This window comes from Neopelma chrysocephalum, unplaced genomic scaffold, assembly GCF_003984885.1.
Source record: "Neopelma chrysocephalum unplaced genomic scaffold, ASM398488v2 Primary Assembly neopelma1_86, whole genome shotgun sequence".
Taxonomy (NCBI): domain Eukaryota; kingdom Metazoa; phylum Chordata; class Aves; order Passeriformes; family Pipridae; genus Neopelma; species Neopelma chrysocephalum.
Window position 1 is genome coordinate 3,048,018 of NW_020897748.1, and position 288,358 is coordinate 3,336,375.

The window sequence follows — 288,358 nt, forward strand, 5'->3', positions numbered from 1 at the left end:
CCATTATATGCTGGAGATGTTGGGATGGCCTGTTGGCTCTCCAGTGCTATTCACACACCGTTGCTTGCAAAGCTTGTAGCTTTGCCCAGCAGGTGCCTGTGACCCACACCTGACAGTGCCCTCGCAGAATCTGAAGTGGGTGTGTAAAGAGCTTGTGCCTGAACCAGCCATGTCCATCCCCATGCTGTGCTCCTGGGACTTGCACTGCTGATAATTCAACATGGCACCTGCCTGTTCTTCATCCTCACCTGCCTTCCTCCCATCAATTATGTGTCTGGAAGAACAGGGCTTCTTCGTCTGCTTTGGCAGAGGAAGACACAGGAGCTATAGAAAAATAGCACTTTGAGTTTTCCATATTGTATTATTGGTGTAAACATTGGTGAGACACCAAAGATTAAATGTTTACAAGCATGAGAGGTATTAGAGCCTACATGGGTTTGGTGGTTGAACCATCCAACAATAATCTCTTTGACTTCGTGGGCCAGGATAAGAGTCACATCTCTAGGAATGCCACATTGTAAAAAATAAATTCTAAAATCAATATTCTTAAGTCTTCCCTACAGAGAGCCTGCCCGGGTTTGCACTTCCTCACAGTTGGTCTTTATGTGCAAGATGTTCCTCACAGAGAGCTGCAGCTTCTGTTCGCTGTGTGTTCCCAAAGCTCCAGCCCAAGGCTGGCGAGGCAAGACACCAGCGTTAAGGAATCTTGTGCTGCTGTGAAACATGACATTTATAACACACTGGTTCCTTCTTTTCAAAAGCAGTCTTTGCAATCCTTTTCTCTCTGTGCCTGTAAAAGAGATCGTGCTGGGTGTGAGCAGGCTCACCATGCCCAACGGTCATGGACATATCCCAGACATAGCTCCCTTCCCTCCTGTGCATTCAGGCATTTGGGCCTTACAGGGCTGCTCTGCAGCAGAGCTGTGATTGGATGGCTGCCCAAAACAGGAGAGCTTGAATGTTTGCATTTTTTAGAGGATGATTTCAATGTTCAGCTCTGACCACCTATACTCTTTATTTCTTGTGGGATCCTGAATTAGAAAGGTTTTTCTTGTCATTTTGCACTGGAAGAAATTGAGCATTGGTAAAAGCACCAATTCTGGTCAGCAAAGGTGAGGGAGATGGTCTCTTCTCTCCCCTTGCTGCATCTTTCCTGGCTTCCCTCCAGTTTCCATCTGTGCAAAATCAGGGGGAAGACTGTGAAACACTTCAGCATACAGTGGTGAAAATATCTTCTTCTCTGAGGCTTTGGCAATTTTGAATGGAAATGGGTTTATTCCAGTGCTGGACATTGCACAGCCCAGCCTTATCTCTGCTGATGCTTCAGTTCCTGTCTTAGACTCAGCAAGATCATCAAACTTCACATTGCCCCTGGGACCTGTCATTAGGGGTATTTTTGACTTTGAATCACTCGGTCTCATAACTTGGCTCTTCTCTTGCACTTATCATAAAGTTGCATAATCTGGGATCTCTTGCACTGGGATCTTTTCACTGATGTTTTCCTTTGGCTTAGTGTTGTGAAGTTTTATTTATCAAATCCTTCATGAAGCTTCCTGTTACTGCAGGCAATAATTATTCTTATGTGTACAGATACTGCACTAAAAAAATTTCCATTGGCTCTGAACATACCTGTTTAGTATCAAAATGCAGATTTTGGCAATTGCCTTGTAATGGTCTCTGCTGCAGAGAAGGTATCAGTCCTCTGACCACTGACTTTATAGTTGATATGTCCGTCTCTTAGACCCGAGTGTTCTGTTGCCTGTTTACCATTGCTGCTACTCCTCCATCCTTAGACATTCATTTCCTTCTATAGCTCTGAAGAGTAATGTTTTATTTAATTATTTTTCTTCTGTTATGTGGGAAAAAACTTTTTTGTTGATTTGGCCACTTGCACTTTGAAACCTTTTGCCTTGTTTTCATTGTTTTGTTATGTCTTGGCTGAACCAGTGTAGTTCATCAGCTTTAATTGGGGAGAAAGCACAGGGTGTGTTTGCTTTTCCCTGAAAACCATTTTCTGCTTCATAACAAATTTGAAAGGCTTATAAAATGCAGTAATAGCCTTCCCAAATGCAGCTGGTGCTGAAGAGAGCAGGGGGAAGTGCAGCCTTCCCTATCACAGGGCAGCAGGGAATCCACCATCCTCCTCCCACTCTCTGAAGCCACCATGTGTCTTTTGGGGCTGGAAATACTCTAGGAGTAACTCAGTGAGCAGCTGAACCTTTGCAAATCAGTGGGATTTCTGTTTGGAAAGGGAGGTAGAGTAGTTTTCCTCTGGCATCTGCTTTGCAGCTCCCACTGCAGGACTGGGGGACCAGCATAACTGAGGGGAGCAGCCAGGGAGACTGGCAGTGAGACAGTATGATTTCAGTCCTCCTTGGGGATAAGGGAATAGAATATGCCTTTTTTTAAATTTGGCTGTAGCAGAGCCTGTGATGCTGCCAGTTGTGCCTGTCCTGCATCCAGACAGACACCAACTGTTTATGAAAGCTGCACAGTGGGAGATGGCAGCTTTGCTCCTTGCACCATCAAGGTTTCCTCTTTCCCACACTACTGCAGCCCCACAAGCCCCACAAGTCTGCTCAGGTTGGTTTTGGACTGAGTTGTGCTGCCCACTGCCTGCTGCGCAATGGGACAGAAATCAGGCATGGTGGGGCAGGAGGAAGAAATACCTCCTGCACAGGAAGCTGCCATCTGCCTTGTAGTAGGTCTGGTGCTGGTTTTTTGGGTCTCTCTGCTGAAGACACAAGGATTTCCTTCTGAATTAGAGCTTAAAATAGGAGGGGGATGGCCCGGGTGCAACAGAACTGAATATGGACATGTACTTCGGGAGGAGATCAGCTGTAAATTCCTGAGCTGTTCCTCACATGTTCCTTGCAGAAGGACAGGTCCACCTAAGGGTGTCATGGCTGGTGTCTGGTCTACACCTCGTACTACAGGGTGTTCATTGCACCTTCAGCTCTTGTGCTGCTCAAAGCCCAGGCGAGCAGTAGCTCTGCACACACGTGGGTTAAGTGGCAGCCACAATTAATGCACCTCTATGCAATTACAGCACAGCACCTGGCCATGCCTATGAGACTTGGGCAGAAGCCAAGAAGTGTGGGTGGAGGGTTTCCCCAGAGGTCCTGGCAAACGTGGGGCCAGGCAATGGATTGATTACAGCTGTGTGTGAGGGGGTTTAAAAATAGCTCTCCAGCTTTCCAGAGGAATGTATTTGTTATGGAGTCACTGAAAGGCTATAGTGAGAGATCCAGGAGCAGCCTCTGGGAGCAAGCCAAGAGACAGATCTTCTTCTGGGCACGGTGCTCCCTGGAAAGCCAGACTTGGGCTGCTGAGCAAGGAACCTGCTTCTGTTTGTTTGGTCTCTGTGTTCAGGGAAACAAGACTCTGTGTATGTTTCATATGATAAATAAACATTGCTGCACCAAGGAAATGTTTGACGTATCATCCGTTGTATTGAAGTGGAAACAACCTGACAAGACCTCACACTATTGGCTAATCCTCAGGCCAGATGGAGGTAACAATATGTTTCAAATGTTAATTAACTACTTCATTACGTGTCTGATTTTCTGTTTTTAAACAAATTGTTAAGAAGGCTTGTTTAACAAATATATTTACTGCTGCATCCTGATTCACTGCTCAAACCCATAAGATCTCAGCCTTAACAGCAATATTGTTAGCTTGGGTGTAACAGCAGAGCTAATCACTAACACATGGGGAACATAGAGCCAAAAATCTGCAAACAGACAAGGAGCACGGCAGGGAAGTGAAATAAGGGACACACATTACGCTACTCTGCAAGAAGAAGACAGTACTCTGAGGTTTCCATCTTTTAGAAAAACACTGATTATAATTAACTCTTTGTGATGGGCATGCATTAGGATGAGAAGGGTTCCCATGAGTGTGAGTTTAATGCACAGATTCAGGTGAGTGTTTTCCCAAAGAAGTTCCCTAAAACCTATCCAGCGTACACACTGGGATGGAAGAGCAGGAAGCAGTGACATTCAGGTTGGTTAGAGCAGAAAACCTGTATGGCTTCAATGAAAAGGATAGTCGTCCCTTAAGAAGGAGTGAACTAGAAGCAATAGGAGAGGCAAAAAAAGGAATGGAACTGTTGTGCAGGGCGGGGGGAGATCACAGAGGCCAGGCTGGAGGGGATGCACCATGGAGCTGCAGGGTTTTGTAATCTCAGGGCTTTGATAAATTCCAGTGAAGTGTAGACTTGACAGCATAGTGAAGCAGAGACATCAGCTGTGTGTGCAATGAAAGGTAGGTTAGTCCTATTAGGAGTGAGAGCTTGCTGAGAGAGAGGGGAGTTGATTCAGATCTGTGGTTTACCCTACATAAATCTGTGGAGTCACACCAGTGTGTGTGAAAGATCTGTTTGGGTCTTGGAGACGTATGTTACAGGAGAAGTTGTTTTTTTATTTCAGGGATAAGTTTTTGGGCATGGTCATGAGGAAAATAACTTTAATTGCAAGCAGTAGGGACTTGTCTGGGTGTCTCTGAGAGACAAGAGCTCTCACAGTGCTCTTGAACATGGGTTTGCAGGTGATAACCTCAACCTTTGGCCAAAGCGTGCTGGGAGTTTGCCTGCAGAGTTACATCTGCTCAGGGCATGACAGCCATGCTCCCTCATGGAGATATCTCTCTATGTATATAGTTATATAGAGAGAGATATCTCACTGTATTGACTAGATGAAGCCAAGACATCAGGTTCTCTGAAGGCTTTGTGCCTGCCTTTCAGGACACTCCACTAGCGGAAAAATTCTTCCTGTTGGTGTATCTTACACCCCAGAAGCTGGCTCAGAAACCCATGTCAGAAAAATATCCATGCTGGAAACTGCATCCTTCCAGCAATAGCAGCCTAGAACTTTTATTTAGTCTCACATCTTGGGCAGTAATTTGCGTACTGCAAGGAGTCACAGGGAGGAAAGGTTTCACATATTTATGATAAGATGGCGTTCGTCAAACAGCTTCCAGACCTGCTGTAAGGAGAAGTCATTTTGGAAGACAGAAGGAACAAAATTAGGTCATATCCTTCCAAAGAAGAAATGATTTTTGAGTCTTGTATGATCAGGTAGTACAGAAACGTGACTGTTTCTTCTCAGGTTGAGCCTTGACTTCTATTTCCTGCAATAAGTGCATGCACGGAGGTCTGAGTGTTCCCAACTAGATGACATCACGATTTAGGCTATAAATCAGGATTTTCGTGAGCACAGCATTGGCTTTGTTTTGAGAAAAGTCTGTGAGCTGTCTCAGAGCTGCACAAATATTGCAGAATCATTATTTTGTTTTTCTTATTTAAAAAAGACACTTTTTAACATTTGTTACATCAAAATCAGTCAAAGTTTGAGACTTCAAAACGGACATATTTCTCCCTCTATGGCTTTCTCCATAGCATGAACACAAACTTGAGTCTGATTGCTCCCATGAGCCTGCCAAGATCCCAGCACCACTGGGTCAGCAAGAATCCCTGGAACATCTCCCCACCGCCTGTCCCTCCTCTCCTCGTCCTTGAGCACCCAAGGAAAGGAACATGCGGGAAGCATACCCAGGTGCATAGAGAAGTAAAATAGTGCAAGATATAATTTTAAGACATGGGTTAGGCAGTCCCAGGGCAGCTAAACCACACTGTGTTTTCATATGCAATGGCACTTGTGCCTGTTGGTCAGACACCTGGCTTATTGGGCAGCAGAACTATACCTAACCTGAAAACAGTGGTGACAACAGGTCAAAAAGAGCAGAAAGGACAAATAGCAAGTTTAGTTTGGTGTGTCAGTGACTGGACATGGCATATTTTGGAAATATTGCAGCAAGGTGAGCTTTGAAAAGGAATTTGGAGGCAAATATGACAGCTGCAGGTTGAGTTTTTCTGGAGTCGCCTTCATCTTATTCTTTTTTTAGGTGGAAAAAAAGGTAAAAATGGAGATAAAAATAGAGATTTTATGTTGGCTAAGCAGCCCTTAAGAGGGCTGGAAGAGAAAAACCCAAACAGCAGAAGTATTGCTTAAAAAAACAATTGCATGATATTTCACAAAATCTGAATTTTTCCATTGCTGCCTTTAGTTACATAAAGGCCTTTCATATACCCAGGTCTGTTGATCTCTGATAAAACTGCACAAAGGAGGCAGCTCATTAACTCTCGTTCTGCATTGAGCATGTTTTGATGTGCAGATGGCTGACAGCACAAAAAATCCTTTCTGGCTGTGTGTGTAGGGATAATAGCAGTATTGACAGTGTGTACCTGCTGCAGGCAAAACAAGGAGATCCTCGTCTCCTCGGCATTTCATCGTGGGAGTAATGACCAGGGAACGTGAAGAGTGATTGTGGAGTTGAACCTAATACAAAGCTTCTGTAATTGAATGCCAGTTACAGTGTCTCAAATCAGACTCTTAAAATGAACACAAAGTTTTAAAAATTCCTGCCATTACCAGCTAGTTATTGATTAAAATAATGATACCTTTTGTTTTTGTAGAGGTTTTCAAGCTCTCATGTGCAGAAGACTTCTCAAACATTTAAAAATTCTAGGCATGAACAGTTTATTCAAACATTTAGCTTGGAACATTGGAGATTACAAACAAAGCACTGTTGTGTTAGTATAGGGAGGTAGAGAGCAAAACTAACCCACATGCTTCAGTTAACTAAACTGGTTGGAATTAAACAGCATAAGTAAGAAGAAAGTTACATTTAACGGATAATGTTTTAACTAGAGAATGTTAGGCATCAAAGCTGGTATCTTTTAAAAGAGAAATTGTTGTCAGCACTCCTGTGTGCACGATGGGCGTGTAAGTTTGTGGTTGTGCTTTGATTTCTTTCTTTCTGCTCAAAAATCATGTAAGATCATGGAGAGAAGTAAAATGGCTGCGTTAGAGTTAAATGTTGGTGTTCACTGATGGAACAAAGATAAAAACTAAACAACAAATACATTGCTAAGATGACTTGGGTGCTTCCTTCTCTTTCCCTAAACTAGGAGAAGATGCTTTCAGGCCCATTTAAGGTGGGATCAGTTTGCTTCTGTCAATAAAAACATGATGGCTGTGTAGTTGGCTGCAGAGATAGAGTGGCTGTGCAGTTTTAGGGTGGCTGTTGCTGAGACAGAGCTAATCTACCACACCAGAGCTGCTGGGACAGCAGAGACCATGGTCTACCCTTCCCTCTCCCCTGCATTGCCATGTACCCAAGTCCCAGCTAGTACCTGTCCCAGTACCCTGTGTGCTGACAGGCATGGTGAGGCACACCTGCAGGCAGTGACCCTGGGAAGGTAATGCCCAAAGCAGGGAAGTGGTGATTGCACAGGGACCTTCCCAGGTCCCTGACAATCACAGAATCATGCTGGTGGCACAGCTCTCCAAGCACAGGATGGGAACAAGCTGCTTTTTTCCTGCTCACAGCCCTTGCTGGTGCCCAGGTACTCACTCCAGTCTGGCACAGCCCCGCTGTGGCCATGGCGCTGTGGAGATAAACAGTCACAGTCTGCATCTGTGCTTCCCACAATCCCAGCTCTATCGGTCCAAGAAATTTTTTTCCCTCCGTGAATGGCAGCTGAAATTAAACCTGAGGAAAATTCAAGTTTAATGTCAAATGTCACTGTATCATTATGTACATTTTTCAGAGCTGCAGCCAAATCGGTCCAGTGCTGCTTAACTGCTTAATACAATAAATCACGGATTTTGCCAGTTGCTTGCCTAATTATGTATTTTATTCGTTGTAAAAGTCAGCTCTGAGATGATGGGAGGGAGGCCGCACAGAGTTTCCACAGCCAATCTGATGGGCTGGAGTACAGCAGCCACTTCTGCAGCTTTATTTATTTTCCTCTCATCGTGTGACTGATATGGACCTCCAAGAAGTTATCTTTTGTACTCCACTCTTCAAAATGAGGACTCTCTTTGTCATTTCTTCAGGGAAGCTGTGTTTCTGAATCTATTATAAAAGGTTATTCATCTTATCTCCCAAGGACTTGCATATTTTCACAAAATATAATTTGGTCTTTTGGCATGTTTTCAGTTCAGAGTGTCAGAGGCCAGTCCAGCTTTGGTCAAGAACTGGGAGGCTCCTCTGTGTCTTAACTCCTGCTGCATCACACTTTATTCATCATACCAAGATTCATTGGGTTTTTTGAGAGGTTTTTTTTGTGGATTTTACTCAGAGCCAAGCAATTCTGACAAACTGGAAAAATACTGTTTCTGAAGCCACTAAAATTTGAATTTCAAGTCTGACCAAATTTTGCTTTTTTAAGCTGTAAATGAAGGGACAGGAGATTGAAGGTGGCAAGCACATGATGGTGCTGTGCAGCCCAGAAAGGCAGCAGCACCCTGCCCTTGAGAGCTCACAACCTGATGGATGTGAGCAGAGGGACACTGCCTGTGACTGGTTCTCTGAAGCAAGGGGCAGGGCACTAACTGGGGTAGATGTGATCTCAGCCCACCACCAAACCCACTCCTCTTGTCAGGGTGGCTGCTGTGGAGAAGCACTGGTGGAAGAGGCAGGATTAAGTGTGTCCCCACCACCACCTAGCCACAGGGTTTTGCTTACACCACTGCAAAAACACGCTTATCTAGCAGTGCCTCATGAACACAATACAGCTTTCATCTACAGAAATTCTACCAAGATTCATGCATATTAGTGCTCATATACTGACTGTTCCTTCTGATCTGCTTTAATCTAAAGATAAGCTGAATTTCTTATTTTGTTCTGCAGTAGTAATTGAATTTGAAGCAGTACATTTTCCTGCTGTGTTCCAACTACATTTGAATTAAACTTGGTCATAATGGTGAAGAAAGCATCAACCTCTACATAAAATCCATTTGTACCAAGGGAGGTGTATAATGGTGTACTTTAAAGTGATGATCATTAGAAATAACTATTTGGGGCATTATAGCTGAGGATAAAAGCATACAAGTCATCCGTATGAGCACAGTGAAATATAAATGTCTGTGTCTCATTTATCAACTGCTGAAAATGAAAGATGTTTAACTACACAGGATTTAACATCAGTTTTCGCTCTGATAGTGCACAAGATGAACTTTGCTTGCTTGAATTTTGAGAACACAGTTCCCCTCTTGCAGATACACTATACTTTATTCAGAGAGAGAAGATCAGAGGAATGGAGACCGGAGGTCCACTTACAAAGGTATGTATATAAAATGTGAGTATAACTGCAGAAATTACTATTAGAGTCACACGTGACAGCTGAACAACGCTGCACACAATTAGGAGAAAAGGGTAGTTACCCCTGGCCAGCAACTGCACGATGGATGGCTGCAGCTCCCTGCACTGCAGCTGCACAGACACCCTTGGTATCCATTTTATGTACATTTATTTCATATGAATGGAGGCCACGCTTCCTGTGTTGAAAAGTACTTTAAAATATATTTCCATAGAAATTCCAGAAGTTATTAGATTTATTCTTGCATTTTTTGAGCAATGTTTATGTACTTCCTGGCTTTTTTCTTCTTTCCTCTCTTTGTCCCTTTTTCTGGAGGAGATGAACAATTCATCATAGAAGTAGGCACATGGATTTTCATTTTTTGTTTTAGTAAAACAGTACTTCAAAGCAAGCACCGTCAGAGGTTTGCTCATTGTGACTCACAATGGAAAAGGCACTGCAATGTCTCTGGGATCTCATTTTAGCATGGCCATATTTGTAGTCTACTCTCAGTCTTATGTTTTCTCCATATAATCTTGAAAAAATATCCTCAGATTTAAAAAAAATCCCCAGATTTTGTCACTAAAATCTCTGTATATTTTGACTGAAAAACACCTTAAGATTATAGATTTTCATTCTCTGCTAACAGCAGAAATTTTTAAAATGAACAAAGCTATGTGCTGTAGGTCCACACCTTTTCTCTTTGTGTGTGTGTGTGTATTAATCTCACACTGAATAACTTAAAAAGTTTCATCAAAATAATCTGAGAACTCTTCAGGAGACTTTCTTAGCAATAAAACTTCCATTGCATCCCTTTTCCATATTTCCCATGTCTTTTATCATTTTAAAGCCTTGCTCTGTGTTCTGAAGGCCAGATGTATTGGTCTTCAATTGTCCAAAGATACTTTCAGCTGTGATCTTTCATCTGGTTCAGAAGATCCTTTCAGAATCTTTTTGCAGCCAGAAAATCTTATTAAGACCTTGATAAGCTATAAGTGAAGTTAGGAATAGTTCTCAAGGCTCTTGTAACTTCCTAGATGAGTCTGGATTGATTTGTACGAGTTTCTTGCAATTCTGTGATCCCTGAAATCCTTTAGTTGACCTCTGTCCTTCTCAGAAAATAGGTAACTGTGTGGAAGACAAGGAGTGAGAATGTGTATCCACGTGGAAAGCCCACTCATATGAAGTCATCAGTGCCCTCAAAAGTCCTAGAGGTTTAGAGTCTTTTCCATAACAACAAACATGGCTCTTGGGAGGCAGCAGCATCTGCGCCTTTCCTCAAGGCTGTGGGCTGCTGGCCCCTGTAACCTGCAAAGCTCCGAAGCTGTTGCAACTGTCCATTACAGAACTACATGCTGGACTCTACAGCTCTGGGTTTGGTTTGCTGAATGCCTCAAGGACAGCAGAGTTTTTCATCCAAAAGGTTTTCTACTCATCTAATGGTGTCTCATTTACAGAACTGATCACTACCAGTAGTCCATCTCTAATCTCTCCAAGCCAGCACCCTGCATATCACAGGTAGTCAGCCCACCTGTGCTGACTGAGCAGCAGTTCCCACTGTCACTGGCATTTCCATCTCATCTGGTAGCCTGGAGAGTTGGGGCATGGCTGTACCATGTGGGTGCAATCCAAGTTGTGGGAGGTAGTGCAGTTCTTGCCCCCTGTGTGTCACACTTCCAATCACTTGTCCATGAGAACTAAAGTGTGTGGAGAAGGCAAGGTGGGAAGCCATGTACAGACAAGGTCATCTGGTAAATTGAAGCACTTGAGAAATATCTGTGCTGTTGAGGCTTTCATTTTGAATGCACCATATTTTCACAGTGACTCAGGATGACATAGGGCTTTCAGCAACCAACTGGAGCGTGGTCACCCCACCCTGTGGACACCACACCCTGAGCAGCTCTGGATTCATGGAGTACAAGCAATTAGCAATTATTTGCTTGCTCCTGAATGGTAGCAGAGTCTTAATCCAGCCTTTCCTTAGAAGTTTCCCTCCTGTTTGCCCATGCCACAGTCTAGTCCTGTTCTTAATACATTCACAAATTAGATCACAGTCTTGGTGTCCATGTAGTGTAGCTCTTCAAGACAAAGTGCCAGACCCATTGAGAGGTTGGAAACAACGTCTCTGCAGTAGTAAAAAATTATTCCTTCTACTCTTGCAGCCCAAAAGCTGTGAGATGTTAAGCACAGGGCACACTTTTGGTAGGGAGAGGCTGTCACACAGACTTCTCCAGATCCCTCACAGTGTCTTGGCATAGCTAAATCCGACGGGGACCAGTTCAGAGGCTCAGAGGTAGATTTGTTTGGTTTTCGGCTCTGCTGTTGTCAGGCAAGTACAACACATACTTAGGTACTCATTGCACACCTTAGGTACCCCTTCTTTTTTGAGTATTTGCCTTCTAAAGCTCACTGTTTAAATACCTGTTTTTTTCCTAAAAGATTAGCAAATCCTGCTTGCCCCCTGTCTCTTTGGGCATAACTGGCATTTGTAAGGGGATGTGATAGACTTGAGTGCTTTGCTCTTCAAGGTGCAGAGATTCAGCTCTCCATTGAGAGCTATTATTTAGGGCTCAATTAATCTTTTGTCCATTTTCGCCTTCAGCAGCTGAGCAAAGCTCCTCACAGTGCTCACTGTGCCGTGTGGTGGATTGTGCTGGCCTTTGTCTGACACACCAGCTTGTCTCACTCTCTCCTGGATTATCTTCTGGCTCTGTAGTTCTTATCCAGCCATAGCTGTCCTCAGGATTTCTCAGAGCCAGCAGTGCATATGGTGTTTATATATGCTCAGAGGGGAACCCTCTGTTGTGAGTGCGTGGGGGTAGACAGGGCCCTTTGTGTCCTCCTTATGCTTTGCATGTGAATTTTGTATTGTCTCCAGACAAAGGGAGACTCAGTTGTGTGTGGCGTCTGGAGCCCAATACATTTTTTCTTTTCTTTCTCTTGGAATTACAAACTTGACAAATGGCGTTATGCTCTTTTTAGAAGAAACTGAGCTCATCAGTCTGACTTCAGCAGCAGTTACGTGGGCGGTGAATGGAAACCCTTGTGCTTGCAGAGAAGTGCAGGGTTCAGCGCAGGGCTGCAGGCTCAAGCCAAAGGCCAACTGTGACTAAGCCTGATTTTTCTCACCCAAACTCTCCAACTACATCAGCTGAGGACGTTTTTTTAATGGAAAACTGCATTTTTTAAATGACGATTCTGTCATCCCCCATTTGAGGGATGGATCTTATCTCCTTAAGGAAGAAAGGAACTGAAGCACATTTTCAAGCACATACACCTCAGCAAAGTGTCTACAATACTGCAATGAGGGAAGATGCTTCAGAAAATCTCAATTTGGGTTGTTAAACTTTTGTTTGGTGTGGCTCTTACTTTAAGACTTATGAAGAAATCAAGGCTATGTGAGTGGTGTTAAAAAATGTCTTTCAGTAACATTTAAAGCCTTTTGAATTTTTTCTAGTAAAAGTAGATCCCTTATTTTCCTCCAGGCTGGGGTGGAAGCAGGATTACCCCAAGCTATGCATGGCAGCTGGACGAGTCTCCAACACTTGTCATCTGGCACCAGAAGTGCAGCTCAGTGCATTCCTTCTCAGGTGTGTGGGGTTTGTGCTCACCTCTTGCATAAGCAATCAATTAAATATTTAATCTTTGTGACTGTGACAACCTCTTGAGTTGTTTGTGATCTCATGTTTCTTTTCTGACCAATTTTATGCATGTATTATGCAACAGAGAGCAGAAGTGGTTTGATCTGATAGAGACGAGTGCCCTTCCTCATGCAGCATCCACTTGTGCCTGAGCCAATTACCTCCTCCTTTAAATGCTGTCAGCCTTCTCTACAGAAATAAAAGCCCAAGAGAGGAGGAAGACAGGGGAAAAGTATTTAGGTGTGGATATACATGTAGAAATGTTTAGAAGTGCCTTCAAGGCAGGGAAACATGAAATTTTTGACTACCATTTCCTCTGCTCCCTTGCTTGGGGCTTGTTTCCTCCTACTTATGTGAAGTGCAGACCCTAAGCTGCAGACTGAAAGCAATGGGACAGGACTGACAGCAATGGACAGGAATGGGACAGAGAAGCCAAAAATCTAGGTGAAATTTAGTCCAACTTGCTGTGCCCTTGGGAAATCAATACGATGGGAAAGCCAGTTCTTTCCCTGCTCTAATTGCAAATGTTGGCCTCATCCTTCACATTCTTTGTTCTCAGTTTGCTTGATGGACAAAAGAGCAAGTGAATTTCATTGGGTCATTATATCAAAATAGCACTAACAAAAATAGAATAAACAGATTCATACATCCTCACCATCATTCAGATGAGTTAGTGGTTGGGTGAGTAAATGTTTGAGCCTCCAAGTGTGTCTCTGTTTTGCTAAGAAGTCCTTGAATTCTGGTTGATTATTTTAAATGTTCTGATTTATTCCTCATAAGTTCATAAAAGTAATCTGAAAGATATTTACCAGTTAAGTTTTGTATTTGTTCTCTGTGACTGGTCTAGATTCTGACATCAGGATACATTTGTGTGGGAGGTCTAAGGCCTTCTCTTCAGCCAACGCTTGCCATTATCCATGCAAGGGAAAATGCTCTGAGAAGCCTTTCCTGATAAATCAAAATAACATTTATACTTCCAAAATGGCCTTTTCAGTTCCAAGAGAGAGTAATAACTATTTTAGCTACATGCTCCATTAGCCTAGTTATGGTTATTAACCACTCTAAGGCTAACAGCTTCAGCTAATAAGATGCAAAGTTTGAGCCTCAGGAATATTTCTAGTAGTGAAGAAAATATGAATATTTATCAGGGGCTAAAATTAGCTCTCTCTCTCAAAAAAAAAAAGAGACAAAGAGAAAACAAAAAAACCCCCCAACTAATCATGTACCTGAGCTAAAATACTGACCTAAATGTCTAGGTTTTTACCCTGAACCTTTTGCCTTATATTTCCTTTACCCAAACGATAACAGATAAGGAAGATGCTAAATGCAGGGCTGCACATGAGGTTTTCACAGTGCTCTGTGGTATCACAAGTCAGGCTCCTGCCCCTCTGCTCTACCCGCACCAGGGAGGTGGACTTTGCCTGGTGAAGAGTACAGCACTGCCAGCCCCTTTTGAGGCCAGAAGAGAGGTGTTTATTGCTAAAAATACTGCCCATTGGGACAGTGTGTGTTAAACTAGCTGTGAAAGGCTGAGCATGGGCAGGGAAGAGTTTTAGAAAGTTGTGGAGCAGATGAGCATATTTCTGCTTTCTCCCCTATGACATCTGGTAGCATTTTTTTTCCCATCCCCATATCAGATATGCCAGCGGGTTAATAAACTCAGGTGCAGGGCAGCAGATTGCCTGATGAAAATGAGTAATTATGTTTCAGTTTCCCTGACCAGAATTTTGATTGCCACTGACATGATTAATAGGATTTTACAACCACTGCATAAAAAAAGCTGTAACCCCCAGGAAATCATTTAGTATATGGGAACTGTAAACAGGCTTTAAACCATCAGCAAAGATGAGGGATGAATAGTGAGTGACTGAGGGAGAGGTAGCATGAGAGACGATCTGATATTTTATAAATGTCTCGGTGAATAAGCTGTTGAGAAAGGACATAAACAGCCCAGTGACAAACTGGACACACAACATTGCATCAGGTGGAGCTGCAAGACATGGAGATCATTCAGAGGAAGGTGAAAGGACTGGGAAATAAAATCAGCCCTGCAATATCTTGGAGGAAGTAATACCACTCCTCCTTTTAAAGGGTTTGGGGAAGAGACAGATGTTCATGTTCATTTATCAAATAACTTTATTACAACAATAAAATACAGTTGAATAAACTCTAGCTGAGTGTCAATATGCCAAGCATGAAGGAATTGCACTGCATTCTCAGAAAGCGCTTTTTAAAAATAAGCTTTTTTTCTTCTTCATGTTCGAAATTTCCAACACTCAGTTTTGAACTGGAACTGTGGAAAGAAACAGAAATCAAGGGTAAAAGTTCTGAGGACCATGGTTTCCACTGATATATGCAGCTGTGCGGTTTTCCTGCACATGACATGCTGCATGTGAGGAAGTCTGTCTTAGCCCACACAATTCCGCTGGCACTGGAGCTATTCAAGCTTGGGTTTTGAGGAAGTTGGGTCTTAACCACTTGATTTTGGTAAGCAGGAAAGGGCTAGCTTTGGCAGGAGCTTCCTCTGCATTGGGGGTGCCCATAGGAACCCTGGAATCCTGAATCACTGGGAGACTTCCTGCAGGGACCTTCTGTACTTGGGTAGGCAATGAGTTCTGCCTGGCTGGCTGCTAGCTCAGACCTCCCACCTGTGTCAGAGCATTTGGCCTCCTTTCACCCTCCCTCCAATAAGTTTGCTTCAGTGCATCTGCAGTCATGCTTTCAATACTCCTTTCTCAGACAGCATCTTCTTCCTGTCTCTGGGCCAGGCAGATGAGGAGCTGTGGGTCAGTGTAATCTGTGCCCTGCTTTCTTTTTCTTGGCAGGGGAGATTTCTCTTTACCAACACGAGGAAAATCCAGGAGTTGCATTTCAGGAGCTTTTATTCTTTTATCTCCTTCTCTTTCACTATATATTTAGGTGATTCTTTGTCAGCAAAACCAGCTTTTGATAGGCTTTCTGCTTGTATTTTATTATTTCGGAGATTCTGCATTCCTCCACTCAGACCATTTGCTCCTTTGCTCTCTGAAAGCCTTCCAAAGTGGAATCCTTCCACCAACTTCAGTGAGATCTCATACTATGTCTACGCTTTCCCACCCACTGCATTCCACTCCTGCTTTCGCCATGGAGGTCCTTTCTCCTCAGTCTGCCTCTCCTCCTGCCTCTCTCTGACATCCAAACTTCCTTTTCAGCCTGCTCATCTCCTTTGCGGTCCCCACTTCCATCCCCTTTCCTGTATCCCAGGCGTTGCAGGATCCCCTTTCACCCCCTGCTGCAAATGGGTCACACCCTCTCCTGCCCCACCCTGCCGCTCCCTTCATCTGACACATCCTCCAGCCCTGGCACTTGTTCCTCCTCAGCAGCACCCAGACAGGACCCTCCTTCAGGAGCTTTCAGGTGATTGAAAGGACATGGCAAAGAGACTCCTTGTTCCCATTTTCAGGGCTTGAATTCCCAGAGGGCTTGTCTGTTCCTGAAATGCCTGGTTTCCTCAGGGCATGTGGAAGTACTCTCAGAGTGGTCACCAACATCTGCGTCTGGCCAGGATGGGAAGCAGATATGCACCCAACTAGGAGAGACTCCTGGAAAAACTTTAGTTGTTGAGACCTTGCAGCTTTTCTTAAGATTGTACGAGTGTGGTTTTTCAGGCAGCCTGGATTTTGAGCTCTACATAGGTGGGAGGCAGCCCAGAGCTGATAGGGTTGGTGCTGGTACCTGCAGATGTGTCACATGTCCAGCCAGAAGGGCAGGAGGGACAAGGGTCTTACAGCAGAAATTACTTGAAATTTCAATGTTGAAAAACAGTTTTGTCATAGTCTTGCTTGTGTCAAAACAGCAAGAGCAGCTTGAGTTTATTTTTCCTAAAAAAGAGAAAAAAAAAATCAGCCTGTAATAGCTGGAATGGGAATTTGCAGCTGAACAGACGAGAACTGCCATTCATTTGAACATCTCACTGTGGCACCTCATAATGAGAATTCTTGGCAGTGTTAACAACATCAAATGTACTTGGGCAACCTGTCAGAAAGATTGGATGTCAGCTGTATAGCAAAATACCACTCCAGCCTAGTTATGGGCCTTCAGGAGGAACCTCATGATTATGTGTAAAAAGTTGGAAATACCCTATGACACCCAGTTAGTTCTTCCAAATGTTAATAATTGTGCAGCCATGATGAAGACTGATAAAACGTATGATTACTTGGAAAGGGTGTCACTGTTGTGAATGTTCAAACTGAGTTAGACACATAACATGATATGAGAGGGTTTCCTACTCGATAATAACATTCTTCTTCCAACTTCAGATACAGTGGCTCCATGATGCCTCCAAGACATTTGTCTAAATTTCCTGGGCCAGATAAAACATTGATTAAATATTGAGCTGTGTGTGCGTGCGCTTTAAAAATATCTGTGTAAGACCAGAAACAAAATACTACAGTAAAGAAAAGTATTTTCTTTACCATTTATCATTGGATGGAGGTAGATGGCAGGGGGTGTGTATGGTGTGTGAAGGGTAATGGAAATGACTGGGGGAGCTGGAACAGTAACAAAGAGGTTTGGAAAAGATGCAATTAAAAATCAGTTTCATTTCTGCAACCTTTATATGCTCCCACTGCTCCATCCGACAACCCCTTGTCACTACACTCTTCCCAGTTGATGGCCTTGTCTGCTTGACTGGCATATCCTGGAAATGCAGAACTCCTTTGAAATGTAGGATGTATTCAGGAAGCAATCACAGGCATCACCCTCCAAAGACATGCTGCAACACTCCTGCAGTACTTTATTATTCTGAAGATATGGGTCCCTATTTGGTATTAATATACGTCTTAAAGATCTTTTTGTGTATCCTGTTAAGTTACCAAAATGCAGAAGTGAGGAACAAATAGATAAAAATGCTGATAAACAATTCTATGAGACAGTCAAATGTACTAAAATATTCTCAGCTGAAATGCATCATCCAAAATTCCTGTCAGTTTGAATTCTGCTAAATGACCTTTGTAATGATTTTTTTTTAATCATTCCTTGCATGTTATGCTACAAATTGATAGTTTTCTGGAATAATCATGCAAACCTCACATTAAATGTAATATATTAGTGTGACAGACAACAGCTCAGAACACACTATGCAATTTGCCTGGATTTGGAGGATAACTCTTGCAATCCAGCTTTTGAGGGGAGGTTCATGAATTTCTGCTTGTTATTTTGGATCACATACTACTCCACTTCTCTGAGGAACTTTGGTGGGAATACAGCAGATTGCATGTGGCTTTTCACAAGTGGGACTGAAGTGTTTAAGATCTTGCTCTGAATGACTTGTGCTTTCCACACTAGATATTCAAGGTTTTTAACTTAATGACTCAGGAGTGAGGAGCATGCCACAGCTCTCTAGAGTCTGCCCATCAGTCTGTGCCAGCTGTGGAAACAACAACCCAAGGGGCTGTAGGCTATGGGCTGTGCACATCAGTGCACAGATAAGCCATTGAAGGCTATGACAAAAGATGTTTGTGCTACAAATGTACTTATGTTCTTTGGTTTTAGTGCATTTTATCTGGGTGTTTTGAAACACAGTCCTGGAGCTACATGGGAGGGAGGAAGGCTTGTTCATCTTCTCAGAAACAATGTGAATTCTTGCATACAGAAGAACAGCTGACACAGAGAGAAGCAATCAGTTTTTTCGGCAGTCTTGAAAGTAGGTGGTTCCTGTTACGAATACCAGATGTGCCACCAAGTGTTTGTGTGTAAAACCATCCGTCAGTTCAGGGCCATATCACCACTTTCCCTTGGCAAACAGATTTACATCTGTTGAGTCTGTCTGGTTGCATCTTGTGCTGTCTGAATTTGGAAGACAGAAGGGGGAAAAGTCTCACCTGTAAAGGGACTAAAAGGATTTCTGCCTTGTTCTGGACCATTTTACTCCTTTAGCCCCCTTCCCAAACCCTTTTCCTGTGCAACTATCCAAATGGATTTGATGAGGTTCATTTATTAAATTTTCTGTACTCCCTTGCCTGCCTTTGAAGAGAAGACCATATCTGTGTGGAGCTTAAATGGAGGAAAGAAGGGAGTTGTCTTGCAAGTACTACCAGAGAACAACATGTATGATGCATGAAGAATCCCCTCCTGACCCCCATCGTCTACTCAGGTGCCCTTACAGAATAGTTACTAGGGCCCTGGATCTAGATGGTCAGACAGATGATACTTGAGAGAAAAATCTGTCTGGAGGGTCTCCCAGTTCCACTCTGGCTACCAGACAGATCACGACATCAGGTATTAAGAAGAAAAGAAGGGTAGTTGTAGTAGGTGACTCCCTTCTGAGAGGAACTGAGGGCCCTGTATGCTAACCAGACCCATTCCACAGGGAAGTCTGTGGCCTCCCTGGGGCCTGGGTAAGGGATATTACCAGGAGACTCCCTGAACTAACTTAGCCCATTGATGAGGTTGATAAGAGGGGTACCAGGGTAATTAAAAAGGAGTTCAAGGTTCTGGGTTGATTGGTTGATGGGACAGGAGAGCAGGTGGTGTTCTGCTGAGTTCCTGCAGTAGCAGGGATGAATGATGAAAGGAACAGAAAAACCCATGTTATCAATAAGTGGCTTAAGGACTGGTGCCATCAGCAGAATTTTGGGGTTTTTTTATCATGGGGCAATTTTTATGACACCAGGCCTGCTAGAATCAGATGGGCTTCATCTATCTAGCAAGGGAAAAAGGATTCTAGTCCATGAGTTGGCAGGGCCGATAAAGAGGGCTTTAAACTAGGTTCAAAGGGGGAAAGAAGGGACCTAGGGGTGCAGCTGAACATGAGCCAGCAGTGTGCCCAGGTGGCCAAGAAAGCCAATGACATTCTGGCCTGTATCAGGAATAGTGTGGCCAGCAGGACCAGGGAAGTGATTCTTCCCCTGTAATTGGCACTGGAGAGGCCGCACTTCAAGTGCTGTGTCCAGTTCTGGGCCTCTCAATTTAGGAAAGATGTTGAGGTGCTGGAGCAGATCCAAAGAAGGGCAATGAGGCTGGTGAAGGGTCTGGAGCATAAGTCCTATGAGGAGTGGCTGAGGGAGCTGGAGTTGTTTAGCCTGGAGAAGAGGAGGGTCAGGGGGGACCTCATCACTCTCTACAACTGCCTGAAAGGAGGGTGTAGCCAGGTGGGGTTGGTCTTTTCTCCCAGGCAACCAGTAACAGGACAAGATGACACAGCCTTAAGCTGCACCAGGAGAGATTTAGCTTAGATGTTAGGAAGAAGTTCTTCACAGAAAGAGTGATTGGGCACTGGAATGGGCTGCCCAGGGAGGTGGTGGAGTCACCACCCCTGGAGGTGTTTAAGAAGAGATTTGATGTGGCACTTAATGCCATGGTCTAGTTGACATGGTGGTGTTCAGTCACAGGTTGGACTCAATGATCTCAGAGGTCTTTTCCAAACTAGTTGATTCTGTGTGATTCTCTGTGAGATTCTGTGTATGGCTTGGACCAGGCTGGCCCAGTAAGTTCCAATAAGTCAGTTATGGTAAATCAGAGTTTGTTACTAGGGTTAGTTTCATTAGAATATGGGATTGTGGTTGGCAAGTACCTAAAAATGCCTCCTTTTCTTTTTTGTGGTACATAGGGACAATTGCCCTCTTGCAACCCCAAGAAATAATGCACCCAGCCTATATCACATTTTGTGAATCAAAAATGTGGCCAGAACCTAGACTAGAGAGAAATGTATCTGCCATGTCATTGGAAGTGAAGAGAGTGCACAAGACAGATTTTTCTATAGGCCCTCAGCATTCTCATTCTCTCTGATTCTGTTGTAGGGTTTTCCCTATATCAGCATCCTCTGAGTTGGCTGTACCATCAGATCCATCTCCCAGTCCCCTTTTCTCTCTATAGGGGTGGAAGAGACCCTTCGTTTCCTTGGAAAAGGAACTGTCTTTCTGCTGATGGTTACGTAATTCCCAAATTTGGGTTCTTGAGCTTTTCTCTACTCAGACTCACAAGCTCTGTGGTATTTAGAAGAGTGGCCCTGGAAATTACAGAAATGGTTGTGTCCTTGCTCCTGATATGTGACTCATGCAGACTGATTTCCTGGCACGGTACTCATTTGGGTACTCAGGGTACAGTGCGTCTGGTTGGTGTCTGCCAGCATGAGTCTGGTTTTGAAGGTGACCTTTTCCCCTTGTGTTTGGTGGAGATGCAATGACTCCAGGGACCAGTGCTGAGTGACATCACTTGTATGAATTTCACCCTGGGAAGTTTTTTTTCCCATGACTGGTATATACAAATCTGCATTTCTGCTTCAAATCTGCTTGCTCTAATGGTAGTAGTATCTCCCTTCTAACCATAACAAAAATTCAAGATGCCTAAAACACAGATCTTGTTCTCCCCCCTAAATTGCACCTTTCTGAGGTCTTGGGCGAACACCTTCATCCTTTCATTTACAGTCTGGGCATCATTCTCAGGTTAGATGCCTCTGAAGGTCTTCACAACCAGGTAATGCCCACATCTTGTGGAGTCTTTCAGTGTGACTTCTGCACATTTCTGTCTATCTATTCTCCATCCTAAAATCGTTATCCAGATTTTCAAATGTCGCAATTATTGCATGGTTATTGTCCTACCAGTATATCCACCCAGATCCTGCTAGGAAGTTTGTTTTCCTAGCTTGATGTTTTGAACACCTATCTACCCTACCATCAGCTTCCCTCCTCTCTCGCACTGATATTCCATTCCTTTCCTGGGCTTCATCTCTCTTTTACTTTCAAAACATCAGTGCCTGCCCCAGCAGGATTGCCTCCCACCCTCTCTCCCACCGTCACTCGCATGTTCAGTTTTGTTACAAGCATTTATGTGTTGTTTGTGCTGGAAGAAACTCCTTGCAGTCATCCAAAATATTTCTTTCTCAATTCCTGAAAACTTTCTGAGCAATCTCTTTTGCTCTGTCTTCTGTAACCAGCTTAGAACAGGAGAGTGGCTGGGATATAGAGGGGAGAGAGCACTCCCTTTGTATTGACCAACACTTTTGGGATACTTCCCTGTATTTATCTTTATTTTACAGATGTTAGAGCATATGAACTGGCCTTTTGTGCCAATAGGTCACTTAGAGCAGTGCTTGGTTCTCCTAGGCACAGTGTTAATACCAATGAGGACAACAAAAAGCTCTCCAAATGCACCCCTTCTCTGACATATTTTAAGAACTGCCCATTGCTTCCCTCCAGCCCTTGGTGGCAGTCTGGACTTTTCCCTGAAGACACGTGCTTTGTGAGGCAGCATCCTCTGGCTCAGAAAGCCTTCAGTTGGGATTTTGGCTGCTTACCACTCCAGATGTACTAGCTCAACATAGAAGCAGAAGGCAGTGGGAAGGAGAGGAGTGCATGTGCACACCACAAGGCAGCTGTCCCTCTCCTCTTCTGTTAGCACCGACCGCAATGTGTCCTCTTGTGTCCCACGGTGGGGCAGTGGGACTGCAGTCCCCAAACCAAACAGCCCTCTTCCACTCCCTTAGTCATCTATGGCTTCCCTTGGCCTTGCATACAGGGGGGACAAAACAGTGCTGGGGCAGTTGGAAAGGACCTCTAAATTCATCAAGTCCAACAATTCACCTAGCACCACCATGTTCACCAATAAACCATATCCCCAAGAACCACATCAACATGCCTTTTGAACACTTCCAAGGGTGGTGATCTCCCAGGTTAGAGGATCTAACCAAAGACTTTATAAAGTACTTTAGCTGTGGAAATAAAAAAGACCATGACTAGATGGAAAAAGTAGTCTCCTTTCCTTTTAAATATTCACCCTTCTAAAAAAAATTGATGTTTGTTAATATCAATAGTATGAATTAATAAATATCCAAGTGTTGAATGCTTGAATAAAGTGTCTCTAAGAACATGCCGCTGTAGACCTTCATTTCAAAAACTTTTTAAAATACTACTTTAGTTCATGTCTGCATAGCTCATGGTATATTATTACATCTGGGTCATTTCCCAAGTCATCAGAAGCCCACTCAAAGCACCAGCCACTGCCACACTGTGCTACTGCTCTAAAGGTCCATGCGAACCCTCAGACAGAGCTATGCAGAGCTGTCTATTCCATTCTTCACAGTAACTGTTCTAAAATACCTCTTTCCCCAGGGTTAAAGCAGTTCCTATTTTCAAGGCTGCCCGGGAAGGTGATACCCTTGGAACAAAGTCGCATGCCTGACTCCTCTGAGTCATCATGGTCATGGGTCCCATGGCTGAGCAGTGACTGAAACCACAGCTCTCTGGAGCCCCAGTCGTGAGACCTCAGTACTGGTTTGAGCACCCCAGCTCAGATATTAGCTCCCTGTGATGTCCTGCAGTGCTCTTTAATGCTCCATATGAGATAGATGAAATCACAGTTAGCAAATGGCACGCTAATCATGTAAATGGCTTCATTATCTTGATTAGACCCAACCACAAGCATAACCCAGTTTACCCTGCAGTGCCTGGCAGTGCAGCAAGGCAGGTCTGGGTCAGATGGCAGGGGACAGGGTGTAAGGGCTGACCTTCACACTAAATATGTATCGAGCCCTCTGCTCCGTGAAGGAGTTTGTATCAGACATATGTAGAGTCAGAGGTAAATGTGGTGGAGGTGTCCCTGGGAGGATGGACTGAGCTGATCTGGGCTCATCAGTTTGCAAATGGGATGACAGGGGAGCGTACGATGCTATATGATCCTCTGGTGAACCGCAAGAAGGAAGTGGATGGAAATGGACCACTCACCTTTAAAACTCTTGAGTCAAATTTTCATGGGCAACAAGTTAAAAACAAACAAAAATACTTTTCTCTTGTACCCTCACTTAAGCCAAAGATCCCACTGCCACAGAGACTTCCAGACACCCGCTGATACTGTCTTTAGCAAGGCTTCAGAGAAATGCATTCAGGAAAGGTCTGTAGAGGGCCATTTGACACAATGGGCCAGCTGTTCTTATGCACTGACAGAGTCAGATGTGGCTAAAAAACTGATGGTAGTGGCATCTCAGTGCCTCTGGGACCATACCTTTGGTATCAGGTCCTTCTGTCTCCTGCAGTTCCTTGAAAATCCAGGAGAAAAAAAAATACATGAGAACTTGGAAAGCAAGAACTAACAGAGTTCTAATTTTTGAAATATATTGTACATTTCTGCTTTATTCTGTAAAGTTTAGAACAACTCCTACTTAGGTAATGTTTAAACAACAAAGCTCATCAAATATCTGATTATTTAGATAGTAAATGATCATATATTTGTTAATGGGTTTGAATTAGGCATGGGATCACATGCGAACTCACTCTCCTGCTTCCATCCTGCAGGCAGGATTGATGACTTCAGGAGGGATTTCTCCTTTCACATTCTAAAAGTATAATTCAGAAATATAAGTAATGTCTCTTTTAAGGGAATATTTCGGGAGGCAATGGAGCTTGATAAAACAACACAGGATGTATGTCTTGTGTTGGAATATTTTTGATATGCATACAGAGGGATTTTGTTGCTACTTTGCCCTCTTACAGCACAGGAATCCCTATTGCTGTGCTGGCCCACACACATTCCATTACTTCAGGAGATCAGACACACAGCAGGTTTTGATGGGTTTTGTCTTGTAATGGAGATTTATTCCTAGAATGAATCACTCTTCCAGTTTAAAGCTAGTAAAAGTTGGTCCTGAATTTTTGGACCTCCCCCAGTGCTAATAGATGCGTGAACTTTGAATATATTGCTATATAAATTACAGTCTCATATTGTACTTTTTGGCAATTGATACACCAAGGAGAGAGAACACAGCCGAATACCAATGTAAAAATTGCTTTATATAGCCTAAAGTTCTATTTTGAAGCATATTTCATTTTTAACTTCACATCAGCTATCTCCAAATATAGACTGCAGTGAAATGCAGTCAGGGGAGAGAGAAATGAGCTTTCCTGCCCCTGTGCCATGTTGGTGCAGCTGGAGTGAGGCACCTGCCCTGCTACTCCTCTCGTTGACGTCCCACACGCTCCCCTCCTTCACAAAAACAAGGAACAGGTCTTGGACCTGCATTGTACACCTGCCCTGCGCTGGGCCCATTTCTCCCATCTTGCACCCATTTGCAGGAGATTGCAATGCAGTGGGGATGCCAGTGGGGCCAGGAGAAGGAGTGTGTAATGCTCCTCCAGTCCAGGTACCCTGCTTCCCACAGGGCCTGGGGGAGATAGTATCACCCTGAACGACTTCACAGGCAGCAACAGATTTGGACTTTGACTTCAATTGTATCAACCTTCACTCTTCCCAGGGACAGACCAGCCACTTGCGAGCTCTCCTGCTTTCTCTTGCCTCGCCTCCCTAGTAGCTTGTCTCATCACCTGTCCCTGCAGCCACAGCCACTTCCATGCACTTCCCTCACACCTTACAGCCCTATCAGTGGGACACACAGGTGCAGCCCTTGGGACTGAGGCCCCTCTACACCCCTGACCCTGCCCAGCAGGAAGGAGCACATCACTTGTCTGCAGGCTGGAGTGGGATGTGCTCCTCGGGAGGAGGGATGGGAGGTTTACAGGACCTCAGGAGGAAGGTGCTTTGGCAATGCAATGATGAGGGGGGAAATTCACGTGTGGGTTTCTTCACCACAGGGCACAGCTTCAATCAGAACACTGGAGAGCATTTCTTCTACTTTGCTTGTCCATAAACTGGTGCTGGACACTTTTTTGGGAAATAAGCTTTCAGCCTTTCCATTCACCTGGCTTTTGAACAACAAGGGATGGATGAAAGCTGTCTGGGGAGGTGGCATCCTGTGTCCCTGCTATGGGTGAGCAGAGACACTATGCTGGATGGGCATGAGCCTGATGGGCAAGTATTGAACCCTGGGCTTCAACACTTGCTCTGGTACAGCTACTACAGGGCCTTGAAATTGACTTTCCTTCAGCCTCATAACCATTTGTCCATGCAATATCATAGCCTGCTCCTCTTGCTCAGTTTTGTCTCTGCTTTGTGCTAGGAGCACTGTGCAGGCTTGTGAACCAGCTCACCCGAAAAGCAGCGGCCTGTAAACTGCGGTCCCTGGTCTGGCTCAGGGGCAGCAGGCAGCACTGCTGTGTGGCATGCTGAGACGTGGCTGCCAGTTCCATCAGACGTGGGCGGGAGGCACAGGAGAACCAAATTCTGCTGGGAGAGTCAGAAGGGGAGGACTCTTCTTATTATTAGCCATGTCACCCGATGACAGCCGCACCTCAGACGTCCACCCACATCACTTCCTACTCCTCTGAACCAGCTGCTCGGCTTGGCTCCGTGGGGAAATGCTCAGCCAGAAGCTCATAATCCATATCTGACTCCTCAGTGTAAAATTAAACCACCCCACCATCAGAGCAAGGAGGAAGGCACAGCTGGTGCTCAGCTTGGTGGGGTGATGGGGAAGAAGGGCTCCTCATGACCAGGACCAAAGGGCTTGAGGGAAGTCAGTGGAGCAGTGGCATTTGTGGACACCTATTACAGCAAAGTCATCGCTGAACTCCTTGTCTCTTCGCTGCTCTGACTTCAGCTCACTTATTTTTGCTTTTTTTACCTCTGCAACATTAAAGCTTCTGTTAAGCCTTGCACTTACCTCTAGGAATTCCTCAGCATTTGGGATGACAATGAGGATAGCTCTCTTTGTTTGTAAATTGACTTAGTCGCCTCTCAAGTTCTTAGCATAGGTGCTATGCATTACCTGGCAATGTTAAATCGTACATGGGTTCTTCCAGGGGAATTAGAAATAGATGAGAAGGTGGACATATTTCAGGAACTCTCCACACAGAAACCCTGGGGGACTGTCATGACTATCAAGTCTAGTAAGGATTCCCCAGTGGCCTGGTAACACAGATTTTTTAAAAACAATTCATAATTAAGCTTTCTTTGTCCTCCTCTTGTAATGGTGCTGGTGCTCCTAACGCTGTAGGCAGGTATCTCTAAGGGAACTCGTATTTCTTAAAAACTCAGCTCTGCATGACATCTCATTCTTCTGGAAATCTCTGGGGCAGAGGGTATGGCAATCCGGGGGCATGAGATAATACAAGTATTTCCAACCATCTGTGGATAAAAGGGGCCTGATCTTAACTTGATCCCAGAAAACACCCCAGGATGTGGACTCATGAACTGCACCTACGCTACTAAGTACAGTGGAGATGGGACAGCAGAAGTCCCTTCCTCCACTCTTCTGTCCCTTGTGTTAAACCTGCTCAGCGGCCTGTTTAAATGCTAATCATTAGCATAGAACCGCTTGTTTGTCATTATGTGTGCCACATTCCCAGAGGATCACAGCAGTGTCTCACTCACGAGCAGGGTGGCCTTGGGGTTGTCCCCCCGCAAAGGTCACTGTGTGGTTTGTAACTGCTCTCTTTGCAGTGACTCTGCTGCTCTCCTGGCTCCTGGGGCAAATGGTGTTTTCACCCTGAGAAGGGCTTAGCAACCCCACCCGGGCTTAATGAGTGAACTTTTATAATATATTAAGTATTTTATAGATTTTACAGTATTTTAGTTTTATGAGGTAAGTCTGTGCAAGATAAAGAACTCTATCATCCAAGTTCAGCTGCCCTGGGGTATTGTTGGCAGGTGGGAGGTGGCATTGATTCAGCTCTTTGGATGCTCACAAGAGGAAGGATACTCACTGAGCATCAGTCTCAGGTTAAGCTGCTACTGAGGGGTAGGCAGGGGAAAGCGGTCCCTTCAATAGCCCTCTCCTTAAACCTCCCTCCAAGGTGAGCCTCCTGTGGAGAGAGAAGCTTACTTAGCTGCTGGTGAGTTACAGCGAAGACTTAAGAGATTTTAAAATGATCCCTGCCACTGTCTATTTTAAAATGATCCCTGCCACTGTCTGGCTGCCTCATCTGAGCAAGATGTAAATTTTCCTAATTACTATTAACAGTTTGTCACTTGGCATGCAAAGTCTAACTGTGGATTCAAATCCCTGTGTATAGTCTAGATCTTGACCTGACCACTTGGAGCTCTGTAATTTTTATAATTTTTTTTAAGTTTCGTTACTGGGCTATTGTATGCTATGCTATGCTATGCTATGTTCTTCTAGGTGTTATGACTGGTTGTGACTTTGCATCCCGGGCAGTGCTGCTGGCCCTGGGTGGAAGGCAAGATGGGCATCCTGTGCTTAACACAGCAAAGGTGCCTGACACCTCTCCTGCAGGGCTTCAGGGCAGCAGAGGTGTTTTCCCCCTAATGCAAGAGTCTGCACCAGGCTGAGGAGAATGACTTTATTTTAACCATATGCATTCCCAGTTGCAGGAGCTGTTCAGCACAGTATGTGTCTTCAAGCATGAAGGTGAAGGTGGTGGTAGGTGGATGGGAGCCCTCAGCACGCTGATGGCTGGGGCTGAAGATGGATCACCCCAGTGCATGATGAGGATGCCTCAGCTGGCAGAGGAAAAAGCAAAGTACCTGGTGTGCCTCACCCCAGTCTTAGCTCGACCTGGTTCAAATAAATCCTCTGCCAGGGATTGTCTTCACTGCTGACTTTAAATAGCAACATCTCCATTAACTTAAGCCTTCTCTTGAGCTTTGTGGCTGCTCTGTCTGCTGAGCCTTTTCTGTTACTCCTATCTCAGACTGACAGACCAATCCTTCCTGTGCCTGCACTGGTGTTAAAGACTACAGGCTCAGGGAGATGGTTTAAAACCCTGGAGTGTGGTCCATGGGCAGCTGAGATTTGCACTAGAAGAATTTCTCCAGCAGTCTTCACAGAGCAGCAGGCATCTGTCTGCAAACTAAGCATCACAGATGCACAGATGCTCTATTTTTCCTTCCTTCCTTCCTTCCTTCCTTCCTTCCTTCCCTTCTCCTCACTCTTACTAGTCTTCTCTTTTATCCTCACCCATAAGCTCCCAACTTGCTCATCATCCACCCCAGGACAGAGCTCAAAATCCCATCATTATAGGCGTGATCTTCCCTGGGACAAGGATAGGCAGTTGTACTGCCACTGGGTTTTGTAAAGCCATAGCCATTTTCAGTGTTAAGAACTGCAATGGGTGATGGCCCCACCCCACCCACTGGGGTTTTTGGGAAGGGAGCGAAATAATCCTCAATCCTGCATGCACAAGTACATTAGTCAACTCAGGCAGACAGAAATATGGAGCCATGAACCACCCCGACCGCCTCCACATGACCTCTGAAGAGGGTCATGAAACCATCCTGGAACCAAAAGAAGCTAGGATGACCTCCAGGGAATGCACTGAGAGGGATGAACCCTACAGCTCCCTTAACTGTGAAGGAGAAACCAGATTTCAGCACAATGACAATTCCTATCCACTTAGAGATCTGATCTGTAGTGTTTGTATCTCTGCTAAACTGCCAAATAACCTCTCAGCATAGTGACTGTGGAGTACAGATTCACCTGCTGAGACGGGTAAGTGCTGTAGAAATGGAATAATTTAAATTCTCTGTTTGTCAGTGTGAAGCAAAGTAACAAAACCCCCATTCATTCTTTTTTGTAATCAATATGGGTCAGATCTCTTTTACGCAACACAAGGCTCTAATTCAGTCGAGTAAGAAGTGTAAAGTAATTTTGAGAATCTATAAATGCTCTAAATGTGATGCATTTAATAACATCTATCCTGGCTAACTAGGCAGCAGAAAAATTACTTCTGTGACCATTAGAGATGAAGTTTACTATTCCAGAGCAAACACCAGTAATTTTATCTCCCCTATGCTGGAAAATCCAGTACCTTCCAAGAATGCTGAACGCATGTTCCTTAACCCTTTACTGTGTTGAAACAGCCACTTAAAAACAACTTTTGAGTCAAGGAGTGATCTGATCCTTTCCATTCTTCTTCAAACGCATTCACACCCAGCACTGCTTGGTAGGCTAACTTTATCTGGAATAAAAACTTCACAGTTATCAAAAGCTCAGTTTCAAGACTGGAAAGCGTTTCACTCCTAAAGCATAGGAAATCAGCTGGGAGAGAATGGAAGTGACTCTGGGCAATCTTCCTTTTGCAGGGTAATTTACTTTCAAATAAGCAGAGAGAGGTGTTTATAGAATCCCTGCCATCACCACTGGCTCTGTGACAGACCCTTGGTCCTCTGAAGCCCTAGCCAACAATTCAGTCTCTTCCAAGGACTGTTCAAACAGGATGGAGGGTGGGGAGTATTGCCACTCTGGGCAACCCCCCACAGCTAGCTGTGGTTGGGTCTGCTTCTCCCTGCAACTTCCTTTCACATGTCACATGCAGGACAACCGCAGCCCCCTGTGAACTTGCAAATCCTGGAGATAACCCAACTTAGTGTATTCCCCAGAATTGCTACACTGTTGGGTTTTGCAAACAAGATGCGGCTCAAGTCCCCAGTTGAATCCAAGCTGTAGTTTGTCTTGTCTTTCTTGCGCTCAATCACGGCGGCAGAAATGGAGATAAACTGTAGAGTTGCTCTCAGGGCAGGAGGTGTCACCACCAGCACTGCAGAGATGGGCCAGAAAAGAGGCTAAAGCATTTTCCTACACACCTTAGAGCAGACTTCATAATTTAATTCTCTTTCCTTTACAGTTATGCACATATCTAAGAAAGTCTGCTGACACAGGCAGGGCTGCCAAGCAGCCCCTGTGTAACTAAACAACTGCTCAGCACTGTTGGCAGTACCTACCTGTGGCTGCTGGCCCATTGGACACAGCATCTTGCCCAGTGGGTGAGTGACAGCTCATTGTGAGCACTTTGCTAAGTGGAGGTAATTAATGGCTGGAGAATGACATTTAAATACATGTTTAATGTTTTCTCCTAGGATTAGGACAGAATTACACTACTTTGCATTCTGATTAATTCTTTTAGCCTGCAACTGACTTCAGATTTGCATAAGCAGTGTAGTTCATGCTTTCTGCTACCAAAAGCCTAAAGCAGGCTATTTTTCACCTATTATTTTGCTTTCAGTATTTCACATTCATTTCCACAGAGCATTTGTCATTGTTCAAGTATTGTCAGCTCTGTCATTAATGTCCTCTCAATAGAATAGTGTCAGAACAATGATGACATCTTGCTTGCATGAATTCCAGATTTTCCGATAAAAATAAAAAATTCTCACCCCTATGTGTAATTTTTTCTGACCCTGCATGTTGCTCTCTGCCCTAAGGACCATCTGCTTAAGCCTGTGAATGGATTCCCCTGCCATGGGTGGAGACACTCAACCCTGAGCACATTGCTGGTACATTTGGTGCTCACAGTTTTAAGGTTGTTTATCCAAACAGAAGCTAGCAGCTCCCTTAATAAAAACATCACAACATTACAGTGAAAGGTTTCAAGGTGAAGTTCATACTCTCTGCAGGCTCCAGTGAGATGCTCTGGGGTATGTGCATCTGGCAGTCACTGCCTGTCAGCTAAGCAGGGTAAAAACAAAAGCACAGGCAAATTAACTAGGGAAAAGGAAGACCCACTTTCTATCCTCTAACTGAACGTTCTTAGCTAGAAGAAAAGACCTCTTTCATTTACCCCAGCTCCTGGTTCATCAAATGCTTCTCCTTTCTGCCCCATGACACACACACTATTCTTCATTATTCTGTTACCCTCCAATAAATCCCCAGAAGAGAGGATATTTTCTTCATTTGGGAAGTGTAATGAAATGGCCTTGATTTAAAGTCACATTTCCATATGAATCTTTTGTGCTTATAACAAGTAACCCCTTCATCCAGGCATGCCACCAAGCCTTTACCTGCCAGAGAGGAAACAGGGAAGCATTCCATGTTTTTCTGCTGGAGGACAAACACTTCCCTGTAAACAGCATTGCGCACTCAAGCACAGAACCCTGCTGTTCAGACTGTTGTTTGTCTGTGAATATGACAGGATGACCTTGTGTTTTGGGATGTTGTAGTTGGTATTTCAGTATCAGTTTAAATGCCACTGCTCAGGGGCAGTCCCCCGCCCCTCCGTGCTGGCTGTAGGGTCACACCATCAGTGTGGGACTCATGAGGGAGATAAGGTATCTCCTGGTTTTCCCATATTACAGATTGAGAGAGATGCTCCAACTGCAGGCTCCCACAACTGGTGACAGTGACTAACCTCCCTGTTTGCCCAGACAGGTATATGAAAAGTAGAATCATAGAGTGGTTTGGGTTGGAAAATGCCTTAAAGACCATCTAGTTCCAACCCCCTGCTATGGGCAGGAACATCTTCCACTAGAGACTTGGCTGCTCAAAGCCCAGTCCAAAGTGGTCTTGAACACTTCCAGGGATGGGGCAACCACAACTTCTCTGGCCAACCTGTTCCATTGCCTCACCACTCTCACAGTGAAGAATTTCTTCCTCATATCTCATCTAAACCTACTGTCTTGCAATTTGAACCCACTAAGAATCAGTAGGAAAGGATACTGCTTTGGGACATTGAACAGAAAGGGAAAAGTGAAGAACAGAGTGTTGAAACAGTAGCCACATGAAATTCCTTCTCAAAAGCCAGAGCTCCCTCTGAACTCAGGGCATGCACTGACTAAACAGACCAGATCCTCTCTGCTTGGGAGATGTCAGCAGGTCGCTGTGGCACTGCAGTTTTGCTGGCTGTATACTCAGTGTAGATGCTCAAATTCACACTGGTGCTGTCATGATGTTACAAGTCAAACATCTCTTTTGCTGGGCTGCAAGTCACCTGGCAGAGCCAAACACCAAACAATCCTTACCGCCTCTGTATGAGTTTGGACATAGTGAACATGGAAGAAGCCCCAGCGAAGTTTTTCCAGAAGTTCACACTGACATTTTTGTCCCATTACAGTCACACACACACACTCGAAGAGCCCAAACATATCCGACCAAGGGGCACCACAAGAAATCAAACAGTTTCGATCTCTTCTGCAACTGCTCAGCCGTGTTATATCTCAGTGTTAGTCCTCACAGAATATTCAAGCTACAAATTCAGACACAAAATCTGTTTCTTCCCTTTCCTCCCTTGATTAAGCTGTGTGGCCAGATTGAGCCTGTGCATGAATGTTGTAATTTCCATGAGCGAATGTCAACCTTTCCCGAAGAGCAGTGGAAAGCTGCTGGGGTGTCCTCAGCCAATTTGTTGAGCTCTGAATTTACGGTATCATTTATCAGATTTCTCAATATTTACACTCAGTTCCCATTCCAGTAAACAGATGACATATTATATGATACTACTGTTCAAAAACCCCAAGGAAATGAAAACCAGAAACTCTCTGCAGCAGAAACCCACAAATTCAAAATACGTTGAATTTAGGTTCCTTCCAATGCCTTTTTCTCTGTCCATTATTTATAGATAACATGCAGTTCATATGTATATAGAACAGGCCTGAGCACTGTTGGCAGATAGGCATTGCTTGATTGGTTCAGACTCTCGGTATTTTTAACTCAGAACCTCTCTCCAACAGTGACAATTTCCAGATGCTTTAGAAGAAAGATTTCTGTAAGGAATGATAATAGGAACGCCATCCCCTAAATCAAAATCTTCTTTACTGCAGGAACTTGGTTTGTGACAAGGAGCATGAGGAATTTTTTTAAGCTCAGTTGAGTGGAGAATGAGAAAATGTCCCTCTTTGTACATCACTGCTTGGCCCTGTCTGAATTGTGCCTGGTTCTGGCATGTTCCAGCCTTCCTGGGCATTGAGTTGCCCAGGTGAGTGCCTTTCTATGAATGTACTTGGCATTTTTCTTCTTTTACCAGAGTATGGTACCAGCAGTGCCTTTCATTTTTCTTCATATCTTTTTTTTCAGTGTTTTGTTTATCTCTGTTGGCAGACAAACCTACAGAGCTTGGCAATGCCATTGCACATGAGCTGTCCATTGGCCTGTCCACCTGCTGCACAGGAAAGCCTTTTGGTAAGAGCGCAAGACAAAACCTCTCTCTTACAGGATACTTTGTTTGCACTTTAAAAGTGAGGAGGACAGTTCATGAAATAAGGTAGTATTTCCAAATCTGTGCTGCCTCCTTGTTTTAACCACAAATTCCCCACAAGGCTGCTGAGTCTGGGCGGTAGAACCAGCTTTGCCCCAGAATGGACCAAGGGAGGGGTCTGTGAACCACACAAGATAATGCTGGTGAGAACAGCTTCAGAGGAGCCAGGCACTGAGAAAGTCCCTGACTGAGATAGGCCCATAGTATGTGGCTTTTGCCCCAAAAGGAGAAAATGCCTCTTGCTTAATTGCAGGGAAGCTGTTGCTACTTCTGTATTGCACTTTTCTGTCCTTAATTAAATTGAATAATTTTACATAATAAATTGAAGAGTGCATCTGCAGTATGCAATGTATGCAATTTTGGCAAAATGTTAATTTTAATTATTCTAAGTGTATTCAACCATGTTAATGCCAATAACTCCATCTGGCTGGAGCACCAAGCATGGTTTAGCATTTGTTTCCAGGTATACAAAGGTTTGGTTTCTGTAAACTGAAAGGAGATGAGCCATTGAAGGGAATTAGATGGCAATGTTTAATTTAGCAGAATAATCCTAAGTTTCAAGAAAATTATAATGGCAAGTAATGTTGTATCAACTTCATCTGCAACAGAGTTATAGAGCGACATTTCCAGCATATAAATTAGCTTAATAAAACAAAAGTTTTGGCAATGGCTCTAATTCATTAGTCTATACATCAAAGAGTTAAAGAAATGAGGGGATTTTAAGTATTATATTTGATTGAATATTAGTGTGATACTTTGTTATAATAGAGAATAGCTGCTAAGGTGTGACAATTTTCTTTCAGGTTGCTTAGTTTGTATCCATTTAGTTTTTGTTAAGAACAGAAGTTTTCTTCTTTTCTAGTACACGGAGGAGGACAAACCACTCAAAGACAAACACATTTTCAGAGATGACAGAGCTGTTGTTATGAGCTCATTCATTCTGTATCTGGACTTTGAAGCACCTGCACAGCTACAAGGACCCTATATGAAAGCGCTGTATGCTACTTTTTAAGGGAATAAACAAATGTACAACCTCATTAACATGAGTTACTGTTGTTAAATACCCAGGAGATATGGAAAGCAGCAGCACGTTGGCAGGCCCCTCTGGTTCATGTGCCAAATGAGTATGGAATTGAAGAGGTTACCATGAAAAGGAGACTTCTTGCATAGTGATTTACAGTGCAAGTGTCTAAACATAAACCAGAAATACTTAGGGGCTAGGAAATACTGAGATTTAATATGTATTTCTGTGATGATAAAATAAATTCTTCCTTTTTTAATAGCATCTTCTGTAAATGTTCTTTTTAAAGGGGTTGGTCCACTAGATACACAGCAGATATGAAGATATATGGGATATGAGGAGCTCAGCTTCCTAAAAGCCATTGCAGATGTAGGCCCCAGTCCTGGTATCTGTGGCTAATCTCACAAGTATTTATACAGACTGTGGCCAGGATACAAGATTTACAATATACACTATAATACAAAATGGTCTCTTTATCAGCCTGAGGTTTGCCTAAGAAATACAAAGAGTTACAGTGCTTTTTTCTCAGCTGATTTTGTGGAAAACAGAAGACCCAGGCACTCCTGGCCTTCAGGTTCAGTGTATTTCACCACAAAGCTTTTACTCTTTCGTTAGAGAACCCCAGTACACAAGAAGGAAGAGCTGAATTAATTGCTTATCATATATGGGACATTGCTGCAAGCAAACAAATCCCCTCTGGTGACCAGGGCAAGATGTTATTCAGACTTGTGCCGGACAGGACTGCTCTGTTTCAAGGAACTCAGTAGACTTGGGAAATTAAAAATACGAGGTAAATGCTGAGAAACGGTAAACAGAGGCATGTGTACATAGCATTGCCAGTGCTGGACTAGGCTCAGCTTCACTGCAAAATTATATCCCTAATGGAGATGTCACTATGGAGGGAAATGGTGGAAAAATAATTAATGTTAATGGCAGCTCAGTAAATTAAACTTGCAGACTCAATTACTTGGTACTCCCATCTTTGTAGGTGCTGTGAGGATCCCTAGGATGGTAGATAAATGGGTCTCAATTGTGCAATCACCAGCTGATGTTTAAATTGAAAGGTGAGGACAATGCAAAAATGGAGACACAAATCCCACCATTGTAGCAAACATGGCATCCTTTAAACATGTGTTTTGGACACTAGCTTGTGGGTCAGTGTGGTGAGTTGATCCTGGCTGGAGCAAGTGGCAACCAAAGCCATTCTATCACTCGCCTCCTCACCTGGACAGAGGAGAGAAAATATAACAGAAGGCTTCCCATGGGGTCACATTCTCCTTCAGGCATCCACCTGCTCCAGCATGGGGTCCTCCAGGGGCTGCAGGAAGATCTCTGCTCCACTGTGGACGTCCATGGGATGCAGGGGGACAACCTGCCTCTCCATGGTCTTCACCAGGGTTGCAGGGGTATCTCTGCTCCAGTGCCTAGAGAACCTCTTCCCCCTCCTTCTTCCCTTAACTTAGTGTCTGCAGAGTTTTTTCTCTCACATATTCTCACTCCTCCTTTCCAGCTACTCTTGCACTGCCATTTTTTCCCCCTTCTTAAATATGTTGTCTCAGAGGTGTCACCACCGGAGCTGATAGACTTGGCCTTGGCCAGTGGCAGGTCCGTTTTGGAGCCTGCTGGCACTGACTCAGTCAGACACAGGGGAAGCTTCTAGCAGATTCTCACAGAAGCCGCTCCTGTAGTCCCTCCACTGCCAAAACCCTGCCACACAAGCCCAAACCCAATACATTCAGGGACCAGGGAGAGTTTCTCATTCCATGATGTATCTCTGAAGGAACACAGAAGGATGGAGGATGATGCAGAGGCTGACCTTCGTCTCTGAATTGGGATTGGGATGCAGTGCCATAAGAGACAGAGGGAGCAGGCTACATATCGCTCTCTGTCATTGAAGGGGGCAGACTGTCCATCTTCAGCAGAGCATGAAGCACATGCTGGAAAAAATCTTGAAAAGGAAGAAGGGGTCTGGTTTGGATCATTGCTATGGCAAAGTCTGCAGAATAGGAGTGACATTGTGGTGGAGGACAAAAAATAATAAAGCCCTGTTTGTTGGCCCCTGCACAGCTTGGAGAGGCAGTGGGAGCTGGGCTGCTGCCCCTGCAGTGGCCTGCATCTCAGGTCATCCTGGAGAGGACAAGAACTTTCCCATCCACCCAGGGTGGTGGCCGTGCCAGTGTGCCCCGAGGAACATGGCAGCCCTGGCAGGGCAAGCAGGACAGTGGGGCAAGAGACACCCAGGACAGAGACCTTCTGGTTTTATTAACTTTTGTGTGGATGGTGATTTCCATCATGAGACCTCTGTCCCCTGTTGGAGAGAGTATTTCTGTCTGTGCCCTGCAGCTGGCTGTGTGGTGCACGACAGGCACTGCAGCTTTGCCAGCAGCAGCCCTGACCCCAGCAGCAGCTGCGCTCCCTGGCCAGGGGCCTCTCCTGCTAAGGACAGGGATGGTGTCCTCGTGGCCACTCAGGGACGTTGTGCCCCCTCACGCAATACATGCTTTCCAGAGCAGCTTTATTTATAGGCAAAGATGCAGGAAGGGGGAAGATGAGCATTTCTGGTGGCATTGGGCTGTCTGCTAAGACATTCTCCTGTACCTCAGTGCTTATTTTTGTTTAATATATTGCCCTTCTGTGTTTATTTTGCAGGTGTTTGTTTTGGAAAGGGCTCTGTTTACATTTCTGTTTTTACACAGAGTGCACATATGGTGATATTTGCTTTGCTGGGACTTGGCATTCCTCCTCCTCCTCTTCCACCCAGCCCTCACTTTGGCTGAGCCACCAGTTACAGCTGGCAAGTTAAAAGCTCCTTTTTCTTTCCGGCCCGGCTCCCACCCACCAGCCCTCGACCTCCTCACTCAGGCAGCTCTGACAAAGCATGTTCATGCTACAAAGTCCTTCCAAGTGTGTCTGTTATCAGGACTGCACAGCCTCTCCATCTATTGGTTTACCAGAGGAGGACAGACATGACATTCTTCACATGTAAAGCATCTGAATTACACCACTGCAGAAGACCTTTCTCTTCAATCCTTCCTCACTCAAAGACCTGTGCTCAGCAAGAGCCTCATGTCCTCCCTGGGCCATGCCTGAGCAAACCCAGCTGTAGTTTTTCCACTGGTTTGTTCTGAGGTGGTGGAAAAGCTGATAAATCAGATCTTTCCCGTCTAGCCCACTAAGTTAGGCAGGTGACGCTTAACTATTTCTTCAGAGGGAAGCAAGCCACTGAATACCTTGCACATGAGATTTCCCCGTCCATGCCAGCTGAAAAAGCAGAATGAGGATGTGCTACACACCAACCGAGCTCTCACTCATATTGTTTTTCCCACCAAAAACCATGGCTGAAGTTTCTAGGAAACGGAGAATAACATTCATTCAGCCTTCACTTGTGGATGACTTCACTTCTTTTCTCTGGTTCTTTTTTGCAGCAGGGTCCCATCAGTGGTACCACTGTTTCACTGACAGCTGCTTCACACTTCTTTTGTTAGAAGTTTTGGGTTCTTGACCTCTTGCCTGATGTGTGGGCTTTACTCTGATACCCTGCCACCATTCTTGTCCTTTTGCAGTGATCCTTACCAGGTGCGCTAGAGCTCTGAAGATGGGAACCAGCTGGTCACTTGAGGGCATTGCAGACCTCTTCAGAGCAAACCCTTGGAGCTGAGGAAGGGTTTTGTGAAGTTTGCAGCACAACAGATGAATACACAGTGACTCTGCTGGAAGAAAATCCGCGACACCTTTATGACTCTTACAGGTGGATGTTGAGGTGTGACAATTAAATAAAAACTAGTGACCTCTTGCCTATTTTTGTGAGTTTATTTAATTCAGGAGTAAGAGCTGTGTATGGGTTACATGCACTCAAAAAGTCATTCAAACGAATGTGCATCTGTCCTACAAATAGTGTGCATGTGCATTTAAAACTACTCAAGCTAGCAAAGTCTCAGTCTCACTTTAGTCTATTTTCTCTGTAGTACAGCTGATTAACAAAAAAAATGAAATTATGATGGGAGAACTGCATTCTGAAAACCTCCTCTGGCCAGACAGGACAATGTCCCAGACCTCAGGTCTGTACAGAGCCCACAGCTCCTCACACTGATGGTGACAGAGGACATCAGTCACCTCCTAAGAGTGACCTCCTATCTTTCAGGTGCAACAGGAATAGCTCAGGTAAAGGAAAATTGTGTTTCCAAGTAGATTAAGACTGAGGAACAGGTATAAACACTCTGGTCTGTCTTATGCAGAGTCCTTGGAAAAGATAGTACAGGCCTGATCTGCTGTAGCTGTTCCAGAGACACCTTTTCTCACCTCTTTTAGCATCTGTTGGGTGCCTGCAACCAGGATACTCACAGGAAAATAAGAGGTGAGGAGTCACTTTGGAGTAGTTCTTGCAAGAGACAAGGATGAATTTGGGTGAAGGAAGGATGACTTTCTGAATCTGGACGTACCTATAGCATGAGGCCAAGGGTTTGGTGCTTTAAGGACATGCAGAAGTGACAAACTGAGGACAGATGGATTCTCTCTGGGAATAAGGAGAGCCTTGGACCGTAGAGGAGGCAGTCTCAGTCATTGCCTCACTAGCACTGGTTTCCTTATGCTCTCTCTAGGGCTGAATTTCTCTCATTAAAACCAAGGTCCAAACCTATGAAAAGAATTAGACATTTCAAGTGGTCCCTAGCTGGGAAGCTTTCACTTATGAACCCTCAGCACCAAGTCCAGAAAATGTATAAAATACATAATAACTAAAGTGTACAGATCATTTATGTATTTTACTCCCAGTTGATCTTTAAACATCCTAGATCATGGAAATCCTTGAAATGGCTATTTGCAGGGGTCTATCTGTATGTTTGTTGACCAGCATTTTACAATTCTTTGTTTATTTTGTGACTGAGCTTATGAAAAAACAGGAGGAAATTTGCATTCACCTCCCTCCTGTCCCTGTCTGCTCAGAAGTACAGGAACGTCAGCTTCTAGGAAATATGAGAGTAGCCAGATTAGGACTTGAAAACTGCATGGTAGTTTGTAAATAAGAGCTATAGATCCAATTCCTAACGTGGTCATCAGCTTCACACAGTGTTATAGTAATCTCATTTCCTTGGGAAGGGTTCATAGGTCTCTGCTGCCCAGTGAGATACTGCTGACAACCTCATGGAGTGCTCACAGTGTAAGTCAGAGCCCTAAAAATGGTCCCCAGAGGCTTTCAGACTGTAGTGTCAGCAGAGAAGCAAAGTGGGGAATGCACTTGAATGCAGAAGACGTGGTGCCCACTCAGTCATATAGACCCAGTGAAAACACAGAAATAGTCTATGATCTTTTATGAAAACACATGGATTAGAAAAATTGCCATTTCCTTGTGAAGCATGAAGTCTGGTGCAAAGGCAAGCTACTGACCTGTATCCTGTGGCTCCTTCACATGGTGCTGTGCAAACTGCTAGAGCGGGTGTCCCTCTGCCCAGCCTGCAGCCCCCACAGCCCCCACAGGAGCCCTCAGCTTCCACCCTGCTGGTCCAGCCACCTCCCTGCTACTCCGCACAAGTGCTGTTTGGGAGGACACCCCTGTCTTCTGGGAGATCCTGCATCTTGGGAATCCTGCCGGGCCTCAGCAATGCAGGGATGACTCCTGCTTTGTCCCAGCCCTCATCTCCCCTACAGCCACCAGACCCCTGATTTGCTACTCAGCAGTAAATGGATGGTTATGCTCGTTGCAAGGGGACAGGGGGTCACTCTGAAGACCCTGGCGACCTCGTACTGTTTTCTGTGTGTTTTGTGACATACACGAGGCACAGATGAAGTCAAAATACCTTTAACTTCACTGGGAAGGGACAAACCACTTTCTGCAAGCACCTTTCCTCTGTGACTATAACAGAAGTTGAGGCAACCTGCTTAGGATCATGCCTAGCCTTAAGACAGGGGCTTTAGGGGCTGTGATTAAGCATATTGTATATAGTTACATGGTTATACACATATATACATATACATGGTAATATGAGCCCTTCCCAAATCTTCGTTCCTGAAGCCTAGCCATGATGACATGGTTCATATAATTAAAACTAATTTCAGATCATTATTGGTGAGCTCTGGCACCTGAAGATCTTGAAAAAAGTTATATTGATTCTAGACTGAAGGAATGTCAAATTCAGGATTTTTAATAGGATTTCTCATTACACATTCTATGACCTCATGGAGCATCTGCTGTGTTCACAATAATTGATTTCTTTGTATTTGAATTTATTTGCAGTAATACTTGCTTCTCTTTCTCTGCATACCTCACCCGTATTCAGATAAAATTTTTTGGCTCAGAAATGGGACAGTTTTAGTGCCCTTCTTACAGACTCAGCATATTTGCAAAACAGTGACAATAGACATATTTTAAAGTTAATTACTGAATAGAGACTAAATAGGGGTTCTTCTCATATTCCTGCAAATATGCCCCACGCCTCTATTTCAAATATTGTCCTTGTTAGTCACTCAGGCCCTTATCCAACAACTTTTAATATCAGTGGAAAGATTCATGCTGGCAGCAGAGACTGCTGGATTAGGCATTAGAGTGCAATAGCACTGGCACTTGCAAGATTTTTTAAGCTGTTCTTGCTCGCATTATTCTGAGATGTGGGGCTCGTTGTGTTCCCAGCATCATTTATAAGAGGGGGGCAGCTCAGGGAGGGATCCTGGTAGCATGCTCCTCATTGCCATCCAGTTTTCCAGCTTCCCACTTTAAGGTAATTAAGAGGTTTGGTCCTCACTGCTCCAGCAGGGGCTGTTTCCAGTCAGCTAAATGATATAAACTAAGTAGACACAAGGCTGGGCATCTTGCAGGGCATCTGGCAGTGGCTGGAAAACCTTTGTAAAGGCTCTTCACGTCCCAAACACTCCTGTAAGTCAGCAATTAAGTGCTCAGACGGCAGATTAGGGGAGGCTCTGGGGACATCTCTCCTGAGCCACGACTGGCATCACCAGCAGAGGGATGAACGGGCACAAGCACCAGAATGTGTCTCCTGAAGGGTTGCAAATACATGAAACCAGGTTCTCAAATCATCGTCTCACTGCCTGAATATACCAGAGATGTTTTTGTGTGCCAACACAGGCTGGGTGAGAAGAAAACAGCAGCCAGGTCTTGAGCCAGGTTTTGAAAACCACCCCTAGCCAGGCACTCTCTCTGATGCCACCATCCCCACTGGAGCAGGACTTTCCATAGCAAACTTGGATCACACTCCTTCTCCTCCTCCTCCTTCTCCTGGCTGCCCATCTGGGGCATCCCACCTCCCAGTTCTCACTCACAGCTCTCCATCCCCATCCCCAGAGCCAGCCAATATTGGCAATACATCCCTGCTCCTGATGATTATTAAACTGATATCAATTTAGAAAATGTTCTAGCATTTAACTGTATTTTTGACATTTTGCTTTTGAAGAGGACTTCATGTTCTGAAAGGCAGCTAAAGGGCCATGCAGACCCACTTTTACAAAGAGGCTGGTCCAGGATGCGGGACCAGGGTGCAGTAAGCCATCCTTCATATATATTTGGGTACTGACCTCTGGGTGAAGGAACAGACTGGTCAGACACCTGGGCAGGAGCACTCACAAGGGCCATCATTTCCCATCACTGTGTTTGCAAGGATGTTGAGTGTCCTACATGTCCCTCAGCTGCATAGGCTACAAGTGCGTGGGTTGTATCTCATCCTTCCTGACCTCCTGCTCCTGTGACAGCTGCTGACACCTTTTCTTCCTGGGATGTATTGATTGGGGGTGGTTTCTTGTTGAAAGGGATACAGCTTCACTTCTCTTTAGTGCTGAAAATAACAGCAATGCTCTGTCTAGGCAGGGGTTTAAAAGGCATGGTGGGAGGATTAGAAATAATAGAAATCGAAATCGAAATAGAAATAGAAATAGAAAAAGAAATAGGAATAGAAATAGGAATAGAAAAAGAAATAGACATCTAATGTTTTGCAGTGTAGGTAAACTTTCAGTAGGGTCAAGGCTACTGGGAGGGGGATGACAGACCTGCCTGTCCTACCACGTCTGTGATGTCTGCGGTGCTGGTCACACACATGCTGAAAACAAGTCCCAGTCTCCTGAACTTGTTAAGTATGACAGCACAGCAGAGTTGGACTGAAACACCTTTAACAGTCTGACTCTGGATACATTTCCACACTTCTTGGTCCAACCTCTAGCTATGGTGCACTAAGCATTATGTGCCTGTAAAAAACCAAATAGTTTCCAAATGTTTCAGGGTTGTTCATGTAAAGAAGTCTTTCATAAATATCATTGAGACTTTAGTACTAACCTCTGCTATAATTCATTTACTGAAATCTGGTTCTGACTTGCAGTTGTAACTCTGTACTCTGAACCACTGTGGATGTATTTAGATGGAGTAACATCTTTTTCAGGTGCCTTGAAATGCTCTCTGAGGGTTTTTTTCAGCTTTGAGTACCCCTATGAGCACCTTCAGAAGGGCAATGCGCTCTGCAACAGCTGTGTTGCTGTCCCACAGTCTTTCATCCCTCTGTTGATTACATGTGAACAAGCTTCACTGGGTAGGAAAACCCAGTAAGAGAAGGAATTAGCTCTGTGTGTTGAAGGGTCTGGCAGAAGGTAGGATCTGAATTACAACTACATTGCATTTCTGTAACGGGGACTCTGGTGGCACAACTAGTGAAAATAACTACCCTATTTATTGCTTTGGTATATTTTCCCCTCTTCCACAGTAAAAGTCATGTATCATAACAATGTGGGGGGAGCAGGGACCTTTAGGCTGCCCAAAGTCTTCTGGTTTTGGTCCCGATCAGCCCTGGCTCCATGTGATGCAATATGAATCTGTCCTAGATCCAGCTGCTTTTTGGTACTCCAGGGAACCTCCTGTGATCTGGGCAGAGTTAACCCTTGCTTACACCCACGTAAGTAGGAACGGGACTGCAGATCATATATTTACTTTTTTTTTTTTTAAAGCTGACTGGGCAACAGAGAAACAGAGACAGATTTGGTGGTAGTGAATACTAGACTTTTCCAGACTTCTGATGTAGTTTCCTTGCAAGCCCCAACTTCTGGAGTGTCACTAGACCTCCTGTTTAGTAGGATGTAGTGGGAGCTAATCTCAGCACATGGGAAGGAATGCCCTCCAACCCAGGTCCTAGAGCTGGTGTTGGTTTAGCTGGGCTACTATCTGGGAGACCTAGCTCTCAGTGCCAGGGAAGCAGATGAACAGGAGGCAGAGAGCTGTGACATCCATCTCAGCAGGTTTGCAGGTCTATTACCTGTGCTCTGACCCAATTATATTGGCTTGTACATTATTTAGAGAGAAAGTAGCAGGAACTGCTAAGCTTTACCTCAAGACTAAGAGGGTGGAGCAGCGTCTGGCAGCTCAACACAAATTGAGCTCAACACAGGTTCCATGCGCATTGCCCAGAAGACCTTTGAAAAATCCCCTGAGAAGAGACACTTGAGCTGGAGATGAGAGTAGATACCAAAGTCATGATGATCACTTGCCTAGAAAACTGTAAAAATTACAAACAACTTTTCTATTTACACTGCCTCTTGCCTCTTTTGGAGAGGGTTAAATGACCAGGTTGTGCAAGATGCCAAGGTGCTGTAGCTTTTCTTGACTGCATCAAAACCATCTGAAACTTTGGGACTTTGCCTTGAAGAGAGCTCCAGGCAATGGGAAATTCTTCTCCACGGTTAATAGAGGCTTGAGGTACTCCCTGGGAATATGGTTCATGTCAGAGGATAGCCCAGGGACACGCAAAAGATTGCATGCCCCAGTGGTGTCAGTCTCCCTTCCAGCATGGTTATACGGGGTCTGACTGGGATGGAATTAACTTCCTTCAGTCAATCCATCACTGCAATTATTAGTGGGCTCTAGCGTCACTATGCACAAGGGAGAAAATTAGGCCAACAGCTTTCCCAACATGCAGAGTATTCCAGGATGTAGAGGGCTCTTCTAAAAGGCTCTGCCTTTGTTGTAATGCTCTGCTGTTGAAAATGATGTACCTCACAGTAAGACTCAGTTTTTTCTTGCCAACTTGCCAGTTTCAATAATTTTGACACCTTGTGGCTTGTTTCACAGAACCTTTGGATTATGTGAGCTCCAGTAGGACTCCTAGTACAAGTAAAGCTGCATGAGAGGAGCATGGTCTGCTCCATTACCTTCTGCAAGAGCAGTATGCCAGATTGGGAGCCACATCCAGGATCTGCTATGCTATATATTAGCAGGAGCAGAAGATTGTTTCTTTTGCCCTATTTGCCAGCTGGGGCAAATAGGATTTCTTTGAGTGTGCTGTCTCTCTGAGCATGTCTTCACCTCTTGCCTCGCTGTCCCTCACAAGCAGCTTTTGAAAACACTGCACAAATCTAGTCAGACTGGCAGAAGTCTCTCTTCTGGGGAAATCTGCCCTGAAAATACAAGTTCCTCTGTATTTTGTGAAAACTAATAGCTTATTAAAAGAAACTAAAATTAACAATCTTCCACCCAAGGATACACGGTGAGACTTCAGGCCTTCTTTGTGCAGTTTAATCAGTTCAGACATACTGCTAAACCTGCTATGCAGCATGTGATAAAGTCCACCATTGCTACCAGCATCATATCTGGTGCAGCTAACATGTCCAAAACCATCAGTGTGGAGGAGCAGGGGGGTTAAGACAGAGCATGGCTGGCCTATGGGCCCTGGGGGTGAGCTGGGTGCCCCATGGATGTAGCTCAGAAACAGAATGGAAGAACTGGAAGGATTCTGGAGCTGCCAGAGACGTGAAGGAGGCTTGGGAGCGAAGACTTATATGGGGCATGGAGCAGATCTGGAGTCACTGCAATGGGGTGCACAAGGGCTTTAAGACATGACTCTACAGGAAGCCAGATATTTGCTTTGCCCTCTTTCATAGCAAAATAGATTTATTTCAACCAGTAGTAGGAATCAGTTCCTACCTATCCTAGGAGCTTCTACTGTTGCCTTTACTAGCATTATTTTAATTTTAGGTGTATTTCTAATTGGCTTCATTTGCTGGCTGTTTTAAAAATCAAAGGCAATCATCATGATAAGTCAAGGCAATGACTTTTCCCCTTCATTTTGGCCTACCCCCTTTCTTTTGATCAGATATCTCAATCTAGACCTCTCCTGTCAGTGTCAGGGTGGCACCGACTTTCTCCATTGTGTAAATGCTGCTTATCGTGTAGCCCCAGTTTAACTGGCTTATGCTATGTTTATTGTTGCTAATCCACCAAAATCTACCTTAAAATCCTCTAAAAATTACCCTTTGGCAATGTGAAAATCTCCCTTATCCAATTCATCTTCCAACACAGAATTTCCAGGAGATAAATCCAGGCTTATTTTATATTGTTTCTGTTTTCGCATTGCCTAGTTATGAAATGTTGTGTGACAACAGTTCAAAACGGTGACTAACTACCAGCATAGTGGAACTTGCTTCTTTTGCCTTTTAGGAATGACTCCTGCCTTTTTTTCAGAACAGAAGTACCTTTGGGTAAAACAATTCAAAAGAGACAAATATGCAGACAGTTAAGAGAAATCAAATGCTTGAACTGTTTCTCCCTTCTGTTGTGGACTGTAGCTTCAAGGAGTTGATGCTCTTTGCCAAACACGTATCTTGAAAAGGAAAGTTTTGAGTCAGGTTTAACCAACCCAGCAGTAGAATGAAAGGGGAAATGTGTCATCACTTCCCTTGTGTGCTCAGGGAAGTGCTTGTGGGACAAGCAGTGACTGGTGTGCTTGGAATCACTAATCGTCACTGCTTCATACCCTCATGCCTTTTTGGAAAACATTTTTTAGCTCATCCAGTCTGACCAGAGCCAAAGGGAACAGAGCTAAGAGCTGGCTTTGTTTCCTCCAGCCAGCTAGGCTTCCCATTCCCCAGACATCTCTGTCCCTTCCTAGTTTGAGTTTGTCTGTCCCACCAGCTCTCCTCCTCTGACACTGTGATCATCTTCCATGTAAGCACCATCTTCATCACTGAATTTCACAAGCAAATATTGCTTTTTGTGCCCCAATAAATGAGAGCACTCCCAAGTATGGCCCTTGAGGAACTCTGCCATTGTCCCCTTGGGAGCCCCTTCCAGGTTCAGGAAGTTGTTGCCCACCATCCAGTTCCTCCTCACCTTACAATTCTTCTGCTAGCTTGCATAATCCCTGTTTTAACTAACAATAACCTGTGTTGGGTGGTTTAGCAGTCTAGGTAAGTAACATCTCCTTTGACCAGTAAAATCCTATAATCAAAAGCAGATATTGGCTAATCTGAACACATCTGTTTGATAAAGATATGAGATGTATTATGTTTGTTCTTCCCTTAAAATTTGACTTTATGTTTTGCATGCTACACAGACCAGATAAAGGGGCCCATCTTTGTGAGTATTACTTACAGTTCTTTGACTAGAGACAGCCTGAGATACAGTGAAGTAGAAATATTTGTTAGAAACACTTGCTGTCAGACTTACCATTTCATTTGCCAGCTCTTTCATTATTCTTTGGTTCTTAGATACAGATCATCTGGTCTTTTGATTCAAGAACATTAAAATTCTTCAAATTTTATCCCATTTCAGGATTGGTAATTTTCATCCATGTATTCTGAGTCTAATTAGCTACCCTATCTTTGCCCCTCTGTTCATTGTCCTCTTGTAACACAAGGTGAGATGAAAGATTAAATTTGTTTTGGGACTATACCTAGATCATATTTAATTTGGCTGTTACTCTCTCTGCATAATAACTCCTCTCCTTGTTCTTTTCTTACTGGACTGGCTTACAGCACTTAAATACTTCGGTGAGTTTCTTTTGAAAAGTTTTGGGGCAGCTCTTACTCAATGCATTTCAAAATTTTAAACGTCTTTTTTACCAGTTTTGGGTAACAGTTCATAAAATTCAGCATCAATAAAATTTCACTCTCCTACTTGAATCTTCCTGAAGCAGATAAAATATGCAGCTGTAACACCTTGCACAGCCCTGAAGAGGAGAGCTCTGGGCTTTGCTCTCTGGCCCCATGATGAGGCTCCAGGGACCAGGGCAGGGAAAGAGGGAGGCTGCAAAGGAGCAGCCTGCAGCAAACAGGTACCACTTGATCCCTTGAGGGCCTGTGAAGACCTGGGAGAGAGAGGATGAGCAGGACTAGGTGACAGCAGTGCTCAGACTCAGTGAGTCAGAAGCAGAGGCTCTTGCATCTGTCCGTTTTTGTCTTCTCTTTGCCTCTTCTTAAAGAGTTAATGCGTTTATAGCCTAGAAGTCATCCTCAAACAACTGGGTGGCATTCACCTCCTGAAGAAAAAAACAGGGTACATAAGCTGGAAAATGCTGCTCTTGACAGCACTGGTGAGGTGATGGAGGCAAGGGCTGGATCTGCAGCGTCCAGCCATGGTCTGTCATCTGGCTTGCTGAAGTCGTGTCCCTCTCGTTACAGTGACAGCTTCACGTTTGCTCCAGTTTGTTTTGTTTTGATGAGTTTGGTTGCTGGGATTTAGCACAGCTGGGTGGCTCATGTTATCCTACTCAGAGATAACGTGGGAAAACAGCCTGAGTTTTCACTCTCTGTGAGGAATCCAGGGACATCTGTTGTGGCTGGATAGGGTCATCTCTACAAAAGACAGGAAGGTACTTCACGCAATGAGGCCTTTACTCAAAGAATGACATCATTCTTAGTTCCTGTTAAAGACAGATGACAGCATTAAATGCAGCAGTATTGGTAACTGAATCTTACAGAATTTGGCTGTTCCTAGGCTGTTTTTATTTTATTCTTGGGGTATTTCTACATGTTTTTGGTAGGCAGCTGTTGACTTTGTCTTACTTGTGCTCTACAGCAACCAAACATTGTCTGAGTGTGCTTACCCTCTTTATTTGGTTTGGGTGGATTTTTTTCCCATGTAAACCCTATTCACGTGGTTTCCAGTCAGTTCAAAATGGAGTGAGCTTATACCTGCCTGCAAAACACCGTGTGTTCGTACTCACAGAGTCAACTAAGCCAACAGAAAGACTGATTGTGTTGATTTGTGGAAATCTGCCTTTACATTCTGTTTCACGTAAAGCCCTGCCAGCAAATGTCTGCCTGTTTATCTATGGGATCCAGCCATGGAGCTGCCTTACATGAAGGATTGCTTTTATGGTAGAGCAAGCTCTAACACCAGGTCTGATTTCAGGATAGACACAAAACACCAACTGGAGCCTGCAAAGGTCTAAAACATTTGGCTTAGTGTCCAGAGTCCTAACGGACTCCATATTTGTCATCATCCATGGAGAAGGAGTGGAAGATGACTAGGGAGAGTCTGTTTTGCTCTCCTCTCCCCAGAGATTGACAGCTTTTGTTTTTGTTGCTGCCACAGATGCCTGTCCATGCAGTAATCACTCCTGCTCCTCTGTGCCCTCCTCTTGTTGCAGTTCCAGGCTGTGCCAGGGCTGCAGAGCCTGTGGTATGAAAACAACTCGTGCACTTGCCTTTGGGCAATTGCTGTGAGTTTGCATCACAGGTATGTGCCTAATTGGCGTCCACACATCCGTCCTTCTCACAGCAAGGTCAGGAACACAGGTAGGTGCTGGCAGCAGGTACTGGAAAAGGCAAAACTGAGAAGTGGGATGTCAGAGGGATGCAGTTGGCCACTGCTGGCAGAGCTGCTGCTCAGGCACAGCGGGGTCCTTCCTCTCAACTTGGGCAGAGTGGGTGCTGAAGTAGCAGGGATAGTTTGTGTCCCAGCACAATAGCCTCTCTGGCTTCTACTCCTGTGTTTAGAAAATGGATGACAAATTTATCACCACTTACCTTTTGGGTATCAAAGAGAGAAAAGGGAAAAGTGTAGTGATCAAGGAAAGGCCAAAGATACTTGGTGTAAGCCAGAAAACAGATGCCAAAAATGCTTTCATTCCTATCCCTTCAGCAGTTACTGACACTAGGAAACCTTTCTGTATTATCTGTAGGAACAAGTTAAGGAAGTGCCTGCCAGAGATGCTGTATAACGTGTGCAAGGACAGCAAGTTCCATTCCCAACAGCAAAACTCCAGAGCATTCTTCTGAACTAACCTTTCATTCCACTCTGAACCCTGCCTGCCCACTGATAAAAAGCCAGACAAAGATGGCAATTTAGTCTTTACCCATCTATCACTGAGGAGCAGAGATTAGCTGCTGGAGGGGCATCAGGTGGCTGGGAAGGACATGGAGATGTCCTGATTCGGACTGGCAGGGAATTTAAGCAGAGTAAGTTGTTAATTGTGTCTCAATTCAACCCAGGTGAGATTTTCCCCATGGCCATATAATGCCTAGGTGGCAAGCTGGGGCTAGGTGAGGAAAGTGAGACAGTGAGCTGAGCAACCCAAAGTCCCCACTCCTCCTGGTTCTTTTGGGGATGGTGTGTGAGCAACGGTTTCCTTTGCAGGGATGTACACACAGGCATCAGCTGGGCTCCTGGAGTGGGCTGCAAAACACCACCATCCTCTGATGGTGTTGTTTTCCTCTCTGAACCTGAGAGGAAAACAGGTTTCCAATGCCAAGAGCTGACATGCCCCTAAATGCCTCGGAGCCATGGGAAGTGCTGGTACCACTGTGTCTCCATGAAAGAAGGATAATGTCGCACTCTTGTTCCTGAGAGTGGGGCAGTGAAACACCATGTCAAAGGTGTGCTGAAATTCAGTTTTTTATGAATCAGGCTGGTATATTTAACAGGAATGTGATATGTGAGATGTGAGACTGCAGGCTGGTGATTTGCTATTACAAATTAAATACTAGCAGCTACTCAGATAAGATAAACTACACATAAGTGGATAGCAGCAACTCAAGGAAAGGGGGAGGAAAAAGAGGAAGTCAAAGCACAGGAAAAGAAAAATAAGAAAAAAGCAAAAACATTCGAAATTTGCCAAATGTGATTAACACTGCAAAGAGTTTTTGAAAGACTGGAAAGGTTCCTTTTTAGTATAGGTGGGACTTAAATACATATGATTGAATTCCTGTTACTGATTTCTCTTTCTTTCTCCTTATTGGAGAAAGATTTCTTTGGGAGCAAAAGGGTATTTCTATCTTGTTTCTTTGTTTTTCTGCACTCACTATCACTGTGTGCATGGTTGGTTTCCACAATGCTGTCAGACACTTGGGCTCTCATCCAGCAAATACTTAACCACACATGTAACATCCTAGCCAGTGTAAGGTTATCCATGTGCTTAGATGACTTTGGGTCAGGATCTCAATATCTCTGCAGCTCAGATGTGACTTCCACACAGTAAGGAGGAGATGCAGAAGAGCCAGACAATTAGACAATGTTATTATGAGACCGCAGAGATCCTGGCAGGGGCTCAGGGAGTAATTTGCTACCTGAAATATTATTTCAGTCTGGATGAAAAATCGGTAAATCAATTATTCTCCAGAAAGTGCTGCTTTTGGGCATTGGAAGCAATCAGCAAATCCAGTGCAAATGAACCAGGTTAGGTTAAACCATAAAAATGCCAGAGTTTGAGAGGAGAGGGGGGGTGTCTGTGCTTCCCAGCCAAACAGGCCCCAAGGATGAGGGAGGGTGACCACCAGCAGGGCAAGCAATGGTGGTCCCTCCTGACCACACAGCTCTTTGCTGAAGTCCCACTAGAGATGAAGACCTTTGTTTCCAAATGTCCTTGGCTTGTTTTAAAAATGCTCTAAAAGGTTTCTTTGATCCCAAGTGCATTTTTTCCCCTGCATGTTACCAAGTAATCAATTCTTGTTTGATCCAAATTACTTTTCCCTGTTTTCTTTCAGTTTGGCCCCCAGATAAGTACATACAACTCAAGTGCATCAATTAATGGAAAGCATCCACATTCAGCAGCAAAATCAGTCTTCTGGCTGATCCCTTAGGAGTCACTGATTGTGATTGGTAGATTATGGGATTTTTTTCCAGATAAGAATATTTCAGCTTTTATCTAGTCTCTTCAGTTTTTGAGCTGGTCTCCTGATGTTTCTGTGCCAATGAGGTGGGATTCCTGCAAGGGTGATTCCAATCCCACACACCTGCTACTACTTGGAGGCTAAATGTTTGTCATGGTGGCCAACTACAACTCCTCTCACTCTCCTGGCTGTGATTTGGGGGACAGCATAGGTTTGAGGTCCTTCATATCAGGAGGAAACGAATGAGGTTACCCTCTTGGGGGAGAGGCTCATTGCTGTAGACTCCAGTGGTTCTGTGACCTAGTCTCTGGGCCAGGGAATGAGTCTTGGCTCCTTTTACCTGTCGGAGTAGATGTAATCCTGGAAGATGTGCAAGGTGGCAGAGAGCGAGTTTCATTTTACTCATGGTTCAAGATGCTTTTCACATCTAACCAACAAGTGGTACAGAGTGAAGGTGAGGGCATTGCAAGGGAAATCAAGGAGAATGAGTAGAGGAAAGAGAGGATGTGGAGACATTGGCATAGGGTGTGAGGTGCAGGAGGGATGTACAAGCCCCAAAGGTGATCAGCTCCTGTGAGGCAGCAGGTGCAAGCAAAAGTTTTAAAGGATCATGTGAGAAGGTGTTGCATATCTTAGCAGGAACAAAATCAATGCAATGCTACCTAAGGAAAGATGATATTATTTATGCTCAAATGCCAGTTGTTGCAGACCAAGTGATCCTTTCTAGAAAATATATCACAAAAGGCAAATCAGACTGCAAGAGCTATTCCCCACCCCTCAGCAGCACCCATCAGAGGTCTTTGTTTGGGAACAGGTCCTCACTGCTGATGCTTATACCCTTCCAGAACTTCAGTCTGGTGGCTCTTCTCACTGCTAGGAAGGGTGCTGGGGGCATCCCCAAACCACTGGTGCTGTAAGGGAAACCAAAATTATTGCTTTGGAAAGCAGAATCATTCACCTTCCCTGGGAGCAGGAATTAGTGGCAGTAAAGAGCCATGACAGATATATGGAGAGCACAGGATCTTCTTACAGTGCTACATTCCTGGGAAACCATCTTCCACCTGATTTGATTTGAACAATAACTCTTTCACTGGGCCACCACCAGTGAATGGGGTGGGCTGAACTACCTTCTCTTCTTATTTTTGTTTCAAAGTCCCCTGTGCTGGTAGTGTCATGTCAGCTGTATCAAAACTAAAATGTCTTTTCCTGTGGGTTTTTTCCACGTTGTTTTTCTGCAAGAACAAAAGTCAACATGACAACTTTGCTGAGCCCTGTTTCTGTCTCTTTTTTATCTACGTAACTGATGCCAATGGAAACATTAGCCACTCTTTCAAACAGCAAGCTGCAGAGGCCAGCAAAACACACGTGGTTTGTTCTTTATATGTATATTTATTACATTGACATCATGCCTACTTGCCTTTTTCCTTCCTTTTATTTTAAAAAAACATTAAAAAGTCATGGATATTTGAGATGAAACACTTTTTAGGTGTTGTTTTGGTAAAATGAAAGCCAAGAGTAGATTCTCAGTTGCTTGCATGGATGTGGCTTCTTCCTGAGAGTGGGGATTGATGCCAGGGAAGATCTAGTCTTGTGGGTTCAAAGATCAATTCATATGGAGTTTCTGCTCCCTGTGTGTCTTCCATTTTATGGGCAAACATTATCTATTGTTAGCTCTGTAGAGCCAAAAGAAGTACAGGAGGAAAAGCTGGATTGTGTCCTACCTTGTAGCTACCTTGTAGCACTGTATTTGTGCGTAAGTTATAACATAGGTGCCGATACATGTATGTTATAGGTTTAGGTATTAGAGATATCTATAGGTATATTATGATACATATAACACACTTTGCTGCAGTCAGTGAAGTTCTGGCAGACTGTCTATCATCTAAGAAAGGGGGAGCCAACCCATGTTCCCTAGTAGAGCCCTCCATGGGCCCCAGACTTGGAGGGGTCGGAGGGATGGAGGTGGTCCCAAATGCAAGTCAGAAACCTTTCCCCATGAGGCATCATGTTCTTGTAGCAGGAGGAGTGTCTTTGTGTCATGGTACCAGATGGATGGAACATATTTGTTTCTCATCAGGCTTCAGCTTTTAAATCATAGAATATTAAGGGTTGAAAGGGACCCTAAAGATCATCTAGTCTCAACCTGCCCTTGCCATGGGCAGGGACACCTCCCACTAGACCAGGTTGCTCAAGGCCCCATCCAACCTGACTTGAACACCACCAGGTTTGGGGCATTGACAACACCCTTGGAAAACCTGTTCGGTGTCTCACCACCCTCACAGTAAAAATTTCTTCCTAATATCCAGCCCAGTTTGTACCCATTACTCCTTATCCTATCACCACAGTTCCGGACAAAGAGTCCCTCTCCAGCTTCTTTGAAGTCCCCCTTTAGATACAGGAAGGTTGCTATGAGGTCTCCACATAACCTTCTCTCTTCTCCATGCTGAACAGCCCTAACTTTCTCAGCCTGTCTTCGTAGGGGAGATGCTCCAGTGCTCTTATAAAGTTCGTGGCCCTCCTTTGGACTTGCTCCAACAGTTCCATGTCCTTCCTATGTTGGGGATCCCAGAACTGAATGCAGTACTCCGGGTGGGGGTCTCACAAGAGCAGAGTAAAGGGAGAGAATCACCTCCCTCGACTTACTGTCCAAGCTCCTTTTGATGCAGCCCAAGACACAGTTGACACTTTCTGGGCTATGAGTGTACACTGCCAGCTCATGTTGAGTTTTTCATCAACCATCACTTCCAAGTCCTTCTCCACATTAAATATCTTTTCTGTATTTTTCCAGTCGGTGCCCATGTTTCATTGCTGTGAGCTCATTCAGTTGATTGAAACGACAGAGGAAACTGTTTTTATGTTGGGGGTTTTACCACAGAAAAGTTAAGCTCATTCAGGGAATATAGGTTTTTCTGCCACTTCTAGCAGGATACTTTGGCTCTCTGATGGACAGATGCCATTGCTTTCATTTCTGCATCTGTCTGCATTGTACAACGTTTCCCTTGACCCTAGTTCTTCCAAGATTTGAATGTTACAGCAAGTGCTGGGAATAAGTAGGGATTTCAGTCAGAAATCCAGAAAATCTCTCTGTGGAGGAGCCATCCCCAGCCTCCATCATTGGGGAGGTACAGGGAAACCTCTGCCAAGCTCTGAGAACTGGGACCATCCAAATTTACACTGCCATTATCATATGTTCTTCAGAGCACTGGTCTTTTTTTTTTCACTTAGCATCTGTCAACTGGCTGAAAATTATAAACTTCTCAAGATATAATTAGTATGCCCTTATAAACACCATGGATGGTTTAAAAACTCCTTCAAGTTCTTGTCCGGTACCAGAAATATCCTGTAAGAGTGAGTGCAAGGGTTACTTTTATGCCAGAGGATGAAGGTGCTCTTCATACCCACATCTGCAAGTGTGGAGATCAGACTCACATGGGAGCAGAGCAGATGTAGGTCCCCAAGGGGTTGCGAGATTTGGGGTTGTTCAGCCTGGAGATTAGAAGGCTCTGAGAAGACCTTAGAGCAGCCTTCCAGTACCTGGGGGGGGCGGGAGGGAGCTACAAGAAGGATGGAGAGGGACTTTTGACAAGGGCATGTAGTGACAGGACAAGGGGTATGGCTTTAAACTGAAGGAGGACAGCTTTAGATTAGCTATTAGGAAGAAATCATTTACTGTGAGACACTGAAACAGGTTGCCCAGAGAAGTTGTGGAAGCACCATCCATGGAACTGTTCAAGGCTAGGCTGGATGGAACTTTGGGCAACCTGGTCTAGTGGAAGGTGTCCCTGCTCATGGTAGGGGGGTTGGAAGTAGATGATCTTTAAGGTGCCTTCCAACCTGAGCCATTCTATGGTTCTGTGACCCTACCTGGCCATCTCTGCCAGCCCTTCAGGGCATCAGCAAAATGGCTATTGAAATGTTTTGTGACCATTACAATGCATGTGTTGTACTGTCCACTTTTATGAAAGGGCTTTTATAAGAATCAGAAACATTAAAATCTCCCCCAGGTGCACATATTTTTGTCAGACCAACAGAAAGGAATGCACTAGCAGTGTAGAGGCATATATTTTTAAACTGCAAACCCAAACTTTAGGCAGTATTGTACAAACACTGCCATTAAGTGAAAAAATACATCTGTATGTTATGATACAATTTTATTGGTGGGTGTTGACATGAAGTTTCAGCCTTCTGTATTGGATTAATATGTGGGATTATGTGCAACACATGTAGTAATCAGTGGGGGTTTTAAAATTCATTGCATTATTCTTGTTCTGTTAAACAGCCACAGGTTTTGCAGTAATTGTGAATATTTTCTTTTTAAGGCATGAATTTTAGACAGTGGGAGCTGCCTTATTCTATTATAATAACTTTTCGAGCCCTCATCACTGCTTTGCACTGAGACCCGGGGGCAGCTCAGGATCTCAGCGGGCTTTGCCCCCTAATACCAGCTGCCCTGGAAAGCCCCAGTGCAGCACCAGTGCAGAAGAGGTAGTTTATAAGTTGTGCTGGATAGAGATGCCCTTCTCACTGGCCATTGTTGATCACAGAGTCACAGAATGGGTAAGGTTGGAAGGGACCACTGGAGATCATCTAGTCAACCTCACTGCTCAAGCAGGGTACCCCAGAGCACATTACTTGGGATTGTGTCCAGAAGGTTTTTGAGTACCTCCAGAGAAGGACACTCCATAACCTCTCTGGGCAGCCTGTTACAGTTCTGTCACCCTCACAGTAATGAAGTTTCTCCTCACGTTCAGGTAGAATTTCCTGTGCATCACTTTATGCCCATTGCCTCTCATCCCATTGTTCAGCACCAAGAAGAGCCTGGCTCCATCCTCCACTCTCCCTTCAAATAGTTGTATACACTGAGTGTCTGCCCACTCAGACTCCCCTTCGCCAGGCTAAACAGGCCCAGTTCCCTCAACCTTTCCTCATAACTGAGGTGCTCCAGTCCCCTCATCATCTTTGTATCCCTTCGCTGGACCTGCTCCAGGAGCTCCATGTCTCTCTTGCTCTGCGGAGCCCAGAACTGGACACAACACTCCAGATGCGGTCTCATTAGGACTGAGTAGAGGAGCAGGATTACCCCAGGATACCCTTGGCCTTCTTGGCCACAAGGACGCTGTGCTGGCTTATGAACAGCTTGTTGTCCACCAGGACCCCCAGGTCCTTCTTCGCAGAGCTGCTTTCCAGCAGGTCAGCCCAGCCTGTACTGGTGAAGGGGGTTATTCCTCCCCAGGTACAGAACCCTGCACTTGCTTTTGTTGAATTTCATAAGGTTCAGCTCTGCCCATCTCTCCAAAGTGTCAAGGTCCTTCTAAACAACAGCATGGCACTCTGGGGTATCAGCCACTCAGTTTTGTATCATCAGCAAACTTGCTGACAAGGCATCTGTCCCTTTATCCAAATCATTGATGAAGAAGTTAGATAATACTGAACCCAGCATCAACCCATGAGGAACACTATGAGCTACAGGACTCCAACTATACCCTGTGCCGCTGATCACAACCCTCTGAGCTCCACTGTTCAGACAGTTCCGAATCTACCTCGGCATCCACTCATCCAGACATGATGCTAAATATCCCAAACACCTGCTGCTCTCACATTCAGGAGAGAGATGCAGAGGAAGGCAAGGGGACTCAGTGGTCTTCCCACTGCCCACCAGTCCCATGTCCTCTCCATCCTCCCGCTGCCTTGGATGGGGGGAAGGCCTCCCCAGAACTCCTTTATGCCCTATCTCAGGTAATCTTTTAATTTCTAATATTTTCTCTTCCCGTCTTGCAAAGGGGCCAAAGCCAATTTTGGCTGAGGATGCCCCAGTTGTTGGCATTTGCAGATCCCATGCAGCTTTACATCTGCTTCCACCTTCACAAGAGACATCTATTGAGGTTGGTTCCTGGTATTTCATATCCTGGGAACTAGACAGTAACCATCACTGACTCAGATGAGCACAGGAATATTTTCTTGTTGCTGACAATTTGTCTTTCCTCCCTGCTTCTTGCAGATTAAAGTCTCTCCTTTCTCCAGCAGATTCCGTGTCCTGCCCCTGGTGCATGCACGTGTTGTGGGGCTCTGGTAAGGTGAAGTGCAGAGAGAAAAAAAGGGAAATTTTGAGGAAGGAGTGGATTTTAGCTAGAGTTACAAGGAAATCAGAGACACTGGCGTGATGTCTCTTCCTGTAGGATAAAGCTTCAGAGGTTAGTCAGAACTAGGTGAAAACAGACAGTGCTTTGTCCCCCTTACTGGAATGTTTTACTGGGAACAGCTGGAGAGGCATCATGGGCAGGCTAGCAGAGGGACCAGATGCTGAGGCTCAGGGATATGAGGCCAAGCTAGCCAGGCAGCTCTGGGGGCTGGCCCACAGCCCTGCATGGCTCCTGCCCCACATCACTTCAGCAAGGACCACTGCTGCCTCGCCCCAAATCTGGGCAGAGATGTTGGTGACCAAGAATGTGTCCCTGTGGCTATGAATAAAACTTCAGCTGTGTGTCATTTAGAAAGACCCTAATTTTAGCTAGCCAAGCACAGCATTGAGCTGCATGTCACTGAGGTGCCCCAGCACACTTGAAGGGCAGCGCTTGTGCCCCTTTGCTTGGGCAAACCAGGTGTATAATGTTTTGTTTTCTGCTGGAGGTTCGAGATGCAGGAGGAAGAGGAAGAGAGAAGCGTTTTCTTACAGGGACAGGGTTAAGAGAGCGTCTGGGATGGGACCAGCCCCCGGCGCAGCCAGCTCCAGCAAGCCTGTGGTGTTTGGGTTGTCCGGGCGCCCGTGATGGCTCCAGTGTGCGCGCAGTATGACAGATGACCTATTGAAATAATTTCGGAGCAATGCTGAGGTTGCCAGGACAACCAGTGCTCCCTGGGCCTGCGCCTGGCCATGTGACGGCCGCCTTGACGTCAGCTGGAGGCTGAGCCTGTGGTCCCGGCCGCGCAGTCAAAGCCTTGTGAGAACCCGGTGGATGCTGGATTCATCCCCACCGCCGCCACCGCTGCCGCCGCTGCTGATTCTCAGGGGCTGCCAGAGCATGGACTATTAAAAACTTGCATTTCTGCAGTGTGAGGTAACCATTTGCTTTACGTTCTCATCAGGTTTGGATTTTTTTTCCTTTAAAAAAAAAAAAAAGAATAGAAAGCTTATCGTGACTGATATTTTTTTCCCTTGTTTGTTTTGGCTGGAAGTTTGCCTTGATGAACAAGCCCAGCACTCAGATAAATGCAAAGCAGCTTCCAGTTACTAATTTTGTGTGCAGACTACAAAACGGAGTTAAATTTAGATTAATGATCCATGAAAGGAGAATAAAATTATATTGTTCTCATTTGACACTTTAAGAATATAAATGAACACGAGTAATCCTAGGCTAATGCATTCGGGAGTTAAAAGAAATGATATCTAGGTGTTATGTTGATTTGGGCATCCTTACAGCTTTTTTATGCCTCTGTTGGAACTTGTAGTTTTTTAATGCTGCCCATTTCAGGCTGGTTTGTACCCAGTGTATTCGGTGAGGGGAAAGCCAGCAGTCAGTGCAGCGTAAAATCCAAGTCTCAAAGTTCCAGCATTTAAATCATCTTTGTTCACACGGAGTCCCTGCTCCCCGCGCGCTCCCTGGGCTTTCTGCCCCTCTCCTGGGGCACGCGGCACTCTTGACTGTATAGTGTTTACAGAGGAAAGGATCAGGAGCTTCCTGAAAAATTATCTGAAATATGCCAAGAGAGCAGCATTGCTGCTACACAGGCTACACAGGCTTTTGTCCTTTTTCTCACGCATACACACAAGGCTTGTTTTTTCCCTTTTTTTTTTCTGTTGTGCATTGAGACCAGTTAGAATAGCTAAAAAAAAGAACCGCAGCATGAGCAGCATGATTTTTCAATCACCACAGTGACTGAAAAATGAAATGCTATTTGTGTCTTTTTGTAAAAACAAGAGGGAGTTCAGGTCTGTTTCTGTACTGCACTTACTTCGAGGTGGCTTGTTGTGGGGAAGGAGATCCCAGAGCTCCTGAAGTTTAGTGCCACGGGCTGAGTTTGTGTGGGAATATATAGATTCATTTTAAGAACAGATTACAGCTGAAGCATCGTATGCATTGTTTCCTGGAAAAGTATGTTAGATCGTTCTTATCTTCTCTAATTATATACTCTTGTTCCCTTCCTCCCAAAGTTCAAAGGGTTTATTGATAATGGTAATGATTCTCCAAAGCAGCTGCCTGTCTGAAACAATCGTGGAACTACAAAACAATTTACAACACAGAGCAGTAAAAGATAAAAAAATTCCATTAAATTATACTAATGTTATCAAATGAAGCATAAATAATTTTTTCAGAAAGGCAGCCAAGACAGACATTAAACCTGAAGGCACTTTCTAAGGAAAGTTATGGCTTAATGCTCTGGATTTCACTGCATTTGACATTCTTAGCAGAGCAATGAGGATAAATGCATCTGAAACCTTTAAATCATTTCACTTGGTGTTATCAGTTCTTTCCAGTTCAACTCTTGTGCCTAAAACATCACTGTTTTGGGGGGCTGAGATATTAAACATTTTCTTTATTAAATTATTCACCTGATGCCGCTGCACTGACTCCTTATGGGTGACTTTAACCAAGGTTTACAGGAGCCTCGCAGCTTTGGTGCGGAGGTGCTATAGCACCCCAAGTACAGCCTTCTCTTGGGGAGTGGGGCTCTCGGTGTCCTTGCCCAGGTGACCCACCTGGGCTGAGCTGGGCATGGCTTCTCCTCAGCTGGCACAGGGAGCTATGTTTCAGCTGACAGCAGTCCGACCCTTTCACCTGCATGTGAGTTCCTCCAGATTCTGGGTGGCAGGGTGGATGGGGAGGGCAGGGAGAAGCAGTCAATGCGACCCACCACCCTCTGAGATCTGCTTGTTCACCGCCTTATACTGGCAGGACAAGTCCAGTGAGGGACTGGGGCATGGAGTATGGGGACAGATTTGAGCTGAGCAGCTCCTGCCATTCAAGAGAAGTCATTCATTCTCATGTCTGAAGGATTTGCCTCCATGTATAGCTGCAGTCTTCTGCCAGGCTTGACTTGAGTCACCAGTGTGGCAATGATGCTGGGGGTGTGCTGGGGCTTATCCTCATTCATTTAGGCTTGAATACAGTGTCCTCTAGCATTTGATGTTTTGAAAACACCTGCAAGGGGAAAAATAATTGATGCAACTTTTGCTCAAGAGCTATTAATTAGAAATATTTTTAAAATAGGTTCCTCATCTCCAGATGGAATGGACATATCTTGCTTTAGTGATACTGAGCAAGTCTTCAAAAGATTCTAACTTGACCTGACAGATGAGGATGATAAACTGCTTCACGTTGTAGCAGAAGCGTCCCAGACATGTTGTGGCAGAGGTCTGAGAGACAATGTTACAAGGGAAGCTGGTGAGTGCCACTGAGGTTGCACAGGGATGCATCCTGCTGTGCACATGGAGTCCTTGCTCCCGACATACTCCCCGGGCTTTCTGCCCCTCTCCTGGGGCATGCGGCACTCTTGACTATATGGTGTTTACAGACAAAAGGATCAGGAGCTTCCTGAAAAATTATCTGAAATATGCCAAGAGAGCACCATTGCTGTAACACAGGCTTTTACCCTTTTATTCACGCACACACAGAGTGACAGCTCTGTCCCCTCTTGACAAATCTTCGGGGCCTTTGGCATCCCGTCAGTCCAGGAGATGGGGATGGATGAGCTGCAGGCAGGCAGGCAGCTCACAGACGGCACCAGAGTCTGCAACTGGAGAAGGCACAGGTCCCTGCTCAGGAGAAGGGCAGGGAAGGGTCTATGAGAGTCATTCTGGAGCTGCATGCCTCTGCTCGATGATTTCATGCTCTTGTTTCTGCTGGTCAGTGAAAACTTTTGTACCAAACCCTTTTCACAAGCACTTGGATTTTGCCTTGGCAGTGTGTAGAGTTGCCAGGCAATGTAACACTAAGCATCCTACCGTCTGTGCCTTGCCATGGTTTCACTCACCATGAGAAAAGAACAAACAGCCTGTAGGTTCCTTGCAACCACCGAGAGAGGGGAAGGTGGCTGCAGCCCATCCGTTACCTTCTGCCCAACACCACAACCGTGCCACTGCCAGATTGCTCGGACTTCAAATTCTCTGACGTAAAGAGAAAAAACATGAGATGCACATGGGCTTGTCGACACTCCACCTTCTTCCAGGGAGGCTAGACTGACCCTCATACTTCCCATCATCCTTTATGTCATTTGCAAATGTCACCCTGTTTGCACACACACGAGAAGGGGATGATCTCTTCTGACAATCTCCTTGTCCATGGCGAAGGGCGAGCAGACCAGCAATTCCTGAGGAATTTGAGCACTTCACCTTAGGAGATACCATGGCAAAAACAGCAGGACTGAGATCTCCTCATGTCTTCTTTCACACAACTGGATACAGCAGGGAAATTAAAAACAAATGGAAGCTGTTCATGCCTCTCACCTCATAATAATAACACATAATAATAACCTCATAATAATAAGTGTGCTCTACCTTCATCTGGTTGATGGGCAACGACAATCTAAATTTAGGCTAGAATCATAGTAAAACCTAAAAAACCTTGCAATGCAGAACACTTCTCCTTGAATTTTTTCAAACAGAATGTGATTTCTGCTGTCTTTTTAAAGGTTCTAGCCTCTCTCTAGGCAATATTCATCGGGGGAATAAAATCCTCGGGATGGGGGGAATTGTCAGACAGTGGGAATTCATGTTTCAGTATGGAATTTTAGGATCTTAAATTACCTGTTGGTTGGTTACAATTGCTTAAGTTGGTTTCCACTCTGCTACAAATCATTACATTGTGATAATTTAATGCATCAACATTAGCAACAACTAGTTTAAATGACAGCTGAGCAGCAGTAGAGATTTGGCATTTTAACCAACAGTTGCTTTTCCAATTAAACACAGATGCCATGTGTAGGGTAATCTGAATGCAAAATAAAAGTTGACCTGGCTGTTGGTTCCAAGCTAAAGCAACAAAAACCCTAACTCTGGAATGTTTTTGGTAGTCATATTTTAGAAATAATCTTCCATGGTGAGCCAAAATCTAAGCAGACAGTTATAGTCAGATAACAGTTTAAAAAATAGACTATGTTTTGGCTGTACTTTTGCTGCTGTTAAATTTATCTTCTTAAATAGCAGGGAGTATGAGTTGAGGTTTGAGAAACAGTAATTTTGTAATTATTTTATATGGATCGAATTATTCTGTCATCAAATTTGCATTTCAGACAGCATTACAGTATGAAAATATAATTAGAAACTGTAATTCAGGAATTGCTGAATGTGATATTTCCCAGAGGGAGCACTGTCAAGAAGCTGCCCTCACTACAACTTTAGCAAATATTGAAATCCTATAGCTGGAAAATGTGAAGGCTGAGTTGTAAAGTTCCTGTCCCTTCTGTGGTCTCCACACACTTTCAACTTTCTGCCGAACTTCATTTTTTCATAAGATTCATTTCCACAGAAATATCTAATCATTAAGAGCTGAAGGGCTCAGATCCTGTTCTGCTGAATTTCAGTCTGACTGTGCTGATAGCTGCTGAATTGCTTTCAGCCACAAAATGACACTGAGATAATGTAAGGATCTGATTTACATGCAGAAAAGCCAAGAAGCTTGTCGTTTGGTCTGAAATGCTGGTTTTAATTTGCCCAGCACCCAGAATTCCCAAGCAATGCCTCCTTTCACAGAAGAGAGCTGAGGATGGGTCTCAGTTTAGGTCTGTTTCTCTCCTTTTGTAATTCAAGGTTTTTCAATATACATGTTCACAGTGTTGTGCAAAGTTTTGTCTGTATAAATCTCACTCGTGTCAATCTTTACAGTTTTTACTATTCTTGTTGCAGTCTTTGGCTTACCATAGACATACTAGCTGGAGACAAACATATCATGTCTTTTTCAGTTGGGCCTGTGTTGATAAATCCCGTCCACTTTTGTCTGAGACAAACACTTGGGAGGGCATCATCTGTCGCCAATTTTTCCCACCACCTTGTTCAGGCATTGGGCAGGTCCCTATGTGGAACTAAGCCTGTGATGCCCAAAGCAAAGCCGACATTGTGAGGAAGCAGAAGCTGAGTGTGGGGCATACTTGATGCTTTGATGCCCCCATACATCTGTCACAGTCCTGCCGAGAAACAGTCGCAGTGCTACACCAGAGGAAATGTCAGGACAGGAAAAGGAGAAGTGTGGACCTGTGAACCGAGGACTGCATGGATAAATGGGCTGGCTGGTGACATGGTTCCTAGTGACTCAGGGACACTGTCACCCACAGTGTGCTCTGAGGATCAAGACCATCTTCTGTGCCTGCCCAGAACCATCTTCCTACACCCACCTGCACTCAGCCCTGTCATTTTTCCAGGGTGCTGGAGAGGATGTCTGTCCCATCACTCACATTTTGCATGATGCACATCCTGCAAGCTATGTCTGGTATTTGCCATGTGAACAGAGGGCAGGAGCTTCAGGGCATCACTGGAGATGACCATTTCTGTTAGGGAGGGTGCAGTAAGCTAGGTTGGCTCTTTAGGGACAAGTAGCCCCTGGGGTGCAAGTGCTGGTTTGCAGGTGAGGCATGAGCAGTTCCTGAGCATCACATCCAAATTTTTGCACATTTACTTAGAAACTGCAGAGGAGCAGGAGGAAATATTTCAACTGGCTTTGTCTGCACATGGGAGCTGAAAGGCTTTGAGACAGGTTTATGCCTGCCACATTTGTCACAAAGCCTCTTAGCTGTGTGCTGAATTTCATTGTCAAGAGAATGTGGCTTAAGGAGTGGGCCAGAGCCAGGCTGTCCAGCCACAGGGGAATAGTGGACCAGGAGGGATGGGACATAGTGGGAAGAAGAGCCCTTGGCAGGACTAACTGACTGGCTGCTGGCAGGATGCAGCCAGGGCAGGCTACTGTCGTTTCTACACTGCTGTGTCTGCCCATGCAGGGAGCTCTGGCAGCACTGCCCCATGTCCCTGGGCATCTGCAGAACAGGCCAGACAAGACTTGTGTGAAACAGAGCTGCCTGAAGGAGTTGGGAGAGTGAAATATGCTTCCTGCGTTAGCAGTGGTGCCCTGTTGTTTAGCTGCTGTGTCATGTAACAGGGGCTTACAGGGCTGCTCTTTCTGCTAAGCGCTGGTTCAAAGTAGAACTGGAGGAATGCTGTACAATCAACTCTTGTGCAGTAGCTGCTATTGGACAGAGGCTTTGTCTTTAATAGTTTTGTGCTTGTTCTTGTATTATAGAAGAGATCAGGTTTTGGAGACACCCAAGAATACACGTACAAAGGTTTTATTAGACAAACAGACCAGGTGGTTTATAGGCTATCACTTGAGAGAAGACAACTTACAGCTGAAGAAGATCAAAGCTGGTTTCTTTCCTTACCAAATTCCCTTGCTCCTAGAGCAGGCAGATTATGCTTCACATGACCTTTCTGTGTCTCCTCCAGGACTGCAAACACACAATGGATCCAGCTCATTTGAAGTGTCTAACTTTAGCTGAATAACACTCAAAGAGACTTCATCAAGCAATTCAGCCTCAAGAACCTTTAACTCTAAAAAAAATATTCTGCTCATGTTGTGTGCGTGTTCCTAATTGCAAATCCAAGATACCAGGGTGAAGCGAGCACAAAGCCGTTGATTATTTCCATAACTGCTGTGTGCTTCCTATCACAACAGTATTCTTTTGTGCAGAATGGCAGCATGATTGCAGACTCCTCTTTAGCCTTACCATCTTAGTGAGCCCAGGTCCAATTAGAGCAATTATATCTCAGCAGAAGCACTATCTGTTGTCCTCTGGACCTGTCTGTCAAGTGTCCTATTCATTGCTGTTTATGTTGTGTGAGGCTTTTCACATAAAGTCGTTGTGACCTGGCTGAAACCGTCCCATCAGAAGGGTAGCCTGCATTTTTGAAGACTTATTTCACAGGCTGATGTGAGCAAGAAGAGTACAAAATTACAGCTGGCCAAGGATAAATCTTCAAGTCTAGCCACGTTTTCCTCTTGCTTGAGCATTATTGCTGATTTGACACAGCACACAGCTTTCACTTTCAATTATTTCACTTCACCCTTCATTTTCAATTACTTTACTGCTAAAAATTGAGAACATTATCAGAATTCACAGCTCCTCCTTGCTATGTTGGAGGATTTCCTTAATCAAAATCCCCAATGTGAGTTGCAAGACATGTACTGTTTGATGGCATATGCTATTAAACCACTTACAGCTCTGAGGTCTGTGTGGAACTCTGTGGTCTTTGAGTTATTGAAGAGCTACTGGGTAGTGGAAACTTCTGTTTTGCTTTACTTCTGCTATCAGAGTCTGATGAAGGAGCTGAGTGATTCCTGCTAAGGAAGTCCCCCTTGTCACCGCTAAGGTAAAAGCTGAGAAGCAGAGCTTGGTGAAAGGCAGAAGTGCTGGGACTTGGGAAGGTCGGGGCAATGCAAAGAGGAACTCTTCTCTTTCTGAACAAAAAACAGATTTTTGCTTTCTCATGCTTCTCTTGGAAAGGAAAATCCACGGAGCAGTGTTTAGAGTCTTCTTTCTGAAACAAAATGAACTCTTTTCTGACAATTAAGAAATGAGATTACCTGTGAAAGAGCAGCCCCTGTCCCTGCTGCTGACTCCGTGGCATCCCTGGGAATTCTGGTCAACATGCACAGCAGTGCTCAAGCAGAAAAGGATCACTTTAAGAACTGAAAACATGAGCTCGGACCTCGGTCGTTCTTCCTCCAGCCTCATCGGGGCAGTGGCTCCACCACATTTGTTTCCCATTTTACCTCTCTTCTGCTAGGTTTTAGCCCACAAGGGAAAGTGTCTGGTTGGTTTTGTCAGGAGGAACTGCAGAACCACCTGCAGTGGTGGTCCAGATGTCACCTGTGCCTCCCCTTGGCACAGAATGCTGCAGGCAGGAGAGTCATGCCAGCTCTGACCAGGGCTGCAAAGAGACCTTACAGATCTGGTCACACTGGTGGCAAGAATAAATGAGAGCTGATGAAACAGCAATATAACATGCTCCACACCAGCTCCGTGGGAATCTTGGTGAATTTATTAAAGATAAGTTTATACCATTTACCTGGATCTGCAGCCTTGACAGATTCAGTTTCTTTTCTTGCAATGATGGCCTTTTCTCTGAGAACCAGGGGCAGCAAGAGCTACAGTGCTCACCATGGACACATAATGCATGTGATGGTTCAGTTGGAAAAATACAATTCTTTCAGAGGTGACAAAAGGTGACAGAAACAGGATGACTGCTTACCTCACTTTTTCTCTTTTTCTTAGACACTGGGACCCTTGCAGAAACCCCCACCTCTATTCAAAGTGTCTGATTAGAAATTGGAATGTATTTCACTATTAGTTCACCATGTGCCAGTTATTAGCAGGGTGTGGTGTTGTTCCTGTACTGACAGCCTGTAGTAGAACAGACCTTTCCTGCGTGCTGCTCCCCCCATGCTTGCGGATGGCACTCCAAGCAGGGTGGTGGAGAGACAGCTGGGAGATAAGGGGTTAAAATAAGCCACGGTTCCAATTTGAGACATTTTCAAAAATAGCAGCTTTTCTTTTGTTTGCTGAATTCCCCATGCTTTTACAGTGCTGTTCCCATTATTCATCTCTTTCCCAAAATAACATTTTTAAGCAGAGGAATGGCTTGAGTGGGGAGAGGAGGAGATCTGCAGCCTGAGTGAGACAGCTGTGTGCTCCTGTGTCTGCAATGAGGGATATTTCAGTCTTTCAGTCAATTTTGCTTCCTCAGTGGCAAGCCCAGTAATTCCTTCCTGACAGGTCTCAGTGGTGGTTCTTGGGGGCAAGCTTCAGGCTCGCACAGCTTGAAGCTGCCCTTGCAGAGAAACATTTATTATTTTCTTTCAAACGGGAAGCCTGAACACATCCGAGTGGATTCAAGCTACAGGGAGATATGCTCATGGCCAGCAAGGTGGGAAGGTGTCTTTCAGGAAGCATGCTCATGCTGTCCAGCATTTTTGTAGCTCAACTTGACCAGAAGCACTTCTTCCTGGTGGATGCTCCTTTGAAGAAGAAGGAAGGGGTGCTTTTGGGAAAATAAGCCCAAGGCAGCCTGGCCCCAGGACCTATGATGCAGGCAGATCCCACTGAGCCAAGATGCAGCTCCAGCCCTTTAAGCACCTTGTGTGTCCCATTCTTGAATGCTGGCCTGGGGAAGCAGCTGCTCTGGAGGGGCTCCCTGACAGCACGCACCAGGGCTGGCCAATGACACCCCTCACTCATCCCTCACAGTCAGGCATGCAGCCAAACACAAACACCATGAGCTCCAGAAATGTGTGCCAGCAACCTTCCCCTGGGGTTATAGGGAGGGATGGTAGAAAAGAAGCCCTGAGAGGAATTAAAAATTAAATGCTCATGGCAGCAGCTTGCTGTCACCACATCCCAGCAGTTCATCTTCACCGTGGCTGGCCAGACGCCCAAGTGATGAGCAGGAGCAGAGGAATGTCCCATTCTCACTGCCTTCACTGGAGATCGTCCAGCTTTCCTGAGGCCTTTGTGGGTGGATGAGGATGAGCTGCCCCTGGCACTGGCTGCATGTACACAGGACCCACCAGATCCAGCAGCACGTGCCTCTTTGTGGAAATCCCCAGAGCCATAGTGAAAGGCCAGCAGGAGGTGGCCAGACCCAGATGAGTCACATGCCTATTGGAGAGATGCTGCTGTCCAAGTATGGGGTGGTGGAGAGCTGAACCACAGCCCCTTCTCTGGTCTAAGATCAGGAATAACCCCAGCAACAGGTTTGCTTAGTGCAGGTGGAAGCTGAGCCAATAGGAGCTCGGATTTGGGGTGCAAGGGTCAAGCCTACCAAGGTTGGTATTTGGGTGTACAAGGACTGAGCCCCATGGGGGCATTTGGCCCTCCTTGGCATTCAGTCCAGCTCCTTGGTATGCAAATGCCCTGAAACCACTTCAGAGCCACAGCAAGCCCATAACCGAGCCCAAGACCACTTGCTGACCATGTCCCGAATGATCGAGCCTTGGGTCTAGTTCATAATCCCCTCTCAATATCCCCCACTAGGTAAGAGTTTGCTTCCCCCAAGCCTTGGTATTTCTTGATTTGGCATTAACATTCAAGTAGGTGACAAACTATCCAGTTTCCTGAGATAATGGCTGTGTCTGTACTATGGCTGCTGGCTGTGTTCATACTGCATGACAAAGGGAGCAACTCCAGCACCAAAAGCAACGTACTTGAAACTGTTCTCTGTCTGGAGTGGTCTCTATCCGTTTAGCTCTCAGCCAGTTCATATCCTCCCACCCTGCAGCACTGGGCCTCTTCCATGGGGCAAATGGCACATGGTCACTCTTGAGGAGGGTGCAGAGTTCAATAGCATGGGTGAGGGAACTTCTGTTTCAGTTGGTCCTCCATGCTGAGAAAGGCACCCAAATGCATTTACTTTGTAGTCACAAATGTTGTAGCAAATGTCATCATGCATAACTGGGTGGGAATCCTGTGAGGAAAAAAAAGAGGATCCTGGGAGAAAAAAAAGAGCCTTAAGAATAGAAAAGTGTTTTTTCTGAAGCCCAGGTCTAGGTAGAGCCCATGAGCTTCAAGCTCTCACCACAGCCACCAGCAGGAAATCAGCCCACTGGAGCATGACAAAAAGACTGGCAGTTCTAGTCTGTCAAACAAAGCAGTGGGGCTCTAATAGGAACAAAGTGGAAGAAGCGAGGAATCTGGCTGGAAGGAAGGATAAAGAAAAACCTTTGATCTACAGAGAAACAGGCTCTTTACTCATCTGTCTGTACAGAGGGACATTATCATGTAGACAGCTGACCTGACTCTTTAAAGAGTGTGGGTTTGATGCTGATTTCGTGTTGTATCTCGGTACACACACTTCCCCCCGTATGGTTCAGTTTTAATCCTTTTCTAGTTTACAATCCATTTGATTTTAAGATGTGAAAATTGCAGAGGTCAGTATCCAGTACTACACCTCTTCTGCTCTGCAGTTTCTCTAGAATGAGTAAATAATTATCATCTGTATTAACCTTCTCAATGAGAGACCAACATGATCCACTTTTCTAATGCTGTGTCACGCCTAGTATCTGTTTTCCAAACCCACCATTGCCTGAAGTGAGCATTGTGCACTGCACGACACCCCTCCCAGCTCCCCAGGGGCCTGCCCAGTCCCCCAGCCCCATGCACAGCACTGTCTCTGCCACACAGCACTGCCAGGTATTTCATGTTTCCCTCTGCAAAGAGGGAAGTGGTGTCCAGATGCTCTCTTCATAAAACTTCAGGGTTGAAAGAGGTCAAAAGCAAAGGAGATTTCTGACTGCAGTTTTCTTCCAGTACTTCTGGTTTTGTTGAATTCAACCTTTATGGTTTTGACCTTGGAGCATAACATCGGTAGGATTTGAGAGCCAGGGGAGCATTTGCCTATCTCCTTGCCTGCAGCTTTTCAGGTAGGTTTGTTTGTTTTAATTACTTACTCTGTTAGACATGGAGTGTTTTCCACTTTCCCTGGATTTCCCAGTCAGGTCTGGCTGCCCAAGCCTCTGTCCTGGTGCAGCAACCTCCTGTCTTTGTGGCCATCATGCGGCCGGTGGGATGGGACGTGCCTTCCACCTTCCTATGTGCTGTAAATGCAGCTAATTTATCAGATGCCAAGCAGAGTTAGGCTACGTCACTTGGTAGATGGGAAAATCTATCACTCTGGGACTATTTAGGCAAGGGGCCTCATTTAAACCCCTCCACGGACTCACTTGTCACCACAGGCAAATCACTTAGTGTCAGTGGCTGTCTTGGTCAGATGAATGAGACCAACTACCGTGTCTTGGCAGGTGTTTTCATGGAAACCGTTGCATGGAACTCTGATATTATTTGCAGATTTACATCACAGTCCTGCAGAGCATGAGCATATTGGCTGGAAACTTCTGAACAGCGGGGTTTAGCAAGGCAGGATCCCAGCTTCTAGTGAAGCAGGACTTGGGCATGACTGTGTGAAAGGATAAGGTTTTCCCCTTTCACTTGCAAACAGGAGCTGCTCATATTGCTGTGCATAATACAAGGGATTTAGGAAGACTAGCATTAAGACATTTTTTCAGAGTCATTGAATATGTTTTAATCCTTATTAGCCTTGAGCAATTGGCTCCCAGTGAACTCATGGAAGGATAGGTATAATTAAAGATCTGTCTTCCATAGCCTGCTGTGCATTTATAGCTCCACAACTGCTCTTGGTAGTGAAACAGAAATATGTCTCTCAAAAGAAAGCTCAACAACAGGAAATATTTCTTTCACAATTATGAACACAAGTGTTTCTTTCAAGAATCAGCATATAAAAGCAAAAACGTTCTTAAATTTCTAGTTCCACTAAGCACCTGGCTCCAATCTACAATTCCTTGACTTTGTTAATTTTTTAACTCAAATGTGATCCTATTTTAAGACACTGTTGTTTCATCTGATAATAAAAGTCTATTCGACCATCTGTGTGTTTCATCAGTGTTTGCATTTCTTGTTCTGTGTCATATTTTACATTTTTCTTCAATCTTTCCACTGAAGAATCAGGGTTGTCCAAAATGCTGATGCTGAACAGGACGTAACTCCCTACTCCTTGCTATTTAAAGTTGGGTACCTAATTCTGCTGGCGGGTAATTTTGGTCAAGATTTCACAGAGTGCTAAATTTGTCTGCACAGACAACACAGTGAGTGTTTTTTCTCCCAGCCATTGCTGAGATCCCCCACCAAATCTATTGCAGAGGTTTATGATCGCTACCTCTCAGGTGTCTGGCACAAATGGAAGTGGCGCCATTTGTGAGACATGCTCATTACTTCAGGCATTAGCCTTGAGAAGTGCTGGGTAATAGAACAGTTTGTCATGTCTGTTTAAGCACATTATTCCTGAAACTGCTCCTCCTCCAATCAATAAAAGACTTCATAAAATTGTATAAACATATTAAGAAAAATGTGATTTACTCAAGGAATCTTTATTGCATTTCATTATAAACTACTGAATCTAATATACAAAGAAGATCACTTTAATTATAAGTGAACAAAAGAAAGATCTACTCTATGTTCCCATTAGGCAACTATCAGCAGCATGCACCTTCTCCATCTAATGTGGTTACATAAAGTAATTAGATTTGGTAGTTTGAATGGGAACAGCAGTTAACTATATTACACCCAAGAGAAATTGACGTTAGGTGGATTTGTTAGGTACTGTGGTATCTGTTCTCAGTAGTTTTTTCTTGCGCTGGGGAAACTCATGAGATAGCCAAAGTTAGGCAGAGAGTTCAGATGATGGGCTGCTGATCTCTCCATCTCACCTTTAATCAGTTTCACTGCACTCAGTGCTGCCCTCTGGAAGTTCATCAGGTAGCAGAGAACTGTGTTGGTCCTCTTTGCTTGCAGAGCCATGCATGGCTTGTTTTTGTTTTACAAAGTGAAGTGCCTTGGTGCCATTCACTGTTGTTTTGTACTTTACTAGTATTTCACCAGAATGAGTATATCATCCTGGGCAGACAATTTTCAGAGGAAGAAAAAGGAAAGCTCAGTCCAAGGTGGCATCCTAGGACAAGAGCTCCCTGCCACTGTGTTCTTCCCTGCTAAGTGAATGTCTGACAACTGAGTGAAGGTTTGATAAGCAGAGGGATTCCTCCATGTCTGTCATGGTGTGGCTTGGGAGAGAGCATGAGGCAACATGGTGCCTTCCCAGTGTCACATCTGAGACAGTCCTGGGCATGCCCTGGGGCAGAAGGATGGCTGTTGGGAGGTTTAGGTGCCTACAGCCTCTGTGCCTGGGTAGGGTCAAGAAATATCTGATGAAAGTCTGTTCTGTGCCATTTCCCTGTGAGTCTCTGCCAACCCAGGAACCTTCAAAACTGACCTCAACTGGTTTGGGAACACAGGACCAGCTGATACAAAAAGGCAAACAGATGAAAAAAATTGTTTCCTCCCTCTTCCTGTGCATCAGTTCAGTCAACACTGAAATACAGCTGTCAGCTAATAATCTTTGTGGTCAGAGGTCTTCAGATGAAAAAAAAATATTATATTAATAAGTTATTATGTTCCCTAGAGGAAACAAAGGGATCACAATAAGGAAGTAAAACTCTGTAGAAAGCGTGAATTACTCTACTCCATCAATACTGAATAGAGACCAGGCACATAACTCCCTTTCAGAGAAAATAAAAAACTTGCTATTTCACGATTTGGACAACATAGTCTGCTAATCCTCTTGGCTTCAAGGTTAAGCCCAACCAGCTGTGAATTTTATTGAGGTTACTACTAAATCTTAATTTCAATTAAATTTTTTGCAGTAATCATATTGCTGCTCTCAGTTCTGTCTGACGCTTGAGCTGACAGAGCTGGTCAGTTTTCCTGACCTGTCTGCTGTGTTCTGGTATTCGTTCCTCTGCTTGCATAAACCTCCTCTCATAGTCATGCCACTGCCCTTGACTGATGTGTAGTGGTGGGTGATTACATACTGCAGACAAGACAAAGGTATTGCAAACATATTTACTTAATGTCACTGCCTTTGGCTCTCCTTTGTGCCAGAAAGTCTCTGCCCGCTGTAAGAACCACGCTGGGTTTTTTTTGGTTCCAGAAGAAGGCAGGACAGTAGGAGGCCTCCTGACTCCTCTGGGCCACTGCAGGTATCTATGTGATGTAGATCCTACATCCTACTTGTGGATTTTTCAAATTGCATTTTCACATGAGCTAGTCTGTTTGTCTTGTGATCTTTGAAGAAGGCTGTTCCACAGACTTCCCTGCTCCAGTGGTTTGAGATTTGCTTCTCATTCCCAGCCAAAATTTATTATGGGTAGTTTATACTCATTTGTTCTTGTGCCAGCATTGTCCTTCAGTTTAAACAGTTTTTCTCCTTCCCTAGTGTTTACCCCCTCTGATGTATTTATAGACTACAACCATATCCCCTCTTGGCCTTTCTTTAGCTGGGCTAAACAGCTGAGTGTCTCTGGTCTCCTCTGAGAGCAAAGGCTTTCCATTCCCTTATTTGGCTTAATAGCCCTGCTCTACAGCCACTGTGGCCCAAAATCCCTTTTCCTCAGCATGCTTTCCTGGCCATGTACTACAGTAATGCAGGTGAGCCTTCATATTTCCAAAATCTGCTGTGTTTTCATTAGTATTGGTATTTCACCCTCCATGGACTCACCAGATCAGTCTCAGCAGGTTCACTGGAAAGCATCAGTTGTTTCCTGCAGGACATGTCACATTGGTGTTTTCCTGTTATCTTGTGACTATATAAGATCTCCAGCTCTTCCTCCTGCTCCCTCATTTCTAGTTAAAAGCATCAATTCTTCCTACTGGTCCCTCATATACTGCATTTTGCAATAACGAATTTCTTCTCTTTGCACTATTCCAGTGCTAAAACTATCCCATTCTTCTTGTGTGGTAGTCTTAGCTTTTCCAGCTGATGGTGCCTCTCGCCTTGGTGTCATCAGTAACTGCACTGCTTTGAGATTATGCATTATGGTTATTAATGAAAACGTGCAACTACATACATCCCAAGACTCATCTTGTAAGAGCCCTACTGTAACCATCTTTCACCTGAGATTTCCCCTTTAATTTCAACCCATGATCCATAAAGAGGAAATATCTGCCTGACTCTTCTAGCACATCCCCTAGAGAAATTCTTTGCTTTGATTTTAATCAAATACGCCTAATACATCTATATACCTATTAAAAATGAGTACTTATGTGCCTGTTCGAAAGCCAGAGCAGGCAGACTTTCTACAGGGTTTCCATATAAGGTCAGTTCTGCCAAGAAAACTTCTGTTCTAACCTCTAACATTTCTACAACTTTAGTCTGAGACCTCTCTTCAGTAGCACTTGCCAATTGTGGAACTCAAGTCGGGGTGTTAGCAGATGTGTTTTGCTCTGCTTCAGTCTCCCAGTGGGTTATGAAGCCAAATTCAAGTTTCAAATGACTACACTTATTTTTCAGACTTAGTGCACTTTTTTTTAATGTGAATTTGGAATGGGGTGAAAATTCTTTTGTGTTCTGGCCTGTGTCCATCAGATCTTGGCCTGCAGATGAATAGCAAAAATTATGTTTGTACCCTTTACATTCAAAATTTGTGAGATATATAAATATCTTGTAGTCCTAAAACATTCCTTCTAGTTCTTCAATTAAGACTGTGATACTTCTCCCGCAACATATCCTTGTGTTTCCTAACAAAGATCTGACTGTCTTCTCTTCTTCTTTGTGCGAAAGCATTTAGAGACTTTTGGAGAAGTTGGTGCTGATGTCCCCCAAACCAAAGAACAGAGCTACTTCTCTTTTAGGCTCAAATAGAGCAACAGAGAAGAAATTACTGAATATTTAGCTGCCCTTTTGATGACAGGAAAAGCAGTCCTTGTCCTCCTTTCCATGAGCAGTTCAAGTTTTGGATATTCAGTGTTATCAGCTGATTCTTCTGAGTATGTTGTATAAATGAGAACTGAATGAACTGAATGAGAACTAGTTCCTTTAAAAAGAAGAGGAAAAAGGAAGAGGAAAAAGGAGAGAAAAAAGCCTTCAGAAATATGAACTTAGTCTAGTTAAGTTTGTTCCCTGCATTATAATTTAGCTCTTTTTAACGAACATTAGAGACTTGTCTGATCTGAAGAATAAGCTTTCACCTTTTCATATTGAGGGCTGGTTGAAAAGCCTTGACCTAGTGCTACATCTGAGATGTTGTAAAGCCGAGGACCAGATACTCCTATGGCACCCCAGACTTCACCGTACTTGTTTGGTGGACTTGCTTATCATGGATGCAGCTCTAAGAATAATTGATTTGAGGATTTGTCTGCTGAGCAATAAGGTAGAAAAGGCTTTATTTTGGCATGAGGTTGCATTTTTCCAGCTATTTTTGCTAAAATGAACTCCACATCAAGAAGAAATTATATAACTCAATTTGACATTGGATGTTGAGCAAACTGAGACTGTGTTCTACTTAAACAGTTTTATGAAACAAGTCTTTGATATTTTTGTTCCTGCCTGACACCAGACCATGAATTTGGAGTTTGCTCAGTCACTGTCTGGACTCCAGAGATGATATTGACTAGATTTCCACAACTTGTATAGAGACAGTGAAATTTAGGTTTCTGAATCCAGAGTTTTCTGTAGGTAACTAATGTGGAGAGTTTGATATTAAAATGATCCCTTCCTGAGCTGTTGTCAAAGGATATAACTTGTTAAAGGTTGATTCTAGATTCAAAGCTGCAGTGTGTACCTGCACACATGCTCTGACCCAGTCAGCCCCCTTGCTCTGTTCACGCAAAACTGGGGGCTGTAGCTGTGAATGCCCAACAGCAGATCCCTTTCTTCAAAGAAGCTCCCTGCTGATCTGAGCCCAACAGAGGGAACACTTTTGCTGGTCTCTGCCTCTCCTGTCGATACAAGACACAGGCTGAAGATAAGCAGAGCCAGACGGCTGGGTGCCCAGTGCATACAGAGCTCATGGTATCAGTCAGAGATGTCCCTGGGAGCTGCAGCCCCCAAGCCAACCTACTGGCTAGTGCAGAGTCACAGTGTGCACCCATGTGCCTGGAGCCAAGTTTCTCTCCCTTTACTCCCTTCCCAGGGCATCATCTGTTGCTGAGAAACTTGGATGTAGGAAGCATCCAAACCAAAAGCATAGGGGGGGACTGTACCAGACAGCAGCTGCTTAGGACCTCAAAGGGAAGACTGAATTCCTTGTATCTGACAATTGAGATGCAGGCAGTCACTTTATTGACAGAATTAGCTCATATTCCAGTCCATCACGTGTACAGATAATGCACTCTGGGATTAAGCTACTGTAGCAATAAATTTCCTAACCTAATTTTAAAAGATAAAAGCTCCAGTGAAGTGAGGCTTCATGGCACACTCCATTCAATTTCCAGTGCTTCAGGGGAGCAGGCAAGAAAGCCTTCCCTCAGGGTGCTGCTCTGCACCTCTGACCTCCCACTCTGAAAGCAAATCTTCCAGGGAAGGAAATAGAGCAGCACTAAATCTCTCCTCCCTCTGGGTACCAGCATCTGCTGTCACTCTTTTGCAGCTTACGTGAAAGGTCATATGGACCAGGGCTCTGAGAAGCCCTTCGAGTAAAATAACAGGAGTGCTGTCCTGCATCAGGAGAAGACCTGCCTCCCCTTGTCCCCTCCCTCACCACTTCAATTCCTGACCACCCTACTCTCCCCATGAGTTTTGGATAGCCACAAGCACTGCCAGTCCAGTCCCTGGACCTTTGAACTGGAAACAGGTGTAGCCTCTGAGTCCTGATGGCACAGGAGATGCTGATTTATATAGGCTGTTGTACCTCAGCATCAGAAGGAGGAGGGAGAGAGCAGCCTGTGGCACAGCAGTGCTGGGTAGACATCTTAGGGCTTTGTTCATGTTTTGGAGTAAGGGAGGGTTGAATGCACTGGGCATTGCCCAAGGTCAGATGGCATCTGGGAATTGCTTAACACCCACAGGCTTCCTGTGGCAGCAACAGAGGGACAGAGATTGCAGCCAGTAAGGAAGTCCCAAGAGCTGAGCGTTTTAGGCTGGATGACAGCTCACACCTCAGCAGTAGAATGTCTGAACTTGTCCATCCCTTCAACCTCAGAGGTGGAAATGGCTCTACCACAGTGTGGTCAAGCCCCAGGGAATAAGGTGGTTGCGTTGCATAGGGCAGCTGTGCACAGAGGCAGTCAGGTGTTCTGTGCTCTCCACTCCCACAAGGCATCACAAGTCACAGAATCAGAAAACAGTTAGGGTTGCAAGGGACCTTTAAAGGTCATCTAGACCAACCCCCAAGTTTTAACAGGTCATTGATTTTCATTCATGATTGAGCTGCCTTGCATTGCTAGTGAGACGAGAGTTTCTTATGCAACTTCACTGAATTAAATTTTTCATCTGGCCATGCTGCAAGGATGGCATTGTTAGAAACCACAGGCATGAAGCCCATGTAATGCTGGTGGCAGTAGCTTTATTTCTCTTGGCCATGGTAGGGGAGTTCTCAAGCTACACCAAACTTCCCTGAGCAATTGGTTGTCTTCACATTTGAAAGGCAGCATTTACATAGCAGGCTCCAGCAATGTTCTTGGTACATGCTAGTTTAACATAATTTTAAGTCATTGATCAGGACAAAAAAAGATCCATGTGTTAGTGTGTTGTCTTCCTTTATGTACAATGCTCTGAACAGTGTGCTAAAAGCATGTGTATTAAGGAGACAGTGGTATCTTGTTCATTTGGAAACCCGCACAAAAAATATACATAGCTTCTATATTACCAAAATCCAAATAAATTAGTGCTGTTTGTGCTGTTTGAGTGCTTACAGTGCAGTTCAAAGGGAAATCACACACAAAAAGGCGACGTTCTCAGACACTCGTGGCCTGCCCATAACTGTTGCCTGCACAGAAAGCTGCAGCAGCCTATTTACTTGCACCAGCTTCACAGTTGGTCTCCAGCCAGCAGCTGAGATTCACCCCAGTTCTATGTGAACCTCAGACAAGGTTTACAGGAAGCCTTCAAAAATACTAGTCGGTGGTTTCAGTAGGGTTCAGCAGCACCAGCTCCCCAGACCTTCCTTTTTCTTCTTATTTTCATATCTTCATTTCACCACACATATTTCAAAGAGGAGTGTTTGCAATTTTTTTATGAACCAAGGTTGATACTAGGAAGTTGAGTGGACAAATGCTTTTTGCCTGGATTCTTTGGCCAATATGCACATTGGTTACAAGCTTCCATTTAAAATAGTTGTCACACAGGTGTATAAAGCACTCAGAGAAGCCCTTTCCTTCAGTGCTGGCTCTTGGTGCAAGCGGTTCCAGTCATCCAGTCATCTGGTTACGAGCTCTGTGCACAACACATCCGTGTTATCCCCCTCCACCCCTGCCTCAGCTTATCCTGCCCCTATCTGATGTGATTTTTATTTTATTGGGCTTTGTTTGATTAATGGTCTTCTTCTCCACTAGTGCCTGAGGATCTGCAATGCCTGGCGGGATGAAAGGTGGGGTGGACAATCCAAGCCATTGCCACAGGCAGGACAGTGTTAGAGAAGGCACTGGTGGCAGTAGGCCAGTGAGTAGGGTGTGATAAGGGAAGGTGGTTTTGAGGAATTGCATCTGTTTCTGTCAGTTCTCCCTCAGACAAGCCAAAGAGTTCTCCAGGTTCAGTTTTTCAAGATCTTGCAGAAATGCTGCTTGTAGCTGCTGGCCTTCACTCTGATGTGAGGAGCTATCACTTACTGATCTAAGGGAGGAAGACAGCTGCATGTTAGGGGAAGGTCTGGCCGACTTCCATCATGCTGCATTGCCATTTTCCACAAAAGCATTTACCAGGAATTGTTCCAGCCCCTTGCCAAAAAAGAGCAATTTTTCTTCCTTCAAATAAGAGTGAATGTAGAATTTGAACTACATATACCTATTCTTATACATATGGTAGTTTCTCACAATAAATGTGCCACATGGCATAGGATGAAATTATATTAGAGGGACTAGCACACACGTCAAAGCTTTGATTGTAAACTTCCAGCTCAGGGAAGGAGATGAGCAATCTTTATGTTCAATTATAACTGCAGATATTTCCTTTTTTCTAAGCTAGTGTCTGTTACCATGGCCACAACCTTCAGAATTTCTGGCTATTTTAAAGTCATTACTAGGAGTGAAAGAACAGATGTTTAATTACATTCTTCTTATTCCATTCGCTAGGTACAGCTGACATTTTAGGACTAATCCATAAAAAAATGAATCCTTTTTTATTGTTTATCATTTTCCTAGAGAAAAATAGAAAGAAGTTAATTAATATATGCCAGTATGCATTTTGTATACAACTTCTAAGCAGGTGTGAGGAAACCAGTTTCCTGACATTTTAAATATTGATTACTAGACTGGTATTAGCAGCAGTCATAGGTAAGTGAAAGCCATGCTGTAGAAAATAGACCAGGAGCTGCCAATTCTTGTCCTGACCACTGACAGTTCCAAAGGACTGAGCATTTGAACACTCTGGTTTCCATCCAAAGAAACAGTGTTGAGCCAGAGCCCCTCTCTCCATGTATTTGCACATCACCGGCAGAGTCCTGTATGGACCCTGCTGCTCAGGTGTTGCAACTGTAGGTACACTCTCGGCATCCCCACTGTGCATACAGTCCTCTGGGATTTATCAAAACTCAAGACCTCACAAGAAACTTCTTCTCCACCACATTGTGGCATTTCATGGTTTGTGAGGAGAGACAGTAATTACTCAGGAGATTGCTCAGCCAACAGGACTGCAGTACATGCAGTCCCCTAGATCTCTCATGGACTGCTCATACTATGTTCCTTTTAGATAATGTTAACACTTGTGTCACAGTATAGAAGATCTGTTCATTAAAGGTTTCTGGACTTAGGGTTGCTTAAGTTTAACATTTTGTCTCTAATGGTGATGACCCTGGTATGTGATGAAGGCCTTGGCATCTCCCTGTGCACACCTCCCTGCTATACTCTCTCAAGCCAAAGGAACAACTAGATCATAAGAAAGATCAAGTATGATGTGCTGAATCCTACTGAGACTGGTATGTAATTTGGTTTATACTGAGAAATGTGACAAAAACGCAACCTCTGATGTCTGCACACTTCCAGGGAAAAATGGCTGCAAGCAGGCACTTTTGAATGTTTGGCTTCAGCACATTTGGATGAAGGGATCCTACTTCTCATTCCACTCCTACTTTCACTGCCAAAACTTATTTGGATATGTGTTTTGTATCTCTGTGCCTGAGCTCTTCACCGAAGACTTTCTTGGTGAACTGAAGTGTTGGGAAAGTGAATGACCTAGAGAAGTGCATCATGAGATGTGAATTCAGATCTCCATATTTAGGCTGCTCTCCCATTCTCTTCCACAGGCAGTTGCTCTAGGCCAATGATGTTTAACTCCCTCTTTAGTATTTTCTTGACTTGGAGCTGCTAGGTGTCAGCTTTCTGACGAGTTATGAGAGTTCATAGTTTTGCTGTTGTTGCTCAGCTCCTCTTGGTGGTGGAGTTTGCTGTAGCTAGTACTGCTACTAACTTGAAGCTATTCATGTACTAAGCTGATCATAATCTCCTCAACAATTATGCTAATGAACACTGATTTAAATATTGTGCAAACTGAAACAAAGAACAGTGCTGTCTTTCCCTCAAAAGCAGAGCTCAGGTTATGAAGGGAGATCCAGCATGGAATTCTCACTGAAACCCCAAATGGAAACTGAGATGCCAAGAGGGGGAATTTAGGTCAAGGCCAGTGGCTGCAGAAAGTCCCACGATGAGAAATGTGGTCAGCGTCCAGCAGCTTCTCACCATCCCTGCTACCATGTAATGCTTACAGGATCTCACCGCACAGCTGCTGCAGGGCAGGAAGTGGAAGAGTTGACCAGCAATGGACGTGCCTCTCAGCCATAGTGGGGAGTGGGCTGGCTGCCCAACAGCCCCCTCTGACCATGGTTGGCTGTCATATTGCCTTTATTTTTGGTTGTGCAATTACTTTGCTAGTTGCAATCCCTTGTGTTCCTGTAAAAGCTGATTTTGTCTATGCAGCCTCTGTAATTAAATATGTCCCCTCTCATTATATCATGCCTGCAGTGCACTATCCACTATCCAAAACTTCCATTTCCTTACAGTTTTTCCCATTTGCCTGTTTCTCACAGGTGTCAGTGTCATTTTCCTGGTGGCAGTGAGTCCAGCAGATAGAGAGCTTGAGCTTTGGGCTTTAGGAACTGATTCTTCCTACAATAATAGTATAATGCTGCAGACTTATTCTAAATAATTTGATGACTTATCCTAAATAACTCAGCCATCTAGCCTGACTGAGTCGGTGTAGGACAGAAACAACCTGCTACCTACATAGAGCAGAAACATAATCACCCTGAAGCAGGAAAGGAGGCAGGAGGGGGTCCATTCAGCAGGCAGCACATTTTTAGGCAATCCAATTTAGTCAAATGTACTTAAGGCACATTTTTATTTTGTGGTGATGGAAGAGAAGCAAGTGCCTTGCTTCCAACATCTGCTTCACGCTCCATGCATGACTGATCACATCTCTCACTGCAGCAGCTCAACAGAGCTGCAGCCCCAAGGTCATGTGAAGGTGCTGTTGGTTCTGTGCAAAGCAGCTCTGCCAGCTGACCTTGGAACTCTCCCATCTAACAGTTCTGAGGGACCCATTTGGTTCTCTCTTCAGGGCATTCACAGTTCAGTCTGCCATCCCACTTCTGCAACCTGCTTCCCACTCTGGGTTGTACTAAGCTATCTGGTAACCTAATCAGGAGATGTCTTGTTTTCTTCTCTGGAAAGTGTGTCCATCTTTCTATATTATTTAAGTTAATGCTATATATACACACATATATTGTATACATGTACATATACATACATAACATGAAAAGACAAAGGTGAATTTTCAAAGTAAAATAGTTGGAAATGTTGAAATTTAGGTAATCTGTGCTTTTATCTCTCAGCTCTTCTAGTTTGCATTTATTTTCATGCAATAAGAGCATATATATTAATGCAGTCAGATATGACTTTCCATTATGCTTCATTTTTGTGACACCCCCTTGGAAAGTATTTGCAGAAATCCAAGAATGAATAATCTTTGTGAATAAGGAAGATTGCTTCAGAGAGGGATTTACTCATAATTCAAAAGCTGTGTACATGTGAGTCTTTAATTCAGTGCTTCCTCAGATGTAGAGAGGGTCTTGCAAATTGGTGGAATCTCCCCTGCATTGCATCTCAGCTTCCCCCCCTCGCCAAATAGTTTGAGTGTACAAGGGCCTTACATGCATTACTGTCCCATAAAGTGTAACTTTGCCTGTTTAATTGAGTATGGTCCTGTGACTATCTTAAGAACTATCTGAAGAACTTCCTATTTTGAACAATCCAATCTATGTGTCTTTCTCAGAAAGAAGATGCATCCTTGTTTTGTGGTGATTACAATGCACCTTTCAGTAGGGTCTCAGTGTGTTTCTAGAAGGTCATCTCATTGAGAAGCCATAGTTTCCTCTGTGGAAGAACTATTCTAGACATTTTTCAGTCAAGTTTTAGTTAAATATGCTTCTGTTATCAGCTAGCTTTGTAAATGAATGGGTTTCAATGGATATGAGAGTGGTAATCTACCGAGATAGACTTCTGCAGAAAAAAATCAACAGAATGATGCTTTTTTATTTGAGACTACTTTCACAGTTCATATACAGAGGCTCCTTTCTTTGAGCATCTCACGCATATTCTGAAGAAAGAATACTTTAAAGATAAACCTGAGCTGTCTTATCTTCCCTGAGCACCCTTGTTTACTTTGGGCCCACTTCAAAGCTGTGCCTGAAAGGACTGGTATTTAATAAAGAGTAAAATTAGATTCTAGGTGAAATGTGTAAAATACTGGGATGTCCATGCTTGTGATTGTCCAGGGGGAGCTGGCAGCACATGCTGTGCTCAGTGTAAGGCCCTACATACTGCCTGGCGCAGAGGGCATTTGGAGGTATGTCTTCACATGGCCGGTACATGTTGGGAAGTTGTACCTTCTGCCTTGGGGCAGAAAGAAATAAATCCTCTGCATGTGTGCATAGATGAAAAACTCAGACCTTCTAGTTGGTAAGATGATGGCAAAACTGAGCATCTGCTTGTCTGCTAGGTGTGTGTGTTTAGCCCTGTTACAGCATTCGGGGTTGCCGTCTCCTTTTCTTCATTGTAATCAATCAAGAATTAGACAAGTGATCATGTGTGCATGGGCATACCTGCCCATATAGTGTGAAACAAGTGTCACCATGATGGTTTAAGAGTATAAGAGATTTGTAAGGAAGATAATATTTTTATTACCTTAGTTTATATGCTGTGAAAAAGCAGAACGTACCTTTGGCATACACTGTTGAGTGTCACAGGCTGGCATCTACATGGGGAAATCATTAAAGAATTTCTGCCCAGATTGGAATGAGGTCACACCTGGAAACAAATTTTTTCCTGAGGTCTCCCACTTGGCTTCAAGGAGCCTCCATCCTTGCCCTGTTCATCACCTGAATTCAATTGTCCCAAGAACCGAGAAACATCAGATGAAATCAGGCCATTCCAGAGCCCCCGGTAGTCTTCAAAACCAGCGGGTTTTAGTGAAAATGAGACTGCTCCACAGAGGTTAGCGACAACCTCCTTCTCCACTAATATCCTACTTTGCTCCAAATGTGCTAAATTACCCTTTTCTGTCAGCTTATAGTGCATTAACAATGATAAATTTACAGCCCACCTGTTCCTCTCCTGTGTTTAGCTTGGGGCTGACTGCTTTACCTGACCCATTAAAGTACCTGTGAGGGTCCACTGATTTTTACCTCATCGGGTGGGCAAAGACTCTCCTTCACAAACACAGTTTCTTAGCAGTGGTATTTAACCGTTCTCATCCAGTTCTACAATATTTTGCCTTTTCTGCCCGTATCACATGCAAAAGTTGGTGAGGACACCCAAGTTTTGTGCTGGTGAGAATTACCTGCTGATCCCTGCTGAGGGGCAACATGTGGGGCCTTTCAGGAGCACTAATATAGACCTCCAGTCGGAAAGGAAGACCATTGTTGGATTTCCAGGTGCATACCTAAGCAGCGGGTAGATGAAACTTGTTTAGAAAGGCCTGGTTTTTCTCCTGCAAAAGCAACAGGGAAAATCTGAGTGATGAGACATGCATTATTTCACAGCAGCTCCCCAACTTTCAATTTTGTGCTTGAGGTGGTGACAACTCTTGCACCAGGGCTCCATCAGACCATGTCACTGCCAGCATGTATCCTCACTTCTTGGCCCATACAGGTTTGTTATCACTTGCTAGCCACATGCTAAACTTAATTATGGCTAGCCAACATCATGGGGCATGGCTTGTCCTCCATGTACTCGTGTTCCTGGTAGCTGGTAGCCCCTGCTAGTAGTCCTGGTATGTCCATGTCTTCAACTCCTCTGGAAGGTTCTCTGGATATGTGGGCAAGAAGACTGCTTCCAGGTCTCTGTGAGATAAATCGGGATTTATTCAGAGACTGGGAATTGAGGGCTCGTCATGGGACACCCCCACCCACACAGCACTGCTGCACACTTGTTTTTGTGCACATATAAAACTCAGAATACAGAGATCTCATCGTTTAAGTGAAGTACATGTAGTTGAACTTTGGCCTCCACTGCTTTGACTACAGAAGAAAACAAGGGTCTAAAAATAAGGAAATGTTTGCCTCTTGGAAATTTTCTAAACAATTAATCTAAGAATTATTGATGTTTCTAATTTTGTCAGCAGAGGGTGGACCATCAGTTGCACTCAAAAATGCCAGCTCTTTGCTGATGGCTTGTAAAGTGGAATGGCTTTTTAATGAAGTTGCCAGAAGAAAGCTTTGCTGCCAAAATCAAGGATATTGCTCTATCCCACTCCTACTCCTTCACTGGGGAAACTTCCAAGAAAATTCTGGCTTTCTCCCAAAGACGTTGTGTGGGATTTTTTTTTTTTTAAATTTCAGTGCCTGAAAACCAACTCCAAAGCCAATTTTACTGCCAACCTTTTAAAAATCAGAGTAATGACAATATATGCTAATAGGAGGTTTCACAAATCGGTATGAGATCACTGAAACCAGTTCCCATCTGATCACACATGAATGAATGTGTGTGGGTTTGAACTGTGTTCATGATATCATGATGGCTACATCTTTCATTTAGATTGAGATCAAATGAATCTTACCAAGTGCCGGGTGGTAAACCGTTGGTAAGTGGCCGTTTTATCATCCTGTGGAGACTAATGTGAAAACATCCTTATTTTAATTTAACCGAGTGTTAGATTTTACAGCACCTTGCAATGAAATATGTACTGTTTCTTTATGAATGGCTCCCTTTCCTAGAACATTCATTAAAAAGCAGTGAGCCTTGTAAGGTATATCCTTCTTTTAATAAGGAAAAAAACAAGTAGAAAATCAGAAGTCTTTATATATATTTGCATAGTTATCAATTTCTTAATCTTTCTTGGAGGATTCCTTTGGCAATTCACAGGAGGATCCCTATTTTGCTCACTGTGATTTTCCAGCAAATTCATTAGAACATCAAGATATGAGACATATTTGGTGGAACAGGATGTGCTTTTATTATTGTGTAAGTGATTTGTATGGTGATTTTATATGGTGTTTTACAAACAATTCTTCAGTGTTCATCTTGTTTCTAAGTAGTGGACTTTCACTGGTTTTCATAACATTGGCAGCAGAGAAGAGAATTGGGAAATATTTGATGCATGAAGTGAGAGGAAGTATGGAATATCTGGGGAGTGGGTTGGAACAGAACTTATTGGTGAAGATGTGGAAGGGAAAATTGTCAGCCGAAGATATTTTAAGGACATCTTAGGAGCTATATGTAGCAAGCAGAGACATTTAACATGCAATTTATTTTATATTTATATATATATATTTATAATATATTTTTATAAAGTGTGATACTGAGAATGCAAGAAGTTAAGGTTAAGGTTACTGTAGAAAAAATGGGCCATATGGGGCATATAGAGCAAGAAAAGATACTGGAATAAATAATGCCAGAGACAGAAGTCTCTATCAGTGAGATTATGATTACATAAGAACGTACGGCACTGAAGGGATCTGAAATATTGGCCATCAAGTAATTGGTGAATCTTCCATTAGCTAAAGGCAAAATGTTCTCATTAGAGTCAGCATCTCTCATACTTGCATACATCTCCACTCCTCTCCATGTCTGAAAAGTAATGCTTCCCAGGAAAAGAATCAGATCTCTGCCATGAAGGCAAAAGCAGCAAGGCAAATCATGGTAGATGAAATGGTAATAATTTTCTAGTAATTAGATACCAAATACATCTTCCTTATGTATTTCTTTTGGATGATTTAATTAGAAAAAGACACAGAGATTAAGCCTGTAGATTACCCCTTCCAAGGTTTCCAAACCCTGTTGCTTCGGCCATAATATATTTCATTGTTAGGATGCTGTTTTGACACAGGATATGGTGTGAAAAATGCCAATATTTGCAAATGTTAATAGAAGGAATAGACATACATAGGAAATAGAGAAAAATGTAAGAGAAATTTTTTTTTTCAAAGATAATAGAAAAAGTTTAAAAGTTGTATTTGTTTTAGAAAGCTAAGAAATAGCAGTGAAAAATAAGAGGTAAGGGAAAAGGATAAATAAAACATCAAAGAAAGGACAAACTTTTATAGACTAACACAATGAGTAAGTCCTAGGAAATGAAAAGTCGGAGAGGCACTAGAAGTCACATACAAGAAATGTCAGAGAAGCTGACATCCTGAGAACAGCAAAGAGACAAAAGTAAACCAGCCTAAAAATGTAATAGGATCAGCATTTCTGTTTATTTACAGTCACTAGGAAGTGGTGAATAGTGACATTTTATTCCGTGTTGGATAAAATCTGGTTTTCCTAGAATTAAACTTTGGAAAAAAGTTTTCTGGTTCTGCCACTTCTCCTTTTCTACAACAATGATACAAATTGTTGTTCACAGGAGAAAAAACAGTTCGTTTGTTTGAAAACAGTTGTCTGGTGGACTTTGTTTACTTCCTTGGAGGATGTTAGTAGTGAAGGCAGAAGTGCTGTTAACCCATTCTTTTGTGGAGGAATTAATCTTAGTTGAATTTACAGAAAATTGTCAGCGATGGCAAGAGAGTTTTCAATCGATAATTCATATTTTTCCATCCAGATTCAGTCCTGGTTTTTATACAGTATTTCTCATTGTAGTTTGTGTAATGCTATGAACATGTGAATAATTACTGTTGAATTCTTGTGAACAATTTTCTTACTACACTCTGATTATGACTGTATGATGAGTGCCATTTCAAAGGTTCCTTTGTAAAACAGTACTGTTTATATGAATGGCTACTACCTACACTTAATGTTGAAAACTGCCAGGGGTTTGTTTACTGATAGCAAGTAATAGTAAGAATATCAAGATTATGCAAACATTTGTTTACGTGCGTGTGAGAGACAGACAGAGGAGCACGGCAAATTATTTTTGCACTTAATTTGTCAAATGTTTTTCTATGCCTCTTAAGGGAGTTTGCTTACCGACCTTTACCATGTTGTTCAAACTCCCAAATTCATTCCTGTTGAGTAATTTCTAAAATCAGGCAGCACACTGTGTTATGCATGAAATAGCAGTTGGGTAAGACACGGGTCTGTGTTTTTCACGGCATGTAGTCATGACTAGATGTCATTCTGACTTTCATGGTGAATAAAAATCAAAATCTTCATCCAGTAACCTTATAGATTATATCCAAGCAAAGTTTCCCAAGCTAAGCTTTTTCAGGTTTGTACACAAATGATGCTCAGAGGGAACAGAAAGCAGCATCTCCACATTAAATGCCTGTTGTACACCCCTAGATCCAGCCCTCCCAGGCCAGATGTCTTTGTAGAGTGGGGAAGAAGCAGGTGCTGTAAGGTGGCTTGAGTAATCATCAGATTGTTAAAAAAAAGAGGAGATAGTGTCATCACCAAAGGTAACCCCATTCTTGTCTGTGGGAAACTTTTCAGGGGGCACAACAAAGCATCTGAATTGGGGTCCATGGCCGAGCTTAGAGAGGTGACTGTATTGCTGGGCCAGCTTGGGGGCAGTTATGTGGTTTTCCCACACCTTATCTGCAGCATGGAGGTTACAAATGTGAAGGCAAAGAGGTTTTAGGGAAAAATAGCAAAGAATTGTCTTAAACCAAAATTAAAATGTTGCTTTATTTTGTTTGTACTAAAGTCTTTCATGTCAACAAAACTTCTCAAATACAATTCATATCGTGACTCATTTGGTTGAAGTTATCTTTGAAATCAAACAGATTTAATTTACTGTTAATATTCAAAATTAGGCATTTATCATGGAGCAAATATTCTATTTAAATTATCATTTTAAAACCTTTGTAAAATGGAAGTAGCTTACTGCACTGCAATTTGGGAATTACAAGTTCCTTTCAGATGTAGGAGCTGTAGGCTGTGCCATATGTCACTGGGAGGATGTTTTCTCATACATTCACAGGAAAATCTTGGATTTGAATGATGAATTCCGTGAACTTGGCAATAGAGCATGAAGAATAAAATAGAAGTGGCCAGCCTCAGTCTCCCCTAGACAACTAGAAGCTAGAAACTTGCCATATGTCAATGACTGCCATGAGCTATGCCGAGCATTAGAATATCACCCTGTTTTGCAGCATTACATACTGCCCCAAGTCATTAATACAAAGCAGATGGCTTTGTTGTTGATTAGAGCTGGTTAGAATCTGAAATTCCCATTCCAAAGGAAATTTTGACATTTATATTTATTTTCACTGCAAATTGGAACAAAACATCAAAATTTCCCAGAGGGATGGAAGTTAAAAAGGACCTGGAAACACTGAGTTACTTCACTTCATTGGAAATTAATTGTTTTCTCAGTAATATCAAACTACTGTAATTCTAAAATTAGTATCTAATATGAATGCCAAAACAAAATCATTAAAGTCACACTGAATCCTTTTTGCCTTGTTAAAAGGAAAATATTAAGTTGAAACAATAAAGTCTGACATTTTCCCAGCATTTGTTTTCTTCAATGTGACAAAACATTATGATTTCAGCTAAGCTGCATTACCTGATGGAAGTGGGTTCTGCTGAAAAAATGTTCACATAGTGCTGTTGATCCAGGGCGAGTAATTCACAGGATCATCTTACAAGTTCAAGGACATAAAAATTCTCAGAAATAAGGCATGCACAAAGAGAAAATTAATGCAATATCTTCAGTTTAGAAACTTCCTTGAGGACTGCTTTAAAAATTCCTGCAACTCCCACAAAATTTCTTTAGTCATCCAGATCCCTCTTATATTAAATCCCTTGTGTCCAGTGCTAAGTGCTGAACAAATCATCCCTGGTGTGGACCTTCATATTTATGAACTTGTAAACTGTGACATTATCTTTGTGCATCTTGTTTCCATCTCCTTAGCAAAATTCTGGTCCTGGCTGCCAGAACCTCCCACTCCCACTCTTCTGCTGCCTACTTTCCTGGAGAAAGTTCCACTAACTCTCTTCAATATGGAACAAAAACTCACAGTTACTCTCCAGGTAGGAACCTCCGCAATAATTTCTTTCCCTATGATAAGAACATCTTTAAAAATATCCAGTTTGCCAGCTAATGGCTCCATTTTTTCCAGTATTGTGCTTTCATTTTTTTTCTGTCAACACCAAATCTCTACTGTGGGATAGGAGACCATCTGTTAATTTTTTTTAAGGGTAGACTAAGCACGAATGTCACTCTTTGGGAGTCACATGCTATTTATTTACAAAGATAAAAAAATCAAGATCATGAATTCACATCAGCTTCTCGTCTTACTTTGTGCAACAGTAGCTTTCTGCTTTAGTTTCCACTACCCTCCACCAAGGTATTGCATATATGGTTACATAAAAGGACCAAACAAGATGTAGGACAGATTAGAAACCTGATGAAGTTGCTGCTAGATGAGTTTGATGACTGGTGTGCTCAGGTGCATTGGGGAAGATTATGTTACTACTGGTGAGTGCCCTACACAAAGGAGAGAAGCCCTACAGAAGAAAGGAGAATAAACAGTTTCACATAGCTGGACATTTGAATATCAGGATAAAGACAAACAGCAGTGACGCAGGTGTGTAGGAAGGCTAGCTTTTCTAAAGCACTCAGGCCCTCGTTAGATACCAAAATCAGTGGAGCTATTTTCTAGCAGGTCTGAGTTTACTGGATACATCTGCTTTTGAGAAGCCACCTATTACATGGGTGCCCAAATGGAAGGTGTGTTTCGTTTGAGAAGCCCGAATTTAACTGTAGGCACTGGGCACTTGGAAAAATGTGACCTTGAGTATTTTAGGAAATGTGGTCCAGAAAGGGATTGTTAACCACAGAGACTTTAGGCTCACACGTTGCTTAATTGGAGACACAGTAACTGCAGAAAATGTCTATCATGTGGTTCTTGATATATGGTCCTTTTTTGAAAGAATGTTAATAGGTCACATAGAGAGGATATTCTGAGTTGGAAGGGACCCACAAGGATCATCGAGTCCAACTTTTAAGTGAATGGCCTGTACAGGGATCAAACCCATGACCTTGGCATTATTAGCACCATGCTCTAACCAACTGAGCTAATCTCAGGGTAAAGTCACCTCCAGCTGGAACAGGTGGGAGATTTTGCCAGCTCCCCTGCTGTCAGATTAACACCCATGTTTATAAATACTGCAAATGTCCTGTGCTTAGTGAAACAGCTGAATGCAGTAAAATCTGGAAAAGCAGCCTCCTGGGGGTGGATGTCCTGATGTACTGTTAGCAAAGTCCCTCTTGCCCTTTGCCATACAAAATTAGGCAAAGGCAAACATACTTTTACAAAAATACTATTTCCATAGAGTTTTAAGAAATGAAATACATAAATATATATCTAATCCCCAAAAGAGTCATCTGAAGTCTGCCAAGACAAAGAGTTTGTTATTTTGAAGACCTTAGATGGTTCTACCCAGGATTAATGAACAAAATGTTGGGGTTTTTTTTACACAGCATATCATAAACTGTTGCTTCTCAACTTCACAAATGAATTATTATGAACCAAAAAAGTGTGTGAATATTGGCATGGTTTTTATTCTGTGAGTTCTAAAAGAATTGGGAAGAAATTAAATTAAATAGTGACACCTTTTGTGAGTGTGAGAAGAAGGCTTAAGCATATCTATATAAGTTCTCCCTCTTTTGTCTAGTTTCTCATTTTTATTTCCCCATTTCTTATTAAGGAGGAAAAAATTACTTTCAAGCTGTTCTGGGTGGGTGAAGTCTTTGCTGGCCCTGGGGAGTGGCTGTCCAACACTTACTGCACCATTTTTCACACTGCTCATAGGATGGTGGCATCACTTCCCAAAGCACTCCAGACAAAGCCCGGGACCCAGAGAAAGGTTGGATTGCCAGATTCCCCACCGTGTGCTCAGGGGAGCACACATTTACACCCACTTACACCTTGGAGAGTCACTGCAGGGTTTGGGAACACTGATTGCTTTGTATGTAACTCCAAGCAGTCCCTTTTCCAGGTGTCTTCACTGCCTGCCTACCCTGGTCTGAGGTTACACCTTAACTAAGCTCAAGGGAGCTCCATCTCCCCTGTGTTGGGGGACAGCCAGGCTGTTGGCACAGCAGCAGCAAGTACCTGATTGCCAGTAGGTTAAGGACAGACCTGATTGCCCCATGCAATCAAAATCTGATGGGTGGAGGTGGAGCGAACAGACTCCGTCACATGAGCAAATACAGACGCTCCTTTATGGATAGATGTGCACCAAAGTTCATTCAGGAGCAGCTTCACAAACAATCTCTGAGTCCTAAATGCAGGGCTTTAAGATGGAAAGAGTTACTAAACGTGAATGTGAGAGGAGTCACTGCACAATGTGCCACACTCTACAAATGCACGTAATATGCTCTTTTCCCCAGTTCCCAATACTAGAAATACTCATGCCTAGTCATTCTTTTCCTAGCACACACTCAGCCTTACAGGAAATGCTTCAGAAACAGAGACCTTTTCTGGAAGCCCCAATGATGCTGAAGGTGATGCAGAAGTGAGGGGGTGTGAAGGCATCAACCCTTTCACTGCACGAGGCTGAAACTCTGCTTATTGGTTTCGAAACAGTTCCAGCTGAGACGGTGGGCTTTGCTGAGAGTAACGTGATAAGCACTAGGCTGTTATCTAGTTAAGTCACTGATGCTGAAGACCACGGTAGTAATGTGGTAGCATTTATTGATGGGGCACTGCCTTTCTGCTGCTTCCCCCTTCTTCACCCCTACATCAGCCCTCATTGCTAAACTGCACAAAGGAATTACGATGAAGAGGAATAGGAGACAACGTGGAACAGCTGTAGCATTTCTCTGCCAGAGCAAATCTAGGAGGAGAAGAGCCTGAGCTTTTGATGTTCAATATCCATAAGTGCCTCCAAGTTTAAAACACATGAACTCCATGCAGCTGCTCCTGCTTCTCCTGCTTGCACTGCCCACCTCAACCAAAACACAGAGCTGTAAAGGTTTTGCTTTTAATTCTTGTCTTGAGTTTCTCCAGGGGTAGCAGGAAAGCACAGAACAAATACTGTTAAAGGAGCAATTAGGGCCACCTTTGGTAGGGAAAGGATCCCCAATAAGGGGGCTGGAGGAGCAGGTAGGTGTCACTAAACAAAACAGTAATAGCAGTGAAAACATCAGGATCCTGGAATCAGACTAAGAAACTAATACAAAATGAGTGAAATTTATTGTGATGAACAGGTTATGAAGTACCAATGGGCAACTGGATGGCACATGTGTCCCCTGTTCCTTCTGTTGATAAATAAAGCATAAATGATCCCATCCACACCTTTTCCTTGGGTTTTTTCATCTTAATTTCTGCATTAGTCTTCATTCCTGTTCTTTGATGTCAGCTAGAGTTTTAGCCAGAAGTATTTGGGTACTTGTTATACTGCACTGCAAATCTGTTTACTGCTGCTCCTTCTGAATATTAATAACAGAATGTCAGATTTTTTTAATGAATCTGGCTCATGAATTTCATCCCGTGTTTGCTGTTTGCCAATATAAACAGATAAATGGAGGGTGGCAAGGCTCAAAATTTTATTCTGCATATATTTATTTTTTTGCTAAGTCCCTCTGTGATTTTTAATAAGTTTGGTTTTCTTTCAAAAATATGTTCCAAGATGCTGTTAAAAAAAAACTAAGCAAAAGCCTTTCTTGGCAAGCATCTCCGCACTGGTTACTCAGATGAACGTGTGAAAACAAACTAGAAATGGACAGAAGGAAACAAAGCGGCTGCTTCCAAGAGCTTGTGGGGTAGTTTTCTGTGGAACGGAGAATTAAAAAAAAAAATCTCTTGATCAGGTAGCACTTACGCTTCATGGCAGGAAGCTAAAACTGGAGAAGTTATTCTTCCCAGCGCTGCTGCTATAATCAAAAAGCACTATGCTGTGACCAAGAGCACTATGTTCCACTATTGGGATCCTGCACTGGCACTGGAATTTCCAATGGGAGAGTGCAAAGCAGCACTGGAGGTGTCTCTGAAGTTGTGAGCACCAGAAGGGCCAAACGGCAACAATGCAAAAGAAGAGCGCTCTGCCAACCTGCTCTTCAGGAGCTCAGGGAATGGTCACAGAGTTTCCTGGTGCTGGAGCACATCAGAGATCACCCAACACATGTCCCTGCCTTGATCACCTGAGTCTTGCTGAAGAGCTCAATGATGACAGATGGTGCTTTGCCCACATTTACCGTTGGGTTTGCATTCAGGACCAGACCGCGGCAACATCAGTGTTCCAGACACAGGGAAAGAGCATATGCAGATGGGAAAAGAATGTATCATTTGAGATAGCTGTTGCTTTGAACTGTCTCATTACATAGCTTGTACATCAGTTAACAGTATTACAGTCCAAAGGAATAACTGACCTTATGAAAGAAATTGAGCTTTTATGCCAGAATGTGTTCACCAAGGCCTTGACTTCTGTAAATGCACATAACTTCTCTTATTTTGTAAGCACACGGGCATAGATGAACAAGAGATGCATTTGGAAGTTTAAGTACACTGGATCACAAATAACAACAGAATTTGAATAGACTGCCACATGCTATAATTGGTGAACTGGTATTTGGTATCTAAAGCTTTACCAAGCAATGATAGCAGCTGGCAGAGGAGAAGGAAGAGCGTATTTCTGATGCTGTGAAGTGTTGATAACACAGCAAAATTTTGGCCTGGAATCCCTGCGGACACATCCCCAGGCAAAGTCCTGTGCTCTGAGATGCACTGCAGTCTCCCCTGACATCCCCCCACTTACTGCAGGGTAAGGGTCAATCCAAGGTTTGCTCAACCAGGACAGAGCAGCACCCTTTCTTTGAGCTTGTGATGGAGTGGAGTTGCACAGTGACAGGCAGAGAAAGAACTAATAGGAGTGGCAGAAAGTGGTGGCAGGATAATTTAGCTTGCAGGAGCCCTATATGCTGTGCTGTGAAGCTGGTAGACAGTGACAGGAAATAACTGCTGGTGGGTAGGACATGAAAGAAGGTGAGATCCTTGCCGCATGCAGATGTGTAGACAGCTTGAGAGGTAGATGATGTATCTGAGTCCACTTGTCACACATACAGGTTTTCAGTAACAATCAACCATTACTCTGGAGGAAAAAACACAGCGGTGATGGTGAGTGGAGAGTCATACTTGTACCATAGTCTAATCTTTAGGCATTGCCACGAGGGACTGACTCATGCTGGAGTGCTGCTCTCTCACCACTGTCAGGTAGCAGAGCTGGGTCAGATTGATGCTGTTGTCCTGCTTGGCCTTTAGTTCATTCCAGCAGTCATCAGGAACTTGAACAGCTGCTTGGCAAAGATTGAAATCCCACGATTGCTAGTCTCAGGGAAATGCTCAAATTATGTGTTAGAAATATTAAAGACAGCATTGCACCCATAAGCAGATTATTTCTTGGAAACAGGTCAAATTTGTGTGTTAGAAACCACGAAAGAGCAGTTTCTGAAGACAAAAATCACAAAAAGGAAGTTCCATTGCTTATTTCTGAAAAGTTTTCTGCTTTCACTTTTACAGAGTTGGTGTCTGTATCCAAGCCTGTGGTGTGATTCACCTTGCTATTCCCACTGGAAATAGATCAGGCAGGACTTGTCTTCAAGCTGATTATTACACCTTTCAGGTGCTTTGCACCCTCTTAGCTATGAAGTACCCAATAGCCTAAATTTTCCAATTTTAGAGTAAGGCTTCTCTGAACAAAAGCCCTTTTCTCATTATACTTTTTCTCAGCAGTGGACTTCCCCTCAAATTTAAGCCTAAACAAAAATTAAGATGTCTTGTTGTCTTTGGCAGACTGAGCTCGATCAAGAAAAAGAATACATAGTGTTTTCTTTGTATGATGGTTGTCAAGTTTGAAGGGCAAAAGCACTGTTAGAAATGTGTTCCCAGAAGCTGCTTATTGTAGCGAACCTTCAACAAAAAAAAATTATGTCTTTTAAGGAAATACGTCTAGATTCTTGCATTGCATTCATGCAGCAATTCAAGAGCTGTGTGCTCGTGGCTGCTGCAGCTTCCCAGCTCCTGTGAGGATGTTGCTTAAGCAGACAATAAGTTTGTTTTACCCTGGGGTTTCAGGTTGAGGTAACAACTCTGTGAGCAGCAGCAAGCTGCTGACAAAGAGACACATGATGGAAGAGGTGTTCATTACCTTTCTGTCCTGTCAGTCTTTCCAGTTTGAGGAGAAGGCTCCAACAGCATCACTGTCCTGCCTGCACACAACATACTCCCCTGCAGAGAAAGCCAGTTGGTGCAGTGTCAGTGGCTATTTACGCTGAATTGTCACAGGCCTGTTGTCTGTCCACCAGCTCTGTCTTCAGTATCATCTTAAAAATGCCGCATCTAGACCTAAATAGAACAAACTCTAAATATTTCCTTTAAGGAGCATTGCCTATGACATTACCTACAATAATCAGTGAACAAGGATTCTTTCCATTGCAACTGCATAGCAGTTATGCTTTAGTTACTGATCTTATGTAGTTGCTGGCTGAAATGGTATCAACTCTTCAAACCATACACACATTACATTCTTTTTACCAAATAATATTGCCTTAAGAATTAGGACCTTAGTATTTTAATATATTGTTATATCTAGCAAGTCATTCATATTATGTCTAACACTGTTGTATCAGAGGAAGAAATTGTAGAAATGGAGTTAAACATAATTATTAAATGCTTAATTTGCAGGTTTTTTATACCTACAACATCCATTTCTCAGTATTGTCAATATTTTACTTTGCCGTTGTGATTGCTGTGTACTATTTACTTGTTGTATTTTTACAACATTTAGTCCTACATTAGAAATTTGATAGATCTGCAGAGGTGAAAAAGTGGGAAAAAATGCCTAAAATCAGGCTCAATTTTATTTCATTCTGTGCATTTATTGCTGTTATTGTTGGCTGACATTCTCTTAGCTCACTGCACTCTGCCCATAATCTAATCCATCCTGAAGAGTCAGGCAGCAGTCTATGAAGTGATTATAAGGATCTTCAAGTGTCTTCAAGGATTTTCTATACTTGGACTGCAAAAGCATTTTGATCTATTGTTGATAGAATGGGCACAATAAATCCCATTTTGACGGTTTCTAGAATACCACCTATTAATAAGGAACGAGGGCAAAGAACACGATACAAATTCATCACAAGTGGACTCAGAAATAATGCTACTGGTTTTGGCTGCGTCACCTGGCATCACAGTGGCTGTGGATTTCAATCCTGGATGGCAAGTCATGTGTTGTTAGCTGTCCTTTTCTGCCTGGAGAACATACATTTTTTCTGGTTGTGATGTTCTGCAAGGTAGTGCCTCCTTCTCTTCTGTATTTTTTATTATTTGGTAAAAATATGCTGCACCTACAGCCTTGTGTGGCTATAAAGGCAGTATTTTTTTGACTGAAACACAGTCTTATTTGCTACCTCTTGAAGAACACTGCCTGCACCTTACCTCACTATTTTATTTTTGAGAAGACTCTGGACTGGAAATGTGCAAGTCGAGTTTTCCATTTTCAAATGTTTGAGTCATTAAAAACCAGGAGGGAATTATGTGGCTAATGCCAGCTCACTCCTACTACTGCTGATTTACACCTTTGTCAGGAGTCTTCCCTCCCTATTCTAGTGGTCTGGAAATTGTTCTGCTCTTGAGGCTGCAGAAGATCTGCTGACTGGGGCTGTGGGCAGCTGCCATCTACTCTGGGGATTATACTGGGAGTTTTTTTGTTAAACTGGTGCCACTCTAAACTAAGCCTAGCCACTTCACTTGTCCAGTTGCTTTTCCATCCCACTGGCAGACCCTGATAGTTTTGTTTTGCCTGACATAAAGCCCTCTGGCTGCCCTAATGTAATCTGTTCGCTCAGCTAATTCCCAGGTTGTTTATTGTGGGCCCCATCCAACAACCGCAGAAGGCCACGCAACCTTCAGCTGCCTCGGCAGCTGTTGGACTGGGCCTATAAAACAGGGACTTATATGCTATTTTCAGGACATTAAGAGCTTGGATTACTTAAAAACTGTACAGTGGTGTGTTTTGATCAGGATAAAAGGAGGAAAGGCAGTAGAAAAAAATACCTTTGAGGTGGTGTCTTCCACTTTTCAATGTTTTGGAGCCACTTTGGAGGAAAAGATATTGTTTGGATCAAGGAAGTCACCCAGGTCATTTCCTGACCTGAAATGGTGAGGAGATGAAGAAGCTCCCATCGGACAGGACTCTTCACCCTTTCCAACCTCCTCTCTGTAAACAGGGGAGCCCATTCTCCATGAACTGTGTAGGCAATGAGTTTAGACAGGACATCTAGTTCCCAGACTAGATATCGAGTTACCAGACAGCCATCAGTGGAACCTATGGAGGAACCCATAATTTTTCCCCTGGAGAAATAAAGCTTTTTGGTCATTCTGGTCCAAGAACAGAAGAAATAAGGAAGTCAGCCCTCTAGCTGCTTTGGGGAGTTCAAATTCCTTCAGGAGAAGGGGAGCTTCTCATCACAGAAAAAATTAGCCTCAATTTCATCTGCCCAGTGCCAAACAGTAGATTAGGTTCAAATGCTGGTACATTTCTCAGTAGCTGCTTGTGACATGTATCGATACTTAATTCTTCTTCAATTTTTAAAAGTGATACCTTTGTTTAGAAAGGACATATTATTGAATGCTCATCAGCCACTCCAGTCATTGTTCATAAATACTTTTCTGGCCCAGACAGTTCATTCTGACAACAGTGTGAAAGTCCTGTTTAAATTATTTTGCAATTCTGCTTAAGTTATCCATATATCAGATCTTAGTTGTGACTGTCACTTGCATGACAAATTCTCAAGCAGGTTTCTGTCGATAGAGAGTGGCTTCCCACAAATCAGGTATAATGGTAAGCTTCAGTAAAACTGATATTGCCTTTTGAAGCCAACATACTTCGGCTCCAAAACTTAAAACCCAAAGGCATTAGTCATTAGTAAATCTGCTGTACAATGTGATATGTAGCAACTTGCCTTAAATGAAATATAATTAAGATGATTTGACAGAGCCTGTATCCAATAAATACTTCTTAATGGTTAATTTAAGGGAAATGAATTTCCAATTTTGTTGTCCGGGTACTTTTTCTTCCTTTTTTTTTGTTTTTTTAAGAGTCTTTTTTAAACAGCTATGACCACCTGGTTTACTATTACTTAGTAATAGATCCAATTTTTGGTTACAAGGAAAATTAAAAAGCACAGTAATATTTTGAGGTAGGGGAATCCACCACTGATAACATCTCTTCAGATTTTATCTTCATTTTGAAGTAAAATGGGAATTGGTCCATGTCAAATAACAGAAGCAATTTCTGGATTGCTCTGTTTGATTCTGACTATAAAGATATGTCTAGAAGGGCTTTGGAGCTCCTGGTTTCAGCATACACTGCAGTTGCACTTTGATCCCGTTTTGAAGCAAGACCAAGGGAATATAGCCCTTTGTACCTGCCTGGTTTCCACCAGAGGTACAAAAAATGTATCTCATTAGTCCAGGTCCTCGACACAGTTTGGTGACTGGGATGGAGGGTGCGCTGCAACACCCAGCTGCTGGTCAGCTGTAGTTTGCAACATCCATCGCTTTCCTCGTGCTTTCAACATCAAAGTAGGATGGCAAAAATTCAGTGTAATCACAGTTCTCCAGACTGTCAAGACTAGGTAATCAACATGTAGATTAGGCTTGTTGATTTTTCAGAGTATACCTATATAGTGGTAGACATTGTCCAAAGTTTCGATTGATTTCCAAGAGTGAACTGTCATCAGAAAACTCAGAATAGAGCATACTGTTCTTCTACAGCCTCCAAGCTAGTCAGTATTAATAATAATTCATATGCATTTGTTTTTGCTCTGCAGGTAATATTTTAACTCCAATATGGGAAAGCAAAACAGCAAGCTACGTCCTGAAGTCATGCAAGATTTGCTAGAAAGTACAGACTTTACAGAACATGAGATCCAGGAGTGGTACAAAGGCTTTTTGAGAGACTGTCCAAGTGGACATTTATCCATGGAGGAGTTTAAAAAAATATATGGAAACTTTTTCCCTTATGGGGACGCTTCTAAGTTTGCGGAACATGTATTCCGCACTTTTGACGCCAATGGAGATGGAACAATAGATTTCAGAGAATTCATCATAGCCTTGAGTGTAACTTCGAGAGGTAAACTGGAGCAGAAGCTGAAGTGGGCATTCAGTATGTATGACCTCGATGGGAACGGCTACATCAGTAAGTCAGAGATGCTGGAAATCGTGCAGGTATGTGCTGCTCAGAGGCACCCCTTGGCCTCCCTCCTTCCCAGCAAATTGTGAAGCAATGTTGCAATGAGACTTAGAATTAAAAAATGGCAGCACTGGTTTATGATCTTGTACAGCTGCTTGGATATAAAATGCTATTTCATTTGGCAAAGATCGTGTCACAATTCAAATTACAGCATTTGATATCCACTGCAAGTTTTTCCTGAGCAACAAGCTGCATGGGCATTTCTGTTGTGCTGGAGCACAGCAACTAACCTGCTGATATATGTGATTTTCTCCTCTGGGAAATCACCATCAATTAATTGTGATTAATTACAATTGAACAAAGTAGGTATATTAGAACAACCAGGCAGCATAGTTTTAAGGAAGGCAGGCTTCCTCCACAATAAGAAACAAGTGTCCTTTGATTTGTTACTGATGTTTACTTCATGTTATTATGAAGAACCAGCTCACATATTTTAGAGGTGTCTGTCTGCCTAATTCCGGTGAGGTCTGTGTACTCAGAATCATACTAGCTGTCTTCATATTAAGTTGCCAGTATAGATAAATCTTATCTGGGTAGATGATGAATCCACACACAGCCCCTTTGGTTGTCTTTTCTTGTGGTGTTAGTAGGAGTCCGACCTCACTTTGGCTTTCTCTAACATGTTTTTGCCCTTGAGGCACATCACTCTACTGAAACATTTTAAACATTTTTGATATTGTAGTGTATTTACACAGCTTGAATCTGTATAATGCAGCACTGTTAAAAAAAAAAAAAAGGTTGTTATCAAAATCCTTTCCCTGGAAATTTTGATGTGCTAACAATGTGCTGTATTATTCAGACTTATATTTGTGCTGGAAATCAAGGGAAAGGAATGCACACAAATTTCTGGCTGTGATGGCAAGCTGCATGTAGGGAGTCAGCCTAATACGTGGGACTCCTGTCTACCAGGGCTCTTCTCACGTCCTCCAAACAGCGGCCAATAGCAGCACTTGCTCTGCTTCAGCAAGACCAGATACAAAGCTCAGCTGCAAATCTGTGTTGTCTTTCACTTAGTCTGTTTGATGTTCCTGTGTCTGAGTTGAGGAGCAGAACTGCGTTCAGACCCAAAGACCTCCCTGTCTCTGTGCCATGACAAACCCCATGGAATATTTGCGTTAGAAGATTCTCTGTTCCTCACAAATCTTCCTCTCCCCCAGGCAGGATAAACAGCCTGTCAATTATTGTTTTTCTAGCTGTATTTCTCCTCCTAAGAAAACAAAAAGAATCCCAAAAAGAACTAACATAGCACATAGCAAACACAAAGAGCCAAACCCAAGTGACCACCGGCTCTTCAGGAGGAGGAGACACCCTGGGTGCTGCAGGACCCCTCGCTGCTGTCAAGGAGCCCAGGAAGGCACTGAGCTGAGAGGCAGCACAAACCCCCCAGGCGAGGGGATTTACAAACAGGGACAACAAGGCCACAAATTTGTTCATGTCAAATTTAATGAAAACATCGGTGGCCGGATTTTCTGGAGTGAGCCAAACAAGAACAGGCAAAGCCAGCAGCTTTTTCCAGTTATCCCAGATCTGCTTTCCAGGATGTTTAGAGGCTGAAATGCTCTGCCTTCTCTTTATATTCATGTTGGTACCAAATCGTAATGGTGTCCTTTACAGCTATCAAACAAAATTGCAGCTTAGGGATCAATGTAGGGCAACATTCTATTGATGTGTGTATCCAACCCCAAGCAGCACTTTGGCTGCACACAGCCCTCAGCCTGGCACTCCAGACCTTCCATTGCACTTCTTGGGCACTTCTTGGGAGGTTTGGCTCTCTTCTCCCTTCAGATTGAACCTGAAACTCAACCACATGATGCTTTGTCTCATATAATCTCACCTCATTTTGAGGGATCACACAAAAAGCAGTTATGGAAGTGAACAGCCTAATAAGCCTAAGCAACAGTTATTTCTGTACCATGGAATATCAGCAGTTTTCCAGTCAGAAAAGCTGCCCTTTCTGTGATGGAGCTTCCCATGAGGCAGTGTGTTTGTAGATCTGACCCTGTTCTCTTCTTTCAGGTTTTTTTGGATGCATTGATCTCCCTGTATTGCACTGGTCACTCACAGCTCCTCCCAGTGGGGTGGGATTTGTTGTATAGTCTCTGGAACTGTGTTCAGGTGATATCTGAAACTGAAGTAGATGAGCATATTTTCTTGCTTTGTTGAGAGGTTCCTTTGATGTAGAGTGATTAGATACAAAAAGCCAGCAAACAACTATCACTTTCATTTATGAAAGATGATTATTTTTTAATATGGAATGACAGGATTTTGCATCACATGTCTTCCTGGGGGCCTTCAGCTGTCACAATCTGATAGTGAAAACCAGAACTCTGTTAAAACTCTGATATATGTCTCAAAGGAACCTATTACAAATCCCTTATCTGGCATAAATTGGCATATCGATAGAGCAGGATTATGTTTTCATTGGATTTTTGCATGAGACAATACATCAAAATGAATGCTAAAAGAAACACCATCAGTCTAAAAGTTTTAGTTTCACAGAAAAATACTGCCCCTGTTACTGTGGGATTACTGTATCTTAAATAATATAGGGGCAAGGGACACTTTTCTTCTTTTTCAGTCTGCTTTTCTTTGTGCTTTGAAAGCCCTCTCTCAGTGATTTGCTCTGTTATGCTGAAGGTTCTTTGCATTTCCCTTCCATTGCTCTGGCCTAATCTAATGCAATGCAGGCATTGCACTCTTGCTCAGTGTTGCAATAAGGAGCTTGAGGTAACAGTGGTAGCAACAGCAGCACTGAAACAACAGAACTACTGGTTAAGATGCGCCACAGGAGCCCTAGTGACTGGCCAGCTGCCAAGGAGATGAATGTGGATGGTCCATAACAGCTCTTTGAAGCCTATTTTCTTTGCAAAGTGATGTGCTGGATAGCAAAGCACCTGCATTCCTTTAAGCTCCGTTTACCGTAGTGCTGTTAATCATGAAGGCACAGCTCAGCACTGACTCCACACCTGCCCAGGAGCATCCCTCCAAAAAGCCCTGCCTAGAGACCCATGAGAAGGCAACTGCACAATTTGGAGGTTCATATAACTTGAAGGACTTTAGTGGTGGGTTGATGGTGGTAGAGCCTAAAGAAAGAAGGTCCATGGGATACTGATACACTTACCAGGCACAGCACATCTGCAAAGTACTGAGGGAAGATGCTTCATAGCCTGCACTCCTGACAGACTTTGCCACAGTTCCTCTTAAATTCATGTCTCAGGCTTTTCATGTCTCCCGTATGTTTACCTATAATCTAAATAGCCCAGTCTACTCAAAAATAGCTGCAAGCCAGTTAGAAGATTTGTGTTTGTTCCCCTTGCTGAAACAGGACATATTTGGCTACAGTCTCTTAAAATAAGAATTCAAATAAGAGATGGAAACCTTTTTCTAAGGATACATTTTTTCACTGCATGGAGTCAAAAGCCATGTTAAGAATACTGAGCAGAGAGACAAGAATAACACTTTCAGTTTAATAAAAACAGAGTACACACGTTTCACTTGCTAGGCTAGTTTATTTGCAAGCCAGGAAGAAACAGAAGCTGGTATGGGAAGAAGCAGAAGCTGATATGGCTCTGTAAAGACAGTGTCAAAAATCCCCATGAGACTGAGAGGAAAGCAATTTTTTTCAGGCTGATTATTCACCTCATGAGACTTTTAGCTGTCAAAATTTATTTCAACGAGTAAAAAGGATCGATTGAAAATTCGTATTGTCATTGCTACCATCACTGTAAGGAGATTTTTGACAGTTTGCCAAGTACACAGGGAAATGCAGCCCTCACCAAGGCTCCTGGCCTGAGCGCAGCAGTGGCAGCCAGCGACTGGGAGCAAACCCGGTGTGTATAGGCAAAGGGATGAGATTTGCCCTAAATCACCCACTGCTGCTCATCCACATGCAGCTGGAAAATCAAAGGGGAGAGTTCAGTAGGGCAGCAGATAAAGCTGGAACCTGTGCTTGCTCCAGTGATGTACACAGGGTTCTGGAGGCACAACTTCTTGGTGGCATTCAGGGGTGCCAGGGAGCTGTAAGGAGCGCTCCTGATGTAAGTTCACCTGAGAAAGCTGCCCTGACTTAAGAGGCTGCTGATATACAGCAACCTCCAAACTTTTCCTGCTGAGTGCCACTGATGGTTTTCAGCCCAGGTGCTGGGAAGCTGAGGAGTCACACTCCATGTGGGATGGAGTTCCTGCAGCCTTTCAGTCCCAGGTCCCAGCTCAGGGTTAGTACAGCCCAACTCCACGTAATTATTGCATGAAACCTACTTCCTTTCAGAACTTGCTCTTTCAAACATACAATAAAAAGCTCTCTGTAGCTGCATTGAATTAATATGGGGCAAGTCTCAAGATTCTTAATCAGCTTTAACTGGCTTTTATTTTGGGAAAACTTCCCACTAAAGTTCTGAGTAAGGACATAAGAATTTGTCCAGAGTAACCATTTTCAGCATGAAAGGAACGCTAACTATGTTATTCCCATCTGGCTTTCCTAGAATATCTCATCTGTTATTCCCTTCACACGCCTCTGTGAAAAGGACCCTGTAGGATGAAGTCATCCTGAAGCGCTTTTTTTTGTCCTAAAAATCTGCATATTCTTACTATGGTTACTTTGATCAGGGTAAACACCCCTGCAGTCCCAGGCTGGCGCATTCCTCCCACACTTTCAATACAGATTCTCTGCTTTGCCGTGCTCTCACCCAGAGTGAGAGAATGACCCCTCCACCTCTCTTCCTACCCCAGACAAAAGCCAGACCGCTTCAGATGCTTAAACACTGGCAGATTTATAAGCCTCGTCTATGCTCTGACCCTTGCAAGCCTTGCATGCTGATGAGGATGAGGAAGGTGTAAATTCTTAATGTCCACTCTCTCCTTTTTTTTCTTCCCCTGTTGCCTCCTTCCCCCAGCTCCCTCATCCCTATGTTTATGTGCTTGCATGTTCGCCATTTCTTCTGTTCTCCTGGTATCAGAGTATCCTGGTTATGTGGACAACATCCCTGCCTGTTCTGAGGCTCTGCCCAATACTCTGGAACCCTAATTCCCTTGGGAGTCTTTGGGCACTCCTGCCATGCAAATCATGATGATGATGATTAAAAGGGTGTCTACTGCTCTTCCATTCAACCAGCAGCTGTTCATGCTGAAATGTTCACCTCTGTTCCTCTGTTTGAGTCCAGTGTTACAGACTAACCGGAGGGCAGACCTGAAAATCCACAGCCATAGTCTTGGTGGCATAACTGGGGGAGCAGATGTTTGATTATGCTGGGCATAAGCGAGGGATAATTAATTAAAAAGATAAATGCCTTTCTTAGAGTGTAAGTCTTGAAATTATTTAAAGGCCAGGAGATGTGAAAGGTGAGCAGTTGGCAGAGAAGCCAGCAAGAATGTCAAGGGCCAGATGATGTGAGCTGCTAGGCAGAGTGCCTTCACGAAGGGGAAAAGGGGAGAGGGGTGACCCAGTGAGCAGTCTGGGGCTTGCGCCAAGGACCTCCCTCCCAGAGCAGGAGGAAAGAGATAACAAATAACTAAAGCAATCACATCTTCACTAACTGGAGAAAGTATATTGGGTGAAAACAAGCATTTGACTCTGTGGGCAAAAGTGATCCACATCTACAGGGCTGCAGGGCAAGGCGATGCCTGGTGCAGCATCAATGAGCTGCAATGGGAAGCAGAAGGAGCTGGTTAGACAGGGGCAATGCTGCCTTGGGCTGAGATGTCCTGCCCCTCCAAATGGCCAGGAGGATCACCCAAGGCCACTAACCTGAAGCTGTCTGGGTGCTGCTGTTCTCCTAGCTGCGGCACTGCAAAGATACCTGACACAAAACCCACTTGTTTATTGGTGCTGCGTGCTCATGTTTGCAGGCAGGGTTTGGATAAGCACTTCAGAGACAGATCCTCATCCTTGTTTTAAAATTAAATTACCTCTCTTTCAGGGGACTAATGGATTTGTCTGTGCAGAGAATAGCTATGGGTGGTACCAGTGCTCTGTGGGACCAGAATGAATTGTGAATGGGATTTTGAGTTGTGTACACACACCAACCCCCAAGGAAAAGGCCAGCTCCTTGATGGTCCAGTCTTTGTTATCTGTGAGACACAGCAAATGCAGGGAGTGAGTCACTGACCTCCCTGCCACAGGACAGGATGCTGACCAGGGAGGGAGAGAAAGGAGATGGGGGAGAAGCAAAGGCAGGGTGAGGAGACGTGCAGTGAGGATGGAACCTGGGAGGCCAAAGCACAGAGACACACCACAGCACAGAACAAGACCTTGGTGGTCTTACCGTTCCCCCAGGCTCTGGGAGCTGCCAATGCCTAACATGCTGCACAAATGATAAATTCATCCAAAGACTGTCTTAATAAGGAAAAATGTAACCTCAGTCCAAACCCAGATGGTGTTCAACTGTGACTAAATGAAGAAACACAGTGTTTCATAAATGTGTCCCACTGAAGAGGGAAGCTGCATGTACTGGTGCCACCCAACACCCTCCAGCATCCCAGAGCAGGTTCCAGCTGATGTTCCCAGGATATTTTCTGCCTGCATCTATAATCATATCCTTGCATTGAGATAATGTGTTTCTTACCAGCTCTTTGCTCCTGTCTATCACACAGGCAATCTATAAGATGGTTTCATCTGTAATGAAGATGCCAGAAGATGAGTCAACACCAGAGAAGAGGACAGAGAAGATCTTCCGTCAGATGGACACCAACCGTGACGGTAGGCACCCTTCTGGTGGGGTGGGTGGGGTGTCCCACCCACATGGGATGACCCCGCAAAGCCACCACCATACAAGGCCAGCAGGGTGCAGCCAGGCAGGACTTTGCCTTGCAGGGTTGTTTTCCCAGGGATTTTCCTTGGGCTTCCCCAGCGTCCTTACACCATGTTTGTCCAGAGGCTTGTCAAGTGTACTGTGACCCACCACATGAGCTAAGTAAACACATTTCTTTTCTAGGAAAGCTCTCTCTGGAAGAGTTCATCCGAGGCGCCAAGAGTGATCCATCCATAGTCCGTCTCCTGCAGTGTGATCCCAGCAGCGCCGGGCAGTTCTGAACCCCTTCTTTGGATGAATTATGTATCTGCTTTTTTTTTTCCTTGCCAAACAACATTCATGGTAGTGTTGCCTCTGTATGGCCAATTATGCCTTTATTTGTGGCATCTTATAGCTTCTTTTGTTGTGGATTAATTATAAGAATGCTGAATTGCTCTTATCAATTTGTCCAGGGCATGGGCAGTACTGTTTTAAACAGATATTGTGGTGTTATCATTGTTTTAAAATTTTCATTTTTGTTTTTTTGGTTGTTTGTTTTAACGTGTCTGTTTTGGAAAGTACGCGTTGAGGAAGAGTAAACCAACAACAAAACCCTTGGCAGCAAGACACACTGACAGATTTTAGATTGCTGCTTTAGTTGTTAAGTATTCACCTGCAGGACCTGAAAAGTGTTGTAGAGGCTGAACCAAAGGGGTTGTGATAGGTGGGGTAGGATTCAGCTAGAACTTGTCCAGGAGGCACCAGTTAAGGTCAAAGACAGGACTGAGAAAAAGTACAAAAGTGCAAAATGTGTGGGGTATATTGTCCACTCCTATACCTCCTTGTTTCAATGCTGTGAACATTTTCCAGGCTGTGAAGGAGAAGGGACAAAACAAAGGTTGACATTTTTTACTAGGTTTACAGTGGTTGAATTCACATGGCTTTATCTGAAAATTCAGCAATTCGCAATCCTGATCTCCAAATCCACAACTGACAATACCTCTTGTTTGGGATCAGCAAAGGCAGACACAGATATGAAAAACTGGGTCTTGACAATGAATTTAAGGGACATACATGTTGAATGTGAAATTTTTAGGTTAGTAATAAAGCAGTTGCTACTAAGGAGAGTGGGCATTCATGTGAGGAACTCAAGGACACCTGCAAGCATCTCCAGCTGAGGCACATCTGCTATTCTGAATGCTCTTGCATAGGAGGAAATTTTTGGAGGTGTTTTTGTCTCTCTCCACATAGCTAACAGAGTTTCTGGGCCTGCTCTTAGGGGGAGGCTCTCAGCAAAACTTGTTTTAAACATAAAATTGTAGCATTTATATTTCATTTATTTTAGTAAAGTTCAAAAAATCTGTACTGAAATGAGGAAATGGTACGCTTTATGATATATTTATATATATAAAAATTAAAACAAAAAAAGATCAGCTCTTGAGAGAAACGTTGAATGTTTATCTTTTCGCCTAGATGCAGGAGTTCTGAAATTTGCTGCTGCAAAACTTTATCCTTTGGTCAAAGTTGCTGTATGCAAGGCTAGTACACGTATGTGGGATTTCTTAGGGACTTTACAAGCACTGTTGCAACGGAAAAGCATTAGCAACAGGAGGCATTATGCTGAGTAAATTGGCATTAACCAATCATTGGCTAAAGTCTGCTCTGTGATCCTGTTGGAGAGGTATCGATGCAGGCAGCGCACAGTGTTGGGAATTCGTTAGAGTAACCTTTGTCTGACAGGAAAGGTTGGCATTTTGTCAAGTGACCTTGTAGTTGCTAATCCCCAGTAGCCTTAATCTAAAATAAACTAAGTAAAATAAGTCTGCTTTACAGATGATGATTAGCTAAGTACTAATTAGAAGTCATGAATAAGTAGTTATGAATAATTTTATGTGGAACACTAGCTAGCATGTACAATAACTGACAGAAACAATCCTAGACTTGATTTTTTCATACCTTTGCTTTGCCAGGTGTGAAGTGCAAAGCATGTTAAAAGACAATAAAAATAAATTGAAAATAACATTGTTAATTGGTTGTACTAAAATTATTATGAGTGGCTAATTACACTCAATAAATGTCTTCAAGAACACACCTTTGTCTCAAACAATCATAGAAATCTGGTTGATTATATATTCCCCTCACATTAATCAGAATACTGAGCAGAAATGAGTGGGGGAAAATGAGAAAGCAAAAGAGGCCCAAACACAGATGCAAACAGATTTTAATACCCAGTGCTTTCAGCTGTTATGAGCATCAGTGACGAGTTTTGCACCAATTCTTATGGTTGATGGAAATGTTCCCTATCTCTTTCTCCCAAAACTTCATTAGACATCCTGTGCACAAATCTAACCCTTCAAAGGAGAGCCTATGCCTACTTGCTTCAAGGTAATTTTCTGCTTTATCTGGAGAGGCCCTCTCTCCCATATCCATCACCTCATGGATAGTGAAAGGTATGTTCCTCCTTGAGTGCTTTGAGGGTTGTTTTTCAGCAGAAACTTGGCCAGACTGCTGGGGATTGCTGCAAGAAGGTCAGTGGGCATGCACTGATCAACACCCCCCTCTTCCAGACGGGAATGGCAAGTCCCGCTGCCTCAGCTGCTCCTGGGGCGCTCCATCACCACTCCAGCGTGGGCAGCAGGACAAGGTGATGCCAGAGGATCCCTGCTGAACTTCTAACCTCCCGGCTCAGTGTACGTCCAAAGCAGCCCAAACCTATGGAGCTGGCATTTACTGAAGGTGAACTCGGATACCTTCTACGGTTCCATCTTCTTCTTAATGCTGTGAAAGCAGTTGCATGTGACTGAAACTTTTAAAACATTGCCTTTCATTTAAGCGAAGGTATTCCGCCTCTTTTTCATTTTACAGGATATTTCCACCCCAGAACCTAATCTCTCAGTTTGTTTTTGCTCAAAAGTTTTGGAGTTCTGGGGCCAGGATCATTTCATATGTTACTACCGTACAACATGTGTTTGAAAATACAACCTGTACTATGACCCCAGGCCAGTGGAGATGTAATTCTTCCCATAGTTCACAAAATTTGAAACTATAAGAATTAGGCTACAACTGCAGAGAACATAGCTGGAGATAAGAGTATTGTATAAATATTTGCAGAGTGAACTAAGGTTATTCTTTTACCTGACTACCACTGGTTGGTATTGTTTTAAATTATTAACTATCTCTTCCTTTCTCTGCTTCTGCATGTACTTAAAGAGTGATCCATAGCTGGAACTGTGATAGGAGCATCCACAGACCTCAAATCAGCAGGACTGCAGTGGTATGCTGTGCCTCAGACTGGAAATTTCTGCTTTGCTGCCATTTGCATTTGCAATCATAACTGCCTTCATAAAGCTTTTGAAGGCAAAGTGGTATATCCTGCATAAAATAGCACAGCAAGTCAGACACTTTCAACTGATCCTTTAGCACTGTCTTCATATAGGAAGGATGGCAGACAGCACATAGTGTTTCATATCACCTCTCAATTTTGTGGATGCATTCTCCAGTTTTAGTTGCACGTGCAAGAGGCAACCTTCACTCACATGTTGTCCAAAAGAATTAACAAGTACATCCCACATGTAGACTGAACCCATGGAAAATGCCAGTCCCATTTATCCAACATTCCCAGTTAGCTTGCCAAACTCTGTACCAGAAGATATGAAGTGAGGACTATGGCTTGTGAATTTTGCAGCAGACTGTCTTTGTTTTAGGACGCTTTGGGAAGGGAAAAGAGTTGGTTTACCCTTGTAAAACCAACACATGTGTTTCTGTGAGCACTTACAGTTTGAGAGGGACTGAAGAAATATTTTTGTTTCAACATTATTTGAAGCCCTGTCAGTCCACAGGCATGGATGTTCCTGAGGTACCCAGATCTGTGCTGTTCCTCTTGCTGTTCTTAGGAGCTTATAGGATTTTTCTTATTGCTGGAGCATTTTGTCCTTTGTTGTTCTGTGCTATAAGACCTCCACATTTTTTGCTGCTTAAAACAGTAAGCCAGAAGTGTGTAAATTTTGTAACTGCATGAGGTCTGTGTGCAGCAGTATGGCACACCAGCATAAGAGGTGGTCACACACGATTTGAATACTCCCCCTGGGGGCTGAGCCCCAGGACTTTTCAGCATGTGCTCTCTTCACTGATGGCAAAAGTGCAATAATGCGGCTTAGCTTAATTTTCTTTCACTGCAGACCAGGTTAAGTCACATTACCTTTCATTTGCTGTGGGCAGAACCTCATCTCAGCTGACTCATGGAAACTTGGTGAACTGTGGTAACTTGATGTTAAGCTCTAATCTGCAGACTAAATCGAGATGAGAAGATGGCCTTGGCCATACGTCTCAGTACATGTGAACTAGGGAACACGGTGACAACTGGCAGATCCCTAGAGGCACGTGGCAGTGAGAAGGGAATCTCCTGCCTCTGAACAAATGCCCTGAGCTGAGGTGCCTCCTTCTTTTAAAACTCTCTTTTTTCTCTTAGCACCACTGGTGAAGATACAACATGATAGCAATATAGCATGTCAGGATCAAGGAAGCATCCTTCAAAAGAGTTTCCTTTTGAAGCTTAGTGTACAAGTGCCAAGTGAAATGATCAGAGGGGAGGAGGGCTGGCCAAGTCTTCCTGAACACCCACTACACCAGCACCTCCTTTTGTCTCTTTCATGGTGCTCCCTGTTTCCTCGCAAGGCACTTGGTGCAAGACCGGTGGAGAAGAATATTTCACCTGCCCTTCACACAAGCATTTGGATGCATTCTTTGCTCTGTGTCTTACTGAGCAGGATCTCATGTAGGAGTCTTAAAGTGGGGGAAGTTGGTTTTGTTGGTATCACAGGCAGAACTTGTGCTTCGAAATTTGGAGAAAGTTGGCAAACACCAGACAGCTGAGCAGTGCTCAGGGCTGCATGCAGAGTTTTCCACTGACTGTGCAGTAGGCAGATAAAATGCAAGGCAGTGATACATCAAACTCATGGTGTGATGTGCTCTGAGATAGGGCTAGACCAGAAATGGCACCTTCTATCTGAGCAGCTCTGTTGCTGTGTATTCCATCATAGGCACTGACAAAATACACTCTAAAATACCTCCAGCGTAAACATGCATCTGCAGGAGTAGAATAACTCTGCTCTTCCCTGCATACAAGCAGCAGAGCTGTTCATTATGCCTTGGCAGGAGTTGAACAAACAGCTCCTAGGATGAACATAGGGCTTTCCCTAAGTATAACTGAGGGCAAAACATTGCCTGCAGGAGCTTCCTTCCCAGTCACGATAGAAAAGAATGGAATGCTCTGATTGACTCTCAAAGCCCAGGTGTTATTTTGCAGGCTGGGGAAGGTGGGAGAATGGCTGTGTTTTAAGCACAGGGGGGAAAAAGCAGCAGGGATTGTAAATTGTCGTGGAGAGCAGTGACACTAGAAACCAGGACCAGCACTGAGGAGCTGCAGAAGCTGTTAGGTGCCTGTGGCCTTCAGAGAAGTAGAACGATCAGTTGGATGTAAAGTCAATCTCCTCGCCCCTTGCAGAAACAATCCCTGTCTGCTGTGGGAATCGCAATCAGCAGCACCCCTTATTCCAGCCTGGCTTTTGCTGCTGTTTCTTCCAATCATCCATACTGAGAAGTTGTTTCAGGGATGAAGATTTTCCATTTCTTAACAAGTAACAGCTGGAAAGGCCAGGTGTGAGGGGCTTCTTGCCATATGCAGGTTTGATTTCCTCATTGCTCCCACAGGTCATGTTATTTTTATGTATAGTTGGGATTAAGCTATCACATGTAAAATGCTGATTAATGCACAATAAGCAAGACAAAAAAAAAAAGCTTGGGTTATAGTGAACAATGCAAAAAAGACTACATAAAAGACTACAAAAACTATGAAAGACATCACTGCCTTTAGCCCTGCGTTTGAATTTGCAAGGTGAAATCTTCTTGACAATAGTCAACACGGAATAGCTCCTCTGCACCAGCCCAGTCCATGGGACCCCCTGGGCTGCTTCATCCCCATGTCACCATGTGCTCAGAATGGGGACTCTGGGTCCTGCCACAGAGGTGGTCATCAGAGCTTATTAGGCCTGCTGAGGGCTTCTTGGATTTCGAAGCACACAACAGCCATCCTCTCCCTAGTGTTCACTTACTGTGCAGCTGAGACATGTTTTAGATCTTCTCCTCTTGCTCTGACCTTATACCAAAGATGTTCTCACCTTCCCAGGGCATGCACTCAGAGTCCGGCTCTCCGAGTTTTTGCACCCACCTCCCAGTTGCCATCCCTAGCGTCTGTATGAACAAATACCAGCCCTTGACATCTGGAGGAGCCAAGTTTGATGCACTTAGAAGGAACAGCTTCTGATTTGGTTTCCAGCCTTTGAACCACCTGTGTGTACCTTGCCGACTATGCTATTTACTTCCCATTATTAAGTAACAGCAGTATTAAACATTTCAAGGGCACACTGGAACAACATAGTTTTCATTATCATGTATGTGTTTGTTGAGGCACAGCAGACTGAACCTGACTGGTGCTCATTCTCTGCTCCCATGGTTTCTTCCAGGCCAGAGCAGCATTCTCCTATGCATCACCATTCAATGTGTTGTGCCCCAATCCTTCCTGGAGCTCCCAGATGCTGTGGACCAAGAGATAATTCTGGCATAGTAATATCATCCAGAAACTCTTCCTGCCATCTGTCAAAAACATGTCTTGAGTGTGTGACCTCTGGGTTTCTCCTCCCTGGGGACAGGGGTTTCAGGGTTGGCCTCATGTTTCCCCGCCAAACAGGATGATGGGATGATGGTGATTAGTAAACCCACCTGAGAAAATCCTCTTAGATTCTAAACTTCATTTGTGCTGCTCATTGGCTGCACTCAGAGGGAAGATTAATGGGTGCAATGTGGTTATTTGGGGAAGAACTTGCAGCTCCTTGCCACCATCACTTTTTTATTTCCTGTCCTTATCTTGTTCCCATTTCCAGGGCAACCAAATATCTTTTTATTAGTATCTGTAAGAAAAAGAAAAAACAAAACCAGGGTTTCAATCTGATAAGGATCTAAGGAACATTACTGAAGACATCATGCTCCATGTTAGTCATACAAATACTCTACAAGATCATATTTCTTTGGTATTTTGTGCTTAATTTTCTTATTTGTGTTTGAGGTGTGTTTGTGATCTATTTCATTATCTTGGAACCTCTTATATTTAGCCCCACTGGTCCTTCAGCTCTTATGCAAAAGTCCCAATGATTCCAAGAGCAGAGCTGTCTGAGCTATTACTACCAAGGTGGGGTCACAGTGCCTGGTAAAAGTGAAGTGCTTAATTACATTAGGGGTTATTTTTGTCTGCACACTTGTTGCAAGGAAACAGAGCTGCATGTCAATATGTTTATCTCTTCCAATTGCTCACTTCAATTCCATCCAAGCAGTTTTGTAGTTAATATTTGTATATTCAGGTCTATTTCACACTTGAACCCAAAGTGACCAATATTTTCCTCTTCCGACAGAAGTACTTCATATCTTTTGATTTTTAAATATTGCCGAGTGAATGATGTGATAAATGCAAAAGTAAATAGTTACACATTTGTGTTCTGGCTTTGGCTGTGGTAGAGTTAGTTTTCCTCACAGTAGCTAGAATGGGGCTAAGTTTTGGATTTGTGCGGGAAACAGTGTTAATAACAGAGGGATGTTTTCATTCCAGTGGAGCAGTGTCAAGGACTTTTGTGCTTCTCACCCCACTCCATCAGCGAGGGGGCTGGGGATTCACAAGGGGATGGGAGGGAACTCAGCTGGGACAGCTGATCCCAAATGACCCCAGGGATATCCCAGACCATATGGTGTCTCAGTCAGTAAGCAAAGATGTGAGGGGGAAGAAGGAGGAAAAGAGGGACATTCAGAGTGATGGCATTTGTCTTTCCAAGTCACCATTATGCATGATGGAGCCCTGTTTTCCTGGGGATGGCTGAACACCTTCCTGCCCATGGGAACTGGGGAGTGAATACCTTGTTTTGCTTTGTTTGTGCATGGGGCTTTTGCTTTCCCTATTAAACCATCTTTAAACTGAGAAAACCCATGGGTTTTCTCACTTTTACCCTTCCCTTCCAACTCTCTTCTCCATCCCACTGGGAGGGAGAGAGGGGCTCTGTGGGACTTAGTTGCCAGCTGGGGTTAAACCACAACAATTTGTTTAAATTTGGGCAGGTACTTTTGATGCTGTAGAAACTAATAAACTGAGATAAACCACAGCCAAAAGCTGAATGGATCAAAGTGTACAGTTCCTATTTAAATCCATGACCATTCCACAGGGAGAGCTTTCTCATCTCTGTTCCCTCAGGCTGTTGCCTCATTGCAGCATAGAGATACCAAATGAAACTTTAAATAATCTACCATGGGCAGACTAACTGCAGCAGCATGGAGTTCAGCATATCCTGTGTCTTGGCAAAATTAGATACCTCTCTAGATGAATGCTTTGTAAGCAAACCTACATATCTTAAGGAAGACTTTTACCACTCAGAAAGGAGAGGGACAACTATGAATTAAATTAATTTGGTCCACATATTTTTCTTATGGCTGTCTAGAATTGCTAGTGTCCTGAGTGTAGTTGCCTGTAGGTATCGTGATGTGTTAATTTTCCCCCCTGGTTCTGTTGTAAGCTTATCTCATGGTATTCCAAGTCTCCAGCTAGTTCTTTGCCAGGCAAAGCCCATGAAAGGATATGCAGAGGTGAGCAGCCTTCAGGCATATCAGGGGCAGCTTTTGGGGATATGGCCCTGTGCTGCTGTATGCTTTGGGATTCTGTGCCTGCAGAGCAACATGTGAAACCTACCTGGTAAAATGGAAGCAGATGATCAGGCCACCGAAGGAGACGCAGAATTTGGTGGAGGGTTGTGTATGTTTTGTGCCCCCAGCACGTGCACGGTTCCCCTTGCTATTAGCTTCCAGTTAGGACCTTTCTTGAACCCTTAGTGTTAAAGTTTTCTTATGCTGATAATGTATTTGTATTATGCAACGTACTCAGAAAACAGAAGATTATCACCCTATGACTGTCCTCTCCTCTCGAGAAGCTGTTATCTTCTGTACATATGATATGCAGAATGTATGGGAGTCTTACCAGCGTTGGTTTGCATTTTTAAGACTGTACTAATTAATGTGTGATGCTATTGTGTTTTTGTAGTGGCATCTTTGATGTAGGATGTAAAAACTATTTAAATTTTTTGTTTGTTTGTTTATTGTTCAGCTTTTAGAGATAGCACCAACGACTGCATGTTCACTAGAATCAGCCTTTTTCAAGGGCCATCATAGCTGCACGCAGGCACCGGTGTTTCACCCGGCGCGTAGTACCTGCGCTCTTCTTTTAATAGGGGTCAGTTTTGGGTGGAAACTAATTCTTCCTGAGAAGTCTAGTTTTCTGTCTTACACTCTCTCAGATTCAAGCTTCCCCCTCTCATGCTGTGTGCCAGACCTGGCCCCAGGAGGAGACCTGGGAGGAATGTCTCCTGACCCAGGGCACCCTGCTGGCATCAGGCTCCCTTCCCCCTCAGTTCATGCACATGCACATCCAGTTTTCCTTGGAATTGCTGGCTCTACCAGGACAAAACCCATAGGCTCACATTATGAGACCATTTGTGCAAGTGACTTTAAAATTAATTAACCAAAATTTGGGGAAATCAAGCAATTAAGGAAAAGAAGAGCCTGAACAGTAATTTTAAGGTCAGAATCTTTTTGGGGTGCTTAATATAACAAGAATTTGGGGTCAGTCCCTAAAAGACAGGACCCCTTGGGGGGCTTAGGTCTATATTTCTTGTCAGGTTTGGAGAGGGAAATGGGGCTTGAATCCAGCCTTTCAGGCAGGGCTGATTTACTAGATGGACTGAGTCTGAGAGACACTTCTCCAGATTGTGTCCTGGGCCAAAAGTCAAGACATGCTGCAGCTTAGGAGTTTTTTTCTATTAGTTTGTTTTTTTCTTTTTAATGGAGAAAGCAGTTCAAACTGCACCTGGCAAAATGACTGACTTCAAAAGCATGTTTTTCCTTGTTATATAGACACTCACAAAACAGTATTGTGTGGTTAAAAAGGCGCATTTGTGATAGTTTCTTTTTCAGTGCCAAAATATATAAGCAGTATTGTTTGAAGGGAAATAAGAATTTTTTTACTGTATTGTTATTACTGTTGAACAAATATATTGTTTTTAAATGTTAGATTTTGAAGACTTTTGTATTGTAAACTGTTTTGTGACATGGTGCTTTTTCATACTGGAATTACTGATTGCACCTAAATATGAATTATTGTTTTCTTATATAAATATGTAACCTTGAACAATCTTGATGAAAACCAATGTATGGTGGATACTGATAGTTCAAACAAATTGACCTACTGAAATCCCCTAAATGTTCTTTCCTACTAATAAACATTCTGCTGCAGCTAGCTATGCTGTGCCACGCGCTGTTACTGCCTTCATGTTAGAGCCTTAAAGCCTCACGTAGCCCTATGGTTTGCTGAGAAAACCTCAGAGAAGCCTTTGCCTGCTGTCTTCACAGCTCCTGTTCCACTCACTGCCATGGGCAAAGGGTCAGCAGCTGTGAAAGCCAATTTGGAAGGCTTAGCCAGGGCTTAAGCAGTGCATGGGCACTGTGCCGGCACGTTGCAGCCGGCTGGGCTCTCCACTGCTAACACAGTTTTTCCTCCAGCAGCTAAAGCCAGCAGCTGGGCACAGAGTAGGGTAGCACGGAGTGGATTACAAAAGCAAAGGAAGGACAGCATAAGGCTGAAAGCTCTGGTCCTCTGGAGCTGGAAAGACCAGCTTAGCTAACTGACAGCAACTTTCCCTGCCACAGATAAATCCCTCTCCAGGTTTAGGGTGGGTTTTTTTACCCTAAGGACTAGCACACCATCAGGGGGGCAGGATGTGGCAAGGGAGCACGGGCTGGTAGAGTGGTAGCTGTGGTTAGTTGCTCTGAGATGTGGCTCATGAGGTAGCAGCAGAGCTTGTCCCAGCAGGGACTCCTGCCAGCCTCAGACAGGCTCTGGAGGGGGCTGGCTCATGTGCATGCTCCTTAAACTCCACAAACTTTTACCTAGGCTAAATTTGGAGCTGGGATTAGCACCAGAGTGCTAAAAGTAGTTTAAATCCCACGGGAAGGTAACAGAAACCAGTGCCTATTTCCTCTTGAGATTAAAAAAAAGCCTATTTGTGGAACTGCACATTAATACAAGCTTGAGACAGGCTGGAGCCTGGAAGGAGCATCAGTTACAGTGTCCAGGTACCTCTGTGCTCAGTGCAACTTCAAACCAGCTTTATTGCATGAACTTCCAGTGTGCCAAACTCCCTGTGATATACGTTCTCCTCGGTCTCCTATTAGGGCCCTAATACAATTTAGTATAAAAAGGCTGGGGTGTATGGAGGTATTTATTTGCTCAGGGATGCTAAAATCCTCCACTTTACCACCTTTGCTGGCCTGTGCATCTCACTGTGCAAAGCCCAAGGCTTCTGTCCCAGGACACAGCCTGACTCCTGGTCATGGCCACCACCAGGCACTGGAGCATGTTGCACCCCCACAGTCTGGGACTGGACCTCCGAGTGCCTTAGGGAGGAGAGAATCTGAGACCCTGTGTCTCATCAGCTTGTTAGCCCTGGATCTGGCCTCATCTGGGAAATAGCATGCTCCACAAACTATTACTGTTTTTGGCAGCTTGAATTGAGCCAAGAGATAGGGAAGGTGCGAAAAACAGCTTTGCTGCTGCAGTGAGTCCCCTAAAGTTTCAATCAGGAGATAGAGGAGGGGTGTTTTGCTCCCCACTCCTAGGAGAGGGTCAGTTCTTCTTAAAGACCTTGTGAGTCACCTTGCTAAACCCTGGCTCAGCCATGCCAGAAACAGTCAGGCTTTTGAGCATGCAGTGGGTGCAGCATTTCCCGTCAGCTGACACTCCTCCATGGCCTCACAGATGCAGTACTGCCAACCACTCAGCTTCAAAGCATTCACGTTTTAAGAGCCACTCAGTAAAATTACTTCCTATAAAACATATTTAAACATCTACCACAGGCATTGTCCAGGAAACATGATTACCCTAAAGAGCCCCATGGGAGCTGGTCCTGGCTCACTCTAAGCCATACAGAGCACTGAACTCCTCCACCCCACTGTAAGACAGGGCTGCCCTGCTACTGCCTAGGGAGCTTTCCTTTGCTGAGGCAAATGCTTTCCCAAGCAATGTCCCACTTACTTAGATGTTCTCACCTCCTGGATTCTTGTTTAAAAAGCCAAAGTCAACTGGTGAAGAATAAAATGGTTGATGAAAATGTTTTACTGCAAGATGCATAGCCAGGTATGCTTCAGTGCTTTCGGCACCCAGGGCACAGCAGGAGCAGATGCAGGTAAGGAACTCATTCCAGGTGCCTTGGAGCCACAAAGATGATAGTACCAGTGCTTCCAGCCAGGTTCCCAGGACAGTCCAAGTCGTCACAGAATCGTGGACCCCAACAGTTGGGGTTGGAAGGGGCCTCTGTAGTTCATCTGATCCAACCCCTCTGCTCAAGCAGGGTAAGTGAGGGTTTGTTGTCCAGGACCATGTCAAGGCAGCTTTTAAATATCTCCAGGGATAGAGACTCCACAACCTCTCTGGGCAACCTATTCAAGTGCTTGGCTACACTCACAGTAAAAAAACTGCTTCCTGACTTCAGAGGGAACCTCCTGTGCTTCAGTCAGTGTTCATTGCCTCTGGTCCTGTCACTGGGCACCACTGAGAAGAGCCTGACTCCATCCTCTCTGCACTTCACTTCAGGTATTTGGACATACTGATACTATCTCTCCTGAACAGATGTAGTAACACACACCACAGCAACAGAAATATTATCTCATACATAGGAATATTTATTTTTTCCTTCTTAAAAATGTACAAAAAATAAAATAACTGTATTTACAGTTTATCAAACCCCTCTCCCAGTTGCAACACTATTAAGTTACATGAGCTATATTCTTAATATAAAAGCACACTATTTATACATAAAGTTTCCTTGTTTGCCAGTAAGACGGCTTGTCACAATCTTTGGCACAAACATTCTTGTTTGTATCTTGTCTCAACAGGAAATGGAAGAGCATATAAACATTTAATAAGCTTTACATTTTAAAAGTCATAAGATACTCCTTTCCAGTTCCATTTCAATCAATATACAGCATCTCTGACAGCTAGAGAGTTTAGATTTTACTAATTGTTTGAATTAATTTACAACATTTAAACAATTCATAGAATGAAAGAGGAATATATATAGGAAAGATATTTGATCTCTGAATTCCATTGACCAAAAACTTCATGAGAGGACACAGAGGAAGAAAACATTCTTTTCTTCATAGTTTACATTCAGTGGTAAAAATCCTCCAAAATGTCTTCTGAGGATATCACTGTACATCCACAAAGCTTCATTGAAAGGATGCACTTTATTTTGGGGGTATCAGCACCTGACTGTGAGAAAGAACTAAAATTTGAGAATTTTAATGGGGTTTCATAATAAAACATCAAATGGACGGAAAAAGTACCAAGTCTGTAGCAGGAACCAAAATTTTAACTTAGAAGACTGTTCTCCTTTCATACATCTCTATCAGATCTTTCAAAGCACAACATCTACAGACACTGCACTACTCTAACTCTTCACAGGGAAAATGCTCTGAGCAACAAGCCACACTTAAGCTGCACTAGTTAAGATGCAAGACTGCTGCCTTGAAGAAGGAAAGGAAATGAGAATTTTGTTCCTTTAAATAAACAACCACAGCAGTGCCACAAAGAGACAACAGGAGGTAAGGCAGATATTCCTGTCCCCCACTGAACAGTAGCCAAATTTTACTTCCATTTAAGGCATAATACTTGGAAGATCCAGCAATAATCAATATTTTTCATTGTTTAATGAAAGCAACATGTATATTTTAACAATATACATGCAAGCACTATGTACTCCTCAAGACATTTGAATCAAGCAGGGCACAAAGCAGGCCACTGCTCCAGAAGTTTGCAGTACTTGTACTGTCCCTTTCCCATCACTCTGACAGGATGATTTAGACCAACAAGGTGAACTCTGAGAACTTGTAGCTTGCCACAACCAGCATCCAAGGTTCAGTGCTCCTCCAGCAGCTGATGCTGAAGGGGTGTAGGTTGATATACTCTTTGTAATGTCTTAGTGCTTGTGATGCACCTGCATCTAGAGCAGAGAAACAAAGCCCTTGGACCGTGGCAGATAAAGCTGAGATCATCCTTACCTAGCTCTAGTCATTGTTTTAAAATAATCTTACCACCTATCTACTTGTCTTCCTCAATGCTACTGACTTCATTGAGACTGTAAGGAGGAAGTAAAGGCAGGAGTATTAGTTTTCTACTATCAGGAATTCACACACTTCAAGACATATTTAGAACAGCTTTCAGTTAATCTTGGAAGCAACTTTCCTTCTCTGGACAGTGGCTCACTGAAAGCTCCTAAAATGGCAATGGAAAGACAGTTCCTTAAGCCCTAGTATTTCTGGACATTGAGCTTCTCACTGATCCTACGCTGCTCCTTGGTGCAGGATGCTGCAGCACCCAACAGATCCCAGCTCATCTCCACTCAGGTGTACGACAAGAATGTCCCATTAACCTGAGTGCTGATGCTGGCAGGACAGCCTGTCCTTCTCTGCGAACCCTAAATTCTTACTGTCTGTTCTTAATGCAGCACATGCCAACCTGGGCCAGCCCCAGGCATCACAGGCATTCCCTGTAAGAGAGCTTGGACAGCGGGTTTGTTGGGAGCAGAACCAGGACCCAATTCCTGCATACATTTACTCCTATGCTTCACCTGCAGCTTCTTCCCAGACGTCATTACCAATTGAGAGATCCCAGCTAACATCCTGAGGATTCCAAACACCAAGAGAGAAACACAAGAACTAACAGCATTGCTCACCAGTCCTATGTGCTGGACCCAGTTTCTAATGCCACCTGTCAAAACTGTCCTCTTTTTTTCCTGAGGAAAAAAGTATCTGGGGTAAGTCAGCATAGGTTTTTTTATCTCGGTCTGAGCCAAGTAGAAACACACTGAACCATCATAAATCCCCTGTATTCCCAGGATGTCTGCTCTTGAGCAGAGTAGCAAGAGCATCTTTGCTGGAGTGCATTTTTATAAAAAGTTAAGGAAATTCCTAAGAAACTCTGCATCAGAAGGCAAAAGAGTGCATGACCAAAAAAAAGAGCAGGAGGAAGACAGAACACACACTTCGCTTTACAGACATATGTGGATTCAGGGTATGTTAGCCCTGACACTAATGGCCTGAACCTTTTATAGTTTCTTGTCCCACAGGAACTTTGACGTGCACTTAACATTTCTGTTGGAAGTAGAGACTTTAATGGGATTCTATTGCTAATAAAGCTAAGAAAGTGTGCAATAGCTTGCAGGAATATGCATGCAAAAACTTGGCCAAATCAGACCAGTCAGCTATCCCAGCTGCTTTCCTTGAATAACAAATAGCTCCACACAGCTCAAAACACTAGAGAATGAGCCCTGTTAAACTAGGCAGCATTTCTTTATTCCACTAACCACCTAATAAAAAAAGGTTGTGTGACTGAAGGAAAAAAGGTTTCAGAAGGAAAAAAAATAAACTCTAAAGGCTGCATGTAAGAAAGGACCCACACTTCTGTCTGTCACACAGGACTCATGAACAGTGCATAGAGAATAAAATGCAGCTGAAACTCACAGGACTATATCCTGAGTGAGGAGCTCCCTACAATAGCCAGAGGAGCTGGAAAGGAGAGAGAGAGGTACTGTGTTTGGATGCGCTAGGGACATTCAGGCCTTGAACCCCTTTCCTTGTGATCCTAGCCTGCACAATTTTATTTCTTCACAGAATTCATGAGACAGGGTGGAATTTGATGGGATAACCATGTAGTTCAACTTGGGTTCGGATCCAGCCCTTGTGAGAGAGACCTATCTCCACGCCTCAGTTGTGGGATACTCGGTCTCCACTGGCAAAATTATTCCAGTTTTGATAAAAGTATTTACATCAAGCCCAGGTTTATACCTCACCCAACTGTCTTAGGAATCAAAACATAATCATTAAATGGAGATACAAGAGCAAGTACCCTTAAAAGGAAGAGTTTGAAGTCCTGTTTCTTACAGTCTAGAGGAATGCTTTAATGAGCAGGTTGCTGCAGAAAGCACCTTTCCCACCACAGGCTTGAGAAAAGGCCACTTTGGGAGCCTTCCTTCTGTACCTCTAGGCACACCAGGCAGCAGACATGTGATGTCTCTTGGATTCGGTGACAGCTGGATGGGAGACTCAGGTATCTACAGCTGGGACTTGGGCACCTAAGGTGGGCTCCGTTGTGCCACAGAATTCAAGATGCTGTAGCACGGTTTGCTCTAATATTTCAATATATAACTGTGTGAGCAAGGATAGAGCATATGAGTGCAGATTAAGTTATCAGCTTCTCAGTACACACCCTTAACAGATTGCAGCAATTTAATCCTCTAGGAAAGATTCTGTTAAACCCTAAACCCAATACATACAAAAACATAGTGGCAGTAAATGTGCCCACATACAGTAGTTAAAATATATTATTGCATATTATAAACATTATATACAAGGTTAAAATGGTTTCTTTACCATTTAATTACAAGTGACATTTGTAGCTGAATGCTTTACTTACAAGTCCTCATTGCTACATGCTGAGAACTACCAGAGGTATTTGGCAAGACTATACACTATATAGAGATACAGATCAGTCTGAGCAAGTGAACTGTCAGCCACTTTCCCCATCTTTAGCACTGCAACAGCTTTGTAGCGCTGATGGAGACAACTATTGGTTAAAGTAATTTATACCAGATGTCTGGAACTAGACCAGCATGATTCTTTAACATGTTTTAGAATGAGCTTATCCACACTAAAGTATGGATTAAAATGCTGTGTTTCACATTTGCAGTGGGTCATCTGGTTACAAATCTGGGGACTGGTAACTGCTTGTACACTAGAGAGTGGGGAACAATAAATAAGGGACCAGGTTAATGTGAGTGGCCTTGTGCTTGACAAACCCAAGTCTATATGCAGTGGGTGCACATGTGCAGACTGGACAGTATTTTAAAAGCAGTTTTGTAACAGTTTCTCTGATCAACGTCTGTCAAGTTCCTGGGAAATCTTCTGCTTTCCAAGAAGGATGAAATGCTGTGGTTCCTTACAAAAAGGCTCTGCCTGAGGCTAGATCTCTGTCAGTGTGATCTTGAAGCCTTCAACCATGCTCTCCATGTGCAGGATGAACGTGTCCTCGTTGGAGTAGTGCTCAATAATGTTGTCATCCATGTTTACCAGGATACTGGTGACAAAGGCAAAAATCAATGTTTTTATGTACTGGAACACTGGAAGGGAAAGCCATGCACTCTGCCACATATGCTCAATTCTCTACAACACATAAACGGACTCCAGCACATGCCAGTACAGGGTCACTAGTGGGAATCATCATCAAGATCTGCCCCATAGTCCCTTACAGTCTTTGGATTAGAGGCTGCTCCTTGCTAAAGCAGCTGAAGTAAAAGTGCCAGTGCTGAGATGCTAACACATTTAAGTTGCCTACAAGATGAGCTGCAGTTCAGATCCCTGGCAGACCAAGCTAGCTGGTGCTTCCCATGCCTGGTGTTAGCTCCCCCAGGGAGTGCTACTCCATGCTACTCCTCAGATATGCCACTTGAGCTGCTGCACCTCTGTGTGTGAGAGCTGCTAACACAGGGAAGTAGCGTAATTTGTGCTTTGCACACAGCTCATAGACCTAGAACTCAGTTTGGATGTGAGAGTTGACAACAACTATTAGAAGTGTATATGAGAGTTTTCCTCACTCTTTAACTAAAGTGTTTCTTCTAACAATAATCTGGAAATGGTATTAGAAAGAAGCAAACCATGAGAAATTTCACCTGTCATCTCAAAATCTAAGGAAATTCCCAGGCACAACAATGCCCTAAGCTAGAGTTACAGCTCTGTAGTGAAAATAAATGATTGGTTTAAAATTATATCACTACAATATTGTGGTTAAATAGAACTGAAAAATAAAGTTAAAGTGGAGAGATTTAGATTTATGGCAAGGAGCAGTGGCCTAGCTATTTTAAAAGCCCAGCTGTGATATTCATGTCTAAATTTACTCAGCTGAAACCCCTGCAGCAAACACTGTCTGCCTGTCTTTCAGATTTGGACAGTGGCCTACTTCTTTGTAACACTGCAGGGAAATTCCACACTGCACTCACAAGCAAAGACAGTATCTCCCACACTGGCCCTCCATGATGTTATTAAGCATATTGTGTACAAAACAGACTTTATCCAGGTATCTTTTCCAAACACAAACTCTTTCTTCACAGTAAGTTTATGAATACTAGTCAGACATAGACTGGAGATCCATGTTTCCTCCTCTGCAATCCCCTACTGTCTCCATGGACATGAAGATTTCAAGCACATGGGCACATCTACTCAAAGTGTTTATACTGCCCAGCATCATGAGGCTCCAAGCATAACTGGGATCTCTGAGTACTCCTACAGGATCCTGCAATAGACCCTTATTTAGTTAACTAACTTACCCCTTTTTGCTCTTCTTATAAAGTTTTGCAATCTTTTCAACTGGCAGCCCATATTTCTCAGAGATCTGAAATAAAAAAAAAATAAACGAAATATCATTAAAGACTAATGAGAAATATAAAAATATCACACCTTTTGTAAGGCATTAAAACAAAATCTCTGCAAACTTTAGGAGGATAGCTATGCAGAAAAGTCACTCACAACCATACCATGGTTGCATTTAAGGATGACTTGGGGAGGAATAATCCTGAACAGCCTGATCAAAACCCACAATTGTTTCCATCCAGAAACTTGAAGACCATAGTTTTTATAGGGTGTGAATCATCAAAACTGCCCCAGCATCTCCAACTGCTCTGCTAAAGAAGTCAACGCTCCTTCCAGATTCAGATTTTACAAGAGGATTTCAATCTGATATTTCTGTTGTTTCTTAATCTGATTTTCTGGGATCATGGAAGCAAAGGCTTCTTCCACCAGGCAGAAGGTACACATATGACAACTCAGCAAGAGCTGATGGACTGATGGATCAACAAAAACGTGCATTTCTATTTCTCAAAGATATTTCAAGGTTTGTTAAGCTAACAGGACTCTTCATGGCGGTACTTTTCTCTGAATATTATCTTCAACGTACTCTTTATTGTGGAAGGGTTACCAACATGCTACACAAGTGACTAAGAAGCTTCTGTATTGTTGGGGAGATGACTCAATCTAGTTACTAGAGTGGCAAAATGAGAATGTTTTGTCTCACAAAACATCATCTGAGTGTACAGATAACAACAAGATGAGATGTTGTAGAGAAGTGTGTTAACGAGAAAAAAGGCCTTGTAAAATAAACCTCTTGCCAGCTACCCAAATGATAAAGCAGAAAATACAGGAAAACTTTAGAAGGGAGAACTACTTAGCTGACAAATTACCAATGCCAACAAGTACTTCACTGCAATGGTTTGGCATTGCTTTGCAGCAACGTATTAGTAACTTTTTCGGATGTCCATTCTTCAGTGAGTCTGTGGTGTGCTCATGAAGAGGGTGTGCCTGAGCTCTCCACCTGAGCCACGTTTCCTTTCCAAATTATGACTCTTCTTTGAGGGAACAGGTCTCACAGCTCACACTTTAGACATGGATTGTCCCAAAAGGCAAAATAATTACAGAAAAATTATTTTTTTGTCAGTGATTAATGTTTTGTGGTACTTTACTGCCAAGCAAAGTAAGTTTCCAGCTCTTCCTAGGTGAAATGAAATTGCAGCTAAATAGCTGACTACTCATCTTTTGCATTAGAGAACTGAAATGCACAATTAAAAATCCATTTAAAGACTGCCAAACATCAGTCACTGTAAAATCCTTTCTTTGTGTTTGCATTCAGACTTACATTGAGAAAACGTGTTATTTTCAAGAAGTAAATTAAAGAAATTATCATGAAGTAGAAAATGGAAAGCAAGCAATGCATAAACTCAGTACCGAGGAAAGAATCAAACAGCCACAGGTTGAGCCCCAGGCACAGCTTCCTTCCAGAGAGCCAAGATTCTCTGAGAGAGAGAATTAATTAGCCTGTACTTGCCTACATCACCTATAATTGTATAACTGTCATCTAATCCAAGATACAATTTTGTGCTTAAAAAGTATAACATAACTCCAAGATTCTGAAGAACCAATAAAACTTCTTTTACTGCAAAACACTCTTCTCTGACGGTGTTAGCGTACATCTGTGGCTAACAGGAAGGGAGTAACTGATAAGGTACACTAGACCCATCCACTCCCTAAGCTTTCCACCTAGCAGAGAACAAAATTCAAACTAAATTTGGGTGGTATTTGTTACTTCAGTTTTACTTGCACCAGCATGTTTCATTGCCCTTTTGGATATGGTGCTGGAGATACTGATTGTAGTCCTGGTTCCATGTTCTCACCTGCCTGAGGAGAGGCCTAATTCTGCAACAAGGCTGTGCAAGTTCCCATGCTGTACAGTCACATTGTCCCTGATGTGGGGAGTGGTCCACTTTGAACATGTATGAGAAGAAGAGCTTCACCCTACTTGTCTTATATCTCACACAAGCATCCCCACTATTGAACTACAAAACAAATCTTTTCCACTCTGAGCTCCACGTAGCGTATACAAAAGGCTCTGTGTAGCCTATGGAAAAGCTATGTAACCACATTACTCTTTCTTATCCTCTGGCTTTGCTTACCATGAATGGAATGATTTTGTTGTACCCATAAATTTAAGCTTTCATGTAAAGCAATAATAAAAATGGCTCAATTTCATTAGATTGTTGAAAAAATCCTCTGTAACAGGCATCAGAGAAAACCTGCCACCTGAAACTGCAGAAAATGTCACAACTGTGTGAACATGAGGAAACTATTTATCTTCCTTTCTGGATTGTTAACTCTGAAATCTAGTGATATTGTAAAGATCAGTACTTGAAGACACTTTTTACTGACTCCATGCAAATAAACAAGCAGGGCAAAACATTCCTGTGCCAAGGAGGTTTAATAGCAGCTAATATACAGCATTCTGCACATTCCAGCATAAATCTTCCCTAGGATATTTGGGATATCTAACACTTATGCATTCCAAATGTTGCTCAAAGCAGTTTGGGACTCTGGGACATCACTTCCTGCATAAACTATGAGAGGTTGGGCTGAGAGGTTGCCTGTTACACTGCCTATGACAGGTGTAGGATTTATATAACATGCAGGGATTAGTGAGCTTTGCGAAAGACTTCCAGCTGACTGAATAAGCGCATTTCTCAGGAACCCCTAAGGATTCGACCAATTATACCAAACAGCAAACTGTGAAAGCAAGGCTCAAAGTGGGGGTATGGGAGAGCCTCCTCCTTACGGATTCAGAAAACAAGACTCCAGCACAAATGTGCTAAATCCTGCTGCAGAATCCGAGAAAGCAGAGCCAGCATCTGCTAGGGTTTCTCACTTAACACCCTCTTCTCAGCGTGTTTGTTGCCAGTGAAGGAGAACACCACTACTGCCAACTTCCATACAAAACAGGATTTCTCACCTGACCCCAAGCAGGTTACATTAAATTTTAATGACATCTTTATTTGGACAAATATTTTTCCTTATCATGTCCATTTCCCATTTGCCAATCTTCTGAGCAGAGAATTCTTTCTTTCCCTGGGGATGCTCAAAGCAGTGTGACAGCCCTCAGACTGGAACTGAAATAGCTGTTTGGGTGTCCCTTTGGGCTGAGGTCCCTTGGCGTGGCAAGTTTGCACAGTCTGATTGCACAGTCCAGCGGAAACGCTCTCTGCTGGAGTCAGGAAGACAGAAAGGGCAACATCTGGGCTGGTCGAGGCATGTAGGAAAACCTGTTTGCCAACTTATTTCTATGAAAATAGAAATTTGAATGGAATATTGAAAATAGAAAATAGAATTGGTCTGGTCTGTTGCCCTACATTGGTTGGAATATCACATATATAGATATGTACCTAATAAACTTCTGTCTAAGCTACCTTTACTGAACTCATCTGTTAGTTTTTAATTATAGAAAAACTTTGGGACATTCTTGAATTTCCCAAATTTCTCTACCTTCTGCAATTTGAATAAATATGTGATTTTGCACAATGTAAGACTAAGGTACCTACTGAGATACCCAGAGTTATCCTGACTTTGGATCAGGCTGAAAGCAGGATTTAGAGCTGGTCAGTGATATTTTGTGATGGAAAATTGTTTCGCTATTTTCTGTTGATCAAGACTGACTAGAGAAAACCAAACATTTGCATCACTTCCTGAGATGTACTGTATTTCTGAAACCTGAGACCTCCAGATATTTGCCAAAAGAAAGAAATCTGAGAAGGAATCTAAGTGTTCATTTGGAATGGGGGTATATGTGAGAATAAAATAAACACAGCATCTGAGAAAACAGTATCATTAATAACAGAAAATTAGGAGAAAGCCACAGACCAGGAATAGTGACTAATGAAAAGAAAAAAAAACATAAAATCCATAAACAGAGAAGGAGGGTACGATTCAGGATCACTGGAGCTCTCATTCAGATCTGGCGCTCTGTAATGTCCAGAGGCTCAGTTTTTAAGTTCTTAGTACTAAGTTTAGAATTGAGCATTTAGGATGTGCACAATTACAAAATGACATGATTTGCTAAAATTACTGTAGAGAGAGTATCTAAGAATATGCAGATTGACAGCTTTCTGGCACTGGTTTATCCACAATATCCTACCAAAGAGAATTACAATTTTCTGCATGTGTTCCTTTCAGTGAACTGGGACACTTTACAACAGATTAGATTTCTCTGGTGCCAAAACACACCAGTTAGTCAGCAGCTGTGCTGAATGAGGTATGCAGAAACCTTTCCTGCTTCTGCACCAGCTTTGTTTTTGTTACACGGTGGCTGGAGAACAGGCATGGAGAAGCACAGACTACTGGAGATAAAATATTCATGCAAGCTTGAAAGGTTATAGAAGGATTATAACATACTTTTAACTTCCATACAGAGACAAGATGAAATCATGTTACAGCTTACCGTGAATCAGACTGCAGCCTCTTCAAGCAAAGCCTGGTTTTTGTTACACATGTGCTCTGCCTAACAACTGAGCTAACAAACAGTAATCACAAAAGCACAATTAGGACATCCTTAGCATGCTGCTGGCACTCCTCATAGATACCCTCATCTGAAAAGGTGCTTTAAACAACTTCACTAACCCACAAATCTTTTTCTGCCTTCTGCTACTGGCCAAATATTGACCAAATTACTCAATCTTTACTGCATTAGAAGTGTTCGGTACATGCAACAAGACACTGTGACAGTTTTAAGAGAGTATGAATATACACACTTCTAGCACTTGGCTGAGCTCTCTAGGGACACTTTCATCCATTCCCGTCTTCTCTCCTACACGTAAGCAAGGCTGGAAATCAACTCAGCATCCCACATGACAGTCTCAAATTAGTCTCCCCACCGAAGCAGTGAGACACATGGTTACTTAACTCTTCTCTCACCAAATTTCACATATCTACTAGCCATCAGCTCATATAAAAAGGATTAAATAGGGAAATAGCAACTCTAATGATGACAGCTTATGGGTAACAAGCAAATACTCAAGCCAAAGAAGCAGCAAAGAGGCAGGTAGTAGGCAGGTCACTCTGTCAGTGGGGGCTAAAGAAGGAATTTGAGACAAGGTATGAATGACAAGTCTGCATTGGTTCAGCACCTGACTCTTGCATGCTGGAAGAGCAATTGCACAAAAGACATGTGAAATTCACACAGAAAAGGTCCATCTTTGGACCTCTTCTTGAAAAGATGGCTGTGAACATACTGATGGGCGGTATGGGAAAAGATTCAACAGGCTCTGAGCCGCCAATTAAGAAAGAAGTATTTCAGAAAATGAAGCCTGCACCTCTCTGCTTCCCTGACACTGGTTAATTACTGCCATTCCTCAAGGCTCATGTCTCCAATAACCAGCTCTGTGACACTTTAATCCCAGCAACCTGATGACAACACTGAATTCAGAACATGCCAGCATTTAGAGATGTGCTCCAGAAAGGCTTTATGAAATGCTTTAAATGTACCTGAGAACATCTTTATGTTATGATTAATATCAGTAATACATGGAAAGCCTGAAGATTTTCTTGCCAAGAAAGACAAACAATGTGAGGACATCGGATACTTACAGCTTCCATTAGCCCCTTTACTGTGGGTGATTTCAGCATCAAAGCATCAAACACCTCATCTGTCTCCTTCCTCACATACAAAAGCACTGAAATAAAAAAAAAAAGTCAAACTTGGAGCAGGTTCAGTCAATTGCACAGATGAAACACCCCATGCTGAGCAGAAAAACAAATATTAATCCATGACAGATAGAATGAAGCACTGAAGGCAGTTTGCACTCAAAAAAAGATACTTTCAATATCATCAGTGATCTAAACATGAACAACACATCGTAGTTGCTTTGAGAACATAGTAACGAAAATTCAGCTATTTTAATATAATGCGAGGAATCTGTATCTTCCAGAATCTAAATCTCTATTTACAGCAAAAGGCTAAAAAGCACTTGGGCCCTGTCTCTCAGTCACAGGACAAAACACACAAGCTAGGTCTTCCTAAAAGCTGTCTCTTGGCTTGTACCTCTCCAGGCTTCATCTAAAAGTCTGGGAAAGGATATTCAAAAAAGGCAAGTCTGGTTTGTCTTAAGCTATGCCTTTGAAAACAAAATCAATGAAAAAGGAAAGAAATAGTTCTGTCTGACATGACCATGCAGATGACTACAAACGGCCTGACCAGTCTGAAAATAAACACTGGGAAAATGAATTCAAAGTCATTTGAGACTTTACAGAGGAGACATTCAAGAGCATCACTGGCAGGCAGGCATTTTCAGGTACCCAAATGCCATTTTTGTTCCTGTTCCTCCCTCAGATGTCCTGCCGGGTCTTAGTCATTCACAGGTGCCTTGCCCTCTCTAGCTCTTGTTTTTTCCTGACTAGTACAGGTAAAAGGAGGAAACTTGCTGCTACATGGCAAAAGCAAAGCAGACAGCTACAAAGTAAATAAGCATAAACACTAGAAAAGTGTTCTAGGCATAATCTCACATGACCAATAAGTAGAAGGATAAATAAGATGTGCTGCAATTTATTTTGGTTCCTAAATAAACTGCCTTCTCAAATAGCAGTGCTGTACAAGAGGTACAAACACATATGCAGTGTCAGATATTTTATGTCACAAATTGCAGTGGTAATCTTTTTTTTTTTTTTTTTGGTAGACACCTTTTGAAACTGCAAATTCTTGTAGTCCAAAAGATATCTTCACCAGGTAACTGAATAGATGACATGCATATGAACCAACAGAGATTTTTCATACAGAAGCAAGTGTTTTGAAGCTAATTGTCAGGTCAAGACTAGCAGGGTGGACTCAGGTCCATATCCAGAGAATTGCAGCTTCTTTGCCCAGGTTTTGAAATGATTGAAGAAAGACTTAAAATGGGGGCAGATCAGTGCCCTGTCTTGGTCTATAAACCAGAAATGCAGGACAACAATGCCTTTTTTGCATCTCCGATTCAGAAATACAAGCCACAAAACCGCTACCTGCATTCAAAGCCACATCCTTTTCACCTACATTTTAGCAACTCTTTGGGACCTGCCTGAAAACATCCTTTTAAAGGACTTAGAAGCTGAGATAACTTTGAGTCACAATCTAAATAACTGTCAGAATGTAAAAGAACAAAAAAAATCCACATGAGGAGCTAAATTTTACGGGGTCTGATATGTTTATTTGCATGAGCAAGCACTCACTCAAAGTGCTGATTTTACCAGTACTAACACTTATATTCATTTAGTAGTTGTTTCCTTGTGACTAGAAGACTGTCCTGTAATTCCTGGCTTTACAAACATCTGGACCTCTGTCAGCCTTAACAATTACAAACATATCTGAAAGGAGCAAAAAAAAAATCACTTGGTCCAAGGTTCAAGTTGGGGACATTTACACAATCCCAGTGCTGAGCTTTAAATCTCTCTGTTGCGCTTGGTGCGCCAGGCAACATTATGCTGAATGAAGGATCCATTACAAGGATAACGGGGAACTTGAATCACTATTATACACACAGAGAGCCAAGATTAGTAAACATATGGAGGTTTGTTGGTTTTTTCTTTCCCCTGACAGGTGTCAAAATCCTGGCTTTGATTCACTAGAGCACTTTTTCCTAAAAGACTTCCGGTGGCAGTGATGCCTTAGGAAGCCCCTGTCTCATCCCCAACCTTTCGCTCTGTTACTCTGGCCCATCTCAATGAATTTTTCTTGATGAGGAACTCTTTCAAAAAGCAGATGTGAGTGAAAAAACAACCCTTTCTTTGAGCTGTTCTTCAAACAGATCAGATCCCTGCTTCAGTGTACAACACAGTCCCACCAGCCTCCATGCTGGCAGAGCTGCGGAGAGGTGGTCAGGTGGCCTGGAGCAGGAGGCACAGCCAAGGCAGACAGAGAGGGGCTGCAAAGACTCTAGTGGACTCAGCAGCAGCACTGCCACTGAATTCCTGTGACTATGTAACACAAGTCATACTTATGCCCTCTGATCCTACTGTCCCCATGTTCATGGCATCTAGATGGGTTCACTTTAATTGTACAGATTACAATATTTGGAGGGGGGGCAGAAATCTTGTACCAGGTAATGAGCTATTTTTGACTGAGAGTTAAAAGATAAATTCAAATTTGTCCGACCTCTACACTACCTGGCCTTAGTTCTTACCATTCTTACCAACACTGAAATCCACTGTAGTCCCTAATATTCTTCAGATGTTTAAAAGAACTGCAGAAGATGGGGAGTAATAAATTTATCTTTAGTTACTTAAGAAATAGCCCCAATATACCAAATTGCAGAGTGGCAAACAGCCTTTCCTGAAGGCAAGCAATGTTGTTGCACCTGGGAGATTTTTGGAAGCCAGGCCACCAAGCAGACAATTTATGTGTGAATGCAGAAGAACAATGTTAGATACCTCTTTTAAAAGCGTTAACAATAACAGACATGTGGCAAAAATGAAACTAAGGGCACAATGGGACAGTAAGACTTGGAACATTAGGAAGGTCTGAGCCCAGGCACTACCAATGCTGTGACTAACATCCTATGAACAATGACTAATGACTACGGTCTCTGTAAAGTGGTCTCTGGATGAAGATGTGGTACATCTTAGTCAAGGACAGTAGGGCTGGTAGCTCTGACCTGGCTTTCCTTTCTCACATTTGGAGCTTTTGCTATTGCCCAGGCACAAATTCCCTTGGTGACAGTGTGAATGCTGTCCTTCACAGGGATGGTTCACAAAACTCCAATTGTTATGAATCCAAAATGTTTCAGTGTAGTTTAACATGACTTTCCTGAGAGACAAAGGCTAAACAAAAATACAATTTTCTTTAAGCTGAGAACTACAGGACTGGAAATCAACCTGATCTTAACTCAGCTGCTGGATTTATAATTAACAGGAAACTCCCTATGAAATCTGAAAGGGAAAGTGATTTGAGAACTCAAAACAGGGAAAGACCACAAGACCAGCCAAGTAACTAGCTACCTTGCACATTTGGTACAGATTAACATACTTCACATTTTTGTGTTGGTCACTTGTACCTCTCTCAGAGGTCAAGGAGATGAAAGAACAATCCACAAAGATCCAGCAACCTGAGTGAGAATATGAACCTTGTTTTCCTGTAGTTTGCAAACCCCTTCTAACCTGTTCTCTTGAAGGCTGCCCCTTAATACCTTTGCTTCAGCCAGACAGTGCTACAATTAGGTCCATCAGGCAGAGGTGAGGCTACACACTGTCACTTCAGTTCTTCAGCTGGGCTTGGACCCCTCACTAGCTACTACTTGCACTGCTCTGCTAATGAACCACCTTGGGATTACGTTGCTTTTAATGCATATTTTCACATATCAGACCTGCTCTCTCTCAGACATTACACCAGTGCCACATCTATACCTGCTCTCTAGGACTTGTTGATTCCGCTGTACCAAACAAATCTGGGAGAAAAGAAGCTTCTAATATGGCTAAGCTGGGGGTAAAAATCCCTAAACATTTTAATACTCAGTGACTCCTGGGACAAATGGGTAGATTCAGTTAAACTCCATCAGCAAAATCTCAGATGCAGGGTTCCGGATGGCAGGAAGTTCACCAGAGCAAAGGCCATGCTGGAAAAGGCTTGGCCTCCAGCCAGCATAGTCCAAGTTGCAAGAAACACTGAACAGGAAGGGGATGTGAAGAGAGCATCCTCCAGCTCCTCTGGTTCTGTGCCTCTCCTGGATTTAATTAGTTAACATAGTTTTGCCACCAGTTAATTTTTTTTTTCTTTCTAATCTTACCCTTGAAATGCTTGCAAGTCCTGGACAATATTAAAACAACTAACCACAGCAAAGGATAGGAATAATCAAAGCAAACCAATACCCCCTTGCAGGCAACTTCCCAGACTTCCAGCTGGGAAACCCAGGTGAAATTTTAGTTCTTTACGCAGCCCTCATGACTGTCCTCTTCTGCTTGACAGAGCCCTGATAATGTGAATTTGGCCAAGATTTGAGTCAACCAGATGCAAGTCTGTGGTCAGTGCTGACCTCAGAGGTCAGCATAATTAATTTAAGATTTAATTAAAATAAGAGTATGTTCACATTTATTCCAAGAAGATACCAGTGTCCATCCTATAATCTTCCTCTGGTTCAAGTACACCACCCTAACCAACACAGAAACTTGGCAAATGCAGGCTCATGGGAAGTTATTTCTATAAAGCTCAAAGGAGTCTTACAAATGGTCAAACTAAGAACAACTGAGCTCACTTCTGTGCCTTGTTGATTTGTTGTCTCACAAACTGATGGGTGAACTTCAAAATAGGTGAAAGTTTGAGTCACGTAGGTTGGTCAAAGCCCTGGAGTCTCCAATAAACTTATATAACAGAACTCATGAGACTGAAGGAATGGCAAATATTGTCCAGGGTGTTTAACTGTGACAGTGTAGGAAGTTATCACCGATAGCACTGCACTGGAAGGGACTGTACACAAAACTGATTTTGTGAACAAACCCACCTTCAGCGCAAAGTTTAACAGCTCTGCCTAAACCATTGCTTCAATGTTATTCAACTTAAGCTTAATTTGTAGCAGACTGGCAAAACAGGAGTTGGTAAAGCATATGAAATGTAATTGTAATAATATTCACTCAGGCAGTAAAAAAAGTTAAGGGAAACAAATTCTTTAAAATTCTGTTAGGTCTACTGGAAGATGTCTCTCCATGCCTTATATTTCTAATTGGGTAGGAAATTTCTATGACTCTCTTACAGCTAATCTAAGTCTGCAGTCAGCAGGAGCTTGCCTGTTAAGGTCTCTGTATTTGACCTAGTGCATCTTGCATATTTGTTTGTGATCCCAGCCAGAACAGAAAAGATGAGCAAAAGCTAAAAATAGACAATCGCAGATCTGCTACTGGAACATTTATGAACTATGTAGCTTGGCCAAGGATCAAGAAACTTTCCAGCTTTTTTATATTTTATATACACTTGTGTCCTGATCCCTTCTTGAGAGAGCACAGTCTTTTTTTTTTTAATTATTATTTTTTCTGCTTTTAAGTCATTTCTAGCATGCAAAGATCTCTTCTCCCATCTACCTATGTTTGCACTAGCATTCAACAATTGACTCTGTCTGAACCACACCTGCCCTCCCAGGCTTGAGGGCTCGAGTTCCACAGAATTATTTTTAACTGCTAATTGACTGTTACCTCTTTTCAGGCCTTCTTCTTTCACTTGTTTCAATGGGGATGGACCAAATTCCTCCTCCACAGGCCGGAACATCCTTTTGACCAGGACACTGCTACTAGAATACACAAAACAGGAGCCATGTCACAGTAAAACTATGCTCCCAGAAGAAGAGGAGACAACAGCAGCAGTCATGACTCACTTTGTACTCTGGCAAAAACACCCACTAGCTGCTCAAGTAGCACCAGAACAGAAACTGCAAGGATTTAGCTTTTGATGCTTATCTGAACTATCCAGGCCTCTTAATTACCCAGACTGACTGGCTGGGACAGGTGACAGGAAAATATGTTCCAATGTTACTCATTAATTTGAAAATCCCAAAAGCCCTTAACTGTTAAATACTGAGGGAAGGGGGGTGGGGAGGAAGAAAAAGCTAAGTGAGGAACCAAACCCACATTTGCACATTGATTCACCTCCTCTTTGGGGTAAAAGAGACAGCCTCAGGAAACACCAGCAATATCTCTAAAATCCAAGACCATACTAGCCAGTAAATTCAAAAGGAATAACGTGCTGGGCCATATCCAACCCAAAGCTGCAATATGCTCCATCAGGGGAGCTGAGGGCTGAAGGAACAACGGCTGCCCCCTCTGCTTGTCATAGCTCTGGCAGGACTTGGAGTCCTGGAGGAGAGAACTGAAGCTAATGTGCTTGGTGCAATAAACCCCTTTGTTTCTCAAATTACACTGTGAGCCTTGTGAAGAATATTAGTTTCATAAAAGAAATAAAAAGGGCCTCATGTTTTCAAGTCCATGTTGGTGGCAGCACTTGGCCACTCCCTACCACAGATCACTTTTTGCAGGTTTATGGGACTGCAGTTGCCTTACTCCAAACGCTCAGATTTAAGGGTGCTCACTTGTGATTTAAGCAACTTACAAAAGTACGGGGCTTGCACACACTGTGGGCTGAACTTCAACTACCCATATTAAAGCCCTTATTTCATGGCATCTCTTAACTATTAGAGGGACTTTCATCAGTTCTTCCAGTCCCTCCAAAGTCAGATAGGGGGTGCTCCCATTTCCAACCTTCCCCCTTTCCAGGATCTCCCGCTCTCTTTCTGCTGTTCTCTTCTGGCACTTGGCCATTCTCTCTGCAGTTCCTGTATTTGTCATATACACACGTGTGCTGCTAAACAGCTTTCAGGAATGCAGTGAAGTTTGGTGCTTCATTAAAAGATTCCTGGTTTTTAAAGTATTTGAGAACCCTTGTGCATATATAGAAAGCATTTCATTATCAAATATATTGTCCTGTCCCTGTATTGAACCTTATGGCCCTTTAAACTGTTTTACTTGGAAATGTATTAAAAAACAGATATAAAAAACAGCCAGTTCACATGAAGGAAAGAAAGCTACACCACAAAATAAACCTCCCCCTACCAGTTCTACATATTATTCACCCTCCATAAGCATTGGGAGAACATGAGGGAAGGGGGAGAAATGGCATCAGTTTTATCTTATTTTGTGTTTTGTGCCTTCTTTCTACAAGTTTGAACTGCTAACTGCAAAGCCTGTGAAACAATGAATGTCTTACCCTTCTCTCTCATCATCTGTATTATAGTAAACCTAGAAGGACAGAAATAAAACCAACAATTATTCCCAAAACTCAGACATTTCCTTAACAGAATAACTTCAAAAGGCAGAAAAGATGAGTGGTTTGCAGTTTTTCATATGTTAAAAATCCTTTTCCTTCTATAAAACAAAAACATCTCAAATTCTAGTTGTGATATGGAAAAAGGGTGGCTTAGAGAAACTGCTGTTGAATATCTAGTGGAAATATATCAAAGTATTTTTGAAAGGCATTGTCCTCTCCCCTGGTTCATATGATTTTCCCAATTATTTTACAATCCTCGAAATCAGATCACTACTCACCTAAATTAACCCTAATACAGTTTAAGCCACAACACTTTCAAACTTTTCTATGTCTTTAATACTATCTGAAAATCTAACAAAACTGTAGAGAGCTACATTAAACTACAGGCCTAACAGATATACAATTACTAATAGTACAGTTGAACATTTTTTGTGCAGGTTGTGAGCGGAAGCTCAAGTCCGGACCACCGTTTTGTGTAAATCCATACAGCTCACAGTCACTGGGACCAAATTCACAACAGCAGCAAATGCTGCTAACAATAGCAGGGGAGGTATAAAATCACAGTCTGCTGTCAGAGGCTTTACACAACAGTCAGCCAAATTCCTTGCACTGTGCCAGCACTGCAGGACTGCACCAACAAGTGTATCAGCCCTCCCGCTGCTGAGCTACTGAAGGCAGGGCACCAGAGCTCTGTGTTCTGCCGGGGCAGAGCAAGGCATCTCGGATGGGTTTCTAGCACTTGCGCTGGCAAGACTCAGAGCACACTTGGCTCTCACTGAGAGCCTTTGGTTCTGAACCTGCACAATGAAAACAGCTCAGAGGTGTGTGTGTGCAAAGCCAAGGTCTGTAACTCATTCTATGAGTTACAGCAATAAAAGACATGGCTGAACATTGCCTAAGAGCTAGGAAACTGGGGCATCTTCCAGTTAGTTTAGAAAATTATTTACAGGATTACATATACTAAGGAATGCTTCCACCTTCTCCTGTTTTAAGACAAATCCACATTCTGGTTTGAAAGCCATGAGGACAGAAGGTACCCAGCACTGATATGTGAGTGGGTGTCTTTCCAATTTTGGAGAGTAAGTCAGTGATATGCGCTCTTTGTGCTTTGCCCTACCACAATTCTCACTGCTTTAAAATAACTGACAATTCCAACAGTGTCATTGAATCTTCATCATCTTAATATTTAAACACATGCATAAAAGTCTCATTCTACTCCCTGAGATGTTAATAAATAACAGGTTCATAGTAAAAAAATTGTCAGAGCTGACCCTCCAATTCAGGTTTGCAATTTCCCATCAAGTGATAAAGTAAAAAAAGTCAAGTCAGCAAAGACTTCCTAACGTTTACTGGTTATGATAATTGGCAATACCGAATATTAACATTAGCATGACAGAGTTTTACTTGGTAGAGTGAAAATATTTTTTACAAGGAATTTCCAGTTCTCTAGATAATGCCAAAAGAAAATGGACTGTGGTGTTCAGTGACCCTGCTCTCGACCTCCCTATACATGTAAGAGCTTGGTCTTTGTCTTCAGTTGTGACAGGGAGGGGGATCTCCGCTACCACAAGGTGGCACTTCATTTCATCTAGCCAAAGAGCACACTCAAAACCAGACTGTTTCAGTCACAGATCAACTTATTGCAAAATTCTTGACTATTTGTTCCATTCTTTCTTCCCAGCAAAATAATAACAAAATCATAACAAACACAAACTAGTCAGTTGTCAATGAAGTATAAACTCCTTCACACCCAGAACTCAGAAAGGTACTTATCCCTTTTAAACTCTTGTATATGTGACTCACCAAAAGTTGTGTTTATAAAAACGAGAGCTGAAACAAGCAGCCCCCAGAACAGTGATTTTGTTTTCCTAAAACCTGCCCTAGAGCAGAGGCAGACAGATGGCAAGCGGGCACCAGCTCATTTCATTATAATTTTCTACCTGTCCAGTTCTTTGTAGGTTTCCAAAGTGAACATCCGGTATGAAGAGAACTGGCTGGGAATCCAGGTCAGCCATTGTTTTGAAGAAGGTGATATCACTCTTTTTCTGCAGAGGGAGTGCACTCAACTTCCCTTCAGCTGCAGATCACAAAGCAACACGGTTGTGAGAGGAGGCATGTGAAGCGTGACTTAGTCCCAAACCAGAAAGACCCATCTTACTCACCATTATTACATGAGGCTTGGGATGCCTGGCCTTTGCCTTTCTTCCTGTTCTGCTTCCTCTCTTCATCTCGGATTTTCCTTTCTGCTCCCTGTGCAAAAAAGACAACCCACAGATATTATTACCCAAAGAGGAACCACCGGGAGCATCGTAGTTAGCAATGCCTGGAACTACAGCGGCTGACATATCAGAAATGCTGAAACAGAAACTGGTTGTTCCATTGCAGATAAATCTATCCAGACTGTTGGAAAGGTACAAGCTTCGCATCGATCACCTGTGCCTGAAACTCAAGCTGGCACAACCAGCAGCTCCCAGGGCTGCAGACAGCAAGGGGAACATATCCACACACTGATTTGGAGAAGCCAGGATGGACAGTTTATGCAGTGTGTAGTCTCTAGCAGGACTGATGCCACCACAAATTTTGCAAAGCCCAGTGTCTCTGCAATGGACAGAATGCTCAGGCCAAATACTTTGTGTATGTAATGGCATAAAACACCTGCAGGATTGTTATCATTCTAGATCATGTTTGTGATAAGCTTTTCCCTAAACTCTCCTCCACCCACTTTGTCTGGGGGTGGCATTGCTTCACTGTGGCCAACTGTGCAGAGGCCTTTGAGATTTAACAGTGCAAGAAGGCTATGCTGACAGGTTACCAACAGTGCAAGGGTTCTTACAGAAAAATACAGGCATTTCAAAGAGGGAAAAGCTCTCCAGAAGTGGAAAAGCAATGTAGCACTGCCCTACTTCCTTCACAGGAAGTCCTGGGAAGTTGCAGGCTTCTGTTATGTAAATACACTCTCAACAAGTTTAAAAAATAAAATTTGTTTTTGAAATAAAAAGTAGCAATACCTCCTTTGAAGTTCTCTGGATTTACTTTATAAATAATACCCATCACATTGTGAAGAGTATTAAAGATCCATATGCTCCTAGACAGTCGGCATGCAAGATTACAGATTTTTTTTTCCAAATTAAAATTGGAAATTTCTTGAAAAGAAAGGAGAGGAGGAGGGTAAGGAAGCCAAAAATACCCACTCAAGATGGCAAAATTCACACATGAGCCAATGAACCAAGCTTGAAAAGAATGCAAGGAAAGATGTACTCCTGGTTGTGATCTAGCAATAGATTTCCAGAGGCTGAAATAGATGGAGGAAGAAACAGCTCTTTAAAAAACATGAAGATGTCAAACAGAAACCTTGTCTCCAGACGCAGGTCCCAGTCCAGTTGTCACTGACCTCAACTGCAGACACCCTTATCAAAACTGTTTCTAGGGGTACATTTGTATCTTTAAAGGCCACCTGTTCTTTGTAAGAAAGGAGCAAAAATATGCATCACAGCCACTGTCCTGTGGCACATCCCTGAGAGCCCTGTGCTGCACAAAGGGCTCTGCCAGATGGCCACAGCCCTATCTGCCCTCAGTGCTGCCTCTCTGCTGCTCACGGACAACAGGAGGAACCACAAAAGTATTTCCATACATGGCAGCAAGCACAAGCTTCCTTTCAGGCAAACAGAAACTGAGGAGGACTCAGACTTTATATGCAATAAAAAAATATGTTTTACTGATTTTCTGTTATATTCTTTGTAATTATGAACTTGGTAAAGCTTCACAGCTCTCTTTTTATTCATTCAAGGGAAGACACCCCGAAGTTCTCTTGCATACAGGCAATCTCTGAGCAGGGCAGCCATTCCCACCCCCCAGTGTTTATTTGTGCCACAGTCACTTTACAAATGAGGCAACTGCAAAACCCGCAGAACTACGTACCGGCCCTTTTGAGCTAGGAGCAACCCACGTAGCACATGGCAGGGGCCAGCCAAGCCTACACGATGTACGTCACTGTCATAGGGGCTGAGACAATGGACCACAAAATGATTTTTGCACACAAGAGCATTTCCGCTGCACAGTTTTGACAGCTGAGCCATCTGACACATATTCAGTAAACCACAGTTTGCTTGTCTCTTCAGAACAGAAGAAATAACCCTCTCATAGGGGACTATAAAGTAGGCTCTGACCGGTGAAATAATGAAATGAGTTTTTCAGTTTTTCATTGATATATATTGACTTCGTATAAATGCAATTAGTACTACTAGTACTTCTGCTACTAACTATTAGTTAAATGTGGCCTATGAATTTCAGCTGATTGAAAATATTTTTTTCTTAAGTCTTCAACTCATTTAAGCTGAGTCTTGCATTCTAGCTCCAGCCTGGCAAAGCCTTTGCCATGGTAAGGACCACTCCCATCATCCTTATAAAGCTCATGGAAACGTCTGCTTGTCGTTCTAGGCCGAAGTATTCCACATCTGGTAGGACAGGCACATAGACTTCAGCCTTCTCTCTAAAGCTGAAGATTAATAGGCAATTGGAATTGCTCAATACCCTATGATAATCCATGTTCTCTGTGACAATACATACTGAAGACAAGAAGGCAGGAACTGCATATATTCTAAAGAACATGTGGTTTTTCAGAGTAAAGAAAACTGGATTCACTTATTTTATTTTGGAACAATGTTACGGTATTTGCCAAGTCAAACGCTTCTGCTTCTTTTTAGCAAAGCTAATCACATAAAGAAAATCAAAATATCTCTGAAGCCCAAGTTTCTTCATACACAGTGGCTAAAGCATCTTGCAATATATAAATATAAGTAGGCCTGGTAGCAAGTTTCCCTGACAACCTACTTAAGGAATAAAAGTAATATATTCTTATCATAATGCAGCATCAGTGATCTGCACAGGATAAAAAGACTGCAAGGGCAGAGAGAATTAGCACTGAGAAAATGAGATGTGCACTGTAACAGATGCTTTGAAGATTGCCTATGGAAAACAAACACGGACAAAAGACTGGAGAATGAATAGAGAGTAAGGACACAATTACAACCTCTGCAGCATTTATCTCCATAAATTTATGTCACAAAGCACACACTGGATGTGAGTTGGTGTTACTCTCTAGTTTATATATGTAAATTAATATTACAATTAAGCAATTGCCGGAGTAAATACTATGTATATATGTGATACATACCACTTAGCTAAATGCAGTTTTATTTCTTCAGGGATAACTCTTTCCACAACAGCTATGCTGTATTTCAGCTACAGGACATTAATTTATTTACTGTGCAGTTCCACTGATCCAGATGACTGTAATAAATCAGGCACTTTTCTCATCAGCTTCTCTTTGAGGTTGTCAGAGTGGGGCATAACAGCGCAGTTCACGCTTTTAAAATTATAAAAATTATTATATGTTTGCTGGGTTTTTTTAAATGGTCCTATTAATAGGTCTTTAATTGATCATGACAAAGAGGTGGGCAATAATCATCTCAGCTTCATAGCCTTATCCAAAGAGGCAGAAAGCCCTGTTCATGTCCCAGGAGAGTGAGCTACAGGCTGACAAGAGAAGCTGAACCACGTAGCACCACCTTAACAAGTGCCAGGGTTTTATTCTGACATACTGGAAAGATAAGGATAGCAAGCCCCACCAGCTACCTTCTTCTGAGCATGATGAATTCTCCCAGCACTACTAGCAAATGGAAATTTTCCAACCATTTGTTTACTCATGAAACCCCTGTAACAAAGGGACGTTGGTAAAGATCTGGCAGCATAAGTCAAGGGAGAGGCAAGTCTCAGTCTCCTTCCAAGTGCCAGTTAGCATGAACTGTCATGTGAATTGACCTCAATAATTTTCATTCATTTAACTTATTTTCACACTTGCATTAAGTTAAAAAGTAATATGTGTATGTATACATTTATATTAAACAGATATATATCCCATTATCGATACCCTTGAGCTCTTCAGTTCCCACTTCCAATACAGTTTTGATGTGAATAATGCTTTTACAACCCTCTGATCTTTTCTTCTACTTTGATACAGTTTTGATTATTGGACTCAACATTAATTTCCTGCTTTCTAGTCTCAATATTTGAAGCATCAATTAAGCCAATAGATGCAACAAACATGTATTATTCAAAATCTCCACCGGTTGTATCTACAGGCCACCCTTGATGAGTGTGTGCTCTGAATTTCCTTCCTTTTTTTAAATAATTTGATTTTTTTCTAATTGCTCTTCAAAAGCAAGTATATGAAAATGACTTGTCCTTTGATATTTACTGAGCTTTCAACATCCAGCTGTAGCTTCAAATCTCTAAATATTTGACATTCAAAGTTACAATTAAAAGCATAGCATTTTGACTGCAAGACCTCAGTGCATACATTTACATTCATTACTTCCAAAGATTTTGCTCCACTAACACAACTGACTGACTAGCCCTCAAGATCCCGTTGTCAAGACTGCAACAAGGGAATGAACTGAAAAGGGGGAAGGAGCAGGGGAAGGAGCAGCAACACAGAGTCCTGGAACAGTTGAACTCTTACCCTTTCCATTAAAAAGTTAATGTTACATATTGCCTGGAGCATGGCCTTTGTCTTTCTATTCCCACCTGTAAGATGGCAAGACTAATTTGGATAAATTTCCCAGTCACTTAAATAGATGTAGACTCTTGAATCCCTGAACCTTGACTAGAATTCAGGCATCAGCTCCCCCATGGAAAATCTTTCTCAGCAGGGATAAAGTCATCAGCTGGCAGATGTTAAACACAACTGAAAAGTGGTCACACTTTCTTCTAAGAATTACCACTGACATAACATTTCTGAGCAACTGTTTCTATGTGGTGATATATACAGCTGACCATGAGATTGCCTAACTCATTAAGGCACGACCCATGTTTGGGTGCTGAAAAATCTTACCAGTTCCCACAAAGGAGCAGTCAAATGTACTGTAAAAGAACAAAATTTTGCAAAAGAGGGAATGAGCACACACAAAAAAATAGTTACTGAACTACAAAATGGGAAAGACTAAGTTATTTTTGCAGTTTACTTTTAATAAGAAAATCCTAGCAACATAAAAGTCGCATTGAAGCTTCCAAAATCAGGGCTTGTAATTAAGGGAGATGGGAAATCCATCAGCTGCATCACTGGGACTTGGCGTTTTCCAGACCTTTACTGAAAGGTGCATTTCTCTGTCAGAGCATCTCCACAAAGTTTACATGCTACCTATCCTGGCTGTTAGAGCCAGGAGGGAAAACCTCAGCAGACTGGCACTTGCGTGAACCTATAATCAGCACTGACTTTCCAAGCAGAGATCTTTACATTTGTACTTTCTTTCACTTTTTTGATATTCCAGCATCATGACCTAAAACATGCTGTCCTTAAAAAATCCAACTATTCCTCACCAGCTGAGGAATCAGGGCCAAAAAGGCTGCAAAGCAGTAAAATAATTACACAATAATCTGCTAGATTTGTGATATAGCTTGTACAAATGCTACTATGAAACACAATTCTCTAGGGAAAGAAAAAACATTTAATTAGGTCTAAAATATAGCAATAATAAATTGTCTAACAAGGTTCCACCTCCGTCCACGATAACTGTGCTTTCCACCTACCTTGTCACAAAAGACCTTGATCTGGCAGTAGGCTCGGTGGATGGGTTTATTGCTGCGGTTGTTGTAGCTGTATGTATCGATCTGAATCATCAAAGGAAGCCCTTTTACTCCTTTTTGTGAGGAGAAGTCTGTGCTCAAGCAATTCACTGTGATGAAAATCTGTGTGCCACAGAGATTACTTTTAAAGTGGGGTACAAACAATGATTAAACTTCCAGAAACACATGAAAACAAATGGGAAAATAAAAGCAGATACACCACCCTACCCACCCCCCAAAAAAACCCAACAGTTATTAATTCAGCTATGATGCATTCTCTGGCAATTCACACATTTATTCTCCACTTCTGTCCTAAATCCAACAAAGATGCTTCCATCCTGTGAAGTAGGACAAAATTTTAAGGCATGTATCAGCACTTCAGTTTGGATCAGAAGCTCACATTTGAGTTGAATCATTTGGTTGTCCCAACTTACCATGCTTTGGTTCACACCAGAGAGCTCAGAGTACATGAGCTGGATTCTTTTTGGAAGAGCCAGACCAGAAGTTGTGTCCTATGAGCATTCCTCAGTTGCTCCAGCTGCTAATGGTTGCTCAGTTCATGGGAACTGACTAAAGACAATCTAAAACCTCCCAAAATGTGCCTTACATGGATGTCAGGTCTTTAGCCCTGACTTGCTTCATTCTAGAAACCTGCTCTGTATGTTTGCACTATTTGTTAAAAGTGCAAATAGGATCAGCTGAGTTGGAAAGGACCTCCAAGATCATCAAGTCCAACCTTTCATCCACTACCACTGTGGTTACTAGACCATGGCACTAAGTGTCACATCCAGCCTTACTTTAAAAACCTCCAGAGACGGAGATCTCTTGCTTCCTCCTTTCCAGCTGCCTTTGGTCTGGCTTGTTCTTCTGACAGTTCACAATTCAAATTCAGTGGGGCAATGATAAGCCCTACCCTTTATTTTACAAATTTTCTTCACATTGTCATCAGGGTACCCCTTCCTCCATCCCATCAAGAGATACCCTTGATCTTTACTTCAAGGGTCCTTCATTGTCTTCTTTCAATTTCAAAAATGCATCTCATCCTGTCTTTCAAACTGGGAAGCTCAAACATTGATAAAACTACTGCCTACTTCTTCTCAAAAGTCCTCTTTGTCATGTAGCAACCACTTAACTTGACATTGCATTCTGCTTCTGGCAAGCCCCCTACTTGTCTGTGCTTCAGAAATCCACCTCTTGCTCTTCTACAACCACTTATGTTAGTTGACAGCCACTAGTCGTCTCCTGCTCTCTAACTCCATTGGTACCATGGGACAAAGTGTGTCTCATCTGCCACATCTGTACAGGACCTGGGAGAAGGATCTCCCACCACCAAAGTCTCACAAGGACTATTCTGATGCAAAGCAAGCATTGTGAACTGAAATACCATTGATAGCTTTTGGTCAGGATAGTGTGAATGACACTGGATTAAAAATCCAGTTTTCTGCCCAGTGAGGACTATGTGCATTACATAGTAATTTGGGGCAATTATGCACTGACCTGATTCTACTTTTAATTTTTCCTCCATTTAAAAAACAAAAACAAACCACCAACCAAACAAAATCCCAAAACTGTGAACTAGGGAAAAGGACAAAGAAAACCACCAGTATCTCCTGAAACAAGAGGATGTGAAACCTGACACTCAGGAAGGAAGAGATCTCAAACAGGTCTCTCAAACAGACCTGATGCACACCTTGCTGGGCAGAGGAGGGAGCAGCAGGCCCCTGGTCTGGGAGGATTCAGGAAAGAAGAGCATGAAGGAACCCCTCCTCAATCTGCAAACAGGGAAAATAAACCAACCGTGTGGCTGTTCAGAATGCAACATCCCTAAGAAAGGCAGCTGAGAATAAAGAAGGTCTCCCGGGGCTGGTGGGGCATACTTCACCCTCATGGCAGAAGTTACCATTACAGTCATGGTCTTTATGATGGAGCCAGCTTGTTTGCCTGACTGAGCTAATGGCCCCTCCACTTTCTGCTTCTGATTCTATCACAGAACTGCATTTACAAACGAAATAGTTGAACTTTAACTGCGGGAAGAGGAGGGAGGCGGGGAAGGGCCCTAGGTGAAACTCTGATTTTGAAGCTGATAGTGTTCTTTCTGTTTCAAATTACAAGTTGGTCTCTCCTCCAGCTCCAAAGGTAAGTGTAGATACGGGCGCATACGCCTTTGAAATATAACAGCCTGAATTTCGTTTGCCTTCAGACTCCTTTACAGTGTCAGGGCAACAGTTTAAAGTGTGTGTGAACATACAGGAGTGGAATGAGGTCTGGCATAAAACAGAAATCTGGTCTCACTATACTTTAGCTCATACTTCTGCACAGGGATTTTCCAAACTGTAAGCTGAAATGTGAGAGGGAACATGCAGGCTTTGCATCTACTCAGCAGTTTGTACATCTGCAACATTTGCTGCACGCTCAGCTGAAAAGTAAAAAAAGATCTTGTCCCACCTTAATCAACTACATACACTGTGTGTCATCTCTTTCACTGCCTCCACAATCACAGAGCAGAGTAGGAGCGGCTGGGGAAGACAGACTTTATCATTTCAAGAGTCCCTATACAGCAATAACAGATTATTCAGCATGAATAATAGATATGTGCTGTAAGATTCAATATCTTGTCCTGACATGGTAATACATCAGGATCTCTCTGAGGAGCAATAACTGTACGTTCACGTACATGAAGTGTACTATACTTTCTGTCATATCATTTGCACCTCACAGACAGACAGATGGATGCGAATTAACATAGATCATTCATTTGGGAGAAATTTTCTGTCTCCACGCAATATTCTATTAGCTTTCCTGTAAAGCACAACACTGACTTTAGATTCAGAAAACAAGGGAAGTGTGCAGAAGGAAGAGGAAGAGGGTGTATTTCTGTTCTTGGAGTTGATTTTAGGGTCTCCTTTTTTTTTTTTTTTGCACAACTAAGATTCGCACCAGTTTTAATACAGTGGTGCAGCAGGCTGCTATGGGGAAACACCTGGACAGTCCCCTTCTCTCTCCCCTGCTCTGACCAGAAACCACCTCCACAACACAGTGATCTGCTCTGAGCAGCAATGATTTCAACTGCCTGTCCAAGCACAGCCTGCTTTGCCCTCTACAACCCTCATCTTCCTCTCTTCCTCACCTCCTGTCCATAACACAGGTACTCCCACTCTCAATGAGACAAGGGGCAAAACAACCCCATTTTCAGACTCTGAAAGAGTCTGAAAAACACTGCTCTACTTCTCCTGGCAGATACCTAGGTTTAAGATCCCCCTTCCTGAGTTCTCTTGCATAGTAGAAATGACAGTAGCAGGAGGAGAAATCAGTCTCCCTCCCCAGCTCTGTCTACACTTGTCTATTAATAAAAGTGACTATAATTATCTATCTGAATTCACTTACAAACTTTTTTTTTCCCCTGTGCAAACTGGATTTTAACAATGTTTTGCTATCAATTAGGTTGCCATTATAGTGATGTCTTTTTTTTTTAATGTCAGTATATCTCAGATTAGAGCAATTAATGGCAGAGTTCCACCCATCTAGTCTCCAGCTCAGGCATGCCATTGGTAATGAAATACTAATTTGGAGAAACATCTGGTGCTGAGAAAGTTTCAAAAGTGGCCTAAGATAAGGACAACTCTTCTGTTTGATATACAGCGTGTCCAGAAAAAGCACTCTCTCTCTCAGGGAAGGCACTCCTCCATGGTGTAGCTGCTATTATGGGAATTACTGACTGTTTGTTAAATACTGCAGCATAATTAGGGATGTACAAGACACAAACACAGTAAGCTGCCTTAAGAGAAAACAAGGCTCAGAAGTGCATTTCCCTTTTTATCATTTAATTCAGCCAACATGACTCCTGCTGTGATCTCTCAGCTTAAACACCTTAAAGGTCTAAAGTTACGAAACTTCTAATATAAGCCTTTCATTACTATTTACATTTCTGGCTCCCATTGTCTCAGAAAGAGCCAGGGGCAGAAGGGAGGGAAGAGTGTGTTATGGCACAAAATCAGAAACTTACAGCAATTTCTCTACTGAATACTGGTAATACATAGCACCTACACCTGGATGATGGGTCTTTAAAAACCCTGTTTTTAAAAAGTTCATCCCTCCAGACTGTAACAACAAAGAGTTAAATGATGTGTCTCTCAAATGACTAACATCAATCCCATCATTCTTCCTATACACAAAAAGTGTGGTTTTATAGTTTCTCCTGCCAGCCGTTACCTTATAAATCCCACACAAAGGTAAACCCTTTGTTTTATTTCAATACAAATGTCTCCAGCAAATGTTTACACTACTCTTTTGAAGCTTCCTCAACCCACACCACACCCCGGCAACTACATAAAAATGCCATTTGCCTTGAATCCCAGATGCATACTTACCAAGCATACACTGGATTTCAACATTATGTGCTACCACAGGTTAACTCTTCTTTAATATATACACGTGTGTGTGCATGTCTCACATATATGTATATATATATATGCACACTTGCACAGACAGACAGACATGGATTATTAAAGTAGTTGCCAAGTCTAATCCTACATAATTTCTGGTACTAACTCCCCAAAATGAAGCATCTTTTCCTTCAACCTTTAAATTTTGAGTAGAGAAAATGTTAATTTCCTTCCTAATTAAATTAAATTAAATGTAACTTAAGAAGGAAATTTGTGATTATGAACAAAATAATTCTTATACTAGTCAAAACCTGTCCTAAGTATCACTAGCAATGTTAAAGAAATATGGATTGTCACAATACAAATCACTGCTAGAGACAGTGCTGCTCTACAAGCTTGATTTTACCATTGTGCCCGCTGGAATTGGAGCTCACTTTGGCCCACAATATCCAAGAACCTAATCCTGCAAATCACTCACTCTTTGAAAACAGCTTATTACTGTATGGGCTATGCCAAAACTCATTAAATAACTGGAAAGCTTCCCAGAGGCTTCAGCATGCTTTGGATTAAAGATCTACATTTCAGTTAAATACAGCAGGACAATGATTGCACGCAAGTATACACAACAACTGCAGAGTGCACAACTCCTGTGCACACCAAAGGGCATTTGTCAGCACCTGCCTCAATTATATATCCACCAACATGTCTCTTTACCACATGTCCAAGTTGTGGTTCTCAGCAGAAACCAGTAACCTCTTGGTACCACTGAAAGTTATTTTTTATGTCTTTAAGGTGACATTTTTCTTTAGCAACTGCTCACTGAAGTCACATCTTTGAATTTGAGGTTAAAAAGCATTTTCCATAAAAATATTCAATTAATGTATTGTTTCAGAATTAACACCGTCCAAACCACTTAAATTAGAAAATTGCCAACCACAGAAAAGGCATATCTCAAGGAATTGGTAGGATTTATGACAAATATATTCGCCTTTGACCAGGAGAATTCTGGTTCATAATTATCTTTCTTGCAAACTAACTTCTGTCAGTGATTAGACTGTAAGCAGACAGATGAATGTCTATCAAAAATGAAGCTGAACTCTGTTCAAAAGCCTCCACTAGAACTTTGTCAACCAGCTAGATGCTGCAAAAAAAATCTTTTATAGGGCAACAGCAAGGCAACTACCTACCTTCTAGCATATTATAAATAGACTTCTAAAAGTCATCCAGTTCTTGTTAATTGTTGTTTGTTTCCTCACCTTTTTTTAAAGAACTCCTTTAAAAATACCAAACATAGCATTCAGGTTCAACCAAAGGGAGCTGACAAATCACCTTGCCCATAAATGTTGCATATTTATACACAGAATTAAATACAGAAGTGAAACAAAGATGGATTGTACAAAACTGTTCTTTTCTTCCTACCTCTGTTCCCTCACAGTACAATATTTTTGTCTTGAGGAAGCATAAGGTAGAGTTTGACATGGCTACAGTCTTCCCCTTATTTTCCTGTATCCTGCTCTGAACCACAAGCCCCACAGCGACCTCTAGATAAGGGCCCCAGCAGAAAAGAATGTTGTTCTAGAAAAGGGTAAGAATACACCAGGACAAACTCTGCTCTGCCAGAAGGCAAGGGGACTGCTATCAACCAGATACAGCAGAAGAAACGCCAGCAGAGTGGCGTTTCTGACTTTGGTGCTGTTTCCTTAGTCCACACAAAGCAATAGTGAGATTATTCTACAGCTTGACATGAGCTGTACAAGATTCCTTATTCTACAGCTTGACATGAGCTGTACAAGATTCCCTTTCCATTGACTTGTTCTGCCAAGCAGCAGCTGGAAGACAAGGCACCAAGCACGGAGACCTGGACCCAACAGCTCAGTTCCATTCACGTTACTGGGGTAATAGAGGGAGGCCTCTGCCTCTGAATTCCTGTTTCTTCCACATAAGACCCACATGAGATGCTGCTTTATCAACCCTTAGCAGGCTCACTGTTAGCAGGCAGACTCTGGCTGCCACACCCATGCTGTTATACTCTCGTCCTGAAAGGCTTGGAGGAGGAGTGTCTGCTCTGCTTGTGTGTGGGAGGAGAAATCTGGCTTTAAATGAGAAATAGGGCTTTAAATCAGCTGCCCTCCAGGTGGAGTAGGAAAGTGAGAAATCTGATGTTCCAGATAGGTCTTCCTAGATACGGGATTTAGTCTCCCAGGAGAGACAGGCATATTTGGATATGTGATTTCTGCTGCTTTTGTTTGATTTTCCAGATCACTCCCCTGTGCACTTCCAACAACAAGTCCATTTTCTTTGTTACTTCCCAGGCCAGCAGAGCACTTTATCACATCCCACCTCAGAGGCCCTGCAAAGAACTGCTCTGTGCTACTCTTGTCTGACCCCAAAGAGAAAAGCCATTGTGTCTCAATGGGTTAAGTTTTAATCTTGAAATTGTGGTGGAAAAGAGAAAACAACACTGAGCAGAAACAATGGAGCCAGTTGAAAGATCATCATTCAAAAAGCTTAGGAAAAGAGTCTGTAATTATGCCTTGAAATTCTTCATCTCTCTTGGATGAGGTAATTGTTGGAGAAAAAACAGCCTTCAGTGACGTGCCTCAGAGTTTACAGCTTTCCAACACCACAAGGGCATCCTATGGGAATCCCCGGACCCGGTGCAACTGGTTATTGTATTAGACTCTCCTACAGGAGCAAGCAAGTGGGTACATGTACATGTGCGGGGAGGGAGACACTTTAGTGCAGGCAAGGTGATAACCTTTCACATACAGCCTGATTCATGCTTCATAGCCCAACACCAAAGCGTGTTATGAATCCTCTTACTTTTATCAATACATTTGCAGTTCAAGCTCCTAAAAGATCAGATATTTGTTAATTATCCCCAAAATAAATATGCATGAGCTAATTTGCATTTTAATTACTACTTCCTGCAGAAATACAAGGGGCTTAAATTTCACTCCTGACAGTTTTTTAATCCAGCAACAGTAAGAGAGTCTTTATTTTAAAATCTTAGTTTTATTTCCAGTGATCATTGCAACAGTTGTGTTCTTCATGTTCTGGCACCCAAGGCAAGAGCAATGTGAACAGTGTGAGATTAGAACAAAATGTCCCAAGGTTAACACCTGACATTAGTGGATGTGACTTTCTTGTTTCTAGATCAACATGGTGTCTTGCTCAGTCTGGCTAGCAGCTGCAAATGCAAATGCGTTAAAGAACTGCCAGCCCTGGCAGCGAGGATGGTAGATACCAGTGGGACAAGACTGCCATGTTGTAGCCCTGGTCGCGCTTCTGTAAAGGTCCTTGAGAAAGTCTGTTTGTGTTGAAGATCCCAAATCTGTATTTGCTGTATCTCCTTACATAATAATCACACACACACAACAGTCACCTCTTGTGACTGCAGAGGACAACATACAGCTGTAGCTCGAAATGGAATCACATAACAGGGAAGTATCTGAGGCGGTGGCAATGTAATCATTAGATGAGTAAATATAACTACATTAGCAACTGGGCCAAGTACAACTCTGTTTACCAAGACCTGCTTTTGAAAGAGCTGGGTGGTTTTCAGAACTATTGTCTTTTCTTCTAAGATGTGCATCAGAGATGAAAATCCCTGTTACTACAAACCTCAGCACCTTCAGTCAGTGAGTCAGGACAGTGAGCATTAATACCACCACTCCGTGCTTGACACAATCTCTCACAGAACTCACTCACTCCGATGCAATTTCTCTAATTCTCTGTTAGAAATGCAGTGGGGAGTTGTGCATGAAGATGTCTCCGTATTTGAAAGATTCATTGCATTACTTGAACACTGGACATTTTGTATTCAACATGAAAACGGTATCAGGAGTTTGCCAAGCTCAACAGTGTTTGCTGTTTAGTAACTCTACATCCCCAAGAGTACTGCATTACCCTCACTCATTTTACACAGCCTATTTCCCTTGTTGTTTGCCTTCCGGGGGCCAACTTCTTCTTAGAATTACCGGCAGCTTTTCACTTTCCCCACATTATTCCACGCAGCTGAAGCACTCTGACAGCCTTTGTACAACCTTATCTGTAAGAAACTCATTAAGGTGTTCTTCTGTTCTGGTTTATAGGTCCACTTAGCAGTCACAATCCTGAATGAAAAACCCCATGCCTGAGGGTACTTGACCATTTAAAATAAATAAAAAAAAAATGCATTAGTCCTCAAAAATACATTTGTTCCCAATTGCAAGGACAGTCTGTGTAACACTATGAAAAATAATGGCACCAACACAAGGGAAGGTATAGTCTAACTTACAAAGTATTGATTATTTGAGATGTTCCTATAGTAGAAAGGAAGTTGATAGTTTAGAGAAAGAAAACATTCACCTTGTGTCCTACACCTGACTTTGCAAATAAAAAAAATTTCTACTGTTTCTCAGGCTGGGCACCTACCAGCAACCCTTCTTAGATATCAAAAAGGAGAGAAGTGAAACAGTGACTATGGATAGATGGTATTTATATAGGGATACCATCTACATGGCTTTTCCTCACCTTTGCCTCCTCATTGACATCCCAAGTAAAGGACACGGCATTGAATGCAATTTCTTCAATATTCCCAATGGTATTAAAACTCTCCTTGTAATCAGCTGTAAGAAAAAACAAACAAACAAAACAAACAAACAAAAGACCCATGAAAAAAAATTGAACTTTCACAGTTCATAGTACATCTTTGCTTCTTCGTCTAGGTTCTCTAACGCATCAAAACTACCTCTTGTACTGTTTATGATTCATTATTAATAACCTTAATTGCAAAGAGGTAATACAATGCAACTTGAGTCATATGCACAGTATATCACTGGCTGATGTTCTAACAAAATATTGCTTGCTCTCAAAAATAAGTAAGTGTGACTCTAGTGGCAATGAGCAGGTGCATTTCATTAGCTTGGCCAAGGAATGGCCAAAATTGGAAAATTAACTAAAAAACTATTGAAGCATTTAAAGAGATTGTTAAAAACTTGACATAAATACATAGCATTATAGTAAATCCTGAAGAAGCTTTCTAAAAGGCTAAGAGGTATAATTGAAGGATACCATTAGTAGTGTACATGTCTTGCACAGCTCTTTCAACTTTCTTAGGAATTATTGCACCAGATGCTGGATCAATATTTCTCTATTAAAAAAAAAGAAAACAAAAACCAAACAAAAACCAACACAAAAACAAAAAACAAATCAACAAAAAACTGCAAAGAAACAAAACCACAAAGATCCTTTTTCCAAAGTTTTTATGCAACTAAAACTGCAAACAAACAAATGTAGAGTATTTTTAAGTTGTCTGACTACAAAATCTGCACCTTCTTCTCACTTCTTCTGAAAGGGCTGTTAATATTATCAATAAGCTAGCTTTTAGCAAGGAATGAAAGCAAAAGGGAGGAAGATTTCAAAATTGACCCAACAGTCCCCCCCCGCAGAAATAGTAAGGGTGTAAAACCATGTAAAACAGACAACTCCTAGGTCTTCTTTATTATTGAAAAGAGGAACAAGCCACCTTTTTCTCTCCCTTTGCTGGCCAGTTTAACACACTTTCTTCTTGTTGTTGGCAGATTAAGAAAAGTGCCAGGTAATATCTGCTTGATTAAAGGAACTTCCAGATTGTTCACACAAATGCATCAACTCTCTCTGGGACATATATATTTCCTAAGAATCCCCCAAGGATTGTAACTGGACTCGGTGCCAGAGGGCTGAAATTACTCCCTTGATCTAATGTTTGCCCAAATCTGTGCCTTAGAAGCATGCTGATTCTTAGCTTTGTAATAAGTTATGGAGAGAGGATGTTTTTGTATTCTGTGAGGCACACAAATGGTTTCAATATTCGTTTCCTTTGTTCTTCTAAACTGTTAGTCTCTAAAAAACAATTTCTACGTAATAACTGCTATGAAATCATTTATAACAAAACCATTTCTGCAAGGAGGATTATTTAACATTTGAGACACGCAATCAGTATACTTTTCTATCATCTAAAACACAGGAATGCTGACATCTCACTGGGCAAGTGAAACTGTGTCCCTGGGAAACATAAATGGTTTTGGATACAATAAAAAAATCACTGTTCAGACCCTAGGAACAGCACGAGATATTTGCTAATGTAGTAAATTAACATAGTATTTGAGAGGGCAGGCAGGCTTTTCATTCCCACCAAGAACTCAGATCTCCTTTCTAACTGAAGTCATTGGCTTCACTATCTAAATTCAGTATGGGAATGCAAATGAGAGGAATTAGAAGACACATAAGTAGTTTAATATGCATGTGCACACATCTACCCACCTCTAAATTTATGATTCACCAGAAAGTGCCTTGTGCAACTGACTGCTGCATATGGGCGTGCTGTGTAGGTGCACTTTGGAAAGACATGAACAAGATGTCTCGTAAAGACACTTGTTTTCTTCTCCTAAAAGGCTGTCAAAACCTCGCATCCCACCAACCTTTCCCTTCCCCCCACACGTGCCTCTGCTTCCTTAATTGCCATACACAAATCTCACAGAGTGTCTATGAGACATGCTGTTAAAAAGCAGAAGGGTATCCTATTCCTCTCAATTTACAGACAATTAAAGAAGGATCTTCAGTTGATTAAGAAAGAATTTACATCCAAGGATATTTGAAAGCTGTTAGAGTGACTACAATTTTTCCTCTTCTGCTGCTGTGAGTTAACAGAAAGAGAAAGTCGGAGTTTTTCAATATGCAAGAAAATGGCTGTACAGGAATTATTTCCTCTTGTGTTACGCAAACTGCATAGTGAACAATGGCAAATTTTTAATGTTAAATACTAATCGTGCATTACATAACTTTGTAGTAGCCTTTGTAGCTTTTTTGTATATATATATAGAAGCTGTGCACATAAATAATACAAACTATCCCCCAAAAAAACATAGGCAAGTTTCTGGAGCACGAAGATTCCACACCCACTCTTCATATTTGAACCTGTTCTGGTATTTTGCAAATCATTGTACTGATTCTAAATAATCAATATTTGCTGCAACTTAGTATTGAATTATTTATTTCACATTATTTTAAAAGAAAAAGCTAGTGATCCAACGTCACAGCACTGTGAAAAAGACAGCTGGTTTTTTTGCCCTCTTTACTCATGCTAAAAAGAGTGAACATGCCTTCCTCCTTCTTCAGAAAAATCAATTATAGCACACAGCCTAAATTTTAGAAAATGCCTTACCTTCTTGCTTAATAAGCATCAAGCCCTCAGATTTATTCCTCAAGCACTAAGGACTTGTTTACATGTAAGTACAAGCTTATGCTATAAATATCAATGCATCTACAGACCGGGTACTGCATCTAATCCATTCAACCATCCTTTCTCCCAGAAGGTGCACCGGCCAGTACACAAAACAAATTAAAGCAGTGACTGACCCCAGTGTGTCTGGAGTGAAGCAGCAAGTCACTATTTCCTCTGATCTCCAAAATATAACTGCCAGAAGGCAGACAGACAGACCTGTGCCACTGTGGAAAGCAGCACAAGCACAGTCCCCACCCCTATCTGAGGGCTGAACAGCTGGAGCCCAGAACTAGAGCATCCCAAACTCATTTGATCTTCTGCCTGCTAAAGACCACATCATTCTCTAGATTAAATGTGCATTCATAAACAATTAAAAAGAATTCACAGATGTTAAACATGCTACAAACATCAAGTTAAAATAATATTAAAGACTATAAACATTTATGGAACAGGTGATGCAGATACACAGACACCTAATTCTCTCTGTTAACTACACAGGGCCTGGACACTAACTCAGTATTCCTTTACAGGACCCTAACAAGGTCCTGAATTTTTAATGTAAAGGGAAATCTTCATAGAGTCATTCAATATAATTTTGCATGGAAGGAATCCCTAGAGGTTATCTGGTTCAAGGAGGGCCAGCTTCAAATTTAGATTAAGTTTCTCATTTAGATCGTTTGATGGTAAAACTGGGAGATTGCTAAATGCAGCTTGATACTTGTATGGGAAATGTAGTTGGGAGCTATACTGGCCTAATAAACCAAACAGGTATACTGTAAGTGCCAAAGAAAATAAATGTACTTCAGAAATACCATACTTGGTAAGGGCTAAGGCCATATTTCAGTTGTTCTCAAGAAAACACTACTGAGCAACATCTGGGTCTTTCTTCTGAAAACTCTGAGGTGAACCATGCTCTTACAGCTCTTACATATGACAAGGAGTGCTATATCAGTAAGTCTTATTACACTGGGCTGTGCTCATGTTTGCAGTCCAAATAAAGAATATGCACCAGAGTGCCTCAAAAGTCAGCACAGACCTATTTCATCTCAAACCTATGGAAAATTAAAAGATGTTCACTTTAACACAGGTAAACACACAGCTCATGTACAGCACTTGTTTTGCATAGCACTATTTTACAGAATATGCATCATAAGCTGACTCATTGGGAAAAGGGACTGAAATGTGCCAGGACACCACAACTGCAGTGGAGTCAGAGGGTGTTGGCATGGCAGTGGAACAAGCTCATGGGCACATACTTTCAAAGGTATGAGCATTTAGTACTGTAAGCTTGTAGTGACTAGTACAAAAAACCAGGCAGCCTTCAGAAATAGCTGTGATGTGGCACTTGCTCTTTTAACGTGTCACAATAGGAGTCATTTGGTCTGGGGTGACGATTTTACTGCCTGAACTATACCAAAGGGCAAGAAAAGAAAAAAGGAAAAAACCCAAAGAAGTTGGGGAAACAGTTCAGCCAGAACAATGATGATAAGAGGCAGAGAGGAGATTCGGGGAGGAGCGAGGAGCGGCTTTGACAAAACACACTTGACCTTAAGTGGAGCTCGGTGGAGGCTGCAGCATTTCAAAGGCTAAAGGCATTGTGTGAGTAGAAACACTTAGGGACTGATTCCCTGATCACCCAGTTCAATTGCCCCTGAAGTCTTGCGGTGTTCTCTACCAGTAACTCTGCTTTGTTTTCGCACCCCTCTCTGCCTCCTCTCATTCCTGCCATTCAATGGTTTGGTTCCCTCAGGCGGTCAAAACAAGATAGACTTTGTCTGCTTTGGTCTTGCCGACTCCTTTGACTGGAATCCTGCAGATGGCTGCATGTGTAAACTGCACGTGGGAGGGGAGAAGCACTTGATGTCTAGACACTGCCACCGATTCAAACTTCAGGCTCCTTGGCAGAAGGTACGTGTTCTTCTTCTGCTAAAATCTCCCAAGCATGTGGATAGGGCAGTTGTGGCTGAAAGAGGCTTGTAAATACCTTAGATGGGATGAACGGTAAACAGATCTCTCAGGATAGCACACCAGAGCTTGTTTCTCCCTCAGTGCTGACACCAACAAGACTCAAAGTCTGAGAGTGTAGGAGTCCTGTGCCCTCTTCTGCAGTCACCAGGATGATGGCATCCTCACTCTCAGGCTGCGCTCCCACATCAATTAGCTAACACAACTGTTACTGGCTGCTATTGTTACTGGATCAAAGACTGGATCAGCCTTTGAAAAACTAAAGAAAACAAACATTCCGCCACCCCTGAGGAGGTGCAGACCCCGACTTCCCAGCTGCAGAAGGTAAATCACTAAATACGCATGCAAGGGGTAGCTCTTTTGTGTAACTACTGAGAACCCTTCCTTCTGCACGCTCCCTATCCTGTTCCATAGACCCTGTTGCCCAGTTCTAGCAGGGATGAGCCATTGCCAAAAACTGCAGTACTGTGCAAGGTACCAGAGCTTTCTATATCTGAAATCTTCCCTGAAACATCTGGAGATCCTCTTACACTTACCAATGTCGAGGACCCTCTGTTTAGCTGTGTGCTGCCGGGAATGCCAGTACTTCCAGTATTTCAGCTGTTCATCTCTGTTTTTATCCTCACTGAAAACAACCATGACCACGCTCTATGAAAAAAACCACCAGAAACCACATTAGTTAAAATAATTAATAGTCAGAAACATAAAAATTAAAATCTCCTATATGCTTCTAATGCTGAGGCAGTCACCACCCTCTCCTCATACTTTGGTTGTAGAAGATTGCTGGGTTTTAATCCAGTCCAATATTGCAATGCACTTAAGGACTCCAGGCAGAGGAAATGTAGTTGGAAAATAATGCAAGGCCCAGGATTATGTTCCTGATAGTCCAAATAAAATTTAATCATATTCTTAGACTTAAGAAGTCTAAGTTCCCTTTACTAAAATGTGGTCATTTCAAAGTGAGAGGATCTCCAATTCCAATTCTGATCTGAGTCCAGTCAAAGTGATGGAGTTCAGATTCTTTGTCACTCTGGAAGATAACATTACACTGAAAGGGATGTGTTGTTATGGAGCTTCACCTCACTGGCTAAAGGCAGGACATTTTCAGTTTTACCATACACAGTCAAAACACCCTTCTTGGGAGCAGAACTCTTGCATACTTGTATTTAATGACAAACTCAATGTATTTACTGAGTTTTGCTGAGGTTTTCACTTCATGTTCTAAATTCCCTTTGTTAAACTGTGTGATTCAAAGCAAACAGATTGAAACTTTATGCAAAATTTTATATGAGCAATAAAGATTTTTTTAAAAGCCCTGCTGTAGGCAAGCAAAACAAAAAAACCCCACAAAACAATGAATAAATAATCCTATCAGGTAAACTGAAGTGAAAAAAAAACACAGAGAACAAAAAAATCACTTTTAAATATCCTCTTTTGTTCCTGTTCTTCCTTTAACCTCAAGACACTAAGGTCAAACCATCATCAAGCTGTTTCATAAGCTGAGGAGCTGGATCATGATTGATTCATGATGTGTGTCCCTCCACACAGTCACCACTGTAACCCTTCACATGCTCTGTGACCTTCTGCATAGAAGCTGAACACCATCACCACATCTTCCATGTCCAGTCTCTGCATGGGCACAAGGCAATATACGCCATGGACAAGCCCTGAGTTATGCCTGTGCACACTGGCTGGCCATCAGGTACATGCTGGCTGGCCAGCTGATGCACTAACCAGATCTGACCATGCCAACCAGCTTTTCCACCAAGGACAGCACTAATCTTTTTCCTCTATGAAACACTTACATGGAACTTGTAGAGGTTTAATACCTTCAAAACCTCTTGCACCTCTGTCAGGTTTGGATGGAATTGGCAATAAATTCAAGAGTCGCCTGAGTAGGGCCCTGGTAAACAGAACATGATCGTGAAAGTTGCATGTGGTTTCACAATCTTCTGTAAACTACATCCTCCAAAAGGATGTGGTCTCATCTCTCTTTTGCAACTTCAACCCTTCTGTTGCCACAGCTTCAAAACTCATGTGGCTGTGCACTGAACCAGGCCTATGAGGACTGGTTTTCAGTCAGACCAGTGAGCTCCTGTCTCCTGTTTCAGTTCTGCAAGTGCTAGAGCTGGAACCACAAAGGGGGAAGGAACAGGTGGCAGGGAAAGAGATTTTGCTGCAAGAGAGAAATCTTACATCAGCTTTAGCCAACAGCGTAACACTACAGCCTCGTGTCCTCAGGAAACCAGGCTAGAAATTAACTGCTAATCCAGGTTTCCAAATCATTGCCTCTGTTTAGGACGAGTCTTTCTAAACTTTATGTATGATAGATATATATAGGTTGTTGTCTGCTTCACTGCTCACACTGACTTTCATCGGTTCCTTTTACTGAAGTCACAACATTCTTACAGTACTTAGTTTATTTGGATGAAAACATTTCCGCAGCTTCATACATATGCAGCCCTGCCAGCTCCAGGGTAAAATTCACAGGGCAGCAACTATGAAGCTCATTGTTCATTCCAAGGTTACCAGGTTAGGATTTGCTAACTCAAAAACATTACCAAGGCAATCAGGAGGCCCATTCCCCAAAGCAGATGTTGCTGAATACACAAGCTCCAGTTCTACCCCATGGAATTTAAGATGCAAATTATTCGTTTTGTCATACTTATGGGTGAATATCAAGTGAAAGCTCATACTTATACAACATAAATGATTTAAAATTTATGTCACAAAGGATGGAGTCAACTCTTCATGTTTTATCTGAAATGCACTGGAAAGCAGCTGATGAAGTGCACGAGTGAGTGAAGGTGGACTACAAAGTAGATGTAGCTGTTCTTTGATTTCTTTACTTTAATCGTGGCAGTGATAAGTTCATCAGTGCCAAGTGCAGTCTCTGTGTCATAATCATTCTGCCAAACCACACACTGAGGCAGATATGTATATAATTAACTCATAAGATCACACTGAAAAAACTAGACCCCAAAACATTTGTTGCCACCATCAGTATGGTGCTCTCCCACCTTTACATCGAGCATGAGAATAAGCTTGCTCTGTCCTCTCCCACAAGAAAAAAAAATTATTAAAAGCCAACCAACCACAACTACATCTACCTAGAGAGCTCCATTCCCACCCAGGAAAGGAATGGGACTATACCCTGACTTTGCTGATGGGATGCCGGAAACATTTGTTGTCACCCGTCTCACTCAGGGTGATGGCGTAGAACTGTCCTTTGTTCAAGTAGGTCATGGGCCCCTCCCCTTGCTTTTGACGCAGAGACTTGGTAGCTTCTAGTGTATACTGAAAAGTGCTGCTGAAAAGACAAGGAGAGAAACATCAACAAAATCCGTATCACTTTCTCCTTTTCTCTTTGTCCCCATTTATTATGTACTTCATGCACTGCATAAGGCGTAAGAAGCTAATAATAAAATTCCAGGAAAAGGTCACATGGCCATTTAAAAATGCACGGATTTTTTCAAGTTCATCAGATCTGGCAATGAAAGGTAAAAGTATCTGAACTGTAAGTCTCTTGGATCAAAGACTACATCTTTACTTTCTCTGAAAAGAACCATTATGAAGTACAAGACTATGTAACCCACAATGAGAGTGTTAAATACCAGGCGGGAATTCAGTATGATTTGCAGGAAATCACCAACTCCACAGACATTTAAACTTAGAAGTGTCACAGAAAGAGAAATAAATAAATAACTATTTTTTTAAACCCAACCAGAATAAAACTTGTTGCAAAACATGGACTCAGAGAATGAAAAGTCCAACTGCTATTTCAGCGCAGTGCAGGGAAGGAATTCAAGGAGAAGGGACAGTAAGTTTATTTGTTTAAAGACAACATGCAAATCAAGGTTTTTACAAACTTTATTTTCAAAATTAGTTAGATAGAACGAAGTGCCTACATTTAGTTGTATCCTGCAACCAAGTAACCTCCTTTTAGAAAAACAAAAAAAAAATAGAGAAAAGGTTTGCTCTTGTGCTGAAATTTCAGATCTTCAAAAAGACCCTCCTTCATAGGAGAACTTTCCACTTTTAAATCAGTTCTCAAATCATGAAAAGTTAAAGCCTTCCTAGTGAAGTCTTAGCTGGAAACAATTCTCACTGAGCCTCTTCCAGCTGCCTCCTCGAGTAACAGGCTTGAACAATAATCCAATAAAAATGATGCCTGCAGCTCCTCACATTTTCTTAAATGAAAAATAATCTTCTCTTCAAACTGCACAGGAAGCTTAATGCAAGGAGTCACTTGCAGGATGTCCTCACAAACTGGAGATGTGGGGGAAGCTATTTCACAAAAGTCCTAATTCAACACAGTATTTAAGTGTCAGAGCAGAATCAAAAGGAGGAATATACTGGTCCAAAACAACAGTGTATCCTTAACTTTCTAATTCTAGCAAAGAACTCCAGATCATCATAGCCCTGTCATAGCAATATAGAAATAAAGGGAAAACAAAAATATTTTTAACTATCCAGTGGAAAAGAACCACTAAAATGTATGAATAATAATTACATTTAAATCCCCACTCGAAGAGAAGGTAGAAAAACCCCAACAGATCCACTGTCTTTCCATCCAAAGGGAAGAGTTTCAGACAGTTTAGTACCAATTATTTAGTAGCAATCATTTAATCAAACAAAGACAACTTCTAAGTGTTTCTTAGCTTATAAATTGAAATTCAGTCATTTTTCCAGTTGCTTAAAAGTTCTAGTTGCTTTAAATCAAAGCAAAACTAAGGTAAAATCAAACACTCATCTATACCTATCCAACCACTGATGGCAGAACAGGCACGTCCCAATAATGCAGTTGCTCCCAACACAAAGGCTCTCACACACAGTGGGAAGGCAGCACAAAGGGCCCCGTGGTCCCCTCCTCTGCCACTCGCTGTGGGAGTGTTGCCACGGTCCTGTCCTGTGTGCAAGGGAAACAGAAGCACTGCTGACACCAGCAAGCAGTGTGGTCCTGTCTGAGTGGACTAGAAGAGCAATACCACTGGTGCTGCAGACCCAGCACCCATCCTGCTCATCCTAGGGATTGACCACCCATTGGTGGTAGGGGCACAGCCTTGATTTAGTGTCACATGAAGGCACTGCAGGTTGTGTGCTGCAAGACTGCTTCGGGACACATATCAAGGCGTGCTGAGTGCCCTGGGACATGCACCTCAAAACCTCCCACCAGACAGAAGGCCTGATGATGATGTGTGCTGAGAAGGGCTTAGGATGATCCAAAGTCAGACAGTGTCTTAACAGAGTTGCCTACAGTCTGCCACAGTCTGGTCTTCTGTTTCCTGTCATTCTGGATGTTTCAGAAAGATGTCAAAAAATGTAAATCCCAGACACATCGCACTTGGCCAATTTTCCAGTCTCTGTGGGGTAATTTAATTAATTTAATTAATTTAATGGTCAGTCTTCGCGAATGAAGATTTTGGGAAAGGTCTTTTACCTTTCAAGCCTGCGCAATGGATTTTTTAGGTGAGACACAGCCTGCGCTGAACTGAGCCCACCCTTTAATCCTAAGGTTCATCTGCCGGGGCCAAGCAAGCTTGGACAATGGCAGTGAGGTCCTCAGGACGTAGGTTTGTTTAGAGTGACCTTCTCATAGACGGATGGCCTCACAGGGCTAACGAGCTCCATCTGCCCGGGGGACCAGGAATCGAACCTGGGTCGCTGCGGTGAGAGTGCCGCATCTTAACCACTAGGCCACCAGGGGGGTACCACTTGTGAATTTACTTCTTGTTCCCAGCTGGCAGTCAAAGTGTGCCCTAGAGCAGGAGGATTACTCTCACCCTTAAAATTTATTGCAGTCACTCAAATTATTATAATATTATTCTGAACCTCGACATGAGTCTTAACTAAACCCCTGTGTAGTCATTAAGGGATCTTCTATCAGGCTTCCAATTACTTTCATATTCACCACTTCTTCTTTCAGTCTGAAGTTTTAATTTCTGAGCACCTACCACTTCAGGAAATACATATCTTGTATTTCTTAATGCACATTCAGAGGTTTTGTTCTAATGTGGACCTGTGCATGAAGGGCCTAATGTCTGAGAACTGTTAACAATACCAATGCTTCAGGATTCAACTTCACAAATATTCCATGTAGTAAGTGAGCAGTCTGCTAAATATCTATTGCATATGTTCTGCCTATATAGTGACTCAGTTCTGAGCTCACTGCAGTTAATGACTGTTTTAATCCTCTTCAGAAGAAAGATCAGGCTGTAAGGAACCTTCAACACAGATGCAGTCATATGCCTAATCCAGGAAAAATATGTAGGCATGTTCCTGTTTCTAAAGTGAGAGTAATCACTCAGATATAAACAGAATCATTCATAAGCAAGAAATAAAGCATCAGCTTAAAAACTTAAGTGATTACAGTCTTTATTGGTTAAAGGGACTCTGAAGCATTTGCCCAAGCTGCACATACATTTTTCTGTGCTGAGGGAGAACACTATACTTTTCAAGTTTCAATTTTTGAAGCTGTTTAAAAATATTTTGGGAATTCTTAAGTTTTTTCACATTATTTGTAATAGATACTTTGTTTATATTGTTTTATAGGTAAATATGAAGTACCACAACAAGCAGTGTGAAAAGACAGACAACCTACTAGGAGTAACCAGAAAAAAAACAGAAGGGAAAAGTAAAGATGGGAATTACATAAGGTTGGTGGAGCCAGTTCAACCATCCTCGACATCTGTCTTCTGCATCCTGAAAGGTGGGAAAGATTTCATGTCCTGGCTGTCAAGGCTGTGCCCTGTTACTTGGGGGACCTCTCTTAACAGTTTTAATCTCACATATCTCAGTGGGGCTTCAGAGGAGTTACTAATTTAAAACAATACTGAGGGAAAGGTAATAGATGAAGATATAAACTGGCCAGATCTGAAAGCTAATATGAGCAAGAGAACAAGAGGAGAGTGATGTCTGGCAGCATTAAGGAGCCCTGCAGGCACCTCAGGCTGAAGAAAGGGAGGGTAGGAAGTGGACAGAGACAGCCTCTCCTCAACACATGCCTGTGTGATGCCAGTCAATACATTTCAAAGTTTATGCCATACCTTGTTTGTTCATAAATATATTCTTCAGCCCCCACTGACACACTCCGATACTTCTGAAAAATAAAACCAATTAAATATAGTTTCATGCAATCAAAATGCAAATACCAAGAGAAGGATAATTATGTTTTTTTAAGGAAAACTCAGAAGAAATCATCAGCCATTTAAAGCTTAAAATACCTAAAAAATTGAGTGAATATAAATATGCTAATCACATTTTATATAAAGGTTAGAGGTTGACATTGTCAAAAATATATAATTTATTTACCTAACCTCAAAAAAAATTTGTTTATACTATAAAGGACTAATAAATTAATCGCCGCTAACTAAGAATATGAAAGAGATGAGAATGGTATATTTATATAATTGCTAAAATTGTATCTGAAGAACACAGCAAGAGATTAACCGAAGTGTCCCCTACCACAGGGATCTATAAAAACTCAGCACTCCTTCAGTACAACAGAACTAAGTCACTCCATAAACGCTTTGAAACGATTTCTAAATATGTATTCATAATGTGTTTTAAAATTATGCAGGAATTAGAGCAATTCCAAACTCAGTCATTCTCAGCAACTCAGGAAGTACTTTCCAAGCACTTAGGAAAACTAGTAAGTGCAACTATACTCTACTTCTAAACACTAATTTAGCACACGTTTCTTTTTGTATGTTTTGATATTTTACTTTATGGTCTCCCCACACCTGCTTCATCCAGTTGTCCCTACAGAAACAGTGTGTGGCTGGAGAAGCAGTCAAAGCACACATGGCAGGGACAAAGCGCATCCTGGTATTTGGGTAGTTGAGAAAAAACAAAGGGACAGGCTCAGTGTGTGGAGCGAGGCTGCAGCAGGGTGGAAAAGCTGTTCCTGCTCCCTGGCCACACGCATTTGAACACTTGGGGCTAGAAGGCCACCAACAGAGGTATACACCGCACCTAGCACCTAACAGCTACAGATGGGGACGTAGCTAAAGTCAGTTGTTCAGTCTCCCTTCTACAGTTAAAAGGGGAGGTGAAGATGAAGAGGAGTGAGTGCACCTGGCAAACCATTCCACTGGCTTTTGGCAAGTGGATTTTAACTGATTCTTTCTCCACAGACTGCACAGAAAGTCTAGATGACAAGTACTGTACCCTGCTATTAACCAATAACTTTAAAAAGCATGTAACAAAATAATTACCTTTGTAGCAAAATTAACACAACACAGAGTTTGGGATGCAAAGCCAACATATAGATGTCAAGTCTCTTTTTACAGCCAAATTAAACAAGTTTGCGTGTTTGATAGCTCTCTGCACAAATGGGCTGTTTGGGAACCTCTCAGCAACGTGTCCCAGAACAAACCAATGTAAAGGAATCACTCTGCTACAGCACCCCAGGGAAAGCCATGAGTACGGCACCACTGGGCTCGAATGAAGAGCCACTTACCAGTAACACCAACAGCTGAAAAAATGTGATTTGGTAATGTAAAGCACTGTCTCTAATTCAAGGTTTGATCCTACTGATTTTACAATGGTAAACTAGATTTCTTCAATAATAATTCACTTAGTTGACCTACACGTGTTCTATATCTGAAAATTGATTTCACCTCCAGACATCCTCATCTATTGCTTGTGAAGACCATGTAGTTTTCTATAATACACATAAACAAACACACAGTAAATTTCTCATATACTCAATCAGAGTAGCTCAGCCTTAAGGTAGCTTGCCTTGCACTTTTGTAACATTTACAATTTTGTAGAGTTGGGAGGAGACAAACCCTAGGGGGGATTTACCACCTAATATCTCTAATTATTTGCAGAGGTACTGTCAGCTTTAAATAGTCTTTACCCTTCTGCATTTCCAGCTTGTTTGCATTATTCTGCAGCAGGCAAAAGCAGCCAGAGGGTACTCACCATACTAAAGCTGACTGTAAAATTACTTTGACTCAGCATAACTGTAAAATAGTTTAAGGAAGCTCCTTTTCTCTCTTCTCCTCCTCATTCCTGTACATATACATGCAGTTTTTCCTTGCCTGTTACATTCTCCACTCTCCTCTACTCATCCAATGCAACTACTTTTTCTCACTTGCCCATGTTGCAGAATACAGCTTCTGCAACAGACAGCTTCTGAACAAATTAGTTGGGTTTATCCAGCAGCAGAGGCTGACACTGCTCATTTGCACTTTCAAAAGAATATCTAGAATTTCCCCATCACAAAGCAGCTGCTATTTCTTACTATTATGAATAGGTCTGAAGGCAGATCTTGTTAATGATAAATAAATCTTCTTTCAGAATTGCAACTATCCTCTACTTGACACAATATCCCAAAAGACAAAAAGATCAATATTTATTATTCTCAGAATTTCCAATAAACATCTTTAAAACTGTCTTCTGAAGTGCCTCATGATGCTCCCCTGTAATCAGAGCACAGACTGACAGGAACACAGCAAGGAGCAGAAATGAATTTGTTGAAACAAGCAACACTTTTCTTCTAATGGCTCTTGAGGACAGTTCAAATCTCCTTATCTTGTTTACAAGCTCAAATATCCGTATCTTGTTTACAGCTTTTTATTGAGTCTTAGATGGTAATTTGAGGTGAAAAACTTACTTCTGTTCCTCCATCCTTGAAGGTGTCGCTGTAGGTACTGTCAGGAGTACTGCGCTGGTCATCTTTGAGATAATTTGTGTGGGGAGCAATATTGGACACTTCGTATGGTTCAAAGATAACCCCTCGGTGCTCCTCGTTTTCTCCTCTTGCATAGTGTGTTTGTGGGGTTATAAATACAGGGGTGAATTCCTCTGCTTTAACCACAGTCACTCCGGTCCCTGTGATGGGTGTTGAGCTCCCAGACACATTTGTGTTGTATTCCCTTTTGGATGACTCCAAAGGATCTTGGTTCAAGGAAAGGTTAACTGGCACTGTCTTCAGGACTTGCACACGGTTCTCTCCCCCACTTAAATTACTCTGAGCTTCCGTGGTATTAAGACAATTTCTGTGAGACAAAACCAAAAAATGTTATAAACTGTCCTGACACAGTAAATCTTCTCCTCAAGTAGCTTAATGTCCTTAGATATCAGGGAAGGAGGTCTTTTAATTCTGATAAGCCACTGCCATAAGAAATAATACATTAACAAATACTAGGCAAAAGAAATTGCGAAGCAAGTAGAGAGGTCCAGAGCTCTTGACAGTTAGGGAAAGATAATACATTTGGTTTGACCTACAATCAGTAAGGCTTGTTACAATAAATTCTGGGTATCCGGGCTTGCTCTTGCCTTGGCTTACAATTTGGATGCAAAATCAGTCCAGCAGTGCAACAGCCTTTAGACACAAAATAAGAATAAAAGAGTAAGGCAAGGTATGGATTACTCACAGTAGGTAATTTGCACATGAAATAGGCAGAATATCAACGGCAAAATTCACACGCTGATGTATGCTCTTCTAGGCTGTTGACAGGCCACTACTGTTTGTGTAACTGGTATCAGTGCTCTTCTGAAAGAGCAAGCCCAGGAATCCCATTGTAGCAGAGTAGATCAGTAACTATAGTGGCTGCAAGGTAACCTCCAGCAGCATTCCCATGACTAACCACAGCTGTTGTTGAAAGCAATTCATTTCTGACAATAGTTGCACTGACATAACATTATTAACTTGTAAAACTTTTAGTAGGTATAACACTGCTGTTTTCAAACCAGGAGAGATGGTCTGGCACTGCAGTTCCTCTCTCTTGGCTTTCCACTTAAGGCCAGTTTTGTCAATCACACTCAATTTAGGAATTTTTCTGGTGTTCATACAAGAAAAACTCTCCCTCAAAAAACATTTCATAGTCTATTTTGAAACAGTAAACTTATACTACTACCTATTTAAACTTTCACCTTATGCAGCTAGTGGAGACCGTCTAAGGCTGTCACAAATTAGCTACATTGAAATAAACCTTGTGTAGCTTCTCTCCATCATAATTCTACACAAAGATACCTCCCTGTATGTAAAAACTTAGTTCTTTCTACATAAATATACACTCTTTCTTGTCCGCAGTAAGGTAGGAGGAAGCTTCCTCTGAATCAAGTCACTTTTAGCCTACAGAGAAAAGCTGAAATCTGAGAGGAGTGAGAAAAACATTCTAAGCGGATGATTTTAAGAAAGTTACCTTATTTTCTGGGCAGACCCTAAGTTATGTTAAATAAAACTTTATAAATCAGGTTACTCAGGCCAAACTAATCATTTTTTGCCCTAGAAGAAAAAAACAGAGTAAAATAGCCCACAGCCAACTGTCAATATAATCTGATTTTACTAATCTCAGCAGCAGCAAAACAACAAACCCAAACACAAACAAATAATGAAACTCTCTGCTACTTTGAAAACTGCATGTTAGATAATACTACACAATTTTTTAAATAAATTAAAAGTAAAAAGGAGTGAAGTGTGCTTCCCAAAACAGCCTTCATTCTTTTAACTTTTGGAAGAAAACCATAAACCCTCAGGCTATCACAGTACCTTCAGTTCACAACTAATCAACACTGTTAGTAGCTGGGTGTATGATTTTGAATAATACTGTACCTTTTATCTTGGTCTTCTTGATTATCACTCACTTTGTTAACAGACAACAGCCTTTTATCTCTGGGAACCTGAGAACAACACCAGGCATGGGGTCAGGTAAATGCAACTGTCAGGCATTTGCAGCTACAGATTGCTCTACTGCAACAACTAGAAAAATGTAACAACTAGTGTTGTCTAGGTCACAGGTGCCAGGAGCTGTTTTATTTTGGGAGACTGATTGTGAACAGAAGGAAAATTTCCAAAGGGAAAAAAAGTAGGAATTGTTTTCTTTTCTAGTTCTTGGGCACACCAGTCTGGAGCAAAGTGCTCTGCTGTATTGTCCTTTGGAATATCAAGCTAGGCCAAGCTATCTCAAAATCAAAGCTCATATTCCAAAAAACACACACTTTTCACTGAATAATACAAGAAGAGAAGAAAGATAGGATGCTTTGATGAGCTCTGCATGGATACCATTTTAGCTCAGACGAAAAAGACTTTTCAATTCAACCATAAGCACCAGCTAAGTCCTCATGTTACAGACCAGCCCGGAGGGTGTAGCACTCATATCTAGGGAAAGTTTGCGAATCTTTCCCTTTCCTAGTATGGGGACAGGTCAGGGCACGCTGGCATGCCATCAGAAACACGACTTCTGCTCTGTTGAGTGTATCAACAGCTATGAGAAGTAAAAATCCAGTCAAATCTGGCCACTTGACAGACTCAGAATTGACAAGTGACTTCAAAGATTTGTATTCCCACATACAGGTTTCTTGACACCAGCACAGATATGAAATCACCAAGGGCAAAGTTGCTGCCATGACCATATTTTCTTTTCTTGCTGAACCAGCAATTTGAGAGCTAAAACTTCTGCATTTTGAACAAGAAGGCATATCCACTCCATCACAGCAGTTAACTCAAGTTTAAAGAGCAAGAAAAGACCTAAGAATGGGCTAAAGCCATGCCTTTTATCTTTAAACATTTTAAAGAAAAGAAGTATCAGGAAAATATCTGAATTTAGAGGAAAAACAGTCTTACAGTGAACTACAGTAGCCAACAATAATATCAACTCTGTCTGCAAGACAGCAGCAGAGTCAGAGAGTGCTAGTCAGAGCCATTCCTTCTCTTAGGGACATCCCTTCTCCCTATTAAGCATCCTGCTAGTTAAAAATCCTCTTTCATGTATTTTTGAACTGGGATAAAAGCCACAGTTTGCACATGTTGATTCCCCTTTTAAGATCATATATTTATCCCTGAAGGAGGGCCTATGTTTATGTAAATATCACTATAAGAAATAGAAGAAGTTAAAAAAACTAAACAGTTAAGGTCAAATCATTCCTTTTGATTGGAAAAACTACTTCAAAAATATTATCCAGCATGTCAGAACAAATGAGCCAGATAATAAATAAGGGCAATTCAAGAGTCTGGTGCACTGTAAGTCCTCCTTTACATTTCCACATTACGGTACAGAGGTTAGGTTTTAAGTTCCTGTTTGAGAGTAGAGTATCGGCAAGAGTTATCATTTCTTCCCAGTTTAGGACAAAAATAGTTATGACTGAATGCTGGAAATGGCTTTGAGATGTTAATCTCATCTTATTCCATCTGAACCTCAAGTCTTTTGCAACTGCCTGGAACAAGTAACAGCATGTTTCTTAAAACATAATTTTGAGAAGGAAAAGGGCTATTTTCTGGTTTTATTTTAAAAATCTATCAGATTAATGAACTGCTTCATACAAAAGTATTACTAAGACAGAAGCCAATACTCCAGCTGTTCATATACAACCTGAATTTTATGAATCCACATTAATTTCACAGATTCTGGCACTGTCATAACTCTGCTAAGTAGAGAAAAGGACCTTTCTTCCTTCTCACTGGGGAAAAGCTTTTCTTTACTGACAAGAACACACAAAAGCAAGAAACATCTCTTGAAATATAATCAGTAAAAAAATTAAAACAATATTTAAGGTTGGTATATGGCATGTTGCCTACAACACCTTCTCCTGAACACTCATCTAACTACTGTAGCAGAGACTAAAAAGAAGAATCCATTCTCTAAAATCATTTATACTAATAGCAATGTACTAAAAGCAAAAGTTTTTAATTTCCATTCCTGTTACTTCTTCACGAATTGCAAGGGGAGCTGGCACTGCTGTACTGGCTTTCAGAGAAGATCAACTGTCCAAGGCAGCCATAGGTGGCTTCAGGAGTATGGAGATAGTTTAAAGTGAAATGAACAATTTCATACTCTAGTGCTTGGGAGGCAACACTGATTCCATTTGGAGAGTATCAAAGGGTCAGCATGGGTTTCAGAGTGATATTTGTGCATTACACAGAGATGCACCCTGTAGGATTCTTCTCCAATTTCAGCAGAAATCTCAAATTCTATTTAAACACTACAAAATATACAAAAAAGGAGTATTGAAATGGTAGGTAAAGCCTGGGTTTAGAACCTGACATAAACTGAAACTGTGTCAGTGCTTCCCCTGTAAATTGACTTAGATCTCTGTCCCTGTGTCCAGCTCCATTTCTGTCCTCCACCTTTCTATTTAGACAGCAAACTTCCAGTGCAAGGGCTAGACCTCACTAGCATACCTCACTGTATGTTTGTATACAGCCTACTGAAATCATTATACAAACAAAAATAACATGGGAAAACTGTCAGATGAGAGATACTCCAGATAAAGAGCAAACTAAAACACGTGTGGAATGAACCAGAAAAGCAGACAAACCTACAGATGGACAAAGCTTCTCTACCCTTTTATACTTTTTTAAGAATATTGCAGGCATCTGAGCACAAATAAAAAGGGGGGGCCTAATTCATCCAATGTTCTTTCAAGGGAAGAAGAAGAACACTATGCTCAAAAAGAAAACATGGCTGAAAATTTAACATGGGAGTTCTGATTTTGGGTTTTTTTTCTCTAGAACTAAACACATCAAAACAGATTCAGACAGGCTTCCTATAACGGAATGGGTGCTTGTTGCAAGTATCAGAAAGAAAACAAGATGCAGTGACTTCTGTCTTTGAAAACGGGCTCTTTTGATGCCTCTTAGAGCAGTCCCTGCTAGTGCAGCAGGGAGGGATAATGACAGAGTTACCTACTTTATAATAGTCATACAATAGGCCAAGAGCAGCAGCACTGTCCTCATCACCATTTATGCTCATCATAGCCTTGGTAGCTGCTGTTAGGGGATTCTCCAAATACGACTTCCAGGCTTCATCTTCGCTGGTGTAGGCTCGTCTGGTGTTGAATGAAGTGTCATTTGGCACTAAGGCCACAAGTCGCTTGTTACTGCATAGACAGGAAGAATAAAATTGTGATCCGGAAGGGATTACTTTATTCACAAGGCATGGTAAAGAACATTAAATAGCTCAATTAAAGTTATATGATTACATCAAGCAAGCACCTCTGCATTACACTTGTTGACATAAATATTTATCAGTATTAGGTATCTTCAGTACTTAACAAAAAAAATTAAGTGTGTGCAGATCTTGTGATAATATTTCAAATGTATTTTTACTAATATACAGACAGAGCTAGCAAAATATTTTAAGACTATTTAGAAAAAAAAAATCAAGTAACAATATAAGAACATTTTTCCCCAGTATTTTTGCTAGGTGTACACTTGATTAGGGAAAAAACCCCAACATTTAGCTGACATAAGACATGAATGAAAAACAAGAAAAAGCATCTAATACTAATCTAGGGTTCACCTAAACAGAGTATTTAATAACTGAGTACACCTTATAATTGAGCTACTCTCTGCTTTTGGAATACAATTTGTCAGTAATTTCAGAGAGGTTTTCCATAACAGGACATCAGCAATGGGTCCAGTGGATGGAACAGAAGTTGACATATTTGGTCTTAATTCACACTTTATCACTCACCACATCTAGTTACAGACCCATGGTAACACACACAAGACCATTAGCGAGTGGGATTTGCAGTAGAGCAGTTTCCTCCAGCCTGAAAGTGGTACAAACTGACCAGTGCCTGTGTACACCATGAGAGAAGCTGCTGCACCACAGTCATGGCTGCAATTTCCAGCATAATGGAAACATAAATGAAGATAATAGCACCTGCTTTTGTGAACTGTTCAATAAATTTATTGATAGAAGAGTTATGCAAAAAAAAGTTTGCATTCCTATTACATGAGACAGTAGGATTAGGCAGAGAAATAATAGAGTGAAGGGTGTGCTGCTTAGTGGGTGTTGCAAGAGTGCTGTCAAGAATCGTGGCTCAAGTTACAAGGACCACAATGAAACTTTTAACACATTACATCTTAAAAATTTGAAAGCTGCAAAGATGGCAGAATAACTAAATATACTGACTTAATTGGTGAAACTAGCAGTTATTCCTGGTGACCTCCATAAAACATTTCTTGCCATCTTCTACGTGAAAACCAGTTCGTTACTCAGTCTCCTCTTTCTGCTCTGCCCTACCGCAGCAGTGCCAGCTCCACAGATCTAACCCAACCAACCGCCACTGTTGCACAGAGAGTGGCATTCAAACACTGTGCAAACGAGCCTTTTATTTGTTTTCAGAAATAGGATTTGATAAAAGCACAACTGAACCCACGCAGTAAATGCTCTCGGACGCCGGGAGCACGCCTTGCCCGGCCCCCAAGCCGCAGTGATCAGCAGCAGGCTGGGGCCTCGCCAGGAACTCCGCTGTGGTCTGAGTCCAACCTGCAAAGTGCGTGCTCCAGTGTTTAAGGAAGAGGAGGGGGATGGTGGAGATTATAATCTCTACGGTACAGAGCACTGTTTACAAGTTTCTTTATTTAATGAAAAACAAAATAATCCATCTGGTACACAGAGCACAATTATATGAGCTCCATGGGGGAAGAGAGCACTCTGTAGCTTTGTATCAGAAAATACAGTCAACAATTACAGTACAGATTATAATTTTCTTTCACCTAAAATAACTGGACTTTTAGAATTTTCCTTTTTTTTTTTTCCTGAGGACCTTCCTGCCTGACCTTTTGCTGCCTCTTCTAAAGACTTTTGTCCTTCATGTTTCCACATATACATGTGTTGTTACAGGCTTGCTTCAGCAAGTGAAGCTGAGCATACATTAGGAGCCCAGGGAAAGACAGAGAGAACTACTAGGTCTGCTTGCCTTTTCAATGCCTTATTGTTAGTGACTCAAATCAGATTTGCAACAGCCCCGCTATTTGTGCCAGAGGTAGCTGAAGGCCTGTTCCCACTCTGGAGTAGTCAATTCTCCCTGGCTCAGAAGCAATTATTCCAGGCAAGGATTCTCCTTTCCTCAACAAAGCTCCCCTTCAGCTAAATCTAGGCTGTTTCACCGCATGGGCGGCTGCCCATTGCAATGCACAAAATACCACTTGCCCTTCTTCCTGTAGCAATCTTCCCTTACAGTCAATAACTGCCTTTTGTTACTCGGAGCACTCACAGTCCTCAACAGTCACAACCAATTTATGAGCACTAAAGGCAAGATGCCCTTCAAAAACTTATCTTCTAAGAGCTGGGCTGTGCTTGTCTGTAAAAATGCTGGAGGGGAGGAGTCAATCTCTGCTGCTCTAACTTAGTTGAAACAACTTTAAAGAAATGACCAGAGTGCAGTCTCTCAGAGGTATGTATATGACTGTGTTGAGTAGAAGCTAAAGTAAGGGGATAAACACTCTAGAAACAGTCACTCAGTAAGTAAACAGTTGGAATGGCTGGAAAGGCACAGGTGCATAGACCTAGAGCCTTCCCAACACCTCTGCAGAGCATATTTTCTCTAAAACACAAGTTTTCACATTTCAGAACTAAATAGCTGTCTCCTCTGGCTTGGGAGATGGTCTGCAGTGTAATCAACCGACACACTCATTGTGTTTACTCTGCAAACAGACTGAAACAATAGCACTAAGAAAAATAAAAAACTTCCTCATCACCCCATCCCCGTAATCAGCTCTGTGGGAGGTTAATGGTCAGACCTAATTGTCATGATTTAACATAGTCAATCATTTCAAAGATTATATCCAAAGCAGTCAGCCAAAACAACTGGGCTCACTTTAAGAAAACTTCTCTATTAAATAAGGTCGTTTGGATAGGAGGGAGGGTTTCTCTTAAGAAATGAGATTTGCGTGTGCACATGCATTCCCTTTCCTTTTCTACATCTGCTGAACATTCTGGACAATTTCAGCTAAACGTGACAGAGGGGTAGCTAAGTCCTCCATAACTAAAAGAGGTAAATACATTGTATTTTAATATATGCCAAGAAAACCCAACATCCTGAGTGAGGCTCTGCACAAGTAAGCTCCCTAGTCTTGTCAAGTATCCTTCCATGCCAGGACAACCCCAGCTGTTCCAGCTATGTAACTGATACCAGCAGACAGCTGCTTGGAATGACTCTGGTGGCACCTAGACCACATGGAAGACAAAGGTGGACAGCTACGAGTAATCACATTCCCACTGGAGAGAGCTGCTCTGAACACCGCACCTGAAAGAAAAGTCTCGGTTGGAGGCTGCAATTAGAAAGGATCAGATCTATGGATCTTATCAAAACCTGCAAATCCATCAGTGACCCCATCCATGGAGAACCACTCATTTAAAGAGGGAAGATGGGCCAAGACTGCAAGTGCAAGATTCCTGTTGAACCTAACCAGCAACACCAGCAAATAGCCACTGTACCCTCAGCTACAGAACTTGCCAAGGAGCAAGGAATGAACCCAATCCCTACTGTGCCCATCCCTCACACAGGTTAGCCCACCACCCCTCCATGTTGGAGTCAGGATATGTGCTAACCAGAACACAACTGGGAGGGATGCACCTGTACAAGCTGAAAGCACACCATTATTTTATCATGGAGATAAAGTTTAAGAATTGAGGATTCTTTGTGTGTAAAAAGTAAATGGTTCTTCTCAAGCTATCACTTGAGCCCCTAATGAATGCAAAATGTTTCAACTGTTTTACATTAAACAGTAATAGGTGTGTGAGGATGAAAGGTATTTTCTGCGGCATAGTCTAGCTAGGAGTTAGACTGCTCTGACACTTGAGCATTTATGTCAAGACTGAATTTCAGATGGGCTTTATTTTGCAATCTTTTTTCCTCCCAACTGTTTAGTAGATATTTTCCTGTTCATACCATCCTACATCCTGTATGATGTGTTCTTTCATAAGAAAAGACATATATAAATTTTCCAGATTTACAACAATTAGGGTGATTTGAGTTTATTTAAAATTAAGATTACGGAATTTTATAAAACCTATACAAGTGTAGCATATAAAGATGTTCAAAACTTTCAGTTACTGCAGTAACACAACGTAACTTGGAGAGGTACATTGTACTTAACGTCAATAAATCAGCTAGAAGGGCTGGCCTTGCAAGCTCTTCCTCGTATTAAAGATAATGAACATTCAACAGCCAGCACTTGGGGCTATAAAGTCTTACTACAGGCAAATTCTCACCCAACTTGATGCAATTTGTGAATTAGTTTACAATTCATCAGAATTGCCCATTAACACACTCATGAACAATGGTGAAAGGCTTTGTGATCAGCTTTCTTTTTATTCAGAAACAAGATGTCCCACCAGCCAGTCTCTCTCAGACAAATTTGGATGCTCAAGAGCTTTCTGCTGAATTTGCGAAGTTCAAGCAGCCCTCAACCTTTCTGCAAAATTTGCCCCTGAACATAAAGCAGTCTGATGCAGCCGTGCTGCATTAAGTACAGTGCATCTTGCTCCATCATATGCCCAGCATTATATCCTCATCCAGTTGGTGCTAGTGGGGAAGAAAGCCTCTTCCTACCTGCCCCATGTCTTTTGCCTTGCCCAGTAGATTCAACTCTGAAACCCAAAGCAGATTGTTTAAACTGCCAAGGTGGGCACCCGGTCCAGGCATTTCCACTTTTTAATTGCGCTTTTTTTTTTTGACATTGCATTTGTTCTTTCAACAAGCTTAAAAAAAATAAAGTTACAATCAAGCTGCTCCGTTAATATACCTGCAGACTTTTTCGCTCTCTGACAATGCATGAGGACTTTCCCTTCCTTGCAGGGGCTAGGTGCCAGATGGGAAGACACAAGCAAGGTGTGCAAGATAGCAGAATGGGAGGAGTCCCAGTTCCCAGGTTTCAGCCCAGGCCTAAGCCTGTCCATTCTTACAGGGTTGAGATAAGAGCACCAAGCACATCCATGCACATCCTCTGCAAACTATCCCTTCAAGAGAAGGGATAGGGGGCTTTGGTCAATACAGCTGTTACAAAGCACACAAATTTTGGCATTAGTCAAATAACTGGAAAAGGCAACACATGTCACCCTGGTTCCCTGCCCAGCACATCAAGGCCATAGGATATTGACCATAACCTCCTTGTTAGTTGGATGATAAGAAGGTGAAAACCGCAACTGTCTCCAATCCATAAACCCTGGCAGAAACACGAATTCTAAAATACAATGCTAGCCAAATGGACCACTTATGTTGCATGCAGACATGCACCACACACCATGTTGCACCCTGGGTTTCTGATACCATAATTGTCCAGATCAGAGACCCGGCTGAAGTATGTTGCGACCCAGCGGCTATAGGAAGAACACCTGCCTGCTCAGTCTTTCCTCCAGTGCAAAATAAGAAATGGGGAACTTCAAGAATGCCTGTGTTTCATTTGGTGTAACAAAAGGTACAGGAGCACACTTCAGACACATCCAAGAACCAGAAAAAGAGAAGTTCCCACTTCAGTTTTGACATAGCTAAGGAGAGTAGAATATGATCATTTACAAACGTTTCAGTAGCTCTAAAACCCTTTGTAAGTTTATTTTACACTTACACAGATCTCAGTTCAGCTATAAAGCAGATTTAGAACAGATGTTCATACAATTTGTCTTACAAGTAATGCCCATACATATGAATTCACAGGCACAAACTGAAGTCCTATGACCATTTAAAATGCAAGACAGATCCCACAGAAGCTGGATAAGTTAACAAACTTTAGATTCCAGATCATAAATTTCTGTCTGTGCTCATTACACAGAGAAGTATAAATCAAAGCTAATCCCAGTGCTTGAAACCATTTGTTTTAAAGATTCTAATGTTAGTTTTGGCTCAAATTTACTACCCTCAACATACTACTTTGTCTAGACATCAAGTTATAAACAAAAAACAAAAAAGCAACAACAAAAACACCCAACAACATGTATGACTCACTGCAAGTTTTGATTTATTTAGTTAAAAAAAACTTGAGACTCCTCAGGATTTATTGCCAAAAGCATAATTAAATAGTCAGCAACATTGTTGTTTCAATTAGATAATAGGGTTCTGTTAAAACTACAAAGGAACGTAAATGTTTAACGAACAGGAAAATTATGGCCCATGTGTCTCAGTATTTTGTCATTCATAGACGACAATCACATCATTCCCAGAAGCACAACAGGTCTCTGAAATGCACTTAACCAAATCCAGTGAGTATATAAATATACAAATGATTTGAGAGTAAAGGAAAAAAATCAAAGCATTTAGACCACCAGGAAATGAAAAGGCAAGATGCCCTCTGGCTCAGCCAGAAGTCCACACCAAGGAAAAAACTCCCATTAAAGAGGCTGAGTAATTTTGCCTGCTAATGAATGCAGGTTTGGGACTCTTGTAATTTTGGGACAATTATACTTTTTTGAGCACAAGACAAACCTGAACACATGCTAAATGATTAAAAGAAATTATTTAACTTTACTAAACACTCCAAGAGAAAGTAAAATAATATATTGAGAGAAGCAACAGTGAATGGGAAAACAGACTAGTTCAACAATTAGATGCCTAGTAAAAGTTTTATTTGCTTTTACTCAGAATCAAAATAACTTGAGCATGCAATAGTGATTAAAGAGATTAAAACAAATAGGTGATTCATTAACACTGACAAAAAAATTAACTATGTCAAAGTGGAAGTATGAAAAAGAAATCTGACACAAGGATTAAATATATACAATAAATACCTACTGAGGACTAGTTCAAGTAGGCAATTACTCACCCTGAGACAGACTTTTTATACCTGTGATTTCAGAGACCTTTTTGTTTCATTGTAATTAAATATTATTTCTACCAGACAAACTTTTGTTACTAGTGCACTACACCTGTTGCATCCTTTTTTTTTATCCAAGAAGAAAACAGTCTCAAAAAAAGGCAAGGTTTCAGTACACTGACATCTTAAAAATTGAGGAAAAATTGAAGCTCACAGCAGTTCTTCAGGAGCTAACAGAGTTGATCAGAATTAGTAATTACTTAGCAGCTTCGTAACAGGCCATGCTGTTTTGCTAGGAAGCATACTTCCAGTGTGCATAGCACCCAAGGGTGTTTTAGATGACTTGAAGCAGCCAGAAGTGCCTTTAAAATTAAAAACAGGTTATAACAAGGCTTTCCAGACCTGCTGCAGTTTAACCTGACCCTTGGCCCTGTGGTCCTTGTTCACTCACTGCTTCCACAGAGTTAATGGAAATGGAATAGTTACTGCACTGATAGCACTGATTGCTGTTTTTTCCAGGATATTAAACCTTTTACGCAGTCAGAAAGAATATATGAATTCAATAACTGAGCAATCCTGGGAGTCGAGATTTCCCACAAACATTTTTAAAAAGCTTACAAACCCAAGAGTATACTTTACAGAACAATTAAAATACAGAATTATGGAGTATGCCATCACCTCCCACAATTAGGAAAACTAACAAATCTAGACACAGACATAAATATATATAAAAGTAAATCTATATATGTAATCTTTGAGGTTGGAGACATTCTCAAGCTATAGGTATGTTGCAATATTTGACTTCACAGTTCACATGCACTTAATATGGTTTCCTTGGTTAAATATTTTGTAAGCAACCACTGTCTTCTTTATGAAGTCAGCACTAGAGAAGAATAGAACAGTATTCCTGTATACTAAGATGTCCAAAATAATTACTTATCTTCTTTTAATTAGCCAGCACCGTCCCAATCACTGATTAAAAAGCTAATGAACATTCATCCCAGGATGAATTCTTAGACCAGCATTTGAAAGTGCTGTTTCGTGTGTGTACAAAAAAAGGGCAGTTTAATTGGCTGCTCCATAGTAAAGGAAAAAAGTATTTAAGGCAACCATCAATGGTCTGCACTGGATTAATATTTGTGAAAATGTTTGACAACAAATGTCAACTGGTGTAATATCATTTCCCCTTCAGGCGTCTCTGCTAGAACAAGGATGATGATGTCCCTGCTGACCCTTCCACAGGAAAGAGGTTATGGGATCATTACAATCAAGTTAAAGTGACCTGGGAAAATCCTCCCTCCTGTTCTGCTTTGATCTTCGGTCTAGTCTCAGACTTCAGCACCAGAGAGACAGCAGTGTTAACAGCAAGACCTAACCATTTGATACCCTTACTCCTCTCAGTTAAGTTTATAGTTGCAAGCTCTGTAAGGTTCTGCACACTGATTTTCTACCTTCCTTGCACAGAAATGATTTTCTAGGGAACATCCACAACAGCATGTCTGACATTTGAAAAGTGGAAAACTAAACACATCTAATTCCTGTTTCTCCATTCATTCCCTGATGAGTAACACTTTGGAAAGTTCATCTCAATGGATGTTCTATTCAGACACTCAGCAATAGGAAAAAAAATATAACTGAGTAGTCTGTCACCTAATTGACACTCACAATCTGCTGATAGGAAACACATTTGACCCTCAAAGAAAAAATTAAGAACAATTCACAGAATTACATTGTAAACTACAAATGCCCTTTCTATTATAGTACTAGATGCTTAAGTTAAATATTACGAAAGCAGTATATTTACACACTAAGGAGAAAACAGTAAATCAAAATTACCCTGTGAAGAATCCAAGATCAACTTCTGCCACAGATACTACCAAGCAGCAAGCTGCAGAGGTGAACATGCCTCCACTGACACACAGGAACAGGTCTGAACCCATTCCCACCTACAGGCTCACTCTCCTCTCAGTTATTTACCCACAAGCACATGCTCAGCTGCAGACCCAGGCTGCCCCAAGCCCTCCTTAATGTGGTCAGTCCAAGCATGCCCCAGCCCCATCTACACGGTGTCCTGAGTAGCTTTTGCACATCCCGGCCTGACAGACGGGCAGTCATGCGGCCGGGCATCCAGCAGAGCCATAGGGCCAGCATGCTGGGCCAGCTGCGAGCCTGCTCCTCATGCAACTGCACTCCAGCCCACGAGGGACTTTACACAACATCAGGAGCAGCAGGGACACAACCGTGGCAGATCACAAACGGTTGTACAATTTTTGCTCCTCACAGAAGTATTGTCAATCTCTAAAACCCAGTTAAGTCTCACGAAGTAGTGAGCTCACTGATTAGCTTCACTAATGCACTAGAGCCATTACTCTGGAATTTTGTAGCAATCTTTTTCTCCTGTACACTACATGTAAGAACAACTTTTCAGCCCATAAATGCAGAAATGAACCCTGGAATCATCTTTAAACCATGCAAAGGGGATGCTCCCTCCTCCCACCTTATGTCTCCCAGTCTCCATTTAATCCCCAGGTTCCCCTCATAATGGGTCTGGAAATTGGATAGTAACAGAAGCAGATGCACAAACCTCCAAAACATTCATAGAGAGGCAGGGACACACATTTCCTTCTGCAGAGATTATAGATTGAGCAGTTCTTGTCTTTAACACCTGCAATTTGCTTGCACCCCCTCTGCATATGAACTCAGACCGATGAAAAATGAATGTCAAAAATAACCTCGAGAAGATCGGGCTACTCTCAAACCAACGCTCCCCTGAGCCAGTTCTCTAGCTCTACTGACACAGCTGAAAGGGCAGAACAGAAGCAGGAACAAGTGGCTACAGCCTGCTTAAGTCGGTACTACCTCTGAAAAAATGCATGTGCAATCATGCCTTATCTCTCCTGACCGATGGGAGTTTGTGGAAGCAAGCAGGCAAGACCCAGCTTAGGCAGAAAGACTAAAGGGAGAGACAGGAAGATAGTGTGACTATCTTAAGGATAATCTCCCCTTCCAAGCTCCTCAGTTAGCATTAGAATCAAACACCTGGTTCTTTAGCATTTTCACCTAACTGCCCCTTAAAGCACTACAGAATAAAAGCACTGTTCACCTTCCTCCCTTAAAGGACTATAGAACCGCTGTTCCTGCTCCTCCCTCCAAATGGGAACACTGCAGGCAGCCCAGTTGAGCCGTAGTGCAGCAGGGTGCACTACCTCTCCAGAAAAGCCGGTAAGTCCCACAGAACGTATTTTCCATACTTTCTATATCCCCTCAGCTGTTTAGTCCTCTCTACATCAGCACTTTACTAGCACAAGCCCCACGAAAACCCGTCCAATGACACTGACAAATTAACTGGCCTTGAAATAACGAGCTTCACTGTCCAGTCTTGCCTGTAGGGAAGATCTAGTTTTAACAAAAAGAAAGGCCATTTGGAGGAGAATAATGTACTCTCTGGATTAGGTTTTAATTGGATATAATTAGAGCCTAAAAAAAACCCCAAAAACCTTCCCATGCAAACTCCCCCCATCAGTCTATTACCTCATTCCACCTGGTCATCTCTTCTGGAAACAAATGTATTTGTCTTCTCATGTTACACTTGCGTACAGAGAGTGCAGGAGACTTCTTTACTTTTTATTTCCTTTTCAAACTCTTAACTATCACCTATGAATTTTCTAAAGACCTTAACCAGAAAGAGATCACAGGCATACGCACAACGGGGCAAGTGCTGTTACTTGAGGTTGCATGCCACTGCCACTGCTCTTAAGTTCCTCCCAGCAGTAGCGGCAGCAGCACTACACAGAGCTGAGTATGAAGGGCATTAACACTTCTGTCTCAATAGTTTACACCTATGCCACACTGTTCCTGTTGGAAAGGTCCAGAAGAGAACCACTTTTGCCCTAGTTTCTTATGAGTTAGGTTTCCACTGCACTGTTTTTCTGTTTCAGTGCCGACTGTGGTGCGAAGCTGTTCTTCTGACCCTCCCCACCCCTTCGCATTTCCCTCCCACTCCCGTTAACTGCCCTTGATCTGCCGCAGCCCAGTTTCTGACTGCTGAAACTACTGGCAACTAGGTTGGGCCAGGGAGTAACTTACAGGCCCCTTTCACCTTCGTGCAGTCCTGGAACTGCCCGTTGCTTTGGGATGCCTTCCATCATGTCAGCTCTTTCACAGTTAATCTGGTTCCCTTCCCGACCTCAAGGACTGCTCTTTTACCTGCTCCTCACTGGCAACCCTCAGGGCTGTATACTCATTCCCTTCCTTGCACTCAAATCATTTACTGCTCTAATCTGGCCACCTAAGGCATTAGTTCCCATCCCAGCTCAAATGAACTCCTAAACTCCACTCTGTTCCCAGCTCCTACCCCAACCATTTTAATTTCATGTCAATAACCACCTTTGAACAATTCCACTGTGAGCTGATGTTTGAAAAGACCAGGCCTAGTTTTTTTTCTTAATCTTTCTCCTCTGAACGGTCCTGTCTCTTCCCTATCAGGGCAGCCAACCCTGCTGTTCTCTTTTGTCGGATAATCTCCTTCTTTCACTCCTTGACAGGCAGGTTGTCAACAAGCCTCCCTCCACAGCATCAGGCTCCTCCTCTCCACCTCCTTTGGCACAAAGGCTCCTGGGGAGCCCAACCAGGGCTTCCACCTGACTAACACCAAGCGTAGCCGAGATTACACCCGTCTCTGTGGCGTTCCTACCTGCACCGGGGCAGCAGTAAAACAAAACTGCCACCTCCCGCCCTCCATCTTCCTTTGCCCGTAACTCTCCCCAGCTGCCTCCTGCAGAAACACTAATCACCGGAGCAGGGAAAATGGCCTTCCCGCCTGGCTGCCTCACGGCGGCTCTGGGCGCCAGGCCGAGCCACCCGCCGCCATGGCGGGAGAGCGGCATCGCCCGTGCGAATTATTTGCCGGGGGTAAATGACCCATCCGCGGTCTGGGCCCACCGGCCCCGGGCGCAGCCGGAGCCGCGGTGGCGGGAACGGCCACGCCGCGGCCTCGGCGCCCACCGACGGCTCCTGGCGGCGCTGCCCGCGGCGGGACACCGAGCCCGCCGCTGACCCTGCCGCGAGCCTGCATGTCCTGGGGGGTCCCAAGATTACGGCCGGCGGCCCTGGGGGGGGCAGCGCGGAGTCCCCTCGCACCGCCGCTCTGTCCCGGCCTCGCTGTGCCAGGCCCGGGCGGAACAGGGGCTGCGGCGGGCCCTGGGCCGGCGGGAGCGGGCAGCTTCCATCTCCTCCTCATCCTCCTCCTCCGGCCCAGCTACTGGGAAAGTTACTTTTTAACCCCGCCGGTCTCCAGGCAGCCGCAGGCCTGCCGGGGCGTCCCGCTGGGAAAACAAGGTCAAGACGGCGAGGGCTGAAGGCGCCGCACGGGGCGGCCGGCGAACACCTGGGCCGAGCCAGGGCCTTCCTCCCGCCGCCCGGGCCCCCTGCCTGCCCGGCCCCAGCCCAGGAGGGAAGATGGCCGTGCCCGGCCCTTGGGGGATAAAGCTCTTTGTTGCGCCAACACAAAAGCCAAGAAGCACTTTCCGTCCGGGGCCTTCGGCGGGCGGAGACCGCTCCGCTCTTCCAGGGCGAGGAGCGCTCCCTCCCGAAAAGCGACCCTTGAGGTGAGGGGAGAAAAAACCCCAAACCAATACAAAAAACCCAACCAAACAAACAAAAACCCTGAACTAAAAAGAGAAAAAACTATTCGCGCAGCCCCACGGCCAGACGGAGAACGAGGTGCGGGGCGGCGAGCCGCAGCCTTGTCCTCGGGCGCTCCGCAGTGTCTATGCGCCCGATCTGGCATCGCTGTAGGAGGGAGAAGAGGGAGAAGCGCCGTCTTGGCGGGTCTGCGTCCGCCACAGGCGAGGGGGAACGCGGCCAGCCCGGCGGGCCGCCCCGCGCAGCGGGTGCAGCGGCGTGCCTACGATCACTTACTTGTCCGTCTCTTGTGACATGTTTGATCCAATGAACTCTCTCCCCTTTTCCCGGTGCCTCCGTCTCCCTGGCGGAACTGGACTTTCAGGTCTGTGCAGGTGAAGGTGTGCGTGTGAACGCCCGGGACGGCAGAACCAGAGCTACTGGTAATTCTGCTTTCCTTCCCCCCCTCTCCCGGCTCCGCAGCCAGCCGCCGAGGCAGGACAGGTAGAGCCCCCTCCCCCTGGCATGTGGGGAGCGGCGGGGCTGGGGCGCCGGCGGGGCTCGGCACGGGAGAACGGCCGGGCCGGACGCGCACAGGTAACTTTCCCGAGCGGCGCTGGATTCTTTCACTAAAGGAGCGGGGAGAGGGACGAGCCGCGCGCTGATTGGGCGGCGCGGCCGCCAGGTGCGCTGCCATTGGCAGGGGCGCGCACAGGTGAGGACGGAGCCGCCGCCGAGCGCCAGGTAACGAACGCACCGCGCCGGGAGGCACCGCGGGGCCGCCGGCAGGGAGGGAAGGGAAGGGAAGGAAGGAAAGGGGGAGCCGGTGCTGGGGTTGCGGGCAGTTCTACCGTCCAACAACCCCTCCCTGCTCGCGCCGTGAACGGCCGCGCTCAGGAGGCGAGGCGAGGCGAGGAGAGGCGCAGGGCCGGCGGTGCCCCATTGGAGGCGGCCCCTGGCCGCGGTCCGCCTGCCTCACCTACCAGGCTGCTCCGTGCCCGAAAGCGGTTGCCGTCGAATAGCGGCCAGGGAGGCGTCGGCCTTCGCAGAACAGTTTGTTAGATCGGGTTTTTTCTTGGGTTTAGGATAATTTTTACCATCTTCTCTTCCTCTTCTCTCCCTTTTTTTTCTTTTGACCTTGCCACAGTTGAGACCAGACGGAGCCGACGTTGGTGAATGTCGTGGTACAGAAGGCATCTCATGGCAGCGGGATGAGATGGTGCCAGGAGATGACAACCACTGCGTGGATCTCAGAGCTGACAGTCGAGCTAGGGGGGTTGAAGGGTTTGTTTTGTCAGCGGGGGGGAAAGCTGGAAGAGAATGGAAAAGCTGGAATGGAATGTTTATTGAGGAAGGCTCTGTTATGCAGAGGCAAGGTGAATGGAGAGTTACCCTTCAGTCCAGTACAACCTGCCACGTACTTTGCCAGAGGACCAAAGTGGGTTTACAAGGATCAGGATCAGGCTGTGGGAGCAGCAGCTTTGCCCAGATGGAGAAGGTGAGGAGGAAGAGCTATCCCCATATTGGGACAATTTGAGAACAGGGAGTGGAAGGGTAGCAAGGAGACTTCACCCATTCTCAGTCTCCATTCCTCCACCAGAGACAGGTCAGGACCCCAGTAATTCTTCCTGCTCCCACCTGTCCTCCTGTAGACATCTTTCTGTACTAGGTATCCAACTTGGATGCTGATAACCTCTCCTGTATAAATTGTGCTGAATGTGTAAAGAATGCACCATTACGTAGGGTTGACCGTTGTGTTACTAAGTCATCTTTGCAGGAAAATTACCTGAATGATTTATAAATTACATCAAATTTATACTGTGTTAGGTGAAGAGCGTTTTCCATTTTCTACCTTTGATTTCATAGAATCATAGAATATCTGGAGTTGGAAGGGACCCACAAAGTTCATCAAGTCCAACTCCTGAACAGAGGAGTTTCCCTTGACAGGGGAACATAGTAGAAAGGATATTCATGGAAATATGTATTTGTATAACCAAATATATATGTATGCATATACATATATATAAAAAACATGTAGTCTTGCAATTTGGGGCCTGATCTTCCTTCACCTACTGGTGTCATTGAAATCAAATTTGACTGTTAAGTTGTTGGTATTAAGGGATCACAATCAGGCACAGATATCTATTACTGGGTCTCAGACCTTATCTATATTCATAGTAACTAAGAAAATCAAGCAAATTCAGTATAAATCATTTTAAGTCAGCTTAAACATAGCCCCGTGAAGATTTCTGTCACTTTAACTAAACATAATTAGAAAAATACTTTACCTAGATCGATGGCCCTTTGATTGAGCACAGGATATTAGTTAGCTGTTCTCTTTCTCCATTCACCAGTCAGAGGAAAGAAACATCACAATCTGTAAATCTAATCAAAAGTTGCCAATATGGCCATTATTAATGGCAATGTTTGTACGAATTACTTCGTATAATACAATTTGAGGAAGCCATAAGACTTCATAAAACACAGAAAAGAAACAGAGTAATTTATTCATTACAAATAATGCAGTAATTTTGAATACAAAATTACTATGTAATCTTAAAACAAATTGAACCTCTCAGATATATTACTATGAGTTGTTTTGGAGAAAGAGTGGTAGAATGCTATAACAGTTCAAGTTAGTGAAGCTCAACTGCAGAAATGATAAGGTTTCTTCCCCAAATGATAAGGTTTCTTTCCCAAATATTTGTTATACTGAAAGAAACTTTGAGACCTGAAAAGGTTACTTGTTTAAGCACCATCAATAGGATCAATAGGACACCAATTTGGGTATCCTCTTTCTCTTTTTTAATTTTTCAGCTATGAGAAACATTTGGATGTTGTCGTATGTGTTCATTCCCCCTTTACCCCCACCCCCCAGCCCATTTTTCCCATATGAAATGTATAGGAAGGAGAGGAAGATCAGTGATGAGCACATTTGAAAATGCCACCTTCCCCAAGGTAGAAATGCTGCTGATAAGTGATTTTACAAGAAAGAAAACTGCCTTTGATGCCATCTGTAGTCCTGGACCAAACCCAAACTGTAACTCAAACTGAAGTGGAGTTTGTTGTTCTAGTATTGGGTCAAATACAAAACTGCCTTTAGCAGCCTGCTCTCAGGAGAGATTCTCTTAGAATGAGGTAGTTGGGAAACTGAATTACTGCTCACTGTCTTAGGTGGTGTTCCAAGGTCAAAGTTAGGAATTTAAGTGGAAAATGCAGCAATGAACTCTCAATTTGAGGTAGTTGGAGATGACAACTATTATTTAGTTGGGAGTTGCTTAGATAGAAAAATTATTTTAACTAGGTAGGTAGGCATAGGGCTCATAATTTTCTGGTTGAGCCTTTTGCTTCAGACTGCATACTGGAATCAAATTGTTGGAGTCCACCTCTAGCTGAGCAGGTCAAACAAGTCCTACCTAATCCAGCCTGATGCTCATTCTTCATGATCTACAAGATTATTATAAACTAATCTGTTAGTCATTGAAACATCAGGTAACGTTATTTCTGGCCAGACCAGTCTCGCTTCCTGTAGAATAAAGGCTGTGTAAAGCAAAAATGGAATAGTAATGCCATACATTATTGAAAATTTAGGACTTGTCTTTGGAGTGTGCAGAAAATATTTTAAATAGAAAAATACTAGTTTTCATACTGTGCTTCTTTGCACAGCATCTGATAGGTTTTTTGTGGCATTGTAAGGATTCAGTAGTAGAATTCAACACTCTAAAGCTTTACCTCATGTTTACACTGTTCACTCCATGGCAGCTAGCACCAATGCCATTTGGACTTGCCAGCACTGGGTAGAGGAAATTGAGTGTACAAATAAGGCTTAACTAGGCTTACTAATTGCACTAAGTACCTAAAATGTATTTCAGAAAACTATTAAAATAAGTCTATGAGATAAAAGATGTTGGAGAGATATTTATGTCAAAACAGTGTTGTAAAGAGTTCAGTGAGAGAGCAGATGTTTGAATACAACTGTTTTCAGTAGGCAGTGATTACGTGGTATTTTTATTTGTGTCTTTCTATGTCATTGATGGCTGTTGATATAAAATGTACTCTCTCACAGTAAGTTCAAAGACAACCACCTACCTACTAATTTTGTGATATGCAACATGTACTGTTAATCCTCCCCACAGCCGTTCCTTTGTAGTCCTCTGTATGAAACTATATTTATTGGAATTTGTGCAGACCTTGATCCTCAACTGACTTCAATGAAGCCATCATATACATCAAAATAAGCTTAAAAGATTGCAGTGCAACCCTCCTATACCCCAAACAGATCCTTCATATGCTCTAAAAATTAATTACTTTGCACTGTTAACTTCAAGAAAGTAATTCTAAGTAACCATGATCCTGATAACAGTTGACTTTTAATGCTTCACAATGAACTGTAAAAGTCCTGTCACAATAGAACATTTTGTGATTAATGGCAAGTACTTTTGGATTTCTTTCTGTACTTGTGGATGCTGCCTGGAAACTGCAATTTGTGCTCCCCAAGCAGGTATGCTAGGAGCTCTTTAAGAGCCTCGCGCTCTTGGGTACCTCCATATCATGTATGACAGCAGCAGTTCAGCCATGTGGAGGACCATGGAATATCAAGCATTTCCTGGCCACAGGGTAAGGTGTGGAGCTAAGCATGGCACTTTCTGTTTAAAATGCTGATTTGCATTTCTTTTATATCCATCAAAGCAGTATGGAAACATGTAAGAAAAAAGGAGGAGCTTTATTTATTTTTGTTTTGCTCATTATGAATGTAGACTTCATGGTTTTGAAAGATGACAAAGTTATAACATGACTATCCTGTATATCTGCAACACTGAACTGAGGCAGTGTGCCACGCACTGTGTTGTTTCAGCTTAAAACAGAAATAATTTTTAGTGATGAAAATACCTCACAGTATGTAAATCCTTTCAGTATTGAGATGAGATATTGAGACAGCTAAGAAGGTGGCAAAGTCTGACAATAGGTTGAATTATTAGGTTTATACTTGATTAGCAGACATTAAAGTACCAATCTATTTCATAAAGATTACTCACAGTTTTGGAACCAATTCAATAGAATTATGATGGAATGATGGCTTTTCAGCAGATGCTGTGATCTGCGTGATAGAGTTTTTTAGTTATTCATTCAAGCATTTATAACCACTGAGAAAATACAGATAGATCATCTAATGATGGTAATTTTACTGTTAGTGTAAATCTGTAGTGTGAAAAAAGAAGACATCTCTGAAAGACAATTCACTGTGATGTGAGATCCAAGACTTTGGAAATATGTTGATTAAGCTGACATTAAAATTGTGTTGTGTCTTTATGGGGCAGAGCTAGAGAATCTAAATAACCTGACCAGTGAGAAAAATGTTAAGAGTGCATCTTCCTAAAGAAAGCTTTGTCCAGCTTCTTGTGTTAATCAACAAGATCTTTGCATCATAAGAGAACAAAATTTTAAATTCATAGACACATTTTGAGTAATCCTAATTTGAACTGTTTTGTGATGAAGGTTTAATGCTATTAGTTTGTTTAGGTTGTGAACTATATATATACGCTTTTTTTTTCTTTAATTATTAGAGCAATTTTTTAACTGCCAGTGATATTTTTTATCAAAATTAAATTTTTTCCTTTTTTTCTCTTTTTTCTTTCCTCTTTTTTCTCTTCTTTTTCTCTCTCATTTTTCTCATTTTTTCTCTTCTTTTTTTCTCATTCTATTTTACCTTTTTTTCTTATTTTTTTCCTTTTTCCTTATTTTCCTTTTCTCCCCTCCTCTTATCCCCTTTTTTTTCCTCTTGATAACACAAAATTCCCTCAGTTGTACAAAATGAGCCCATAGTCATTCTTGGTACTGCAGTGGGTGCCTGGGGGAAATGGGCTGGTCTTCTCCAAGTTCCATGGAGGCCCGGACTGAAGGTTCTCACTGCAGAGTGGGAACGACCAAGTCTGTGTTTGCCACTAAGGTTGCTGCTCCCAGCTGTCATCAGTGGTCTTTGAACCATTATTACTGACAGCAGCTTTTTAAAGGAATTTGAAATAAGGATGTCATCAACATGAGGGAAACCAAGAGCTTCAGATGTCTTTACTTTGATTGTAAGTATGTTGAGAGTTTTAAAAAATATAGAAACTCCACAGGTCTAAAACATTGCCCTGTAATAATAAGCATTCTAAAACCTATGACGACCGTGTCTCTTTTTGCTCCAACAGTCTGTTCTGAAATAGGCATAAGGGTTCCACAATGCAGAAGGTGAAGGATGGCATATAAACAATTGCTTATTTACTTTTCCCACACTCAGGAACTAGTGTAAATGCAGCCGATAGAATCCGCAGAAATACTTTCCTATCAGAACATCAGGAGTTGGGAAACAAAGCTATGGACTTACTATCCTGTTAGCTTAAAATCAATGTGGTTTTCCCTTAAAATAGATCAATACTGTAATCAAAGAGCAAGGTACTTAAAAAATCACAGCAAATGGAAAAAGCTGCTTTCAGAATCTGCTGAATAAGAGGTGGGGTTGACAGCCCCTGGGCTGTTGCTCACTTGTTCTTGTGGCTGCCCTCAGGAGCAGGCAAATGCTATTTTATTTGAAGGGCAGAGGATAAAGAGGATTGTGTGGTGCCACAAAAGAAACCAGTGTTGGAGCCAGGAGATCTCTGCCTTGCCTTGTTCTATGGAGAGGTCACCAGACCCTGTGTCTCTGTGTTTCTGTGTAAGCTTTGTCAGCTCTGCTTTTAGTACATTTATGGACAGGTGTAGCAGTGTCACTTTCTACTATTTTTTGGTATTCTCTTTTGAAATACAGGAGTATTTCAGAAGAAAGCCTCCAACTAGGTTCGTTCATAAACATAAAGGCAGTATGTAATATTACTCCATGAAGCTTTTTGGGCAATAAAGGATCAGAGCTTGTTGACATAATCTTTGGCCTTTTTATTGCCTAGATTTGGTTCTTCAATACTCACGAGCTACAAGATCATTTAGTTCATGGCTTAGGGAAGACCCCAGTTCTAGATCCCCTGCAGCTGCTTTGTCAGCCTGTCCTGTCAGGTTCATCATCTCAGTGATACCATGCACATGCCCTGCATGCACCTACAAGCCTGCTTTTTCTCTACTCAGACTGCTGCAAAAGTAGATTTTGCTCTGCTGCTGGAAGGACTTCCTGACACCCAGGGAGATGTGATAACTATTCTATCTCATTCCGCCTCGGTGTTGTGGGATAGCCAGACCCAAGAATCAGGCTCTCAGTGTGTCACTTTGATGTGTTGGTTCCAAATTCCTTTACACCTAATTTTTCCTTTACAGTATCTCTGTTACTTGTGTGCACTATGACACTGCCTAATTCACTATTGATTTTTTCATTATTTTTTAATGCAGATTGAGGATCCTATGTAATTCCAGTGCCTTTAGCTGTGTTACATGGCTGCTTTACTTATGCTGTTGTGTACATAGCTGTGTTACCTATGCTGCTTCATACCCTACCTTTGTTTCTCTGAGTCTCTTGTTTAAGAGAAGGATCAGACAAAACATCCATGTTTTGTCAATTTGTTCAGGATGCAGAAACTTAACATGTCATGCCTTAGACACTGTATGTAAATAGGAGTTGCACTGCAAATTTCGCCTCCTTGGTTTCAGTAGAGAAACCAAATCTCTTGGAATAAACAGATTTACAATGTCTATGCTTTTCCAATACATTTTTGTTGCTTTTCCTTTTTCCCAAGTAAGTGGAAATCTTAGCTTCAGGAAGAAGCAAAGTAAAAGTATTTTGCAGTGAAGAAGTTCTCTGTGCTCCAGGACAGAGATGTCGAGTATTTGCTTGTCTCTATTTGACTTGAAAACAGTACCTGGAGATGACTGTTTGTTTATATGGAGTGTTTGGGTGTGAGGGGCAAAGCAGGCAGATTTACATTTACATTTCTTCACTGCTTTTTTCTCTAGCTCCCACACATGAGCAATAGCCCTGCAGGGAAGGGTGTGGAAGAGTTGTGCATGTTGCTCCTTATTTCACCATAAACTTTGCTCTGAGTACTAGGACTTTTCAGGGGAACACAAACCCTGCATTACCACAGTTGGGGGTATGAGTTGCCCCTCTGCATAATCAATACCATGGTTAAGGTGCTTGGGGAGAGAGGCAAAATCATATTCTTGGGTTTTGTCATTCCAGAGTGAACTAGGTGCAGGAGGACACTTTCAAAGGTTCAGGAAACCTTTGTGAGAGGAAGACCAAACTGACACCACGCAGTCTCTTAGCCCCAAGGCAAAGACATTTGGTATCAGGGCAAAGTTGCTTAAACTATTACAGCCCAGGCACCAGCTGCCAGAGGCAGTTCTTGACCCGTGGAGCTTTCAGAGGTGTTGTTCGAGGCTGATGTGGGGAGTAGGTGCAGCACCTCTCCATTTTATACGTGAGGGTTTTTAGCAACAGGCTTGCCAAAGGTTATGTGGGGAGTATGTGCAGAGCCAGGAATTTATTACCCCTTGCCCAAATGTCAGGCTAGTGCCAAATGCAGATGGGTAGTTTGATGAATGCTCCAGCCTGACTCCTGGAAAGTACTCTTGCATTCCCAGTGAAACCAGTGAGTTCCCCATTTATTTTTAAACTGCGCAGGCAGGGATTACATGTTTTGACAAATGTGCCAGAGTGTTGAGGGCCTTGTGGATTCTTAGCCTCTGAAACATCTTCATGCCTAACTGTTTGTCAAACCTGCTGCCTGGCAGAATCCCTCTGCCCTCCTGTGGGCTTCCAGGCAGTGCTTGAATTGCACTCACAAAACAGACAAACTACATTTGAAATGTGGTATTTTAAACCCAAATGACTTTATCCCATTTATCAGAGCGCATTGGTTCAGCCTATGTGCAGCATAGGTTGAATTTTTTTATGTTGCACCAATAACTCTGAACTGATACCAGTATCTACACAGGACAGCTGTATCATAGTTGACAGTATCATAGTTGGCTTCAAGGACAGTGGAGTCCATCTCATCAGAGTTTTATAACCCTTAATAAAATCTTTCTCAGTTTTATGTACGTATGAAGTGCAGGTGGTGGACACTGAGCATGGTACCACAACACAGTGGAGCAAAGTAATCCTGTAGCAGAGATTCCTGTCATATTTATCCTCAAGGTCACAGTGCTGAGCAGGCAGCAACTTGAGTAAAAAGCAGGACACAAGTGAATGTCAGAAGGCCCTGTAATCCTGGTTCTTCTGGGATCTTGTTTGTATGGTGAGCAGAGATAACTGCATGCTTCAATCCTTCTCCTTACAGTGTACTTGAATAAAGCATCTTTTGTTGAGATCCCTAACAGATAAATGCATAGGAGTCACCACTGGTTGGCTGAGCCCAGTAGAAGAGCATGCGGCTGCCCAAAGGGACTTTTTCTCTTTCTTACCCTAGGTCATGTGTTTCTGCCCTCTGGTGTCCCAGCAGCAGTCTTGCTCTTTCATCTGCCTGAAACCTCTTTTCATTTCGTTTGGGTTTTTTAATAGGGTTAGTTTTCAGGCATGTAAGTGGGCTGGTTTGAACCCTTAAAACTCCATTCCCAAACTGTGGGAATGCTGGAGCCAACAAAAGGAAAGGGATGGTAGTTATAGGGCAGGCCCACCTCTTTTGGCAGCAGCCTGGTTTTAGCTTTGAGTTAAAGTGGTTGTGAAAGTACATGCAAAGCAGTCTCTTCTGTTCAGGGTGAACGAAAGCCATCCAAGTGTAAGCATGGGGAATTAATTACAGCATTTGCACAATCCTGTTCTCCTGGAGTCTCACACATAGCTGGCTCACATGACATCTCTTGGCGTTAGAGAGACGTGGCATCACCAGCAGCTCTGGCAGCATCTGTTCCTTGGACCTTTCAGCCTCCTCCAATGGTGGGGAATTTCTGCAAGTGCAAGACAATCCACAGCATCAGCCTCACATAGAACCAGTGAAGCTTCTGAATTCATAGAAGTGTATGGATGAGTGCAGTTATTCGGTCAATAAGGTGTTTTATAAGTCACAGGTGAAATGACCTTATTTTCTTAGAAGGATGTACATATAGAAGGTGTTTTTGTGGACAGTATTACAAAGAATGTCAGTCATTCAAGTTGTCCTTTGCACTACATATCCATTCATTGCTTTGGAAGTGTCTTCACAGCTGGCTAAGTGCTTAAATTTTGTTAGCTTTAGACAGTAGATGCCTGGGGTTAAATTCGATGCTTTGGCCTTCCAAACCCAACATTGCAAGATGGGGTGTAGGGAGGGGGGATTTCCCCTTGATCTGTCCTGTTCCCTTTGGGTTCTCCAGAGCTTCCATCAGAGCAGGAAGGGGGAAGGGAGACAAGGATATCTGAAAATCTTTATTGTAAACAAGGCCAGTTATACACACACCAATTACCTCACTGTAAACAACCAATCACACTATAATGGGGAGAACCTTTTGAGCCTGAGGAGGGTGCTTTGAAGTGCCTCTGCTCAGAGAATTGCACCAGCAGCAGTTCTTGGCTTCAATGACTGGAATTTGGTGGCAATGACAATGGAGCTGGGCAGATTAGGAGATGGATGGGAGTGATAAGACAATACAGGAGTTGAAATTTCAACAGCGATGAAGCAGTAGCCAGTAGCCAGAAGAAACCTGGCTGTAGGCTTGCTGTATCAGTCAACACATATCCTTGATGGCAGTGTGAAGAATTGGATTTTTTTGTTACATGTATGTGTAGTCATTGCCTTTGTGTCCAGGAAACTGCTTAACCTGCACTTTATTGACCAGTCACTTTCCCAGGAATTCTACAGCCTCTTCTTGCTTTTGTGTCTCTAAGCTCTGTGTCATTTTCTCCTTTGAAGCACTACACTGCTTTTTTGGAAGGTCCCATCCTGTGGTGGATGGAGTCCACTGAGAATCCTTCTAATTTTGTGAGCTGCTGATCAGGCCCTGTATGGTTGAATTCAGTTTGTTTGCAAGTGAATGCTGCTACCTGCGTGAGTAAGGTTCCTCAGCCCTGGTCTCTGGTTTTTGAAGAGGAATCAAATGCAATTATTTCTTTGCAGGCTATTCTCCCCATGGCACATGGCTGCTCCTCTTCTTAGTTTCCCTAATATTCACTGCGTACAGCCCCTGTTCAGTCTGGGATCAGTGTGCTGGGTTTGCCCTCCTTGGCTCAGCAGACCTGCGTCATCTACCTCTAGACATGACACAGCAGTGCAATAAGGGTAGATATTTCTCCTCTACATGCAGAACTGAATTCCAGTTTTATAGCAGTACCTATGTGATTTCTTGCATTTTCTGTGAAAGAATACAAATCACACCCAGCTAATATAAATGTGTCTAATTGTCATCTAGGAGAGGACTATGTCGATTTAGGCTAGTAGCTGCCAAATCATAGATATGCAGATACTCTTAAATTGGTTTAATTTATGTCTGCTGGCCCTGACAATTGGAAGAAAAGATAAATATACACAAAGCATTCAAAGCTTGGGGTGTTGTGATGCTAATTGAAAAGTCACCAAAGGAAGCTTGCATGGTGTGTGGGAATCTTAGTGCATGAGATTAGTGGCTAATTAGTGGCTGGAAGCTGGGGTGCATTCCTCCTAGCTGGCTCACACTGAAAACAGGCAGCTCGGCCCTGGCAGTCAGTTCTTGCCCCTCTTACCGGCAGTGAAGCACCTACTGTGGACAGCACAGTGTGGTGATGAGAAGATACAAGTAGTGTCAGCGCTGCAGCAGCCTCTCCCAACGTGCACAGAAACAGTGCCAGAGGTACTGCTGCATCGGTGGCTTACTGTGTCCTAAGCCACAGCAAAGATACAGGCATTTGAGAACTGAGCTTTTTTCTTTTTAACATACACACAAATCTTGTTATCTTACTTTCTGCTTCTTTCTTGCCATGTTTGCAGCAGATGACAGAACACGCTCTGGAGGCCCTGAGCTTCAAGCCTTGCTTTAGAGTCTGAAGTGAATGTGTACAGGTGGTGGCACCTCCTTCCTTGCATTGTGCTTTAGAATCCTGACATTTAAAAAACACAGATTTCACCTGTCTGTCAGTGTCCCGGTATTTCCCTCTAAAGCTTTTCCCTGATGTACCAATGAAGTATAAGAATCGGAGATCTAAAGAATATGCTTCTGTCATATGACTCTAGGAGTTTGGCCTTTAGAAAATTGTAGCAATTGGTATCAATGATGCATCAAAAGCTGAACTAACCGGGGCTTGCTTTGATTAGGCACGTCTCTTTCTCAGTTGTGTTGCATTCATTTATGAGTTTATTTCTTAAATTAACAAAGGTTGTTTTGTAACACTGAAGAGTTACACATTTTCTTTTCCCTACATTTGCTTCTTCAAATCTGAAATGCGTAAACACAGCTTCAAACTATTGCACACCTTCTCAATTAAACTAACTGATATCAAACCTCACATAGGCATTGAGCAACAATACCAGGATGGTTCACTTCTGAACATCACAGAAGCCAGAAAACTTTCTTTCCGTGTCATGAGCTGTGTGAGTAACACAGTTTTGCTCAAGCTGGAGTCACAAATGGGATAATGTAATAAGGCCTGTGGTCACCAGCAGTGGCCTGGGACTGTGTGAGCTGCTGGTTGTAGTCAGCTTTTCTGGTGATCAGTGCTTGAAAACATCTAGTCCAGTTTCCCTAACCCTCCAGTTAACCCTCTTCTCCAGCTGTTGAGACAAAGCTAAATCACCCATGATCTTCCCAGTAAGAGCCAATTACAAAGAGGACACCCTTCATATAGTAGTCACATTGTTGTAAAAGCGATGCTTTGGGAAGAGGTAAGGTTTGCTAGCAGAGCTAATACCTTGTTGGTTTACATACATAGTTGGGAAAAGTTAACAGACTTTCAGACACAGAGGTTCTTCTACAGGTCTGAAAGAGAAAATCAAGCTATTCTGGCCCATTCTCAAAAATCATATAGAGAGAACAGACATGACAGCCCTGGACAGTCAGCTCTGCCATGGATAAAGCCAGCTTGCAGGGCAGCAATGGGAGCCTAGGTGCTCCAGGAATCTTAATAGCCTGTGTGAAGCAACAAATTCCTGAAACCTTGCTCTTCCTTCAGTAAATGTTTGTCAAAACAGGAATGAGCAGCATTTTCTGGCCAAATTATTTCCAGCTAGTTCTAGGTGGATATTAGTAATGCAGCTGTCAATTTTCACATGATGGTTTTTAAACAGACATCCTTTTATTACTCATCTTTTAAGATATCTTTCTTTTATCTTAAGCAAAATACCTGTGGGTACCATTACTGATGGTTTCAGATACTATGGGACAGTAACATTAAGATGATAACCAGTGGGAGATGGTCTGTGTAGCAACTGATGCAGCATGGGAATCTGGTGACAGTGCTACAAACTGAAGGACACTCCATACTGGAGCCTGGCAGGGAGCTAGAAGCAGATAAGGCATTTTATAATCTCACTGTGAGGTGAAAAGGGAGAATAATCCCAAATCAAATTTATTCAGATGAATGGAGCTGTTTGCTTGAACAGCTTTTGAGAGGAATCTTAAGAGGACAGACTGGCCTGGCGGGCAGGTTGCCTCTGCCAAGGTGCCATTTCCTCTTGGGAACCACAAGAGAAAACATTTCCCCTTCTTCCTGACCGTATTGAAACAGCCCCTTCTCCTTCCCTTCTACTCCCTGCCAAGCTTGGGGTATCTCCTGCTGCTGGACAAGAGTCAGTGGGGTCCTAAAGAGCAGGAGCTAGAGGAGTTTCCAGTTCCTGTAGGAATATGTGCATGGCACTGTGGGTCTGCAGGAGCCCAAAGCTGTGCTCAGCTCCATGAAACCTGTTAGCTGAGATGTAAATACCAGGATTTTTCCTGTAGGAATATGTGCATGGCACTGCAGGTCTGCAGGAGCCCAAAGCTGTGCTCACCTCCATGAAACCTGTTAGCTGAGATGTAAATACCGGGATTTCTTCTGATTTCTGAAAGGAAAGAGGGTACCGGACTGAGCTGAAGTTCTGCAAGCATATCTGATCTCATGTCAGCTAAAAACTCCTAAAGATCACCTTTAAAGCACTAGCCTGTTCCAAAGAAAAGAGCCAAACCTCAGTCTGGAGCTTTTGTTAGGTTAAAAACAAAAATGCCATTAAGATGTTCAGATGTTCGTAGGAGCACCTCTCCTACGAAGACAGGCTGAGAGAGTTGGGATTGTTCCGGAGAAGAGAAGGCTCTGAGGAGACTTTTTAGAGTGGCCTTCCAGCACCTAAAGGGAGTCTACAAGAGAACAGGAGAGGCACTTTTGACAAGGGCGTTTAGTGATGGGACAAGGGGGAATAGCTTTAAACTGAAAGAGCGTACATTTAGATCAGATATCAGGAAGAAATTTTTCACTGTGAGGCGGTGAGGCACTGGAACATGTTACCCAGAGAAGCTGTAGATGCCCCATCCCTGGAAGTGTTCAAGGCCAGACTGGATGGGGCTCTGAGCAACCTGATCTAGTGGAAGGTGTCCCTGCTTATGGCAGGGTTGGAATTAGATGGTCTTTAACCCAAGCCAAACCATTCTGTGATTATATAAAATAAAGTATAAAACTTAAATGGTTCTTCAAATAAAGTATAGAAGCCAGTATGCCTTGCAAATGCTCTAACAACTGCTTTCTCCTGGTAACTTCCAAAATAAAACTCACCCATTCCAAAATTAAAAAAAAAATCGCCTATTAAAAATTTTTAAAATTATCTATTCCAAAATAAAATTCAATGTCTAAGGTGACATCTGGGAGATCTACAGAAGTCTGGTTTAACCAGGGTAAAGCTAAGGTGAAAGACAGGTCAAAACCAAGCTTAACCTGGCTATCTGCAACCTTGGTGGAGAAAGATTACCATCTTACTGGGCAGATCATGTTTCTGTTATTACCAATAACAATCTGGTTTATACCATTTACTCTCCCCTCTTTCTTAGGCCTCTGACAGCTGGGAGACTCACACAACACCTGCAGTGAAGCTCTGATGAGACTGAGTCATGTTATTGAATCAGAAGTGTCTCAGATCATATCACGCACTGTGAGAATGTGTAGGTCCTCGCCCCAAGGCACTCACAGTCCAAGCCAGAGAGCTTGTAAGGAGGAAGGTCGTGGTAAAGTAGGGACATCTCTGCTATTTTGAATGTTGTGATTTATAGCTGTATTTTTTTCAATAAAGCCCATCTTTTATTTCATTGCATTTTGATGTTGAAGCATATTAAATCTTACTGCTGTTACAGTGAAAACAGGCTGCCTTTCCATGTATGCCTCCTCCATGCTGTGGAGGAATGTTTTTTCTGTGCAATTAGCCAGGAGGATCAAGCATTATGAGGGAGCAGGTTGGTCTGAGCTGCTGTTCCTCACTGGCCTGTTCAGAAAGCACTAAGGGGGGCCAAAGCCAGCCATCTTTACAGCCTCACTGGGTGACAGGAACAAGCTGCTGCCTCTGGCTGTGTGCAGAGACCCTCCGGCTCCACAGGAGCTGATCCTGTTATGCTCTGTGAAGCAAGTCTGAACAGGGTGAAATGAAGAGGAAATGCCAGTTCCAGCTCTCCCAGATGGCTCTGGGCTACTTTGTACACTAACTTTTTCAGCCTCAGGAGGTTTTCCATGTTAATTCCTCACCATCCACAAACTGCTTTTGCATCAGCATTGGAAAGCCACCCCACTTGTGTGATTCGGGGGATGTGAGCTATGTCGTGTTTACCGGGCTGCCTGCTCTGCTCTGCTGTTTTGGTAATCCTCTGCTCTCCTGCAGGTATTAACATGTACAAGAAAGCTTCATCACAATAAATAATACCACAACATGCCACTTTTTTTTCCGTCCCTCAAAGATACCAAAATACTTTTAAATCGGTTCCAGTGAAAATCATCAGTGGGGCTGCAGAAAGGTCAAAGGTTTGCTGGTTTAGGATTTCATGGGAATATATGCTTGTTTGGACTTGGCCCAAAAGCTTCGTTTACCTGTTTGACAGGTAACAATTAGCGAGTAATAGCTCTGCCGGCTGGAATGTGGCTGCGAGGGCCAGCAGGCGCTGGGTTACCTGGTGGGCAGGTGTGGGTGCAGCGCCCAGATAGGTATGTGCATGCACAGCATTCCTGGGAATCAGTTTTCCCTTAAAGATGCAGCGATGACTGCAGGGCACAAAAGGGCTGGGCTTAGCCCAGGCTTCCAGATACTGGAGCTGTTTGCAAGGTAAAGAAGTAAAGTAAATAGTGGAAGAGGAGCTGAGGAAAGGGCTGCAAGAAGCTGCCCCTGTTTTTCCTTCCCTGGAGAGAGGAGAGTTTTGATTCTTCCCTGAGAATCTCAATAACAGAGAATTTTGTGTGATTACAGTGTCGTTGGGGATAAAAACAAAAAGAAGGGAAAAGCCAAGCTCAGTTGGCATGGGACAGATGTGAAGTGGGGAAACCCTTTCTCAACTGGTTTAGAAATGGTTAAACAGCTCATGTGCAGTTACCTCAACTCTGCCATTAGCAAGAATTCAAGCCTCCTGGGTTTATCGAATAAAACCACTTTATCTGTGGTAAATGGCCCCATTTCCAGCTCCTGCAGCAGTGAGGGAAGATTCCTGCATCAGCCCCTCCCTAGAAGGAGTCTGATATAAATTATGTTGGCAGTTGGGGACTTTTGCAGGTTGTTTTAAGATGTTTGATTTTTTTTTTTTTTACCACAGCAGATGACCCTTCTCTTTTAGAAACAGAAAGGTTTGCTCATTCTTTTCATATTTTATTCCTATTTGTGAACAGACTTCTCTGTTTGTGTATTTCCACTTAGGTGTTTCATGCTTGACAATTGAGCTATTGTGTGACTTTGGAGAAACCACATCCCCTTTCCTGGTCTCTGTATTTTCACCTGCAGAGTTGGAGCAGTGAGTCCCATGTTATTAACCATGAGAGACAGATTATAAGTACTGCTAGTTATAAACACTTATGCTGTTACAGATACATATTACATCATACAGTAATTCCTTTGAATCTTATTTCACTGTCAAAGTATCTTGTACTTTTAATAAAAAACATGTCCTTTTTTAGTTATAGACTGCTTCTCTGGCTGAAAGGACTTTGTCCTTGGGGTACTAGTTGATGTCATTTGAGGAAGAAGAACTCTAAGTATAATTAGAGACCATTTTCCTTGATCTTAAAGGACCTGGCATCACTTTGAGTCATTAAGCATTATTTGTACACTGTTATTTGGTAGGACCTTCATTAAGAGGGAGTCTCTTTGCTCAACAGTGTATGGGCCAATAAATGGTCATTAACCCTGACTACTGGCTGACACAATAGCACGGTTAGTATTTATTCTCACAAACTCCACACAAGCCACAAGCAAGCACTACAGAAGCACAGAGACATCTCTGTACTGTGGATCAAACCAAAGTAAAATACAACTCAACCCAGAAAGTGCTGAGAAATACATGACAGGCCCTGTCCCTCTGCCCACTACCACTGCATCAGAAGATGCAATTCTCTGTCCTGGTTTGGACCAGAGGCTCATACACTGCACTGCACACCTCTGACAGCCCCTGCCCTGGGCACTTGGGAAGAAGTGAGCAGCACTCTTTCCCTTCCAAACATCCTCCATTTTATGTCCCAGACTTCCTCAGCTTGAGCTTGGATCTGCATCCCTGCGTTTCACATCTCTGAGTCAACACTGTTTTGTGAATCGGTCTGACCCCCGTTTGAACCCCTGTATACTTTTGACCTCCATAATGTTATGCAACCATGAGCCCCACAAGTTATGAGGTACTTCAAATAATCATTTTGTTTGTTATAAACCATATTTTTGACTGTTGCATTTGGCATCCACGGTACTGTGTGAAACAGCAGAAAGATGTTCCTTCTGTCTGTCATTTATTGCTGGCCTATACAGCCTGCAGAGTCATGCACATTTTGGTGTGTCTTCCTACCACAGCCATTTTGACCTTGTAACATTTCTGATTGCCTGCCCTTTGGGCATGGAGAACAGGAACTGCATGCAGTGTTCCAGACCTGGGACACTCTACATTTGCCTGCAACTTTCTGCCCACCTCTAGGTTTTGTGTCCCTGTGCAGCCTTGATCACCCCGTCACATGAAGTGAGTAGAAAGAGCTCCCCTGATTGCGGCAAGACTGGAAGTTCTGGGAGCACCTCTTGTTAATGACAAGAGGAACTGCACAAAGAAGCTGAGCCATGATTAGTGCTGAGTGATGTGCTCCTCTGGTCCTAGGAATAGGAAATTTTATGCGCACAGGGAGACCAGTGATTACTCATTAAAGAAGAAGAGAAATGAGGAGCAGTACCAGCGGCAGCCTTGTGAGTGTTTTGTCTCATTTTTCACTTTTTATAAATGTTTTTGTGAACACAAGAAATTCAGCCTTTCAGTTTGGTGCTGCTTTCTGCTATATCAGCACTTTAGCCAGAACAGTTAGAAGCATTTAAAGAGTTGTATCAATTTTAGATGACTCGGGAACAAATGAGATATGAAGAACTTAGAAAGACTGGAAGAGTTAGCTATTGTACAAAATGCTTTTCTAAATGGACACCTGGAGGAATGAAGCTGTGGAGAGGATGGTTTGGAAGGCAGCCTTCCCACTTCAGCAGTGCAGTCATGATGATTAAACATACCTTTTGGAAGCACACACTGTTTTGAAGGAGCTTTCAACTATCACCGAGTGAAGGTTACAGTGAATGACCCATTGAGTGTTGGAATGACTCCATTTGCTACCTGGTTCTGTACAAAAGGTTAGCAATACTTCAGTCTGAACAAGGGGACTCTGAAGAGTATGACAAGGGCTCTGTTGTTCACTGGTAACTACCAATAAAGTAGTGGTAGTATTGGTAGTTATCTAGTGGGTCTAGATAAAGTGGGTCATAAATGACATCTGAAGTAGTATTTCACCCAAGCAAAGGATATTCCAGGAAAGCAACATCGGAAAAGGATTAACTCAAAGGACCTCACCACCACAGGTTATTCCCACGCAGCACCACACTGCGTAAGGAGGAACAGAAAACACATGGCTTTATTCTCTGTAAAGTGTTTGTGGAATTTTTGTCACCATAGTGCCGAGGCACCAAATACAGAAAGGTCCCTCCCATGATTCATAACTGAACCCACAGTGTCTGTTGCTGTTTGTAGTCAACCTTCTGGCTCTGCCAGAGCTGTGTAACAGCTGAATGGAGCAATGCTGAGCACTTAGAGGCTGCTCCATCCTCCCAGCATACTGCAAACATTACTACACTTAGCAACTCTTTATGAGCTTTTTCTGGACAGGTGAAAAGAGCCGATAGATCTGTGGATTATTTCATACAACAATAGGTCTGACAGGTGTCACCTTCTATTAGCAGAGTAAGGGTTCAGAAACACTGCATTATGAGACCTTGGGTTCAGTTCTCTGTCTCCAGACTTGATCTACTTGGGAGGCAGTTTTCTGAAATAGTTATCAGCTTGAGGCTGATAACCTAATACTAAGAAATTTTTAGCCAAAATTGTTCTGCTGCAAGAGGCAGCAAGGATAGAGAAAAATACACTATTTTTTCCAGTTTTGTTTTTTTCGTACTTATGAACAGTTCCCCCATTCCCATGCTTCTGAGGAAGATGCTGAAAGTTAGCATGGTATCAGGAGAGGCGGATGGAAAAAAAGTACTGCTTCAGGAGTTTGCCTTGAAAATCTCTTTGAAATTCAAATTTGCTCAGCAGAAGCATTGTAAAGTCAGCAGCTGAATACATCTGGACTTCCATCCACACCGAGCACATACCAGGCTATGCATGGCCTAAGAGCAGGCACCTCTGCCTCTCCAGAGCTCTCCTGCTGGGATGATTATCCTGGAGGCAGAAGTTCCCTGTGAAGACAAACAGCCCAGCAAGGCTTTCTGGAGCTGGGACAGAGGAATGGACCATGAAAAGCAGCACAAGGGGGTAAGACAGGGACTGAATTCTCGGAAGGTGGGCAGACAGACTGTAGCTGGGAACCAGAGCACGGGGAGCATTGGACTGCCTGGATGAGACTGGAGCAATGGAGGGTACCTCCAGGCACAGCAGTAACAGCAGGGCTGACTGAAGACAGACATGGGGGCATGGAAAGGACTAGGACTGTTTGAATTAGTTGGTGAGGCTGGTCTGTGAGGAACAAGGACTACTGATGGCTGTGGTGGGGACCCAGTCTGGACAAGACCAATGACTGTGAATGGCCTCCTGCCTCAGGCACCATGTTTTCTGCCTACCCCTGGTGCTGGATTGTCCAGAGATCTCAACATTACTGACACTAATTACACTACCAAGAGCTTTGTCACTGCAGGAAAGTCACTTCTCAGATGCCAACTGGACCACAGATGGGTGCTGTTTCAAATGCTAGAATCACAGAATTATAAAGCAGCCCAGATTGGAAGGAACCTTGAAAGATCATCTGGTCCAACCTTTCACAAGAAAGGATACCTAGATGAGCTTATCTAACACCCTGTCCAATTGCATATTGAAAACTGCTAGTGATGGGGACTCTACCTAGGAGGTTGTAGAACTAGACACTTTGGGTGGACAATGGGAAACTAGATTAACAGTAAGTGGATGTCAGTGCTATATTGATCCAAGACGTGGAGGTCATCAGTCAGACCAGGAGGCCAGCTAGCTCTCCTTGACAACAGCACAATAAAGGGCAAAGCGCTGCTGTACCGCTGCAGGACAGCACCTGCTGAGGCCACTGTGGAAGGGAGTGCTGAGACCCCATGGGCATGACCTCCCTCATTCTGCCCTAGGACAGTGTCCCAGACATCTTCAGCACAGCCAGCAAGGGCTGCAAGGAGGTACTAATACCTCAAGGAAGTAACTACCAGGAAACAAATATGATTTAAATTAAAGGACAGTGTTGACACAAGGACAATAGGGTACCAACGGACTTTGACGTATTCCAGGTGGTAGAGAAAGGGTGGCATCTAACCAGGTGAGAAGTGAGTTACTAGAAGAGATCCTGCAGGAGGAGCAGTTAGAACAAGGGTCTGAGGGGCTCAGGGATGCAGTTTGGTTGGGAGACCCTGCCAGGACCACCCAAAGCCAGGACTCAGTGGGGCATGTGAGCCCTCCCAGACCAATTGCTTGAGCAACTTCCATTTTGGCATTTCCTAATTTTTGAATTGTCTCTGATCTTCCAGGGCACTTGCCTAATTATATACTAGTAGTAGGAAAAAAAAAAAAAAAAACAGAAAAAGGAAACTATCTGTATTAACAATTGAGTTCTGACACAAAGAACTTGTCTTACTCAAAACTGGTTGGGACAAAGCAAACAGTGCACTGTTTGACTGCAGTTCAGCTAGTGATGGCAAGCCTTTATGGAAAATAAACTGCAGCCGTCATAGCTCAGGGGATTCTTTCCCTGCCAGAGATAACAGAAATTATGAAGGATAGGTAGAAGCATCCCTTGGATAGTCTCTGTAGGATACAGTCTCTCCTTCAGACTGGGGAAAGATCAACATGAAGAGTTAGTGGCTTTCTAAGGAATGTTTTATGATGGAAGAATTAGACTGTAAAGGATTTGTTCCTTAAGTGACACATAATTTATTAAATCTCTTCAGTTCTGTGAAATAAAAAGCAAACACAAGTCTTCACACCCAAGCAAACACAGAGATAGGTTCTAATGCAACTCCACCCCCTGTGGCTGCTTTTTGCCAGTTTCCTCAATGGCTTAATTTATACAAAATCCCAGGACAGGCACACTTCAGAAGGCTTCAGCGTAACCTCAGCCTGAGCTTCCTTTTAAAGTGGCAGGTCCCCAGGTTTTTCTTCAAAGGCATGCATGCTTATTGGCATCCTGTGTTGTCTAGGGGAGGGTATTTTGAGATTGGTGTGGGCAATGATAATAGCTGTGCTGCTTGGACTGCTGTTGATGTTTCTTTCTTTGTAAGAATAAAGGGAAAGTATTTGGAATTAGTGTGTCATCATACTAGCGTCTTCCCTCCTCCCCCTACTGCAAGGCTTACACAAAGAGCACAATAGCACAACCTTTGCATTGCATGAAAGTAATATTCAGTCCAGTATTTCATAAGTAATTGGTAACTGAGAATTTTTATTATATCATTGCTAAACATAAAATAATGTTTTCCTTCTATAAGCAGTGTATGTGACACTGTAAAGGAGTTTAAACCTCAATCACCAATATCAGAGATTAATGCCTGTACCTTCCAGATCATCAACACGGAAAGGCAAGCTCACAAGCATTTCTAGTTCTGAGAACTGCCACCCTATGCTGTGTTGTTCCTTCCTATCACCTCTCCAGGGTCTTCCAAGCCTTCTTTGCTGTGGCTTCTCTAGTGGCTGTCATGATGCTTCCTAATCAACACCTGCAGAAGTCCATGGGAGTTTTTCAGTATTTATCAGCAAGATTTGCAGTCCTGCCCCTAAGAATGGTGGGGAGACTGCTCTTGATTCAGGCCCATGGTGCTGGATGGAAGCCATGGGAGAAATGCTTGCTCCCATTAGGAGACCTGGTGGTTCTCATAAAACAATAGATAACGTCATTTTCCTCTCTTTATTTCAGCTTTTGACTGTATAGAGGACAATTATGATAATTTACTACATAAAAAGACATACAGGAAAGTTTAATACAGTTCTGTCTTTGACTATAAATACCAGATGCTGCAGAGTCTCAGTCATATAGATTTTTTAATGACAAGACTCCCTTTGTCTTTGGCACAAAGGAAAAATAAATTATATATGCATTTTTAAAAGATCTCACCACTCCGCACTTGGAATATGACATTAAAATGCAACCTGAAATTACGTTTCAAATGTTAAGCTAAAAATATTAACCTAAAAAGATGTAAAGGTGGAAGTGGCTCAAGAAATCTGTCCCTGTTCCATCCTGTCCCACCCCATTCTTAATGCTGGGAGACGAGCAATAGAGCAACATGGTCTGCAGGAAGGCACTTGGGACATGAAGGTGGATTTTTTTTGTGCACCATTAGCAGCAGAATAATGTCTCTGTCTGGAAGGGGGGTTGCTGTTGGAGGCAGCAGAAAAAAATAATCACCAAGTGCTTTGGGTAATATTCAGGGCTTCTGTCAACACTACCCAAATTACCAGAGCACTTACCATATAGGCAAACCTTGGGAAATCACGTCAAGTGTTTAGCAACCAGTGATCTCATAGCTTTTCTTATTTGAGCAGTGCAGGATGAAAGCCTCCTACAAAGCTTGAGCAGACAATTGACATGTCCCAGCCTGTTTCCTTCAGTGTCTAAAAGAAGTAATGGCAGACATTTAAATAGAATTGCCCTCTGTCTGTGCAATTATCTCTGAAAATACAGTGGAGGATGATATGGGCAGCCTTTACAGGTAGGAGAGATATTTGAGGTTCTATGCAGCACTTTGGGCTTGGGAAGTAGTTTAATCTGGTCTTGGAATATCTCACCACACTCACTTGAAGGAGAACACTCACCCAGGATGTCTAACTTTTGAGGGTAAGTGGTTTTGCACAGGTTAGCTCATGCAGGAGATGACAGACACTTTGAGGAGGAAAATCCAAGTGTGTTTCTTTATAGAGCCTTGTCCTCCAAGCCCTTTTAAGCCTCCTTTTCTGTTAGCCAGCAAGCCCCAATGGCTGTGCCAAGGCAGGGGTTGCAAAGAACAGTTATGTGACAAGAGTTACTAGGAAATAAACCAGGAGCACCCCACAAAACATGCAATACAGATTTATCAGATTCAATCTCCACACCAAAGCCAATGGTAATGCGATGCTGGTGAGCATCTCTGTAGTACACTACTCCCCTCTTTTAGATGCTGCTGTGTAAATCTAGCCTTAGGACCTATGATAATTTCAATTCCATTTATCCCTATTATCTTGTGAAAACTCTTCTGGTCTTTACAAATGCTCTCCCTGAGAGGCTGAACGAGACAGGGAGTCAAAAGGAAATTGACCTTTCTACCCCTGAGAAATGTCCTGCTAAGAACTGAAATAAGCTAAGAAGGTCACTTCCAGAATATTTTTTTTCATAAATTCACACATTGGATTTTTTTTTTAGAGGAAAGTTTTTATTTCAGTGTAAGAAATTTCCCATTAGATTTTACTTCAGAGTCTAGTGATTCAGAAATCCTTAGTGAAATGTCAGACATTTTCAGATACGTTTTGTAAATAATTTGGAACTAAATCTTTTAAAGCCTTCTTTCTCTTTTCCCCGGAGCATAGCCAGCGCTGTAAAATGCCCTGGAAGAAAGGACTGCTGTGCAGTAAGTTACAACTTTATAATGGTGTAAAAATAAGAAAAACAACCCAAACAATTAATGTTTTACCTGACACTTACTTATGAGCGCACAGAAACAATTTGACACCTGTAAAATCCCTTGCCAGCCTTGTTTAAACTCACTCTGTGAAAGACATGGATACTAGTCACTTTTATTACCTGCAGTGCAGAGACCATGTATTTTAGAGCCTGTTAAATAAGTTGAGTCAGATCCACAGACAGCGTAAAATGAAGTTTTGTAGTTACTCCGACAATCTGTGGTCACTGAGGTCTCTCTGAAGTCATTGCTGGTGCTGCCCCAGGGAACTCTTACATCAGGTGCAACCTCCATGAGCTGCAGACACACCAGTCTCCTGCCTCAGATACTGCAGCTCCCCACCTTGTGTCCCCAGTGGAGGTTCTGGAAGAAGGGGCTGAGCTGCTGTGCCAGCAGCTGTCAGCCAGGCAGGCTGGCATTTCAGCCCTGCCTGGGCCTGGTTCCCAGCCCTGTCTTGCTCTCCTGAAGTCTCTTCTGAAGCCTTGTGGTCCAACCCCATCCATCCCCATCCCCTTGCTGCTGTAGTGCTACATTCATGAAAATGGCATATTTGAATAGATCTAGCCAACAGCGGAGAAATGAACATATTTAGGGGAACAGAAGGGCAGAGACCAATGGCTGTAATGTGTTTCGCCCCACTGGAAAGGGGAGGAGGAGTTGGCTGCTGGCCGAAGGTTGTGTTAGCACAACTCTTCAGGATGACTAAATCGCTCAAGGTAAAAGGGTGGTGAAATTTGATTTGAGTTGCTGTCTACTGTGAAAATGCACTTATCACAGACTTCTCCCAGTTCATGGAAAGAGTATGCATCCAAGACCAAGTAAATCCAGCAGTATCTGGTACAGCTCTCCCTCTGTCCAGCTCATAATCCCATGAGATGAGAGTGACAAGGATGTCATGCTCCAGCCACCCTCTCCCCTCACTGAACTCGAATCAGAGGCAACTGGGTGCAGTCTGCAGCTGGGTTCTTAACTCCCATGGAGCAATACAAGTCACAAAATCCAGCTTATGTGACATTATAAAAAGTACCTCTGAGCTCTTTCCCACAACTTCCAAGGTTTTATTCTCTATTGGAGATCTCTGCTCATATCATCCTCAGCCTTGAAGATGGTGCCCATCAGTGTCACAGTTGCATCTCAGCAGATCCCCACCCAGCTGAGCTCTCCTAAGGATGCCACAGGGAGTGTTTGGTGTGGAACTCCCCCCCCCCCCAGCACATTAATGGGGAGGCCACTTCTTACAGTCAAAAGAGATGACCCAGACTGTCTGCCTCTGCAAATCTGTAAGTCCCAGTGACTGGAACTTCAGCCTGCAGCAAGCTCAGCAGATTTGCTTTTAGTTTTCTCTGGAACAGCAGCATCAAAGGTTACAGCTCCTGTGGTGCTAGTGCCATCTAGTCATAAATTTAAATCAGAGTTTGACTCTGCATCTTCCCTCGTGGATTTTATGTCTCAGGTCATTCTTTCCCAGCAGTTGAGGGATAAGCAGTTACATGTCTGAACTTGCAGTCATAATTCTGCAGCCAGTTATCAGACATGATATGTCAAGTAGCTGCATCTGATTAAAAGGACTGTGTACACATGCCTCCTTTTTAGCTGCAGTATTCCTCAGTCATGCTGAATGTGTGAACTCATGAATGATGCTCATGTGAATAGTCATCTAGAACAACTAGATGTTTTTCCAGCTGGCTCGCCCAGATCTGCCTCTGCCTTTGTTCCAGAAGGTTCTTTTTTCCTTGTTCCCAGTGTGAGCTCTTTCACTTAGCTTTGCCTGTATTTTAGGTACATGCTGCAAGTGTCACTGCTTTCTCTAGTGCCACTGGCATTTATCCTAGATTCTTCAGTTCTGACATGACTTTCAAATGTCCTTTTTTCCTTGTTTTCATACACTCCTACCTGATTTTGATGGTCTGGAGCATGCTGAATTTCTGGGTTTAATTAGGTTTTAAATGCACTAACACAGTTCTGGCCTTTGCTCCTCTTTCGTTTGTCTGGGCGCTGGAGGCTCCTGCACCCACCAGCCTCTTCCACGTCTGCGTCTGATTTTCAAATAATGCATCAATTGTTGGCAGCATCCTGGGAGGGCTGGTCTGTTTGCAAAGCTTCTCTTGGCAAGGGGACAGGGTGCTTGCAATTGCAGCCAAATAACACAGGCCTCCCAACAATAAAAATGTTACTTTTTTCACCTCTGGACTCTGACGGAGGTGAGGAGGATGACTTTGGCTGCAGCACACTACCGGGAATCGGATGAGCATCAGCCACCCAACGGCTGTGGGGTGCGAGAACATCCACACCCCTTCTCCTGCGAGCACAGCCTGATAGGCCACGGGCCCGTGGCATGTTTTGTGTCAGAGTAATCACTGGTATTTGCACATTGAAATGCACAAAGCCTGCCAGGATCTTAACTCTTCAGACACATTTTTCACACCACTACTGAAACCACTTCTAGTGAGCAAAGTGTGAGACCTCCATAGGTTCCCTTAATATCACAGTGCCAGGGTGATCTCTGAGAGAAAGCTGGCAATCACTGCCTGCCTGTGTCCCTGGCGCACTGGCTGCCTCACCCTGCACAGCACAGCAGGCAGCCCTTGCTCAGAGCACAGCTTCTGTTTTTCTAGGAAGCACCTCAGCAGCACGTAGTGTGTCAGGGCTTCTTGGGAAATATTTTTGATTGCTTCATGCCCCAAGTAATTGCTTAAGCCCCCCCCCTCCACTGCTCACACACATTTTAATGCCTGCCCCATCCCGCTTGCCAATTTTCCTCAGGCTGGTTATGCAGATTAGGATGTTATGTGCTGCAGCATGGCACCCGTTCCCTCCCACCCTTTGGGAGACCTCTCTCCTTCCCCAGCTCCCCCTGTAAGTGGTGACAGTGACATTTGGGTTGTCATGCCCCCGATGGAGCAGCTGACCCCACAGCCAGGCAGAAAGGCACACACACAGAGCAACCCTCTCCTTCCTGCTCATCTCCAGCAACACTCCATCTCCTTGTTTTTCTTCACAATCCGTTGTGCCAAAGGGCTCAATTTTGGCACAAGACCTCAGGAGACAGATGACCATGTCTGGGGTTTGTGATGTGGAGGAAGCATGGCATGGGTGTCCCTTAGGACTCTACTCCTACTGACAAGCTGAAGAGAGACAGGGCAAGGACTCACCTGCTGGCCATGTCATTTCCATGGTGTATTACTTCACACTGGCATAGATTTGTCCTGGCCAAGTAGCACTCTCCCTGCAAGGGCCCAGACTTGAGCAGGGGAGAGTGGGATTGATCAGGCCACCCTTTTTTGGGATGGGACAAGAGCTGTGCTGTCTTTATGGACAAGAGCTGTGCTGAACCACCCATATCCGAGCCAGAAAGCAAACCCAGTCCTATTTTATTTACAAGTAGCGGCAGACACATCCCCAGCTTCCTATCTGACACCTGTCTCTGTGCCCAGCGTGGATGCAGTGCCTTGTGCAAGTCTGCCCCTTCCCAGTGCCAAGTACCCCCCACTCCTGGAACCTGTTGCAGCACTGGCTAATGCTCAAGGCATCTGATTGTCCCCAGTGTCACCCACTCTGCTCCTGATAAGCGTTGCCAAACTTCAACTATTTTAAGCTGAAACTGTCCTCTGGGTATCTCACGTGCATTTAAGATTTAGCCAGGACTAGTGGGTTAGCCATTTCAAGGAGGAGGCTTGGGCCAGGCACTGGAGTGCTCACCCTGGGAAGAGCGGATGATTTTATCACCTTTTTCTTGAGATGTCCTCACATCACTGCTAAAGCTGCTAAAGCTTGGTATGAGACATGGCCCTCCCCATGCCTGTGAAAATGCACCAAATCCCAGCCAGGTTACAAGCTGTTTAAAAGCATCCTCTTATTGACACAGCAGACCTGAGTTCCTGTGGGGTTTTGTGTTACTAATGGCTGATATGGCTTCCAGGAACCAGCAACTGCCAACTGGAGGGTTTTTTGCAGCAGGAACATTTTGAAAACTATCCTATGCATATCCTCTGGTGAGTGATAAATTGCAAGCTCCTGTGGCCACTTTTTCTACAGTTGGGGATTTTTCTTCTTATCTCCCTCCTCTCTGTACTCCCTTATTTTTGTGAAACTAATAGGGAGTTAATTATATGTCTGACATGCAGCTGAGTCAGCCAGTGGCTTCACAGCTCAGCAGGGGATGACACACAATAAACCGCCAGACAGACAGACACACATGCTCACACATGTATGCACGCGCACACACATACACACACTCACGACTGCATCCACTGTTTCTCTTAGAAACCTGGATCTACAGCAAAGATGGATTCACTGTGGTTTTGGCCAGTGGTGGACATTTGTCCCAGGCAGTGACCCTTGGCCAGGCTGGTGAGGTGTCACCCAAGGAAAATGGGGCTGGCTCTTCCTTTTGCCCTTAAAAAACCTCAACAATTTCCTTGCAAATTTTTTCTTCAAAGGCTACTCTGGTGGCAACACAAAGTACACTACTCAAAAGTAAGGAAGTGGAGAAGCTATTTGGCTTGACAGAGGAGGCACTTATGCCAGTGGACCTCTGCTCAGGCCGCCCTCAGGCTCTGCATGGGGCTCACATGGAAAGGTGCTTTTGGCTTGGCCCAAGACTATGTGAACACTAACTGCATGTCCATGCCGGGGCCTTGGCCCTGACACTGCCAAGCTTACATGTGCTTTTTGTGCCTGTTTTGAAAGCCATAGCAATGCTGCTTTGTTTTGACACAAGCAGTTATAACAATAATTGCACTGCTCTCTGTGGGGCACATCTGTGCTCAGGTCTGGAGCACCACTGGCAAGCCCAGAGGAAAGGCAATCCTGAGTTCAGAGCAGGGTTTAATTAGGGAGTTATACATTGAGCACAGGGCTACAAAATGGGAATAGATGGATTATCAATTGCAGTATATGGGCATACTCCACAGTTTCACTGGCTTCAGCTGGGCTCCTGTCCAAAGTGGATACATAGGTGTCATTGAATGGATGCAATGAGAGAAGTAGGGGAACCTGACCTTTACAACCACCTAAATTTTGGGAGATGACGCACAAATAAGGAAAGTTGATTTTTTTACCATGCTGATAATCTCATGCATAGGAGAAGAGGGTCTGCTGCCTGCAGAGGTTGTGCTTCCAAACAGGCTGCTTGCTGCTATGACATCTAGTCCTGGTGCACAAGATGACAGCTTGAATCTCTTTGGGGAAAGCAAAGCCACAGGATGTAACAGCCACAAGTTAATCAAGGTAGCTTTTGCAACACAAGGCACAACATGGTAGCTAAAAGATTCAAGTTTATTTTGATTGTGGCATTCCTGTAGGACTGACTGCAAGTAATAACTATGGTTTGGAACTCAAAATAGATAGTGACAGAACAGAGACAGGGAGAGATCCTGCACTTTGTAGGTACAATAGGAGGTCACTTGGTCCTCAGCAGCTGCCTGCCTGTCCGTTCGGGGTTTGTGGCTGTGTCCAAAGCCCTGTGAACTCCCAGGTTTCTTAGCCCAGAGAAATGAAACAGCTGGCAAGAGCAAGGAAGAAAGTGAAGGATGGGAAGCACTTTCAAGGAGTTCTTGATTGCTTTGATCTCACAAGCAGCATGCAGAAAAGCCTCAGCCAGCTTCACATCCACTGGCTGGAGACCTGTTGCGGTTTAACTCCAGCTGGCAGCTAAGCCCCACACACCCACTCCCCACCTCCCTCTCTGTGGGATGGGGGAGAGATTTGGAAGAGTAAAAGCGAGGAAACTCATGGGTTGAGATAACGACAGTGTACAGCAGAAGCCCCATGTGCAAACAAAGCAAAACACGGCATTCATTCACCACTCCCCATGGGCAGGCAGGTGTTCAGCCACCCCCTGGAAAGCACAGTTCCATCATGTGTAATGGTGACTTGGGAAGACAAATGCCATCACTCCAAACGTCACTTTCCTAATCCCCTCAGCTTTATATGCTAAGCATGATGTGTTATGGTATGGGATATCCCTGTGGTCATTTGGGGTCAGCTCCAGTACCATCTGCCAGAGCAATGACACGTGTCCAAAGCTGTCTGCATTGGGCTCAACCAGGAGCTGATCTCAACATGGCCTGTTGAGACACAAGTCCAAACACTTCAGAATTGCTCAGTCAACCTCTAATTGCTGAGTTTAGTAATCATGAGCCAATGAGATCTGAAATGTGGATCAAACAACAGCTTAAGCAAGTGAGCACTGCAACAACAAATACACAGAATCCACATACAGATGATATTTTTTGCAAGAATGAATCAAAGCTCCTTACTCTGCAGGTACCGTGTGACAGTGCCAGTTACTCTCAGAAATCAGGTTGGAGGTGCTCATGCTCCACGGAGGGCTTTGCTCCGACGTAGCAAGGTGCAAAGGATCCAATCTGAGTCTGAGCCAAGATGACCTATAGAGCCAGGTCCTTGCGCCTGTCTGCGTTTAGCTATTGCTGACTTCATTCAAGGGTACGAGCACGGGGCACTTGTGCAAGCCGCCCCTGCTAATGCACTTGCACATTTAGAAGGCAGTGGAGCAAAACCACACTTGAGTCATAGCTGAACACATTTGATGGGGGAGGCATTCATATATTTCACTATATTTAGATCAGCCTAGATCTTCTGAAAAAAAACCAAAAACAGCAAAAAAGAAAGGAGGCATTTTCTTTCATAGGGCTGTTAAAGAGTAGATAGAGAAATGAGAAGGGCAAAGAAAATACTAACATTTACTTTGCACCTCTGGCTGCATTCATGTGTGTCCACTTTATTTAGAACTGGAAATCTCCTAAATTTGGTAAAGTAATGGAAGACTTAACAGGATGCATGCAGTTCCAGCCTGGCCTGTCTCTGTTGGAAGAACTTGTTGAAATAATGTCTCAAGGTCTGGCTCAGAGACATTCTGGGGAGGTAGAGGTTATATCCTTATTGCTTTCTAGGTAAAAAGGGAGTGATTTAATGCCTGGATTGGAACAGGATCTTTTATAGAGAACTAAAAATGTTGATCACAAAATTTTGTTCACCCCCAAAGGGGATCTGGAAACAAATTTCTGAAAGAAGCAAAGCAGTGTTTTACGGACACGTTCCATGTTCAAGAATGCTGAATATCTTTCCCTTCTAATCAAAAGTAAACTGGGAGAGTAAGGAAAAGAGATTTGCTTGGAAAGCAAGCAGAGGCTGGGGATGCAGCACCTCCAGTATCCCTCTCCACTGGGGCTACAATGGCATGTGCAGAGAGCTCAGAGCAGGACAGACCCACAGTGTCTCTCTCACATCCTTTGAACTGCTTCTCTAATGAACTGCTTTCCCTCCCCATCCTGCCACCCAGCTCCATCATTCAGAAGTGGAGTCTGCCTCCAAAATCCCTACAAGAAAGCCCAACAAATGAGGCTGCAGTTCCTGCATTTCTCTTCAAGTTGCCTAGGCCTTGAGGAAGGAGTGCTTTCTGCTAGATCCTCAGCTGGCTGGGGCTTCACTTAGCAAAATCACAACCTGGAACTGCAAACAGCAATTCTCAGACAGATCGTGTAGCCTTCAGCTTCAGAAGCAGTAAGAGATATAAGTGTTAATTTGTGGTTAAGGCCTATTTATCTGTAACAGCACTAGAGCGTGGCTTGGGCTTTCCTGTAGCACAGCAGTTGGAACTGCCAAAAGAAAGAGGCACTAAAAGTTAATAAAAAGGTCTGAAACAAGCTCATTAAAATAGTTGGAAAACTTCACAGTTTGGCTTCATACCATAGGACGAGTATGTGAGAACTTGACTGGGCTTGCCTGCCTTCCTAACAGACTGTCTTGACTTAATACTTATAAAAAAAAAATCACCTGGCGCCTGATGCCGTGTTAAAAAGCCCCTACCATGTCAGGTACTGTTGTAATTTGCCCTGGAAAAGCATCTGAAGCAAAGGAATGCGTGAGCACAACTTCAGAGCTCAAACAGGGGAAATACTGGTTGTTACACAAATCAGTGGATACAGATGGCATTTTATTTATTTTAATCCTCAGCCCAAAGTTTCAGGGGCTGGTAACTCTGCCACCCCACTTGGGTTCATCCCACCTCTGGATGGACAGATGTCAGAGCAGAGTGCTCCCAGAGCAGGCTCTGTGGATACCACATTTTCTGTTGGCCTGGCCATATCTGGAACCATTTCAAGTAAAATCTAGCCCTGTATTTGACCTCGTTGTTCTATTTACTCACCACAGTAATTAGGCTGGGCAGAGGGAAGGCCAACAAGACAAGGTAGGATGGACTATTTGCATAGCTGCAGGCAGCTTCTATCTGATTGAATGGAGTGGATTGAACTAGAGGTGGATTGTGGGTCAAGAGGTTGTTTGAGTTTCACATTCATGGATGCCCTCTCCAGAGCCAGTACTTTCGTTAGCCGCTCCATAGCACTCTGTGTTGGCTGCTAGCTCATGACCTGAAGGCTGGATCCCAAGCTGCTGAGGATCAGGACCACTGTGGTTCTGTATCCATGCAGCACCCCGGGAACAAATGCTACAGTGCTTCAGTGAAGGCTGCCCACCATCCATCTCAGCCTATGGTCTGCCTGAAAGCCTGAGCCCTGGTGGTATTAAGAGACTCTGATTTATCAACAGCTGAAGCCATCTCTGATCTACTCTTTAGTTCTAGGGTAAAAATTAAAAGATATATGAAGCACCAGCTTCATATTGTTTGCCTAATCCTTGTCCCTCCTACCCCAACTATTTCTCTGGGATGCCAAGCCTTTGGCTAACATTCCACTATCACATCTGGGATTATCCTGCTTCATAATGTTTATCCTACTTCCTTCAAAGTGCAATGACTACCTTTGGACCAGGACATAGTATTGAATTTTTCCAACTATTGTAGCCTCTATGAGCACAAGGTGTTGGACTTGGTGGCCTTTGGCCTTTTCCCAATACGAACTCTCAGAGTTTTCATAATATAAATATAATATAAGAAGACTTATGGCTTTTTTATGGTAGGGCTTATTTTACCAAGGAAGGTAACTAGTTAGCACTTTTCCTTTTGCCTAGGCTGTATTATGAGTGTATGACTACACAGCGCTTCTTCAGCAGTGGATTGTTGTTCCCAGACATGCCTCCTTTGTGAGCCTGCTGTAGAGTTGAGCTACATGTCCGCCATCCTGCCAAATCAGAAGGCAGGGCTATGTGGAGGAACAGGACAAGTTCAGAACAGGCAGGCTGTGGCAGAGGTCACTGGGATCCATGGGATCCATGGAGCACCATGGGTAAGGAAGACTGGAGGGAAAGGATTTTCAGCCTCCCTATCCATGTGCTCTGCCCAAACTGACTTCTGCTCGAAGGATATCACAGAGCTGAACAGCCAGCACCTTGCTTAATTTGGATTACTGAACCCAAAATCTCAGTGCAGGAAGCACACGTTAGCATCTCTGCATGGCAATGGCAGCTCTTAGGGCAGTCATACCTGTCAACACCACCACAGTCCTCTGCACCCTGCAGTACATAGTATCAGGTGCAACCTGTTCCTAAGGACCTCATAAAAAGGAGAGATTCCTGACAAAACCAAGAGCAGTACACATCTTCTCCAGACCCATTCACAGTGTCTCCTTTCTTCACAGAAAGTTCACTGAAAGACTTCTTGGTAGGAAAAGATCACTCCTGAAGGGATGGAAAGGAGCCCACACAGGGGAAGGTATGCACAAGTCTTCCTTCTATACCTTCTCTATTATCAGTAAAGAGCAAAGCAATAGCAGATGTATATCTGATGTGTTTACATGAAAGCTGCAGTATTTATGGATGCTTTTAAGGTCATATTTTACTTCAGTCAAGCATAAAAAAAAGTAGAGAATATCTTGCAGTTAGTTAGCTAAACACCTTTTCCTGCCTTTGGATTGGGTAAGACAGATGCTCACAATAAACTTTATCTGGTGGACAGTTCAAGGAAATGGCAAGAAAGTCCAAAATCCACTAACTCAAGGTCATTCATCCATTCAAGGAGTCTAGGCTGGCTGAGCAGTGACCATAAATCATCACATTTGACACTGATTCAGTGGCCTGTGTAACGCATGAGTGAGTCTGCACACAGCTCCCTTTGGAGGAGCATTGTATCACACTAGCCAGCTACAGAGGCTTCTGTGAAGAGGCTCAGACTCCACTGGGCATGGAAAGATAATTTTCCACCTAATCACTGGGAGTTCTAGTCAAAGCATGTATATACACAGGAGTGTGGCCAATTCTGTCACCTAAGCCCATTTTGATGGAGCTATAAATCCAAGAAATTGAAGTCTGCAAACACAGCCAGGACACACCTTGGGTACTCCCACATGACACCAAGTCCTAGTAGGAGACATAATGTCATGGCATTACCTCTTGGCATCCTAACAGCTTTCTGGGAGCTATGTGGGCACCATCACTGTGGTATCCCAATACGTCCCAGTGACCCAGCGAGACAGGGAATTTTACAAATGAGAGACAGCAAAAGTGAATTGCCTGTTTTCTTGACAATCTATGATTCAGACAAAAAATCTTGGGTCTCTTGAATGGAAGTTTAACATCGTATGCACTGAAACACCCTTCCCAACAAATGCACTCTCAAGCTTAGTAGTTAAAGCTCCCCACTCATTTTTTGACGCGTCAATAAATCATATGTATGGCCAAGTTGTTCCCACAGGCAGCTCTGAGGCATATGGTCCTGGTCCGTGCGAGAGACAGGGTACTAATTAAATGGTCCAACTCTGATCCAGTAGTTGCCCAATTATGGTACTACTTGAAGCCTCCATGGAAAAATCAGGAGAAAAAGCAGACAGTTCCTTTTAGTCCTTTAGAATGAAAAGTCTGAAGCCATTTTGCACTGTTGCATCCCTGCTATCATTCTAGACTGTCCACAGTCTATAAAAACTGATGTAGTGTGAGCTAGAGCAAAGCCTATTGGGAGGTACTAACACAAAAATAGAAACCTCCTACACTAAATTAAATGAGTGCTGTGCATGCACTAAAGTCTCTGTGAGAGAGACTGCTTGTAAATATTCTCTGCAGTCTGTGTAGGAGTTGTGTGGAGGCAGCTTGAAGACCTCCAGCAACAGAAAAATGAGATAAATGGTCACTTACTTGGCTGAGCGTCTCGGGAGAAGGGTTTTAATATGTGCAAGAAGAAAGTGGGGATTGAAGCTATTGTGTCATGATGGACTTAAATAATAAAGGCCTGAGCTGTCTTGTACAGCTCCCACCCCATGAGGAGGGTTTCAGAAAGGTGAGAAAGTGTCTCTCACCACATCTTTTCTCTCTTTACCTGGCAGCTTTCTGTGTTTCTTTGCTAAAATCTCACAGAAAGATGTCACAAATTCACTGCATGTAGCAAACTTCCATTATCTGGAAATGCCCTTCCCAGCTGAGACACTCCATAAAGTATTGGAAAAATAATTAAGCCATGTAAACAATATTCTCGTGCTTTGCCCAATCTGGGCTTATCCCAGCCTGCTGTTCTCACAGGAGCACAGGGAGCTCTGCTGTGTTCACACGCAGGTGAGCGCATGTCCCGATGCACGTGCGCAATAAGTGGCGCTGGTGCCACTTTCTCATCAGAGGCTGCTCTGCGCTCCTGCACGGCTCCGCTCCCCTACGGCCCTGCCAGACGCTGCCTCTTTGAGATGAAATTCTTCTGTGCTGCCTCAGGCAGTTTCATTCACTTTTCTACTTATCTCGAGCTTATTTTTTCAGCCAAAGAGTTCAAGTGTTACCAAGACAGACAGAAAGAGTAGGAAAGAAGCTATTTACCTTCATTTTTCTGAAATTTGGTAAATGCAAGCAATTTAAATGTGACTTATGGAAAGGTGGCTTCTTCCCTTTCTTCTTTTTCCTTCCCACCAATACCAAACCCTGCAGTTTCCAACACCTTCCCAGAGCCAGAAAACACCTGCTTTTCTCTAGCTTTTCTTAAAGACAGTTCAAGAAACAACTTTAACTATTTTCTTTTTAAAAATCATACAAAAGCCAACATCTAGGATAAAACATTTCAAATAAAAAGACATATATTTGACAAGGGATGGCTAACCAAAAATTGTACCATAAGAAGAAATTTCAGACATCTCCAGACCTTTCCCATGAAAGGACAGATCAATAGAAGGCCCATCCATATTAGAATAAGGATTGAATGTACATAAGCTGTTTAAATCTATTACATGAGTTTATTTTGTTAATTGTAGAAGCTCTACAGCTTCAGCAGATCTTCGTTAATATCTTCATGAATATAAAATCTGAGCTCATCTCACAGAGACAAGTGTCTGGTTACATTTCATCTTTTCTTCAGCACAGCATAGGGAGGGGCAGGTGCTCACAGAAGTGTGTCTGGTAGCTGGACCAGTGCAATGGGAATATTTCCATTATGCAGAATGGGTTGGGAAAACTGATGTTTGGGAAAAAAAAAATCTCTGTGCATGCTACAAGCTGTCCATCTACAGCTGTAGCTTGCTATGCTGACACAATTAAATTGCCAAGTATGGGCGTCTAAGCAGGCTCCTTAAATAAAATAATGCAGCATTTTTTAGGTGCTGGTGTAATCATATGTCACAGGGCCTGTGGATTTGAGAGTCTCACTTGAAAGCTGAGTCTTACTAATACCTGCAAGGATATAGACACATTTCTCATACCCTCCTCTTTGGACACTGATTTCCGTCACTCTTCTGGATGTGATGGATTGTGCTGTCCTGCTGTCACAAATGAGGAAGCACGGGAATGTCCTCCCGGGCATCATTGTACTAATGTCTGTAATTTCATTTCAACAATATCTTCCCGGTGGTCTCTTCAGAAGAGGAAGCAAGATCATGTTTGAAACTATAATGTCCTATGGTGCAGATATGTAAAATTGGTGCATTTGAACCTAGACACCTAGGTGTTCCAGGCCAGGTTGCATGGGCCTTTGAACAACCTGATTTAGTGAAAGATGATTCTGCCCAAGGCAGGGGAGTTTGACTGGATGATGTTTAGAGGTCCCTTCCAATGCAAACCATTCTGTGATTCTATGATTCCATGATCTCCTCCCTACCCCTGCACCCATTTTAGATGCCTATACATGCATGCACATATATGTACACAAAGATACATGCATTCACCGGCCAAAATGTGACTTCAGAAGCACCAGTGTGAACACCAGCATGTGCAAGTACTGGTACGAAAAAACACACAGCATGTTCTTTTTCCTATCTATTCAATGCAGTGTTACTTCTGGTTGGCATCCCAGTGTCTCCAGGGCCATTCTAAGCCTTGCACATGGACACAAGTATATGGGTATATGTACCCAGGAAACAGCACTGGCTGAGGACTGGATAGAATTTATGAATCAGTGACAGGAACTGCATCATTTCCTCCTTGTCATTGTGATATTCCCAGAGACTTCGGTGTTTCAGGAAGAGAGGAATATTTCTCAAATCGATGCAAGGTCATTTTGAAGAGCCCTGAATCAGGGCATTAAACCTGTCCTTGCTTTGCTGTTCAGCCTTACGTTTTATACACACTAGAACTACGCTTCCCATATATCAGTGGCTCTTAGACATGCTGTGACTGACTAATGCAGCATGATGTAGCTTGTGCAGCAGCTCCAGTGAGACACTCCCCTTCAGCCAGTCATCTCCTCCCCGTGGTAAATGACTGTATTCATAGCAAATGGTGCCCAAGAGACGAACATCTTCACTCTTAGAGCAGCTAGCTCAAAGCCCATAGCTTCTGCACCACTAGTACATTTCACTTCATTTCTGTTACCCCTCTCCACTGCTCAAACCAACAGGATCTCTATGGGTAGCATCTCATACACCCCATTACTGACAGTACTCAACATTGTGTCATCAGGTAATGTTACTGTCTCCTTTTGACTTCTGGGAATAAAACATTAAATAAAGTCCATGTTAAGTCCAGTTCTGGAGATATTCCACCAGTGTCTGGCATGTTTGTTCTCATTCAATCATAACCCACTCTGATCTTCCTGTTTGTCAGTACTTTCTTTAACTTGAAATTTATGTTTCTCCAACATAACAAAGAATTTATTTGGTTTATTTCAACATCTTAGTGCAAATTGCATTTGTCTTGCCTGAAAAGGTCAGTTGTCTTATAAAAGAAAGGCACCATGTTAATTTGGCATGATCTATCTTGAGCAACTTCATGTTGTATTTAATTCCATTTCTAGTTATCTCCTGTCTCTTTCCTTGGGCATAGATTTTTGTGTTCAGATGATTCACTTATCTAATGCATGATTGGGAGGGAGGGGAAAAAAAGAGAAGAGAGTTGGTGCCCAATTCCCCTCTGTCTCTACTCTATGTCTCTGATATTGCAGTTGCTGAAGTTCATGCAGGCAGCCTAAAACAGAAGGAACAAAACAAGGAGGAAAGTCATCAGCTCTCCCATGAAGCTTTCCCATGGAGAATGGACTGTGCATCCTTCCTGACAGAACCTGTTGCCTCATGAAACTCAGAGCCCGAGGGGCTTAGTCAAATATCTTAGATAGAGATGAAACACTAGCAATTATTAAAACACAATTAAAAGGATTATCTTTCTTCATACTCCATAAACTGTTCTCTAGCTGGGCTTGGAGGACATGAACTCCTCAGCTGAAGAGCTCTTGATTAGGTGCACAACGTAAATTTAACAACATTCTCTGTTCTGTTTGGCCGCCATCCCAGAGCAGATATCACTGCATATGAAGCCTTGCTATTCCACACCAGGGCCATGGCTGCATCTTCATTATAAGCTCCACACTGCATCTTCATTTCAGAGACACACCATTTCTAGGGAGCACAGGGATTTGCGGATACAGTTTGCTTTTCACACACTGCATTTGGAAGTGGACAGCGTGAGAAAGATCTTGTGTACACTCTGTGCCCAGCATGAGCAAGCCCGGCTGGAATAGGTGCTGGGTTAGGTGATCAGGAAAGCTCTGTATCAACTTGTTGGAATGCTTCAGGGAAGGATGGTGGCTATCAGTTAGGCCATGGAGGTAGATGAGCTGCAGACATGGAGCAGGGCTTAAGGCTCTGCAGCTCTCTGGGAATGACTTGTTTGTGAGAATGCACCTGGCAGGTGCACCACACCAATGTGTCCAGCTCTGCACAGCAGTACAGCACTAGTGCAGGACATGGCCCGGAGAGGCCCTCCCTGCTCTGCCCCCCTGCACATAGGCATGTGTCCCATACCAGCAGCACAGGGAGCTGCCAAGAAGGCAGGTGCCAGTGGTTACCACACTACCAGCTTCCACTGTGCTGGAGAAGCCTGGGGTTGAGTGTTTCAGGAAGGGGTGCAGTCCAGACAGGCAAAGCCTGTATATTCCCCTCCAGCTGTGTAGCGGTGTGGGAGATAGCACTCATCATAATCTATGTTCCCAACTGACCCAAACGTGCAGAGGTGGGCCCAGCCTCCCAGGTAGGCAACTACAGTCTTGCCAAGCATGTCCAACCCCAGGCTCCTCTGTGTGTGCAGCCACTCGGGGAATTGCAAAGCCTTGTGTGCAGCCAGCTAAGCACCAAGTGCTGCCTCAGGCACTTGCCCCTCGGTGCCTGGCACAGTGGTGCCAGCCTCTTCACCCATTCCCACATACCCAACTCTCCCACCAGCAATTTGGAGAAATGGCAAAGAGCCTGCTTCCAGGCACCTCCTGCCTGCTGCTGTAGCCAGGTCCCCTCTGGGGAATCAGACCCCCAGGAGCAGTGCAGTGGCATCCTTTCACCCCACATGTTGTACATTTCTTAGTCTCGGGATATGTCTGTATTCCGCAGATCACAATGTCCAGGAACGCAGCCTCAGGAGCCTACAGCAGAACCCAATGTGCCTGGGAAGGGCAGTTTAAGACTGATTAGTCCTTCAAAACCACTCCACATGTATTTATCCAGCTGCTGTATCCTAAACTGATAGGGCTTTCTATGAGTGCAAACCCTTCTAACATTCAGTGAACATCAACAATAACAGAAACAAATAAAAAAAAATTCTCACTTCATCTTGTTATGAGCTTGAATTTTACAACTGACTATCACAAGCAGAGTAGAACCTTTTAGCACTTTTGATACTGTATAAAACCTTTTTTTGATACTGTATAAAACCTTTTCTTTAGAAAGAAAGCTTAAAACATATTGAGAAGAGAGCATTTTCCTTCCTGCTGTGAAAGTAATGTACTGGCTCCCTCACGGTCAAGCGGTAGAGAAATATAAAAGTGATTTTGTCCAAATACTGATTTCTCTGTTGCACTTTGTTAAGTAGAGCTGATATATCACTCCTGGTGCTCTCTTCAGATAATGTCAAACGATAATGAGGCAGAACATGCAGACTTCAAATAAGGGAGGGCAATAATACTATAATAAAACAATTGTCTCTGAGTTTCTTTAACAACATTTATTGTTAAACAACTGCACTGAAATCCACCTCGGCTTACCAGCTTTTAAATGAAACAACGAACAAACAGTCCCAAATGTTGACATTTTGCCTATGACTTTTAAAATACATTCATCTCTATAAAGGTTAAACTAAAATATCTTGAGAGCTCCCTCACTTTATTTCAATTTATTCTAGTCCCTCGGCGACCAGGACATAGTCACTTCACATAAACTATGCCTCCTAGGTGCTAGATTTGAAGAGGATCTTGCCTCAGAAGAGATTGCGTACGGTGGCAAGGGACAACTCTGTTTTTCTCGACATTTTCACAGCTTGGCATTTCAGAGAAAAAAAAAACTTGCTAAACAGCTAGTTAATATGCTGGGAATGACCTTGCAAAGAGGAAAGAGGATGAGAATAAAGTTCTCACAAAACTCATACTTATGTATGTCATCTTGGGTAGACTGAAAAAGGAGGGAAAATGGTGTGGAGTGTCCAAAGTCCTAAGCCACTTGCCTCTGACTTTACCCAAGCAAGCTGTCAAGCTGCCTACCTACCTCTATAAGGAAGTGTTTTATGGCCAGATCTTCCTTATCTCTGTACTTTGCAAGAAGCTGGTATCCCATGACAGCCACCCTGGAGGTAGGCTCCAACTACAGCCTTCATTCCAGTGGTGATCCCCAGTCTATACTGACCACAGCAACAGGAGTATCTCACAGTACAGGATTTGGTGCCAAGGAACACACCATGTTTCAATTAAAAAAGACTGAAAAATGGAATCCAGCATGTGGAGACAAGGCTTTGGAGAAGACAACATGGCTGTGGTCTGAGGCCAATCAGATCCCTCTGTCTTGCTACAACTGTTCGAGTAGAGAATACTCTCTTTACCGGAATATATCCTGTCCCTCAGAATTTAACACAGACAAAAACTTCAGAGATCAGATTCTTAAATTGTATAAATCAGCATAATTTCATTAACTGAACCAGTTAGACCCTAATCTCTGGTTGCTGCAAGTTACATTTGGGATACTTCTTTTCCTACACTTTGCTGGATGAACTATTATCCTTCTGTCTGAGCATCATTACATTATGTTAACCACAGAACAGTGTTTTTGCCCTAAACATGATTTTCTATCTGACCACAGAAGAAAGCATTGGCAGAAGCCTCAGGAAATCATCTGGTCCATCATCTACCCTGCAGCAGGATTAGCTGTAGTTGCACTGTAGACTTGTTCTGTATCTTCAGATACCACAGCCTATGGATATTCCCAGGAGGAATTTTTTTGACCAGGGAATTTCATCCATAGCAAGACAAAGAGCAGAGGGAATCTTAACCCTTGCAGGTGCAGAGCAGATTTAGAGGCAACTGTTCACCAAGATCCCACACTGATGTTAGAGCACGACTGGACTGGGAAGTAGCAACAAACTCAAACTGCACACAGAGATTCATCAGCAGCACTTTTTCATGTGTGCATAGGTAAGGGTAGCAAACTAGTTCTGACTGTAGCAAGCTGCTACTGTCAGTGACATTCTGAAAGCTTGGAAGAAGTGGAAGATATCCTTTGTGGTTTGGGCAAAGGATTATTTGGGTTCAGTTGATGTGCACAGACTAAGGACCCTGAAGCTGCGGGCCCCTGTACCCTCCGCATAGGTGTTTAATGGTCGTTCTCTGATTTTCTGTCTGCTGTAAATTGTTTGTTACTCCAGCTGTCACATGTCTGTCCCTTAACTTTCTCCAGACCTATTTTTCTTAATGTGGCACTATGTTCCTGATGGATTCATTCAATGACTTATCAAGCACAAAACTAGCCAGAAGTAGAAGACCGAGATTTACGAAAGACCATTTTTCAAGTAAAATACATGAAACTGAATTACTGAATGCAAAGAGCCCTCCAGGGAGAGTGTTTCTATGCCAGAAGGAAATAATTGTCATTTTTCATTTGTTCTACCAACTTTTTTATCTCACGCTCAGCCACAGTTTGTACACCTAAACCAACATCAAGATACCAGATCAAGTGTCCTGACTTTGCAGCAACAAACCCACAACTGAAAAATAGAATCCAGTATGCTGACTGCATTGATGACAGAGAAACGGAAACAAAACAAAAAAAAAAAGTCTTCCTTGCCACTAGAACCATCACCATATGATTATTAATTTACTAAAAATTTAGCAAATCACCCTCCAGTAATTTCTAGCTTAATCTAATCTTGCTTGCATTTTAACACCCAACTAAAAACACAGATACCACAACAAACATAATAAATCAACCAACTCGCAGCAGCACCAAACACATGAACACATCCACAAACCTGAATGGGGAGAAATACTTGACAGAAGTTCTCAAGAAGATGATGTTATCTGTCATTTCTATTGGAGCCTCCCTGCAACTTAAATCAGAACAGAACATGCATGGACTTGGGCACTGTCCAACACATATAAGGGCACAAGTCATAACCAAAAAATTTCAGTCACATTTTTCTGGAGCATCCACAGGGAGATGGTATTGTGTGTTTTTCACTGCTCTAAGGGCTTTGTAGAGATATTTCTGTGGAATTGCTATCCTTCAAGATTTCTTCAGCCTAAAGATGGACACAGCTAGTAAGATGCAATCTACAGAGGCTTACTGAGGTCCTGAATCTGGGTGTTTGTATGAGCATGTCCATGCTTGTGTGTGGAAGGGGAAGGCAAATAAAGTCATAAAACAATATAATGTCTCATGACATTAATTATTTTTTCCAGCAATTACACAAAGTCTACACCTTTAATTAAAATTAAATTAAACTAGCTCTAGACCTCTCACTCATGTCAGGAAAGACAGTCATCATCTTCCTGATGGGGTAACATCAGAGCAGACAGGGGTTTTCTATTCTCCAAGGGGTCAGTCGTAAGCTTAAGATGTCAGCTGAACCACCAGTATTGGAAAGCAGCCTCTTCCTCTCTCAGTGCAGTAGAACTACAATGAGAATTACCACAGCAGCTCATAAAAAGCTTCAGGGCACGACTAGACTGCCAGGCCCCTGTTCCTACTGCGTGAAACAGACCCCTGTAAGGGAGGTGATGCAGTGATCCCATGCACTGAGTAAGGATTACAAGGCACAGCCTAAGATCCCGACCCTCTTCTCTTTCCTGCTCTACTTTGTTCTCTTGAAGTCCAGAGTCTTCTCCTAAGGGAAACGCTTGTCTGAGCTGAGCATTACTTTTCACAAAAGGAAGCCAAAGGAGAAGGCAGAGGTGACCATCACCCTGTTACATGGTAATTCAGTGGTTATAGAGCACTTGCCCACACTGGCCCCTCTCAGTTCCCCCTCCTCAGCATGATCACGGTCCAGGCTTTCCTCCACCCACCTACATATATCCTCAGGCTTTCTCTCTTCCTGCTCCAGATCTGCCTTCCTGTCTAGGCCCAGCTCTGCTTTTGCCACCCTCAGTCTTGGTGGTTAGAGAATACAAATCATAATGAAAATTGTGTGTTTGAATGCCTTCAGGCTGAGAAGAGCATTAGATCCAGGTGCTTCCCAACACCAGCCAAGAATGTCAGCCATTATGCTTATTCCCAGTGGCAAGAAGAAATGGCACCAATAAGGGCAACATCCTAATCATGGCAGCTACAATGCTTTGTGATGAACTCAGAGTATGTGTACAGGCAAAACCAGGCTGTAAACTGGTGGATTTCATATTTCTTCATGCTAAAAGTCTAGATGTTGAGGGAGTTTATATATGCCTACTTTCTCAGTGCATTACCTTAGTTTCCTGCATGCCTAAGGAATACAGGAATATAGAAAATATAGGAATAGGGATTTAGGCTGTGCTGAAGAGGAATTTGGATTGCTTTCTAGAGGTAAGGCACTTATATTTCACCAAAATCTAGTTCCAAGCACTCTGGCTCTCACTGAAAGTTGCTACTAAAACAGATACCCAGGAGCTTCATGTCACAATAGCAATAGAACATCTTGGTTTATTGGGATAGGAATTCAAAATAGCATTAATTAGAATTTTAAATGAACTCAAGCTAAACATGGGAAGACAAATATTGTCATTCTGCCACTGTGCTTCAAATCATGTGTTTCATGCTCAGTTTTAAGCCTTGGAGCCTAGGTGTTGAAGACAAAAGTATATACTGCCCCAGGAGAGTTCAGCAATCCCTTTTTCCTAAAGGTGGTTCATATAACAACCTAATTTAGCCTGGTATAATTCTGCTGCTTCCAATCCCAAGAGTTCATTTTGTTTGCTGTGTGTTTCCAAGATGGGAAAAGACTCAGGAAAGAATATGAAAAATACCTTTCCATGTGACAGCACGTCTCTATGCTAAAGCCTAGGCATACACACATCATCTGTGATGTGTTTGGTGTACTGTGGACCAGGGAACTGTAACTTTCAAGGGATCTCCCAAGATTAAGCCTCAAAACCTACTGTATGACCTTGGGAAAAGCATTTCATTTTTCTCTGGCTAGGTCTATTGTATAAATTAAACCCTGCCAGGGGGATGTTCCAGGGCATTGGAATTCAATCCTGTATAAACTGTTGACATAATCCTTGGCATCAGTTTCGCTGAAGCAAACTGGCAGTGTCCCAGACAATTCCCCACACAGCTCAGGAGTCAGTGCAACCCAAGGCCATCGCCAGCAGACACTCTACTTTGGAGGGAAACGCAGGGAACACAGACCACTCCATGCCAGCCAGGCTCTGTGCTCCACAACGAGCCTGGGCATGTTTTGTTGATGAGTACAAACACAACTGATGCACCTAAAATGGGGATAATGTGTCATTTCCTTTATAAAGAGCACTGTGATTGAAGCATGCAACTACCGTTATAGTTATTGCATACGCATAGCTGGACTACTCATAAGACTATTTGAAAGCACTTGTAAATAAAGCTGTCTTTCCCCTCTCAGAGTACCATGGAACAGCTGCCAGAAAACATATCCTATGGGAAACTCATGCTCACACCTACAGGCAATGCCTGCCAGAAAAAAAACAAGGGAGTAGCACAGTAGCCTATGGGGGCAAGATTTCTAATTTCCTGCTCTTTGTAGGTGCAGAAGAAAAGATGTTTATACATTGCTTCCTCCCTGTGAGAGAGCAGGGTGGCCTTGTCCACCTCCAGAGATCCTTTGCTTTAGCTGGAGCTCTCTGTCCCACCTGACAATCTTGCCATGGTCATAGGAGACATCTGTGCTTGTGTGATGGATGCGCTTTCAGCACTGCAACAGCTTTGAGCCAATCATCCTCTCTTCCAAAAAAGAGCTCAACTGGAGAGCTCTTGGTGATGCTGCAGATCTGTTCTAGAAGGCAATGAGCAATTACCTGCAATTAATGCAAAGGAATGGGAAGAAGGTAGAAGCAGAGAGAAAGCCCCCTCCTCCTTCTAGAGCCACTGCTTCCCTTCATCCTTGCCAAGTCTACTCAAGCTCCTGTTTGAGCCTGTCACATATTTTACTTACAAATCCTTCCAGATGCACAAACATTTGGCATTTTCTCCAACTGCTTTGGACTTCAGCAGGCCAGGAGCTGGGTTCAAAACACAAGTCATATTTGATCCACCATATTCCAGCCCTCAGTGAAAGGCAGTCACTCATGGAACGGGATGCTGGAGCTTTGTAACATCTCCTACTGGCATTAATTAACAGCCTCCACAGTAAAGGGCTGCCTTTTTGGCCAAATGGACACACAAATGATTACCAATGCCAAGACTCTTCTGTTCGTTCAGAAGAATCAGGCTCCATCACCTTCCCACAACCTCCTGCCAAACAGAATCAAACTAGCTACTCCTGATTTAAATTTGTGCAATTTTATACGTATGTGGTCTTTCTAATCAAAAAACCATACATATATTTGATTAGTAATGTAGGGTAATATGGTGTACAGTACAATACTAATATAGTCAAACAATCCCATTTTTGAAATGGGCTATTCTGAGATTTGTATTTACAGCAGCATACACACAATTTCCTTCAGAGCTGTCAGCCCTCAATACATGCTCTGTGTGTAGGTGCATTACAGCCCACAGCTGGAACTGTTTTGTATTAAATACCTCCTGTGTAAGAAACAGCAGAAAATGGAACTGGCAATAACCATTATGGCAGTTCTTTTTCTAAGATTTTGGAAGAAACCAGTCTCTGCCAAAAGGAGGCACTCAGATATGTCTTCACTCAGTAAACAGTTGCCTGAGTGTTCATTAGCCCATTTTACAGAGGGGTCATGTTTGCAAGAGGCTTTTGCCCTAAAATCAAGCCCTCTGCACAGATGATCCTGTGGTCTTCATCAGCCACTGCTCTCTCATCTCAGTTCTGAATAAAGGAATAAAAATATTCTTGCACACTTCAAAGGTTTTGACCAAGTTCCAAGGAAATGTTATCCAGCTGCATAGATGACAGTTCAGCCAGTGGAGAACTGATGGTCTGGCTGTAGCACAACTTACTCCGTTACCACACTTCTCTTCTGATGGCAATACAGAAGTAAATAATGACCCTACAAAAGGCTAGTTTGGGCAACTAGCCTTGCCTAAAAATTGAGGATGCTTCATTGCTCTCAGTAGTAGTAAAATTAGATGGCTTACTAGCTACTAGACTACATTTTTTTAAGTGTTCTTTTGGCCAAATGCCCCTGCAGACTGTCATGAATTGTCCAACTTCAAAACCTTCTTCTCTTCACTATTCCCAAAGCTGCAAACGGCCAATACTACAGCATTTGCAAACAAATTTCTGCCTTGCTGAAATACTCTCAGATTTAGCTATGTTTGGCAACACCTGTCCCAGACGTTCACAGGACTCCAGCCATTGCTTCTCCCACCTCACAAATGGAACTGCTTTTGACCAACACAGCTTGCATCTACCCCAACTAACCTCTTTCCACAGCCAAACCACAGCGCAGGTACATAAAATACATGGCCAGCTGGCACTAGCTCACTCCTGGAGCTGATGGTACCTGCCCTTCAGATTTTCCAAAGGAGAGTAACCCTTGCTTCACACTATTCAATGCCTCTTTTGTTCTGGTTTTAATCCTGTGTCCAGCCATGGGTTTATTTGACTCCCAAATTGCTGTCAGCAGGAATGATGCCATTCGGTACTATTTACAAGAGATTCAGCACCTGCAGGCTCAAGCTGTGAGTCAAGAAAGACAATTATGGGAAAGTAAATTATGCACAGAGCAGGAAAAGCAAGTATGTTGGAGTAATGCATTTTATTCCGAGAAAAGCCAATGAGATGAGAGCAACTGTACTGTCAAGATTCACAAGCAGAAGAAGAAAATGTAGGCATATAGACTAAAACCAACTCCACTTTTACTCTTTAAAAAAATTACAAGAAACAAAACTGTGTTTTTATTTTTCATGGAAAAGGAGATACTTGGTCCAATTCACATTATTTTCATGAGGTATGAAGATACAATGATATTCTCTTGTTTTTAATGGACTAGCTGTGGAAGAGGACGGTCCGGGGTGGCTTGAACCGGCCTCGGCTGCGCGCCGTGCTGGGCTCTCAGAAGCTCCCCTCCACCCAGCCGCAGCCATTTCCTACATCTTCCCAAGCCTCAGCTCCCGGGAAGCCGTACGGGGCTGGGAGCCGCCCGCGAAGCTCCGTGAGGCGGTACAACGCCCGCTACAGCACCACCTCCGGCGGCGGCGGTACAACGCCGCCATCTCGCGGCTGCGAGCGCGGCAAAATGGCCCCCGCGGCCGGCGCGCCAGGGCGGGCTCAGAGCTGGGAGCGTGACTGTGGGGGCGCTGCGCCTCAGGGACAGCGAGGGCTCCGCAGGCAGAGGGAGGGGAGGGACGAGGAACAACAGCGGGATAAACCCCACAAGGTAAAGGGCGCCAGGTGCATTATCGGTAAATGCCGGGCTGCGGTATGAGGAGCGCACCTCTCGCCTGAGGCAAGCAGGGCGGCTTTTATTTTACACAGAAATTACCATCTTCCCGGAAAATTTAGTAAGGGGTGTAGGAAAAAAAAAAGATATTAGGGGAAATTTCAAAACTATGAAGGCAGACCTATGTCTGATGAGAAGAAAGAAGGGTTTTCTCTTTGCTTGTTCTGTAACAGCCAAATGCACTCTGGTGTTATTTCACAGAATCACACAATAAATTAGCCTGGAAAAGACCTCTAAGGGCATCGAGTCCAAGCTATGACCGATCACCACCATGTCAACTAGACCAAGGCACTAAGTGCTACATCCAGTCTCCTTAAACACTCCACCACCTCCCTGGGTAGTCCATTCCAATGTCTAATCACTCTTTCTGAGAAGAAATTACTCCAAAGGTCCAACCTGAACCTCTTCTGGCATGCCTTGAGGCTATGTCCTCTCATCCTGTCACTAGTTACCTGGGAGAAGAGGCCACTTCACCTGGCTGCAACCTCCTTTCAGGTAGTTGAAGAGCAGTAAGGTCTCCTTTGAGCCTCCTCTTCTCACAGCTTGCAGATGTCAGCATGTAGGGAGAGGACTGCTCCACCCCATTTCCCTGCCAAACTTCATTGCTTTGAAATTTCTCATACCACTTGCCTGCCTCCAGCTAAATTTCTGCTTGAAATTTTCCTAAAAATAGTTCTGCCAGGGCCAGAACTGGTTAGGGGTGAAACACTTGTTCTTGCCCATGTTAAAATCACTTACAGTCATTTTGTACCATCAAACCTCACTCATTTGTGCAAAGTAGAGTGAGTCCATGCTTTGAGGCATGGATTTGGCAAGGAGCCAGGGATGTAACTTTAGCCCAAACTATTAAAATGTTAAAAGCTGTACAAAATATTCTTCTCAGCAGGGACGTTTTAGACTTTGGCAGCTAAAATCTTTGAAGATGCATTAAATTCCAGTGTAGGACCACCGTGGATAAAGGTGCCTTTCCCTTCCAGTGCTGTCTGCAGCTGCTGCAGACTTCAGCTTTATTACTGGATGCCTCAAATACCTCCGTTTGGTGTTTTTTGTGCTTAATTTTCCTTATTGATGGCTCACAGAGAGAGTGGCAGCTCCGTGCCATCAGCTCAGGGCCTGTTACACCCTCCGCTCAAGCAGCAGTGAGTATCATACCATAGATGTTTCAGCCCCACACCCGTGACCCATACAAGGTGTAGATGTGAAGCCATGGGGTGGATTTGTTTTCTATTTGGTCTCTAAAAACCTGGGCAGTTAAACATTCACAGAAGTTAACGTTAAGGTCACAAAGCCACATAAACCACTCCGGAACACGGGGATTGGCTGTGCAACCATCGTTCCAGCCCTTGTGCATGAGCATGAAAGGGCATCTATACCACAGGCTTCTGGCTTTGGTTGGATGGTGTTCAGTCTGTGGTACCCCTGTATCATGGTGACGGAAGCCCTGAGCATATGAAGATCATCGCCTTAGCAATCCAAGTGAAACTGAAGTGACAGAGTCAGGGAGTCGTGTGGCTTAGTATTGCTCAGTAACTGAGCATCAGGAGCTCAGGCACAGCCAGACCTCAGTCCTGCTCTCTGATAGCTCTGTGTGCCTCACTTTCTCATTGGCTTGGGAGGCTCATGTTCTTAGTGGGCATGAGCAGGACAGGTAGCTTTGTGGTCTCTGAGATGTCAAATGATTGCAAACCTAAGGTGGGCATTAAGAACCCAGCATTTTCTGCTGTTAAAGGAGTGCATCTCTGAAATAAGAGAGATCACTGTAATTTATACAAAGATGCCTTTTCACTTTGCAATGAGCTCTGCTACTGAGACCTCCGTGACTTGTCTGCCAGGACACTCAACTTCTGTCGGGGAAACCAACTTTCACCCACCACAAGCACACAGCAGTACAGTCTCAGAGATCCGGGCCATTGCGTCCTCCTCCTCTCCCACCAAGGCGTAACTCGGACAGCGGCAGGAATTTCCCTCTCCCGGAGCCGCCGCAGCTTCTTCCAGCGCGGTCGGAGCCCACCCCCTACTGGGGACTCGGCTCCGTCTGCCAGCGCGGCCGCATTCCTCCCCTCCATCCCCGCGCTCCGCAGGCTCATGGCATTTGTATACGCATCACACAGTTTCCGTCTGGCTGCACAGCAAGCAGTCCTCTGGAGCTCACAAATACCCAGTTTGTAGTTGACAGCGCATTGCTTTCCTGACACACAGTCATGCTCTGCTGTCTCCAGCAAGAACTGGGGAGAGACTGTAGTTGTCTTCAAGCCAGTAATTTTGAGGACTTTAAAAAAAAATTATATCAAAAGAATCCTTCTCTTCTATTATTTGTTATATGCATTTAATAGTGGGTTTGGTTTTGTTGTTTTGTTTTGGTTCGGTTTTTAAATATATATTTTTGCTGCAGTTTTGGACAGCATTGCTGCAGCTCCAGCAGGGAAGCAGCTTATCTGGAGGGTCAGTGAAATCCCAATCTCTGGTTGCCCTGGTTTCTTTCAATGAGGAGGGAATGCTGCAGCAATGAAAATTACCTGCTCTTAATCACTGGAAATCTTACATATTTGGGAAGTGACTAAGCTGTCCTTTCTATACAAGGACACTGCCTTGTATAGATGAAGAAGAAGAAAAAATTTTCAGTTTGTGGAAAGTTAGAGATCAACAAATTGAAAACGATAGCAGAGGTCTGGAAAACCTCAGGAGTGGGGTTGTCTATAAGGGCCAGCAGGAAGGAGACGAGGTGCAGCAGGTGGTGGAAACACTGCTTGTATAAGTTTGGCTTCTGTTATTCATTTTTCCCATGAACATAGCCACAATTTCAAGCCCTGAAACACAAGTTTTTAGTGAGCTGCAGATTTTCCTTTCTGTATCCAATTGAGACATACATGAAAATACTGCTTAGGTTTCACCAGAATAAATTGGCTGTGGGAAGAGAGTCCAAATACGCTTCATAGGGCATGCAATGAAGATCTTACTAATCCTATATCTAGAACAAACCAGAAAATGATGGTCAATTGACCAGTTTCCTTTCAGTCAAATTCATAAAATCATGTTACCATGCAGTTCCCATGACAAATCAGTAACACATTGGAGAGACCTTGCATGAGTTTCCATCTTGCCTATTCAGGAGCACAAGAAATCTCTCTGGGAGCATCTGGTGGGAAGACCATTTCCACTGTAGCCTGAGATTACCTAGACTACAAGGCTTCAAGAAGAAACTGCTGCTCCGGGAGGTCCCACGGATCAGCCATCTAAGCAGAGTGAGTCTTTCTGCTTTACTTCTGTTTGCAGTGAGTTTCAGCAGTGCTCATGTTTCTGCCAGGGCTCACTGAAGGGAAGGCCTGCAGGGATTAACTGTCAGTTTGAACTGATTTTGTGCTGACTCTTGGACCCAGAGGATATAATTTCTGGTCAGCTGTAGCCTTTCCTCCATGCTGGCACATTTAGTGGTGGCTTTCTGCATTTCTGAGAACTGCAGGTTATAATTTCTAGTAAAATAAACTGTTTCTTATTCTTTTTACAGAGTCAATCAATAACTGACTGGAGCTCCAATGTCAACCCTTGCTATACACTGCCTAGAAGCCTGAATTGGCAGTGAGGAACTTCCACCTGCAGGACTCATCTCACCGTGTACTTCTGTTCTCACCTTTGGTTCGTCCAAATATAGCACCCCTGGGGCAGGAGCTGACTTCTGCCTTGTGTTTGTCCCACACCCTTGTGATCATCGTGGTCCTTAAACAAAAGGGCTTCTGATTCATTAACACATTTGAATAACCCCATGGGAACCTTCAAGCTTTACTGGGATAAGAGGTGCCACATTCCCAAACAGCCAGCAGGCTATGTGATGGCTAATTTATTGGCACAAAATTACAGGGTGACCCAAGCTGATCTGAGCCGTAGCCTCTTGCTGCATATCCAGCCAGGGGGTCTATGGTGTTCTTTCCAAATTTTCCGATTTGCTAGTTTGGCAGGATTCAGGTTTTTTGGTAAAGTTACAACCTCAGTTGACAGGCTAAGCCAAAATGAGGTCAAAGTACACAGAAATTATAACTGGAAATAAATGTCAGCAACTCTGAAATAAATACCAGTTTTGACTTCTGATTTTTTAATAAAAGCAAGACACTGATTTCTACATCACTTCCACCAGGGCGGCTAGCAAGGACAGAACAGTACACAACTCGTACTAGTCATGCACATCCATGCATAGGAGCCAGATAGTGAGCAATGTTCATAGACCAGAGGCGTGGAAGCAGCCTTCAGCTGGGGCTTCAGGGTACTGCTACAGTGTGAATTAGATGTAGCTCTGTTCTGTCTCCACCCTAAGTGATAAACAAGGCATGAAAGTGGTAAAGTTGAATTGTGTCATTCTTGAGCACTCTATGCTCCTTTTAGTGTGCTGAAATTTGTTCTACTAGCTTTGGAAGTTAACATGCAGATATTTCACGGTCTTGGCTAACTATGCATTAGTTAACTTCTCAGATGTCATATGAAGGGCCTGCTCTCTGTCTCCTTTGTCTATGACAGCCTTATAGGCTGTGCCAAAAATACAGCCAAGACAAGCACTTTGCTCCAGATGTAAGCTGCCCCAATTTTAACTCCTGCACACTGTTAACAGGCTTCAGTAAGTTTGGAAACCAGCATAAACCACAGATTTCTCTGAACTTACAAACTTTGCAGTTTTTGCAGTGTGTTATATTTCTGGCAGAAAATCTGGATTAGATGCCAAGTTCGTAGGAAATTCAATATCCCAGTATAAAATGTTTATAGTTGGGTGTGTATCTCTAAGGGCACCTTCCAGTTGCTAAGTTAACATGATCAAAAGAATCTCCCATCCAAGAATCAATCAGCCATCTGTAGAATGCAGTGAAATTGCTTTCAATAAATAGTGCAAGCATGAGGGAGCCTTTCCTGGCGGGGTGTCAGATCCAAAGTCCCTCACAGTATATTCTGCAGGACCTCAGCATTTCCTGGTGTCTAGACTATTTAGCTCATCGTTTTAATAGTGACAGAACCATGATTAAAACTCTAATAGGACGTGTTATTTGCTTTCACAGTATAAATCAGAAACTTGATCTTACCCTAGCAAAGGCAGATCCTTAGTGGTTCTAGATTCACAAACATAGCAATAACTAAATGGCAGTCTTCAGATTTCTTTATTATAAATACGTGCTTTAATAATTTTTCCAAGGTATAAAATTTGCATATACATTTGTAAATTATATATTTGGCCTGGTTGCACGATACAACGTATCTTCTCATACTAGGTAATATATTTACATGACACTATTACTAGAACTATAGGGTGGTAGGAGGTTAGCTTTACAAATACCCTGTCCTTATTCATATCTTATAAGGACAAGCTAAAACATCTCCCTTATGTAGATTGCAAACATGCCAAACTAGTGTATAAGTATACTGCATGGTTAAATGATCTTACTATTCCATGAGCAGGAACGATGTGATAGTCCTTACATTAAAATTGACCACTTTACACCTATTTCACTTTTACATTGAAAAATATTTGCTCATTTATAGAAACTAAAATAAATTTTAGTGAACCTCTTCAGAAGTGTTCTTGATTTCCATTTGTTACCCATTTTTGTGGAAGGCCTTTATAGAAATAGTTAGTATCTTAGTAAGCGGACTTGACAGAGCAGGCACACAGATGTGAGAAGTGAGCTCCTCCCCAAAGCTGTGATGTCTGGCTGGACAGGCTGAACCTCCACCAGCCAGCGACTGCCCCAGCCCCAGGTGTTTTTCAGTCTGGGTGCCTTCAGGAGTTCCCAGCTGCTGTTCCGTGTCTCAGGCCTTGCTGAAGTGTGTTTGATTGAGGAGCAGATCCCTGATGGCTGGAACCCCTGGCTGCATGGTGGTTTTGTCACTGCCATCCTCTAGCCTGTGTGCTGCTTACAAGATGTCACCGATGACAGTGCATTTGGTCCTGTCAGAGTCCCTTTTTATGTGTCTCAAACCCCCCATAGAGCACAGCATGTTAAGCAATCAGCTGAGCAAATTAAGCCCAGGAGTGCAGTAGAGCATACTGCAGCGAAAGGCAGCAAGCTGCTGGGAAAGCTGTGTGTGTGACCTTACACAGCACTAGTCCTTTTATGGCTGGCTGAGGCCAGCAATGCTCTCAGGAGGACAGCTGCACACTCCTTTCTGGGGGGCTCTTGCCAAGCCACTGGAATTCTGCCACTGTAACTAATGAACTCACTTAGGAACCTCTGAGTTAGGTTTAACATTTTGCAAAATGCATTTATTCCCAGATGCACTGGTAAAGATGTCCAGCTGGTCTGGATACACATGATTTCACAGGACATAGACTTCACAGCCAAAGGTTAAGGAAGTTAAGGTACAAACTTAAAATCACATTTGTTCTTTGAATAGTTCACCAGATGATGTGATTTTCCACCAAATTAGTAGCAGGTGAATTATCAAGGTTCTATTGTCTTGTCTGACAAAAAAACTGTGCTTGAGGAAAGGAGGAACTTTCACACACTGTAAGGGTGCTGGAGAACATGCAGTTGGGGAGCAGTGGTACCTTATGGTGAATTAGACAGAAGGATGCCCTCTTCAGCACAAACTCTGGTTCAGCTGGAATACTCGCCCTAACAGTCTCTGCCAAGTTCTTCGTCTGTAAGAACGATCAGTAAGAAGAGAACTGGGTGCATTTAGTTTACTGTGTGCTTCTAGTAATCTCTTATGCTGCAGTTAGTACCTGGATAAAGTAATTTGTGACAATCCATTTCCTTGGCACCAAACAGCCACTAATGACCATGCAAAAGAGCATGTAGGTAGTTCTGTTCAGCTCCAGATAAGCAAAAAAACAGTCTCCAAGCACAGGATGCTATTAAAACCAAAGGGAGTTTTGATACTGACTTTGACTAGCACAAAAGCACACCCTTTACATGGGAGACTCACTCTGTGGTGAGGTGGAGGAGGCCTCTTTGCCCTCCTACTGCCCCTTGTGGATAAATTCATGTGTGTTTTAGCCTCTGCCTAAGCCAAAGGCTTTAACTACAGCCAAAGGCTTTACCTTTATTCTCTGATGTAACTGCTTCCTTAGGTACTTTGCCAGTAGCTTCCTTGGAGTTTAATGTAACATCTTCATCCTCACATTGGCAGGACTTCTCAGCTCTCAAAGTTCATCAATAGAGAGATCTATATATTTGTAAAACATTATGGTGATTTAGTAAGTGAAAAAGTGAATAGCAGAAGGTGGTTCTGTATGTAACACCATCTCTACATGATCCTTGTTTATCTTCTCAGAGGGAACCTGCAGTAGCTGTTGTAAATTCACACAATAGAAGAATACTTCCTTTCCTGCTCTGCCTACACCAGAAAATAAAGGGTGGCTGGCTGGAGAAAAGGTGAAGATGGGAAGTGGTCGAGAAGCTCACAGCATTTATTGTTCTCAAACTGAGAGAAGAAATAAATTTATCCGCATCAAGAGTTTTGAAGAATTGGTGTATAAAACAGAGATTTTAAGATTTAGGAGTGCTGCAACCTGACAGCAGAACAGTAAGCACCATACCCATGCTTATTAGAAAGACAAAGATTATCTTGACAGCCAAAGACTTATCAGTCTTTTTACAGTCATGGGTGATCTTTAGAACAATTTTTGAAGGAAAGAATAATTAAGACCTGAAGGTAAGTAGAAAATGATGTAGATAAAATTATTAGGGCAAACTCAGCTGGTATCTCTTGTTGATTTCCCAGGCATAACTCATTTATCTGGATGCTAAACTGATGATCTAACTTGCTAAGCCAGGTTGATTTGATCCCTTGTGATGATTCTTGTCTTGGACTGGACAAATACCCTTAGAACCGGGTATCAAAGTGAATAAGGAGCCACACAAGACAACTCGGGCAAGGAATTAATTAGTGGGAAGGAAAATAATATCGGTATTCCTCAAGGTGTTGTGCCCAATCATCTTAAAGGTTTTCATTTATTACCGTGGCGCATGTAAGGAAGTTCTGAAGTATTGTCAGCATGAAAGAGGCATGGAACACTCACTGCATGCTACTAGTGGCTAAAGCAGTGGAAATAAGGTGGAATTTGCGGGGCAGAATACAAGCCATATATGAGGATGGGAGCTGGATTTGGATGTTAGATGTCAAAAGCTAACAGTTAATTAGGCTTATTTATTGGTGATACAGAAAGAGAAGCACTTCTGTAAGTTCAGTCTTACTATTTGGGACCCCTGGTGGCCTAGTGGTTAGCATGCGGGACTCTCACCGCTGTGACCCAGGTTCGAATCCCAGTCCCCCGGGTAGATGGAGCTCGTTAGCCCTGTGAGGCCATCCATCTATGAGAAGGTCACCCTAAACAAACCTACGTCCTGAGGACCTCACTGCCATTGTCCAAGCTTGCTTGGCCCCGGCAGATGAACCTTAGGATTAAAGGGTGGGTTCAGTTCAGCGCATGCTGTGTCTCACCTAAAAAAATCCATTGCGCAGGCTGGAAAGGTAAAAGACCTTTCCCAAAATCTTCGTTCGCGAAGACTGGCCATTATTATTACTATTTGAGACAATTATCTGGTGTGAATCTCCCATGGGAGGTGTCTCCTGCACTCACGAGGTAGGTGTGAACCCTACTGTTCTGTCAGCTAAAGCTGTGTCAGATCAGCCTGACCTTCAGAAGAGTGTCTGCTCCAAAAAGGCCACCCATAGCTCTGAGAGGGCTGCAGTGAGGAAGGAATGAGGGTAATAATTGATCATATGATGGGTTGGTGATGAAAAAGGCAAACAGATAATTTATGTATCCAAAAAGGTTTTTCTAAAGCAGAGTACTGACATATTCCCAGGCATGTAAACCCAGAACTCATCTGTGCACAGTTCAGGTGACCTGTATTCGAGGAGGAAGAACAACTCAAGACTGCACCATGTGCAGAGAAAGCTACAAACATCAACATGAGAATGGAAAATGTATTTATTAACAGTGCCTAAAGGAACTGGGCTTGTTTAGTTTCATAGAGTGAAGGTTGAGGGGGCCTCTGTTGCCTTATTAAATGTATCATAGCAAAGGAAGATCTTTTCAAATTCTTAATATGATATTGGTAAAGGATCCTAGTCTGGTTAAGAATAAATTTGAACTCAAAATACAAAGTTCTGGAACTATCACAGCAGTGATTATTGTCCAGCGTCCATTTTCAAAGTGTTGCTTGATATGTTGGTAATTCATGGTTTTTGTTTTTTTCTGGGTTTTTCTCTGAGATAAATATGATAGTGAAGAGTCCTACAGATACAGAATTTTTCACTATTAATAAGTTGCCTATAATGAGATCTTACTATCTCCTCTTTATTTTTGGTTCAAGCTTCAACATTGTACCTTCTCCATCATGTTCATAATATCAGTCTATTAGAGAAGTTTTAATTGTAAATGTTATTTTCTAATAATGGGGGAATCTTGCTGAGCTGCTAGTCTTGCCTGAGAAATACTTACCAGCAGCTTACCCCCAAGAACTTCTGTGCCCAAGAGGCAGGATGTCAGGGGAGTTCTGATGCTTGGTATACATAAATAGCAAGTGACATTAGACATCAGAAATCCTTGGTAGGCAGTAAATGGTACTTGTTTGTGACAATATAAATGTAAGGGTAAACTTCCAGTCTGTTTAGATTCTCCTTTGCCCTAACAGCCAGGAGTTGCTTTACAAATAAGCCTATTTTGGAAGCTGAATGAGTGAATGATGCTTCTGGACTGTTTGCAAGCATGTCAACTTGTGGCTGTCATTAGGAATCAGCCCCACATCATTAGTCTGGGTTCAGCATTTAAGAGATACTTCCTGTTGTGCTGGCATTTTTACAGCATCCTGGGATGGAAATTTGCAAGTGCAAGTAAAGTGTAGGGAAGAACAGGAGCATGTTAAAAATTTACTTTGAAGAATTGAAACCCAGTTCTTTTCAGGAGCTTTTAAAGATCTTCATTTCAGTGGTACAGGTGGCACCTAATGGTTGATGAAAATCTAACATACAGATAGATTAGAGCTGTGAACTCTAAGCAGTTGCCACAGATCAGGAAGTGAGGACTGTCTCCTCCAAGCAATACAGTCCAGTTGGTCCTCTCTCCTGGTTCAGGGAAAGTCAAGGATTTGCAAAGATAAAAAAAGATGGAGCCAGACTTTTCTTGACAACCAGGTAGCTCTGAAAGGAAGGGTGAACTAGATGAGATGCAACAGAACAAATCACTCTGTTCTCTGTTTTTTTCCCATCACCCTGTTCCCCAAGGATCATGGAGACATGGGCAAGTGTGTCTTGCCACCTGTAGGATGAACATTTGCAGGTTGAGTCCTGTAAGCAGGACACCAAAATGCTATTTACATTGCAATTATGGGTCTGACTCTATGAAAAGGAGAGGATGTTCTGGATGAGGCCATATAAAGGCTGGGCTCTCAAGTTTTCCGGTGGTGTTCTTGATGGGTCTGTTGTTGATGCAAACATCTATGGATAAGTATTGATGGTACAGTGACAAAACTTGGCCTCTGAGCAGTAATGAAGGCCCAAAGTGGAGTTTGCAGAATGCTCCTTCATCTTCTCTGCACCATTGTTTTCTGTACAGAAATGTAGAAGAACATTCTTGTTACACACTTGTGAGATTTACAGAAACTCCCAGGTATGCTCCTTCCCCACCTCACGCAGCTCAGGCTCATCTCTTACTCATGTAAGGAGGAGTGTGGTGAAAAATGTTGTCCGTCATCCTTAGATTTCTCTTTGTGCGGTTTACTGAGTGCTGTGATAGTGCATGTTGCTCAGGATTGCTGTTGGGGGCATTGTGAGAATACAGCGAACTTTTGCAGCTTTCCTAGAAAGTAGGACAGGAGCAAAGAGGCAACAATGAGCAGCTCTGCAAGGCAGAAAGATGTGTGAGACTCCTCTGCGGGGGCTCTTCCTCTCTGACTCATCTGAGAGCTGTACTCCCACTTTTCTTTAGAAAATGAACCTCTACCCCTCCCTCGACTGTAGTTGTCCCTAACAGTGTTGGCGTCACCTTTACACCTCTTTCTCTCACAAGCGTGTGTGGGTGGTGCTAGCTTTGCACATGAAAACACTGGGTAGTGCTCAGCCCTGGTCTTTTGTTCTGGTAGTGGTCACCATTGGATACACTTTCTCTTATACTGTCAGAAATGTTTCCACCATAGCAAACATAAGGATGGAGACTGCTGCTAGGTGAGCTGCTCCTCCTACCACACAGTGAAAAACACCAGCCAGCAGAGACAAGGGTGGAAGGTCTCTACTCTGGAGTGCTGGCAACTGCCTTGCTATTGCTTTTTAAACACTCGTGAGACAGTCTTCCATTACATGTGAAATGAATCCATCAAAAGTGATGACAGGGGAACATGGATCAAACTGCCAGATGGATGAAAGATATGCTTACAAGAGTCCTTGCCAATCATACCAAACGTTTCAGATGGGAGCATGGTGACTCAGAGGAGAGAGCTGCTTTTCCGCTGTGCTCCACGCAGGTGCACTGATAGTGACAGCATATTGCCACCCCAGGTGGGTGGAGGCTCTTTGAAACACAAAAGGAAGGAGTAAAAGACCTGAAAATTTGAATTTTGGAATTACTTACCCTTAGATTAATTCAGTCCTTCATGCTTTCCATTGCCTTCCTCAGGAGAGAAAAAATGTTCTGGTTCTGTAGCTGAGTGTGATGGCCAAGCCACAACTCGCCAAGTCTGGCACTACCAAGAGTCAATGGCCTGAGTCATAAATCCTGACTGCAGGCACATCCCTTGCAGGGAATCGCCTTTCAGGGATGTGACAGATGTGACCTCACAGCCACCTTCCAGCCATGGGCTCCTGCTGCCCATAAGATCCATGTAAAGCATCAACTCATGTAAACCTGTAATCTCTTGGGAAGTTTCTGAATGGTGCTTAGCCTTTATAGATCGAATCCTGTATAAAGATTAGAAACAATGAGTTAAGGCATCCCTGGAATCGCAAATTCCTTGTTCTGAACCCAAGGCCTTTTGCTGTTAGAATGGATGCACAGAGACCTGGTAACAAAGCTCAGCCCTTCACTCCAGCACAAACAGGATGTGGCAGCAACACACTCAGAAAGATTTAACAGCTCACCTGAAAAATGAGTCAACAGATCAGCATTTTGAGGAGTGAGTGGAAAAGTGAAACTTTCTGTTCCCAAGACGACAACATTAAGCAAGGCTGAAAAGTGATGTTTTCTGTTATTGTGGAAATGCAGTCTAGTCTCCAGCACCCAGGATGGAGTCAGGCTGATTTCAGCATTACAGTCAGAACTGACTTAATCAATGGCAGTTTAATATCCTTCTCAATTGCTAGTGTCACTGCTGCTGCTTCACCTTTGCAGGGACCTGGCAGCCCAGTCCATCACAGGCCAGTATGGTTGCCTAAAGGATGAGCCCCTTTCAGACATACCCACTGCAAGAACTGGTGCCACATGTAAAGAACAAGATCAGGGCTGCGATACCCAGCATGAAAAATACGTAAGAACTCAGTGGTAGTTGGAGAGCTATTTCCATGCACAAATGTTTCATGGGTGTTTTGTTTTTTTTTTCTCTAAACTGTAAAAATAGAAGGCATGATGCTGAAGAAAGACCTGCTTGTTTTAGGCACTGGGGAAATTGTGCAGCAACAATTAGCCTTTATGCAAAGATTAATCCTTAAGTAGAGAGGTATGGGTCTCTTTTAACACTGCTTGACTTTTCCACAGGAGGTTTTATATTTATAAGTGATTTTATATTTGTAAGTGATTGTTCCTGTTCACACAGAAAACTTCTGTCTCTTCACCTGCTTCCCTGGAGACTTCTGAACTTGTCATCAACCTGATATCCCAGTCAGAGGAACACTTCCCCACTGTGCAATGAAAATTTATCAGCTAGTCCTTCAGCATGTCTCAACAACTCAGAGATTATTAACTCATCATTCAAGTGATTAATACTCCTGGGTGTTTGAGAGGCATAACTCTGGTACTTGTGAGGTGCATGGAGGCCCTGGAAAAGAAGGCAGAAGTGGAATGCAAAGCATGACAGTTTGTACTGAGGGGCAGACTAACTCTGCTCTAGCTTGAATCCTGTACCCACTCCACCTGGGTTCTGTTTTAACTGGCCTCTGTAGGCCCCACAACACAAACAGTGAACAGCCCCTTTTAATCTCCTTCCTTTGTATGACAATCCAGATCTGCGGATTCTCAAGGGAGTGCATCTGAGAAGAAGTCGGTTTCACTTAGCGCTGCCTAATTATAGCCATGTTAACAGCCACAGTTGTAACTCCTCTGCTAAGAGATTTTTAGTATTCATCATCAGGCTCCTCATTGGTTGCTGCAGAGTACCTGTCAGTCATGATAATTACTAATTTGTTTTAACTTGCCTCAGAAGCATTCCTAGAATTTATGGCTGTGCTGTGAGTCGGCACAGCTCTGGTTATTCCAGCTTTGCCTTCTACTATGACAGAGGTATGGCAGAAATGCAACATATATAGGCATCATGGCCTGTCTATAAGTGATGCATGACCATGATTCATATGTGTTTGAGCCACGTACACCACCAGGAGCACCTTAGTATAAAATCAGTCCTGGGATTGCTTTTGTGGCTCTGCTCTCGTTTTGAACATACACACTGACAGGTGTGTGTATATAATTTTCCAGAAGAGCTGATCTGCCTGTCCTTGTACCTGTGACTGAGGAAGCTAATAGGGCTGCTGCATTCAAATAGAGTCAGGTCAAGAAAAGGAGATCAAGGCAGGAAAAACGATAAAGACTCTTTCTCAGCCAGGCAGGCATGTGTCCAGTGCTGTGTCCGAAAGATCTCATGTTTTAGCCTTGAGAAAGCAAAGTTGCTTCAGAAGATTGTCATGCCCCCCATTACAGCAGGGGATGTCCACAACATTGCTTTACTGGAATGCATTGGTGCCAGTAAAGAGCACCCAGATCATGTAAAACACAGAGCAAGAACAGAATGAATACAGAGATCTGTGCTCTAATAAAGGACTAATGTTCTAATCATAAAGTGGGAAATTAAGCAAAATTTCCCCTTTCCTCCTACCACATACTGCAAGGCAAGCCTAGACCATGCTTCACCCCAGCCTGCACACCAGGATTTCTCCACAGCATGTCCTTGCCTTTGCCCAACAAGCCACCCCAGCAACTCTGCTGCCTGTGAACTGCTCCCCCACAAGCCTCCCCTTCCACTCCCCACCCAGCTTTCTGCCTCCCACAGATGGCTTTCTGAGTCATGATGGACATGGATGAAGCTTTCCATCATGGCCCAGTAGAGCTCTTCCCCCATTTTGTCTCTAATTTCTGCAACCCTGTAGTGCTGACCCATGGCTGTCAGCCTGGAAAACACGGCCTCTGTGAACTTCCCTGAATCCACATGCAGCACCTCATCTCTGCTGTGCTACTGCTCTCAGGAGGGTCCTCAAAGCAGGTGTCATAAATTGCTTTCGGTGTGCTACAGTTGTGATTGTCTCGCAGCTCAGGAACATGTTACCCCTGTGTCCATCTTGACCAGAGGAGGGGATTTCCTTACACACCCTGCTCCAGGTCCTGAGCTTTTGGAAGTGCCCTGGCCGTCTCTGTTTAGACTCAGCAACTCCAGCAAGAGGATCATGACACTGTTCCTGAGGCTGGGCAGGGAGGGGTCCCTGGCAGGGAAAGCAGAGTGACTAAGTAGTGGTTCTGCCCAGATCAAGATTTCCCTCTGCCAGCAGCAATCCTTTGCAGGAACACCTGCACCATAATCCCCACAGAGACCAGTGCCAAAGCCTGCAGCATTGTAGTCAGTAAGAATTTCTGAGTTTAGGAGAGGTTCACTCTCTGTGCCATATTACAAATACAGCAATAATTATTTTGGGTGAGTATTGAAGCAGTAAGACTTTGCATGTTCCCTGCAGGAGGAGGCTGCTCCAGCAGCACTGCTATGGCTTTTGAAGCTATTATTTTAACTCGGAGACCCATCACACAATCAGTTCTGCTACTGGTCCTTGAATCTCAACAATCTCCCCTCCATCAAACAGAAAGTTTAATTTTATGAACAGAGAGATGTTTCGAAATGTGACCTTTCCCAAGGTGAAGCACTCAGTGGATGTATTATTTATTGGTTTTCAATTTTTCCCCAGGCAGACATGTCTATTCTGTCAGGAAGCTTAAACAAGAAGATGTTTAAAAATTCATTTAAGTGCAAATGCAGTCCTCACTAGTGTAGTAATGCTTTCTCTTAACGACGAATTGAAGAGCAAGATGTGCTTATACAGGAGGATAAATGATAGCTTGTCTGAGGTACGACTGACAGCTTGTAGCTATCCACTCTCACTGCAGGTGCAGCTTAACTGGTCTCCAGCCCTGTCTGTGGGCTCGCTTGCCATCCATCTGCTCTCTGAAATTGGACTGTACTTCAAGTGTAGAATACCTCAGTTTGCCTCAGCATCTAAACTCATGTTCTTTGAAGGGAACAGCATCAAGGTGCTCAGAGCAGCTCCAGCAGCGCCAGCTGACCTTGCAAGGCTATTATGGGATGGGCCAGGCCCTTGTGCAGGGGTGCAGACGGAGGAAAAGGTCCTCATTTTGGAAGCATTTCTCTTCTCTCCCTCTGGGGGAGGAGCAGAGGTCACCCTGGAGGTCACATGCAGGCTTGTGTCTTCTGTCTCCTAAGGATCTTGATGACTCAGTGTGGCTAATTCATAAGGTTCTCTTTTCTTCCAAACCAACGTAGCTTGAATTTTTGCAAATGAGTTAAATAGTAATTCCGAGAGATGGAAGCAAAAATCCCACTAGTGGATTATGGCAAAGTAGAACAGTTTGCTGAGAAATTAGTTCATTTGATTGGAAATAGTGCATTTTATGCTGTAGTGAATCCTCTAGAACTCAAAAAATGTTCATGAAGCATGTAAATAAGAACAGCATTTTGTACTCATCTTTCTGGGAAAATCAGTCCTGACAGCTTGTTGGATTTGCCTCTTCTGGCTATTTGTGATGGTGACTTAGAAACTCTTCCTGATTGAGTGTTCAGTCAAGTAAAAAGGAAGAATAAACCCAGCGTAGGCTCTTACATGTTCTGTTATAAAAACTGACAGTGCCTGGCCCTAACACAATGTGTTATTTTCCTCTGCCAAACTGAGGCCAGGCCCCTACACAGACTTTGTTCCCAAGCTCTGACTGCTGACACTATTCTCCAATTTACACTGGGTGACACAGAATCATTAACATATGTTGAGCAAGTTTAAATTCCTTCATAATTGGGAGTAATCACTAACACAGGATAAGAATAGTAAGTAAAAGCTGCGGCCCAAGTGATAAAAATAGCCTGACTGAAGCACTGAGGCTGGAAGACAGCAGAGCTTGGGGCTGCAAGACCAGGACCTCAGAGTCCTCCTATGCCTCCCACATGTGCATTTATACTTTCTGCACAAGGTGACATTTAATACCCCATGCCCCATGAAATGGCAGTTTCTGCACCACGGGAAGGATTTTTCTGCAAGCTCTCTAGGCCCTAGAAGAAAAAGCAGGTTTGATAGTGTTTGCATAGCAGGCATTATAGCCCAGCTCCCCATCTCACTTTTGGCCTCTGTGAGAATCCCTACATGGGCGGCCAGACTGTGAGTCTGACCAGGTCCAGCATGGCTTTCTCATACCCAATGTCACCTCCTGATCCCTTGACGAGAGCCACCCTGGTGCACGCTGGCAGGTGTGTGATCCCAAGTGCTGCACCAGGGAGCAGTGAGCCCCTCCAAGTGCCTTCAGCACTCAGGGCATCAGGGTTGGTGCTCGCAGTCCTGGGGCAGCACTCCCCCAGTCCCCTTGAAGCCCTCTCAGGTGAATAATCAGCATTCTGAGCATGAAGCACTGTCCCCTGGCACTCCCAGAGCCCATGGCACAGCCCTTGTCTTGCTGCTGGAGAAATCTGGTGGCACTGCTCTTTGGGGACATCTATGGGAACTGAGCGAGCTGCAGAGGGGACATCCCTGCGGGTATGGGAAGGAGCGCCTTGGCTCTGTGTCTGCACTGCAAGTGAAATGTGGTTAGCAGGGTGTGGAGGATTTAAGGACTTCCAGTCCTTTGCAGTTCTTTCCCACATTCTTAGCATGGGTGTGTAGAAAACTAAGAAATTAAGCAGCTTGCTCTGCTATTTTTCCTCTCCTGTGACCCAGGCAACAGTGAGTAAGTGTAATGCCCATGATATACTCTTATTACCATAGTAACTCAGCCAGGAGCTGATGATTGCACAAGCAGATTCCAAAAGGGAAAGACTGCCTAAGGAATAAATCAGCTCTCTGCTACCTGAGTGCATCGTCCCTATCTGCACTTGATACACCTTTGAAGGCAGTGGGATTCCTCTGGCACACAGTGAGAACAAATTACAGCTTAGGTCTAAGTCTGTGCTTGCAAGGCAATCTTCCCAAACGATACAACATTTTAAATCTAAATGAAAACTTACCCACCCCTTATTAAAAGGGGCTGATCTTCAGCAAGGTTCTGCACTGCTCTCTGCTTTTCACCCATTTCCTTTGAAGCACGGACATGAGGTGCAGCTCCAGCTGTGCCACCTCCAAGAGCACAGGCATGTCTGCAGCTCTCCATAACAGCAGCTCCTCAATGCAAAGAGGAGGACAGTGTTAATGTTTCAGCTGAGTGAGAGCAGCTGGAGCCTCCATTCACAGGATGCCCTTGGCAGCACAGTGTTTAACCTCCAAAATCTCTGCTGTAGCTCCAGTGCTGTGGAGTGAAAAGGCCTTAGAATGTACTGTGGCCATGAGAGAGCCCTTGGCTCCAGCGTATACCATCTACCTGAAAACCTCACAACAGCAGCTGGTGTTTCATGCACTTCCCTTCACAATGCTCCGTGGGGCCTGAAATCACTGTCATACCCACCAGACAGGCAAATAAGGACTGGAATACAAAGAAGTCAGCCAGGTACCAAGGTCGTCAAAGGGACATGTATAAGAGCAAGGATTTGAAAACTCATGCCTTGGGTGAATATAGTATGAGTCCATAGGTGATCTCAGGGTCACACTTCCTTTTCTAAAGCAATTTAGATCAACGAGGACTACTCTAGGTATATGGAATTTTGTTCATCTTTTCTTCTTAGTTTTGCCTGTTGTGTAGTAATCCTTGTAACAACATTTAAACTGCTGTTCTAACATTCACCACTCTTATTCAGAGGCATAAAATTTCTACTTGGTATCCAAGCAGTAAGAGGGACGCAGAGGAGCAAGATGAGACTGTTTTGGCAGTCATGGACACCAGGACTCTGTGAAGGCAGCAGTAGGTAGTGATCACCCTTCAAACTTCATCCTTCCCAACAGCTCAGGACACCTCCTTTGACAAGACAGAAAAAAACATGTCCGTCACTGACATTACACCATGGTGGGAAGTAACAAAGTCCTGCCACACAGTCCTGCCTAGTTGGATAAAAATGTTTCAGGAATATTTTCATAACCTTTCCACCAAGTGCTATTAACAGCTAAAAGGGCAAGGCTCAATTATGCAAGGTTTCCACTTAAAATTTCTGGTCAGCAATAGCTCAAGCCGCTCTCTACCCATACCTAGAAACCTACAAAAGGAAATCCTTCTCTCTCTAGGAAGCTTCTCTCAAGTCCTGAAGCTGCACCAAAACCAAAAATGTGTATACTGTGGAGAATAACTGGAGCATTCATTTGGAAACACACAAAACATAACTTGTGGATGAGCTGTACATATGTTTACATATATATGTGTGTATATATCTGCTTATTTGTGCATATAATTCCTGAGAGATCTCTCCCCTGCTGCTGTGGATAACAAATCTCTGGTCCTTTGGTGGCACAAGCTGGCAAGGCTGCCTGGGCTCCTGTCCTTGTCTCACACTTCTCACTGTCTTTGGCCCGTGAAGGTACCTGCCAACATTAACAACCCATTTGAGCAGAATAACCAAAATGCTTCACTGGGAGACCAGAAGCAAGTGTATAAGAATCCTGTCACTGAGTCTTCTGGCCCATTATTTAGGGCTGGTGCTGGTGCCGGGGCCATGCTGCAGGGCCAGGCTGTATCTCAGCACGCACAGGACAGACACAGACTGCCTTGATGGCCACAGGAGAACTCACCTGCTTCCAGTGCTGGCCACTCACCAAAACCAGGGCCCAAAGGCATTGCCATCACTGGGACCCTGAAGAGCTGTTCCGGGGCAAATGCTTGTTTCAGTGGGGCTGCTTATGGGAACCCACAAAATGTCCCCCAAAGTGGCTGCACCAGGCACGTGATTGATAGGAACACCGAGAAGGAAAATGTGCTGTGCCAGAGTCAAGACTGCCATCCCAGTGCTGCCATCACAATCAGACACTGTAATACATATGCTGAAAAATGAGAGTAAACTGAAAGAAAGATGGGCCTTTTATTTCCCTGCACCTGAGCTGCAAGAAGGATACTTCTAATTGAAAGGGAAATGAACGAGTGAATGAGCTGCTGCTTCTGTTTCAGAAAAAAATAATAGCATTGTCATAAATGTCTCCACATACCTCAGTGACAATTGCAGGGAACTATTAACATTTGACCTTCCTTGTCCCACACCTGTGTTTCTGGGTAGCAAAACACCTGTATGGCAAAGCATGGCAGAGTGCCCACCACCCAAAATGTACCAAGCAGAGTATGTAAGTTCCAGGTTAACTGAACTCAGTCAGATGAACAAAGACACAAAGACAGCTGTGTGTACATCTGACTGAAATAAAGAAACAGCATCAGTCTGGTCTGTGCTCAGGTCAGAGGAGCTCCTAAGGAAGATCCCTGTTATTTACCTCCCTCTTTAACAGATACAACCCTCTCGCCTTTCTTCTCAGCTTAACCTTTTTTTTTCTTACATTTCCTGTACCTTGAAGGCCATGACCTCCACTACACAGTAAAGAGGGTTTGTTTCATACAGATCACCAAGACTATCTGAGCTTGCACAACTTACACAATTCCTACTGGGTGAGAAACACTATCTCTTAAGTGCTTATTGCTCACGTGTGAAACTCACTGGTGAGCCATTGACCTACAGCAGTCAGGAGGAGATGGCAGGGGAGAACAGACATTCCTGATGGCGACTGTTGGTTTTCATAGTAAGGGGAAAATAGTCAAGTAAGTAAAATATGGCAGTGAAGAGGACCCTTGTCCTCTGGCAATATAGCTCCCGTGATGGAACATCCAGCATTTGATCCCCAGACAAAACCAGACTTGGACAACTTTCTTTGAAAGCTAATGCATTATTTTATCTACTCTTCCTTTGAGAAGCTAATGTGAAAGTACCTGGGGGAATGCCTTCATTTATAAGGCTTACGTATAAATCAGAAAAGTCTTGCTGCAAGCGTTTGAGTTACCGGAGATGGAGCCAGGCTGACTGGCCAGCTCACACCTCCATTCCCTCTGGGGTCAGACACCAGTGGGCGCTGAGTGTGTCCAAATCCCCAGAGTACCTGCCCCTTTCTCTTCACTGAAATCTCTTTACAACAGGACAAACCAAAAGGTGATATATGCCAGTCCCTAGCTTGTTTCTAAAATACTAATGGAAATGGAAAACGGGGTCAGAGACAATCTTACAGCTTTGTATTTGACAGCCAGCACTTAAGGAATCAGACTGGAAAGAGTCCAGGGCAGAGAAAAGATGAAAAGGAGAAGAAAGTGGAGATAAAAGTCAGTGGAGCGGCTGGAGTGTGTGCTAACACTGAGGGAGACTCTGCAGCTAATGATGAGATGACAAATGGTGCAAAGAGATTTGAAAGTGGAAGCCAAACTGGGAAGTCAGATGAAACACTGGAAAAGGCAGGTGCTGAAGTGTGTGTGATCATGGAAAATAGTGTGGAGAGAGAATGAAAGTGGAAACAGCATAACAGAAAGGTTTTCAGAAAGGAGAAGAGACATCTGTTGTCTGCTCTGCCAGGCGCAAAGGAAAGCAAAAGGAGTCAGCAGCATCTCAGCCCTCTCTGCAGCAGGCGGCTTGCAGACTCCATCCCCTCCAGAGCTATAGGGAGTCACAATTAAATGCAATGAAGTGGAATAACATAGACTGGACCATAGCAGCATGGCAGTGCATGAAACTTGGAAGGTAGTCTCTAAATCCACCTGGAACTTGTTCTTCTGATCTGCAAGGAAAACTGTGTTCACAGACCTGAAAAAAAAATATGGAAAAGTGCAAGTTTACTGTATGATGGTAAAACATTGAATTCTGTAGTAGCAGGGGAAGGAGCTGTGGATTCCCAAAGTGCTGAGACAGATACAGTATAGGCTTCCAACCCTGGACTTCTTGGGGCTGTAGGGGTCCCAGGAGCACTGCTGTCAGGGTGGTCTTCTTAGGAGTCATCTTACTTCTCAAGTGTGAGGACTTTGAGATCTCTGCACAGCTGTCTGCAGGCTGTTTTCTGAGGAGCAGAGGGCACTGAAGCATGGTATGTACTTAGTCTTCAGCAAGGCGATCTTAGTCTTAGGTGTGTGGAACTGGATATTTAAACACCCACACACTGTCCTCACACTGAGTGTCAGCTCAGTTGGTTATTCTCTGCTCCAGTCCCCCTTGAGAGGGAAGCCCAGCCCTCAAGGTCTCTCCTGGCACAGGGGTACAAAGATGCCTGCCTTCAGCCCATGCTCTGGTATTCACAAAGGGCCTATTTCCATTAAAATGAACAGCAGCCTGCCTTCAGGACAGACTCTGAGCTTCTCTATTCCCATCTCAAATGGTGATGGGAGGAGAGGTTATGAGCCAAGGGCAACTGGGGAGCCAGGTGCCTGCATCCTCAGCTCTTCTTGCAGGCTCCGCAGTCCTGAAAGCCTGGATCACTGTAGTGCGTTAACCCTGGCTGGACACCAGGCGTGCACCAAAGCCAGTCTATCACTCCTCTCCTCAGATGGACAGGGGAGAGAAAATATAATGAAAGGCTTGTGGTCAACCTAATGACAGTGAGATATCACTCATCAGTTACCATCATGGGCAAAATGTATTCAGCTTGAGAAAATTAACTGACTTTATTACCAATCATATCAGAGTAGGATAATGAGAAGTAAACCAAATCTTAAAAACACCTTCCCCCCACCCCTCTCATCTTCCTGGGCTTAACTTTATTCACTATTCTCTACGCCTTCCCGCCAGCAGCACAGGGGGACAGGTTTGGGGGCTGTGGTTAGCTCATCACGCTATTTCTGCCACTGCTTCCTCCTCAGGGAGAGGACTTCTTCCCCTGCTCCAGCATGTGGTCCCTCTCATGGGACAGAGTCCTTCATGAACTTCTCCAGTGTGAATCCTTCCCTTGGGCTACAGTTCACAAACTGCTCCATGTTGGGTCCAAGTGTGGGTCCCTCCTGTGGGGTGCAGTTCTTCTGGAACAGGCTGCTCCAGTAGGGTTTCCCCATGGGGTCACAAGTCCTGCCAGCAAACCTGCTCTAGCATGGTCTCCTTTCTCCATGGGTCCACAGGACCTGCCAGGAGCCTGCTTCAGCATGGGCTTCCCACGGGCTCACAGCCTCCTTCAGATGTCCCCCTGCTCCAGTGTGTGTCCTCCACAGGCTGCAGGTGGATGTCTGCTCCACCATGGGCTGCAAGGGGACAGCTGCCTCACCATGGTCTTCACCATGGCCTGCAGGGGAATCTCTGCTCCAGTGTCTGGAGCACCTCCCCCCCTCCTGCACTGACCTTGGTGTCTGCAGAGTTATCTCTTTCACATAAGCTCTTTCCAGTCTTCTCTGGCTGCAATTGTTTCTGCGCAATAACTCTTTTTCCCTTCTTAAATATGTCATCCCAGGGGTGCTACCACCATCACTGATGGGCTCAGCTTTCCCAGGAGTGCTGCCATTGTTGCTGATGGGCTCAGCCTTGGCCAGCCACCAGTCTGTCTAGAAGCTGTCTGGCATTGACTCTGTGGGACACAGAGAAAGATTCTAGCAGCTTCTCAAAGAAGTCAAACCCTATAGCCACTCCCACCCCCGTTACCGAAACCTTGCCATGCAAACCTAATACATTCACTTCCTGGATCAGGAGTCCAGAACATCCAGTGGTGGTTTCACCACCATCAGGGAGGATAAAGAGGAGTGAAAGGAGGTTCATCCCTTAAGGCTGAAAGTCCCATAGTGGCCAAACCCACACAGAAGCTGTACTTCAAACAACGTGTCCTGTCAGAGCCCATGGTTTAGCCACTGGCATGGTGCTGCGTGCTGGTGGCCATGAGGAATCATAGGCACTCATCAGTTCACGTCTTCCCATCTCAGCCTGGGATTCTGTTGCCCACTGTCCATGAGAAATCAAGGACTCAAAGATTAGTGCTTTATGTATGTACTGGCACCTCTCATTGATGCTCCAAAACTTCCCATGTACTTATAAAAGCAGCCAAAATCCAATGCTTCAGAAGTATGAGCAATGGGAACATGACAGTACATTTAAGCTCCCTCCTGAGTGAATCATACATGAGCAACTGCTCTGGAATATCCAGTAGCCAAGTTCCCAACATGAATATGCTTCATTAGTGGCATTTACTTTTGTTTCTATTGGACAAATATTTGTATTTGTCTCATTACACGACAACACCCACAAAGCAGACAAATAGCTTTTGCAAGCTGCTGTTTAGTTGTTTCGCACTGGTAAAGACTAGTTATGCTGGTCTCAGGAAGTCAACCTACATCCTTTCGGCTCTTATTATCTCATCAAACAGGCCAACCTCGTGCTAGCTAGTTCTTGCCCTTTCTTGTTTCAATCAGTTGGCATAGTGGCTCTTTTTTCAAGGATTCACATTTCATTTGCATAAGAATGTTAATGGAATAATTTCAGAAATAAACACCCAGCTAAACTCTGCTGTACCCTTCAGAAAAGTTCCTCTCCACTGTGAAGGCTTTTTGGCATCTCCCTTCTCCTCCACTGGTTTCTAAAGGCACACATAAGAGAGATCAAGCTCCTCTTGTGCCACTTTCAAAAACAGTGGCTTTCACAATAAGAAAACACATCCAGTGTTTCCTGTCTGGCTTAGGCAAAAAAAGTCATAAATTGTTTTTTCCTGAGGGACTAAAGAAGTGTAAGACCAGAGCAGGCAGACAAGAGAATCTTACTGCTGGCAAACTTCTGAACTTTACATTCAAGGAGGGTATGATTAGCACACGTAGCTGGAGGCAGTGCTACATTCAGTGCTACATTCAGTGCACATTTTACCTGAGGCAATGATGGGTATTTAGAAAAAAACACAATAATCCTAAAAGCAGAAAATTCCAAGTTTCCCTGCACAGGGTACAGAGTCCAACTGTTGGTGTAGAACCAAACTTCCACTGTTTCTTGTTTTGTTCCCCGTGATTTTTGCATCCATGACCACACTGTAGTGCATTCCCAGTTCCAGCAAGGAAAGAGTAGAAAATCTTTCTTTGTCCTTGAAATAGCTTGCACCTTACTGGTTTCTGCGGGGAGGTAGCAGATGTGTCCTCGGGCCCCTCCAACCTGAGCAGGAATTCCAAGTGCCAGACGCCACTCTCCAGCAGGCAGGGACGGCGATGCCTGTTTTATCCCATCCTTCTGACTCACTTTCTCTTTTGCTATGAGCTGTGAAGAAAGATTATGCTTTGTCAACCTTAATGGTATATTTATTCTACATTTGATCTGTCAATTTTAATCTTAATTACTGCCCTAGAAAGCTCCAGTCCTTGTAAATCATTGTTTGTGTGTACAGCAAAGATGGAGCCCTCAGCTATTTCATACTCCATGAGCACCATGTCAGTTCATGTTGTGAGGTACCTCCATTTTCTGTGAGTTGGTCAATCATGGGTTTTCCTCAAGCACTTTTTACCCCCCTGCTGTCATCCTCCTCCTTCCTTGTTGCTCCCTTTCAAGCCTCTCACCTCCCTTGCTCTTTGATGCACCTGTGAGGACACCCAGCTGGGGGTGTGTGGTCTCCAAGTCTGGGAGATCCTTAAGTCCCTTAGGGGAAAGTTTCCTTTCCATGAAGGAACTCCCCTATTTCGTTGACATTCCCCTCCAGAGATGCTCTCAAGCTGTCTGCATGACAGGCTACCTGTCTGTCCCCTGGACGTGTGCATGCCTCCCTGGGGATGCCTTCCCTGGCATATAGCTATGGCTTCCCTTGAAAGACAAGGGAAGAAAACCCAGAAATCCAAGAGAAATAAAAAAGGCTGCTGCAAACATAGGGCTAGCTCCATGTAGAGCACTATTCTGGGGGGCTTCTGGCTACACCAGCCTGGTGAGAGGAGAGCTGGGCCCTGCTGCTGCTCCTGCTGGTGCCAGTGGCCCACACCAAGGTCTTGTAATGAGATGGCAGCATCACCTCTGGCACCTCCATCCAACCTGGGTAACATGGCAGAGCCAGGACCTGTAGTATTGCACTGGGGGAAGGGGGCAGTGGAGATCTCTGCCTGTGACACTCCAACACCACCCCAGATCCTACTGACCAGGGATGCCCACCCAGCAACCTGCAGAGGAGCCAGCATGCCCTGCCAGGCCCCCATCCTGAACCCAAGCATTGCCCTTCTTGCCTTCATTTTTGGGAGGATAACACAGTGGTGCTCCATCATCATCCAGGGGCAATTCAGCCTCTAGGCTGAGGGATCCTGGGTGTCTCTGGTGACCATCATGGCGTGGGTGCTGCTGCAGCTCACTTTCATTGTCACAGAGGAGCTGGATGTGAGCTGCATGGTGCAGCACCCAGAGTGGGAGGAGCACTAGCATTGGCACAGCACATCAGGAGACTTGATGAAGCCCCAGAAGGACCAGTACCAGATCACAGTGAATGTTCAGATGGCACTGTGGACTAAGAGCTGCCAATACCTTCATCACATGGCCAAGGACCTCAGGGTGTCAGGGAATATCATCCTCCCCTGCATGCACGTCACCAGCCCATGGGACCCAGAACCAGGGCATTGATGAAGTTACTGGTGGGGACCTCCAGAGGTTGGGGACCTCCAGAGGTTGGGGACCTCCAAGGGTTGTGGTACCTCTAGTGGGGGACAGAGACCTCCATGGAGATGTCTGAGGGTACTGGGGACATCCATGGGGACCAGGACCTCTAGGAGTGGTGGGGGACCACAGGAGGTTGAGGAGATCTGTTGGTTGAGGACCTCCAGAGGCTCAGAAGATATGCAGGAGTGGAGGTCAGGAGTGGGTGACATCCCTGCCCCATGGTGGTCCCATCCCCAGCTTCATGTCCCTCTGCTCCCCCCCGGCACATGGGTGTAGATGTTGGGGACTCCTGTGTGTGGGAGGTGTTGGGGGAACCACAACTGAAAAAAAACACATCAGGTCAGAAGCTTCTGCCAGGCAGGATGCAAAGCAGCACAGGCCAAACCTCCAAACTGCGTCAGCAGAGCATGTTACTCAGAGCTGCACTAATTAGTAGCCTAAAGAGAAACAGCATCAGCATGGATGAGTTCTTCAAATCAAGTCTCCCTGTGGAGACCTGCTTGTGTATCACCCTTTCTACAGTCATTTCACCAGCTTCCAGCTCTGGCTCGAGGTCATTGTGTTGGTTTTCTCCCATGCTGAGGTCAGGTGCACCTGTCAGGCACTTTCTTGGGGTCAATGAGAGTGGTGGGGTTGCTCAAGCTCATAGCACCAAGATGTGCTGGGCAGGAAGCTGAATGCTGTTTTGGAAACACTCCTGTTCTGGGCCCCGTGAGTTCCAGAGGAGGTAGGGTAAATGGGTCACCAGGAGGTGCTAGCAGTGACTCCTCAGGTGTCAGCAGGGAACGTTTGCACTGAAATGTGTTTCTGAAGTCAGGATTATGTGTGTTCTCAGAGCTTTATATAGTCTCTTCTGTAAAGAGAGGAATAGTCATATGTCTAATGTCTTGTAAGATTTTAACAAGCTCTTCACTAGAAAGTTACTCTGAGCAATTATGTTTTCAGTATGGCCCATGAATACATAAATATAAATGATCATATAATAATCAAAATGCTGGGGTTCACTCAACAAGTCTGATTCATGGCTCTTTGCAACACACTCTGAAGATAATGGAGCAGTTACAACTTGTCAAACATACATAAATTTGACTATGGGCAAGAGAAAATATTCTTAAATGTAGCTGCATACCTCTTACAGACTTGCTACATTTAAGAGGTGAATGTCCTTCCAAGGCTGCTGCCACAATTGCAGTTATTCAGAAGGCAAAAACACTCAGCCTCTCTCTGTATTTCAGTTTGAGATAGCTTGGTGAAAGCAAATCCAAAGAACATCCCCAACTTGACTTTTGAAAGCTTAATTTTTAACAATTGCTTTGACATAACATAGCTGGTCGTTTAGCCCAAAATGATTTTAAAATTGTAGGTTACCTAAAGAACAAATAGAGAAAACAGCAGACAGTCCTCTCCCAGCACTGGAGGAAGGGAAGAGCTCTTTGTCTCTCTGTATCCACCTGTTGTCCCTGCAGTGCGGAACTATGTAGTGCTGCATGGTTGTGTTCAGTCTTACTAGACAAGCATCAGTTTATGACACTCCACATTCTCCTGTTGAAAACTGCTCCACTCTTGGAATAAAAAGCTTTTTTTAATCCTTGCCCTAACTATCTTTTGCTGTGCTACACTATCTGTAACATTTAGTTGAGCCTTTTCTTTTTGAGTATCCAAGAATAAGACAGTACTGCTCTTTTTGTAGGCTTCACATTTTTAAAAAACACCTAATTTTAAAAACAAATAAACAAACAGCAGCAACAACAACAACAATTCCAGTAATAACAGAGATGATTCTTCCTTATTCTACTGCAATAACAAGGTTAAACCATTCCAGATGTCATCACCGCTCTGAGAGGTACTTCTGCTTACGACAGCACTGACGCAGGGAGGGGAAACTCCTCCCGGAAGCGTCAGGACATGCCCAGCAGTGGCGATGCGTAGTGTTTCCTGTTATCATGGGATCGTTCATTAAATATGACAGGAAAACAAGGTGTGTCATGCTGGAAAAGCCATGCATGTTCCGTGTACTGTAGCCGCAGCCCGCGAGGTGGCAGAAGGAAGCGGGTGTCATCACTAGCTCAGCCCGCTCAGCCGCGTTTCTCTTGATTGCTGCTGTTTTGAATTTGAAAAGGAAGGCAAAAGAAAAAACAATTGAAGAACAGAAGCATGTTTAACCTTCATGTAAAAACTTTCCCGAGGAGAAGAGGATAAGCTACTAAGAGGATTGTTTACATACATTAAAGACAGAGAGATGTGTGGAAAACAAAGTGCATTCTTTTAGTACTGTTTTAGCACCATGTATTTCAAAACGGTAAGACAACAGCAATGGCCAAGAATTATTTTATCCCTCTATGTGAAGTGATGACTGCCAAGAAGATGCCTGCAGACAGCTCTCTTGGAATACAAATTTGCACTTTATCAAACCAGCTTCCTACCAAGCCCACCTGGCCTGTATGTTTATTGACTTGTTTATTGATCTGTTTATTGACCAGTGGTAATTATTAAAAAAAAAACAAAAAAACAAAAAACAAAACACTGAGAGCTTATTTAGCTTTTTGGTCTAACACATATTAAAATCCTGAAGGAATGCAATACATAAATTTATTTGGAAATCAGCAATCAACCTCTCAAGCTCCAAGAAACCTAGATACTAATGAAGCTTCCAGGGGAATTCCACTACACACCTTACCCACACAAGACTGCGGCTCTCCTCCTTAGAGAAGACATAGTGGTAGCATTACTAAACAGCATTCCTGATAGCCATATACTTGGGGGATTTGCTTCCTGACAGAGCTTGCCTCAAGTGGAAGGGTCCTATGTATATTTGTTAAGTCCCTCTTCTGGATTTTGAGTATGTCCTGCATTTTTGGGATTATCTGCTGAAGGAAGCTCATGCAAACACCCAGTCTCATCCTGTATTGCAAAGGAGTTTTAAACCACAGCTGCAAGATACTGCTCTGCACAGTGTGATAATTCAGCAATATGACTTTACTATTAGTTTCTTGGAAAATGACCACAGAAAACAGAAAAATAATTTGTTTAATTGCCCCACTTAGCAAGGGGAGGGAGGCCAACATGAGCTCATCACATCTCAGAGAGCAGAGAACCCCGTGAAAGACCTTCTGTGTGTCTGTGGCCTGAGCAACCCTGTGCACACCCCAAAGGGAAGGCTGTGGTGAGAGCTCACGCTGTTACATCCAACCACAAAGCATAAAGTCTGAGAAAACCCAATTTTCCTTGACCTGTCCCTTGCTCCTACATGTGTTGCTGCTAGGCTGGGGTCACGTGTTGTATTTCCTAGATAAAAGTGAGTGAGGTCACCTTAGACTGTCTTTATAGTAGATCTTAATTAGACTGCTCCTGGACTACATCCCCTCCTTGCCACCTCTGCTCTGGCAAACTTGGCTCGCTGGCCATTACTCCAACACATTAGGAGTTTTGCTGGCTGGCTGAGCTGCCTGTGCTCTGGAGTCCCTCGAAGCAGGCCCATGGCACTTGGTGCTCACTGGCTCACCCTGCAATGTCAGCCCTGCTCACACAACGTGCAGAAAGCACCCAGGGAAGGGGTCCCCTTTTCTATGAGGCTATTTCTACGCTATATTCCCTTCATTAACTTAAATCTCTATAAAGCCCTCCCACCAGCAGGATAACACCACCTTCTCAGGAGCCTGCAGTGCTTCTCACAGATCCAGCACAAGCACGAAGCACCCACCACTGGGAAATGTTCCTGTTCTGGTGCTCTTTGGGTACCAGTTTAGGTTCTTCTGCCTTTGGAAACCCTTAGTGCTTTCTAGTGGGGCCAGTTTGGTGCTTTTCTATCACTACAGAGCTCAGTACACTTATAGCACCACTGTGTAATTAACATTGCCATCATTTGCTGACGATCTTCAGCAAATCTTGTTTCTCTTGTGCTGCAGTTTTGAGCTAATGCAGATATCAACAGCAAAAAGATGACTGTAAGGTCATTTGCCTGAGAGTTTCTTTGGATTTAGAGCCAGTGCTCTTAGTTATAATAAAAACCTTACCTTAAAAAGTTAAAAAGCAGTTGAGCAGCACAGTTAGGAAATCTGTTTTCCCATGGATTTATAGCTGGATTCTGTGACAAGACACAAACTCCCCCAAAATTGTGTTGGTGGGATTTAATGTCTCTTCCATGTAGATTCTGTGGTGTCTGAGAGCAAAATTCACAGTGAAGCTCTCAGGGCCTGGGGAGGATAATCTGTGCATGGGTGACTGCCTCTGCTGATTAACTGCTCCCTCAGATTCTGACTGAAATCAGCCAATGGATCCAAAATTGCCGGTGGGACAGACTCAATGGTTGTATAAGCCTCCTCTCCATGGGAAAATGCTCCAGAAGAATACATGGTCAGACCAACTGTGCGTGTCACTAACTGTGCTCTGAGTAAGCCAATTCACCTCAACCAGTCTAGTCCTATCAACAAAACATAACTACTGATATATGAGACATGCCAGTAAAGCCTAAGTAGCTCTGATAACATTGTGTGTGGAACAGAAAGGTTAAGATAAAGTCAATGGAAAGAATTTAAAGCTGGCTGAGATCTGAGTCTGAAGTGGAGCCCTGGCATTGTTGGGACCCCTGCACTCAGCTGAGCTTGTAAAGGCTCCCCCGAGAGGAGAAGGTGCTGGGGACTGAGTGCAGTGTGCTACCCTCCTCCTGAAAAGAAATCCCTTAAAAATGCAGTCATCATCTTAATTGCTGCTTCTGTCTGTTGGCAACAGAAAAGAGATCAGAGCTACTTCTGAGTTAGTGAGCTTGCACGGGCTGGGTCAACATACTGCAGAGGCAATGGATGTTGTGCTAGAAATAAATTGGACTCTATAGCTTGAATAGATGCCAAGGAGCAAGTCTGATCTCCAAAACAGCAGCAAACAGACCATGAAGAGAAATTGGCAGAAAAACGCAGTGATCAGCTGTCGAGAACTGCAACATGTCCGGCAGATGAGGAGCTCGGGGCCAGGTACTGCATTCTCATACCACATGCAAGTTGCAAATGAACAACTGCACCTCTTTTAAATTCACTTCTGCACCTTCTGGAAAGAGTCAGCACTCAAAACAGCAGAGGTGGGTTGATTTTCTCTGAGTCTTTCTCTGTCATCCATAAGACTTGATTTAATAGAGAGCAGAACCAGAGAGGAGGTCAAGTACTGCTGTTGTCTGAGCATTTGACATGCACCTAATGCCAATGGACCTGTGCACATCAGCACCCACAAGCAATGCAGCCCCTTATTTTTTGAATGCCTTGTGAGCAGATAAAAGTTCAGAAATTCTTAGTCCTACCTTTCTTAGACGTTAAGAAATAATGTTATTCATAGCTGATGTTATCTGTCATGATATTACTTCTGTTCTTATCCAAACTAGGACTGGCTAAGGCTCTGCTGTGACACGAACCTTTGGACTGCTGTTAGCCCTCTTCAAAGCCAGTGCGTGGAGGGCAGCAGTGGAGATATTATTGGTGAGCAGCTACCCCAAAGGGGTCAGAGTTTAAGTTCTCTGGGCTCTGCTGTGTCTCCAGCGGAGACTTTCATAGCAAGCTGAAACACGTTTGCCAGTGCTAGGCTTGTCCAGTCTGGAGTCAGCCCTTTCTCTGAAGAATGGATATTGGATACTTTTTGAGTATTACTGGTATGGTGCTGGATATCACTGCTGTGTTCTCTCTGTTGCAGTACAGTGGAACAGCTGTTTCCCTCTTAGAGTCTAAGTAACAAGATCTTGAGGCCCTTCCTAGAGGCCACCTGACACTTGGTCAGAAGCACTATCACTAGACTGCGCCAGGCCATGTAACCGTAATGCTATAATCTGCTGCCTCTCCTATCACAAGCAGTGTCAGAGCTGCAGGCACTCAGGAGCAACCAGGCTTTTTACCATGTGATCAGGTTGGTTCATCATTTCTGCTCCAGTAAATTCCAGCTAAAACTCTTCAGGATGTGCTAAGGTTAGACAAGACATAACATGCAAGTAGGCTTGCTAGTTTAATATCTTCTTGCCATCTGGCTTTGTCCTAACTGCTAAAACCAAATATTTTACACTGAGAAAGTTGTTGGTTGAACAACCATCCACTTTGCCCAGGGCAGGATGCTGATGTGTCAGAGTCTCTGTGTGTTGTCAGCACATCCCAGAGAAATTGCAGCCGCATCTAACATCACCACTGAGATTTAAGAATGTAGCTGTCCCATCATGAGACAGCTGAGAGCAGGGGATCCAGCATGTGAGGTCAGAGCACTCCACAGGATCATAAAAAAGCAGAGGTGCATAGTGAGCCTGCCATGAGCTTGGCTGGTGTCCTTCTCTGGTTCTTCAATATTGTCATATAATTCTACCCAACAGCTCTGAGCAAATTCAGAGACACTCAACTAGAGCCTTTTCTCTTGTCTGGGCTGTGGGTGGTTCCTCCCATGTCCTGCTCTTTCCCAAGACAAACATTTCTACCTTCTTTGCAGGCAGGTGTGGTAAAAAGCCACCTCCTGCGCAGAGACAGCAAAGCCATACATTCTTTCCCATATCATCACTGTTTGCCCAAGCACCTTGCCCTCCACAGCGCCTCTCTTAGCAAGGAGAGCCACAGGCTCTCGAGCTGTGTAGAGCACTAAGGTAATTTCCTGACTCAGGCTGAGGTCTAATTGGTGGAGTTATGAGCTGCAGTGCCCTTGAGGAGTGTTAATGAGGCTCTGTGTTGGCACAGGGCTATAGGGTTAGAGTGATGAGGAAGAGGGAATTTGAGCTTCAGAGTAGCTATGTCAGCCTGAGTCCTTCAGTGTGTTTTACACGCACAGCTGCATCTGGGTACTGCTGGAGGCTGCCAAGTCAATAGTGGTGTCAGGGCGTCCATAGGCGTTAGTGAATATCAGGCTTTGCAGTTTTGTTTGTGGAAACTTTGCCTGGCATAAGGGAAGGGGCATCCAGAGAAAGATCAGGGGAAGACCCTCAGGACTTTCGGGCACCCAGTAAAGCAGTCAGGACAGGGACTGCTGGACACTAGTGAGACCTGGACCTGGTTACCCTGGGGGGCAGGTTGTCCACAGAAGTCTTAAGAACTCAAGAGAGAAATACAGGTGTCCTGTTTTTAGGCTGATGGAAACTATGGGAACAGACTGAGACCTGACTGAACAAAATCTCAAAAAATAATTGTTAATGGGAAGCCATCCTCAATGCCAGTCTTTTTACTAATGTTGGTCCCACAAGGACCTGTTCTTACAAAGTGCTATTCAATAATAGCTCAAGCTCTTTGGTTTATCAAACAGAAAGGTAAAAGAAGGATCCGATCCTGATTTTAAATATCTGAGGAAAGGATTTCTCTCACCAAAGAACAATATCAGAGAAAAATATAAAAGCAACAAGTCTGGGAGGTCATCTCCAGTCTAAATTTACTTTGCTTAAAGGTGCACATTTTAACAAAGGGAACAGGTGAAGTGTGAAAACACTTATGCTGTGCAGGCAGCCTTTGGTTTGAGCTTTGCACAGATGGAGTTGTTACTATGGATGCTGGGACACAGGGGACAGTACCAGGAAAAGCCTGAGACAGCTGGTTTGGAGAAGGGTACTCTGGAGATGTGGAAGTAGGAATGCTCAGGTGCAGGATGGTAAGGGGCTTAATTCTCTGTTTGGGAATGGAGAGAGTGCAGCAGGCAGGTCTTTAAGCTCCTGTCTAGGCACAGACAGGATCAGGGCTTTGTTTTCTAACCTGGCCTTTTTGCCCATGGAAGCATTGTAAAAGACACTTTCCCACTGGGACAGACATGCAGGTCTCCAGCACCAGCCATTTCCACTTCACTTCATTATAATTTTTTAGCCAGATTACAAGAGCACAGTTTTTTAAATTAGCTTTACAGACAAGCAGTTAGATTAAAATGAGTCTTTGTTTTTTTAATCAAGTAGTTTAAATTAGAGCTTTACATTTTTCTAACCTAGTAAATACTAATGTGCAAAGTCTGTACCTAATGTTACCTCACAACCAGCTCTTGGGACTCTCCTTTAAGTGCTATTCTGTCTTGCCTGATTAGAGATGTGCACTGAGTGTTTTCGCAGAAGCATTAATTCATGCTCCTTGATTTTCTATCACAGTTTCCAAGCAAAAGCCAAGCTAAAGGACTGAGTGAAAAAGCATCCCTCTGCCTGTGCTATTCAGGCACCAGCCACATAGCAGGAAACCAGTTTTCCATTCCTCCATCCCATGGCAATCTATCTTAAGAGTAAACTTATGAGCATCTACAGAGACATGACTTCGTATATCCAGAGTAACTCAGCTGCAATAATTCTGACAATCAGCACAGACATTCTGTCTGGCTACCCCACAAGTAAAGTCTTTTACCTCTACATAGCTGCTGTCTTTTGGCATTTCTGGCTCCTTGCAGTAATGTGTTTTCTGCTCTGCTCTGCATCCCATAGCACATTGCTCTGCTGCAGCACTCTGGGATCTTTTGCAGAAAGCAGTGGGGTCCAGTGGCCTGGTGCAAACCAAATAATTCCCCTGATTTCTCTTGCCAGGTCCTATTTATCTACCAGTGTTTTTGAGCTAGACCTTACTATATTCCAAGCGCTGTCAGCAGCTGGCAGGAAACACTGGCAATCAGAGCAATCCCCACAGCTCCGTTTGCAGCAGGCTCTTTGGATTCCTGCCTTTAAGTCATGCAGTGACTTCAGAGTGAGTGCAATGGGGCATCTGAAAAGGAGAAAGTTGAAATCCAGCAGATGTTTCTCGCTGATCTCTTCCTGAAGCAGCAGAGTGCTGGGACTGAGCCAGCACTGCAGAGCTGGGAAAACCAGCAGTGTGTGTGTGCCACTTTTGAATGTCCAAGGCTGCTTTCCTTCCAAGGGGAGCATCCTACAGCTGCAGAGCCCTTTCCTGTGGACGCTCTGTGCTCATTCTGGGATGTGTCATTCTGAGATGCACCTTTGGCTTGTTGCTTCATTGCCCAGCAAGATTTTACGTGCTTCTTGGACAACAAAAAGAGTTTCCCACTCTGCCCTTAGCAGTTCTAGAATGGCAATGAAATCTGCATGCAGATGACTGAAAGACAAATGGAGATGCTGGCTCTGCATGAGAAGTAACTGCCCCTTCCACAAGGTACAATAAGCAGCTCCCAAAATATTTCTAGTATGAGGCTGGAGTGTTTCAGGTGGGCTGAAGAAGGAAGCAAGCAGAGATGGTGGATGCTTTGAGCCACCTCGACACAGAAGCATCTCTGGGATGTGCAGCCACTCAGAAGCTGAGGGATGCGTTTCCTTCCTCGAGGCTAGAGGCCAGTTGTCAACAACATTGGCATGTTTGTGAGAGGTTTTAATCACAATTGCTGCAAGTTTTAATGCGCACATGACATCTGTGGATTGTTTTCATGCTTCATACATGTATTTTACTGGTGGAGAGGAGGGAAATCTTGGTATTTTGAATTAATTAAAAATGTACAGATATATTTGTTTTCATGATAAGGCAGGGACTTGAACATGTACAAGACTCAAAAGCATGAATGGAGGGCACATGCAAAAAAGGGAATGATTAATTGGAGTGCATTTAAAAATAGTAACTGTACGTAATGGTGTGCAAAGCTAAAATCTATTTTAAACTGTTTATATAGAACGGAAGCGTATGTTCTCAAGGTCTCCAGTTTGTCTATGTGGGTTGGTCAAAAAAGTTGTGACATGCTGAGAAAGGCATTTGCACATTGTTGTTTTTAGCAAAACTCACTTCCAACAAAATGGATTTAAAAGAGGAGAGACTGCAAAATACTTAAAGATCACAAGACAATCTTTGCCCATGCTCTCCAGGAGGTGCATATGCCTTGCCAGCCTTTTAGGAACTGCATCTCCATGCTTCTGACTGCCTCTGTCTCTGTCACTCCTCATGAGCCTTCTACTCAAGCCCTCACATTTTTGTCTCTCAGAGGATCTGGGCGGCTCCATGTTGAACCCTCCCTTGTACATTTTTTTCCCCTTCCAGTGGAGAGGAATGCTCACTGAAGTAGCTCTGTCCATGCTTGCTGGAAAGGGTCAGGAGCTATGAGAGGAAAAAAGAAACAAACCCAGAGAGACAGGACAATTAGTGTAGTCTCTGTGCCAGCAAAAGCAAACCAACACACCACCACAATCTACCATCGACTTTGGGATGCTTCCTTAGGTTTGTCTTAATTTAAGGTTTGGTGGCAAAAGTATTCCCACAGGCTGCCTTGTTGCACAAGAGCCTGAGTTCATGGTAGAGGTGAGGTAGAAGTGACAGTTATATAAAATTTTAGAAAAGGTTAACAAATGCATGGGCACCTGGCATGCTGTCAGCTCACTGTGGGTGTAGGAGAAGGGGGCACTGTCCTCTTGTTTGTGTGCTTCTGGAGTCTACTGATGGGAGCAGTAGGACAGTGAGGAGCACTGGGAGCTGGCAATGTGGTGGACGTCACTTGAGGTTGTCCTTGTTCTGGAGGATGCCACCCATCAGGCGTCCCTGAAATAAAGAGGCTATTCAGAAAAGCAGCAGGCAAACCATGAAAAGATGCTGCACTGCTGCTAATGGGGCTGGTCCTTCAAAGCTAATGTGGAATTGGAAGGGTACCACAAGCCTGAGGTGCCCTGCCAAGAGAGCTGCATTGCTGTGCCAGTTTCCTTCCAAAACAGAGCGTAGTCTTTTGGCTTTCCTTCTCATTTTGTTCACTATTCCTTTTTCTTCCCTTCTTTTTCCATTTTTAAACCTTGTGGATCAGCATACTGTGCACTACAGGACACCTAGTTCTGCAGTAACCTGCAGAAAGAGGCATACCATCACATGTTTAAAATATTTCTTTTTCCAGTATATATGTATTGTGACTTGGTATCATCTCATACCAGTGCAGAGGTATGAATCTATTGAGTCTGTGAAACAAACATATGACTTAAGATCTCTGGTTTTTTGTATTTGCCACAACAGCAATACTAGGCAAGTCCATGAGGTGCCCACGTCCCGGCTGCGGAAAAGTAGCACACAGCAGTCGGGGTCAGTGGAGGGACAGGAGTTAATGCTGTGTCAGGGAGGTGTGAACTGGATGTATGAAAGCTGGAGCTATAGCTGTGAAAAATGCCTTTACATGGAAAGAACTGTATGTTAACACATGGGGGAGCGAGGAGGTGAAAGTCCGCAAGGCAGAGAAAGGGAAATGAACAAAATGCTACCTTATCAGGCCCCTGGGCTAGGATAGGCACTGCTGCATGATGTTTTCTGTCAAACAGTACTAACTACCAGGATTCCAGCCTGACTGGGGTTCTGCCTGCAACCATGACATCCCATCCCTGTTATTCAGTGAGGCTGACTCTGACCTACCATCACATCAGCCTCGAATATCCTTTCAAAGACTTCAAAGACTGGGTCTTACAGGCTTCAAATGCAGAGATAATCTCTGCTGTTGTGTTTGTGTCAACATTGGTCCGCATCCACAAAATCTAGTGAGAAGATTGCTGTCACTTGAGGGCCCAGGGCATGTCTCCTTCCCTTCATTTCACTTCTTCAGAGTGATGAGGGGTCATGGTGGGGCACCAAATAAAAACGCTCAGTAGGCAGGCACATGGTACCAGCATGTTACTCCCTGCAAGTGAGTGGCCAAGGGCAGCCCTCGGCCACAAGCCAGCATTTAGCCAGTGAGATGATGTGTGATTAATGTGACATTGGGTCAATAGTGAGTGCACAAGCAAATGAGCAGGAAAAAGACACCACAGTAAGTGTGGTAGGGAATGGCAGTGGGAGGACCTGGCAGATGCACAGGGGCTGATTCAGAAGGGAGATGCAGCCCCACCTATGCTGTTGTGAGCAAGCTTGCCCTGCACCTCACAGCAATTACTTTCAAATTGGGTTTAATAACACATGTCAAAATGTCAGCTGGTTCCCAGCAGGGAACTGTGCTGGGGACACCAGTCACGCATTATAAGGCGAGACAGCTCAAACTGACCTGCAACAAAATTCAACTGTCGAGAAGTCACCGTTGAGCAGAACAGGTATTTTGATCTAATGACAAAAATTGCACCTATGTGCAGGCAAGAAAATGATGAGGGGCTGGGATCCAAAGAGACAGGAAATAAGCATGAGAATAACAATCAAGACTGTTTAAAAAAAAACAAACAAAAAACTAAGAAATAATCCTGCCTTACAGCATTGCTTCTGCCAGTTCCCTTTGCTGCTTTTCTCCTCAGTAGACGGGCATTTTGCTTTTTTTTGATCACATTGTTCACCACATTCATCCTTGGGCTTAAATTGAAGCCTTGTTTCTCATCAAGAAGATAATGGTCTTTTTTTTTTTTTTTAATTTGGACTATTTTTAGGGGCTTCATAAGAGCTACAATGCCTCATCCATATCCCTAAGAAACTGTGTTTTCTGTGTGTACGATGCTGCTATAGATTTCAGTGAATTGTAACCACTGAAATATTTTCATAAGGCTTGGCTTGGGGATAATAAACTCCCTGCATTCGGTCTACCCTTAACTACCAAGAGGTATTCTTGATTTTCATTCTATTTTAATGCAGAATACTGTGGGGTTTAGGAGATTTGAATTTTAGAATTGATGTTAAATTAGAAAACAACAATTAACAAAAAGCACACAGAAAAGCACTGCAGTGTATTTCTAGTAATTTTAAGACATTTCAGTCTGTTCAGACTGAACATTTCAGTCTAAAGCTTGCTTTTTTTTTTATATTTTAGCTTCTATTTATACTTTCATTCATACACTCTGGCTTGGTTGATCTCATGTGGGAGCAGCACAAAGCAGAGGAAGTCCATAAGCCAGATAAACTGCAATTACCACAGGCTCATTTTGTCAGAGTTATGCAAAGCATCCAGCGCACAGACTGGACTGGCCTCTCTAACAGCTCACCACATCTACCCTCTGCCTCTTTGCTAACCTGCACACATGCATGGAAATATCCCCTTTGGTGCGACAAGTAAGTTTCATGCAGTGAATAAATTCTGAAAAATTATCTAGAGTGAATGGGAAGTTTTCCTTACTATCTTCATAGTAGAAATCTCAGCTATGGGGACTCGTATTCTTCCACCCTGGCTTTTTGTTTCCTAACAGTCTCTTTGGAACCACCTAAATTGCAGAGCCATGATTTGGGCAATACAGGGAGCAATGCTGTGACCAGATTCTACAGCACAAGGGGACAGAAGACAGAGCAGCCAGAGGGACGGCTGCAGTCCCCTGTCCTGCAAGGAGATCCTCTGTTCTCCCAAAAGAAGAAGAAGGTTCCAAGACCAGCCAGAGCTCAGTGTGCGCTCAGGCAATCTGCTTTATTTGAAATTCTTGTCCAGCCAGATGTATAGCAGTGCCATAGTATGAGGACACCACCCTTGAAAGCCATCTCCAGTTCCACATCTGATGCCAGCAGTCTTCCAAAAATAGCATCATCCAGGAAAGAAGCTACTTTTTTCTTGGCAATCTTCTCCCTGATGAAAGTGAAACTTCATTCTGAAAGCCACCTGCTTGCAAGCAGAGGACACAGAATGCCTTCCTCTCCACACCACCCTACAAGCAGATGCACACGTGCACTTTGAGAGTTATTTATAGTTGCCTATTTCCATAAAGTTCAGAACCTACCGACAAGATATTTTAATGCAGTATGGATTGAACTGCCCAGGTATAAGCATTTTCAGTGCTATCAGTTTAACACAGAAGACACAGTCGCAAACAGGAATGTTAGGAAAATAGGGTTTTTTAGGGCAGTGTTAGGAAATCCATTTTTTATCACAGGCTTATGTTTGACTGTCATAGATGTCACATCCAGACCTACTTCTAGTGACTTAAGTGTCAGAAATCTGCTACATGGCTCCCCTGTAATTGTTATCATGCTCTGAGCATGACTCATAACGATGTCCCAAAACATTGTCTACTGCTTTAGGGATTTTTTTTAATTGCATTTTCCTCTGTCAGATCAGAATATTACAATCATCCACCCTAAGCCCCGTAAAACACCAAGCCAACACCTCATAATTCCTCTAGTAAGCATATTATGTTTGCTTTTTTTCCCAAAACACAGAACTGTTCAAGATGACAGGCTCATTTTGAAGTTACAATTGCTCAGTGAGTAGCAGAACATCGTCTCTAATCAGAGATGCTGCCTCTATTTCGCTTTTCACAGACATTCAGCCTTCCTCTGGGATATATGAAGATGTCAATAGAAAATAAAGAGCTCCTTTACCCTTCCTTAGAGGGACTGTAAGGAATATACCTTTCAAATCACTTGCACTCTGGACACAGCCTGTAAACTTTCTCTGCGGTCCTTGCCAGAAGCGTCCAAACCACGTCTCCACTTTCAATTTGGAGAAAATTCTGCTTCTCATCTCAGGCCTTCTGCTTTCAACTCATTTAACCCTTCAAGCCTATATATAGGCCTTCTGTGTGAACCACAGCCAAAACAGGATCTCATCCTCTCTGGCATCCCTGCCTGCCCTCATCTCCAGCCCTTTCCCTACTGCCTCTCCTGAGCCACTTATCTGGATCGCACTGAGGAGGAACAGCACTATTTTTAGGCTGCGCCTGTACTCTAAGTAAGCACAGAGGAATGTGGCTGGGAGCCGGGCCTGCCGGGGAGCGGCGGTGCTCCGAGGGCAGGCAGTGCCGCATCCCCCGGGCGCTGCGGCACCGCGGGCCCGGGGCTCGGCACAGGGAGCTCCCCCCGGGACACCACCGGGGCTGCGCTCCCGGGAACCAGGCGGGCAGAGCAGGGCTGTCTGTCCTGGCTGATCTCCGCTAGGGCACAGCGATCGCTGTCCCTGTGCGCCCCACCACAGACCCCTCCCAGCGCGGGGCTCCGGCGCGCCCCCCCCGCGGGCCTCCTCGGGGCCAGAACAGCAGGGTCCCGAGAGTCCCAGGGTCCCGAAGCCAGGCCTGGCAGCCCCAGCCGCCCGGCCCAGCTGCTGCAGGGGTAGCCCCTCCGGACCTCCCGCCGCCGGGACTCGAACCCACAACCCGGTACCGCCGCGACCCCTGGGCCGTGCTCCCGGCACAACCCCCCTGCCCCCGCTGCCCGGCGTTATGTAACGCGCGCGCGCCGCCATTGGCCGGCGCGGGCCGGACCGCGCGGGGCGGGGGCGGGGCCGCGCGCGCGCAGAGCGGCGCCGCTGCCTCCTCCTCCTCCTCGTTCTCCTCCCGAGCAGCAGCGGCGGCGGCGGCGCGGCCGCGCGGAGCTTCCACAGCCGCTGCCAGGGCCGCCCAGCCCGGATCCCGCTCTGGTGAGCAGCGCCGGGGGGAGCGGAGCGGAGCGGAGTGGAGTGGAGTGGGGCGGGGCGGGGGAGCGGGCCCGGCCCGGGGGAAGGGGGCGGCCTGGCCGCGGGGCGCGCTCCGCTCCTGGCCCGCTGCGCGCCGGGGCTGCTCGGCCTCGGCCTCCGTCCGTCCGTCCTGCCGCGGCCGCTTCCCTCCCGTCGGGCACGTGGTGGGGCCGCGGCCGCCTCTGCCCCGCCTGGCTCGCCCGGGGGTCGCGGCCGCCCCCGGTCCCCGCGCGGCGCAGGCCGGGCCGGGCCGGGCCGTCCCTGGCGGAGAGGCCACCGAGCCCCGCGGGAGCACCGGCGAGGCCGCAGACGGTGCCTTCCGCCGCTGTTCGTCTCTGGAAGTGACAGCGGAAGCAGCTGTCGGTGTCCAGTTTTAGGACTTGAAACTCGGCTCGGGCTCTGGTTACTTACAGGGAGATGACCCGGTGTGAGGCACTCCCGTGCTGCGGGTTTCAGCCGCGGTGCCCGCGCTGCTGCTGCTGCGACTTGGCAGCAAAAAATCCTGTTATGATTTGGCATCAGATTTTTTTTTCCATGTGTTCGGTGTCCTACGTGCTCACGCGTTCTTTATTTGGAGGCAGCCGGCCGGTCTGCTGGACTCTGTGAGGGTGTGCCTCATGAGGAAAACAACACTTACCTGCGTTGAGCAATTGAAATACTGATTTAGCTTTGTTGATGAGCTCACCATTCTTTTAAACGAGCTTTGGGTTTATTTTTGTCACTTTTTTAGAGTAATGATAATTTAAATTTTAATTTTCTTTGTGTTTCAGGTACATTCTGTCAGCTGTATTAATGTAACTTTCAGTATTTAAACTCTTGGATTTTTGGTCTTGAGCATAGTATGGTGGTTGATACTTTTGAGCAGATGTTTTTGGTCATATTTTCTTGTCTGTGACTTAATTAAAACCAGCAGTTGCCAAGTACATACAAAAGCTCAGTGTGGTTGTCTTTTGCAATGTACTGCTTATCAAGGCACTAAAATACAAAGTAATATGCAAACACTTTGTGAAAAGAATTATTTTTTGTTACATCTGCCTGTTTTCTGTTGGAACCCTCCTGACTTGTGTAGGATTGCTGTAATGCCAGTAAAATAGAAGTGAAATAAAACCTACAGTTCCTTCCAGTGTATGCAAAACTATTGGCAATATTGCTTTTTTTTTCCTTATTTTAAAATTTTAAATGGGAATCCAGTGTTCTGTTTGAGCCATGCTGTATATAAACAGTGTGAGGCCCTGGCTGGGGTGTTCTGGAGTAGCTGTAGCATACAGTGAAACATAGACTGATATTTTTAGTCTTATTAACAGGCAATGCTGTATCTTATGAAAACTGTTGAATGCCACATGTATTTCTATGTGCTTTTTAATGGAATTTGTGTTCAGTTTTGTTAGCCATATGGACTTCTAAATTCTCTTTTAGAGAAACTGAAGGGGAGCGAACACTGAAGATGTACTGTAGTGCTTCTGCAGAGGGTTACATGGTGGTGTTTGATACAGTGAAAGAAGCAGGCTGTGGCCGGAGAGGTGCCTCTCAATCCACAGGAGCTGTTCTGGGTCTCAGGACTGTTGTTTTGCTGTTAGGCACTGTGATGTTACCTGTCCAGAAATTCTCACAGTACCAGTGAATTTTCACTTGTTGGTGTTTCATATAGACTTCATTTTCATAATGGTTTTATGGGCTTTTCACACATATTTATTGGAGGTCAGTCACTGTTTGGATAGGCCTTTCTCTCGCAGCTGGAGGCCACCTGGCCTGGTGGGAAGGACCGCATGACAGGCCTGGTGTAGCCGCAGAGTGGTCTGTCCCACGACTGCCAAACTTGGAGCAAGTGCCCAGGTCACGTGGAGGGGCAGTGACCAAGCAGCCATCCTCCTGGGAACGCTAGACTTTGCTAGTTGTCCTGAGAACAATGGACTTCACTGGCTGTTCTGTGCTTGGGCAGTCAGTGTTGTGCTTCTGAGAGAGCTGCACAACTGGCTCATGCCTGGACTGTGAGGGACTGAGAGAAAGACAACAGCAGAAATTGGGCTGCTGGGTTACATAACCACACTCTGAATGGTGCTCCGTTGATGTGCCCAAATCCTGCCTGGTGTCTGCTCTGGGGGTGGGGCACAGGCTGAATTAGGTGTCTCTGGTGGGCTGGGTGCAGGTGGAGCATTGCTATTGGAGCATTGCATATGCGATGTCTTGATGCTCCCTGAAATGTGACTCTTGCATCTCATTTCTTCTTCTGGTGGACATTGTAGTGGCATATGGCAATAATGTTTGCTTTCTTTATGCTCCTGTGTTATGTAGAGTAATGGCTTCTGATGGGAGTGATTTTATTTCTTTTCAAGAAATACATATGCATGTAACGTTGGCTGAAAATAAAAAAGATGGCCACCTGTAAAAAATATCCTTCAATAAAGAGGGGTGACTTGTTGTTCTTGGTGTTCCCAACTTCAAAGCAGCTCACAAGCACCTACACCAAAAGACACTGATACACCTCAGGTAATACTTCGATTTGCCTTTCTTGAAACTTGTTTCAAGTTCCAGAAATAAAGGCTGAGTCGTAAGCTTTAAGGAAAAAAAGAAAATAACAACAAACCCCCAGAATTTTTCTGTCCCTTTGGAAATAGAGAATAAGTTTCTATTTACTGCAAAGGAAACTTTGAATTATTCTGACTATTGAAAACATTTTTCAAAAGTAGACCTTGAATCTTTGTAGAGGAAGCAACCTTAGAATGGCCTAATAATTCTGGTGTGTATTTTAAAAGTGACACTAAACACAGAGTCTTTACATAGTGAAGAACAGATGTCTGATGTGTTTGAGTTATGGGAGTTGTAGGCCTTGTGGACAGAGTGCATGACTGCATTGTGCTCATCGTTACAGCTCCTGAGTTAGATAGCAGCAGTAGTTTCTCATGTTTGTAGACTAAATGTCTTCTTTTTGTTTGTAGATATGGCTCGTGGACAGCAGAAGATTCAGTCGCAGCAGAAAAATGCCAAAAAGCAAGCTGAGCAAAAAAAGAAACAAGGACATGATCAGAAGGCTGCAGCAAAGGCTGCCTTGATATATACCTGCACTGTCTGTAGGGTAAGAGGAACCGAAGTCAAAATAGTATTGTAGGGAGATCTGTCTTCCAGCCTAGAGCAGAATTTTTAGAAGATTGTATAGTGGAAACTAAAATACTTAAAGTGGTTGTCGAGCTTGTAGCTATAAGAAGCATTTGCATCTGTTATGTGACTTGCTTACAGATTCAGCTGTACTGATAATTGAAATAGGAGAAAATCAGAGGGCATGTACTGGTCTGGTTTGGATAGTTATTTTGCCTTTTGTGTTGCAGTGGTCTGCATGTGCTGTTAGCGTGAGATACAAAGTGTGAAAAGTGTGAGATTGCTTCCTGTTCAATGTCCAAATGGAAACATACTTTTTTTGTGATGGAATTGGCCCATCTTAGAATCACTTGTTACTGATGTTGATGCAGAGAGGAAAAGTGGTGGTGCCAAAAGCTTTAGTGTAAGTTTGATACACAGTAACTTTTGCCAGAATAATTTACTTGACAAGAGAACAGAAATGCAAGCCCTAATCAGATTGTACATTTCCTTCTGGCTGGTTTTCCTGAATGTGCTCGGTTTGGAGCTGAAGGATAAACTTGCTGTTTTCATTTAAATGGTCAGTCCCAGAATAGATTTGACACTTTAAATGTCTTAGATAAGATTCCAGATTAAGGGTTGCTCCCTTAAGTACTTGTTGTGAAATCAGGCTGCAGCATCCATCACTTTGGGTAGTGGATGTCTGCAACTGTGTTGTAGCAAAGGTCTGAGATAGCTGGTGCCAAGTAGGGAATCAGTTCATGCCATATAGCTTTTTGGCCTATTGATAAACAAAAGAAATAGCTTTCATAAAGGTTTGGTTCTGAAAATGATAAACATTTAAGGTGTTGAAAAAGAAGATAGTAAGGAGCTTTTCCACCAAAGCAACATATGAAGTGTAAGATATGGAGGGAGATATCTTGCAAGAATAGCACCATTGATGGACATGCCAAAAATTTGTTATAGTAGTGCTTAAAAGCACCTCTGAAAATAGGAGGTTAAATACTCTGTCCTACCCTGCAGCTAAATTAGTGCTGCTTCTGTCACTAGAACAGTGTCATTGAGGAGACAGTTTGCTTCAGGGAAAAGAAAACAAAACATAGTGGGGAACAGGTTTTGTAGCATTATTTAACACTTATACTGTGCATAAAGTTTAATGTCTCTCTTTAATCAGACTCAAATGCCGGATCCCAAGACCTTCAAACAGCACTTTGAAAGCAAGCATCCTAAGACTCCACTTCCTCCAGAATTGGCTGATGTTCAGGCGTAAAGTTGTCTACAGGTCATTACCTTAATTTTTAATTTGATTGTCTGAGAAAGCTGTATTATGAATCAGTTTTTTTACCACCAACAACTGGGACTTAAAACTTGCTTCATTTCTTTTAATATAAAAATTACTGTCGGTTAAAGTTAGACCCTGAACTGTTAAAAGGAGAAGCAAGAAACAAGCTAGTACTTACGTGGGTGAAATGGCTGTGGCATTTCTCTGTGCACAGAGGTTGTTTTAAAAGGGATTAACGTTATTTCAAATATTCATTCTTAGTGTTGTAGGAATACTTCATTATTTAGTTCTTGCTTTGAAATGTTAGTTTTGCTTTGAACAAAATACATAAATACAATCTGTCGCTACAAAACATGTAATGGAGATAGCAATTTAGGATATTTCCAACAATTGAGCCTTTTTGTTCCTGATATACAGGTGAATGCAGATTTTTCTGCATTCAAATACAAAACTTAACTGTAGAAGTAGCCAGTTGTTAGGCTGTAACTGAAAATGGTTATAATAAAAGGCTGAAATGAGGTAAAAAGCAGTATTATGGTATTTTGTTCACGCAGAGATAAGCAGCATTGTGTAATGGTTCAGCTTAACTGAGTTGTTCTTGTTTTTTATAGGTGAAGTCATGACACCTATTGACTCTTCTACTGTCAGACCTTACATAACAAACCTGCAGCTGCTTTTCTAAAACTGTTGATCAGCAAAAATGAAGGGGCTACAGAAACATTCATATTTTTATGCTGTTCCCTCTTGGGCTTCATGAAAAGACAATTCTGTGTAAATGTACAGTTGTGCCCTATTTGGAAATCCTGAAAAATCAGTCCATTCTTGTTATAAAAAATTTTTTACAATTGTAATTATATTGATGTTCATATTGTGTAAAATAACTCACTTAATAAAGTAGTACTTTGATTTTACAATATCACAGATTAACTCCTTGTAGAAATTCTGTTTCAACTTTCTGCATTATCTGCCTTATAAAATAATAAAAAAGACAAAAGTGGAATTTTCCCCATCCTGCCAAAACATGAGCAGTATCATTCCACTGAAAGTAATGTACATTACAGTAAATTAAAATGGAAAGGGAAGCTGCTCATATTTACTGTCCAGTGTGCTGCCTGCTTGAGCCCAGCCACTAGTGGTCAAGCTGATGGCTCAAGGCACAGCACTTGCCCAAGCAGCTGCATGAGAATCATGAGACTTCCTCCTACATTTTTGTCCTGGGTATTGGAACCTAAATACTGCAAGCCATTTCAAATGGGATTCCTTTACTGTGAGGGATCATGTTCCTTTAAGTCAAGCACTGGAGAGACTCTGGTTATGCTTTTATCCTTTCTATTTAGGTAGATGGCTAAGGAAGCTGAGGGGTGGCAGGTTTGAATGCTTCTGGGTATGCTGACTCGAAAAATGCTTGCAAATACTAGGTTAAAGCAGATCTGCTCTTAGTTGAAAAATGGGTTTGAAAATATTTTTAATGATATTTTGAGCAGTCAACCACACATGTTCCCCCTCAAATCTGTCTGGTTATTTCTGTCTTCAAGAAATACGTAAAATAGCCAGCCATTAATAACCTTCCTTCACAACCAGCTTAAAATAAGACTGTTGGAAAAGAGCCAAAGTAACTAAAATAATATGGCTACTTAAAGAAATCGGATGTGATTAAAGTTGCATTGATAAGAAAAAGCTGGATAATAACTCTGGCCAAGAACATTTGAGCAGATAAACATAATTATCCTTAAACTGTTCTGGGCTGAGTTCTAATCCCAGATGTACAGCACAGAAGTGGAGAAACATCTGAATTGTGCTAGAAGGTCTGATATACAAATTTCCATCTTTGGCATTTGGAGGGGGCTTTTTTAAGAGCTTTAGTTTTGACCCTGCAGTAAGAAGCAATACTAGAATTGCTGGGATTTGCGAGTTTACAATAGATGTAAAAATTCTGGCAGTCCAACTAACCCTTGCTATGCAGCAGGACTGTACATCTGGCCTTCAAATGGCTTCCTAAAATCTAGGACCATAGTCTCAAAGACTCATTCACTTAAAAGAATGCACTTGGTATTTTATTATATAAAGTCAAAGCCTTTGTCTTCGTCCACTCATTTGCTCTTTATTGAACTACTTCTGTAAGACTAGCTTCCTGTCCTCTTTGCTGTGACAGTATCTCTGTAAATACTTACTTTGGCATAAAGTTACTCTGTATTATAGTCACTCTGGGATAACCTGTATACCACTTAACTTTTATAGATAATGTTATTCTCCTCAGCGTAATCCACTACTGCACTTGTACACCTGACATGAGAATGTAACGCTTGATTTATTTTTCTTTAATGTTATCAATACATATATCCCGACAAACTGGCTCCACAAGGCAAGAAATCTGCTCTCGACCTTTGTGCTGTATGGGGGAGAGGTACTGCAATGTTCTAATGCTGTAATTTGTCTAAGAATACGCTGAGTGCAAATGGATAAAGGTGTTTCTTGCGCTGATTGGTATTTGATAATCTGGTTTTACTTTGAAAAATGTTTGGGGATGTATCCCTATAGCTTGGTCCTGAGGTGAAGTATGTTCTATTCCTTCAATTCAGATTGTGTAGCATTAAATAAAAAGACTTTGTTTCATAAACAATCTCTCTTAATGAGCACTGAAGAGTTGGAAAGCTGCATCAGTAGTGGGATGATTAACTTCAGTTAGAACTGTGTTTTCAAAACTCCATGATGCTCAAGTTGAAAATACCTTATGAAACAATGGGGTTTCTATTATTGGAAGGAAAGGATGATGCTTGGTTCAATAAGATCCTTAGCTACAATAGCTGTAATCTCAATTACAGAACTAAATGAAAGCTATGACTGAAGTGTTATAAAGGCTGTACCAAATGTGGGAATAGTCCTCAATCAGAATTATCTACAATACTCCTTATACCTAAAAGGTCAGAGGAAGGACTAGTTCTCCATCATCTCTTCCTGATCTGGAGGTAACACACCGTGGTACCTGGCTAAAGACACAGTTATGCATTGTAATGTGTCTGATTAAAGAGAATTAAAAATCTAAAATGTAAAATGTCATATTTCCTACCTGCTTTTAAAATCAAGTATTGCTGCACCTAGAAAATTAATTTCCTGGCTGTGGACAGCCATGCAACTTGAAGCTGTCTAACTGTGCAAGAAAGAAAAAAGGCATGGAAAGCTTCCTGTGTTCCCTTGAGAAAGATTCATCTTTGTGCAGGGTCAGCATTCAGGTAAAGGGCTTTTATGGTGTCAGTATGGACATCAGCTGTGATGGATACTTGTGGAACAACTTTAAAGAGTGATTTTGGATTTTCAGAAGCCCACATCTTCGGGGAATCTCTTTAAGCAGCATCTGAAATCACATTTTAGGCAACACTTAAAATGTTCTGAAAAAATGTTTCACTTTAGATCTTACAGTAAAAGTTAGAATGTGTGATTATGGTAAAGCCATCTTGGGAACTATTGAATAATCAAGAACAGTTTTGCAATTTTGTTAATCAGACTTACTTAGGCTTGTTTCTTTACATCTGCTTTACACTATCGAAGGGCTTCTGGTTTGTTGCTATCAAAAAGCTGTGTGAAAGATCTGAAATAGAAGTTGAAGACAGTTGCTGCATAGCCTTAGGGAAATAGTTGGTTTTATACAGCGCTCTTGAAACATCCCTGGAGACTATCCCTTTTAGTCATTTGCTGAAAACACTTGAGCTCAAGTAAGTAAAGCTAATGACCACAGGCTGTTTGCAAACCACATAGTAATGAAGGAATTTGTAGCATTTCTGTAAACTATATTGAACCGTTTTCCCATCTTGATAAGAAGAGCTATTAGGTGGAATGTTTTTTATCATCAAAAAATGATAGGCTTGAGGTCTGTTTTGTTTCCCATTTTCACAGAAACAGGTTGGGAATTACTGGGCTTTACTAGAAGCCTAGCCTTCCAGGGTCTGACCAGTAAACTAAATTAGTCCTACAGAATCCACAAACAAACTAAAGGTCAGCTTGTGTTTCTGTCTACCCAGTCATCTGCTGTGTGTAGTTTGGGGGCCTTTGATTTACCTGTTAAGAACCTTACAGGTTTTGCAGTGGACTTTGAATTCAGCTCCAAAACTCATGTTTGCACTGGTATTCAGCTTGTGATTTTACATATTCTGTAGCATCATCAGCGATGTTGCTCTAGTTCAAACAGTGGGAAGGTGTGAAGTGCTGTCTGTGGAATTTTACTGTCCATTTTTTAAATTATTTTGAAATCCTTTAATACATTGTCTATTGTGTTACAGTTTTTATATAGATATGGCACAATAGACTCACAACTCTCGAGTTGTGTTCTCTTGGTAGCTTTAAAAAAAAGTGGATTAGGTTGCATGTATGTTTTATAATTCTCTTACGTAGCTTTTAGCACTGGGGTTCCTGGGAAAGGAGGAATCTATAGTTGTCCCAACATGGTTATCTAACAGAAATCTGTTCATTCTGTGTCTCAGTTTTTTCAGGAAATATGGCGCAGCTTTCCTCTGAAAAATACTGTCCATTAAATATATAAATTCAAGATCCGTGCAGCACTTTGATGGCATGGCAAACTTGTGTGTTCCTTCTGTGTAGCTGTTACAAAATTACAGTGTGCAAAATTTACGGAATGCAGGAGGTCTTTCAGAGGAGTATGAATTAACGGAAATCTCAGTAAATTATCTAGACCATCTCCTTGCTCTGAAATTGGATCAAATCGGCCAAGACTAACTAGCAAGTGTTTCTCTAACTCTTAAAAGCTTCCAATGAAAAGGATCACATGACCTTGTAAGCAGCATGTATCACTGCTGAACCGCACAACTGGAGTTACCACAGCAAGAGTTTATCCCTGCGAGTTAAGTCAATTGCTTACTGTTCTCATTGGCAATAGATGTGATGAATAGTGCCTTCATTTGAAAATTGCTATTGTGTTCTCCTTCTAGTCTTCAAAATAAGACCAGTTAATTGAATCACTCTTCGTAGGTCACATCGTCTAACTCTAGCAATTGCTGGGGCTCTGGATCCTCTCTAGTCTGTGCTCTTAAATTGTATGGTCCAAAATGTGACCCAAAGTGCTGGTTGAGGCTAGCGCAGAGTAGCTGGGACAACTAACCTCTGGCACTTGCATTCTGTTAACGTGCACTGGAATTATATTAGCCTTTTTGCACCAACATCCTAGATGCATTTTAGTACCACTAATAATCTCCACTGTGTCCCTCTATTTAGAGTCCACATAGCTGTTTCTAATGGATCTCAGACCAAACTGTTTACAGTTCATCCAAATGTGGTATCAGGGGTGAGTCTTCCAGATGTCCTCTTTTACTCTTTAGTCTGTGTTGTTCATGAACACACTGATGGGATAGATCCCAGGCAAAGCCTTGCAGGACCCTGCTTGAGTAACTTCACAGGTTCCCAGTAAGCCTTTGGGAACTGCTTTTTGAGAGCACTTTATACTGCTGTGATTCTCCTTGTGGTCATTATGGATTGGAGCTCTCTATTTCACCTGTGAGGACTTCACAAACTGACAATGTCAAAGTCCTTTACAACAACAGGGAGATTTGGGATCTTGTGTGCCTGTGGGCACCAGGGTGGTTTTCACAAAGAAGGAGATGGATGGTAGTGGGGTACGGCATACTTTATTCCTGACAAATCCTTGTTGTCTGGCTGTTGCTGGGTTACTTTTCCTTATGCGTTTGCTAAGAGATTTTTATAAAAATGATTCTAGCCTTTTTTCCAGATTTAGGTTGACTGACAGAGTCCCTTTGTTTTTAAATTCCTTGTGCTTGTCCCACTACTTTCTTGGGCTCTTTTCTATGCTCTGTGAGTTCTCAGAGAGCAGCAGTCATGATCCATAGTGACGTGGCTGATTGCTGGAGCATCCTAGGGTAAGAGTAAATAGTTGTTGCCAGCTGGAATTCCATCAAAGTCCCCTGCCTATTTTAGCTTACTCTTTTAACTTCTTAATATATTTAGTTAACTTTTGACTGAAATAAAAAATGCTGTTTATTACTTATTTGTGAATCTTCGACTTTTTTTTCCCTTCCTCATCAGGTAATGGACCTATACTTAACTTTATGCTTCCATAGATATTTATAGGCTTTGTATCTGCCTTTTAGAACCTCAGCTGTGTATTTAGACTCTGCTAATGAAGGTGTTAATGTGTTGACTTTTGAGCCATCTAAAACCCAGTCACTCAGGATCCACACCCTTAAATCTGCAACCATGGAGGCCCACTCTTTGAAAATCCTTTTTGTTTTTTTTTACACAGTTTGCCCACTGTGAAGCTGTCAGAAGCTTTATGTACTCCGTCCTGATCAGTTCAAGGTCCCAAACGTGCCAGAGCATCTCATTAAAGTTTGAGCTCTGATGAGTATTTACTTACCTACATGCTGGTAGTGAGAAGGACCAGGCTGGCCTGATAAATCTCCTGAATGTGCCATAGCTGTTATGCTGTGTATAAAACTGCATAGCACTAATTAGACTAAATGGTTGAGTGACTTTTCTTCAGACACCACTCTGGCCATTTCTTCCTCTGGTTTTCAAGACTGTCCCTATACTTTAATCATTGCTGCCTGTCTTTTCCATATGGATACCAATGCAATCCAACCTCTCACAAGAGTATATTGCGTCTGTCTTCTTTACCCTTAGTTTACTGATAACAGTGTAATACCCAAGCTGCCTTTGTGTCTTATTTGGTGCTTTGCGAAATGAAAGTATGCTTGGAAAACAAATGCATGTTAATTGGCAGGATACTCACAGGCCATCAGGATAGGCCTTAATTTTTAACTTCTTATTCCTGATGTGTCTTCAAATTCCAGTAGCCATTATCTGCTGATAGTTTTAACTCTTTTGGTAGACGTTTCTTTAGCTGTAAATGGTCACTGCATATTTTGCAAAAATATGGTTGCTTTATTTTGAATATTTGTGGATCCTTTGAAGAGTGAAAACTAAGTATTTCCAACCAAAAGAATAATTGAAGAATGATGTCCTCTGAAAAAAAAACCACAAAAAGTCTAAAATGTTTGAATGTGTCTTGCTGGTATTCAGAATTATTTTTATGGTCATTACTCACTTTCTGTTACAGTAATGCTTAACGCAGTTGCATGTTCTGTTCTTGAAGAAGACACAACTCAGATTTCATGTGGCAGTGGGCTGTGTGCAGTATGGGAACTGACCAGAATAGTCTCTGCAATGAAGCTTCTTTACTTTCCGCACAGAAACAAAGGGAAAAATAATTTTCATTTGTGACTAGATTTCACTTGCTGCATGTTGTATTTAGAAAGCAAGTTTAAATTCGTTGTGATTTTAGAAAAAATTAACCCTGGGATACATTTTCTAAAGGGCACCTACTGCTGCTATTAGCTCTTACCAGATCAATGCTAGAAGAGAATATTTTTCTTAGTGAGATCTAAGAAATAGTGTTTATTGAGGACCATATTAAGTAAAGTTAAGAAATAGTAAATAGCTGCTTTTTCCTGCTGCAGTAAATCTTTCAAAGAATTTGCTGTTCTGCATCTGAAAGCAAGAGCTGTTATGCAGCTGAAAGAATGTGACAGTGGATCATAATCGCCACTAGCGGAGGAGGACAACTCAGCTTCTGGGCTGCTTTCTAAGTGGACAAAGCCTGCCTGTATTTTTATCAAACAATAATTGAATTGTGCATCACTGAAGTCAGCAGGAACTTAATTTTGTCATGTGCTAAATATTTGCAAGCATGTGCAGAAAGCAACTAGCTTGAACACCTTTGTAAAATCTATAAATCACATATGTTACTAAAATCAGTGTATTATACTGACGTCTGTATATCAGAAGACAATTTCTGGAGGCAGGGAGATGCAGTATTCTGTCCTAGAAAACATATACAGTGCTATACCAAGACAGACTTTACAAATTGTAATTGATAAAGTCATAAGATTTTCTTGGACTGTAGTGACTGTCAGTCCTCAAAATTTCTCCTGGTCTTTTATCATAAACCTTTTGATTGGAAACACTGTGTGGGCAGCATGACTCTGTGGACCTCAGAGGGGCTAGTGCCCCAGGGACAGAGATTTGGATACCACTCTCTTAGACAATTCTGAAATTAATTGCCTCTTGCTTGCTCTGTGACTCCAGGCGTTTTCTCAGGACCCAGACATCTCTGTGTTGTCCCCCCCACTTCCCCACTTGGAGTGGGTGAATATGTAGGAGCACAACCATGCAACAATAAAAATGTTCAGTGTAAAGCTACTAAGTGCTAATACTGCCTTGACTGTGCTGTTCATTTTTAGTCAGGGGTGGCCAGACTTCACCTTTCACTCACTACAAAGGGACAGAAGCAACCTGGTGCTTTATGGGCTGCTCTCCTAACTACGTGCCACCCTTTCAACATGAGGCTCGTGGAGCCACACAAGCAATGTAACTGGTCATGTCTAACTGGCCCTGGCTAAAACCCTTGGCTAAGGACAACCAAATTTGCAGAAAGGGAAGTATCTTAAGGCAATCCTGTTGTTCCTATTTGAGAAAATAGGCAGCTGGGTAGAGAAAATGCTCTCTGTGATTATGGGGCAGGGTGGTAGTTTAGAGCTGCAAAATAACATCCTGCAGTGCTGGGCACTAGAGAAACACTTGAGAAATACCTAAACCACAAGACATATTTGCATTGGTGCTTGTATTCCTTTAGTCAGGAAGGAGAAT

The 288,358-nt window shown here is 43.3% G+C and overlaps 3 protein-coding genes and 1 long non-coding RNA gene across 9 annotated transcripts; 2 read left to right on the top strand and 2 right to left on the bottom strand.

Moving 5' to 3' along the window:
- The first annotated feature begins 58,312 nt into the window (after positions 1-58,312).
- On the top strand, positions 58,313-116,682 carry NCALD (neurocalcin delta). Its single transcript, XM_027692547.1, has 4 exons — positions 58,313-58,463; positions 99,155-99,551; positions 106,165-106,270; positions 106,506-116,682. Exons 2-4 carry the CDS (start codon positions 99,174-99,176, stop codon positions 106,601-106,603), a joined length of 582 nt encoding a protein of 193 aa, XP_027548348.1. The 5' UTR covers positions 58,313-58,463; positions 99,155-99,173; the 3' UTR covers positions 106,604-116,682.
- A 2,432-nt stretch (positions 116,683-119,114) lies between these two features.
- Positions 119,115-186,613, bottom strand: GRHL2 (grainyhead like transcription factor 2). 5 transcript variants are annotated; one of them, XM_027692542.1, is made up of 16 exons: positions 186,257-186,612; positions 173,487-173,676; positions 170,414-170,481; positions 168,470-168,854; positions 165,894-165,946; positions 162,001-162,157; positions 159,384-159,495; positions 154,152-154,246; positions 145,219-145,377; positions 139,794-139,881; positions 139,572-139,708; positions 137,572-137,603; positions 136,008-136,102; positions 130,449-130,534; positions 124,820-124,884; positions 119,115-123,573 (listed from the first exon to the last, which is right to left on the bottom strand). In XM_027692542.1, exons 1-16 carry the CDS (start codon positions 186,274-186,276, stop codon positions 123,459-123,461), a joined length of 1,857 nt encoding a protein of 618 aa, XP_027548343.1. In that variant the 5' UTR covers positions 186,277-186,612; the 3' UTR covers positions 119,115-123,458. The 5 variants fall into 5 exon arrangements, with proteins under 5 accessions (XP_027548343.1, XP_027548344.1, XP_027548345.1 ...); XM_027692543.1 differs by having other exon boundaries at positions 123,459-123,573; positions 162,001-162,154; positions 186,257-186,613; XM_027692544.1 differs by having other exon boundaries at positions 123,459-123,573; positions 136,008-136,099; positions 186,257-186,613.
- A 54,076-nt stretch (positions 186,614-240,689) lies between these two features.
- On the bottom strand, positions 240,690-245,943 carry LOC113971891. Its single transcript, XR_003535690.1, has 3 exons — positions 245,829-245,943; positions 241,296-241,420; positions 240,690-240,893 (listed from the first exon to the last, which is right to left on the bottom strand). It is a non-coding gene; the product is annotated as an uncharacterized LOC113971891 (long non-coding RNA).
- A 29,229-nt stretch (positions 245,944-275,172) lies between these two features.
- Positions 275,173-283,304, top strand: ZNF706 (zinc finger protein 706). Of its 2 annotated transcripts, none has more exons than XM_027692299.1 (4): positions 275,173-275,298; positions 278,271-278,407; positions 279,581-279,688; positions 281,432-283,304. In XM_027692299.1, the coding sequence occupies exons 2-3, from the start codon at positions 278,273-278,275 to the stop codon at positions 279,674-279,676; spliced, it is 231 nt and encodes a 76-aa protein (XP_027548100.1). In that variant the 5' UTR covers positions 275,173-275,298; positions 278,271-278,272; the 3' UTR covers positions 279,677-279,688; positions 281,432-283,304. The 2 variants fall into 2 exon arrangements, with proteins under 2 accessions (XP_027548100.1, XP_027548099.1); XM_027692298.1 differs by having other exon boundaries at positions 280,300-282,740.
- The last annotated feature ends 5,054 nt before the right edge of the window (positions 283,305-288,358 follow it).

Excerpts from the sequence above, each read along its gene's own strand:
- ZNF706 (XM_027692299.1), top strand. The coding sequence starts at position 278,273 with ATGGCTCGTGGACAGCAGAAGATTCAGTCGCAGCAGAAAAATGCCAAA. Across the intron at positions 278,408-279,580 it reads ATACCTGCACTGTCTGTAGG|ACTCAAATGCCGGATCCCAA; the intron begins GTAAGAGGAACC and ends CTCTTTAATCAG.
- NCALD (XM_027692547.1), top strand. The coding sequence starts at position 99,174 with ATGGGAAAGCAAAACAGCAAGCTACGTCCTGAAGTCATGCAAGATTTG. Across the intron at positions 99,552-106,164 it reads AGATGCTGGAAATCGTGCAG|GCAATCTATAAGATGGTTTC; the intron begins GTATGTGCTGCT and ends TCTATCACACAG. Across the intron at positions 106,271-106,505 it reads GATGGACACCAACCGTGACG|GAAAGCTCTCTCTGGAAGAG; the intron begins GTAGGCACCCTT and ends TTTCTTTTCTAG.
- GRHL2 (XM_027692542.1), bottom strand. The coding sequence starts at position 186,276 with ATGTCACAAGAGACGGACAA. Across the intron at positions 145,378-154,151 it reads ATGTCAATGAGGAGGCAAAG|ATTTTCATCACAGTGAATTG; the intron begins GTGAGGAAAAGC and ends TGTGGCACACAG. Across the intron at positions 136,103-137,571 it reads ACAGATGATGAGAGAGAAGG|TAGCAGTGTCCTGGTCAAAA; the intron begins GTAAGACATTCA and ends TGTGTATTCTAG.